This window comes from Danio aesculapii, chromosome 5 (assembly GCF_903798145.1).
Source record: "Danio aesculapii chromosome 5, fDanAes4.1, whole genome shotgun sequence".
NCBI classification, from domain to species: Eukaryota; Metazoa; Chordata; class Actinopteri; order Cypriniformes; family Danionidae; genus Danio; species Danio aesculapii.
Window position 1 is genome coordinate 34,428,726 of NC_079439.1, and position 203,358 is coordinate 34,632,083.

Sequence of the window (203,358 nt, forward strand, 5' to 3'; positions counted from 1 at the left end):
GAATCTGATTATATAAGCGTCTATGTGCATGTAGTGTATAGTTCACTGTTCTTCAAATGTTTGTATTAAGTGCTCATATCAGTGATTTCATTGTGCAAAGCTGTCCTTTAAATATAGAAACGTGTGATATGTTTCTCATCCAATTAAAGTAATTCTCAAAGGAACCATTAACTGATAGGAACAGAATGGAATGGTGGGTTTTAACTTTAGCCATTGAAATTAAAGGGCTGAATAGACTATAAAATATCTTCACAACAATCATTTTTCATAGAGATTTCTTGGCAAAAATTGCTTAGATTCCCTTCACTCCAAGAAACACAACACCCCTGAGAAAGCAATATGCCTCCAACAGCTACCTTTGATTGTGAAACCGATTCAAGGTTGGCATTCAGTTCAAAATCACATGTTTCAATCTGACTCTTAAAATATGTTTCAACTTCACAGTGCATCCTACCTTTGTCCTCTTGTTTTGGGCATGTGCTTAAAATTCCCTATAAATGTTTTTTTTCTACAAATAGAGATAAGCAGTCCACTGTTTATCAAAAGGGTCCTACTTTTCCTGTAGTCACCCTAATCTGTTAGAATGATGACATTTGCTTATTCAGAAAGATTGAGTGGTTTGACTGTCGTGTTTTAGAGCAGAGGTAAATAATCTCTTAAAGGGATAGTCCTCAAACTAAAATTCTTTCATTTACTCACCCTCCACTTGTTCCAAACCCGTTTGAGTTGACTTCTGAACAAAAAAAAGAACATATTTTGAAAATGTTGGTAGCCGCTCACTCAACCACTTTCCTTCCGATTTTTCCATATTATCAGGGGTCGCCACAGTAGACTAAACTGACAATTACTTTAGCAATTGTTTTATACAGCGGATGCCCTTCCAGCCTCAACCCAGAACTGAGGGTACAACTCAAAGTGCTGGGAAACACACACACTCCCAATCACACACTACGGCCAATTTTGTTTATCCAATTAACCTATATCACATCTTCAATAGTATCTGGATGCAGACTTGGATTTGCAAGCTGAGACTGCATATCTCAGACTTGCAATGTCAGACATAATGCACTCAATGGAGCTAGTGACCTCACTGTAAGGGGTGGGGTTAGGTGTGAGCATTAAAAGCATTGCATGCAGCTCACCTTGCAAGTCTGCATCCAGACCCATGTCTTTGGACAGTGGGGAAAACCCGGAGGAAACCCATGGAACACATGGAGAACATGCAAACTCCACACAGAAATGCCTCCTGGATGCCAGGACTTGAACCAGCAAACTTCTTGCTATTAGGCGACAGTGCTAATAGTTAGCAACCATGCTGCCTTTTTTGCTTTCAACACGTGAAAAAAAACTCTGAAACGTTGTAACCACTTGAGGTTGATTAAATGTTGAGTGAATTTTCATTTTTAAGATGAACTGTCCCATTAAGCCTTCCCATGACAATGCTGTGCGTAAAACAAAATAAGGGGTTGGCACTTCACTTATGACAAGAGCTTCCTGGGGGAGGACAAATCTCCCATTATTAGATTATCTCTAAAACTCTTTAGATGCTGGTTCTCCATTAGAGGATTACTGTAAGTGCTATTAATTAGACAGAAAGAAAGCAATGGAGACTTGATCTTCTGCTGATTCTGTAAGAGGAAATTTTGCTGCTCTGTTTTTGTCTCTCATTATTACTAGTCTCTTAGTATTAATGAAATCCTGCCTGATGGATGCTGTATGCTGACGGGATTACTTTAACTTTAAATGCATTTTGACAAATGACTGGTATGTAACTAATGCAAAATTAAGATAAATTGGAAAGCTTATTATAGGAAGTTAAACAGCTTGTAATTAAATTCACATTGCATTTTCACTGTCACACATGACAAAATGAATATAATTAATACTCTCATTTAAATGCAGGAAAGATTTCTCTGTCTTTTAGGAACCTCTTAAAAATACCATGTTATTTTATTTTTTGGATTCAAATCCCAAAACCATCCTGTGGTGTGTCTCAAGCATAGTTCAATAAATTGCAGCTCTTTAAAAAAGAAATTTGTAAAATCATTAATAAATACCTCAGGCAAAATTTTACATGTGGCTATTTTAGTAAATAGCGATCCTTTTTTTATCCACATATTTGTAAAAATATGGGATCTTTTTATGTTTGGTCACTAAAGTTGCCAGAGCCTTCATTTCTCTGAGTAATCTCCAGAACACAGACGTGTGCTTCACCAGGGAGCCGATGTTGATCAAACGAATATACTCAAAAATATTTGTGACGAGGTGATCACCAGCCACTGTTGCTGGTTTTCCAAGCCTTTGAGTAGTTTTACTAGCCACTCTGATTTTGAAAATTTCAGAAAATATATTTTTTTATTCTTAAATTTGACTTTGGCATGCTAAAGTAATTCATTTAAAACCCTCTGACCACCCAAATTATGATATCAAGGTATCTGAAGGGGTCTTAAAAGTCTTAAATTGACTAAAATTGTGTCTTAAATCATTTTAAACAGGTCTTAATTTTCCTCTGTGCAAGTAAAGCTACCCAATCGGGCTGACATCCAACCAATCATCAACAATCCATCTTATTAAAATCAGGGAAAGAAAACTAAAATCAACATTATTACATTATATTCCATCATTCAAAAAACTATTTACAGAAGTAAGGGCGACATATATTAGAAATAGACATGAAACTTAAGGTTTTATGACAGAAATTCATTAGGTTGATATCAATGACGAGAGTTATTTCTTAATCAATTTGGACCAAAAGCCAACAAATATATTTTTGATTATTTATGTAATTGCCCTCCGCAATAAATATACTTTTAACAATGTTAAACTTGTCAGTCATTCCTTCATCAATTTTCTTTTTCGGGTTAGTCCCTTTATTAATCTGCGGTCACCACAGCGGAATGAACCACTAACTTATCCAGCACATGTTTTACACAGCAGATGCCCTTCCAGCTTCAACCCATCACTGGGAAACATTTATACACACTCATTCACACACATACACTACAGACAATTTAGCTTGGAGCACCCAGCACCCAGAAAAAACCCACACGAACACAGGGAGAACATGCAAACTCCACACAGAAATGTCAACTGACCTTGCCGGAGCTCGAACCAGCGACCTTCTTGCGGTGAGGCGATTGTGCTACCCACTGTGCTGCCCTAAACTTGTCATTAAAAAAAAGAAGAAGAAAAAAGAAATATTATGTTGAAAATTGTGTATACAATTACAGTTTTCCTGTTTTGGCACATTATGTCACTAAGAAATATTCACATTTGATTTTATTTGTGGCAAGTAAAAAAAATCCATTGGCCCAACCGGGCCATTAGAAATAATTAGTGTTTAGCCCTGCGTAAGTCTAAAATTTAATTCATAATGGTCTTAAAGGGGTCTTTAAAAGTCTTAAATTTGACTTGATGAAACCTGCAGAAACCCTGGATATACATGCTATAACAGCTACCAGCTGGTCTACAGTAGTCAGTATAATCCAAATTTATAAGTTAAGCCATACAAAGATATTTAAATTAGACATTTAAATTGGATCAAAACCTTTCAAAGTTGACATAAAGCCAAAACTATCCTTCTTGTCTTAGACAAGTTTAATTAGTTTAAAGTAAAAAAAAATGTAAGTTTCAAGTTTGAGTGTTTTTTTTTTTTTGATCTACTTCAAATGTGGAATAACCTGTACATCAACATTTCATAATAAATACAATAAACGCGGTGCAAGGGTGTAAAATACTTTAAATATTTTTTAGATATTAACTATTTCATTTCATTATTTTCAATAAAAATGCTTAATAACAGCAGTAAATACTCTTCAGAATACAAAAGAAATCCTAAAAATACACTAAAATACACGGATTTGGCTAATCAGTTACAATTCACAAAACTCATTAAAGCAAATGTCATTTTATGTGTGTATGAGTGACTTGAGAATGTTGTGAAGGAGAGGTAGATTAAAAGTCATCATGCTTTTCATCCCCAAATTCCTTCGATTCTGATCTTACACTTCACACCTAAAAAAGCGAGTAAATTGCATACAAAGTCAATGCAAACTTGCAAAAAGAGGCAAATTATCATCGCATGGTTCAAATACGTGACACATTTGAGAGGGGTCTGGATGCAGACTTGGTGCAGTGCAATCTGAGCTGCATCCGATGCTTTTTAATGCGCTCACCTAACCCCACCCCTAACCCTACCCGTCACAGTGACGTCACTCACTCCATTAAGTGCATTGTGTCTGACATTGCATCGCTGAGTGAAGCAATCTCAGCTTGCATCATAAAGGCTGCATCCAGATACTATTGACACATTTTCCATGAATGTGAGGAATTCACCTTAATTGAGTCTACCATGCAAGTTCAAAGAGGCTAATTGAATAATTGTTACAGGAATTGCTCATGGGAGCAAAAGGTGGTTTCTCACTGTCACATTGCAATTAGTTTTATTTGACATTAAAGAAAAATAAAATACCTCACATGCCACGGCTGAAATCCACCCACATTTGGTAGGTGATAATGTCAAGCCCTGGCTACTATATATGCCAGTGTCATTTACATGCAAATACTGTACATATGCATGCTCTCTCTCTCTCTCTCTCTCTCTGTCTGTCTGCCTGTGACTGATTCAAAGCTAGGAGATCTAACATGTCGTAACTGATGAAAATTCTGTCAGATATTGCACTACAAAGAACAAAACTAGTTTTAACATCTTTAACTTAAATGACCACAGAATAAGCTGGATTATCAATGGCTTGCTATGTATTAAAGGATTTTAAATGCACTTTGCATTGGGTGGTTCTTTGCCTTTGCGTCATGCATTTACCGTAAAAACTCCTTTAACGCATAGAAATCCATTGATTATCCCTTACATAACGTTGATTATTGTAACACATTGCTCTCTAAACCACCATTAAAACTTTGTGTGACTGAGACCACCAGAAGGAATAACCTCTGTTGCCCTCATTCATCAATGAGCCTTACTCACCCAACAACCCTGTCAACGAGTTGTGGTTTGTTCTTCTTCTCACCACTGCTGACCGTAAGCAACCCACAAGGCTTGCTGTTTCACAGATACTCTGACGCAAATGCCTTACAATAGCAGTTTGGTCCTTGTCAGAATCACTTTAGATCAGATCTTTATTCCTGTCCAGTTTCTCCAGCATTCAAGACATTAATTACAAGAAAGGATTACATGTTTTCCTACTACATTAAGTGACTACAAACAATCTTTGCCTTTTTGTTCACATCACCTAACATGTTCTTGGGTTAAGCATAATTACTATAAGACATGTACACACGTTTACCTTTCGAGTAAGTGAAAAATACATATAAAGAAAAAATACATTGTAAAGAAATAGACAATTCTGTTATCTTGTTATCAATTTGCATTGGGTTGGATAGTCAACACCCGCTTCAAATGTTATCACTTGATTGAATGGGCATTATCAATGATTATCAGCTGAAAGATATGCACCAGTAGGGGCCTTCTACACCTACTGGTAGGCTCAGAAAGCTGTTACCATCTATTCACATAGTTAATCAGCTATACTAACAGAGAAGACTCGAGATCCAGGGCTGTTTTTAAATTACTGTGATGGTTGGGTTTGGGGTTAGGGTTGGGGTAGGGGTAGACGATAATAAAATACAATTAATGGGAAATTTAATAAATAATATAAAGAATTCTTGTAAACTTCTAACCACAGCCGTATGTGATCTATAGCTGATTAACCATGTGGATAGATGATAACAGCCTTCTGAGCCTACCAGTAGGCGTAGAAGGCCCCTACTGGCCCATATCTATCAGCTGATAACCACTGATAGTGCCCATTCAGTGTGATAACATTCGAATTGACTGCTGTTTAAGTAATTTATAGTGACTTTAAACTGGGCGACACAGTGTCAGTAAGGTCACTAGTTTGAGTCTCGGCTGGGTCAGTTGGCATTTCTGTGTAGACTTTGCATGTTCTCCCCATGTTTGTGAGGGTTTCCTGCAGGTGCTCCAGTTTCCCCCACAGTCCAAAGACATGCCCCATAGGAGAACTGAATAAACTAAATTAGCCGTTGTGAAGGGCTGTGAATGAGAGTGTATGGGTGTTTGCCAGTACTGGGTTGCAGCTGGAAGGGCATGCGCTGTGTAAAACATTTACTGGATAAGTTGGCAGTTCATTCCACTGTGGTGACCCCTGATGATTAAAGGAACTAAGCCAAATGAAAAGGAATGAATGAATGGAATTATTCTGTAGACAAAATAATTATTAATGATAAATCAATACATCATTGTAATGATAAAATGTTCATATTTGTTTAAACATCAAGCCCTTCCTGTTTTTTTTTTTCCTGTGAAACTGTGACAACAAATGTCTCTCATTAAAATAAAATTCATTGAACTGCTTAATGATAATCATCCATTATATTTACAAAAACGTAAGACAAATCATGACATGTGAAGTATAACAGTTGCGTTCCGAAGGCGCATTCAGCTGAAAACACACTGCTGCTCTTATTTGAAAAACAGACAAGAGAGAGAGAGATGGAGAATGAGATTCAGAGATGAATGGTTGGACAGAGATTACAGATGGAAGTCCACATCCTTGAACACTAACGTTCAAACATGTATGCATAAGGGGCTGTTTACAAGCCTTTCAGGAGAATTAATGTCATATATTCGGGTACATTGTGTGATGTTTGCGCTTCAGGGAACACCTCTTTGGGCACTGAAGTAAGTTGAAGCTTCACTGTTAAAAAGGGTGAGAGAGAGTGAACGACAGAGTTTTTAGATTGGAAAAAAGTGCTGTGTCGCTATAGTGCTTATTTTCTTCGATTTATTGTCAGAGGGAAAGGCTTGATGGCATACAATCACAAAGTTGGTGGTAATGAAAGTGGCCTTAAAATAGAAGGAAAGTGATATTGAAGGGTACAGACATGCATTTTATTAGTCCTTTTCCTTCATCATTCTTGGATAGATGTCCTCAGACAGGTCCTCATCGGAGTCAATCCAAGTGGCCACATCCCACAGCTGTTCTTGTGATGCTCTGCCAGCTGTGCCCAGATTGGAGTCTCTTGTGTGACTTTAATGTTTTAAAAGGGCTTTGTGGTGCTTTGTAATTTACAAAGACGTCAATTTAAAAAAAAAATTGAACCCTAACAACCCTTGAAGACTTTTCAAATAACTTTGTCACCATTGTGAATGCATACAATTAATACATTGTACAATATGAACTCAAAACCAATAAAATACATTTATGATAATGTAATATATCCACTAAAAAACGGTGATAACAGAACATTTTGTTTTACAACTAATTTATTAGTTTATCAACTCAATTTAAATGCATGTGTGTCACAGATGTGCGTTCAAGAAGAGGAGGATTATTTAGGCAAAGGGATACATTTACACATTTAAACAAAGTGCGAAAACACATGCAAACACTCAGGAAAAGACCTGGAATGACACTGGGAAAGACCAGACCATCAACTCTGGGAAGCACTGGCACATAAATACACACATGCTCAGAAATCACCCCCTATACCCCCATTCACTATTATCCTACCAATTAGTCCGCACTAATTTAGTCCACTTGAAGGAATGGACGTGAGTGGATTTGAGCACTAGAAAGCAGGACTGGTGCTTGTTTGTTGCTTTGCTGGCTGATAAATCCCTCAGACGGATTAGATTTATGGTCAGACCCTCTCTGTGATGATTATTTATAACTAAGTAAGCTATCTATTGGTACGTGAAAGAAACTACTTTTGACTTCTATCATATATACAAACATTAACTTGAATAATATTTTATTTAAAACTCTCTGTGGATGCTTTCTTGTGGTCACGGACGCACACTGTAAAAAATACAGTTGACTCAACTTAAAATTTTAAGGCAACAAACTTGAGGGACATTTTTGAGTTTTACCTCAACTTAAATCTAATCAAATTGCAGTGATCTGGGTTGAAAGCTCAAAAATGTCCTGAGGTTTGCTGCTTATTAATTTTAAGTGAGTCAACTTTGTTTTTGCTTTTTTATAGTGCAGGATCCATTTAGCATTCAAACTCTCACTGTTGCATTATGGGACACTCATTGTTGCTGTGAATTTTGGAGTGATTGAGTGCACTTCATAATGTCCACTGTGGTTCGGACACCCATACACTGTCTGCTCCCCTCAAACAGTGCGCTATTTAAAGTTGTCATGAAATAGACATTAAGACTGTCCTTTTTTTCCCATATTGTGACGTACATCCAATTGAAAAAAGTAGGTGAATGATTTTAGCCTTTTGGCACCAATTGGATTATTGGAAGATGGGTGTTTCTCACAAAATGGAGGATGGTTGAAGAATGGACGAAAGCAGAACAGAAACAGAACATAGCACATGACAGCCCCTCCCGAAAGTCATTCTATGTGACCAGTAGGGAAGAAAACTTAATTCAAGGGGCAGGGAAGGGTTTGGTATTTGATGAAAGATTTTGAGTGCAAATACATTTTTACAAAACAATGAAGTGCAGAGATAAATCATTTATGACAAGCACCACTATACAAATATTAAAATAAGAAGAGCAAACTTTGCTTTCATGCCAGCTTTAAGGTATAGGGGACGATTTCAGATACAGCCAGGGGAAGAAACTGGATCATGGAGCACATAGGGAAAGAAAAACAACACAAAAACACATTAAACACAGAAAGACACAGAGGCTTTTTATCCTCAGTTCCAAGAATGCAGAGAACAGACTCGTGTTAATGTGGACACCAAATCTGCCAAGTTACAACCGGAAGAATGAACTCGGTAGACGAGAAAACAGAGTGTGAGAAATGAGATGCTTACGCTGATGACCTTCTCTCATTTAATGGAAATAATTTAAACATGACAACATTCATACAACGATTTATTGTTTTTTTCTTTTCAATATAAATAACCTACAAAAGCATTAAAGAAGATTTGCACAATAGAAATAAAAACAGATTTTAATATCAAATTCTGCAAATAAACCCCTTAATGTTATGCTTTACAATTTTTCATGTGAATGTTACTTCTCGCGCTGTCATTTGGGGAAAACTCCTGAAATAAATAAGTTATATCTCTGATATTTAAAAACGAATATGAATACAAAATTCTGTGCTTTCTCCTTTATTTAGCCACAATCACCTCTGGGATTCTGCATTCAATGGATCCTTGAAATCAAAAATCCTTGAAAGACAAAAGATATGATCATTGATTTTAGGAAGGCTGCTAACACACAGGTGAGCACTTCCATTAAAAATCAGCCTATGGAAAGTTGCAATCATACAAATATCTTGGCACAATTATTGATTCTAACTTTCCTTTGATGAATTGTGCAGCAGTCTGTAAAAAGGGGCACCAGCGATATTTTGTTTGAGAAAGCTAAATCATTTCCACATTGACAAACACATCATGATTTTATTTATCATGCTTTTCTTGAATCCATTCTATCCTTTGCTTTGGTGTCATGGTTTGGGAATCTCTCTGTCAAGAAAAAAAATTCACTAAATCAAATAGTTAAGTGGTCCAGTAAGCTAACTGGGGTGTCACTAGCTAATCTAGAGGCTGTGTACACCAAGCAGCTAAAGAGAATCACAAATTCAATTTTAAGTGACACTGCTCATCCCCTACACTCAGAATTTCAGCTCCTTCCTTCTGGTCGCAGGTTCTAGTATTAAGCTGTAGAACGAAACGATACAAAATAGTTTCATACCAGCAGCCATTAGATATTTAAATAAGGCATAGACTAAAGCAGAGGTATTTCGGTGACCGTATATTTTAGATCGTTTTAAACATTTATTGGGGGGGGGGGGGGGTGGACACTTGAAGTGATTATTAATTTATACTTTTATAAGTTTTTATGTTTTTATGTTCCTAATGTTTATTGTGTTGTTGTTACTGTGTGAGTTCCTTTGTGTGGCACTGAGATGAGGACTCTTGACTGCAAACCAAATCTACCTTCGGGTATAAATAAAGTAACCTAACCTACCTAAAACACATCCAGGTTCTTTCAAGAGCTCTCTGTTCTTGAGGTCTTGAGTATTGGAACTAAACTTTTTGAACGATTGATGATGGCATTACACCAGGACGCAAGAATGTTTAAGAACTCATATTGAGAAGGAGCCAGAGTCCTTACACTATGCCAGTCAAATATATTTTTTGAGATTGTTCAGTTGCATTATTATATAACATTAACTAATTTATTAACTTAATCATTTTTCCTGCATTACAGTGTAAATGCAATTACATTTTTCAACTTATTTAAATTGACTGTATAAGTAACACTCTTAATACTAACTTATTATTAATAAAACTTGTTTATTGGTTGTGAATTCCTTATATTTTTCCCAAAAACACATAACATAACAGTCATTTCCTTATTTCAAAAACGTAATTTTGAGAAATCATTTGCTAAACGAGCTGAAAGTCTAATATAATTTCATTTACTTAAATTTACAAATATCGATTCACTGTTAACATACAAAATACTTTTAGCAAGGTACTTTCTGCCAAAAACTGGTGTAATTGATTTAAAGTAGTTTAAAGATTAACTCCTTAGTTGACAAAACCAATTTGAACGTCAGTGTCAGTGCCATGTGGCTCATGAAGTTCTCCACTCTTCGCCTGAATACTGATGAATGCCATCTGTCTAGCTATTCTAAAGTACAATACATACATTGACCTACTTAAAAATAATGATACAAATAAAATATTGACTTTTGGTAACAAACACCAAGATAAGTTTTTGTTAGAGTATATGGGATTCCTGCAATACTGTAGGCTACAATTGCACAACCATAGTCCAAGAATGAATTATTAAAAAGATAGTTCGTTCAAAAAAGTATGGACTGTTTATTTACACATTCTCAGGCCATCCAATATGTACAGTAGTTGACGTTTTTCTACAATAAAAGATTTTTTTATCAAAGCTGTAATTCTTTGTGATATATAAAATGCAAGTAAACAGCTACAGGCACTTTGAGTGAAAAAAATACAGGTAAAACAAATTTGACACTCTTGGCAAAAGTCCTAAGCACATTCATGACAGTCTGGAGTGTGAGCGCTCAGACGCATAATGGATGCAAATACAAGACAAACATTCTGTCTTCAGCCAGTTAAAAATATTTCTTCATGACTCAGTAACTATAAGATGTATAAAAATAAAATGACACATTAAAACAGTTGGGAGAACAACTCATTAAAAAGTGGTGAAATTGTTTAAGTTTCAGATGTTAAGATTCTGAAACTAAAAAGAACATCTGCCCTGCTAACTCCAAACTGACAAACATACAGAGACAGCTAACATGCGAGTGCCAGAGCCAGCAGCAGTGCCACATTAATGACCCACAAATAACTGAAATTCAAAACAGCCCCTAAAGGGTTAAACCAGGCCTTGCATGGGACGATGTCTCATTGAATTAAAATGGTCTTCGTTTCTCTAACAGCAAGGTCATGTCTGATCCTTCAGTTCACTCAGGCAGTATCAATAGTGTTTTTGACTCACTGCCATGTTGATCTGGGAGTTGCGCAAATATAATGGCTGCCATTTAACAACAATAAAGACCTTTTATTGTAATTTGTGAGGATATTAATACTTGGTGTCTGCAGCAACAATTTCCTGCTGTCTAAAGCTGCATGAGCGTGTTAAATGTGTTGACCGACAGATTTCTGCTGGATGATTGCTTTGATCACAGTCACAGCCTCAATGTCACAGTTGATAAAGCACACTCAGAGGGAATGCAACTGAGCACATCTCAGAATCATAAAAAAAGAGATGTTTTTGATGTTGCTTTAGAGTTTGAAGTGGCTATAACACTTTCATGTAGACATTGTTTGTTACAAATCTGTTACTCTGCATTTATGTGTCTGTGTAACGTTTCTTTTAACAAGTCAAAGAGGTTGAAAGCATAGCAGTGCTGTGTGAATTATGATTCTGATATAAATAATTGCTGTTTAATGTAGTAATGTGGGTTACCAGTCAAGAATATAAGCAATGATGTTGGAAACTGCTTGAATAATTAATGGATTTCCATTCCATAGATGGCTGAACACAAACAATGTGCCTTACTAACATTATTTATTCTGGGTAATGTTTGTAATGTAATGCCTATGCACGCTTGTGTCATTTATGTATACAAAGGAAGCAGTGAAAACAATTTTGTGTGTGTGTGTGTGTGTGTGTGTGTGTGTGTGTGTGTGTGTGTAATATTTTACTGCATTTTACTTTCAGAAATAAGTTTTTTTTTAATATTCTTTGGCTTATACAGTACCTCATTTGGCCATATTAGGTTTAGTTGTTGTTTAACTTTAGCAAAACTTCGCTAACTATTGCATCCTGCTGCTTTCTGGTTATTGAAAACATCTAACTCAAGTTTTAATTCATGTGGTACTTGGCCCAAAAACAATGAAAAACTCCAAATGTGGCAGCATCAAGCTAAATACAAGAGTAAACGGTGACTAAAACACTGTTGAGCAGCAACTTTTAATTGCTTTTTATATTTACTGTAGATATAATGATCAACACAAGACATGCTTTACAGCATCTAAATGCATATTCCTACTCATGACCAGTTTAATCAAAGATATATGCTAAATAATTAAGACATCACTGACAGCTGAAGTAAATTATAATGGATAATAATAATAAACACTCTTCTCTGCAGTTGTTTTAGCTAGCAGTTTTGAGGACTTAGACAATGAATGATTTGCCTGAGGTAAATGTAATACTTTGTGACATTGTTTACAAGTTATCTTTTCACAGCTCAAACGCTGATGACATGATATGTGAAATGTTTATTCGTCTGTATCTTGTGCTATAAATAGTAGTAAAGTTAACATCTGAACTAAGTCACGAATACACAGAGATCTATCACAACAAATAAAAGGCATCAAAACAGCATTCATTGTTTGAGTTTAATAATCATAACAGCAGAATTTGACAGATAAGTCTATTTTTCATCAAAAGTACTGAAATGAAATTCTTCATCTGGTTATTAGATATGGTAGGCTGTATAAGGTCTAGTGAAGTACCCCTAACAATACCCTTCACTGGAGAACGAATGGGAACACTTTATTTTGATGATCCATTTGAGTATTAATAGACTGTCTGCTTAATATCTGTGATACTGCTCCTTCAACAGACATTTAACTGAATATAAGAAACTTTGTCCACTTACATTAACCTGTAAGTACATGATAACTTTCATTAACCCTAACCACAATCCCAACCTAACAGTCTACTTATAATCTAATGAGAATTAGTTGGCATGTAGCTGCAATGTACCTTAAATTCAGCCAACGGACCATCAAAATAAAGTGTGACTAAACTAACAAATCATTCTAAAATGTATGAGATCTTCCAAATTAATATGAATTAGCCACTACATTCTAGTTTTAAACTGCCAAGAGCCTACAATGTATTTTTCAGTTCATGTGCTTACTGAACTGAAAGTCTTATCCTGAAAAGGAATATTTCTACATGAAATGTGTACCTTTACACCATACCTGGGGTGTTTCTTGGGGGGACGGGGGTGGGGGGTGTTACACAGATTACACAGCTGAGAACCGGGTTAGTAGATGTACTATGATGTTAGTAATTGTACTATGGACCATGTTTTGGGGTGGCCGCTGCGATCAGATACTATACCAAAATTGGCGGCCCATGGGCGTTACAGACAGTACCAAAAACCTAAGGACCAGGGGCGAGGGGAAATTATGGGAGTTTTTTGGGAGAATTAACAAAAGGGAGGGTGGAGGGAGATGGGTCTTAAATATGGGAGACTCCCTTACACCTGTTTCCAGCATACATTGCAAGATGAACACCATGAAAAGGCAAAATGTTGTCAATTGAATTCATTTTTATTTCTATAGCTCTTTCACAATCTAGATTGTGTCAAAGCAGCTTAACACAAAAGTTCTAGTAAATTGAAATTGAAACTTGTGTGATTGTGTCAGACCAGTTTTCAGAGTGTAGTTCAATTCAATTCAATTCAATGTAGTTCAATTCAGTGTGGCTTAATTTGCACTACTGAAAGTCCAAACACTGAACAGCAAATCCATTGATGCGCAGCTCTACAATTCCCAAACCAAGCAAGCCGGTGGCGACAGTGGCGAGGAACAAAATTTCACCAATTGACGAAATTGAAGCAACAAAACTTCGAGAGAAACCAGGCTCACTTGGGCACGGGCACTTCTTCTCTGGTTAAACTTCTTGTTCAGAGCTGCAGTCTAGGCGCCATTGGCTGGAGAACGCTGGATATCCATCATCGAGAAGCTGCAGGTGTGAGTAGGTTACCCACGGGTGTTCAGGCAGGCCCACGGGATCAATGCAAAGACTGAAATCATCCAGGAATCAGTGTCATGCTCTCCACTTCTTCATGACCGTCACAGCATCTGCTCAGGATACTACCTGGTCCAGGATTATAGAGACCTCTAGAAGTCCTCTATGGTTGGCATCATCCCTTCACAGGACTTGGATCACATCAATGGCGCTGCACAATCTCTAGAGGCCTCGATATGAGTATCTCCAGGTGTAAATAGAGAACAAAGAAAACAATTAGTGTAGCTGCTGTTCATAGTGTATTTGAAAAAGAGATATTAAATATCAGTGCAAGAAAGATCATAAATGCAGTTATATAAACAAACAGGTAAAACATATGAGTGTTTCTAATGAAATGAATTAAGACAGAAGGAGTGTGCCCTACAGGTGGTTTGTGAAGCCTACTCACCTGCAAGGAGCATACTCATGCATGCCGTTATGTGGTGCATTGTATGTATGCTTTACTAAAAAGATAGGTCTTTAATGTAGTTTTGAACTGAGATTGCGTGTCTGAGCCTCGGACATTATAGGCTATTCCAGAGTGTGGGAGCCCTAAACGAGAAGGCTTGACCTCCTTTAGTGGATTTTGTTTTTCTCGGTACTACCAGAAGCACTGAGTTTTGAGATTTTGAAGAAATTAGATTGAAGCAAGACAGAAGGTTGGTTAGATAAACAGGAGTAAGATTATTTAAACCTTTATATGTAAGAAGCAATATTTTATAATCAATACAAAACTTAACAGGCAGCCAGTGTATGGAGGATAACATTGATATGGTCATATTTTATGATGATATGGTCATATTTTCTAGACCTGGTAAGAACAGGCAGCTGCATTTTGCACTAACTGAAGTTAATTAACATTGTAGCAAATGTAGCTTTATTAATTTTAATATTTAAAACGAGCTGCATTGTTTCTTTCAATTGCTGCCCACATTTATGTAATGCTGATGTTTAAAAGTTTGGCTCGCTCACACTGGTAAAATGTGGAAGAGAAGGTGTTATGAGTGTTTTTGTGGAAGAAACATTGTGTAAGAACCCTTGTCTAACATTGTAAGTGGGCCTCTTGAAAGGCCACACACAACTCATTGAGTTGTTTTAATGCATGCTCTCCAACAGTTACTTTCTCATAGTTAATAAAATGTGTTTTGAGTTTACAGTGAATGAGTCAAAAAAGAATGTATGTTGTTCCCCGACAAAAAAATTGCTCTAAATAAACTATATGCTCCCCTACATTGCATAGAAAACACATTCTTTCATCTTTCTTTCTTTACCACTGCACCAGCTTTTGCCCATTTGCACCAGACACGTTCTTATAAACAAAACAAAATTGAAGAATACATTTATGAAGTGTGCTTCACACAAGTGAGTGGGCTTGACAAACCACCTGTACAAACACTATTCACTCCCCTCACTTTGGACAAAAGCATCTGCCATATGACTAAATGGAAATGTTTAGAGGTCTAAAGCACTTTGTGTAATTTATCCCTCACATGGCTGATGTTCTTTAGTTCAGAAACAGGTTCTTTTAACAGTAACGGTTGTTTCAATGTGAAGCATTTATTATAATAGAAACAACGAATGCATGAGTGACACCAGAAATCATATCCATGTTCAAAGTAAAACCTTAACGATTATGTTAGAAAATCAAAATGTAGATTTTATACTGTGAACTTCAATTAAGCTAAAAGAGCAGAGTATTGATTCTTCAGCATCTATATGTCATAAATATAAATTGACATAAGAGGACTCAGCTTAGTAGTTATCATTCAGTCAATGGAGAGTGGCCTCTCATCATAAAAGCAATCACTGCCCAAGACTTCAGGACTTCAGCTCATTAATGCTGTCAGCAAGAGGGAAAAGAACCACAGGAATTTCCATTCAGTTGCAGCTTTTACTGATAATTGACGAGAAAGGACACACGCAACTGAGACGAAGAGAGAGTTAAGGAAAAATCGAAGGCTGCATCTGTTTCTGAATTCAGCACAGCAGAAAGATTGATATTTACTCAGCTCTACAGCAGCTTGTTTATAGTGTTCTACTCTACATAATGCCAGTCTTGTTACACTGGCACTTGACGTACAAGCATGTGTTCAAGAACAATATTATATCAAATGGGATTTGGAGTACAGAGGCAAAGACATAATTAAATAATAGATGTGATTTCTCTACTAGCTCATAGTACGTGTATTAAATTGTAAATGTACAGTGTCACCAGTAAGCATTTGGGCATGAAATCTACACTTAAAGGTATAGTTCATAAAAAATGAAAATTCCGCCATGATTTATTATAAATAACTTCATATTATTCTGATCTGCCATTTCTATGACAAGTGGATTTTTCAAACATCATACTTTATTCAGAGGATTAGAAAAGAGTTTAGAAACTGTATGTGCTTAACCGTACACACGAGTAAACCTGTGCTGTGAGCTGTTGGAAATGAATCATAATGACTATTGACTGCCTCAAAATATGTGTTTGCTTCAGGCTAATTCACCAAGAGCCAGAGGAGTTCAATAAAAATGCTGTATTTACAGCAAGACTTTACAAGTGCTGTGAAGGTGTTTGAAAAGCCTGTTGTGCTTACTGCTGGAAAATAAAATAAAAAGTAACGCCTGTAGATTCACATCTAATCAAAATCTCTGTTTATGTTTATCGAACAAAAGCAAGTGGTTTAGCCACACTGATGCCTATGTTGAATTGACCTGAAAGTAAGAAGAGTGAAATGGAATGAAAGCTCATTTGAGAAGCTGGTAAATCTTTGGGCACTCTAAGGAGAAACATTTGGTCTTGAGTCAAAATGCTTTTTTTTCTTGTTCTAAGATATCATGCTTAAGAGCTTTGTCTTCTGTTGGTGTCCTTTGGTCATTTTTTCTGTTTTGTCAGCTCAGAAATCTCCTCAGGTAGTGTAAAATCACCTCTTAAGCTGTTGTGCTGAATTTATCCATGCGCCACAAACAAAAGATACTATGTCATCACAAATGCGCTCACACGCATGCCTGTGAAAGTGTGAGAAACTTTTACTTGCTGTCAAGTGAAGCAACAGCGCACCACAAATCATCCGAATCAAAACAAACCCAAAACTACAATCATATGTTCTCTATTTTAACTCTCTCTGCAAGCAGCCATCATTCATTCATTTATTCATTCATTTTCTTTTTGGTTTATTCCCTTTATCAATCTGGGGTTTCTACAACGTAATGAACCGCCAACCTATCCAGCATTTGTTTTACGCAGCGGATGCCCTACCATCACTGGGAAACATACTCTCATTGACACACACACACTACGAACAATTTAGCTTAATCAATTCACTACTTTTTATGTCTTTGGACTTGTGGGGGAAACCGGAGCACCCGAAGGAAACCCACACCAACAAGGGGAGAACTTTATAATCTTTTTATTAAAATGCAATTTCTGAAAGAAAAAATTGTTCATTATTATTTTTGGCTATTAACTCTAAACTAATCTACACGGGTCATTAAAATATGTCAAGATTTGTGTAATAAATCAATAAATAGAATTTCTTTATGAAAGCCCTCCAAATATCTGTAGAAGTGTTTACAACTCAAACTATCATAACCCCTTTTCCACACCATCATTTACAGCTAATAATACCCTTTCTGGTAACATTTATAATAACTACACACTATGAATCATCTATAAAGGATTGGCAAATAGTGAATTCATTAATTGTTAAGCATTAACTCTACATTAATAGACATTAGTAAGCAGTTTATAACTGCAGATACAAATGCTCTATTCTTGACTTATAACCACATTTATAATGTACTTAAAAATTGTATTTTCATACATTGTTATTGATCAATTTTCCATGACTAAATTAAATATTGCATTATTTACCAATCATTTGTATTTAAGAGTAGTTGGGATTTTATAGATTATTCAGAATGAGTTAATAAATGATTAATGAACTATTCAAATCAACATTTATATATTTTATTATTCAGGCATATAATGATTAAGTTTAAACATTGCCGAATATCAGGAGTGTCAAAATAAAACATAAAATTGGATAAAACAACAACAATATAATAATTTAACAAATTATTATGATACATTTCAAAATTATTCAGTGATGTTTAAAGTGCACAGTAATTTTATTTTAGATAAGATTGCAAAGATTTATTTTTCATTTGATTCTTTTTTTATTTGTGTATCTTAGAAATGAATAAAGTCGTTTATTTTCCATTTTTGCTGTTTAGAATTTAACTGAGCCTTTAATTGTCATTTATAAAGGATTTATAAAGCATAACTTGTCCTCACCAGATTAGGTCACAAAACTGGATGGTTAAGTTAATAAAGCATTTATTAACATACAAATTAACGTTTAGTATATGGCTGAATAATAAGATATATGAATGTTAATTTAAATAGTTTATTAATCATTTATTTAAACATTCCGAATAATCTTTAAAAAAACCACCAACTTCTCTCAAATAATGTATATATAAATAATGTAAATTATGCAATACTTAATTTACTGTAGTGATGAAAAAATTATAATTAACAAAGTATGAAAATACAATCATAAGCACATTATAAATGTGCTTATAAGTCAAGAGCGTTATAGAGCATTTGTATCTGCAGTAATAAACTGCTTACTATCATCTGTTAATGTAGCGTTAATGCTTAACAGCTAATGAATTAACTATTTGTTTAATAAATGGTTGATAGAGTGTAGTTATTATAAAGTGTTACCAAAACGGGTTAGTCTAACTAAAATGCACACAGGATCATTACTATGCATGCCCATGCTTGCTATTGATTGGTTACCATGTTTCCTAGGGAGATTACAACAATGACTACCTTTACATGTGCACAAATAATGCCATAATTCCCAATAATATAACAATATACCATATCATTCCCTAAGAATTGTGGTCTAGTCGCTGTTAGTCACATATCTCACTTTACAGCACAAAAGATGAACATAGAGTAGATATTACTGACCGCTGTTTTAATTTTATTTCCATTTAATGCGAAACACTTTTGTATGGCTGTATTTTATGCTTAATTCAGCACCATAGAAATGTGATTACAGTGCCACTTGAAATTGGTTTGCCTGGGCTGGCTGTTTGTGGATGAGGGAGCAGATGTGGCAGCAAGTTGTGTTTAACAGAGTTCAGCGATTCAGAGTGGAGAGAAAGTTTCATGGATATCATTCATAGAGCTGTGTGTACTTGTTGGTCACCGAATGAGCCCAGAAGATTTTAATTGTAATGTTGCCAATCCCATTATAATCACATTAGAATGGTCCATGTAAACATTCTCATTCATTTATTTTTCCTTTATATTAAGCTTAAATAGCTTGTTTTATGCTTACTATGTATGTGAGACTCTTATTTTGAAAAATGTAATGGGCTTTAGAGTAAAGTAGCCATCCTGTGAAGCAGGCAACCAAGAATGACCACGGAGATTGCAAATTGTGAGATATATGGGTTATATTTATTTAGCACGACCATGAAAAGGCATGTCTGTTTAAATGCATCTTTTGTTATTTATACATGTACTGTATATCGTGGGGAAATATAATGAGAAAGTATTTAACAACAAAAATAATCACCAGTTTTTAGAATCACAGCTTTAGTAGATTTTGTTTTACCAGACAGTTAAAGTTGGACAATATAATTGCATTTTACATGGTTCACTAAACAATAATTGTTTGGACACACTACAGCTCATAATGCAGTTAGAGTCAGTGATTCTACAGGCAATTCAATGACCATTTATTCACTTTTTCCAGTTCTAGCTACTCTGATGATTACAGGATCTCCACTGGAGTTATGGCCACTGGGGATTTACAGTGGGATTTTGAATGATTGTCTTACTTAATCGTTTCTGCTGAACCTTTAGTAGTGAGCAGATTGATTTGAAGCTCTTCTTAATAGTGCAGAGGCATAGTTTGTTTTGTGTGAATGCTTGCAGAGCTTCCCATAGCTTGTAAGTAAATTATAATAATTAGAATAAAATAATGAGATCAAATTTGTGTACTAATGTTGAATACAAAAGAGCTGATAGTTACCAAATGGTATACAGAGTTTAGCCTCTGAAAGAGGAAAATCTGTCCATGTTATAAAATCAAATGTGAAAGTGTTATTATTGGGTATATAGAGTTTAGCCTCTGAAAGGGGAAAATAAAAACATCATAAAAACAATCAGGAAAATATATATAATCTAATAACAATTATTAAAATACTACTAATAATAATAATAATTGTTATTATTATTTAGACATCACACATTAATATTTTCTGCATGGCCATATTTTAAATCCCTTAATCATATGCCAAACCTTAATTTCAATTATTTTGAATACTGTATAAGTTAGCTGAACTTAAATATAGCTTACTTTTTCTATAACAGTATACCTATGTAGTACAGACACGAACTACCAGAGCAAAGTTTGGAGATAATAGAAGTAAATGGTTTTTTTAACTATGTATTCAGAAAATTACAAAAATACAACAACAAAAAGTTTTGTCTATAATCTAGTAAAAAATCTTAAAGTAATGAATATAACAGGAATGTAAAGTAGGAGTAATCCACTCAGCTTCATTGGTGTTAAAGTCTTGAAGTCTGAAGCAACTACAAATAGACTGCGGACATGGGTTACTTGGAGGTTTGTATGATAAACAAAGTGATTTCTAAAGAATCTCAAATCAAAGCATCAACACATTTATTCTCAAGCTCAAATCAAATATGGTTGACATGCTCACAGTTTTTTTGCACAGATACATCATAATGTTAGGTCCCATTTTTGATCAATTGGTCACTTTCTGTACTTTGATGTCATGCGCATTCAAGTCCAACACACCTAATGAGGTTGTTTCATTGATTCATTAAAGAATCAATGAGATTTGATGTTAATCCTTGATGGTGTAATTTCACAAGCCATGTTCCTCAACACTATCACTCACGTGAATAACACTTTAATGAAAGGTTTGGTTAACTATAAACAACTTTGATCTTGTAAGGATTTTCACTCAGTGGTTTGTCTTGGAAATCTTTTGCGTGTTCTCACTTCAAGGCTACTGAATGTCAGCACAGAATCAATTATGTTGATGCCTTACACCTATTATTGCTGGTTTAATAAAAGAGCCGTGCCCAGTTTCTTGATGATGTGTATGTGGCAAACTTGCCGGAAGTTTGGGGGCGAGCAGATGGCCGCATGCTAAGAGATACTCTTAATTATTTTCAAAGTGCCAGTGAGATATCAATTATGACTAGACTGAAACAGGGCTGTAGACTGTGCCTGCTAGAATAGAAATCAAATTAATATAACCGAGTCACTGAAAACTCTACAGTTTTAAATTAGGTGCTTTTTAAAAATCTTAATTGTGTCTTGATTAAGTCTCAAAACAGTGGTATAGGTAATGTTTTTGTAATGATTCATAACTTTCAGTGTATTTGGTGGAATTGGTGAAACTATATTGGTCCAGCACATCCCAATGGTACTATATTGGGTTGAATTTTGGAGATTCTTGAGGAGTATTAATTGTTGGTCACGGTCAGCAGGAATACTCAGCTGTGATTAAAAACAATACTGAATTGTGGTCTAGTCGCTGTTAGTCACATATCTTACTTTACAGCACAAAAGATGAACTTAGAGTAGATATTACTGACAGCGTTTTAATTTTATTTCCAGTTAATGCGAACACTTTTGTAAGGCCTGTATTTCATGTTAATTCAGCACCATATAAATGTGATCTACAGTGCCACTGCAGTTGGTTTGTCGGGCTGGCTGTTTGTGGATGAGGAGCAGATGTGGCAGCAGTTGTGTTTAACAGAGCTCAGCGATTCAGAGTGGAGAGTAAATGTTGAGTATCATTCAGAGCGTGTGTACTTGTTGATCAACGAATGAGTCCAGAAGATTTTAATTGTAATGTTGCCAATCCCATTAAATCACATTAGAATGGTCCATGTAAACATTCTCATTCATTTATTTTTCCTTTATATTAAGCTTAAATAGCTTGTTTTATGCTTACTATGTATGTGAGACTCTTATTTTGAAAAACGTAATGGGCTTTAGAGTAAAGTAGCCATAACTTTAGAGTAAAGTAGTAAAGTAGATTCATAACTTTCAGTGTATTTGGTGAAATTGGTGAAACTATATGGTCCAGCACATCCCAATGGTACTATATTGGGTTGAATTTTGGAGATTCTTGAGGAGTATTAATTGTTGGTCACGGTCAGCAGGAATACTCAGCTGTGATTAAAAAACAATACTCGGTTGTCACTTACAGACCTGTATTGTAACATCTATATTAATGTCTGAAACATGCCAAGATTAATTCATGCTTTCATGTTGTTTACGGTACATCAAATTTTAATCCAATCTAAATGCTGCAGCAGAAATTGAGAGTGATCAGACCAGACTTTTTTTATCCAATCCATTTTGTGGGCCTGTGCCCACTGAATGTAGCTGAAAAATCGACATTTGATATTGAAAATTCGACTATTTAACAAGTGACTTTTATTGACATTTTAGTAGTTTGAAATAATATAATGTATAAGAAATAATATATAAAGAAATAAGTAAAAGCCCATTAGGCATAGGATGTCAACACAATATCAGAGTGCATTGTACCCCAATGTCGTGGGACATTGCATTTTGGGTGGAAATGATAATCGCGTTGACGTCAGAACCCAATGTCAGGCCGACGTCAGACAGACGTTGGTTTTTGGTCACTTTCCACTGCAATATAAAACACCACCAAATATCAACGTCTAGCGATGTTACAGCTTGACGCTGTGTGGACATTACCACTTTGACGTCTATCAGATGTTGGATTTTGGTTGCCATAACTGACGAATAAATGTCAGTATTTGACGTCAATATGATGTTGGTGTAAGATCAACATTGGATTTTGGTCACTTTACAATACAACCTAAAATCAACCAAATATCAACGTCATTTAACATCAATATTAGACATCAAAATACTGTTGTCCTAAGATGCTGGCTAGACATAGAATTTTTGTCACCTCACATTACGATCTAAATCTAACCTAATATTAACATCTTATGACGTTGTGTGTCTGCTGGGAGAAAATGTACTTGCAGTTTATAACTCTTTGTACCGTAATATATAACACCAACCCAGACAATATATCATTTTAAATATGCTAATAAAAGTCCCTTTTTTAAACTTTTCAAGGTTAAAAGTTGTTGGAAGAAAGATTAAGATCCCATAATGCAATTTAAAACATAAATAAACAGGGAAAAGTATAAAAGAAATTATTAAAGCATAAATCACAAAATACAGAAAACTGCTAATTTACAGATAACTTGTATAGTGCGTTCAGTGACTGAACAATAAAAGGAAACTTCTAAATTCTAATTACTGCATTTTTATATTTGTTAATTTTTATTAATATACATGTTTAACTTTGTGATGTATATGAAGAGTTTTGTGAATCTGGAAGAGAGTTTTGGGGTTATGCCTGTGTATTTACAATTTACTCCTATATTTACACACATTTCATGAATGAAGTCAAATGTCAGTATGTGTACTTCTGCTTCATCACATTGCATCTCCTAATATGAAGCCATGGCTCTTGAGAATAAATCAGCTTAAGTAGCAGTAGTAAAACACAGATACTTTCATCTTGATTTAAAGACAAAAGTATGACAAATTAAGTATTATAAAACTGGATGTATAGCAAGTTGTTTGATAGCATTTATAGCATTTAAATGTATAGCATTTCAGCAGAGCACAATGTTGAGTGCTTTGTACGTCATTTTGCCACTCTTATACATCCTGCTGTTGGCACAGGGGTGGCAATTCTGGCAAATGCCAGAAGGGCCAGACTATTTTTTAAATGTGGGCCGGTCAGTTTTTTATTTTTTTGTATGTATTGTTTTTACATGTAGGCAGCTTTTATCTCTTGCAAGATGTGACTATTATGATAATAATGATGATGATAATAGTAATAATTATAATAAATGTTAAGCATTTGGTCCAATCGGCAACGGCTGGCTTGTTTCAAGATGCCTAATCAGAGGTTACGTGGACGAAATCAAAATCTGGCAAGAATGTCAAACAAACAGTAAGTAGCTAATTGCCAGAGATGGTCCGTAAAAAAAGGAATGGCGGTGCCGAAAAGCTCAGAGAAAGCAAAAAAATGGCTCTAAAATCAGACGCTGACGAATGCATGAAATTAACTGAAATAGTCTCGAAGGGGTGCAGTGCAGTGGCACAGTGGGTAGCGATGTCGCCTCACAGCAAGAAGGTCACTGGTTCGAGCCTTGGCAGGGTCAGCTGAAATTTCTGTGTGGAGTTTGCATGTTCTCCCCGTGTTCGCATGGGTTTCGTCCCGGTTTCCCTCACAAGTCCAAAAGCATGTGGTAAAGGTGAATTGAGTAGGCTTAATTGTCTGTAGTGCATGTGTGTGAACGTGTGTATGAGTGTTTCCCAGTGACGGGTTGAAGCTAGGAGAGCATACGCTGCGTAAAACATGTGCTGGATAAGTTGGCGGTTCATTTTGCTGTGGTGACCCCAGATTAATAAAGGGACTAAGCCAAAAAGAAAATGAATAAATGAATGAATGTAAGTATGAATTTGTTATAAATGGGTTGTTTTTTTCCAGTGACATACATTAAATGTTTAAATATTACATATAGTACTGCTTATTTTATTTCAACATCTGTACACCAATATAAGTAGTAAATGTGCGTGTCCGTGGGTGGGGCTGTGTCGGTGTGATAATGTGGGCTGGTGTGGCTACAGTGCCAGGGCTGATTTTTAGTCCCAGTCCGCCCCTGTGTTGGCAGCACTCAGCCGTAGTGCTCATGTCATTAATGTTCCTCGAAGCAATGATTCATCAATTGCAGTGACCACACTTTCAAAGTAATCACTAGTACAATAATGATTAACTTTTCAACAGAGTATATAAATTTCCAGTTGCTGAAAATGATTTTAGAAAGCATTTTTTCCTCTGCTACTCCACATCTCTTTTAGTGTCTTCATTTTCAGTGTTATCAGTCCCAAATATATTTTTGGGAATTTAAGGCATTTGCAGCCAAAGAACAGATTTTATCTTGTTTCAGTAACTATATTGCTAATTGTTACAGTATCATTGTAGTACCGCACATTTTGATTTGCTAACCAGGGCATTTCTGGTGAACTGCCATGTCATTTAAGATCTGTCTTCTTAAAAATCAATCATATGAAATTAAGAAGTGGGAAGTGGGTCACACACCAAAAAGCAATGTGCACAGTGACATTGCTCAGTGCTTAGCTGCTGTCTCCTCATGGCACTTAAACTGATATGCATTTTCATCTCATCTTATGCTCAAAAACCTTAATGAATTCTTATGTCTATTTAAATGATTATATTCCTTTTATGAACCAAGTATTACACCATCAATGCTGATGAAAAGAACCGCATGAATTTAAAGATTCAGTCACTCCAACCTTTCACCTAAAGTTTTCCAGCATGCTGGCTTAAGGATTGTTTCTTTCAATTGGGCAATTAACAGAAAAAAACATGCACTCTTATTGTTTCTTATGAACTTTTTTTACCTTACATATAGCTCAACTTGAGGAAGAGATGAGGAGAATTGAATGAGATTATTTCTGATGTCTTCTGACCATGGATGAATCATTCAAGCCAGCGTGACTCAGGATACTTCATGTCTGAGTAACAAAAATGAAAATAATGTTTTTGTCCATACAATGAAACTCAATTTTTTATTTTTGTGTGACCTTCCCCTATGTCACTCATATGCTACTTGTGTAATTATAAACATTTACCAATTGAACAGATTATTAGCACTTTGTTCAGAGTGTAGAGCAAAGCAGGACCCCAATTGACTCATATGGAATCCTCACACTAGACCTACACCACTCAACATCACGTTCACTTCCGCAGAGACACCTATCAAGCTCTCGGGCTTGGAGGCAACATGCAATCTATCAGAAACACAGCTGGAGAAAACACTTCAAACAACATATCAACGGTCTGATGGGTCTTCAATTCCAGTGCACTTTAATAGGAGAAATTCTGGAACATCATTTATGTGAGGATCCTGTCTATGGACTTCAGCAGGCTTTTAACACTGTCATCCCATTAACACAGCTCTACGTGTTCACCAGCTTCCCGATAGACAGGCAGCAGATGGTAAAGCTGTGAAAATGTTCATCCAGCACCCGTATGATAAGCATTGGCGCCCCCCAGGGATGTGGTCTCTCCCCACTGCGCTTCTCCCTATACACCAATGACTGCACTTCAAAGGACCTTTCTGTCAAGCTCCTGAAGTTTGCAGATTAAACTATACTTATTGCCCTTATTCAGGACAGTGACGAGTCTGCTTACAGACAGGACAGTATCCGGCAGCTAGCTCTCTGCATCTCTCACATGGTCGCCCACTAAACTTAAGCAGGGCTGCGCCAGTACCTGGATGGGACACCACATGGGAAAGCTAGGTTGTTGCTGGAAGTGGTGATAGTGAGACCAACAGGGGGCCGCTTAAACTGTGCTCTGTGTGGGACCTAATACCCCAGTATATTGATGGGGACTCTGTACTGCTCAGTGAGCGATGTCTTTCAGATGAGATGTTAAACTAAGGTTCTGACTCTCTGTGGTTGTTAAAAATCCCAGTATGTCCTTCGAACAAGAGTAGGGGTTTAAGCCTGGCATCCTGGCCAAACTTTCCCACAGCCCTCTTTCCATCATGGCCTCCTAACCATCCCCATATCATAATTGGCTTCATCACTCTATCTCGTCTCCACCAATAAGACATTTAGGATCCTGCTGACCACCATCTGTCAGGACCTGAACTGAGACACTCACATTGACATGGAAGTGCAACGTGCCAAAGGAGCTGCTGAAACAATTCTACTCTGCCATCACTGAATCTGACACTTGCACTTTAATACTGTAACTGTCTGGTTCAGCTCAAAATCTGGCCTCAGAAGACAGATAGTCAGATAGTCTAGACTGCTGAGAGAATCACTTGTACAGCTCTCTATACTCTCTAAGAACTGTACTTATCCAAAGTGGGCAAAAGGACTCCAGCACACTACCTTTATGAGCTGTTAATACACCATAATAGCCTTGCATGGGAACAGTCTCCTCCCTCAGGCAACACACAACACTATTTATACACAGAATGTTTTTCTAACACACATACATTGTTTACATTCCAAATTTGCATAAAATATACCTGCACATAAAAAATCATCAACTGTAATGTACCTTAGTTAGTTAACTTTATTTGCCCCCGTAGTGAAATTTAATTTTCAGCATTCTCTCACAGAGACATCTGATATTTCCAGGTAAATATGCAGTCTACTGGCCATCAACTGCTACTGAGAGAGGAGGAATTAAAAAACTTAATTGCTTGAGGTATAAATTATAATTTTGTCCTATTTCTTACATGTCTGAGAACACAATATCGACAACCTGATGGTAACAATAGGACGGTGTATGATAAAGAATCTGTCTCATCATTGACAATAATGATAGCCTTATTTCTCCTTCTTCGTACAGTATATAATATTTTCTTTTTTTTATTCACAACAACTTACTGGTCAAGGTCAACTTTATTTATGTAGCACCTTAAAACAACCTGAATGTTGACCAAAGTGCTTCACAAACATGGCAACAATAATAAACCGTTAGAAAAACACGACAATATATGCTACAATAAAATGTAAAAAATAAAAATGTATTTAAAATATCTGCATCAATGAGTCCTAAAAAAAAAAAAAAAAAAACATTTATATCAATATGTAGCGGATTTCGTCCCTCACCACAAAGAATTCCCTGACACCACTGGCTTTGTGGATCACGTCTGCGGTTTATTAAAGACAGGACAGTGATAATCACCACACAGACACACTCTCAGTTCTCTGTTCTGTCTCACTCAAGTCCAAATCCATTCTCATTTAACAATAAACTCTTTTTACGTCAAACAATTTGTTTCTCTTGATTTCTTTAAACACACAATAGATATCACATACAAACAAACTTGCATAAAGTATTAATAATAATCTACGTAATTAAATAATATTATATATTAATAAGTAACCTTTATATATTTCTACAAATGATCTCATACATTGAAAATAAAGAAAATTATTTCAGTCTATCACATAGAAATTGGATCGTATAGTGGTTAATTTGTTACAATTACATACCTGCAGTTTATTAAAGACAGGACAGTAATAATCACCACCACACAGACACAGTCTCAGTTCTCTGTTCTCTGAGAGTCGCAAAAATAGAGAAAAGTGAACCACTGTCCCCATTAACACTGAAGCAGATTAACAACTCAAAAATACATGACTACAAAGACACAAACTGGACATAATATAACAATATATCTTGACAATTTTAACTGCATGACGATTCAAACACATAATCCACCATTTTTTACTATGTTTAAGTAGCAAAGTCGATAGAAAAAGGATACATAATCCGCCATTAAAAAATTGGCGCGGGCGGTAACTTGAACCAAGGCAATAACATCAAATCTTAGTATAAATATCTTTATACTGAAAAATAATGCTTAACAAGGACACTATTTGACTCAATCCATCATCAAAACATGTTATCCACTGATATGAACAAACATTTTAACCTAATCGACTATAGTTTAACCTTTTATCACGGAGCACATTCACATCATACCTGTTTCACTCAAGTCCAAATCTGTTCTGACGGGAGCGGGACGGGAGCTAAAGGAAGTGACATCACTCAACGTAAAACTGATTTTAAATAAAAAAAAGTGAACATTTCCCACATACTTTTATAAGGTTATTAATAATCTTATTTGGACAAAAATGAAAATAATAAGAAAAGAAAATAATTTATTTATAAAAACAATTAAAGTTCACTGGAACAGTCCAAACAAAATCACTACAAATAGGCCAGAGAGAAGAGGTAGGTTTTGACAGTTAAAAAAAAAACACTTAATGTAGATGAGACTCTAATGTCTAGAGGTGTTTTGGAGCATAGGCTGAGAAGGCTCTGTCTCCTTTTGTTTTTTTGTTTTGGATTTAGGAACAAACAAGAGCTGAGCAGAGGAGCTGAGAGATCTTTGGGAAGAATACAAACTTAAGAGTTCAGATGACAGTGTACAGTGCATTACATTAATCAAGCCTAGATAAGATAAAAGCATGAATAACAGTCTCCAAGTCTTTAAAAGATAGAAAGGGCTTTGCTGTTGTTACCACCTTCCCCAGTGACCTCTTCTGGGCCTCCATTTCCATATCAACAGATCACACAAAATGTTGCAATACTTTCGGTAAAAACGCTGTAAGCATTGTGTGTCGGGTCGTGGGCCCTTGATAATGTCTCTAGGGGCCCCCAAAATGTGTGGGCCCTTAGAATCAACCTAACTCCCGCTAACTCCCTAACTACTACTGCTGTCATCTTTACCCAAAAGTAAATAAATGCCTTTAGATAACAGAAGGAAAAAGTCTTTACAGTGTGTTTACATCTAAACATGACTAAAACTAAACTATATAAAAATGTTTGTTTTTATATAGAAGGCCTAATTTACTACATACAAAACAAATGCTGAATTTAACAAACAAAAAATACACCGTTCAAAGATTACCTTTTTGGTATAGGATTTTTTTTAATGTTTGTTTTCTTTGGTCCTTTTCATGAGTTTGCCATATGTCTCTTAGTCATTAGATTTCTTCTGGTATCAATATTCCTGGATCAGGCCATATTCTGAGCAGATGCTGTGGTGCTGATGGAGGAGTGGAGAGCATGAGACTGATTCCTGAAAGACCCCAGTGACAGACGAGTCTCTGCATTGATTGCGGTGACCTACTCACACCTGCAGCTTCTCCACGATGGACATCCAGCATTCTCCAGCCTCGAACGCCTAGACTGCAGCTCTGCACAAGAAGTTTGGCTAGAGAAGAAATTATCATGCCCAACTGAGCCTGGTTTCTCTCAAGGTTTTTTCCTTCACTTTCGTCTATCGGTAAAGTTTTATTCCTCGCGACTGTCGTCACTGGCCCACTTGGTTTGGGTTTTGAGGAGCTGCACATCGTTAAATTTGCTCTTCGGTGTTTGGAATTTCAGCAGTGAAAAACCACATTGAACAGAACTAAACTGAGCTTAAATTCTAAAAACTGGACTGACACAGTTTACATTTACTAGAACTTCTATGCTAAACTGCTTTGACACAATCTACATTGTAAAATCCCTATAGAAATTATTATGAATTGAATTGAATAGTTTGATGGCTAGAGAAATCAATATATCTTTTTTCACTATATTAATAGGATTTGTCACAAATCTATAAATCTGTAATTGCCAAATTATTTCTACTTTGCTTTTCTCTACTGATTATCTGCCATTCACCGTTATCTTTTTTATAGTAGAAAGTTATTTATGTGTTTATTTAGATATGTTCCACATAAAACCTGATTAATTCAAATACAGTTCGATGAATGATAGATTACTAACAAGTTAAATTACAAATACAAGTAATGTAACATAATATAGGTTTCAATTAAAACACACCTAAATAACAGGAACTAAAACACAAATACAACAGCAGAAAGGAAATGGAAGAATATGAGTCCAAAACAAGACAGGGGTTATAAAACTAACACTGCAGAAAATGTGCTACCATCTGGAATAACAGTTTTATAAACAATTTGTGATGTACAACCTCAAAGCAGTGTTGTTATAATAATATATGTTTCTTTCTGTTTGTCACAGCCCTTGTGGGTATGTGACTTGTCTTTACATTTTAATCATTGTATGAAATAGTTCATTTTTAATTATGTTCTTGCAATGTTCTTTTTCATCCACCCCCTAGATTTCAGCATTATTTCACTTTCATACCCTCCGGCCTTTCAACTCAGAATTCATATTCAGACAAACTCCATGAATCATTCTCAAATCAGCAGGTGTCTACACAAGCTTTATATTCTCTGTTATGTATTATACACTGCTGTATTAGTAGCTAGGCTGTAAATGTATGAATTATATGGTTTATCATTCACATCATTTTGAACAGGAACAGAGGGAATGAATGGACCGGGGAAAATAACACATGGCATTATGGCCATTAAAGGGGTCATGAACTGACTTTTTTTTTTTTTTGTTCTGTTCTCTGAGGTCCACTTAGACTGTTATCAAGATAATTAAATAATAATAAAAATCAGAAGATAATTTCCACCATCAGAAATGAATGCGCACTTGTGTGACAGTTAGCAAACTGAAAATGTTTTGACACTTTGCTTCAAAGATGTTTGACAGCCTGTATCCTTTAAAAATGAACGCAGCTCTGATTTAGGTTAAAAATATATAAAGATGCATACTAGACACACATCAAATGGTATGTAATATCAAAGTGCTCAGCGAACAGCTCTCAAAAACATTGTATTCTTTCACTATACCCAATTCTTGGGTCCTGTGCATTCAATTTACAGGTGCTAGTTTATTTTTATTGTACTATCCACAGCTTTGCAATATATATATATATATATATATATATATATATATATATATATATATATATATATATATATTATATATATATATATATATATATATATATATATATACACATAACTGTATATTTATAGACTCACCGGACAAAACTGCTCGTTAACACAAATTTCTAATCAACCAATCACAGACATATAGTCATGGTCAAGACAATCTGCTGCAATTCAGACCGAGCATCAGAATAGGGAAGATTTAAGGTGATTTAAGTGACTTTGAACATGGCATGGTTGTTGGTGCTAGACGGGCTGGTTTAGATTTCTGCTGCGACATTCATATGGTACCCTGAAAACCCTAATGTTGTCTGTACTTAAACAATTGAGTAAAGTTGACTGAACATAACTTAAAAATTAGCATTTTGGTCACTTAAAATAAGTTAATTTTACTTATATACCATGAAAATGCATAAACTTGAGATTTCAAGTGTAGTGAGCTGAAAATCATGATTAATCCTTTGAAAAAAATAGGTCATTTTCACTAATGTAGTCTTGACAGTAAAATTCTAATATGTGCAATATTAGAATATATATATATATATATATATATATATATATATATATATATATATATATGTGTGTGTGTGTGTGTGTGTGTGTGTGTGTGTGTGTGTGTGTGTGTGTGTGTGTGCGTGTGTGTGTGTGTGTGTGTGTGTTTTGTCATCCATGGAATAATGGAAATAAAAGGAATGTTTTGTTTTGAGAGAAGTTTCAAAGATATTGGGGGTTTCTTAACTTTATTTTGGGTACATTATTCTTTAATTCAACATATTTTCCATCTAAGAAATAATATATATATATATATATATATATATATATATAATATATATATATATATATATATATATATATATATATATATATACATAAAAAAATGAATGCTTTTCTTTTTTATTAATCAGATTCATCGATTAATCGAGAAAAAAAACCCCAGACAGATTAATCGATAATTAAAATAATCGTTAGTTGCAGCCCTAGATGCTATCATGTCAATATGGACCAAAATCTCTAAGGAATATTTCCAGTACCTTGTTGAATCTATGCTATGAATGATTAAGGCAGCTCTGAAGGCAAAAGAGGGTCCAACCTGGGTTATATTAGGTAAGGTGTACCTAATAAAATGGCTGGTGAGTGTATATATAATACATTATTTCTGAAGATAATATATATTTTATATTTATTGTATATTTAATACAATACATAAATCTTTTAATGTTTAACCCATTCTCATCCTCAATTTTCTTTTCATATAAAAGTTGACTATAATGCAATGAAATATACAATACCAAATAGCAAAATTAATCTTTAAAGAATAGAAAAGATCCTCTGTAAAATGAGCCAAAGGGATGAATGCTTCAACTCCGTTTGTTATAATATCCAAAAAAAAGGAACATTTGTGAGAAAAACTGAAGAGGAAAACATTATTGCTGGCGTGCTTGAGAGCAGGTGATGATGATGACCTTTATTATTTTTTCTATTGCCTTCACAAGTTATATTTGGCTTAGAATTGGATAAAAAATATAACCACCATCTATTCTTGACAGCAATATAATCTCTCGTTTAATGATGTTTACTTGTCCAATTTGAAATTTGGAAGATCATGGATGTTTTTTTGCGCCATTCTTTTTTGTTATTACCACTAGTGCAACCGCTGTGCATTGTGTGTGTGTGTGTGTCTGTGAGAGAGGGAGAGAGAGAGATAGAGAGGTGTGTCTCAATCTCACACAGTCTCCATTCACTGAGATGCTCATGAAAAAAAATCTGAGCCAAAATTCTGATTACACATCTCTCTGTCTCATCCATCACACCCACCTGTTTGATTTTGTCTCTCATTTTTCTCTTTCTTCCTCCAAATGCCACTGTCATACCTCTATTTACTACAATGTTTCTTTTTTTTATCAGACCATTTAATGTTTGTCTCTGGGCCAGCTGTAAAGGATCTTGCCCCGTCACATTATTCCCATCATTCATCTGTCAGTGTTCTAGAGGCCCATCAAAAGTGCTGGTTTTCCAATAACACTCTAATAGCTGCTCCATTACTCTCCTTATAAATGCTCACTAATGACTGGAGATACAGATTCTTTCAAGTGCACTTTTTTCACATCACCTCATAATTAGTTTCTCATCAAATCTTGACCAATCAAATGCTCTCTAGTATTTGACATGCCTTTCAAGACGCTTCTCATTTGCTTTTCATTAGATACGCTTAAGCTCAACCTCTCTCACTGGCAGAGCTGTGATAAAAGCTAAACATTATTGGCTGTTTTTTAAAAAAGGGAGGAGCTACGCTATGTTCCACCCTCTCCATTATTCAGTTGAAATTACATCAAACATTGAATAAAAAATGGCACATTTCAAAAAACTTCACAGGACGTTTAAATATGAACACAACTACTATAATTATGAACACAGCAATCATTCATTCATTCATTTTCTTTTCGGCTTTATTAATCTGGGGTCGTCACAGCGGAATGAACTGCCAACTTATCCAGCATATGTTTTCACTCAGCGGATGCCCTTCCAGCTGCAACCCATCTCTGGGAAACATCCATACACTCTCATTCACACTCATACACTACAGACAATTTAGCCTACCCAATTCACCTGTACCGCATGTCTTTAGACTGTGGGGGAAACCGGAGCCCCTGGAAGAAACCCACGAGAACGCAGGGAGAACATGCAAACTCCACACAGAAATGCCAACTGACCCAGCCGAGGCTCAAACCAGCAACCTTCTTGCTGTGAGGCGACAGCACTACCTACTTCGCCCCTGCATCGCCCACAGCAATCATAACAACATAAAAAATTTAAAGAAAAATGTGATACAATTTTTAAAGTCCACTAAAGGTGGTCAAGCCTTCTCATTTATGGCTCCTGGAATAAATTCTCATTTATGCTCCTTGTCTAAATACACTATGAACAGCAGCTACACTAATTATTCTCTTTGTTCCCTATTTGCACCTGGGGTTACTCATCCCGAGGCCTCTAGAGATTGTGACCTGTGAAGAGATGATGGCAACCCTAGAGGACTTCTAGAGGTATCCATAATCCTGGACCAGGCCGTATCCTGAGCAGATGCTGTGGCATTCATGGAGGAGTGAAGAGCATGAAACCGATTCCTGAAAGACCCCAGTGACAGACGAGTCATCGCACTGATCCCGTGGTCCAGGCTGAACACCCACCTGCCGATGACCTACCCACACTTGCAGCTTCTCCACGATGGACATCCAGCGCTCTCCATTCTGCCCAACAAAGCCTGGTTTCTCTTTAGTTTTTTTGCTAGATTGGAGAAGTGGTTATGTGTGGTGATTTAGGTCATGTAATTCATGATTCAGAATTCCATTAACATTAGCAGGGAGCTGTTTTCATGGTGCAATGTGGGACATTTCAGGGAGCAAACATTTCAGTGCATTGGAAGAATTTTGCGGCCCTTAATATAGCAGACTCCCTGATCAGTGCTATGACTACTGAACAATGGAGCTGATTGAGATGCACCCCATACCCTCACTCACTATTTCCTACATTAGTCCATTTATTTAGTCCACTAAAAAGAGTGAATGAAAGCGAGTGAGTTATTTTGATCACTGCGTGCACCAGAAAGTAGAATGTTTTGTTTGTGCTTTTGCGGATTGATAAATCCCTCAGATTAATCTGATTTTCAACGTCTTGGTCAGACCCTGTGATAACTGTCTAATAGTATTGAAACACAGTATATTGATTTCTGCTATGTACAATATAAAGAATGTTAATAAACAATTAAATAACAATGTATTTAGTAAATTACACTGATGGGATTCCACCATGAATGACAGACGTTATTAGACGTGCAAACTCTCACAGTGCACTATAAGTATTCTCTAACCGTTGAGTGTACATCAGTTGCACACTTATTACAGCAGTGCATTTTGGGATTAATTGAGTCCACTTCAGAATGTCCACTATAGTTTTGGACACCATCACAAATGGCTGCTCCCTCAAACAGTGCACTTTAGCGATTTTAGATACAGCTCTTGTCTCACACCAACCTTGATCAAACTCTGCTGCCTGAAATGTTCTAAAAATCCTGAAAGGCTTGATTGGCTTGTTCAGGTGTGTTTGTTCAGAGTTGAAGCTGAACTCTGCAGGAAAATAAACCTTGAGGGCCAAAGGTTGAGAATCCCTGTAAGCTGTGAAATTTTCTAGTAAAAGAACAGCTAAAGTAGTTTTAGGCAGATCTTTGCTGCATTGCAGTTGTGTGTCACTTCTCTTAGCCTACAATAACCAACAAACAACAACAAATACCATGCAAATTCATTCATTCATTTCGGCTTGGTCCCTTTAGTAATCAGGGGTCGCCACAGCGAAATGAACCGCAAACTTATCCAGCATATTTTTTTACGCAGCGGATGCCCTTCCAACTGCAACCTATCACAACACTACGGACAATTTAGCTTACCCAACTGAACTATAGCACATGTCTTTGGACTTGTGGGGGAAACTGGAGCACCCAGAGAAAACCCACGCGAACACAGGGAGAACAAGCAAACTCCACACAGAAACGCCCACTGACCCAGCCGAGACTCGAACCAGCGACCTACTTACTGAGAGGTGACAACGCTACACACTGCACCACCACACTATTCCATGTAAATAAATACATTAAATACTAACTTTCTTCAGCTTATTGGCTTCTTTCTCAGGCGTCGCCACAGTGGAATGAACCACAAATTACTCTGGCACATTTTACAAGCAGTTGCCTTTACTGCCACAACTCAAACCTGAGAGTGCACTAACTCATGAACTCACGGTGCTGGGAAACAGCCCAAACATTCTCTCAATCATCACACACATACTTTCATTCTCTCAATCATCACATACTCATCACACATACTACAGCCAATCAATTCACCTATTCACCTAATTCTCTCACCTCATGTCTTTGGAGGAGAAAATTAAAGCAAGGAGGACATACAAACTGGGATGTTTGTAGACAGTGTTACACACTGAGCCACAATGTCACCCCATTAAACAATAGAATACAAATGATTAACTGTTTCTTCCATAAAATGTTTTTCCCATAAAATATATACATTTTAAAATCAAAAATATTATCTGTATTATCTTCTGAAAGGAAAAAATACTGTATGATAAGGGTCTGGCTGCAGACTTTCACTGGCATAATTGTGCTCGTGACTTGTGCTCTGTCTGAGTTACTTGTATAGTTCACTGTATCAGGTGTTGGCAGTTTTGTAGTTGTGTCTGAATTCTAGTGAGTATCCATCCAATGTACACTCGATGAAGTGCCATTTTCCAAAATTCAATGCATGTCAGCGACAGAGCAAAGAAAGAAACACGGTGGACAGTAGCACTGGAGGCAGCAACTTTCATTCATTATTTACACCAGGATTACCTCAGGAGTCACAGAAACCCAGCGAATGTCATTTTTAACTGTGTATGTTCATACACTTGTGATGGAAGTTATCGCTGTTAATTTAATGTTTATTTTTATTTACATTCTTGTGAAAATATACACCAGATAGTAGTGATTTATTATTTATTTTTAAATGTAGTAAAAAGGGTGATTTTGTTCTCTTTGTTATCTAATAATATAATAAAAGCAGTGACACTCTCAAAAATAAAAGTAACAAAGCTGGCAAGCTTTTCAAAAGATTCATATTTGTACCTTTTAGGTACTAATATGAACATTTCAGTTATTCATTTGTACCTTTAAAGTCCCCACGAAACGAAAGCCGCAACCGTTTTTTTTTCCCATATTGTGATGCAGTAGCTAGAGAAACAGATTTAAGATTTAAAGAGTCCATATTATGGGTTTTTGAAAATGACCTTCCACGAAAAACAATGCTATACAATAACTTGCCTAATTACCCTAACCGGCCTAGTTAACCTAATTAACCTAGTTAAGCCTTTAAATGTCACTTTAAGCTGTGTAGAAGTGTCTTGAAAAATATCTAGTCAAATATTATTTACTGTCATCATGGCAAAGATAAAATAAATCAGTTATTAGAAATGAGTTATTAAAACTATTATGTTTAGAAATGTGTTGAAAAAATCTCTCCGTTAAACAGAAATTGGGGAAAAAACAATAACGGGGGGCTAATAATTCTGACTTCAGCTATATATATATATATATATATGTATATATATATATATGTATGTATATGAAGTTTTATCTATATGTTTTTTTCTATATGTTTCTGTAAAGTTGTTTATTTTCCAAATGATAGTAACCCAGGTAGAGTTCTGGCCCAGATTTTACATAAATCTGGCACAGCTGGCATTCATCCAGCACTGGTATACAGCATGTGGGCCAAACATTGCCCTGGTTCGGCAGAGGTGGCACCGTCTTTAAGGTGGCACACAATACTCGGGCCAAAAGTAAAATGTAGTATTTGGCCCAGATGTTAATAATTGATATATGGGCCATGTAAGTTTGCCCTGTCTTGACCCACATTTAAAATTCATTTTTATTATTTTCAAATAAGGAAAAAAATTCTACCAATCAGGTCGCTTGGAGAAAAAGGCCACCCATACCAAGCCTAAAGCACAATGATTCATGGGTTTATCAATTTCATTGCAGTCGTGGCACACCAAAATATCTGGCCCATTTTAGGCTCAGTTATGGGTTTTTAACTTGGTCCATTAAGATATGGTCCATGTTTGGCTCTTGTCTGGAAGCCAGACTTGGTCCAGTCATGTACCGTAATTCACTGCGGCATGTGGGCTAAGCAAAAGCTGATTGTGTGGGCCAGAGCTGGGCCAGAGATATTTCGCTATGTGGGAATTTTCTGCAAATCTGTGGAATTACGCAGGGGCACCTACTATAAGATGATTAGTTCTGTTTTTTTCTATTTGGAAAATCCCAATATCCAACAAGCTGAAACATCATGATTAGAAATCCTGTTGAGGGGAGAAAACCCAATTTAGACTGTTATGTGGACCGAAAAAAATAACCAATTAGAAAGGGAGAATACAGAGGCATAACAGCTGCAGTCAAGCAAGATGGACATCAGATAAGAAGGATCAACGCACTGATTTGTGGTGACAATGTGAGTGCTTATACATTGTGTCTTATAAAACAAACCACAATAAAACCGACAAAGTAGAGTAGTTGTTACATAAATGTGACAAAAATGGCAAATAATTCATCCTTTTCTTTCAGTATCATAAACAGTGTGGAATTAGGTTAATCCACCACTGTTGACAGAATCACTGCTTATTTTGGGTTCTGTTGTGTTTAGTTGCTCTACGCAGCTAACATCCAGTGTAGACAAAGAGTGAGTGTGTGTGTGTGTGTGTGCGTGCGTGCGTGCGTGCGTGCGTGTGTGTGTGTGTGTGTGTGTGTGTGTGTGTGTGTGTGTGTGTGTGTGTGTGTGTATTTATGTACTTTTCCTAAAAATTGAAGAGTGTTTGTGTGTATGCTTTGACAGCTGTGGGTGTGTGTGTTCTGTTGAAGGGAACACCTAATTCAACAAAGACAAACAAAGAGGCAGAGAGTGAAAAGAGTGATAGAGATCATTTCATCCTGAGCCACAGGACGCATTGAAAACATCATTACTTTACTGAAAACGATCAGCGGCCCAAGCACAGCACTGAGCAGGAGGATAGTGCGAGCTTCACCGATCACTCTGCCAGATTGATTACCTGCAAGCTCGTGTTGACAGAGCGCTTCTCCTATTTCTCTGAATGATGCCTTCAGTTGTGGATTGTGTCTGGCCAGTGGGACCGAAATACGCTCAGTGCTATTTCTGTGTTATATGGGCAAGCAAGTGCCATGCTTGACCAGGCTAACATCTGATGCTCTCTACTAAAATAAAAAATAAATAAAATAAACTTTTAAAACAATAAACTGTGTATACTATGAATATTAAAACATTTAAAATATGGATCTGACATTGATTTTATGCTGAAAAAAAAAGAATTCATAAATTATAAAATAAAGATATTCACCCAAGAGTAAATAAGTATTGTTTGGCCTATTTTAGATAGAGAAACCGCCAGATAACAAAGAAATGAGGCTATCTTCAGTGTGTGATGGGTACTCTGCTTCAGCCTTGCTGATATTTTGATTTATTATTCATGTTTGGTTATTAATTATTTATTTTAGTAAAACATTTATCATTTCTATTTTGTACCATTTTTGTAGGGTAATAATAAAATACAGTTTGAGCTAATAATTAACAAGTAATTAATACTTTAACATTTTGGAACACTGCAAGACCTGTAAGAAAGGCAGAACGAATCCTGTGAGATTTTACTCCTCTGTGTGATCAATTTAATATCCTCTAGGAGAAAGGCTTTAATGCCGATAGAGCAAAAAATCATTTTTTTACATGTTGATTTTTTTACATTCTGACACTGAATTTATTAATCAAATTTTTTCATTTATGCACTATTTGAATAATAATATTACATTTTTTACTGATGGTGTGGTCAAAGTTAAATTAAAAGTTAACTAAAGTAACAAACAATAATAAAAATTACACAGTTTAGCCATTATTAGTCAGCCTTTGTTCTGACTAATAGCTATTAAATCTTTGGTTAACAGCAGGTCTTGTAGTTATTTATCTGACTTAAGTACTCATTTAAAAAAAATCACTTTCTGATCATTCAGTTTCTTTATCTTTAAAGTGACATACAGTGCATTTATTCAATATGTTAAAATCTTCTCTGATATCTATATAGTGGGTATGTGGCTTAGATAAATACAACAATTCTCTGGAAATGGTTTTAAAGGCTAATTTATAACCAGAAGTATTACCTATAGAATGGAATTCTCGGATTTAATGATATTTGGAAATCTCTCTTACACACCGGGAAAGGTGGCAGCTTATGGAAAAATGACATATATTACTAGATAAATTGGATGTTGATCGGAGAAGATGGGGAAATTATTTGGCATTTTTGGGAGAATGAATAAGGTCATTGTGGTGGGACGCACAGTATAAGTGTAATTATCTTATTTGATGTTATTATTCTATTGATATTGTATTTATGTAATGTTTTATTTTTTATTTATTTATTTTTACTATTATTATGTTCTGTATGTGTGTGTTTTTATTTTTTATTTATTTATTGAGTCTTGCATTATTTATTTGTATTTACTGGATTTATAATAGCAACATCTAATGACAGCCACTGCCGCTGTTGGGGAGGGGAGGGAAAAGGGGATGTTAAAAGGAGGTAAAATTTGTAAACTGATTGTACTGTTCAATTATTGAAGAAAATAAAAATTGAATCATAAAAACAAAATTAACACAAACAATTATCTTTGTTTTAATCTCACAAGGAAACATTGAGGCCAATCAAATGGAACCTGCAGCATGTACATTAATGATCCCGAGTTAATTGTCAGTCTGTGTTTTGTTCTGATTAGCCTGTTCTTCACCTGGATTTATAGGATTACATGAGAATGAGGAAACAATGTTGTCTGAGGCTCATAGTATGTCATTTCCATGTACTAAACTCTTATTATTAAGCTATGCCTCGGTATATCCAGATGTTTTATTCTATGGCACCTTCAGATATCTGATTAAGTTGTTTACTGTGTAATTATTCTATTCATTTGCATCACTGTTTAGCCATAAGACCCCTTTTTCTGAATGTTCTTTCATATTAATCAGTCAATCATAACTCTACTGAGTCACTGAGACTGTTCACTGTCTGCTTATCCTCTACACTGAGATGTTTAAATCATGCCTGCCAATCAACTTCATTCAGCCTGAAGAAACACAATGTGCTAGTTGTAGTTGAATTTTGTTTACACTAAATCAGTAATTTATTAAAAAAAAGTTGACAGTTGAAAAGAAGAGAGTGAACATCAGCAATAACAGACTGAATCAACAGCAGATGCTTGGGTCTCTTAACCCTCTCACACAAGCATTTGTTAATGTGGGCATCTGCTGTTGTTTCAGTAACAAGTGCTTGTGTGAGAGAACCACAAAAGCAATCTTAAGATTAATGGGTATATTTGTAAAAATAGCCGGAAATATTTCCCAAGGATCAAAATCATACATTTTTCTTTTATGTCAAAACCCATCATAATATTAAAGTCAGCATAAAATGGAAGTAAAGATTGTCCTTTTTGTCCTTTTCCCAATTAAAATTCTGAAAAATTCTGAAATTAGAATGAAAATGTAGGGCGGTGCATGGTTTTGTCCTTTGGAAACCGATTAGATCATTGAAAGATGAGCATTGCATACAAAATGTAGGAAGATTTGAATGCCAGTTTGAACTGGAGGATTATTGTCCATCGTTGGATGTTTTCAGATGCCTGGATGACAATAATTAGGAGCAAAATTTAACCAAATAAACCATATCACATTTGTTTAAACCACTGCCTCCCATGAAGGCAGGGCAGAATCAAGACAAGTACTGATAGAGTTGTTCCTAGATCAGATATGGTTGCGGCCGGATGTTTTCGAGAATTATTTATATTATTTATTAAATTTCTCATTAATTGTATTTTATTAACATCTACCCCTACTCCAACTCTAAGCCCAACCGTCACAGTACAACTAGTTGTACCAAGTATTATTTATGTTATCCATTAAATTACCCAATAAACAGTTTTTTTTACCATCTACCCCTACCCTAAACCCAACCGTCACAGTACTGTAAATTGCTGCTATATTGATGTGCATATCGCACTACCTGTGTCCTATCTCGACTCTACTTACTGATAGCCCCACCCTGAAAGACTGATAGCTCCGTTCTAAAGGCATTGCATGTTACCAGAAGTTAAGAAAAGTAATTTCAAGGAGGGGAAGAAAGGTTATGGTGTGTGATTTAAATAATGAATTGCATGGATACATTAAAACAAGCGCTACGATATGCATATAAAAATATGAAGAGTACATTTTGATTGAATTTAAGTAAATATCATGTTCCATGAATACATTTTGTAATTTTCCTACTGTAAATATAACAAAACTTAATTCTTGATTAGTAAAATGTGACCATGGACACCAAAACCAGACTTTGTTGAAAGGGTCAGTTTTTGAAAAATTGAGATCTAAAATGTGAGGGTTCAAAAAATTTAATTATTGAGAAAATCACATTTAAAGTTGTCCACATTAAGTTCTTAGCAAAGTGTATTAGTAATCAAAATGTAAGTTTTGGTGTAACTGGAAATTATTGGTGGTCACCTTTTATTTTTTTCTCATTGATTTATTGCATTACTTACGTACATACTAATTGGGGAGATGTAGTAATTAATGTACAAGTTTTTTTCTCTTCTTATGTGTGATACTAATTTTAGGTATTTATACAATCTGTTGAAGGCAGGTTTTATAATTTTTTTGTCATCTGTGCAACTTCTGTAAATTGTAAATTGCTCACATTTTTGTGGACTTGTAATGCATGTGTATTGTGTATTTTAGTGTATTAATGTTATATACAATGTTACATTCTGCACCTGTTTGACCTTAGCAAGTCTACAGAACAAAAGAAGAGCAAAGCAATTATGTAAAAACATGAATAATTTTAAGCATGAATATATGAAGTACAATTATTCAGACTTAATCACTCTATTGTCCCTCACAATAAAGAGTTTCCCTTGAGCCATCAAGGAAAATGGTGAACATGGAAAGATTTCTTAATACCTACCAGTGTGAAGACAATCGTTGTTATATAATGGAAGTGAGAAACTTGATGGGGTTGTGACAACTGAAATTAGATGACATTATTTGTAGTGACAACTACTGGCACTTGCTAGTTACCACAGACTGAGTAGGCTTCCAAATGTCAATAAAGTTCAAATGCTTTGTGAGAAAATGCAGATCTGTTCTGATATAATGACAAGCTGATTTCCATATACTGTACTGCGATAATTTGCTGAGAAATCATCAAAGATATACTACAGTGAAATCCATACATGAACTCATTTGTTAAAAAACATTAAAATAAATGTAGCATGTGTCATATATTTTGACAGATGCACACAGCTGATCGTCTGAAGTGTTTGGAAAGTCTTGTGGTTGTCAAGTGTTTTGGCATGTGTCAGATAAGTGCCCTTGTTAGTGAACAGAGCATCAGCTCAGGGATTTGTTCAGCCTGACATGTTCTTGGCACACTGTCATACTGGCTGCATCATTTGAATTGTTAAAGAAATAATGATTCTTCTTCTCTCTCCTCTGACGTTTTGATCCTCACATACTGGTTTGCTGTTTGCTGGGGGGGCGTTAGGGGGGTTAAGAACACTCAGCTTCTTCCCACCTGTACATTAATTTAATGACTAATAGCCTGCATACATTACATACAAGAGAGAACATATATGAAAAATAAGTTTAAAAAGCCATGGGCTGGTTTTTATTTCATTAAAACGATTTTTTTAAACCTTTTTTTAGCTTTTAAGCTATTTAAAACAATAAAATATTGATACTTCAGCTATAATAAAATTTGTATCTATCTATCTATCTATCTATCTATCTATCTATCTATCTATCTATCGATCGATCGATCGATCGATCGATCGATCGATCGATCGATCGATCGATCTATCGATCCATCCATCCATCCATCCATCCATCCATCCATCCATCCATCCATCCATCCATCCATCCATCCATCCATCCATCCATCCATCCATCCATCCATCTATCTATCTATCTATCTATCTATCTATCTATCTATCTATCTATCTATCTATCTATCTATCTATCTATCTGTATTCTCTTGTTCATTCATTCATTCATTCATTTTCCATTGGCTTAATCTCTTATTTATCAGAGGTCGCCACAGCAGAATAAACCGTCAACTATTCCGACATGTTTTTATGCAGCAGATGCCCATACCCTTTCACATTCACACACTATGGCAATTTTTTTTACCCAATTCACCTATAGCGCACATTTTTGGACTGTGGGAGAAACCAGAGCACCCGGAGGAAACCCATGTGAACACAGGAAGAACATGCAAACTCCACACAGGAATGCCAACTGGCCAAGCCGGGACTCGAACCAGTGACCTTCTTGTTGTGAGGTGACAGTGGTACCAACTTAGCCACCGCACCACCATCTATCTTGTTTTTTCCTTTTGTTTAGTTTGATTTCTACTTATTTATTTAGCCTATTTTACAATAAGAAGTAATGAAATAGTTAGGGATGTCCAGATCTGATCACGTGATTGGAAATCAGGCCTGATCACGTGGTTTCAGACTTGGAATCGGACGTTACCTCCCAATCAGGACTCGAATATATATCTATCTATGTATATTGTCATTATTTTTTAACACATCTATAGTTATGCGGTGGCACGGAGTTAGACCTCTTTCTTGACCATACAGAGACAGCAACGTGTGCGGCATGACATCACTTTGTTGCAGAGATGCTATTGGTTAAACGCTGACAAAGTTGAACACGGAAGCAGCTTGAAGCAGAAAGTGTGAGTATGTCTGCGGCCTGGAGGTATCATAAAGTTGATGACGACAACATTGCCATAGCTAACTGTTTTTATATTAGACCTTTTTTTGTATTTATGGTTGCACTAAAGTCCAAAAGTGAAGAATTTATGTTATTTATTACTTGATTGATCAAGCTAAAAAGTGTTCTGTTTGTTAACAGAGTTGTTGAATGTTAAAATAAGGTGAATTAGATAAAACACAAGGAACATCCTGGATCTGTTTCTTCGCTCTTCTTTATTCTTTTTTATGTATTATAGAAGTCAAAATCAAATAACTCGGACTCGGACTGCAAGGAAAAAAGTCTGTTTAAGACATCCCTAGTAATAGTATTGCACATTTTAATACACATTTATTGAGAGATATGTTTTTATAATTTGCAAATGGCAAATAAATAGGCAATAATAAAAATAATAGTAATAATTAAAAGATCAGATCCAATAAATTCTTGAAACTTTAATATGGTAATAACTGATAAAATATTAAACATTTGTTTTGGCTAAAAAAACATAGTTAATACATGCATGTGTGGCTATGGATTTATTCATGTTTACTTACAGTAAGAATATTTTGAGGATTGATTTTTACCCTGAAGGGATCTGACAAAACCTACACCGGGTGGGGATGTCAAAAGTAATCAAAAAAATAGTAAGAATATTAACTAAAATGTCTAAAATGTTATGCATGAAATTGATTACACTTTGTGAGCGAAAAACCCAGCACTGAAGCTCATGAGGACAGAGGATGGGGAAAACATATTATTATGCAGCAGATGCCCTGATTTGCTGAATCTATATGCTAAAGAATTACGAATTTGACAAAATGTAAGACTGAGAAGCAAGGCTTCAACTCCATCGCAGCCTTTAGATTTCTTTCATGCAAGTTAATATTAAAAATGAGTGAAATGTTGATTGGTATTTGCAGTGCAGACACGTTAATTATAGGCTACAAGTGTAACCTATTAATAATATTTTTCCAAATGAATTTCTAGTTATTTTGCAGCCTCCTTCCTCTCCTCCTCGAATCTTTCCCCTCCTCTCTTATGTTGCACAGAAGCAAGCATTGCATATTAAATTTGAGCACGGGGAAATAGTTTTGGGGATAAAGCCTTAAGCTTGTATTTTTCTTTGTTCTGCTACACAACACATACTGTAAGTGCTGGGCAAAGTAATTGCATGACTTCCCTTTTTTATGTCCTTTTATTTACCAATTTCTGATGCCACCACGCAGTCACACCATGACATATTTTCTGTTTTATGTGAGTTATCCAAACTGACCATCAAATGGCTGTATTTGACTTTAATGTATTCATGTAATGTATTGGAATTTATGGCAAATACAACATCTAACTGAATGAATAATTGTACAGTAATCATTTTTTTACTCACTCAACTAATTACCTTTTTAAGTTAGGTTTAAACAGAAGTGTGGAAAAGTACTTATTCTGTGGGCATTCCTGAAGTTCAAACAAAAGAAGCACTGTGCTAATGATGCCAAGAGCCTAAACTCATTTCCCAGCAAATATAACTAATTATGTATTAGCACAGCTCTTTGGATGAAAACAGCTACATATCTGTAAACAGTCTTATAGGGTAGTTGAAAAATTGAAATGGAATATTTGTATTTGCATTTTACAACCATCAAAGTGCAAAACTTTGCATGCATATTTATGGTTGTATTTAAAATTAAGTCCCCATATTAAAGGGGCCATATCTGAGTTTTTGCATGTTTAAATGCTATAATTGAACTATTTTACGTTTTGTCAGTTTAGTGGTTAATTTGTACGAATTCAAAGAAGTTCGGTTATACAAAAATGTACGATTTTTAAAAAGTAGGTGTAGCAGTGGCGGTGGCACCTAACCCCACCCCTAAACCCAACCTTCATTAGGGGGATAAGCAAATCATTCTAAATTGTACAAATGAGATCAAACAAATTCATACGAATTAGCCACTTAATCAAAAAGATACGAATTGCCGTGAGGTCATGTTGGAAAAAACACAATGCTCAGATTTCAGTTCCGCTTGTGATGTAAGATCTTATTATATATCACTCCTTACTCTTTATGTTTCCACATCAGCATTATTATTTTTTTCGCAAACAACAGTGTATAATAATGCCATGCCAAATGTTTGAGCCAAGCATGCCAACTGTTCTGTTGTTCTAAAGGTTTGTGTCTAAAAATCATTCTGAAAGGGTTCTGAATGACATGGTTTATAAACATCTTTATCATAGCTATGGTTTAAACTTTGCTGTTTATCTTTACCAAACTCGCTGCAAAGGGCCTTTTACAATGCCTGTGCCAAAAACACACAGCAAGTATTCTGTTGTTGGACACCAATCAACATAAGTCTACATCAGGTATACCTAGCAGGCGGCCCATGGGCAGCAACCAGATAAGATTGTAATTTTTCACAAATTGTGATGTACTGTACATCTGATTGAAACAAAAAAAAAATTAAGGGTAGTGCATGATTGGATGATAAGGCTTATTGGTAATATGTGCCCAGGGCTACATAATTGGGAGCCAAGAAATATGTACATATGGACCACTTGCAATGTTTGTTTTCATAAACCAAAAGGTCGCTGTGTTCTTTTCTGCCCATTTGAACATTTCTGTATATCTCTGTCTGTGAGAGAAGCTGGTTGGCTTGTCATCATGCAAAATACATTAATATATCAGCTCACCCAAACACCACATTCCATAAAACCAACCTGTAGTGTCTTCAAAAGCAAATTAAAAGAGAAGGCCATTGCATGTTTCATTGCACCTGGTTTCTGTTCTTTGCTCCATATAAAAAAAAACATAATGCATAAATTTGTGTATTATAGGACTAATAAATGATTAAATATTGAATATAATATTGGCCTATTTTTAATGGTGCTGCTCAACATCTACTCAATGTTTAATACTCTGAGTATAATTTTTTTTTCAAAGTGTTAATCCACTTTTTCCCCACATTATTTTGTAATAGAACAAGGACACAGCAGACTTACTGATAAACAGCATTTTCAAGACTTAGCTGATGATTGATTATAAAGCTTGTTTGGCATGTTGTCCCGGAAGAGAGCCATGAGCTCAAAACATCCTCAAGCCCAGGGCTCCCTCCCATTGCAAGGCGAGAGGGGAGTTTGAGCTCAGGTAGAACTCGAGAACTCCTCTGCTGTAGAAGCTAATGAACAGATAGTGATTACTCTTAAGAGATAGCTACTTGCTAAGTGCATGTTTATGGTGCTGATTTGGATTAGTCAATTAACTTAAGTTGCATGTTTTTTGGATGGCGGGAGGAAACCGGGGGACACAGGGGGAAACCCACAAAAGCACGGGGAGAACTTGCAAACACTGCACAGAAACATTGGCTGGTTTGGTAATAACCACAACCAAAGACGTTCTTGCTGTGAAACAACAGTGCTAATCACTAGGCCACCGTGCCACCCGTCTAGTAAAGGAGGAGGAGTAGAGGTGGAAGGGGGGATTCTTAAAAATGAAGATGACTGTGTATAAAACCTAGGGCATTTATAGTGGCTTATGAGTCGTCTGATTGGTGAATGGTAAATTAGAAAATGTGGGGCCAGCTGCAAGCAATCATAAGCACGTGAACCTCTCGAAATTAGTTCATAAATACTTTAAAACTGCTCAAATTATCTTAAATAATGTCTAATTATGCAAGTCGTCCTTTGCATTTTAGGTGATGTAATGTGGCCCCCTTGACCTGTGAACTTGGATGTGCCCTAGTCTACATTGTGTTTGAATTCAAGTTTGAAATTCAAAGTCACAAAAAAAAAAAAGTCTAGATTTGATATGCGGCCGGCCGGAAGTGCGATATGCACATTAATAAAGCAGTCTTTTTTTTCTGGAAAATAGTCTTTATTAAAAAAATAATTAATCAGAATAATAATATATTTCTAAGATTTGGGCTACAAATGTAAAAGTAAAATTTACTTTTCCTGCATGTTATGAACATAAATCAACATGTTACAATTAATAACATATATTTTTGTTGTCTTTGTACAGTGCCTTGATATTTTAACAATTAAAAATTATTTAAGATAAGTTCTGTTGAACTTTTATCGACTGCAAAATGGTTTGTTGGTGCCATCTTGTGGTTCTGGAGCATGTTCACAAGCAGATTTAAATGTCTCCTCCAAAGCGTTGTCATTTGTTATATAGTAAAAAAAACTGTTACGAAGGAGGTTTTACAGCATGACATTATAAGAATTTTAAATAACATGATAGTATTCCATAAGAGAACTATTAAACTTGTATTTTCCTAAGAACATGTTCAAGTTTATGATGGAGAAAGGATTCCATACAAGTGTGTGAATGAGTCTAAAGATTATTATTAAGTCTAAGATTATTATTAAATTAAGATTATTATTAAGTATTAAGACACTGTCACTTTATCATATTTATTTAAAAGCTTTTTGCACTATATACGGTTTTGCATTATACTTTTTGCACTAGTGTTTTGCTTTTTGCACATTTTGCACTAGTGTTTTGCTTCTGCACAGCTGGTTTGCACTCCCTGCCATGTGCCCTTAAGTGTAATTGTATTGTTTACAATTTTTTTTTTTACTTATATTTTTAGATCATATTATATGTGTAATTGTATTTATTGTATTTTCTTATTAAAATCCTATTTTTTGTATGAATATTATCTGTTATTCACCAAGGATCTGAGAGTAATGCAATTCCGATTCTCTGTATGTCCTGTGCATGTGGTTGAATTAACAATAAAGCTGACTTTGACTTTTGGTTATGTAAAAATGTAATTCAAACACTGACAACTTCATGAAATCATTTGTCTTCCTTCTGCTATTAACAACAACTGTACTATTTAAATGGTCTGCTATTTGTCAGTTGTTACCAACCTGAATAAACTGAATCCCAAAATGACACAATAATTGAAATTATGTTTATATTTTTTATTTATTTATTTTTTGCTTGAAGGAAGCAATTTATTTTTGCTGGCTTAATGCTTCGCTGCTGACAGCTCAAGTCATTAACTAACAGGATGGAAGCATATACCATAATTACAATTTATTCCTTCAGTAGCACCAATTATTGCTCAGTCCCTGCAAGGTAAAAATTTACTTGGGTTGTTGCACCACATAAAGATTATAAATATAATGACTACTAGATCAAAGTTTGCAGATTTTGTATAACCTGTACAATAATTATATCCGCACACACAAACTGCCTCAGGAAATACTAGAGTAAAATCACGTTTTAATACACTGAAAATAAATGCTTTTTTTAAAATTGTTTCTTGTCCAAATATCTAAAAATTCTTAAATTAAGAAGCATTTTTTAGACAAGCAAAAAAAGATTGTCTTGTTTTAAGAAATAACATGTAAAGTGAGTCTTTCCTTAAAACAAACTAAATAATCTGCCCAATGGGGTAGGCAAGACAATATTATGTCAAAATGAAAAACAAGATTATTTTGCCTACCCCTTTGTCAGATTTTTCTGCTTGTTTTAAAGAAAGACTCACTTAATTTTGGCATTTATCTTCGGCAAAAGCATTTTTCCTAAATAAATCCTAAATATTGTTTTAAAAGGGTGAATTTAACATGTTTAGATTAAGCTACTTTAGGAGTGTAAGTGCATCCCAGTCTTGCATTTTCATCTACTTTGACTTTGACAGGGATTTTTGTTGTAAATACTGATGTTGGTAATGTTTGTATTTTTAACCAAAAAACAAAAGCCCTGTGCTTTATTACATACCCTGCATACAGCACAGTGCACAATAAATTAAACCTAACTGCACATTGCTGCCCTGAAGCATCACAGAGAAAAATGCTTTCACAAAACTGTCAATGTTTCCCATTATGTACCACATTACCTACCCACTGTTTCTGGGCACTGCAGTGACAACCAGAAAATGGTCCTGCATAAATAACCAGTATCTGTCTAAGAAAATCTTCTATATCTGGCTCATCTGAGGCCATTTGAACTCCATTAATAACCAGTAAACGAAAAAAGTATTTGCATAAAACGTGAAGACTGCACATATATTCCTCAATTCCACAATTTTGAGGAAGAGTAAATAATGGGAACAATGGAAAAAGTAATTGGGAACTATAAAAATAATACAATTATATGTATTATATATATATATATATATATATATATATATATATATATATATATATATATATATATATATATATATATATATATATATATATATATAAAATTCAAATATACAAACTTACCCTAATACTTTTTTTAAAATGTCTTACGGATCCAACTGTTATCTGACTACTATATTATTATTATTATTAATATTATTATTATCATTAATATTATTATGAATGCATCAAGGATCCAATTTCAATGATCATCATACAAATAATAATTGTTAATACAGTTCTGTCTGGTTCTCGAATCTGATTGGCTAATAGTCATGTGATATTCTACAAATATCAGAACACCTACAGTCTCTTCACTCTTGTGTATTACTCCGCCCACATAGAGTGACAGATCATTAAACTTACAACAGTTTGACAAATATTGCTGCTGTTGGACAACATAATGAACTTTTGAGGCTTTTTTTAATCGAGAATGTAGTTGTTTAGATTGCAACTATGCAGTTTATTTAAAAGGACAGTGCCTTTTTTAAATATTTATAATATCGGTGGCCATTAGCTTGTCATTAAGCAGAGCAGAAACGATTGAGGTTGTCCATCCACAAGATGGTGACAGAGACCACATAATAAGATCTATGAGGCGGAAAAACTCGTAATTTCTTGCTACAGCTGATCAAATCATTATTAAACTGGTAAGTGACATTCTAAGTCATTCTCTCTCTTTTGTATGTTGTAGTGCTGTATCTATACCATAGAAATTGTAGTGAACTGAGGGAAATGGGACTCACATATCAGTCAAATATCATGTATTTTGTGTTAGCCACTCTTTGTATACCCCTGAGTTACCTTTGACCATCTGTTTGTTTCTAATGAGTTTCCTGTTTTTGTTACAGCAGACTAGATCAGTAAAAAGAAAGATTTAAGAAATGCCTGCATGTGTTTAGCATTTTTCCATATCGCAAACACAACAGTAATCTGGTAGTGTTTGCACTGCTTTGGCCTTTTAGGGGTTACCTACTGTGATATCCCGATTGCAACAGAGAAACACTGGGAAATGTATGTAGACTGATGGCATTTCATGCCGTTCAGCCTTATAATTTTAAAATGTGAGCAAAAAATCACTTGTTTTGTCAGGTTAGACATTAAGCTATAGAATCATTCAAATACTAGCTCTAAAGTGACGTTAGTGAATTAGCAACGGTTTCTGCTGTTCTGCTGGTCAGCTGCAGATGTGAATGAATGGCGGAAGAAAGTTGTTACTTATACAAAAGGGTTTTTAGACTCTCCGTGTTTGAATTTTCTTTTTTATTTACACAATTATGCTGTCGAACTGTTGTATAAACGCAATATCACACTCATACAAGTGCAATAAGGATGTATATCGTCACAGGTGGGACACTAAGGCACTCAACCCATGGCCTCGTACCAACAGACGCCACCCACCAGTGCTGATAAATAGCCATATCGCACTGCTACTTGTGTGATATTGCTCATATATATATATATATATATATATTTATCTTTAAGGCGACTTGAAAAAGTACAATTCATGAATCAGTGTAACGAGAGCCTGTAAAATACACTGTAAACTAAACCTTTGAAAACGCCACATTGCAGGAACTAATTGCGCACTGTACCCATGATTACAATTCAGATTTAAAATTAGCTTTAAAGAGGCAATCGTATCCCAACATGACTCTGAAATCTGCTTTTAATATCACACTCAACACAAAAGAAGTGATCCACCTGAAACTCTGTGATTTCATAAAAATGTTTATTTTTGTAAGATGATGTCTCAAACCTTGTTCCACCTCCACATCACACAAACCCTGTACATTTTCATTTTATCCTGTCAATCTGTCCAGAAAGACGCTACACCTCCACCGTCCATCATGAACTGCACACATAGCATCATCAATAGGTGCCTCTCTTTGAGGGCAGAATCTAATCCGTCACCCAAGAATACATTGCCATCATACCCAAAGCTCCTCTATTACAGACCGTTCCAGTTCTGTGATAACTAAAACATAAAAAAAAATACAGAGCTGCTTGATAGAAAACCACTGCCTTTTTTTTGTTTTAAAGATGTTGTTGGTTAATGAAGAAAAGGGAAACATACAAATAGGGGGATGACAAAGTGCTCATAGTCACAAAAACCACCGATTAAAAATTCTCTGAAACAGAGACATAAGAGCCTGCAAATTTAGCACAGCTTATCCCATCTTAAAAGATTGAATGTATCCATTTAAATGATCATACGATATCATAATATGCCACAATTTTTCCATCCTTAGGGAAAAAAAGTGAAAAAATGTTCAGGAAGTCTGAATTTATAGACCCTTTTCACTATGTTTATAATAATTTTGGGTTTATGACTTATTTACATATTATAAATACATGAAAACACTGAAGTCAGTTTCAGATGCATCACTGCAGAAGAAGCACTGCATTAACAATATTGTTGTTGTTTTTTTAGAATACAAAGGTATTATAAAGGTGTTTTAAGCAACAATTATAATGAGAGATCACATTCGGAGCACATCCTTGAGCCAAACATCAAGGAAATTGGACTGAAATGGCCATACAATGTTCTTAAAATGACAATGCTCAGTATATGAGGCTAGTTGAATAGTCCTCTTGTGGTATTTCCACAATCTTTACCAATGTCTTCATCACTGTGCGCCACCTCTTTTGGGCTAGAATTACTAGGAGTAGTTTGATTTTTCTCCTTTTTTTCATCCAGTCTGGGATTTGTTGTCTCTGAAACAGGAGCTTTGAGATAAAAAATGAAATACTTCATACAATATCTTACATTATCTTCAATACTTTGATTTTGATACACTGTTTTGTTACTGAATTTCCACATTTCCATGAGCCTTTTGACTTACCCTCGATATCTAAATGGTGGCTACCATCCGCTTCACTGCTTCCAACAGCATCATTGTCTTCCTCACTCAGTTCCACTATTCGTTGTCTGGCACTCTCGAAAACTGACTTCAAAACAATGGAGTCCTCAAAGATCTAAGACACAGAAAAACGTTAATTACATCTTTCCACATCCACAGTTACACAGTCCACCAATGCAGATAGCTTTCTGCCTTAAAAACATAATTTTTTAAATGTTAAACAAAATTCTAAAATGAAATCTATTTGCATTTACACTTACTGGCTACTTTACTGCATACATCTATATAGGGTACTACTCATCAACGGCAAGATCTAATCAACTAATCAGATGGCAGAAAGATAACACACAAGCACAAATGAATGGCCAAGAAGATTTCCTAAAGTTCAAATCAAGCATTTGAATGAAAAAAAGAAAAGAAGATTAAAGAAATAATTCACACAAAAATTTAAATCGCCCAATAATTTACCCTAAAAATGTCAGCAGATTCTACATGACTTAAGATGCATTCAAAACCTTAGAGGAAGAGTAAAAGTAATTTACTGTATAACATTATAAAGCAATGTCAAGTCAACGCCATCGCCTTCTGTAGTAAATGCTTCCACAACGAATGCATCTTATGTCAAACGTTAAATTAAAGATCAGCTAAGAAGTTGTCTAGAACAGTGTTTCCCAACCCTTTTCCTGAAGGCACACCAACAGTCCACATTTTCAACCTCTCCCTAATCAAACACACCTGAATCATCTTATCATAACATCAGAAGAGACTCCAACACCTGAAGTTAATGGGTCAGATAACGGAGACATCAAAAATATGTACTGTTGGTGTGCCTCCAGGAACAGGGTTGGGAAACACTGGTCTAGAACATGCATTCATAAGCGCGTATGGATGAGATTTATGACGGATGTATGCACTTTTAGAAGCTTAAAAAAATTTAGACTATACAACACCAGCAAGAAAGAGTCAGGATACAATTTAAAACTACACTGGCTGTGTTTGTCTGAAAGAAGAAAGTCATGCACACAGAGGATAACTTAAGGGTGAGAAAATTAAGATGTAATTAAAATGACCCCTTAATTCAATCACCCTCAAGTCATCCTGTATGTTTATGACTTTTTTCTGGGCTGGTTTGAGTATATCAAAAACTACTGGCATTTTTATCCACAGCCATCTGTAAAGAATGGTCTTGAACAAAAGTAAATATATAGTGAGGGACTGTTCTGAGGGTGAAAATGCCTTGTAGGATAGACAACTGTAACTTTTATATCAACTTGTTAACCTCTTGCCCCAAAGCTCAAACCATGTCAAACTGAAACATGAGCATGAATTCACTAAACTAAAATGACCTCCACAGTCACTAGATCTCAGTTCAACAGAGCACATTTGGGATGTCCTAGAGCAGGACATTGACATCATGGATTTCTGCAGACAAATCTGCAGCACTGTGTGATGCTGTCATGTCAACATTAGTGGTGTAGCAGATCACAAATCTCATGGTTCTGATCACACTATGGTTTTTGAGTCACGGATCGGACCATTTTTCAGATCAGCAAAAAAATAGAGGACACAAATGTAATTTAATTTCCATTTATTACAAAAACATTGCTGCAAGAAACTTTTGGTTTTAACAAACAGAACCTGTAATTTTAATAAAGATGAAAATAATAAGCTCAATAAAAGGTTAAATATTTAATACTGTGAAAAATGATCTTTAATACAGTTGCTGATAATGTTACATGTACAAATCTAGTATTATAATCTTGTACAACACATCATATTTATTTTTAGTCTCATTTTAGACTAATGATTCAATAATTCACTCATAAAACTTCATGCTTGTTTTATTACTATAGATCTAGAGACTAGTATCCTTTTTGAAGAACTATTCAGTGACATAATTTCGATAGTATCTAGTGACGAGTAGGGTTAGGGGTGAGGTTAGGTAAGCCCATTAAAAAGCATTGCATGCAGCTAAGATTGCATCTGCACCAGGTCTGCATCCAAACCCCTATTCATATTTTTGATGGTTGTTTGGCCACCTATTGGTTAAACCAGAGATGCCCAAAGTTGGCCCATTGTACCTTTGATTTGGCACACCATCCCATCTGAGAAGAGAGTGAGAAGGACAGAGAGCTTTGGGGCGAATGCCTTTAAAAGGGATCGTCATTTACATTCGACGTAACATTTTTTTGTTTGTTTGTTTTATTGCTGAGCTACAAAAAAGCAACTGAAATTAAATGTTGTAAATATTTCAGATTTTTAAAAATGTAAATACTGTCTCTCAACAGATAGAAGACTATGCAGAAGACATCGTTGAGCAAATCAAGGCAAAAACTAGTGTACAGTAATTCCATTCTGTTATAAATGAGATTGAGATTGTTTTTTTCTGTAATAAGTTCACCATAACATGTAAAAAATATATGTTGTATTAGTTAATATAAAGCAATGTTTTCTAGTTATTTTTAAATATTAATAAATAAATTAGGAAATTACCCATGGCAACTAAATTTACCTTCGGCCCACTAGCCTCAATCAAGCTTGGATTTTGGCCCTTCATAAGAAAAAGTTTGGGCACCCCTGGGTTAAACAATGGAATTGCTACAATTTTCAACATCATCATGTTGCATTAAACTGTGATTTTAATCTTTACCATAAACATCAGTGTTTATATCTGAATTATAAACACAGCACATCTGTTATATTTGATTGCCTGTAACTTTGTAACTTACTGAAAAGTGTCAAAACTGAATGCAGCGCATCGATGGTTTAATAAACATATTGAAATCATCATCATTTATAATTTATGTCGGGTGTTTGAAATCAGATCCCGATCTTTTAATGATTAAATGTGCAGCTTACAGTGAATGCATTGATGCAGGCTAAACAAGTAGTGACAGAAACCACCTTTAATAACATAGGAAATCCTGTAGATGCCACCACAACTTCTTCTGTCATCATTATATTTTACAGGGAAGCCAAAATGCTTTCATAAAAATGATTTGAATGACACAGCAGACGATCTCTCTTCGATTGTTACAAATGTTGGATTAATCTATAAGTTAAACAAAGTTACAAATCCTCAGGTCACATGGGTTGCAAACCGTGGGTTGTGATCTGTTACACTGCTAGTCAATATAGATCAAAATCTCTGAGATATGTTTCTAGCACCATGTTGAATCTTGTTGAATTTAGCACAGGGCAAAATGGGTAACGTAATAAAGTAAAATATACGTAATAAAGTGGCAGGTGAGTGTAAATTTATTCCTGTGTTGTGCGATTATAATATTTGTCATTTATGAATGTGAAAATTAAATAATTTAAAAGGTCATACCATAGATACAGTTAGAAAAATAATCAGAGTAAACTTCTCTAATTATAGCATCAAAACACACACACACACACAAAGTGGGATTTTCTAATCTGTTGAAAAAATTGGTTCAGTGTAAGTACTATTAAAGTGCACAGGAAACACAAGAATATTTTGAAAATCTTTTTAAAGGATAGAAAAGACACACCTGAGATCCCTCCAGATTAAATGTCTGAGCGTTGTGACACATCTGCATGATATCCTTTTCCAGGTCTGCAATGCACCTGTATTTGTGATTACGCACTCTCTCCTGCATAAACAACACAAGAATAAATTTGGTCTCAGACAGGGGTGTCAAACATACACCAAGAGTCCTTCTCAGCCAAAGGAAAGATTCAGACAATATTAAAAAGTAATGATAAATAAAAACATTATTTAAAATTTTAAATGCATTGTAACCACTACAATATTTTAATTAAATGTGGAACAAATAGTTTGAGACATTATTAACATCTACTATAAATCTGCAGTCACACTTGACTTTTCTTCCCATAGACTTTCATTCATACGCACGTGGATGCGTCAGACCGGAAACACAGGGTCATGCGTCGAGTTTCGCAGGTTGCTGCGGTGCAAAGTTCAAGTTTGGTGAACTCTAACCTGCGAAATCACATCACTTGACTGCGTGAGACCAATCGAGAATAAAAACATGACCTCTCTGGGCAGAAATTAAAAACATGGAGCAATCGCTCACTTTATTAATGTCTAATCATCTTGTTTAATCCCACCCCTTTTCGCAGCGCCGCACGACAGACTTTCGCACACACAGCGCCCAGTGTGACCGTAGCTTAATACCATCATTTTTCTTGTAACAATGTGTAACATCATAAAACGGAAAAAAAAGCAAGCAGAAGTGTTTTTTTTTTCAGAATATAAACACAATTGGAAATTAATTAAATTTATAAATCGCATAAGATGTAATATTTATGTAAGTTACATTTTAGACACAATGTTACCTGTATGTTTCACAAAAAAAAAACATATTGGGACATATTTATTTGCCTCACAGCAAGAAGGTCGCTGGTTCAAGCCTCGGCTGGATCAGTTGGCGTTTCTGTGTGAAGTTTGCATGTTCTCCCTGCGTTTGCGTGGGTTTGCTCCTGTTTGCTCCTGTTTCCCCCACAGTCCAATGACATGCGGTACAGGTGAATTGGGTAGGCTAAATTGTCTGTAGTGTATAAGTGTGAATAGGTATGTATGGATGTTTCCCAGAGATGGGTTTCAGCTGAAAGGGCATCCGCTGCGTAACACATATGCTGGATATGTTGCCAGTTAATTCTGCTGTGGCGACCGCAGATTAATAATGGGACTAAGCCAAAAATGAATGAATGAATGATACATCCTTAAAATGAGCTAGGATCAACATTAAAAAAATTTATAGTTGTTAGTTAGTCTGTATGATCAATTTAACGATTGTAATCTGGAGCAAATTAATGTTAAATTAAGTAATATTAAAGGGCACCTATTTTACCCCTTTTTTAAGATTTAATATTAATATTATGGTTCTTCTGAGTGTGCCAGTTTAAGTTCAGTTCAAATTTAGATTTTTTTTAATTATAATGTGTTAAAGTGTCATTTTGGGGCGTGTACACAGGTCATTGTTTTAGGGGTGTGTTGCTTCACATGAAAATTAGTTTCGACTTCCTGCCCAACTTAACAGACCAAGCAGAGACTACTGTTGAGGAATCAATGTTCCTAATGTGCCAGAATGTGTCAGAGTGGTAGTTACAAAATCATTTGTGTCTTTGTATGGTTTTACAGCCACTATGTAACGATGCATGCGTCATCTGTATCGGGATGTAATGATTAACCGGTTTCACTATTAATTAATCATAAAGGCTTCTCAACACCGCATTTCTGCACAGAACAAACAGCCACACCTAGGTGAGATGACAGGGAGCTTCTGTGTAGCAAATGGCTGACGTTTAAGGAAGACGCATTGAAAAGTACACAGGTTTGCAAACCCACATAAAGTTACAAACAATGCGCCAGTTAGAGCAATTATGTGGTGAGTGTTGATCCACCAGCCGAGATCAATCAAATGTTTTCGGAGAGAGTGCTGAAAGACTCGGTGGATCAGCTGTTTAATGGCCCGAATCTCGATATGTTGCATTCACTGCATGTTCAGCGCAAATGGCCGCTAAATGTAAAGTCTCTTTGACTCACACCCTGAAAATGGCGGACGTGAAACAACAAACTAAGGATATGGTAATGCACGCCTGTCAATCAATATTGGTTGGCTGGGGGACCGCACTACTACGTCAAGTTGCGGTCGATCTCAAAACCGCTCCAATTGGTCCACCGTTTTTATGTTGACAATTGAAAAAAAAGGACTGGGTATGTTTATTTCACCCCAATATGATGGTCTCTACACTATACCTACACACATGTCTGTCCAAACAGCTTGAAAAGTAGATTTTTCACCATCGCTGCCCTTTAAAGTAGTTTGGCCTACAAAAGAAGACATTTTTTCCCTAACCAGACTTTAACCTGCGAAAAATGAGTTTGACATCCCTTGTGTAAAACAGAACAAAGAGAACATGAGAACAAAGAAACCGTTACATTAAAGAGATAGTTGACCTATAAATGAAAATCCTGTCATCATTTACTCCACTTCCACTTGTTCCAAACCTGTACGCTTCTTTCTTCTGTTGAACACAAAGGGAGATATACTGACTGAAGAACCTATTAAATACATACTGAAGAAAAAAAGCAGCCATTGACTTCAATAGTATCTTTGTTCCTACTATGTTTGTCAATGGGGGGGAAACAGCCAAACGTTCTTCAGAATATCTTGTTTTGTGTTTAACAGAAGAAAGATATTCCTAAACATTTAGAACCACCTTCAGTGTGAATAAATGGAGGAAAGTTTCATTTTTGGGTGAACATTCCCTTAAATAGCTATATCTATTTCTACTTTACCATTTTCCTTTACATGCCTGCAGTATATTTTAAGCAAGAACGGTTTTAAATTTTTTATTAAATCCATAACAAATCTTCCACCTGAAAATCACTCTAAAACACACAAACCTGTGTGATCAACAAATCGATGCATTTCTTGGGTTGAAATGGATGTCAAGAGTAAAGATAAGAACAGAAAAAAGGATGGCCTCTTGGAAATGAAGTGATGGAAGCAAAGGCTCAGAACTGGACATTTAAAATAAAAAATAAAAAGACAGAAGGGATTGTGGGATGATGAATAAACATGCTGAGGGGATCTCAGATACTTTACCCTGATCCTCCTGAAGTCGACTGGCTTGCGGATGAGCTCGTAGTACTCCGGCACCTCTTTTCTTGAAGGCAGCTGGACAAAGCCTTTACTGATCTGTCGGCCCAACCTACAGAATAATGTTGTATAAGTAAAGGTAAAAAAAAGAGCTGTTACTTATTTGATCTTACATGCAGGGTACAATAGCACTGATCTGACATGGGTGATAGTTTCCCCAAAAATGAAAATTATTCAAGATGAAGGTGATTTTTCCCTTAAGAAGTCCATTAAAGGAGATATGTATCTAAATCCGTGCTCATTGGTGATTCATTTGAACATTATTTTCAATATTAACGTTAATCCACAGCCTGGGCAAACAGTTCATGGTACATCCATGAGTAAATTGAGTCCATGCTTTTGGTTATTTGATGATATATTTGCGATTTACAGTGCTCAGCATATTTAAGTACACCCCTCACAAATCTATCTTTCATATTCATATTTTAATAGGAAGCTATACAATATTATATCTGTGCATATACATTAGATTAGTGTCTCATTTGGGTCTCGGCATGGCGAAGTCAAGAGAGGTAGAATTCAAGTGCAGCTTAACAATAATTTATTAAACAAATTATTCGCGCAGTTAATCGTAGACTAAAATAGGAAAAAAATCCCAAAAAAAAAAAAGAAAAAGGAAAGAATCATACAGGGCAATCCAAAATCATAATCAAAACGGTCATAAGGTCATAAACAATGCATCGATCAAAAGTACAAACAATACAAACTTAGACTAAGGCAAAAACACAGTGACAGGAAATATACATGACAGGAAACAACAAAGACTCACTACAGACTGAGGGAGTATATATATATATATATATATATATATATATATATATATATATATATATATATATATATAGTCCATATAATCAGTAATACAGCGATTCAGCTGTGCATGTGTGATCAGTGGAGAAAAGTGACTGGTGTGTGTAACAGCATGCAGGGATTTGTAGTTCATGGATGAGTTTGTATTTCACTAGCCGCTGGTGATCATAACAATTAGTTATTAGTTTACTGAAGCCAAATCCGGGGTCCGTTCTTCATACGTAGATTACTCAATTAGCTGGATTTAGTTATTGACGATTTGGCATGATCCAGGATTCTTTCGTTCTTCAAAACTCATCTCATACCAACAGTTCTGGTAGCTCAAACCTGCTCGGGAGCAGGTTCATTTCATATAAACAGGATTAGATTGGGTCTTTTCAAGCAAAAGTAATACTGAAAGTATGTACCGAATTCTGATATTTTCTTACAGTAGTAACATATACTGTAAGTTATATACACTTGGGAAAATATTTTGGGGAAAAAATTATATATACATTTAGAATTTATGATATTACATAATTTTAATATTTATATAATACATAATATTTAATATTAAATAATTAATATTTATGTTTATATACATAGAATTTTTAAAATAGATATAAATAAAACGTAAAAAACTTAAAAGTAAATAACGGGTGGTTCTCCCCAAGGAGATCAAAGAGAATATTTATCAATATGGACTTTTTAGATACACACGTGTACTATTTTAAGATACCTACCCAGCTTTACAATTTGTGTATGATAGTAGACATGCACAATATTCAACTGTTTTTTTGTTTGTTATATAGAGGAATAATAATTTATGCAGTCATGCACATGTTTTGACAGATAATATGACGGTGATTCGATGCTTTGCAGAAGTTGCAGACACCTTTACCAATATCAAAATGCTTTTTTCATGTGAAATTTATTTAAATTTGCCGATTAAGAAACTTAAATAGGACTAGGCTACTAAAATAAAGAATATCTACTCTAAAATGTAAAACTACACATGAAAGTGTAAAGCCTGCAGCTCAAAACAAATGTGTAAAGTTATTGCATATCATATTTAACAAACCGTTACATTTTATGTAATTTTGCTCACATGGATAATTGAATATTAATCAGATGATGTCATTACGCTGCTGTGCGTCAGCCAATCATTGCATTACTGATCTTGATTTCTAGGATCGATTGATCTGTCCTTCACAACACACGCAGCGATCTTAGATCAGTCCATTCTGTCATTTTAATCTGATTCGCGAACTTGTTTGAAGAACCAAATTAGCCAGATCTGCCAAATCATCTTAGATCATTTAAGCGAGGTACGAAGAATGGACCCGTGAAGCTTATCTAACAAAATAACTTATGATAACAGTCCAAAAACTAGTACAAGCAAATTTATACGTTATAGAAAAATATTAAATACAAATTTTAAAAAGAGGAAAAATCAAAAGAAGCAAAAATGGAAACATTTTGTTGAAATTTAGTAGGTTGTATTTTTTTTTAAATATTGTGCTTACATTTAATTCTATTATCTTTCAATTTCTAGATATGTTTGGTGACTAAAATATTATTTGAATAAATATATCTGTTTAATAAATCTGTTTTGTTTAAATGCACTAAAATACATTGCCTATATTCACTGAGAAATAAATAAAAATATTCATTTTCAAAATGGGGTGTACTCAATTATGCTGAGCACAGCATTCGCACCAATATTAAAGCTAATAATACTGTAAATAATGTTCTGTTTCCTACCAATCATTTCGCTTTATACGACTATTGACCTGTTTCTATTTGTTTATTTTTAATCTCAAAAACAGATGACCATTGGCATGAGTAATACGAATCACCACAGGTACAGCTAAAAATCTAATGAAGAAAAAAAGTATTCTCAGGCCTGAAAGTGACTAAATTAATTGTAAATTTTCATATTTGGGTGAACTATCCTTTTCAGGAATAAAGGGAAACAGCATGAACTTTTTTGGTGACGTTCATCATTCAGCTTTAGTGTCATGTAATAAATACAAGCCAGTCTGTGTGCTTGATACTGACGTGTCCTTGTAGTTGATGACCATGTCTACGATGGTGTTCATCTGTTTGGTGAGTTTGGGAGGGTTGGGGGGCAGTTTTTCTGCAGGAGGTCGACCGCGCCGCTTTTTGACCTTCTCCACCCCCTCTTGACCAGTCTCAGAGCCCTGGTTACCTTGTTGTTCGCTTTTTCGTTTCTTCAAGTTGCTTTCCTCCTCCATAACCTCAGACACTCCGTTGTGGATGGCCTGAGACTGAGGACAAGACATAATCCATGAGAATGATAATGAGTGGTACAGAACTGTATTTTTTCAGCTGATCATCAACTGAAACATATTATTGAAGTGCACATTATATGATGATTTTTGCTTTTATTAATATTGACCAATTAACAAGAAAGAGGTGTCAAGTGAAAGTGAGAAGAAAAGTTTTATTAATTATTTTTCACCTACATTATACACTCTCAGAAAAAAGGTACACGGTGGTACAAATAATGTTCCTTGAGGAACAGTTCTGTATCGTTGTAAAAATTATATGGTACAGAAAAGACCTCTTATGATACTGATCTGTGCCTTTTATGGTACTGTCTTTTCACTTCACCAATAGCTGGTGTGTGGTGACAGCACTGGCGCCGTTGTCCTGTGGCTGCCGTCGCATCATCCAAGTGGATGCTGCACACTGGTGGTGGTGTGGAGATCCCCCCCCCCATGATTGTGGAGCACTTTCAGTGGCCATACACAATAAATGTGCTATATAACTACACATTACATTACAGCTGAAATGAAGGTGCACAATTGTTCCCATATAAAAGGTTTGGTAAGCATTTTTGACAATGTTAAGGTACAAAGTGCCTCATCACTGTGGTGGTACCTTCATGGATCAGATTTGTACCTTTGGTAAAGGTAAAATAATGTATCTGAAGGTTTTAAAAACGAAAGGTACATTTTGGTTTCCCATGGACAAGTTTGTAATTTAGAATTAGGAGGATTTCACAGCGAATGCCATGGAGAACCAATGGGTACCCAAAAAAGTTTTTAAAGTGCCCCTATTATGCTATATTTACAAGTAATTTTTTTAAAAGAACAATAGGTTTACATGCATTCAAGGTCATGTTATCATGATGTACATTTAAAATCACCTAATTTCTCGAATTAATCTACAATTATCCTTTGCAGATTTATTCTCTCTACTATCGTCAGACTTGGTCAGATGGCTCAGTCTGTAGGGATCGGTCTGCCACAAACAGCATGTGTTGGAAACCAAACACTCATTACCATATCTGAACTTCAGCTCTGGAGCCTTCCACAATCTTCAAATATTGAACAAAGTGTAGGAAAGTAACAATGACATAGAATTCACCATTATAACTACTGGCCACATCCAATGTTGAAACAATGGAAAAACTGATCATCAGAAACCTACATCGCAAGCACAATTTAGCTGGACGTTTCTCAGTGGTAAGCTTAGAGAACTAAAACCAATAAACATGTTTCTGTTGTTTTAAAAAAAAAAACATAATCAATCAGATGCATTTAAATTAGCCACCATTCAAAACGCCACAGATTTGTTGAGTGACTTCTGCAGATAAGATCATTTTTCTATGATTTGGATGACATTTTGTAACGACAGTGATTATAGTGACTATTTATAATTTATTTAAGTTATGATAAACTTTTAACGGCAGTGGTTAGGACTGCACAATAAACAGTGCTCAGCATATATAAGTACAAAATATGGAAGCTTATCTAACAAAATAACTATAAACAAATTTATATGTTACATAAAAATATTAAATACAGATTTAAAAAAGAGGAAAACTCAAGAGAAGCAAAAAATGGAAAAATTTAGTTGAAATTTTGTAGGCTGTTATTTTTTAGTTTATTTGTATTATCTTTCAATTTATAAATATGTTTGGTGACTAAAATATTATTTTAATAAATAGTTTAATAAATATGTTTTGTTTAAATGCACCAAAATACATTGCCTATATTGACTGAGAAATGGAAAAAAATATTCATTTTCAAAATGATGTGTTTTAAATTACATTTATTTTATGCACTGGTTATTTATCTAAATTTCACCAATTAGATGGAGCCTTACTATCTTCATCCCCATCTATCCAGTAGTTGTTGTTCTGCTATTGGCTAAAGTGAAAGGATGAACACAGAGCTGACAATAAATACTTGGGGAGGGAGTCAAGACATTGACAACAGCCAATCAAAGTCAGGAGGTTTTCACTCAAGACAGTTTTTTTTTTTTTTTTTTGAATTAGGATTAATTGGATCTGAAAAAGGGCTGCACGGTGACGCAGAGGGTAGCACATTCGCCTCACAGCAAGAAGGTCACTGGTTCGACCCTCGGCTGGGTCAGCTATCATTTCTGTGTGGAGTTTGTATGTTCTGCCAGTGTTCGCGTGGGTTTCCTCTGGGAGCTCCCCCACAGTCCAAAAACGTGGTATAGGTGAATTGGGTAAGCTAAAATTATGCCTAGTGTATGTGTGTGAATGGGTGTGTGTAAATGTTTGTCAGTGATATATATATATATATATATATATGTGTGTGTGTGTGTGTATATATACATGTATATATATGCGGAACTCTCATAAGATATATTGTTACTGCATATTTTTTCCAGTACTGTGTAGCCCAAGTCACATAGCCAATAGAAATCAATCATCAAATTTGTAACAAATCTGCATAGGCCAGTAACAGAAGTGAAACTGAAATAGCTAAAGACTTCAGCAGTTCAAGTTAAGTTTCAGATGATAATACATTTTTTCTGCGAACTTTGATCTTTGAAAGTTTGCAGACGTTTTGCATTCACAAACAGTTGCACACTGCATGAAAGGTAATAAAGCACAACAGGGGCACTTACACTATTAACTCTATAAAGAAGCATTGTGCAACGGAAACGTCAGAAGTTAACGGTTTTTTCATGGCACCGTAGATCATTTTTATTATTTAGCATTGCATTAAAGAGTCTGGTGAACTCTCTGGCCTTTCGTCCAACTACGTCTAGCTCCAAAATGACAGACCATCATTATCTCGTCTCACCAGGCAAGCTGCCTTCAATCTTCAGTCCCCTCTAATACGAGCAGCTGCTTTCACTTCCATTTAATATTTGATAAAGCATCACTTAACAATATGCCACGAGCTCAGGATGATCCCGCACAGGGAAAAGCAGGAGCCGCTGCTATACTCTGATCTTCATTCCTATTGTGAATGAAATGATTGACGTTTACGGAGACACCGATCTCCGGCCAGCGCGCCTGACATAACGGTGACGTACGGTTCACCACACACACACAGCGCTCACCGAACGTGCTCCAATAAACACGAGACTAGACGCTTATCAACATGCACACTCCTCACGTGTAAGAACAAGCAAATGCGGAATGCACATGATGCCAAGTCTGTGTTTTACACTAAAGCAATTAAAGTGCAGTGATATGCCTGCCGCAGCCGCTGCTGGCACAGAGAGCATATGAGAGAGATGAAAATATGAATTCAGAGTATGACGCTATGCAGGCAGCGCCAGTCTTTGATGTCTAAATCGCACACACACGGTGCGTCCTCAAACGCTTAAATGCAAAGAAAGCAGACAAAACCGAGACGCAATTGCACAGACGTGAGAGAACAACCCCAATCACGGAGATGCACGTCTCATGCAACATCCAGAGAAATATGAAAAGCGTGAGCGCGCAGAAAAACACACGGAAAGCATTTATTCACACGTACCCCAGGGGACCATGTGGAAGGAAGGAGGCCTAATAATCAACAGCATAATAATGGAATGCACACACACACACACAGACTCGCATGCACAGGCGCACAACTGTGCCGCTGCACACAAATCATGCAGGCTGTTTGCAGAAAGCGCATTCAGAAGTCTATACTAGAAGCAACACGCCAAAAAAAAAACCTTTCACGCTACAAACGTCTGTTCCAGTAACCTCTACAAAGAAAAAAAGAGGTGTCAGGATGCACACAACCCATTTGTCTGGGCAATGTTTCCCTTCACCAGACACAGATCACACCTACACACACACACACACACACACACACACTCTCTCTCTCTCACTTTCTGTCTGTGTGCCCATGTGCTGAAGCCTGGTGTGATTGCGTGCTCAATGCGCAGGAGAGAGAGAGAGAGAGAGAGAGAGAGAGAGAGAGAGAGTGTGTGTGAAAGAGAGAGAGAGAGAGAGGAAGAGGGTGATTTACCTGACTGTGGTCTCCAGGCTGGCTCCAGTCTGGAGGAGAGAGAATTAGCAAACCAGCATTGCAGCGCGCAGCCAGTCTCTTCATCAGCTGATCACTCAAAACCCACAGCCCGAAAGGGGGGCGAAAAGCGCCCAGCTTTTCATACACAAATCAATTGCCGTTAGGATGTTGAGAGAGAGAGAGAGAGTGAGTGAGAGAGAAAGGAATAACTGCGAGATGCCTTTCTGCTAGTTTGTCCCTGTGGAAAGGCCTGCAGCTCGCTTTTCTCTCTCTCTCTCTTTCTCCCTCCTTTTCTCTCTCACTCACTGCATGTTTTAATATCGACTGTCGCAATCTGGTTTCTTTTCCTTTTTTCCTTTTCCCCTCTCCCTCTCTTTTATGCTCTCGTTCTGTCTTTTTTAAAAACGCCCCTCTGTTAAAAGAAGCCGGGCTCCATTTTTGTGCCTATGCAGATGGTTTTCTGCAAGCTTTTCTGACATCTTGAGAGGATTCCAGGGTAGTTAATGCTGTGTCGAACACACTCTCACAAAAAAAAAGGAAAAAAGAAAAACAATTGGCTAATGGCATGTTTATTTCTGTGTCTGGGAGCTTTTACAACATAAAAGAGCATGGAGATTCTGGTCAAATCATTTGGGGCTATAAATATTACCAGATAGTCCAGAACATAATAGATTCTGTCTGCTTCCCATCGAGAATGGAGATGAACAAATCATAAAGCAGCTTCACGTGAAGCATATGTGTAATTATTCCTAGGCTGTGTTGGTTTTAAAAGCTCAGTGGTGTCCTGAAATTAAATATGTTTGGTCGATGTTAGACCTAAAGCACTTTAAATTGCTGTGAATGATCTGGTATTGCTGTGAAAAACGTTTGGTAATGAGATATAATGCTCAAGTCTATCATTAGGTAAAGATATAAATGAAAACGCAGCATTTAACTGAAACAGTAAAAACAAACCGTGTGTCTAAAAACTCTTAAAAACAAAGATTCCTAAAGGATGTTTTTGTAGTGATGCCATTAAAGATTTTCATTCTGGGTTTCATAAAGAACCTATAATAGATGATCAGATGTTAAAATGACTTTTATTAGTCTGAGAAACATTCCTGTAATCTAATCTAACATTTTCCACTGTATAAAAAAAACTGAAAAGGTTTCATGAAGGATAAAGTCTACATTTACTTTATACTGTTTAAATAAGAGTGTTTCTCATACATCTGCTTGAAATCCATCTCAACAACTGTGAGTAAACAACTGTAATAAATCTGTGCACTGCAAAAAATGCTTTTCTAGCTTAGATTTTTTGTCTTCTTTCTAGTCCAAATATCTGAAAATTATTATATTAAGAAGCATTTTCTAGGCAATAAAAACATAATGTCTTGTTTTCAGAAATAATATGCCAATATTAAGTGAGTTTTTCCTTAAAACAAGCTACATAATCTGCCATTAGGATAAGCAAAATAATCTTGTTGTTCCTTTTGACATAAGATTATTTTGCTTACCTTTTTTGCTTTAAACTCACTTAATTTCGGCATATTATTTCTGAAAACAAGGCAATATAGTTTGCTTGTCTAGAAAATTCTTCTTGATTTGAGAATTTTAAGATATTTGGACAAGAAACAAGACAAAAAAATCCAAGAAAAGCTTTTTTTGCAGTGTGTAGCTTGATGAATAACTTCACACAAGCAGAATCTTACAGGAACTGTGAGAATTGTGACAGTGAGTTAAATTCCTCGTTCAGAATAAACGTCATGTGTTATCTATTTTAGCATTTTCTGAAATAATTCTTAATGAAAGCTCAGTTTAATAAACTGCCAAAATTTCCCATGAGGTTAAATTGCCATCTGTCTTTAGAGATTTCTACTATTTGCGAGTCATATTCCTGCTTTCAATATTCTCCTAATATTCCTTCAAGAAGTGACTGTTTAAAATAGGAGGAAACATTGTTCATGTACATTCGCCATGGCAACGGCATCATTGTTTAATTTATCAGATAATCTTATCAAATTTCTGATAGACTTTCTAAATGTCGTTGGACCGCAGAGGAGCGGATCTGACTAGTGTATGGTAAGTGTTGTGGTATGATTACATGCTGTCATAATTTTACATTTCATATGCATGTTTTGCTATCAGGTCGACAAGGGCATTTTGGTAAAACATCTCTGGCGGTTACTATGGCAACACCACGTTTTACTGGCTGCAGACCGCACTGAGCTGTAATGCTATAGCATTCCATCACAAAACACAGACACACACTTTGTCGTACAGACACACTGAACTGCACATTCTCAAACACAATGAGCCACTGAGCTACAATCCAAAGACAAAAAGACGAGCTGAATTCCAGAGACATACTGAACTGAACTAAGCCAAGATCTAATGAAGGCAGTGTAACTGATTGCATGATTGCATTTACTGTAAATAGATCATTCATCATACATCTGTATTCAGACAAACAAAATCACAAAACTTGTGTAATTCGATGTGTCTTTTAGCTGACAGCTATATATTTCGCTTTCAGTACATTTGAACTGTTTATATATCAAGTACTGAATGTCAGCTGTTGTACTTTTTACGTTATTCTCTCTTTCTCCTTGAAGAAATGTGTCCTATATTTTCTCTTTTTCTGCATTCACACATGATTGTGTAATCTCAAACAAATGTCCTCAGACTGATTGCCATGATGCTGAGTAGATTTATACACTTACAGGCCACTTTATTAGGTACACCTTATTAGTACCGGGTTGGACCCTCTTTTGCCTTCAGAACTGCTTTAATCATTTGTAGCATAGACTCAACAAGGTACTGGAAATATTCCTCAGAGATTTTGGTCCATATTGACATGATAGCATCACGTAGTTTCTGCAGATTTGTCAGCTGCACTTCCATGATGCGAATCTCCCGTTCCACCACAGCCCAAAGGTGCTCTATTAGATTGAGCACTGGGGACTGTGGAGGCCATTTGAGTGCAGTGAACTCAATGTCTTTTCAAGAAATCAGTCTGAGATGATTCACGCTTTATGACATGGTGCATTATCCTGCTGGATGTAGCCATCAGAAGATGGGTACACTGTGGTCATAAAGGGATGGACATGGTCAGCCACAATACTCAGGTAGGCTGTGGTGTTGACACGATGCTCAATTGGTTTGCGCCCACAGAACTGTCGCTCACTCTATATTTTCTCTTTTTCGGGCCATTCTCTTTAAACCCTAGAGATGGTTGTGAGTGAAAATCCCAGTAGATAAGCAGTTTCTGAAATACTCAGACCAGGCCGTCTGGCACAAACAAGCATGCCACGTTAAAAGTAACTTAAATCACCTTTCTTCCCCATTCTGATGCTTGGTTTGAACTGCAGCAGATTGTCTTGACCATGTCTGCATGCCTAAATGCATTAAGTTGCTGCCATGTGATTGGCTGATTAGAAATTTGCGTTACGGGCAGTTGGACAGGTGTACCTAATAATGTGGCCGGTGAGTGTATTAATCCATACAAATATGAATAAAAATGAGTAATTTTTCTTTTTTCTGTGGAGCACAATAATTACTTTAGAAAACTATTGTTTACATTTACAAAAAATAAAAAAATAACTTTTTGACAAAGATACTGGGTGACAAGTGATTCTTTGCATAATGTCAAAAATATGATGTCTAATCATTTCAATTTGTATTTTTTAAATAAAAATGTAATGCAAATTACATCTGCTGTGCGTACATTTATAGGTTGCTTAGCAAATCTTTTTAATAATCAAGTGTATTTTCTAGTCATGGTTCTAGTACTTTAAAAACTGTCCATGATATTTTGCTCTACACAAGTGTTCTGATGCCTACTTGACATGATGTCTGAAGAATCAAACGTCCTTCACACTGCATGTGCATGCTGTGGAGTGGCGTCTCTTATCAGCGTTGTAATAATTACCCATCTGTTTGTGTCAGGACACCATAACTCTCAGTGGGGTTAAAAAGTGCAGATCACAGTCAAATGGCATATGTTCACATATCCAGACTGGATTCTATAAATGCCCCACTGAAAGCATTGTGCACAGCTGTATCAGTGTCTGGGTTTGGAGCTGCTGCCCTGTGAACAAATATTAACAGAGGCTGGTAAAATTAGCTCATCGCTGACTGCTAGACCTTTCTATCTAATGTGCCTCAGCAAAGCCAGGTGTTCTCAAAAGCCTCATATTCTGTTCTTCTACTCCAAAAAATATATTTTACTGGCAAATATCAACATATTAATATATATTGCATTCCAGTGAAACAGCTAAAGTTCCCCATGTGGAAAACAACTCACATGAAAAAATAGTATAGTATAGTATAGTATGGTATGGTATGGTATGGTATAGTATAGTATAGTATAGTATAGTATAGTATAGTATAGTATAGTATAGTATAGTATAGTGTTTTTGAGCCATATAGGCTATATATTTTTTATATTTTTAGGCTATATTTTACTTTATCGTCATTCACATGTATGTATACACAGAACGGAATTTCATAGCATTGACTCTGCAGTTTCAATAAATTCATCTTTTGTAATGATTCTAGTTACTGTGGTACTACTATTAAAACAACTATATTAATAAACAAATTACCCAATTCTGTACGTTTTCTGTACAACAATTTCTATAAATTATACTACAATACACCACTGTTTACTGTAGTAAAAACAGTATACATCAGTTGCCTGTTTATTTCAGTTTATCTGTTCACGGCACAAATATAGTATTTACTATACATTAGTTGTTTTTTCCCCATGTAGGAACATATTTAACATAGCCTATAGAGCAGGGGTGCCCAAACCTTTGTAATATTTAAACTTATTTAAAATTAATATTTAAAATTAACTAGAAAACGTTGCTTTAAACTATTGACGAATGCAGTATCATTTTAACATTTTATAATTAACTTATGACAGTAAAACAATCTCATTTATAACACAAGTTCAATGCTGAAGCTTACTTTGATTTGACGCAGATGTCTTGCTGAAAGTGTTTACATCACTAAGGGCATTCTCCCTATCTTTTCAGTTGGGATGGCGTGCCAGATCAAACGTTACCAAGGGCCAGTTTTGGCCCGCGGGCCTACTTCGGGTATCTCTGCTACATAGCCTAATACCAGTGTATAATTCCGCAGATGAAGGCTAGAGATAGTCTGCAAGCACAAAAGGCCTAACATTACAAATTAAGCAGAAAAGTAAGTAGCATAGTTACATTTTAAAAACAAGGCACTGTTGTACTTTAACGTTAGTAATTATGCAACATTTTACTTCACAGTCCTGTTCCGCATTTAGCTAGACATTAAAATGCCCTATATAGTATAGTAAGGCCTCTTTACCTAAACTTAAGAACCTGACCTTAACCCATGAACAATATAACTTATAAACAGGGAATAAGTTTCTTGGGCAGATTTCTTAGGCAAGTACAAATGTAAAGACGTGTTTATGACAAGTAGCCTACTTTACGATGAAGTGCAGCCATATTCACGCAGCAAGGTGTTTTTTTTCTGCTAATGTCAACGAGTTAAGAGTTAATTGTTTACGTCTGTTTTGATGCCACCTTTGGCCGATGTCATTACCTGTAGATTTTCACCGCTCACTCGGATCCTGAACTTGACAAAGAGCTTTTTCCTCACGGACATATTTCAAGTTTGTATTCAGCTTCATCCCGCGCGCTCTTACTGTTTAAACAGTTTTGAACTGGTGAGCGATGAGCCGAATGAATCAGACTGAACCAACAATGTCATTCACTTCTTCAGATTCTAAATGAATGCGATTTAATAGGTGAATCACGGCATTTCCCTAATGATTTTCAATAATCGGATTGTTACTATAGGCTATTATCTAGTACTAATATCAAATCACAAATACTGCCTTTTTTCTACCAATTCTCTGCTCAGATGCAGTCCACCTTTTCACCATTAGGTGGCATTACAACTGTATTTTTTAGTTCAGCCTAAAAAACTCAGGACAGTAAGTGATGCAATATTTACAGTAAACACAAGGTGGTGATGTAAGCACATTTTTATTTAAAGAGTATATACACTTGACATTTACAGATCATTCATTTTAAAATTTCTTAAAATTTTACGTGGGGAAAAGTAATTAAACCAAGCTAAATATGTTTGTACACAACACCTATACAGTATCCTAAAATGCATATAATATTATATAATTTACATTTAAAACTGTTATGGCATGCAGCTTTCTATCATAATAAATCAGTCAATGTTAAAATATAGTTCTTTAATACTGCAAACTGCAGTGTTAATATTTGAGAATTATAGCAATCAGTATTGAAGGAAGCAGATCATATGGCTTATTTATACAGCAGAGAATGAAGTGCGGTAATATTCGTCGTGTGATTCAACAGGTAGTTCAGAAGGGATGTTTGACTGGATGAAGAGAGCATGTCATATCAATCAGAAGAGCTGGTACGAGAAGCAGGTGGAGTCTTGCTTCGAGGAGAACTCTGTGACTGAATACAAACATAGACACAAAAACAATTGTGCTGCCAATTAGGAAATATATGTGATTGGCAATGTTCAAATTATACATTGGTTTTGATGTGTATAGTAGGATATAAAAACAGTGGGTGTGAATAGAATCTCATTGTCAATAAAAAATATGCATTTTGTATGTGCACAGCCTCCCCACACAAGCTTTTACAATTATTTTTGCATTAATAAATCTGTCCACAAGGTGTCAACACTAAACTAAAGCTTAGAGGTACAAAAAAGGAATGCAAAACAATATTTAAAGTATAACAAACTGCAAAAACACGGTGAAAGATTGTGTTTTATCATATCTCTAATATGTCTATTTTGTACACTTTCAACAAACAACCTGATGACGGAAATTAAAAATACTGTGTAAATATTAAAGCAGTAAAATTTATTATATATACATTATGAGCTGGGAAATATAAGTAAAACATATCATGTATTTTATTTATATGTGCTGTTAATCATTTATGCAAACCAACATACATTTGATATATTTTATACATTAAATAAAACACTCACAAAGCTGAATTTAATCAAGGAAATGCACCAGTTCACAGCACTGTGCCACAGATGCTCTCTGAAGAGAATGCAAGAACATGGCTATATTTCAAAAGTTTAATTTGTAGTCAAATACTAGTAACTTTTTGTGAAAGAAAAAATTAAATATGGTTGTTAATTTTAGATAAAAGTTAACTTTTGGATTATTCTGGTATTTTTAAGTTCACTTTATTATTTAAGTTTATGAACATGAAAAAAGACGGCGGAAAAGAACATGCCAAGCAGCAGCTTTCATTCCTGCTCTGATAGCAGCAAAACTAAACTAAACATTGTGGGTATATGATCCTTTTTTGTCCTCAAACCAAATTACAATTATAGACTGCACAGTTTTTAAAAGGATAGTTCACCCCCAAAAAAGTGTACTCATCATTTTCTCACACATAAGTGGTTCTAAACTTTTATTTATTTTTTCTGTTGAACACAAAACAAATATACTGAAGAATCCTGGATATCAACAGCAATTAACATCCATTAAAGGAGCAAAAAAAGTCAACGACTGCAACATTACAACATTCTTCAATATATATAAACCTCTGCTTTTAACATAAAACAAAACTCAAACGGCTTTGAAACCAGTGGAGGGTGAGCAAATGATCACAGAATTAATAATTTTGGGTGAACTATCCCTTTAAATCTCATCTAGCAAACAGACTTTTATAATGTATAACTTCTTTAACTTCTATAATGTATAAGCACACATCGCATAATGTTTAAATGAGGTCAGTAGGTACAGAACAGCTGGTCTTTAGTGGCTGCTTAAACTCACCCAACCACATGAGCATCTACAACTCAAAAGCAATACAATCAAATGTGTTTTTGACTACACTACCTGACAAAAGTCTTGTCGCCTATCCAAGTTTTAGGAACAACAAATAAAAACTTGACTTCTAGTTGATCAATTGGTATCAAAAGTGGCTAATATGAAAGGCAAATGCCTCTAGATTACACTTATTTTACCAAAATAAAATATGATCATGCCTTTAATTAGTTTTTAATTATTTAATTAGGACAGTAAAGTCTGACTTTGCTTAGACAAAAGTCTTGTCACTTCACAGAAATAATGTACAGTATAGAATATAAAGTCATGGTGCAGTGCAAAAAGAATGAATATTGTGTATGACTCTCATGAGCTTGGAGGACTGCATCCATACATCTCTGCAATGACTCAAATCACTTACTAATAAAGTCATCTGGAATGGCCAAGAAAGCGCTCCTGCAGGACTCTCAGAGTTCATCAAGATTCTTTGTATTCATCTTTAATGTCTCCTCCTTCATCTTACCCCAGACATGCTCAATAATGTTCATTTCTGGTGACTTGGCTGGCCAATTCTGGAGCACTTTTACGTTCTTTGCTTTCAGAAAATTTGATGTGGAGGCTGAAGTATAAGAAGGAGCGCTATCCTGCTGAAGAATTTGCCCTCTCCTGTGGTTTGTAATGTAATGGGTAGAACAAATGTCTTGATACCTCAGGCTGATGATTTTGCTATCCACTCTGCAGATCTGTCACACACCACCATACCGAATGTAACACCAAACCATGATTTTTCCTTCACCAAACTTGACTGATTTCTGTCTCTTATAATAGGTTGTCTGCAATAGGTCTTCTGCATAATTTCTGATGATAAGAATGCAGTTCAACATATGGTTCATGAGAAAAATCGGCCTTCTGCCACTTTTCCAAATGATCAACTAAAATTCAAGTTATTATTTGTTTCTTTTACAACTATGATCGACGACAAGACTTTTGTCAGGAAGTGTATCTCTGAAAGTGGTTGAAAGCAAAAAAGCTCAAATAGTTTTATACCCTTTTTACAAATAAAAAACTCAGTACACTTGTGTGCTTAAAAAAATGATATGCAATGAGAAAGCATAAACATAAATAAGAAACAGTCATACCCTAGGCTGGCTCTTTGAGTAGTTGACATGTGCATAGATGAGCATTGCTATATCTTTGTGTCCGGCCTCCAGAGCTATAGACAGAGCAGTGCTTTCATCCTTCCAGTACACAGACACAAAACACACCAAGCAAAGCACAGACACAAAGGTCACAAACACATTTAAGCAAGAACACAAATCTAAATCCCAAATGACTAATTATTTCTGTCAGACAGTCATGTGGTTACTCACATTGTCAGTCAGTGTGGCATCACAGCCTGGCTGGGCCAGTAAGACTTTGACAATGTCAGCATGGCCGTGTTCACCAGCACACATGAGTGCAGATGAGCCCTCATCATCCTGGATGTTGACCTCTGCCCCAGAAGACAGCAGAGCCTGCACCATATCCAAACGCCCATGACTGACTGCTAGCATGAGAGCTGTCTGACCAGCCTGAGAAGAAAACAGTCCAGTAAACACGAAAAGTAAAAAAAAAGAAAAATCACAGATCCTCTTTAAATACTGGATGATCACGTGTCAATGTTCATACAAACAGGGACATAGCAACCCGAAGGATAAGGGGGAATACGTCTCCCTCACTTTTAGAGACAGACCATTTAGAAACAGGTGATTAATAACTATATGAACGTAAACTTTTGGATCTCATACAGCTGTCCCCCACACTTTTAAAATATCCGCTACACCCCTGCATACACACATGCAAAAAGGGTCAGGTACCTGGCTGGCCTTGGCATTAACGTCACCTCTGCTGAAAAGGTCTTGTACCACCATCATGTCTTCTTTAGTTTCCACTGCAGCCAGGGAGGCTAGCATTATGGGAGTATAGCCGGCCTTATTCTGATGATCAATATTACACACACCTGTATGAGAATAAATTATTAATCAATTCATAAAATACTTGATAGTTTTTCCATTGATCCAAATCTGATCCAAATTTGCAAGATATCGACACTAGATTACCAACATTCTAAGACATTCCATGACCACAAAAGCAATGATATAAGATAGGACAGACATAAACAGGAGTAGCACACAGATCTGATTCAACCCAAGTGTCTGTTGCTGTCAGTAATACTGTGAAATATTAGTGCAACGCATTCAATCTAAATATATTTTAAAAACTTATTATTGCAATAGAAAGATGAATTTATCACCCATGAACTCAGTCTTCAGCCACGAAAATCATAAGTCAATTTAATATATTGATTTAGAGCTCAGAAAAAAATTCTTTTTCAAAGTTAAAATGACTAATAGTTTAATGGAAATGATGATAATATTTATAATAAATTGCAAGAAATCGTGATAAATTTAACAGCATTCATAACATATATATATATATATATATATATATATATATATATATATATATATATATATATATATATATATATATATATATATATATATATATATATATATATATATATATATATATATATATTTAAGTTTAATCTTGTGTGCAATTTTATGGATTGACCTCAAACTATATATTAATACAATTCAGTGTACCTGCAGCAAGCAGAACCTTTACTACACTGAAATTAGAGTGAGACACGCTGTAGTGCAGGGCGGTGTTGCCATTTTGGTCAGCCATGTTGGCCACATAGCAGAGGACGTCTGGCGAGACTTGGCAGCAGGCGAAGAGGAAGTCTTCCACGATCTGTGGGCAAACCCTCTTTTGACTGGACACACAGAACCACTCCTGTTGCACTGTGCCCAGACAGGAGCGCTTTCACAAAACAAACAGACAAAATGCAGAAAAATTAGACAAAAGAAAGTTGAGTAGAGAAACCACAGACACTTTTTAGACTTACAATTCCAAGAATAAAACCAAATAAACAAACGCAGGAGTCACAAGCGGACTTGAATGACTTTTAACACAAAAACAAAATACAGCAACACTATAATTTCAAACTTCCCCAAATCCCACAGAGGACCGAACAAACTGATCTATATTGCAGTGGGTAATTATGGGATGAGGATAAGAGAGGGTAAACATAGTGCACATCAACAACTTCCCTGCAGTTTTTCAGACTGTAAAATACAGCTCCACAATGCATCAATTTATGTTTGGTTTGCACATTTTTTGTTGGTAAGTTAAATATTTCTGAACTTTAAGAATTCATTCCCATAAGATTCTTTATTTTTTTCATACTATAGACCTGACATGGTTCAACACATTCTGAACATGTTATGTGTTTGACGAAGCGACTAAACAACTAGAAGCCACAAACAATGTGGGTGAAATGACTAATTATTCAGAAAAGTCAATACAATAAAAATGAGCTGTAATCGAAAGAATAAGAGTATAGATTTTACATCTCAGATCTTCGTTATGGTTCTGTAACTCACATGTTCTCTATTGGATATGGTTTTGCTGCCATTGAGGTGAACCTCGAGAGTTTGGCACACAGAAAGCATCTTCTCACTGAATCTATACCTATGCAGTAGAAAACAAGACACAATTTAATATTGGCTGAGCTGTTTCATCTTGCAGTCATGAAACAAATCTTGTTATATACATGAACCTTTCTTTTCTCTTAAGAATCTTCACTTTAATTTTGGCGCTCTCTTCTTTCTCCCTCTTTTTCTTCTCTTCATCCTCAGGATCACCACTCTCAGAAATGGGGACCACAATACCTCTGTGTATGTATGGACAATGCAAAAATGTGTATTAATAAAATAAAAAGCACATGCATTGCACAAGCCAGTGCTATGATAAACCGCTCTAATTCAGCAAGGTACTGTTCTTCTACTAGTAGCCACTGACATTCAAATAGGACAACAACAAAAAAACTACAGAGAACAATGACCTCCAGTTTCTTTATATATATATATATATATATATATATATATATATATATATATATATATATATATATATATATATATATATATATATATATATACACATACATACATACATACATACATACATACATACATACATACATACCATACATACACACATACATATATATATATATATATATATATATATATATATATATATATATATATATATATATATATATAATATAATTATTGAATGTTTTATTATTGAATATTGAATTGTTAAATATTTCCATCATTCTGAGCTTTGAGTTTATTGTACTAGATATGATTAAATAATGAAATACTTTATTTACCCAACTGCTGCACTTTTAGTCTTCATACTATCCGAGGACATCAGATTGGTGCTTTTCCTTTTCATGATAGATCTGGCACAGCGGTCATCAATGGACGAGCCTGAAAAGGCCGCATATTTCAATATTGCATTTCTTAAAATAAGTTCAAGCTTAAAATTCATACTTAAGTTAGAAATAAATCTGCATATAGTTGATGTTCATCTCCCTTTACTTGCAATAATATACACTGAAAATACAACATTTACTGGTTCTTTTTATGAAAAAAGGTTTAAAGCCAACTGAATGATTCGCCCCTTTTGACATCACCTAAGCATGCACACACAAGCACCTGCTGAAGGCTCTTTTTATTCTGTATTAAGGACTCATGAAACAGGCATTACAGCATTTCAGAAACCATGAGGTTTGCAGTGTGAGTGGTATTCATTCCTCTGCCTGCCACATACCAGAGGACATGAGAGCATTCCACATAAGCCAACAACAACCCAAATATTCTAAGTGTAGGGCTCATTCAGCCAAAAGACAAACCAGAGGGAGCTATTTTCACCGCCTGTACAAATTCCACAGCAAAGGGACTGCTCTGAAAAAAAGCCTTCTCTATTCGGCTTCTTTTTGTATCCTTTGTCGGGTGGGGTCATTTCTACATGGATGCTTTACTAACTTTGCTAACTTTCCTTTTCTTTGTTAACTGACTTGAGATGCCTTTGACGTGTAAAAATATACCATGAAGAGCAGTGGACATCTGCAACTGCATTTGATTCTTCGGTTTAATGCCTGAAGCCTCATGTGATGCCTGGCTGTGCTCAGTAACTGGCGATAAGAAAGAGAATCAAAGCAAGTAATTAGCTGAAAGCATCTAAAAAGACAGACATGCAAATATACACAACATTACCTCCAATTTGTTCATCTAAGTAGAACTGGGATTGGAGAATGAGGTCAGGTTTTGACCCAGTGTGACTGTCTGTTAACAGGTCCTGCTGTTCTTTAAGTAATTTCTGCATGCGATCTATGTAATGATCAAGACCAGGCTCGTTCTGCACAAACATCTGACCCTCTGGGTCACGTATCCTACCGTCTCCCACTTCTACACCGATGCTACGCGTTTTGACTGGATCCGGGAGACGCGATGGGCCACAAGCAATGTTCCGTGTATGAAGTCCGATGAGGATATTCTCATTTATATTTGCCATCCCAACACCAATGTCACGTGTCTTTACATTTGGGACATTAGGAGAACTTGTGCACCCTTCTAGGTATGCAGTGGTTCCAACAGTTCGCATTTGAACAGCAGCCACTCTGTCACAAATCTTTCCATCCCCAATTGCCAGAGATCTGGTGACTGTGTTAGCGGTGTTGGTGTGTCTTTCTCTGGTGAGTGTGTGCTTTGTGTTGGTGCTGGCTTCGGAGACCCAGTCCTGCAAAGTACTGGTGCTGCGTGAGATAGTGCAAAAGGCTGTGCTGGTACGCTGCGACACAGTCTGAGGAATTGCCATTACACCCAAGTCAGCACTTCTGATGGGGTCAGTGATAGTTCCTTGGGAAACAAAGGATTTGATTGGTCTGAGGTCCGCATTGACTATATAGTCACCACAGCCCACCGTTCGATAGGAAATGTTCCTCCTGTTCTTCATTGTCTCTAAAGTAATTGTGGTGGCATCAAACATGCATACTTTTGTCCCAACACCTTGACTCTGTGTTTTTGCACACTTGCCTCCAACACATTGATCTTTTCGCTCTACTCTTCTTCGTACTTCCCAATCTACCATAGGAGTATCTGCGCCAGACGAGACAACCTTCACCTCGGGTTTGCAGGAGACTCCAACAGAAATCCTTCCTAATTCTTCCCTAACAGCCAAATTCAAAAGATTAGTGTGATTTTGAGACCCTGTCTGAGTTGCAGTGCATTTGACCAAAGGTTGTGCAGTGGAACTCTTGTCGGTACGGTTTCTCGCTTCTGCTTCACGAAGCTCACTCCTCATCCGACCCATTTCTGACTTAAGCATTGCTTCTTTTAGCTCAGCCTCCAGTATCTGAACATGGTTGGTTAAATTCTGTATGGTCTGCTGTTGCAACTCTTCTTTGTCAGATACCACCCCTAGCATAGTCTCAGTAACGCTGACAGCAACTGACCGAGTCTCAAGTTTTGCACCAATGGTAACATCCTTACAAAAGGCTTCATCAATGCCCCTGTCAACTGCAACAGACTCTAGATCCCTTATCTTGAAGGCTGAAGATTCAAGACGTGCATCCTGGATCTTCCTTTCAAGCAGTTGCATTTCAACACTGAGCTGTTGGAAATCTGTCAATGTAGACATGGTGTTCTGCTCCCAACCCTCCACAGGTGGTTTGTTGATATATTCTTTGTCTATGTTAGAGTCTGATTTTTGATCTTGATCTTGGCTCTTGACCAAGGCAGCCAGTTGTCTCTTTTCTTCTTGCAAAACAGAGATCTTGACCTGTAGTAGAGGTATGGCCTTTACTTGCTCCTCCAAATCCTTTAACCTTTGTAAAGCAGTTGCCATCTGATCCCTGACCATCTGCAGATGGAGCGGGCTCACACCACTAGCTGGAGATGCCCGGCCAGAGCTCGAGGGGCTGATTTTAAGGGCGCTGCCCAATAGCAAGGTGCGTTCTCTGGGCTGGTCTAGAACTGTCATCTTAGCACCTTGATTTAGGGCACTCCAGCTTGTGTATGGAGACAAGGTACCACTAGATCCCAGACCACCAAAACTGGCCAGTCTACGCCGTGGCTGTGGCTCGGGAGGTGCTTGCTGCAACGAGCCTTTCTCATGTTCCAAACGTCTGCATGTTTCCATCAAAGTCTTTTCCACTACAGGGTTGGATTTGGCTGGGGTAGGTGGTTGTGTGGTTGGTGTGGGCTTTCCTTCCACATTCCTCTGACAGGTGATTAGGTCTTGCGGGACCTCAGCTCTTTGACTGGAAGTTTTAAGTTTGGAATGGGGAAGTGGTGGTCTTCTGCTGTTGACAGAAGAAGATGAAGAGGTTTTCTTGGCTTCATCACTGCTCACTGAGGACAGTGACTCTGAGGAAATCCAGTGCGTGGGGTTTATGGGCTGTTGTGGCTCGGAGGCAGCATTTGCCACCCCAGGCCGTTTGTTGAAATGCAATCGCCGAATGGTGTCACTTCGTTCAATATCATCCACATACTTAACAAAGTCTAAGTCGAGCTGGTACCCATATGGTGTATTAACGCTGAATGGGCTTCTCTGGAAAGTGTCAGAAGTGATCTCACTCCAATCTGTTTAAACAATGAAGACAAAATGACTTTGACAGATGAAAAAAAAATCCTATTTGTATTGTGAAACTGTTCAATAATGAGAAAGGAAATACAGTTCAAAGCTAAAAACATGAAATGAGTGAGGAAATGACTAACATGCCTAAAAAATGGTATAAAATAGAAATGGAAAAAAACTGAATAAATCTGAGACTTACAAAAAGAAAAATACAAAACACATTTCAGAATTAAGAATGAAAGTAGAACATCCAGTACATGCATATAAAAACTTTATATTCAGAGTATCTTTTCAAATGTCTCTGATTTCTGTACAAAATATGCATTCCTTCAGGAGAAACTACAACTAAAGAGGAGATATTTATACATTGTCTTACCTGCAGTTTTGAATTTTCACAGAATATAATGTTGCAGCTTTCATAAATATCTAGTTAAGTTCAAATGTTCTCTTTCTTCTCTCTGTCCCTGCATTACTCCGTCTGTTCTTCTCCAACAGGAGGCCTTCAGCTTCTTATTTTGTGTTTCTCTCCTCCCACTGCTTTTTTTAAATTCCCTTCCTCTTTCATCACTCTGGCAAAACTTTTCTGTCAAAAAGTAATAAAAAAGCTAAACTAACACTGCCTTTAAGCTGAAAAAAATAAAAACTACCTAACATAAACCTGCTCTTACAATATTAAGAAATAGATTGCAATTTAAAAAACAAACACTTGCTTACCTTGTTGATTAAGGTGGAAGTGCGTTTCTTGAGTCATGACAGCTGCTGACTGACAACACCACAGATAAAATTTCTCCCTTCTCAGCTGTAAATACACTGGGGAAACAATTACAGACAAGAATATAAAATCAGAGCCCATTAGACACTTTGACAATTATATTGAACTAAATCGTTTTAAAATTGAACAGACTGAATCTGAAAAATTACTGTGGTTTTCCATGGAACTGTGCATATTGCTAAACAAACTGATGAATTTAACCCAGTTAATGATAATCAGTTCTACTCCTTTGCCAGTTTATTTATATAAGTCACTCTGATCCACTATTTTATGTATAACCTGCTTTAGTGCATAAAGCTATGTATTTGGTTATTTGTGGTTAACACAGATAAAGGTAAAGTTTGCAACTCTTCAGTCATCAATTTCATTAAATGAATATATTCATATACTGCCCCCTACTGGAGAAATATAAGAAGCCTTGTGTAGATCTGCGACACATCACCTCAAATATAAGATAGAGGATGGAAGACAAACAAATTATAAGGAAATCATTCAACATCCTTTAGCATTTGAATGAACATGTCTGAAAGCCTCTGATGAATATAGAATATACACTCACTGGCTACTTTATTAGATAGACCTTACTAGCATCAAGTTGAACCCCCTTTTGCCTTCAGAACTGCTTTAAGCCTTTGTGGCATAGATTCAAAAAGGTACTGGAAATATTACTCAGAGATTTTGGTCTATATTGACATAATAGCAGATTAGTTTCTGCAGATTTGTCAGCTGCACATCCATAATATGAATTTCCCATTCCACCACATCCCAAAGGTGCTCTATTGAATTGAGATCTGGCAACTGTTGAGGCCGTTTGAGTACAGTAAACTCATAGTCATGTTCAAGAAATCAGTATGAGATGATCCATGCTTTATGAAATAGTGCGTTATCCTGCTGGAAGTAGTCATCAGAAGATGGGTACACTGTGGTGATAAAGGGATGGACATGGTCAGCAACAATACTCAGTGGTGTAGGCTGTGGTGTTGACACAATGCTCAGTTGGTACTAATGGGCCCAAAGTGTGCAAAGAAAATATCCTTCACACCATTACACCACCACCACCAGCCTAAACCATTGATACGAGGCAGGATGGATCCATGCTTTCATGTTGCTGGTGCCAAATTCTGACCCTACCATCCAAATATCACTACAGAAATCAAGACTCATCAGACTAGGCAATGTTGTTCCAATCTTCTATTGTCAAATTTTGGTAAGCCTGTGTGAATTGTACCCTTAGTTTCCTGTTCTTAGCTGACAGGAGTGGCAGTCTGTGTGGTCTTCTGCTGCTGTAGCCCATCCGCTTCAAGGTTTGACGTGTTGTGCGTTCAGAGATGCTCTTCTGCATACCTCTGTTGTAACAAGTGGTTATTTGAGTTACTGTTGCCTTTCTATCAGCTTAAACCAGTCTGACCATTCTCCTCTGACCTCTGGCATCAATAAGGCATTTGTGCCCACAGAACTGCCGCTCACTGTATATTTTCTCTTTTTTGGACCATTCTCTGTACAGCCTAGAGACGGTTGTGCATAAAAATGCAGATTAGAAAAGCGACTAAGCCGAAAAAAAAAAGTATGAATGAATGAATAAATGCATTATCTGAAATCCTAATAAATAAGCTTTCATTTACATAGTTCAATAGGATAGGGCTAAATACTGAGTAAATCACCTTTTAATGTTTTCCGAATTAAGTTCTTAGCACAATGCTAATCAAAAATTTAGTTATATTTATAGTAGGACCTTTACTTAATATTCGAATGATTTAGGGTATAAAAACTCTATACTTTACACACAGAATATACATAGAATGCATTTTTGACTGTTGCCAAAAATATACCTGCTCAATATAAGATTGGCTATGTTGCCCAGGGTCACGATTGTGTCCACGATGTAATGTCACTCCCTTCTGATTATGACAGAAATAAAGAGGGAGGGAAAAAATGCAACCCCAGAAAAGCTTTCACTGTCAATGCGGACAGATATCTGAAACATGAGACCTGCTTTGGGTAAGCAGTGTGTCAGCTGAAATGCTTGGCAGTAAGAGGACACATTGACAAAAACATGCACCAATGAAGGCACACTGATGCATGTGCAAGGAAAATATATGGTATGAGCATCAAGACATAAGGACATAAATTAAAAACTGATAATAATAAGTAAGAAAACTATTTATAGACATAAATAAAAGCTCATGGATAACACTAACACAAATTAATACTTTACAGACTATGAAAACACAAAAAGTACAACTTGATAACCAAATGCATGTAACAAATGTTCATATTGTTTGACTTTGTCCACATAATATCAAAACTCTGCTCTTTATTCTATATATTATGCTATTTTGTTGAATTGCTATGGAAGAGGGAAACAAATCCAGTTAATTCTCAAGACTTGCTTTAGGGGAGAAATATGTCAATATGCAATAATAGCCATAATCTGTTCCTGGTACAGGCTAGTATATCTTCAGCTCACTGGATTACACAATGACTGGAGACTAGCTGTACCACAGAGCCCAAGTCCAAAACTAATACCAGTCATTTAACATTGATGTAAACAAAAACAATCAGGGGGGAAATTAGTGTAATGACTAGTTCAGTAATTTGCCAGTAATAAATACTTCGAATTTACATTTCTCTTAAAAATGCACATTTACATTCATAAAAACACTCAAAATCTATCAAATCTGTATCAAAAATTATTGATGGACAGTTCAAGAGGGAAGGCAAGATAACGCAGTGAAAAACCTTCAGCATACATCACATCTACATTAGTGCAGGTGTGTGTGTTTGTTGTTTACATACCAGAGCGAAGCACAACTGCAGAGATGGACACCAACACTCGCTCAGCGTTTACATCTGATCAGTTTTGTTTATCTTGAACCTGGGTTCCCCTTATGAACGCTCAGCCTAAACAGACGGTGATGGCAGTAACTTTACCATGCTCTTCTGTGTGTGCGTTTGGAGGAGTTGCTGCTGACGCCATGACGCGCTACGGCAGGTGAGCGACGGAGCTCCATCAGTTGAAGAGTTGAAAAGAGCTATAGTTTAGTTTCTGACAGGAGTATTATACTAGCAAACTGTTAAACTTATTTCTTACTTTTCCCTATTACATAATTTAAGGCGGTATAATTAAATAACAATTATGTTATTTTGGCGGAAATAACCAGACATATAATTATGCTATTTATTTCTGATAAAAAATTGTATTTAACATAATTATACCCTAAATGTACTCTAATACTGTAAACAGCAGATACTATACATAATTTAATAAGTTACAATATAGAAAGGGATGTTAAAACTGAAGTTAAATTTGATGATTATGTCGACATCTGCTGGTTATTTTTTGAATTTCTCTGAAACATGCAGACCGATTTATTACACAGGCCTAAACATCTAACCAAAATCGGTTTATCGTTTCTGCCGTTTTTAGATGATATAAAGAGTATTTTCCAATGAACTATCATTGCACTTTAGGACTGCAGTACGTAAGCTGCCACAAAAGAACCATTTGTTGATTATCAGCAAAATGTAAACAATTACAACGTACTGTGAAAAAGGCTGTATTTAGCATGCATTTGGTACACTTAAGAATTCTGTATATTTGTTAAATTGTTCATGAATAAAGCAGTTGTATACAATATTTAAAAAGTCATTATTTAAAAAGTTTGCTAAATGCTAAATACACTGAAAAATATGCCTGCAAAAAAGTTGTTGATTTAAACAAATTAAATGTTCAACTTTTCAACTAAATGTTCAACTTAATTTGTTGTTTAAATTCAGCCCAAATTGTTTACAACTACTTAAAAAAATGTAAATCAAAGCAATGATTTTTTTTCAGTGTGTGGGTTCATACTGTTAAATTAAAAAATAATTTGTTCAAAACTTTGTATTAAAAACATTTTTTTAAATAAATTAATGAAAACTTTTCTCACTAAAAACTAAATCACTTATAATGATGTGAATATAATACAAAAATATCATTTTAATCATTAGTGTGATTAAAAATGGCATATAAATGAAATGAAATACCAAACTATTTTTAAATATTTTTAAGGGATAGTTCACCCAAAAATTTAAATTCTGTTATTTACTCACATTTGACTCCAAACCCATTTGAGTTTTTTTGTTTTGTTTTGTTTTGGAACACTAAAGAAGACATTTTTAAGAATTTTGTAAACTTGTAACCAAGTACTTTTTTTTCGATCATGGATCTCAATGGTTAAGTTTTCAACATTCTCTCTTCATTGTGTTCAACAAAAAAATAAAAACTGGTTGAGAATTTTAAAACCAAAACCTGGCTTAGAACCACTCAAGGGCGAGTAAACAATGACAGAATTGTATTATTTGGGTGAACTATGGCTTTAAAAGATGATGGGTGACTTGAAAGCTTGTTTGTGTACACATTTATTGTAAATACATCTGAATACATGTTTAACCAGCACATCTCTCCAGTAAAAAAAAAAAAAATGTTGTTTACCAGATTTTGTCATTAATATGCATAAATTAAAGTGAATTTAAAAAAAAAAAATCAATTTTTTGTCTATGTATTTTACAGACCAAAACCTATAATATAGCTGCCAGTATATATTTATGAAGTATATTGTTTCACTAAAAAACTTCAAATTAAAAGTAACAACATGCACCATATTTTCAAGACACAAGCAAAACAAGGCTTCTTGTATCCTTTTATTAAGCAGTTGTATTTACAAATCATCTTTTTAATGGTAAATTATCAGTAATTATATCTGTAACTTTACATTGGCAAGCCTCAGTGAGGTGCATCTTTGCACAGATCATCAACATAAATGCAGTTAAGAGAAGAACATCACCAGATTTCCTAAACTTGTTTTTAACGGCTGACTGAACAGCCCGTGGAGACACTGAAAAACATCATTTGAATGAGACTGCTAAAAATACAGGGGAGAGAACAAAACCAAATACATCTAGATTTGTCTTAAGCTGGCTTGCGAAGCATAGATTGTCAAGTTTTAGCTCTAATGTTTGGTTAATTATAAATAATCAAAAATGACAGTGTAATTTAGAACATTTTAGGTAACTAAACTTCAACATAAATACTCAAGAATCTCATACCCCAAATTAGAATACTGGCATTACATTTTTAATGATTATTTTAATGCTATGATATTGCTGCATTAGGACCAAACATATTATTTAAACTTTATGTGAAAAGAATGTGCATTAAGCCATTCTGCTAGCTTAAATTAAGGGACTTTAAAAAGCAAAAGCTGTGCCATACAAATTAAAAGGATCAATCTATGATTGAAAAAAAATATGTTTTGGATTTATTTTGAACGTAACTGGTTATGGGTGGGCAAAACAAATAACTTAAAATCAACGTTTTTACTGCATTCTGTGGAGCATAAACTGAAAGAACAGACCTGAAGAAGAGGATTACTCCTGTCATGTCCCACATGAAATCTCTTTTCATTCATGGTTAACATGCAGAGACTCTTTTCTTTGGGAACTTAAATAAGAGTACATGAAGATCCCAACATTTTACTTCACTAATAAATCCACATAGACTTTCAAAGAGAGGAATAAGATATGACTGCGCGGTTCACTCTTCAATGAAATATGTCAGTATATCTTTGAACTCTAATGGACACTTCAGCTTAGCTCTTCTTAAAGCATTCATAAATGCACACATCGTTTAATTTTGGGCCTGTTTGACTACAGAAACTTAATTTGAAAATTAAAGGGGGTCAAAAAAAGAAACATTTGCTTTCTCTCTTTAAGAAGCAAACATTGTTTTGTAAAACAACTAAAATAATCAGAGAAAAAAAAAGGTTTTGATAAAGCAGTGTGTGGAATAAAACATCTTACAGCGATATAATCAAACATTTCTTTTTAAAAAATCCAGTCCGATATCACAATTTCAATACAATCTACAACCCCATTTAAAGCACTGATAAATATAAATCCAAATGCATGTTTAAATTCTGTATATACTTAAATTTATGTAAAATGTGAGCAAATAGAAAAAAGACTAAGGTGTGACAAACAAACAAACAAACAAACATCTCTGAAACAGAGGCAAGGACATTGCGCTCCCTCAGGATAAATGGGTCTTACATTGGTCTCTTCCTTAAGAAAAAGGCTGACTTATTATCAAGTTGTCCCTTTGTGTTAAAGTGCCCACCATGCTAAATTGGCCCCTCCCACCACCGGCCCGCTTTTTAAGTCGGCTCCTCCTAAATCGAGTGCCCTTCCCAGTAGGCCACTTCAGTGGGATGACACTGGCCCACAAAACCTTACAGGTAAAACTGTGCAAAAGTGCTTTCTGTCTTACTTGTCATCCCACACGCCTCTTTCATACATCTCTTGGAATCGCAACAGCATTGTGTACAGTACAGCTAGCTCAGTGTATAACTCTAACGCACCTCTACACCCCACTCTCTGCAAGGAAACCCCTGCTATAAAACCCAGAAAAGAATTGTAAAACCAGCTCTAAAAAGAGTATAGATACTATAAAGTGGCTTAAGCAATCTTTCTGACATCTTGACTGTGGCACAACCAAAACAAAAAAACAACAATCTCCATCATTTCCCTCTCAAATCTTTCCTCAATCCTCTTGAACAGGCTGATTCTGGTGACTGACCATTCAGCTTGTTGATGCGATTGGGGTGCATGGAGTCTTGAGTCTGTCCGCATGCTTATTGCTCTAAAGACACTGAGAGAGAGAGAGAGAGAGAGAGAGAGAGAGAGACAGAAGGACTGCTGTGAACGAAGACACAAATATCAGAGGACGAAGAGGTAGACAGTATTCTAGAAGAAAGAGAAACCGAGCTAGAGAGTGAATGGAAGAGAGAGAGAGAGAGAGAGAGAGTTAGAGAGAGAAGGCATCAGAGGAACCATAAGTTATCGTGCTAGCAGCTTGATGAGGTTGGCGCACATCTCGAAGAACTCTATGGTGTGGCTTCCAGGACGGGGGAGGATTTCTCCACCGGTGGAATCCACGGACGAGGTAAGAGAAGAGGCCAGTGAGCCTTCCGCCACTTTACTTGTGGATATCGGAGGCGTGGAGGGTGCAGACGCTTCGCCTTTTGCTGCGTCCTCACATTCGTTTTTTTCACTTTTGTCGTTCTTTAGGGTAGTCCGGTAGTTCCCGACTGAGCCCGAGCGGTGAGGTGTAGCGGTTCCTGATTTTACTTCCATCATGTCATCTGAACGAAACAATCCAGAACAAAATCGATAACGTCATAGGGTGAAGGATACAGAAAGCACACTGTAGAACAGGGCTATTCAATTGGCAGCCCGCAGGCCATTCACATATCGCATCTTTTCCGCACACAAGTTCGTTATTTTCAATATTAGAATATATGCCAATATGTGTGCGCAAGCGGAGCCATGCACTCGTGCCTTCCAGACGCACCGAGTAGATAACATCTCACGCCGTAGTGGTGAGAGTTGAGCGTGGCTTTCAGTGTAATGTAACTAAAAGATATGTTAGACGAATTATTACAAATTATTAAAATTATTATGCATGTATGAACGCAGATGATAACAACAGTTCAACTAAATACTTAGCTAATATGAAGCTTACATTTACATTAGACGTGATAACTGTGAAACCATTATTATTCTTCAGACTATATAATTGTACAACCAGAATCTATAATTGTTGCATCCATAATTGTTATGCAATTCAAAACATAACATACGAATGTGTCTGAATGTAGAAGAAGCCTACTTAAGCAACGCACTGCTTTTGTTGTGCTTTGAAATACAACATTTGAATATGTTTGTAAAAAAAGCCTATTGTAAAATGGACTGATATTATGTAGTTTCAAAATACAATATATTAACATTTTAATGTAGAAAAATACAACGTGGGTGTCTTAAGGAGCAAAAATACAACATATGGGCTCTTATATGCTGTTGTGAAATCACTCATAATGCAAGTCATATAGCTCTCCGGCGCCTCATTTGGGATGCTTTTCATGAACTGGCCCCCATGACAAGCTAATTGAATAGCCCTGCTGTAGAACATGAATGGGAATCATTGGAAATGAAACAATTTTTGATTATGATTTGATGTCTTTAATGATTTTAATGATAACATTATTTTTGGAGGTGGGTGTGTGAGGTAGTTCTTGTTGCATTTACTGCTGTCTTTTGGCAATCTGTTGCCAAAAGATGAGAAAGCAGCAGAGCAGATATAACAATTCAGGAATGCTACATCTGATTTTTTGGAATATATTGTTAATACAATACCACTTTTTAATTTAAAATTACTGGCAGATTCTGAGACCATTGCTAATATTTACATGTTCACTTATTTAAAAAATTGTCATTGCGAAACATCACTTTTGGTCATTTCAAATTAGCAGTAGGGCTGGGCGATTTATCCTAAACTCTAAATCTCGATTAATTGAATAATTTAACTCGATCACAATTAATGAACAATTCTTTTATTTTTTGCCCTTATAGTTCACTGACAGTTTTTGTACAGTAAATATGCTCACATATTACAAGTGAGAGATTTCTGAATGAAAGGTGCATTACTGGATTTTAAAATAATTGAAAGAAACACACACTATCTACTATCTATGATTAGTTATTGAACATCAACCTTGAACAACTAAAATTAAAACACACGTTGCCTAAAACCAACAGTCACTTTTGGAAACAAAATCAATTATTTTTAAGTTTTTCATATAAAAAGTAGAAAATAAGCAGAATTTCTTCTAAATAAAATAACTTGCATATCCTGTAAATAACATTTTAAACAGTGCTTTTCTTGAACCTTCTGTAAACAAATATTTTAATCTACATAAGAATTTCATTGTAATAGAAAATATTCCGTCTCAAGGCACAGTATTTAATCATTGTCAATGTAGTGCAAACGTGTGACGTGTAGTTACATTTTTTGAGAGCTCTGTAGGGATGTGACCAAAGGAAAGGCTGCACTGGATCGTACCCATGTGTTCGACGCAGAAGTATAAATCAGCCTTAACAGAGCAGGGTCAGGTGACTCCACACAAAGCAGGGAAAATAATTTTTTTTTATTTATTTCTCCTGGAAAAAACTGATAGATTATAGGTTCTGAATGTCCATTTCGATTACTTTTTGATTAATGGCCCAGCCCTAATTAGCAGAGTTAAAAATCACTTTTATCAGATTTACAAACATTCAGTAGTTTCTCTGTGTTTATTATTCTAATTTGCATGACTGTTGCATGACTGACTTGGATGTTATTGGTAAATTAATGCTGTAAAATAAGTGAATAAATATTCATGGAAACACAGTGAGATTTACCGTCTATGCTCCTGAAGTCTAGTAAATAGGTCCTGCTGTCCACTTGGTAGAGCTGGAGGCTCATCTTTGTATGTATGCCAGTGACTGGGTTCTTCCTTCGCACTCTCAAGTAATAAGGATTCACTACCTATCAAACACAGAGAAAAAAAAAAGTCAACAGGTTAAAAATCTGCCTGTAACAGGCCTGAAGTTCATTAATATTTAACAACATTTAACTTTAAAAAGACTTGTTCAATACACTGTAATGCGGTTTGCTTTTGAGTTTGAATGGCATCTATTCTGAACAGCAGTAAATACTGCCTCACATGATAAGAGAGACCGCCGTGAGATAAGACAAAGAATTAGATCCATTATAAACAGACATGCAGGTCAGTTTGGCCTAAAACTGATAAGTCATTATAGTCAAGCATACTTGAACTACAGCCATATAAACACCTTCAGTCACTGGCTGACAAACAATGTCATTTCAAAGGCATAAAAAACAAAGCAGACGTCTCTAAAGCTCTGCATTAAAAACACTCCTCAATTCACTTAACAATAAAGAGCAGAATATTTTGGTTAAGATCCTTTTTAAACGTAAACATACAAAAGGTCTATTCACTATGGCAGCAAATATGACACCTTGTCAGATAACAATAATAATGCTAGAATAATGCTTAAGCATAACCGATTAAAAATAAAACCTACTGATTCTCCACAATTTTCTGTCAACTACAGTTTACGTGAATTCATTTTCAATATGGTTGCTTTATATTGATCAAAAGTTACAGTGAACACACTAACAATGTTACAAAAGCTTTCCACTGCAAATGAATGCAGTTCCTGAACTTCACATAAAAAAATTCTGAAAATAAATGTATCAATTTCCACAAAAATTGTTTCAATTTAGTGCCAATTTGCCAAACAATGTTGATATTTGAAAGCAGTAAACAGTTAAGATAAGCCCTTTACTGCTGATTGGCTGAAAGTAGCCGACACAATGATCAATTGCATTTAAATGTTCCTTTTTTTCAAGATGTAAAATAAGTCTGATGCCCCAGAGTGTGTGTGAAGTTTCTCAAAATACAGCATAAATAATTATTTATAACTCTTTGACCTTGCCACTTTAAGGCATTGAGACAAATTGTGCTGTTTTGGTAGCTTTAGCTTTAAATTCAAATGAGATTGTGCTCTTTTCAAATAAGGGTGGAGCTATAAACACCTATATATCAGCATAGAGGTAGATTCAAACCAGGGCTAAGGTTATCGCTGTGAAAACTGAAAATGTCAAATAAAGGGGCTCAGAAGAAGGCAGTCCATGGAGACTAGTGTACATCCTAAATCGCCACAATTATAATGACTCTTAGTCGCTGACATCATCTTCGGCAAAACACCAATAGCTGACAGCTGCTTCTCACTCAGGGCTGTCTATGCTAATAAGGGAGAGATCGTCACTAATGGGAGGGGCTTTCCCCTTCTGATGACATGTACAAAGGGAGAATATCAGTCAAAGTGTTTCTGCAGACAGATTTTATCAAGTGTGATTATAGAAAAAATTTATAATACATTTATATCACTAAAGATTTAGACAATGTTGCCACACAACTGTGTTTAAACCCCCTATAAAAGTGATTTTTGCAAAGCAGGTCCACATTGTCTGAAGTATTTTTGAAGGCTGTTTGAATAAATTTCAATGACATTTCAAAATATTTCTGCATTTTTCATAAAAACAAATGAAACCTTGAGGCAAACATAAGACTTGCATCATTGAAAAAAATGTTCCTGACCCCAAATTGAACAATAGCATATCATTAAATAGCAATACTCAATACTTGAGGTTCCATTTACAACAACGTCAACAACGTAAGTGATAAATAGCAAACTTTTCTTTTAACATTCTGTTTGCCTCTGTATGTGTAAGCATGTGTGTGCGAGAGAGTGAGAGATTGAGTCCCCCCTCCCCACCAAAAAAATTCAATAAAAATAAAAAATAAAAACTTTCCCACAAGGGTCCATTGGAATTTACCCTAAAATCACAAACCTCAAGGGGACAAGCAGATTAAATGCACCGCAGCACAAGCTATTTAACATCCATCTATTTTTACCACTCTTTCCCCATTACTGGAAGTTATGCTTTCCAGGCCCTACATGGGCAAACTTTTCTTTGTCTGGATGTAATTTAATCCCACAGTCTGTTGCAACACCACACTGTATGATTCATCTTAAAGGGCCAGCTAACACAAAAACTGCCACCATTTAGTCACCCTCACGTCTTTCAAAACAATGAAACAAAAGTGGACAAAACAGCTAAAATTCATCAAAATACTGTATTTTTTGATACACGAGTCATGAAAAAGTGGATTGTTTTTCACATAGTCACATTTAAGACCATTATGAATTAAATTTAAGATCTGTTAATATATTGGTCTCATTTATATATGTAATACAGCAAATTATCTGTGGACTAGTTAAAGAAAACTATAAACTTAAATGTCATATAAAGCACAAAAAAACAACAATAAAATAAACATGAGTAAACAAATCCAAAAATCATGTTTATGTTGTTTGTCACAAAATTGCATACAGCTGCTAATTTTATTTGTTTTGTTAATTTTAGATGCAAAACTTGGTGTAATGCCTTGAAGGTCCAGGGAAATTAAAATATTTTTTTAGATGTTAATATCAGTATGTTAGTTTTAAGGATATCTTTAAGACAAAAGTGACAAAGATATAAAAGAAGATATAAAACTGTTATAAAGCTTGTAGTTTGTCACTACTGCCTAAATAGATTAACGTTTTTCCCCCAAGCCACCTCATACTTTTTCATCAAATCTTGGCCGATCAAATGCTCTCTAGTATCTGACATGTCCCGCCGCCTTCTAGATGCTTTGCTTTTCATTTGATGCGCTTGAGCTCGATCACTCTCACTGGCAGAGCTGTGATTAAAACCAAACGCTATCGGCCATTATTTTAAAAAGGGGCGGGGCCACTTTATGTCCTGCCTTCCCTTTGTATTTCAGTCAAGATTATGTCAAATATCAAATAAAAATGCACATTTCAAAGCACTTCAAAGGACCTTTAATTGTGTGTTATTTTTGAATATTTTTAGGTTGTTTTTAACAAAACCTTGAAAATAATGAAAACCTTAATAGTTTTGGTCACCATAATCATGACATGAAATTTTCATACTATTTTGTTTAATGAAATAAAGAGCATTTTGATGCATGTCCTCGGCTTATACATGACTAAATCCATTTATTCCCACACTGCTACTCCTTCAACACGGTTTCATAATGACAAATGACTTATGACCTATAACACAACACTAATCGCAAAAAATAAATAAATCACTAAGTAATTTGAGAAAAACTAGAGGCTCTGATTTAAAAATCACATGCACAGACGCTTACCTTCCACTCATAGTCCAGCTGCTTCATGGCACGACAGACCTCGCTCATGATGTCATTCGGCCTGCTCTGGCTGCGGATTCCCAGGTGCCACTTGGCTCGCCGTACACCAAGATGCTTGGACTTCTGGGGATTAAGCTCATCCAGTGTGTGTCGAGGACGTGGCTGAGACTCAGCCACTAGGAAGGGCACTCGCTCAGGATGAACCTTAGCAGAGTGATGAGCAGGCAGATCGTCCAGGAAGCTGTCTGGCGGGCTGGTGGCCAAATAGAAGTCTTTGGCTTCGCTCATAATGCGGCGGTTGTCTATGATCAAGTGATAGGCCACAGCAAGAGGATCCTGGTGATTGCGACTGTAGGCGAGGTAAGGGAAGAAGAGAGAAAAATTATCCGACTCAAATATCTGACTCTCAGGAGCCTGTTCTTTAAGCAGTTAGTTAAAAAAGATGAGTTAAACTGGGTTCACGCTACATGGGATTTAAAAAACAATCGTAACCAATAGACTATATGAACCGCAAGTGATTTTCAGCCACTGATAAACTTCCAGTAACAGGTTGAAGTGATTATTTTCAATTATCTAACATTCTTTTTACAGCATAGAAAATGTGATTTAATTAAAGGGGACCCATTATGCCCCTTTTGGTGCCATTGTGCTATTCTGGTGACTGTCGCTTTAAATTCAAATGAGATTGTGCTCTTTTCAAAAGTGGGCAGAGCTACAAATGTCTATGTGTCAGCACAGTGGCAGATTCACAAACAAGACTGGGTGGGGCTTTCCCCGTCTGATGACATGTACAAAGGGAAAATGCCAATCAAAGCGTTTCTGCAGACAGATTTCATCAAGTGTCATAAAAAATGAATACATTTTTACCATTGGAAGCTGCTTATATTCACAGACTGTTCCCACACAATTGTGTTTAAGGCTCTGATAAAATAGATTTTTGCATAACAGGTCCTCTTTAAATAGAAACAGTTAAATAGACTTAAGCATTATTTAGTTGTTCAAGTGTAAAACAAGATGAATGGCCATTTAAACAAGCACTATCAGGAGCCGTAGGTGAGCGCTGAAAATACTGTGATAAAATAAATTGACATATTTTAAAGACAGAACAATGGAATTTAATGCAGTGCTTCCACTTTTCTGCAGACAGCAGAGAAGTGAAAAAAGCTGAAAAAAAAACTACTTTTTTTTTAAAAGAAAGGCTTACTAAAAATTAAAAGTCCCTGTGTGTATAGCCCATTGTTACATCTATAAGCACACACAAGGAAATTCTTCAGATTTTCTTCACTCAAATGTAAAAAACATACTCGAAGACCTGAAAATAATTTGACTAAACATAATACAGGATAAATTATTTTTGTTTTAATTCCATATCAGCAGCATTGGCTATATTTGTATTAAAATTAAAATTACATGCCATCATATCGATTTCTTAATAAACATTCATTAAAAAAAACATACAATCAACAACAACATTGAAAAAGTCATTTACAATCTCCTTGTTTAGATAAATAATGAAAAGATAGCTAATGTTAAGGTGATCATGCTATAGGGATTACTTGGCAGTCCAACACAGCAGATACTGAGGTGTAGATCTGCTAGCTAGTGTGCTAATAGCTTTCTACATTCACCTGGTCTGTTCAAAACAAGCGAATGTGATTTCTCCACAGTATTTCAGTTTGTCTGAATGGTTGTTTAGTGCTTTTGACACTTTAACAGGAACATGCATTTGTTGCATATTTTCCATTAGCAGTTGATGCTGTCCAATGGACCCATAAAGCAGCTTGTTTCAATTTTGCACATTGGTTATTGTAAAAACACTCATTTAAGCATCATAGTCATGACGATGCTTAAATTAAATGATATTAACGATTGACATTTGTTGTTTTTATAATTCTAATTATAATTTAGATAAAAACTTATGTGACAAAATCTGCAATGTTGCAATTTAATTAGAAGAATTTATTTTACAGCTAAACAAATTGAACATTAAAACTGAAATATTACCCAAATTTATCAAAAGAAGGGGTGTTCTTTATAAATGGTTATTGGTTAATGGCTTACTGAATTATACATTCTAATAACAAGCTCAAAAAGCAGATGAAACTGCATTCTAACTGGACACATCTCAACTGTAATTTGTACCTCTCCTGTAATTTATGCTTTAAAACTCCCTCCTTTCTTGTGGTGACAACATAACAAAACTATTCATCTCAAATGGCAAACACAGTGATGCAGAACCAAATTAGTACACAAACCTGTACAAGCAGTTGAGCACCTCCTCCTCAGTGCACTCACACTTCTCACACACCTCCTTCAGCGCCTCCTCATCAATCATATTACTGCTATATGCAGCGTCTTCAGGGAACAGATACTTGGGAAGATCCTGCTTAAACCACTCATCCTCCCTGAGAATGGAGAGCAATGAAAAGAAAATGAGAAGTTTACTTGCTTTTCCCCAAATATTAAGGTGCAGTCACATTACACACGTCCACTGTATTTTGTCAAGAGTGGAATAGAGGAATAAAGCTCACCTCACACCAAAGTTATTTTCAAACTAAGGATTGCACTATATTTTGGCAGAAAATGGTTTTTCCATTTTTTTGACAAAGACAAAAATGGCTGAAAATATATGCCAAAAAAGGCTATCAGGCATGTGATCAGCCGAGAAATATGCGTTTTAAATAATATAAATGATAATTCTAAAATAAAAAAGTATAAGTAATATTCTTTAAATAATTATTGTCCACATAATTTATGTTTAATTTTTTGTTCCATCAGTTTAAAGGTTTAGCAGTTTAATAGTGAGCTAAGTAATATTTAATAGGCTTATACTTTGTACCGCAATGTCGGAACAGAGCCACATAACACCACTAGATGGCGCCACTATCTTGGTTAATTCTCTTGTGTCCACAGAATATAACTTTCCCTGTAATTTAGTCGACGATTTATTCCAGCGTGACAAATAAACTACCAGTCAGTCAACAATTTGAACTGTAAAAAATAAAGTCCAGTTGAATTGAATGGCCTAATATAGCCTACTTTAACCTTCCAGCCTGAAAAAAGTCATATATCAATTTTATCACTTTCCCTTTCCTTAAGCTTGGTCTGTTTTAATTAATTATAAAATATAGTTTTATAAATTTGTAATATCATCTAAACTTATGACTTATTAAATTTGAGGTGCTAGGCTGTAGCACTGAATTAATGAAGACAAAGACAGATGACTTGCAGAGAATAATAACAAATGTGTGTCCTGCAGCTGTATATATGTGAGATAGGGAAAAAGTGTGCACAGCCGAACACGCATTTAAAGCGATTTCATATTATTGCTTATAGTCAGCGGCTTCGTCACATTGACTACACAATATCATTATGTTCTACACACAGTAGCCTAGGTAGGTCTCTAAAACATCCCTAAAATATGTTTGGAATGAAGCAGGTCGTCTGTTTTGATGACGAAAAACCTCACGATGAAAAACCTCCAAAAAAATAAATAAAAATTCAGATTTCCGAAAATTACAGAGGTTTGAGCTCGGAAAGTAGTGAAATCCGAATCAAATCCCTAGGCTATGCTGTGCCGTACTGCCCAGAGGTGTTCAATGTGCTGGTTTCGCTCTTCTTCCAGCTCTGTACCTTTCATACTTATACAACTTTTTACACTACAAAACCCATTCATTTCAATGGCTTGCACCACGCAAAGGGTGATTTGTTTCTGCGCTGACAAAAGCGCAAGAGAAACAGGGATCACCCTTTACAAACTTTGCAAATTACCTCAAAAATAGCTTCATTGTACACTATATTTTGCTCATGTTCCAGTTTACTTATCTTTGAATGAACTGCACATGCTGCTCACCAGAAAAGCAAAATCTGTTCAAATAACTTAGCAACAGGATATTTCTATGTAGTATATTTGATCATGCTGCTTGCAAAAGTGCTACTATGCTGTCATGGCAACACCTCTTAACTCATTCACTATCAATAAAACTATGTAAATAAAATGAGTGAGTTTTATTTTGGCTTGTGTTTTTGCAAATCTGTTATTGAGTTAAATATAACAAGTCTTACAAAATTACTTTATATTATTTAATAAAATATATATATATGATCATTGCAACGTATTTCAGTTTTTTGGCCCAAATGCATCCAGAAATTATGTTGGTGCATCCTTACTTCAAACCAAGCAGCTATCTACTGTATAGTAAAGTCACGTGACCAACTAAATGGTTTTGTTACTAAATGAAGCAGAAAATGGGTGGTGTGGTTTCTGACCGAATCTCTTTGATGGTGGCTCTCTTCATGGGGTCCACTTGGAGCATGTGTTTTAGAAGGCTAATAACGGAGGGGTTCAGGTACTGAGGCGTGAAGAAGATCCCATCGCAGATCTTCTTGAACAGTGTTGGCACGTGGTCATCATCAAACGGCAGCGTCCCGCACAGCAGAGCATACAAAATCACTCCACTGCTCCAGATGTCCACCTCAGGCCCTGCGTATAACCTGCGTCAGCAAAATTAGTGGAAAGATGATCTTGAGAGCAGCATTTAGCAATAGACTGGAGACTTTTTGAGAAGATCATTCAAAAATAAAAACACAAATGGAAAGAGTACCTTCCAGAGATGACTTCTGGAGCAGCATAGTTAGGAGAGCCGCAACTCGTCCTTAGAAACTCGCCATCTGACATCATGTTTGATAAGCCTACATGAGAAATACCCAAAGGTCAAGTCTTTATAGCTTGAAATACAAAGATTACTACAAGAGCAAATTCAGCAACAACTGAACTGATTTCTCAAAAATGAAGAGCTGACATACCAAAATCTGCAATCTTGGCATTCATGTGCGCATCCAGCAGGACGTTCTCAGGCTTGAGGTCTCTGTGCACCACCATATGTCTGTGGCAGTAATCCACCCCTGAGATGATCTGCTGGAACAGACGCCTGCTCTCCTTCTCATCCAACTGACCAGAGACAAAGGATGTGTATTATTTTTTCACATCTGCCTTTTTTTTATTAAACTGAACATTCTCCATTTTACTTTTCCCAGTTGTAATGTCTAATATGCCATTTTTTGTGGCATCACATATACTACACTGTTTAAAGGGTGGAGAAAAAACATTTTATTATTAATGGGGTTTTTTCACACTGGCTTTATTAATTTAATTAAATAAACAGTGAGAAATTATTATTGCTAAATATTTCCACAATTCAAAATGTATTATTTATTATAATTAATGCTATATCTGTAACAATAGACATATCCAAAAAAATTGTTTCATTCCACAATTCAAATGGTATAATTCACAGAATATATTCATAAATTTTGTCTTTAAAATTGTCAACATATATCAGACCCCCTAGTTTTTCATGATTCTGCAATCACTGAATCCAACGCAAAAATCAACAAAAAGTCGCAAATTTTTGCGATCCTGCAAAATTCTTAATCAAAACGCAATTTTATTTTATTTTTTTAAATAATCTCATAAAATGTCAAATTCCAAACCATATAGTCAAATAAAAATTTATTTCGGTTTGCAATTAATTGCTTTACATGACTTATAGACGTTGTATACGCAGCACACCTGATGTATTTGGCTGTCTCTCGAAATACAACGTCGCACCTACACCCTCACAATTATTACATTAAATGGAATGAGGGGCAGGGGGGGGGAGTTTTCAGCTTGTGCAGTAAGCAGACGCAGATGAAGCGCGAGTGATTTACATGTGAAGTCATAGCAAAGATGGGATATAAACATCCTGTGGTGTGAATTGGGTGTTTTGTGCTTTGCAGTGCTTCAGACTGCAAAAGAAAGTTGGAGCAAACAGAGCAGTAGAACAGACAGGTGAAGATGAGATTGGTTCAAGGGTGACGGCAGCTGGACGTGACCGCATTGAAGAACATTATATGTGCTTTACATGTAGGCTATGGCGTATTATGGAGTGCATGATATCGATAAATGATTTTGCTTAACTCTTTCCCTGCAGTTAATGAGAGAAAACACTTCTTTGCCCTTGACGAGTTTCACGGCGGCCTATGTTTTAGGTGTATTACGGTAGGGGAAGCCCTAATGTATGTCCTATGTGTCGCATGATGTTAGGGGAGTGAAATCTAAGAAAAATTAAGATAAAATAAGAGTAATACAAACTTCCTTTGGCTAAATCCCTACCGTTATAGATCTTGTCTTGACAAGAGACAAAAAAAGGAGCTTTATTTTTTTGATTTGTGTCATTTTCAGATTGCACACCTAACATAGTAGACTACATAATATGATAAATACATATATACAGATATAATACATAAACATACATACATATATATATATATATATATATATATATATATATATATATATATATATATATATATATATATATATATATATATATTTTTTTTTTTTTTTTTTTAAATCGCAAAATTGTCCGCAAATTTCTGGGAATTACCACCACCAAATCAGTCATTTCGTTGCAAAAATCTCAAGAAAAATCATGAAGTACTAGGGGGTCTGATATATAGATGAATTATGTATGGCACGGTGGTGCATTGGGTAACACTGTAACCTCACAGCAGAAAGGTCACTGTAAATTTAGGATTTCAAAATTACAGATGATTTAATCACTGATGCTACAGTTATTGGTTAACAATTGTTTTCAAAATGATTGCACTTCCTCTTTCTGTTGAGCTGTTTTATTGACAGACATGCAGACGTTCTATGATGGATTTGTGGAACAATCTATGCGGTAATTAAATCACCTTAAATGTGGCTAATTGAATCGATGTTAATCTTGGTTTCATTTCATTCATTTAAAATTGAAGATATACCTTTCCATTTTTACAGATGTAGTCAAATAGTTCTCCTCCAGACACATATTCCATCACCATGAAGATGTCTGTCGGTGTGCTGATAACTTGGTAACTGCCAAACAAACAAAATGCACAAATCTGTAAAAAGCACATCTGATTGTGTCTATGAGTGTTTTCATATAATTCAATATAATTACTAAATAAATCCCTTCAAGAACTAGTTTAGTGATGAATTCAGGAATAAATTAGGTTTTTTGTTGTGGTCATACTGTGAAGGTTGCAATAACATGGTAAAGGTTAATCAACCCCTAATGGGTTTGGAATGGGAATGGACAGCTACAGCATGATCCCATGTCTTCTTTTTTTAATGACATACGTTTTTGATGAATGACTTCAAAAGTCTTTTGCTTACAAAAAAAAAAGTTTTACAGCATCATAAAGATTTATATCTTTTTTTACAAGTAGTAAGAAATGGAAATCCCCTTCTTTCCTATCCCCTGTAGTACTGTGCATGTCTCTTTACCAAGCCACAAATAAAAAATAAAAAATGCAAGGATGGTCATTTTATCACATGTGAGTGAACCATATGAACATGATTAGTCCAGGTGAAATATACATTATAATCACACAAAACACTGACTTATTATTTATGACTATGTGTAGATCAAATGTGTGCATTCTCTCTTATAAATAATAATTATTGTTATTAGTAGAACACAAGGGAATGGATCTGCCAAGAAAAAAAATGTCGATTTTATATAATATATGTATATAATATTTCGATTTACATTAAAGAATATCATTATAGTATTTCTCAAAATTATTTGCAAACTAATTAAATTGAGGAAGAAAAAAAAAAATCAAGGATTAGCTTTCTTAAACAGATCAAGTCAGATACTCACAGTTTGATTATGTGCGGGTGACGAAAAAGTTTGAGATTCTGGATTTCACGTCGAATCTTCCCCACCACATCCAGACTGCGGATCTTCTGTCGGTTTAGAATCTTCACGGCCACTTGATGCTTCGTCAGCTCATGCTGGCCAACTGAACAGACAGGTTGAAGAGACAAATGTTTGCCAAGACTTATCAAGATCTAGAGAATGTTTTTATGAGAAACATGAAACACAGAACTGACTGTCATACCAATTCTGAAGGAAAATCGTCCTGAATATTTAACTTCAAACTTAAAGTCACTGCTGATGGGTAAAAAAAAAAACATATTCTAAATGCATATAATAAAAATGCAGCAAATATGAAATATGCAAATATGAAAAAAGCAGCATATATGACCCTGCATCATTACAGCGATGTGGAGTATGATGACTTGATTGTAGCCGATTAAAGTGTCTTCACAATCTGCATTTGAAAAAATACACTACAAAGTGCACACTACAAACCCAACTAATTACAGAACTAGGTTATTTTTCAGATATAATCACACTAAACCGGTCAAAACCACACAAGATTTATATATAAACACAGTTGGTATTGTTTTACGTCAAATTAACAAGTTGAAAAACGGATGATAACAATGTGTGCAGGTCCTAAAGTGACAGCAGAATACTATACTATACATGCTCGTATATTCTGTCAATTGCTCGTTCTGATGCTGTCCAAAATCTGTATTAATATCTTGTGCTGAAGAGACAAGACAATTTTGAAGAAAGTGGCTTATCAAATGGTTTCTTGGTGTTGATAATAGAAACAAAATACTCTGGAAGTCAGTGGGAGCAGCAACTGTTGGGTTACCCACACTCAAAATCACTTCTGTTTAACAGAAGAAAATCATTGAGGTTTAAAACAACTTGCGAGTGAGTAAATGTCAGAACTGTCTTTTTTTAGGCAACTATACCTTTACATATACAAGAAATCATTTATATTTGTTCATTCAATTGGTTAAATGCTACTGCTAATTACATTTGCTGTATCTATTCAGAAAAATAGCCACTTTTGATTTATTTGTATATCATGTGTATTTGACCTTTGCTCTCTCTATCTGTTATTCTATCTGTTACTATCTGTTAAAATTACGAAGATTTTTTATCTATTTTGGCCTAATTGTCTGCTTTAAAATTTGTATTTTGGCTGTACTGCTCAGACAACTTGCAATATAGTAAAACATAAAATAGGCTTTGAATAGGAAGTTTATTTATAAATGTATAGGTCACTCTTGCAATATTGTTATTTATTTCCCCTAGTGTAAGTTCCTGCCAGCAAATCACACATTTGCTTTTATATGCATTTTAAAAAAATTGTTATTTATATTCAGCCCAATGGGGTATATGCACACAGACTTTTAATTTCAGTCAGCCAGCCCCTGGGCTTCTGGTGAATTGTCATCCTGTACAAAAATCGCTGCATTTAAGATCTGAGTCACGATCTTCGCTGCCTGTCTGAGATACGATATAACGTGGGTTTTAGACCAAACAAGAAGCACTGCATTAAATAATATTTTTTTCCCATCATGTCCTTAAAATATGGAAATTAATTTTACCCCAGTATTTTTTAATGGAGTTTCTGCGCTAGCCTATGGCTAAAGATGGCACCAGCATTTAAACAGTTTTTTTTTCGTCCATTTTCGTCTATGTTTTTTAAAGTCTATTTAACTGATTATATTTGAATTATATTATAACATCGATGCTGTAAAAGCAACCCTATGAAATTGAAAGTAGTCACATAAACCTTTCAACGGAAGTTCATCATTGGCTAGGCTAGCTGTGTTTTTCCATTGTTATGCCTAAAGCAGTTTAAATTAATAATATAAAGTAGAATAGTGACTGGTAGTTTGGTTTTCAATTTTTATATAATTCTGTACAATAGACAGGTCTATAACTGTGCTGGATCATTACTTGATATCCACTAAAAATCTGTGTCCTAAACACTGAGAAAGCTGAAAGGCAGAATGCGAGGTAAAAGAGTAAACCTCGTGCTTCAGCTTCTTCTAAGACTGAATCTTGCTGCATCAGTTAGTGCTGAAGGTCATACGTTGAACTGCTCCCACAATGGGGTCCATGCTCTCAGTTAAAAGTTGCAACATTTAAAAACAGCTTGTGTGTTCTAGCTAGACTGCTTTAGTTATGCATTAACACAGACTCAGCCGTGCAGAGGTAACTGTGCGTGTCCATACGTGTTCAAAGATCTCACATTTCAGTACACAAGCAGCATCAATGTTTTGTCAGAAGTATACATCAAATTACTATATTCTTCAGATAAAAAAGTGCTGTCCTCAAACACTTCTGGTCTTGAAATTAAACTTGCACTACGAATTGACCAATGATACAGGCTTATTCAAGGCTTATTACTTTCTCATGTATTGAAGACATTCAATTACTGCATCAAGCTTTATGAAAAAAGAAAAAAGGAAAGCATGATAGAAAAAAAAAAACGGACATATGCGATTTACTACTGGGTGTTCCTGGGTAAAAAATTGAGCTTTAACAAGTGATAAAAAAGGTGTTGTGTCATACTGAAAAAAAAACACTTCTGTAATTTAACATTTTACACATGAGAGTAAGGCTGGACGATACGACAAAAATGCAATCTTGATTATTTTTTTCCAAATTCAACGATAACGATTTATATTTAAATACAAGTTAATGCTTCCAGATTTAAAAGAGTATCGCAACAATGACTGAAGATACAAAAATTAGAGGGTCTAAAAAATGGCATAACATTTTCGGCCAATAAATTTTCGGTCGCTAAAAATACGGTATATCAAATATTAACATACTTTACGATTTCCATTGTTGCACATTTCTTTTGTATGATTGGCTCTTAGATCATTATAGAGTAAAAAAGTGCAGTGCTTATCATTGTTTTTGACATATATGTTATCGCAATTCGATGTAATATTGTTTATCTGTCCAGCCTTACATGGGAGTTTTTTACCGCTTCCAAACTGCCTTTTGACGACCTTGATCAACGTAGCAAACTTTTATTCTACAAGTTTAATATGTTGACTTTAAGTCTTGTAAAATATAGAAAGAAATCTTTAGAATTACAGAAAACGTAGCTCATTACAGAATTCTGTACTATGAATTACATGATCAACCCCACCAATATACTGTTTCAATAACTACTGATAAACTTTTCAACATCAAAAGTTGTTGGAACAGAAATTAAAGTTCCATAATGAAATATGAAAGTGTACACGAACACAAAATGTACAAGTACTAAAACACTTGTAAAAGACCTTCTATACGCATTCAATTATTTGACAATAACATCATATCAAAAGCAATAATATGTAATGATTACAATATTGCAGACTTACCACCATGTATTAAACGGTTTACAAAATGCAATTTGCATACATTAAAACAGTTTGGCCTTTTTTCTTAAGTTATAATATTCTGACTGTGGTTAAATTCAAGTATTTGCCATAAAAGACAGCACAAGTATACAATATAAACCTTACATTATAAAACTTGACCACTCATAATAACAGATCAACCGCGTAGATTCAACACATTTATTCACTTTTCTGTCATTTAGTAGTATATTTATGTCAGTTTATGTTTATGTCAACAGTGTATGGGATGTGTTACGTTACTATTCCACATGCGTTTTGCCAACAGAAATGCGGTATTTACTATTGTTTTTCATTCATAAGCGCCCATCAAAGATAATTAAAATATGTCGACCATTTTCATTATCGAGTTCTATCGATGTTAAAGTTACACTAGCTTTACCAATACGCATTTGGTTAGCAATACTGGATTAATTTAAAAGTTATGACTGCAACATTTTGGAGCACATAAATGAGCTAGCACTTTTAATCAATCGGACTCGTCACACAGCAAAGCTCTTATAACCAAACTTTACAGAAATTAATAATCCATCTTGTCATGTACACTTTATGTGTCTTTGCTTGTCATTTGACCTGTGCATGAGGGCATCTATCAATCTGCAACTTCAGAATTACTAATCACTCCATAAACCATGAAGCTAACCAGGTTAGCAGCGACCAGTCCCTCTACAAACCACACATACACACCACATCCGTGAAACCGTGAGCAAAACCCCGTCAAGATCGATCGGCTGACAGTCATATCAAGAGTGATAATAGCGGATCGTTTCATGGTTTAATGTTTGTTTCAGCCCTACACTGTCATTAGCCAACAAGTGCTGCAGCTTTAGCCGCATTTAAACACTCGACCATCTGCAGTTTAGCTTTGCTGTCTCCAACAGAGCAATAACAACCAGCTCGAAACATCTTGGAAAGTTTTACCTTTGACTTTTCCGAACGTCCCCACTCCTAGCGTGTCTCCCAGTATATAATGTCCAATTTTCACCCTGCCTTCATGTTTCTGTTTGTCCGTCGCCATCTTCGCTCTGAGGCCCTACCTGAGAGAGGGAGGGAGAGAGAGAGGCAGCGGCGGGACGAGCGGTGACTCTACTGACTACTACCGGTGAAGAAGAGCGCGCCAAAACACCCGCTACTGACGCTTCCGTTAAGACATTAAAACAGAATGTTGTGAAATTAATTCACATCAAGACCAAGAGAAACAATTACTTAAATATTAATATTTGATTATTAAATATAATAATAGATTTCCTTCTTCTTCTTTGTTATTATTATTTTTTGCAAAACGCCCCTTTTCTCCCTTGAGCCTTTTTCTGGTGAGTTTTGTTTTGTTTTGTCTTCTTCAATTGAATAATTGCTTTATTGGCATGACAAACGTTACAAATGTATTGCAAAAGCATTTTATAAAATTTAAATAAAAAAAGAACATACATATATAATTAAAAAAGTAGGCAGTAAATAGTAGTAAAAGATAGATAGATAGATAGATAGATAGATAGATAGATAGATAGATAGATAGATAGATAGATAGATAGATAGATAGATAGATAGATAGATAGATAGATAGATAGATAGATAGATAGATAGATAGATAGATAGTAGGGCTGCGTGATTATGGATAAAATCATAATCATGATTATTTAGGTTCTAATTGTAATCACTGTTATTCAAAACGATTATCAGTTGAAGTCAAGATTATTCGCCATCTTGTGATTTTTAAAAATATATTCCCAAATGATGTTTAACAGAACAAGGAATTTTTCGCAGTATTTCCTATAATATTTTTCTACTGGAGATCATCTTATTTGGGCGACGCAGTGGTGCAGTAGGTAGTCGCCTCACAGCAAGAGGGTCACTGGTTCGAGTCTCGGCTGGGTCGGTTGCCGTTTCTGTGCAGAGTTTGCATGTTCTCCCTGCGTTCGCGTGGGTTTCCTCCAGGTGCTCCGGTTTCCCCCACAGTCCAAAGACATGCGGTATAGGTGAGTTATAGGCTAAATTGTCTGTAGTGTATGAGTGTGAATGAGTGTGTGTGGATGTTTCCCAGAGATGGGTTGCAGCTGGAAGGGCATCCGCTGCATAAAAAATGTGCTGGATAAGTTGGCGGTTCATTCCGCTGTGGCGACCCTTGATTAATAAAGGGACTAAGCCGAAAAGAAAATGAATGAATGAATAATCTTATTTGTTTTATTTTGGCTAGAATAAAGTTAGCATGTTCTCCCCATGTTCCTGTAAGGACTGCAGTATGTGAGTTGGGTAAAATTAAATTGGCTGTAGAGTATACTCTATATATACTCCTATAGGCTATGTGTTTCTCAGTGCTGGGTTGTGGCTGGATGGGCATTTGCTGCATATGTCAGGGTAATTGGCTATTCTTACCATTGTGGCGACCCGTGATAAACCAGGAACTATACGCCAAAGGATATTGTGTGAGTGCTTTAATCTTCTTTGTTGTTGTCTGATCTTGTGATTAGGGAATAAAATAAATGGTTAAGTAAATCAGACATGTTATGTAATCTTTTATTTGTAAGTATGTAAGAACATGTAAGTATGGGAGGTGTTCTTTGACACTTGAGCCCCTGCCCCTCAACTTTGCACCCCATTTTTTCTTTTTAATATTCTTTTTAAAATTTGAAATAATAGGGTTATTGTGAGGTGCGGTTGTATAAAAACTTCCTCCAATGAAAGTATTTTTTATCCCAAAAAAGAGCTTTAAAGATTTTTAAAATTCCCCCCCAAAATTAGCCTTTATTGTGATTCCTCTATTTGTTGAAACATGAAGTAAAGTTGTAAAAAAAACACGTTAATTCATAGTTATAGACCTGCTTCCAACCATGGCATAAAGAGGATCACACACAAGCAAATATAGAGATAGAAACATTTAATAAAAGGTATAACAAAAATATAACTCAATGTCTGAGGATTTTAAATGAATAACAAAACAGAAAAATATCAAAATAACAAATGAAATATTCTATAAGCATATCAAAACGTGTTGTAACAAAAGAGGTGTCTGGGGAATAATGGTCCACCAGAGTAAGTTGTTCAGTACAGAAATTTAAATATTTATACCCTCCACACATAAATTAACTAATTAACCGTGATGTCAGACTCAGTTGAGGCCACCAACAGTCAGAAAAAGACAAGACAGGGTCGTTACATAATAATACTTACAAATGATTAATGACACTTTTTCTAAATTTAAAATAAAAATCTTGTTCTTTACTGCATAAAATGGCAACTGGTTCATAACAGAAAAATGTATCAAGAAACATTTATTTTCATTTTAAAACAACACAATATGTGTCATTTTCTTAAAACTTTGATGAAATTTAATATGCTTTTTATGTATACAAAATCAATTTTGAGAGCGACGTTTGTATTTATTATCTTTTCATTTAATAATCATATTATTTTATTAGTTTATTATTTAGCATATTAGTTTCTTATTATGTATTTACATATCAAATTTCTAAATGTGTATTTTTATGTGATGTACCATTTTATTGTTTTAATCATTGTTTATGTAATCTGCAATACTTTGGCAATACAAGTCATGCCAATAAAGCTATTTTTGTATTAAGTTTAATTGAAATAAGGCTACAACAATCTAAGAATGCAAGAGAATAAATATGATTAAATTAAATAGTTTCCAATGAGCAGATGAGAGTGGAGCGCTGAGCTCAGGAGACAAAGAATGAGACAGACACAATGTACAGTTTACTGTGTTTATTCATCCTCTTATATATTTATTTATATAGGGTGTGGCTGAAAAAATATAGACAAAAATACATTTCATTCTATGAACAATTGCCGAGATCACACCATGCGTGTGATATAAGCAAGAAAACAATAAAACAAATAAAGGAAATGCAAGCACATCTCTAAATAAGGTAAATAATGTGCCTGAATGAATGAAAAAAACACGTAAACAATCCTTAACAAACAGTTTAATCAGATATAAAATGCTTTATGTAAACAGAGTAAATGCATAATTATACAAACAGGCATTCTTTGATGAGTCATTAGTCACCAAAATGACTAAGCTGGTATTGAATTACATAGACAAGGATGACAATCAGTAAAATGGCATTGATGACGCCAAGAATAACAGAAGCGATGTTCAGACGTCGAGCTCTAGTGCTGTAAGTGCTTGCTGATGCATAGTCTCCAAGCAATCTGCGGTCTCTGGCCTGACAAATTCAAATACGTTTTTAACTTTAATATATTTGTAAAACAGCAGGACGGTTACACTACAGGATTAAAAAAATGTTGATATCCCTTACCTTCACTGAGTTGTAAAAGGCCCCAAACCCAAGACAACAAGGGTTGCAGTAGTGAAAATTGAATGTGGAAAAAATGATATCATCATCTAATTTTTGTTCAGGCATGGACACAACCACTGGCTGACCGTTGCAGGATTTGTCGTCCTGCATGGGGTTTCCTCTAAGCTGGTAGCTCTGCATTGTCATCTTATTTCAGGACCAGGTTGTGACGCAGTGATGCCTGTTAGTGGTCAGCTTTTATTTATATAGGGGTCCAAGTTTGGTGTGTGTGTGTTTTGCAATGTTAAAAAAATCTGGGTGGAGTTTAAGGAAGAGTTCACCCAAAAACAATCTGTAAAAGTATGCTTGAAAATGCTCTGGCTTGTTTCAATTAAATGTTTTGTCAGATACAGTTGAAGTCAGAATTATTAGCCCCCCTTTAATTTTTTTCTTTTTAAAATATTCCTTAAATGATGTTTAACATAGCAAGAAAAATTTTACAGTATGTCTGATAATATTGTTTCCAGGGGCGTATCAGACATTTTAAAAGTGGGGAGGACAGCTGTATGAGATCATACATTCATAAAACTATTAATCACCTGTTTCTAAATGATCTGTCTCTAAAAGTCCCCCCTCCCAACCCCGGTTGCTACGCCCCTGATTGTTTCTTATGGTGAAAGTCTTATTTGTTTTATTTCAGCTAGAATAAAACCAGTTTTTAATTTTTTAAAAACCATTTTAAGGTCAACATTTTTAGCCCCTTTAAGCTATATGTTTTTTCGATAGTCTCGATAGTCTACAGAACAAACCATCAATATACAATAACTTGTCTAATTACCCTAACCTGCATAGTTAACTTAATTAACCTAGTTAAGCCTTTAAATGTCACTTTAAGCTGTATAGAAGTGTCTTGAAAATATCTAGTCAAATATTATTTACTGTCATCATGGCAGAGATAAAATAAATCAGTTATTATAAATGAGTTATTAAAACTTATGTTTAGAAATGTGTTGAAAAAACTTCTCCCCATTAAACAGAAATTGGGGAAAAAATAATTCTAATAATTCAGGGGGGCTAATAATTCTGACTTCAACTTTATTTTTACGTCCAAACTTTGGTTTACATTTTTACATCTTTTTAAATTCATATTTTAACACAAAAGTTGGATTTGGCTGTATTTACCAAATTTGAGTATAAAAATCCAGCTTTTCTAAGAGTGTAAAGCTAAAACATCTTTTATAACATGAAAAACAGCGTATGTGTGTGTGTGTGTGTGTGTATTGCTTTCATTTATGGGTAAACGCACTGCACTTTCAGATGCAACTCATCACTGGGAAACATTCATACACACTTATTCACACACATACACTATATGGACAATTTTAGCCTACCCAATTCACCTGTACCACATGTTTTTGGACTTATGGGGGAAACCCACTCGAACACGGGGAGCACATGCAAACTCCACACAGAAACGCCAACTGACCCAGCCAGGGCTCGAACCAGCAAACTTCTTGCTTTGAGGTGATTGTGCCACCCACTGCGCCACCGTGCTGCCACTTTTAAATTCAGCAGTTATTATTATTATTATCATCATCATTATTGGCAAAAATGGATTTAAATATATGCTAAATATATTCTGCAGCTGTGCGGCTTAATAAAATGTTTTTCCAAAGTAATTTTAAACATATACCAAATAGCTTTTAGAATATATTGTAGAGCCAAGAAAATATATCTTCAACCAAATGTGAATGGAGATCTGACAAAGATTATTTTGACAGCTAAAGTGGCAGTGTTTTCTTTGATCTTTTGCTATAATGGAGATCTCAATAAAATAGAAAATCTCAATAAAATAAAAATAAGATTTTGGTGATTTAGACTAACAGAAGGTTGTATGTAGAACTGTGCAATAATATAAAGCTATACAAATAGAGATGTGATGTTTTGTCTGCTGCTGTGGCAGTCGAGATGTTTTCTGATGCAGTTTTGTTTGTTTTTAAAGTTCCTTTCTTTTGATGTTTTGTACAATAAATATATCTTTTTTCTTTTATAGTTTTGTATAAATGTATGTTCTTAGAAAATAATTAGGCAAACATTTTTATTCAAAAATGTTTTAAGAAATTTGATAATCTGAATTCATGTAAACATATTTTTGCATTTGGATTTTCATATATATTTACATATACATACATACAAACAGTTGAAGACAGAATTATTAGCCGCCCTTTGATTTTTTTTTTCTTTTTAAAATATTTCCCAGATGATGTTTAACAGAGCAAAGAAATTTTCAGAGTATGATAATAGTTTTTCTTCTGGGGAAAGTTTTATTTGTTTTATTTTGTCTAGAACAAAAGCAGTTTTTCATTTTTAAAAAACCCCTTTAAACTCTATTTAAACTCTATTTTTTTTTTCGAAAGTCTACAGAACAAATATTATTTACTGTCATCATGGCAAAGATAAAATAAATCAGTTATTAGAAATGAGTTAATAAAACTATTATGTTTAGAAATGTGTTAATAATTCAGGGGGGCTAATAATTCTGACTTCTCAATTGTATATTATACACAAACACACACTATTATATCTCTTTATTCAATTTACGAAAAATGTGTGGCTTACATAATTAAATTACATATTTTTTGTTTCAAAACCTTCAGGTCTGATAATTTTCATATCAATCGTCTTCTCCTTCCTCTGAGGTTAGAGTGGATTGTGTAACTTGGGTGTTATTGCACTTTCAATAACTACTGCGTCACTGTTGGGAAAACGGGCCGAGTTCGTGGTTTTCTCATGTGCAACATTCATTCATTTGTCATCCTTCTCCAAACAACTTGTCCCAGAGAGGATTAGAGGAATGCTGGAGTTTATGCCAGTGCTGAATAAACACACACTGAGGCACACACAGACACACAGTTCATATTTAGAAACCAAAACGTATTGTATATTGTCACCTGTACCTCCCCATATATCATATTTACACTAATGTACACAAAAATCTTCTTTACACTTTAAACTGTTTATACGAGTTTACATTTGGACTGGAAACCAGAACAGGTCATTATTTAAGTTGGAATTTAAACTTGACTTCAATTGACAAAAGGTTTTTCATTAGTGAAAATGGAAGTAGTGGTAACTTGGAAATTTAGACTGGATGGAAACCTGAACACAGAACATATTTTATTACCTCTATTTCATATCTGTACATTAAAACATACAGAAATCTGATGTATATATGAACATATACAGTGTAAATTATAAAGATTGTTAAATTATACCTAATATATATGAGCATATTTTAAAATTTGTAATTCGAATGGTTAAAAAAATATATACAACAAACAGTCTTGCAATAATTTGACATACGTTGCCTATATAACGAAATGAACTTTTCTGTCATATTTGTCATTTGCATACATTGCCATAGTACTATATTGGGGTTTATAATGTGTCTCTGTGTAATATTATCCTTTCAACCACTTTAAAATATACAGTTATGAAATAAGTAAAAAAAAATATCAATACAATTCTCTAGAAGTGATGGAAATAAGATCTGAGTGAGCCCAGCCTTGGAAAATATGCGTCAACTGTACAAGTAACCCTTTTTTCACTTGAAATAATAGGAAGCAGATAAAGTGGACACAGTGCTGCGTTGTGCTACTAATCACATACAGATGTTAACCACATTGCACTAATTAAATGATTCTTGTTCTGCCTTTTTTTGTTTCACTGCAGCTGTACCTCTCTTTCGTTAGATAAACAAGATCGTGAACATGGCGTGCAAAGTTGTACTTCTAAAGCAGTCAAGCACAAGGGCATATCAGATTTACAAAACAAAATCTTCCTTAGGGTTTTTTCCCTGCTAATCAAGAACGTCGCCAAACATATGCATTTTTTAAACAAAACCATTATATAACAAACCTTGTCTGATTGAGAACTTTTCTTTAGAAGATCAAGAATCATGATTTGTCAGGTTGCATCAGATGCTTGAAATGACATGAACAGTCTACAACCGAAGAGCTGGTAAGCAAATGCACTGCAAAAAAGCTTTACTTACAGTGAGTAATACCATTTAAACCAGGGGTTCCCAAACTTTTCAGCTCGCAACCCCCAAAAATCACAAGTCCAGTGACTTGTGATCCCCACTATCGTTGGAGGTGGTTATATACATTCAAACATTGCACGCAAAGGTGCACACACATATGAACTATATAAACAAGCTTATTGACAACACAAAAAAGTGCAACAGTCTAACAACCATATAATTTTTTATAGTCATTATTCGTTTAATTTATTATTAACCTCACTTAGTGTGAATGGTGAGCACAATGTTTATAGCACAAGACTATTCTTGGTTTAATTTTGGAGACTTTGAGCCACTTGGAGATCGTCCTCTATGTTCAGTCATGGCCTTTATTTTTAATGTACGCGAGTGCCATAAAGGTCTCAACGTTTAACATTGTGCCGTAAAATCAATCTGCTGCAACTAATACTATTGCTGTGATGTTAAGCATAATCACCCCAGGGGTCGCAATCCGATGGAAAAAAAAATGACAGGTTGATGGCTTTTTATTGGCATTTTTTTAATGTAACTATTAAATGTATATTAAATATATTATAAATTAAAAAAACTATTTTTATCTTCTGCATTTTATGGATAAAATATGGTCATTTTAATAGCCAAGCGACCCCCACTTTGAGAACCACTGCTTTAAACAACAAGTTGATGTTACTTGGTCCGTTGTAACTCGGAACTGTTAAGTTGATTTAATTTTTACAACTTTGCACATACTGTAGTTACTTATAATTCTGTCAATGGGTTTACTCATTACTCATGCTTTAAAAGCAATGATTTTACTCACTATTTAAATTAAACAAAGATGTTTTACAAATTTTACAGTGTGCATGCATTGCATTAATCAATAACATCAATAATGTGTGTGATTTTAACACAAATTCCATTGATAAAAAAAGGTTGCACGAAGTAAAACTTTCTTCATAACTTAAGAATTCTAGATTAGCTGAAGGTCAGAATTAAAAAAACTTAAAACACTCTTGATGCTATAGTTGAACGAAATTAAAAGTGCAGTAGGTGATCTGCCTAAATGCTATCCATTAGCATATCTTTGACATTCTAAGCCATGCCTCCTGAAATCACGAACGTGCACATTAATGACAGTGACACTAGTTCATGTCATTCGCCAGTTATAGTTTATACAAACTTTATAGTACTTTATAATACTACAATCCTAAACAAAAAAACCTATTATATTTAGCAAGTTTTCAGTTTAGCAAGCAAAACTTGTCATAATGTGCAAAATATTTCATGCATGCAAGGATCGCTGGCCTCACTCTCTCAAGCACTTGATCCTAAAGTGACTACTGTATGCTTAGTGGTTGGCCAGTGGGGTGCAAGAATTACACTTATTACCAACTTATTATCATACTTACCTGCTATTTCAGACCAAATACTCAAAGAAGCATGGCAAACAATATAGGGAGGCGTCACAGCTTGTCATTGTTAAAAAATGAACCAATGTTGACCAACTGGACCTCAGTAAAGCAGGCTAGGCGGAATAGCGCCATTTACTTCTGTTTTGTTGTTAAACTAAATAAAAATCGATATATTGATGCTGTAAAAGATCCTATATGAAACTGAAAATAATCACATTAATCCTTCACCAGAAGATTTCAGTGGCTGAACAACACTTCTGTGCGGATAACCCATCCGTAAAACAACACAATCTACATGAGCTTTGCGTGACTAAAAGACTTTTAAAACATAACATTACCTGTCTAAAAGAAATGCTTCAGCCATGGTGTCATCCTTCCTCCAGTGTGCAAAAGTAACTCCAATATTGATTCAGGATTTTCAAAAGTTTTGATTCAGCATTTCTTTTTACTGCAGTCTCTCGTGTGCACGTGAACGCAACGCATATGCAAACGGCGGATCTGTGTGAACGGCTGCGCAGATGTGCAAATCCACATTTGTTGACAGACAGTTTGGGCTACTTATAAGAATTATGGGAATTGTCGCCCGACAAATTTTAATTGGATGAACATTTTTTTTGTCTTATGCCTTACCCAGAATATAAAAATACATGTAAACACATTAGATCATTTACTTTGATCAATATAGGTATGTGAAGAGACTTTCAACCAGCACAACAAAAAATGTTTCTGAAGACAATCACCTACTGCATCTTTAACTTTTCTAATCATTTCAAACTGCATTAATCAAACTGACTAAAAATATTACATTAAAGTTTGTATAAAAATAGTTGAACCCCGATTAACTTATTAAAATAAGTCAAAGTAACTAAAACATTTGTTGCCATGCCATTTTTAAAATTTTTACAAATTGAGTTATGAGTTTTACAGACAATACAATGTCTTGCTTGCTCATTAAATGTATCTTAAACATCAAATCATTACAGGAGTAATCACAGGAATAATGTTTTGCAAACAAATGCAACCTTAGCGAGCAGAAGACATTTCTTTTCAAAACCTTTCAAAAAAATCCTACCAATTTGAACAGCTGTGTGTACAAATCAAGGAGAGGATTTTAAATACAAAAAAGTAACCCGCACTATTCCTTGTGACATTTTTATTGCCAATATTCCTGAAAACACACACAGTTTCCAGACACATGTCATAATAAAGGATGTTACTTTTTATTTTCTAACAGCATCCAACAAATATGACAATTTACCATAGAGAGTTCATTCACATTCGTTTTATTCCCATGCTTAAATTGGCGATGCATGTTCTGTATTTAAAACAAACCAGTGTGTGACTCAATGACTCATAACTGCTTTCTTCTGCAGAAATGAGAAAGTACAGATTCATGTTTTTCGATTTACTTGGAAAAGTATGAGGTAGTTTGCAGGACCTTATGATGAAAGTGGCTGAACATAATACACTGTGTTTAACATTAAGTGAAATATATTAATGTGTAATTTCTAACTTGGAGTGGAGCCAGAGGGTCATAACAGACATTATGAAGTATAGTAAGATTAAAGTATAATCCAAGCAGGGAACAAATGTAAGAAAATATGTGGCTACATGATGACAAAAAAAAAAAAAAAAATCAAGAACGTTACAACCAAAGGACAATAATGATTAAAAGACTGAAAGAAATTCCACCCATACGATTTGTTTTTGAGAAGAAAATTATGTAATGATTGTTTTCATGGCAGCAATGATTCATAGAATTAGAAAATAGATTCAAATGTTTTGCTCAAAAATGCCTTCAAAGTTTTTACACCATCTGCTAATCCTGCAAGCATATTCAACCTGAAGTCTAATAATACCAACAAACCCGTTTCTTTTTAATAACTATTCATATCCCAAACTGTCTGTGCAGTTTTAAGCTGACAGGATTTTTTCATTTGTTTTCACTCCACTGTCTCAGGATGTTCTCTGCTGCTTGCAGGGTTGAGTCCTCCTATTAATGTTGACAGAAAATGTAAAGATATTAAGTATTAACTTTTAACATAATAAATTGATGATGATTGTTATTAAAATAACAACACTATATACACATATATACACACTGTAAAACCCAAAAAGTTAAGGTAACAAACTGTTTGAGAAAACCGATTGCAACAAACAATTTAAATTTAAAAACTAATCCTAATGAGTACTGTGAACCTAATCCATTTGAGTAAACAGAGCAATTTGAGCACAGTAAAACCTAATAAATGAAGAGAACTCAAACCAACTGAAAAACTGTAAAACGCATAAAGTTAAGGCAACTCAAACCGTTTGAGTAAACCAATTGCAACAAACCATTTGAGTTAAAAAAACCTAATCTATATAAGTACTGTGAACTTACTCCATTTAATTTGAAGTAATGAGGTATTTAATTAACTCATTACCTTCAACACTGAGTTATATACTGTATATACACAGGGTGGGCCATTTATATGGATACACCTTCATAAAATGGGAATGGTTGGTGATATTAACGTCCTGTTTGTGGCACATTAGTATATTTGAGGGGGCTCATGAAAGAATAAAGTTACGTTAAAACCAAGCACACCATTGTTTTTCTTGTGAAATTCCCAATAAGTTTGATGTGTCACATGACCCTCTTCCTATTAAAAAAACAAAAGTTGGATCCAAGATGGCGACTTCAAAATGGCCACCATGGTCACCACCCATCTTGAAAAGTTTGCCCCCTCACATATAATAATGTGCCACAAACAGGACATTAATATCACCAACCATTCCCATTTTATTAGGATGTATCCATATAAATGGCCCACGCTGTACATATATTTAACTATATTACACATCTCAAATATAAGACCAACATTTTAACAAGCTGTTTATAAAAGCATTGAACAAAACTAAAGGTTTAATAGACTAATTATAATAATTATTGTTACTAACCATCTCAAAACATAAAAATATAATATAAATTGTTACTCCCATCTCAAAACTTAAAATATAATATAAATATAAAAATAATTTAAGTATAAAAATATAACCAGGTATACCCATTAAATAGCTATACTGTATATTTGAGGTTGATATTATAATAAAGACTGACACTTCACAAAATTAAGCCATTATGTGAAACCTGTTTGAAACGGCTATTTTTGATCATGTCATGTTCAGCATCATATTATGTGAGGATAATACCTTAACGAAGCAGAATCTGATGTATTTCTGGAATTGGTCTCTGTGTTCTGGACTGTAGAAAGCAGAGACCGGGATGGTGGCCAGTCCCTATTCAGAAGTGAACGACAATAATATTTATTTATCATTATTCATTAGACGTGTTTTGCTTATAGATGTCCCACGTGGATTTTAGAACCCAACCACTTACCTTCTCTTTAACGAGCCATTTCACAAATCTGTAGTCGTATGGTTCGTCCTTAGTACTAGGGTCATTAAGGTCAACATCTTAAAAGAAAATCATTTATATATTAATATTTAAAAGTCAAATAAAAAAATAAAAACACTGTATGTTTCATATTTCTCATATTATCACACTAACCAAAATAACGGAAATTTAACATAATGCATAACATAGACATTGTAGCAATGTTCTATAATGGATGCTTATTATATGTAATCTCTTCAACATTAATTAATAGGGAAACATGGTAAACAACAACAATCAAATTCAAACAAACCCAATCAGGTCATGTTTCGAACAGAAAGACAGTTCAGGAAAACTCAGATATAAAATGAATATTCATATAATCCTTAAAGAAACAGACATCCCTGCTTTAAAGTCATAGTTCACCTAAAAATGATCATTTACTCACCCTACACTTGTTACAAATCCATTTGATTTACTGATGAATATAAGAAAAACAGTCATTGACTTCCATAGTATTTTTGTTCCTACTATGGATGTCTATGGCTGATGGTTTTTCCAACATTCTTCAGAATATCTTGAGTTTCTTTCTTCTGAAGATGAAACTCATAAACGTTAAGAACCCCTAGAGTGTGAGTTTTCATTGTAGGGTAAACTATCCCTTTAATTCTTTACTTGACAATGTTTTTGTTATCACTTACTAATATTGGAGATATCTGCAATCATGAAGTATCCTCCCTGGGGCAGAATGGGTTTCAGACCAACGCTCTTCAGACAATCTGCCAGTCTTTTTCTCTTTTCATGAAGAGTGATAGGTAACTGGTGAAAATAGCTGTCCTCTGTCCCAAATGCATCATATTCTCGCTGAAAACCTACTGCTACGGCTTCCTGAAGATTAATAACAGACAATGACTGAAAATAAAAGAAAAAAACTACACAAATATTACCCTTAAAACAAATGAGCACTTACCTGGGCAGCTGTGGCACAGTGATACACCGAGTTCTGATGGACGGTTTTTAAGTGCTTCATGATATGCCCTGATCCTATTGCCCAACCCACCTACATTCAAATGAGTCAAAGACGATCTGATCAACACAGGCAAAAAAATTAGTGAAGAAACAAACCCTGTTGATTGTGACCAGCTCACCTTCCATCCTGTGGCACTGAAGGTCTTTCCTGCACTGCCAATGGTGACAGTGCGTTCCCACATACCTGGGAGACTGGCTGGAAAAAGAAAAGTTGTGCTCATTTAAAAGTCCATAAAATTGTCATCTGAGTTACTTGCAGAGTTCTTCTTTTACCGATCTTTACATGCTTTGCTCCATCATATGTGAGCCACTCGTACACCTCATCACTGATGCAGATGACATCATGTTTAATGCACAAGTCCGCAATAACCTGAAGTTCCTCCCACTGATAGACCTGCACAAAAAAACATACTTGACATGTCAGCTTAATTGCAGTTGCAACTCGGTGATCAAAATGAGAGATATCAATTATATTAGCGTTTAAATATTGGGTCTGTTAGATTAAAAAAATTTAACTGAATATTTAACCCAAAAATTGAAATTCTGTCACTATTTACTCTCCTTCCATTTATTTCAAACCTGAAAAAAAGATGTAATGAAGAATATTAAAAATCCACAGCCATTGACTTCCAAAGTATTTTTGTTCCTACTATGGATATCAATGGCTGCTGCTTTACAACATTCTTCAGAATATCTTCTTTGTGTTCAGTTGAATAAAAAAAGAACTTCATAAAAGTTTAAAACCACTTGAGTGTGAGTAAACAGTGGATTACTGCTTTAAAATTAAATAATGCAATTGCATTCAGCAAGTTAAAGAGCAGCAAAACCAAAGGTATTCTGAACTTGTATGATAAATGACTCATAGAAAATGTATCATGGCTATGAAAGGTTTATTAACAATGTTTCTTCTACAAATCGCACATTATAATGCTTTCTGAAGGATTATCTGCCACTGAAGACTGGAGTAATGAAGCTGGAAAAGACACAGCCATTTCAAACAGTAATTATTGTTTAACCTCGTGAACGCTGTGATGTTGTTTACTTCCGCATTCTTTAAATTTTAAAGGTCCATGCTGGCCCAATACCCCCAGAAGTTGTTCAGTTCTCTCATCAGTTGGAATAGAATAACTTTTGAATAGATTATGATTGAGACATTTAGCTTTTTTCCTATGATTACTGACATGTGCAGGAACCACCAAAATTAATTACAGCAACCTACACCACACAGAACCTACAAGTTACACTTTCAAATTTGATTTTACAAGAAAAAAAAAAAAAAGACAAATAAAGAGACCCTACACAAAGGGGTCATTAAAAGTTAATTTTATTTGTCGGGTGTTTTTTTATGTTGCGGACTTGACCCTAGACCAGGGTCGTAACATAAAGTGGGGGCTCGTCATTTGTTTTTGTACAGCAAAACGTTTATTTTGAATCCTTCTTGTGGACGTGCAGTGGGTAAGTCATTTCAATTTATTCTTTGTTTGGCTGCTTTCTTTTTGGTGTGGGAAGGAGTAGCGAATAGTGTTAATATGGATTTTGATTTGACTGCCTTCGCACTTTCTCCGGGCACGGAACAGTTTGATCGCTGCCGTAAGGATGACTTATTTAAAATTGCAGAGTTCTTTAAAATTGTGGTGCCGCATAAGGGTTCAAATAAAGAATTAAAAAGATGTGCTTTATAAAGAATTGGTTTTGCTGCGAATACTGCCTGATCCGTTGGAGGCAGGTGGCGTAGAGATGGGAAAGTCTACGCCGTCGAAGGCCGACGTGGGGCTCTCGACTCCACCACCTTTGTCTCCGCTTTTTAAGTCACCAATATTTGCACCACCAGGTAGTTTTATTATTATAACACAGACAACATATACAATTATTGTAATCACTTTCAACAGTGTTTTATGAACATTCAAAGGGGTTTCTTTAAAATGATACCAAACTTTTGCATTTACACCTCTGCATGTGGATTTCTGAAGCTTTTAAATTTGGGTAGGCAAAATCCAGGCGGAAAACCCAAAATAGCAAGAGGTTTAAATAATAATTTTCTATTGTATTTTAGAACTAAATAAATGCAGTATTAGTTTGAAAAGGCACTCTAAAATAATAGTTTGGATATACATTAAATATATAATGATCACATGTAATAAAAAACCCTGTTCTGTAACACCTTTATGTCCAGAAACAAATTTGCTTTTATTTTATATTTTCCACAATATGCTATTGAACATTTAGATATTACAACATGCATGCACATCTAAATTTGACTTTTTTTAAAAGGTTTAATTTCTTTGCTAAATGTTATTTTTTATTTCTTACTTTTGATATTAGGGTGAGATATCACTATTTATGAAATTAATCATTTCTTGACTGATTATTATTCGCAATGTGCACTCAAAAAAGGAGTTGATATAAGAATGAAAATGTGAATGTAAAATTGTCCTCAAGTTGTCGGTGACTGACTCACCTTGCCAAGAGGATTATTAGGAGTATTAATAACAATGGCTTTGGTTCGAGAAGTAAATTTACTGGCTAACTCTTCAGGAGACAAAACCCAGTCAGCACTGGACAGAGCAGGACCGCAGCCTTCCCTCTGTCAACACACAGCAAAGCATTATTCTTATTAAACACTTTATTCTCATCTCAAGCAAACAAATCATTTGATATTTGAACGTACTGGTTTAAGAGGCACATACACAGGCGTTCCTCCTGCCATCATAACCATTGGCTGATAGCAGTCAAAGAATGGCTCCACAATAATCACCTGCACAGAAAAACGTAAATGGGGTATTCTGATACCACTGTACAACTAATAATGTATTCAGACTGTTTTTATGAATATGAATGCCGCCTTAATAATACTAAAGTTACCTCATCGCCCTCATCAATGAGAGCCTGGAAGGTGCAGAAAAGTGCTTGATATGCTCCAACAGAAACTAAGATATCCTCCATTGGATCTATTTCCCGACCAACAATCCTACTGAAGAACTTAGCCAGGATCTTCACTAGGTTTGGGTGGCCCTGTATGACCCCATGTTGCAATGTTACTTAATAAAACTTTACTAATATCGTAGTGGTTGATGAATCTTTGTGAATTGAAAAAAACACTTCTAATCTCTTACAAATGCACGTGTGTACTGGTGCATGCGGAAACCTCCAGTCAGTGCATTGCAGAAGGCCTCCTGAATGAAACTGGGAGGAGAGAAATCAGGAAAGCCTTGGCCCAAGTTCACAGCCTTATAGTCAGCAGCCAGCTGAGTGAACTCCACCCTGCCGAAGACATGCATAAATATCACAAAATATTCACAATAAGGAACAATGTGCAGGTTAACTTTACACATCAATCTTTACTGCAATTAATCACAGTGTTACACAAATCTTTGTGCAAAATAAGAATAGCTAACTGGCGCCATCTTGAGCACCACTCAACAGACTTTATACACAACTGATTTTCAAATAGGGAGTAGGGCTGCACAATATATTGTTTCAGCATCAATGTATTGCAATGTGCGCATCTGCAATAGTCACATCACAAGATGTTGATCAAAAGATCAAAATGTTGAGTCTGAATTAAAACTGAGCTACAGAACACATGTGGTTTATAGAGTCACTGCTAAGTTTAGTCATAATAGAGTGAAGGTTTATAATTTGCATGTGTTTTTAAGAACTGTGACTGAGCATTTCAAGAGAGTTTAGAACATTTGGGCACAAAAAAAATGTTGTTTAGGTCCAACAAAGATTTATTGTATTTAATTATTCATACAGAATTTATACTATTTATTATAGTTTTCTTATAATTTTTCTCGTTTCTATCTAAATATCTACATTAAAAGGCAAAAGCAAGATTATTTCACTTATCCCATTGGTGATAACTTTGTTTGTTTTAAGAAAAAAAACTAGGTGAAAACAAATTTTTACTTGACTTAAGAATTCTTAGATATTTGGAGTCGAAACAAGACAAAGCAAAGTACGAAGAGCATGTTTGGCATTGTCATTATTCAACTTTTGTACCTGAATACTGTTCTGAAATAGAGCTATTCAAACCACCTGGTGAAACTGTATTCATATTGCCATATTTAAATCGCAGAAAAATAAAATATCACAATATCAGATTTTTACAATATCGAGCAGCCCTAATATGGAGGACTATATTTATTTCTGTGGTAGGCATCTAATAGATGATCCAAATGACAATAATATATTGTGGAATATAATTATTTTTTTTTTTGGTCGTTGTGTTAAAATGTTTTAAAATGTGATTTAATCCTGTGATGGAAAGCTAAATTTTCAAATTCATTACTTTAGACTTGACTGTTAAACAAACCTTCTGAGCTCTTGTTCTGTTGTCATAAATTATTATTGTTGTTTAAAAATTAAATAAGGGGTTATTGGTTTTTGTGTGTGTGTGTGTGTGTGTGTGTGTGTGTGTGTGTGTGCGTGTGTGTGTGTGTGTGTGTGTGTGTGTGTGTGTGTGTGGTAAAAATACATTTAACATTTCATGGCAGTTTGATTCCAGATATCAGCATTTATTTTAAATGTTTCTCAACCACGTTCCTGGAGGACCACCAGCACTGCATGCTTTGGATATTTTCTTTGTCTATTACACCCATTACAGGTCTTTCAGTCTCTGCTAATGAGCTGATGATCTGAATCAGGTGTGTTTGGTTAGGTGGTCCTCCAGGAACGTGTTTTTATAGAACATAATAATCTTATGTTAATTTGCGTTAACGTTATTTGTTTTCTGCGTTGTAATGAACTATTCTTAATAGAGATGCTCCGATCAGCATTTTTGGGCCTGATCACCGATTACCGATCACCAAAATCATGATCTGCCGATTGCCGATCACATAATGGCAGGTGAATGGGAATCTTTTATCTAGATTTTAGCAGAGTTTGCACCATTTGTAGAAATGAAACTAACTCTAAATTAACTATATTGAAAGAAAAAAAAAACAGTAGAAATAGGCTACAGTCAAGAACTTGTCCACCAAGTGTTTATTTTAGAAAATGAGAACTTAAGGCTACTGTAGGCCATTTTTTCCAAATAAGGCAGAGTAACTTAAAATTATTCCAAACAAAGAGGGGTCAGGCAGACCAACACACATCAGATCAGCTTAATAGGATGTAGCCTCTTAATACACTGATTACATTTTATAATTGGCAGCAAAATGTAAAGCTACACCAAAACTGGCTACTGCCACCAAGGATAAAACTATGGCAAGTGTGTTTTTCTAATATTATTATGAACCAGGAGCCAACTACATCAGATAAAAAAAAAATAATAATAATGTAGTAAGCTACTGTAAGCCAATGCCTTCCTTTCTAAATAACAAGGCAGAGAAACAAGGAGGAACAACTAGATGAACTAGTGTCTAATAAAATGAGCTAGTGTCTAATGAGTAAGCACTAGTATATTTTTAAAAGCACTAGTATCTAAAGAATAGGCACTAATGAATAAGCACTAGTATCTAATGAATAAGTACTAGTACTTTATGGAAAAGATACTAGTATCTAAAAATAAGCACACGTAAAATGAAAATAGATCCTAGTTATAGATTAAATGTCAAAACGGCTTGCCATACATGCACAGCAAGCTGGAGGGTGTGTGCCACACACACACACGACAGGCCAGGCAGGGAAATCTGCGTCTCGCATTGTTTCTGCGTGATATTGGCGTTGTCTGTTACAATTGCGTGGATTTTTTTTTCTCTTTGGATCCCCGTGACTGAAACATGCAGCTAAATGCGTTCATCAAAGCCTCCGCAGAATGTGACCCTGTGAAATCCTGACAGTGTAGCACAATGTGTCTTTCGAAGTTTGAGTCAATAAAGTGTGCTGTTAAGCTTAGCAGGGACATTGGACAGGCGTCTGCCCTCCATCACAGGTTGTTCGTCGCGGCAAATGAATGCCATGATTCTGAACGCGATGTCTTTCCACCCCGTATTATCCCTGATGTATGGTTTACGTTGTTTAATCATACTTCTCATACTCAGCATATTCAGTTGTATGGCGGGATCTAAGATGCCCAATCATGTTAGTGGTGTTAAAATGCCGTTGCTTGCTTCCACCTCGAGGGATTTTATCACGACATACATTGCAAACGTCTAACTTTACATCTTTATTTGACACTTTGAAAAAGACAGGGTAACTCATTTTGCCACTGGTAAGCTCCGCTCTGTTCTGCTGTTGTTTATCCGTGCGCCGTGCATGCACGTGTGACAAAGTCATGCGAGCAATTTACGTCAAGTGATCGGCTTTTTTGATCGGCGCTTTTGGGGTTAGCCGATCAAGCTATTTTTAGCCAATATCGGCCGATCGTGATCGGCGGCCGATCAATCGGAGCATCACTAATTCTTAAGGAAATTTGAATACTATTAATTGAAAATTGAATCCTATACTATGAATACTTTTTAAATGTATTTCATTGTATTTATTTTTTAGTTTTTATTTCCGTATAATAACCCGGATATAACGTTACAGCACTAAATGCCTGTAGTCTACACACCATTATTAACAGGCTAAGAAACTTCATTACCATATATTTTTGTCAATCCCTTCAAGTCTTCTCGCGTGCAACCTACGAGACATAATGCCCTGCGTAATCAAACAAAAAAAAAGCATTTGATAACAAAAAATGTCAAATTACGCGACAGAACCACGATAATGTATATAAAAGTAGAGCTGGAGTGAACTGCCTACCTTATCATGAAAGCCTGCGATTACTGATCTGACTGAGAGCGAAGGTCCATACACCGCCACTCTTCTCCACATTACAGGATTTCAAGATACTTTACAGCAGTTTTTCTGCTAAAGTCGTAAATCAGTAACACACAAGTTAGTAGGAAACTTCAGTCACATCTCCAGCGCTTGAACTGTAAACCTTTAAATGCCGTGCAGTCAGTAAATCAGTGACATGACAGAAGTGCTGTCCTTGGAATTCAAAAGACAAAACAAGCTAACGATATTGTGATTAGCGTCAATTTCTTCCTATAATCTATAACCTACCGCAGGAAACTTTGTTTTGCTGCAAGCCTCGTTTATTTATTTTCTTCCGCTGTTAAAGCCTTCATATTTACTTCTCCAGTGTTTTCCCCAGTCTGAGCCAATGAATGTGCGAGCAGAGCTCCTCCTCCAGTCGGACTCCAGTCTGTACAACTACTTCCGCTATGGGCGGGGCTAATGACATACATGTATCATTTTCGTAAATCTAGATAAATATCTACGACCTTTGGTTTTGATAAATAATGAAAACACAGAATATAGACATAAAAACGCTCTTTATAAAGTTATCTTAAAAGAGGCAACACAAAAAGTCATGTATTTATTTATAATACAAATTCCATGTTTTTTTTTTTTTGCTTAAACGCATGACAAAATACTTGTTCTCATACATTTTATTCTGTCTATAAGCCAGACTTCTTGACATCTCCAGGCAGCACGCGACCCTTTTTCCTTGCCTTCTGTTTGCGCTTCTCAATCTTGGCATCAGCGCGCCTTTTAATATTACGTTTGCGCTTGTCCTGTCTCTTCTGCATTTTCTCCACGACTTGCTCACTCCTCTTTGCCCACTTCTTCTTCCTCTGAGCTTTCATTTTTTCTTTCTTCTTCAGTGACGCGTGCAGAAGTACCTCATTGTCTTTGATCTTCATGCCTTCAGCTTTGTAGAGAACATTGGTCCACCTCATCTTCTCCTCCTCTTTTTTTGCTTTGCCTTCATCCTTCTCTCTAAGCTGCTCCAGATGAGTTTTCCTTGCCTCGATGCGTGTTAAAAGCTGCTTGTAGTTCTTGCCGGTGAGGGGAGTCAGCGTTCCTTTCACCTTCCTTTTCTTCTTCTCCATCAGCTTGGTTCCTTTGTCCACATAATCTTCTCCAACCTCCATCTTGTTGAAGACTATGAAGCTCTGCTCCTTTTTGGCTGGCACGCTCGATGTAGCAGTAGAGTTGTCTTCTGGTTCAGTCTTTATTTCTTTGGCATCTATTATCTGCAGACCTGCAGCATCTGCTAACTTTTTCAATCGAAACTCCTTTCTTTTCCTCTTCCGCCTTTCCCTTTCTTGTTTTCTTTTCTCCCGTTTCATCCGGACCTCATCAGAGGAGGGATCTTTCGGAGTGCCCTGGAAAAACATTCATATAATTGACTTCAAAATGTTTTGCTTCAAATCTAAAGAAGGCATTTAATACATTTCTTAGAGTACGAGTACTTTTCATTTGTTTTTAAAAAGAACACAGTGGTGTAAAAATTACCCTGGTTTACTAGTGTCACTTATTTGGAGTACAGTGCTGCTTAATACTGGATATTTTTTAGTACCTCCTGGGTTGGTTTTACAGGCAAGACATACAGATACTAAAATGTGACTGCAAATCACTAGCTATGTTTCCATACAAAAATGCGAATTAACTTAATGAGCAAAACTGGAATATCGCATAAAAGATGTGCGAATATAAAGCAGCGTTTCCATCCAACGAGTCAAAGAGAACAAATCCACCACTTCCTGATTAACTGGCGCCAAATACCAACATTAAAAACAAAATTTACTGATGTAGGAGAAGCTGCGTGAATCTTTTCTTCATTTAATAAATTACTTGCACCTCAGAAGATAATCCTGACACGCACTGGACACGTAGTGGCGTTTGAAGGTGTGAGACGCGGAGCACAGATGCTCTTGACAGTTCTGGAGGTAATTAATAATATAATAACACTAATATTGAAACAGTTAAGCCGTTTTAGAATGACCAAAGCAACATTTCATCTCAGCCTGCTGGTTTGTCCCTTTACACATATTTTTATCATCACATGATCTCTTATAGCAAAAACACGTGACTTTTTTAATGCGCATTCTGGAATTTGTTCAGTAAAAGTGTTTCCACCGTAGCTTATGCGCATCTTTTCATATCGAATAAAAAGATTATCCTACTCAGTTATGCGCATATGTGTTTTTATGCACATTTTCAAATTTTATGTGCATCTTGCCGTTTCCATCAATCCTTTTTATGCGCATATCCAAAATGTGCATAAGAATAGGTTGATGGAAACAGCTATTGGTTAGCCAGAGAGAACATCACTATCAGCATCAGTGAACGATCATCATGACAATCCAAACCAGCTAGATTTAAATAATAGTAAGCAGCAGCCACCATAGGAGAATTTTAAATGACCATCACACACAACCTAAAATGGAGTGATGCCAGCATGAGAATGCGGCAAACATTAAGGATTTTGTGGTAGTAGAGGCAGCGCAACTATAACAAAACATCTATAATTCCACACAATTTAAAACATTACTAATCTGCAAAGGAAAAGGAAACCAAGAAAATAAAAGTCATGCCGATCCGAATTGTGCCAAGACGTGTTGCAGTATTACACAGTCCAGGCCAGTAATTTGCAATGTCACTTTGAAAATAACACTATGCACCTTCAAACCAACAGCGGTTTAGTCCACCACTAACTGAACATGGATGACACATGTGCATGACACAATATTTCTTTAGCAGATTACACTGACAATATTAGCATAATCTTCAAACACGTGCATTTCGTCAAGAGTTTGGAGCATCTTTGCTTTTAGTTAAAGTGAGTTTGTGTGAATGAATGTCCCTTTAATTCTATTAATCATTTAATCTTTTTTATAAATCTAATGTTGTTTTTGCTGCAGAACTCAAAAATGCACTTTTATAAACAATTTTCCTCACCCACAGAATTGTTTTGATGATCCACTGAATATAAAACAGTACTGCATGTGAAACATAAAGCATAATATCTTCTCCCGGGTGACAAACATTTCCAGTCACTTTCAATCTTTAGCTCAAAAGACGCATTTACCTGTCCACGAGACTCCTCGATCTTCTGGTGAAGCCTCTGGCGAAGAATGTCGACAGCATTAAAGTCCTTTGATGCTCCACCTAACAGGGATGAATCAATTATAACACATATACTCATAAACAGAATGAAGCATTATGAATGAATTAATACTCTCTCTCTATACAAAACTACTTTTTACCCCCAGGCTTGCTTTGTGTTAATGAAGTCCCATTCCGAACAGGTTTCCTTTGAGCTGGAGGTGTTGCAGACGGAGTGCTCTTAGGCACCGGTTTATTTTTGTTTGCATTCGTGTTATCTCCTTTTACTTGCTTTTGCTTGTTCTTCTTTTTCTTCTTTGAAGGAGCGGCTTCGTTTGCATCATTTCCACGTCCTCGAAATGGAACTAAAGGGGATTACATAAAATTCTATTAACCATTAGTGCTGTGCTATATGACTACATAAATAGGCATTGTATCTTATTTTGTGGTGTCACAGAATACATTGTTTATGGTAATACTTCTTTATTATTTAGATGAACACAATCTTAACTCCCAGGCAGAACCATGAATTACAGCATGGCAAGAAAGTAGTAAAATTGAAAGCACAGTGTTTACATTTGCTATTTAATTGAGCAATAATTCATGTTAGGCATTCAATCATTAGCTTTTGAGTATATATTTTAAAATGTAAAAACTGTCTTTTCCATGTGCTCAAAATATTTAACTGACTGAATTTACAGATAAGGTACTAGATATGAGATGACCTATCAGGCCCATAGCCAGGGGGGGGGGGGTCACCCAGCTCATTTGCCCTATTTTGACTGCTATACCATCCTAAATTGTGAAAATATCTCATCCAAGAAGGCTTTAAGACAGAGAAGAACTTGACATGAGTAATGTCATCTTTCACTATTGACCTACTGTATTGTTTTTAAATACAGAAAACATTTTACAAGTAACTTTTATTCTAAATCTTGCACCTTATTCTTGAAAGATAAAAATATCAAAAAAAAGGTGTGAAGCACCAAAAGTACATTTTGAAGTATATGAAAGTTTATTTTAATACTAATAAGGCTATTGTTGTCATCCATGAACTTTCAAATGTACTTTTTTCAAGATAAGCTAGAAAAATCAGGAAGCTCTACATTATTATGACGATGATTTATATGTTTTTTGTTATTCAAGTGGCCAAATTCTGACTGAAGAAAGTTGAATGTGCTGGCCAGTTTGTTATTTGCTTAATAAACGATAATAGGCTACTTAGCCTAATAGGCAGTTTTTAATTTAAAACTTAAACAGATTCCTTTTTTTCTTAATGACATATAATAAAAATAATATGTATAATAGGGTTGCACGGTTTACCGGTACTTCGGCAGAACCACGATACTATGGCTCCAAAATACTGGCGGTGCCTCTGTAGTTTGTAAACCGTAGTATCGTCATCCAGCAAATAATCAATAAGCCACTTTATTTTACTTTCATTTTAACTGTCTGCACACGAGTCTTAGTTTGCTGCAGTCATGACAGATTATATGGCGTGATCAATGATTTACTTGTTTTATTATTATTATTATTTTTGCAATAACAACAAAAGAGTCATAGTATACACAAAAAGTAGAGAATGTCTGCACAAATTATACGTTTTTAATAATAAGGGAATTGAAATTAAGTATTATGACATAAAATATAGTATTTCTGACAATTTGCTTTATTTTGTAGATTTGAGTTATGAATTAACACATTATTGCAAGGCAAGGCAAGTTTACTTATATAGCACATTTCATACACAGTGGCAATTCAAAGTGCTTTACCTAAACAAGAATAAAAAAGACAAGTAGAATAATATAATATGACTAATATAACATAAGTATTATTAGACAAGTATATATATATTGCGATACTACTTGTTATCATGATACTTCAGCTGGTATAGTATCGTGACAACCCTAACATGTAAATACTTTTTTTCCATATTCCTTTATTCTAAATCTTTAGGAAATGTTTTTGGTACATCAAAAAGTGTGATTTTGACCACCCGACAATCTAAATCACAAAAAAATAGTGCTTAACATGTCACTAAAATGCAGTATTAATACCGTAAAAACTTAACTTTGTGGTTAAATAGAAAATGAGGCGAATATTGCAAAAATGTACACTTTTTGAGAAAAAAAAGATTCACTCCTTTTAACAGGCTGGCTACGGGCATGCTTATATTGTGATATGAGATTTTGGTCATATCGGCCAGCCATATTAACCCTCTATAGAGCACTTAATGAAACACTGATTGAAAAAACCCTGGGTTGTTACTTTTGAACATTTATAACATTATGAAAGTGTCAATTTAATATTAACAATGCAAAACTTTACCATAGGCTCTCTTCTTTGGCTCCTGTTTGTGAGACACACATACTTTACGTGTTAACTTCTCCAGGTAATCATACTTGGCAGCAAGGCTGGCCATGTTTCCTGTAACAAAAAGTTAACAATATAATAGATGTGTAAACATACAACCTTGAATTACCGAAGAGCTGACAGCAACACATTACACACGATATAGCTTTCAGAATGCTATAAAATGCATGCAGTATTTTAAGATAACAATAACAAATACGTCAATTACTGGAGTAAATACATGGTGAATCGTTTACCTCGCTCAATCCTTGAAAATGTCTGTGGAAAGTTCACCGCACAACTTAAATGATGTGATTTCAGTGATTCATCAGTCGGATGGTGAAAAAAGATATAAAAACATTTTACCTCCTTGGAAATCACAAAGCGAATCAGACAACAACACGCACTAACTATAAAACCCTAATAATTATGACATGTATGAATTCAGGACCATGCCCCACGTGTGTACGATCTTGCGCATGTGCAGGATGTCTCCGAATCCCCGGAAATGGTTACATTGAAAACATTCCCCTGATAGCAGAAGGCATGTTATGTAGTCGACCTGTCTTGAAGATTTCAGTGTTTAGGTTACAGCTTTTTAGGCTAACATGAGCAATTTTAGGTTAATGTTGATGTTCTCTGTCAAAACATTTAAGATTCTTCGTTGCAATGTAAGTTATTACACCATAAAGCAGTTTGCTATAATAAAGATTATTAGCAAAGTATTTGTAACTCATACTTGACAGTTAAATTGTTGTTTATTCGTTTTTTTTTCCCCTCAGGTTCTCATTTCACCCAGGAGGACCCTGTTTGTGACACGACAGAGTTTATTCAGACGTCAGGATGCTCCAGTGCTCCGGTGTAATTAAGATTTCGTTTTTGTCTGTTGATTAAATTGTCAATATTACCGTTCAAAACGTAAAGGTGGATGTGTTTATGTTTTAAATACCAACCAAGACTGTATTTATATGTTTAAATGACAGTAAATGTGTATTGGTTTTCACCTTTTAAAAACATAGTTGATAAACTTATTTCTGATTAGTCATTATTCAAATGTTTTGTAAAACACATCCCTTCAGAACGAACATTTCTAACTAATTTAAGTAGATTATGATTAAAAAACATGAAACACTTCAAATATCGAAATATATCACAGTTTAATATGTTTGTGGATACTTTTGAAGAACACATCTTAAATATCACTTTTGTTCAGTTTTAATTAGCCTTGCAGAGGATTAGAAGAATTAAACATTTGAATGGAAAGTGCTAGATGCAGAAATAAAATGTCTTTCTTTCAGACACTGAGAGATTTTTCCACAGCCTGGTGGGATTTGTTGACAATATTATGTTTCATTTTAGATAACCTGGCCAGGTTTAGTCAACAATCAAGTTCCACTGTTGAAGGAACAAAGAAAGGAGAAGACACCTTTCTGAAGTGGTTTCTCTTGTTGATACCCGTCACCACCTTTTGTCTTGGATCATGGCAGGTACAGACACGAGTGTATTGTTTATCTGATAAAAACCACAACTAAAGCAGCAATGGAGGATATGCACACAGACTTTTATTTTCAGTCAGCCAGTGTCAGAGCTTCCGGTGAACTGTTTTGCCATTATAAAATCACCCCGTTTAAGATCTGATTTTTTTTCTAAATCAGTGATCATCACTGCCTGATTGATGCACAGTATAACGTGGGTCTCAGACCGGACAAGAAGCACTGCATTGAATTCCATTTCCCCACCATGTTTTCATGATATGACAGTTTATTTTACCTCAGTATTTTCAATGGAAACGGAGTCAGCAGTTACACGGTGCTTCATCTCCATTGACAATTGAGCAACTAAATGAGTGCTTAAGTCTATTTAACTGAATATATTGTAATTACATTACAACATCGATGCTGTAAAAGAAACCTTATGAAATTGAAAATATTCACATTAAGCTTTCACCAGAAGTTTATCCTTGGCTGAAAAACACTAGCTGTGCACATAGTCCTTTAGCAATTTCTGAAAAGCCCTATTCGACATTATAGATAAAACGCAGAAAGTGGAAGTTGGAGCTGATCAGTGAACTTCAGAGTCTGACGACCTCCGAGCCAATCCCACTACCTGTAGAGTGAGTCTCTGTGCCTTCTGCTCTTCCATGTGGTGGTAATATACAAACGTATGATTTTGACGTTATAATGAAGTAAAAATGTAATGTATGTGTGAGGCAGTCCTATGGAAATCAAGCAGCTGGAGTACAGGCGTGTGAAGGTCCGTGGGCATTTTGATCACCCTAGGGAGCTGTACATCTTGCCTCGTTCCCCTGTGGACCCCGAGCGAGAGGCTCGAGAGGCAGGCAGGATTTCCTCCAGTGGCGAAAGTGGAGCGAATGTTATTACACCATTTTTCTGCACTGATCTGGGGTACAATCACATTCTTTAGAATTTCACTTGGATTATGGTACACTTGATTTGCACTCTGATAAAAAAAACTAACTGCACCACATTTATAGGATCACTATCTTGGTGAACAGAGGTTATGTACCCAAAAACAAGATCAAACCAGAAACCAGGACTAAGGGACAGGTAATATAGTGCTTTTCTTAATGTCTTTTAAATCAATTTCAGGCGTGAACATTAGCAATTAACTTAAGTCTTTATTTCGCTACTTTTTTGTTAGTCCAAATGGGTTTATACACAAATCTTGTCTATATATAATTTAACTGACTTATACAACACATTAAAAACAAGAATTTTGAACCTGACAAATCAGATTTTGAGCTACAAGTTCATGCAAATCAGCAGTCAGATGTAACATTTAAAAAAAAAAAAAACTTGCTATAGAAAAAAAAAAAGATTAAGTTTGTATTTCCTAATAAAATCTATCAACTGGTGATGTATGGACTATTCACCTGTCTACCCTTAGTTCTTGACTTTGTAATACTCCTATTGGTTATGTTTTTATTTTCTGAAAGGTGACCGAGGATGTGGATCTTGTTGGTGTCTTGCGTTTAACTGAACAACGGAAACCATTTGTCCCTCAAAACAATGTGGAAGCAAACAGATGGCACTATCGTGACCTGGAGGCCATGGCGAAGGCTACTGGTGCTGAGGAGATCTTCATTGATGCTGTGCTTGGTTAAGTGCTTTTCCAAATGTTTCAAGAACATTTAGAACAAACCCTAAACTTGTTTTACCAGTGATCACATGAAATGTTTTAAAAGATTTAAAATCTTTAATTCAGATAGCACAATACCTGGTGGACCAATAGGAGGGCAGACAAGAGTGACCTTGAGGAATGAACATATGCAATATGTCATCACATGGTTTGTTAAACTCAATCTATTTTCATTCCATAAAACAAAGTTACTTAATGTAAAAAAGTTTACGTAGTTTATATACACCTTTGAACTGAAAAAGCAACCGTTTCCTTAACCCTAAAGATAAGCCTAACTTAAACATTAAAACTGCTTTTATTTTTCTCCCAGGTATGGACTGTGTGCTGCTACTTCCTACATGTGGTATGCAAAATTCATCAAGCGTATTGCTTTATGAAAAATATTCAGGATTTTGCCCTTTTTGAATGCTGTAGAATAAAAACTATTTTATGTTGAAACGCTTTGTAAATGTATTTTGTTTGTCAATTACAGTAATGCTCAACAAAACTAAAGAAATCTAGCTACTTTTAAATTCAAAGACGTTCAAGTCATTAAAAGACAAGTCCTGTTTTTTTTTTTTTGTTTTTTTTTTAATAAAAAGTTAATTATTAGAATATCAAGTCACAGAAGTGCAATCATTAAAGATACCCCATGTTTGTATGGCCTAGTACAAAATCAATTTTGAAACACTTTTAGAGTGGAGCTGAATGCAATATTAGCTGATAGTTTCATGTTTTGGAATGTTTACCTGTAGGTCTTCAAATCATTATTACAGAAACAGATGGTGTTTAAACAAAACAAAAAGAACCAATCAAATGCCTGACGCTTGTGAACTTTTTTTTTAGATTTATTAAACAAGACAGCTCAACCCAGTTTAGTGGCCAGCTCCTTGGCCTTTGCCTTCTCGAGTTTAGCAATGCGAGCAGTTGACTTGGGACCCAGGACATTTCCTCCCCAGTGACGACGGATCTGCAGAGAGCATTGAAATACGAAAATTAGCAGATAGTCATGTAATGCAATGAAAAGCACAGTGGTGATTCTGATCACAATGCTGGTTCTGTGTTGCACCAGATCTAGTGATCAATTCAAGCAATAAACTGACCTCCTCGTATCTGTCATTGTAGTTGGTCTTGATGGCCTCCACCAGTTTAGCAAGAGCGGCTTTGTCTTCGCTGAAGATGGGGAAAAATTACAAAAAAAAAATAAAAAATTACCTACAAAGGCTTTTGTGCAAAAACATCCAAATGCATGATTAGCTACAAACCATTTCGCTCAGGGTTAAAAAGCTCATTTAAACCACATGGTTGTTCAGGTGAAGAAATTCAGACATCATAGCCATATGATATGCAGCACAGTAAAGTGAATTGAGTGTTTGTATGTTACTCACGGATTGGTCTGTGTGAAGGCGATGGAGGTGCAGGTCTTTCTGTGCACCAGTCTGCCCAGTCTGGCCTTGCCCTTGACGATGCAGTATGGGACGCCCATTTTACGGCACAGAGCAGGCAAGAACACCACCAGCTTTAAACAGGAGGAAATAAACAAATTAACATTCCCCGATTTCAGCCCTCTAATAAAAGTTTCAAACAAGAAGCCAAAACAACTGAAAACTACTAAGATGCAGTGATGCAGGAGTGGTTGTTGCTCAGGGTTAAAAAGCTCGTATTTTGATCTTCAGTTTGAATTCAGGTGAAGAAATTCAAGACATCATTGCAGACAACCACAACTTTAAAACAGGACTTGATTTTGTAGAAATTGAGATCCTCACCTCAATGGGATCCACATCGTGAGCAATAATGACAAGCTGTGCTTTCTTGCTCTCCACAAGTGTGGTCACTGTGTTCACACCTAAGAGAAAAAAAAAAAAACATGTATATCAAATACACTTAACTTTCAACTTTATTTTGTGTAAAGACATTTAAAAAGAGGCACCTGCGCGCAGTACTGGTGGTCTCTTAGTGGGTGTATCTCCCTTTCCAGCAGCCTTCTGCTCAGCACGAGCCAGCAGTCTCTGTTTCTTCTCATGCTTGGTCTCGGGCCTGTACTTGTGGGCCAGCTTGAACAGCTGGGTAGCTGAAGTAAAAAAAAATAAAAGCTATCAGCATTTTCGCAGATATAAATCAGCATATATGCAGAAAGGACCTCCAAGAAAACAAGCAACCACAGAGCTCACAATAAATTAAGAGTTGCATTTTAAATGGAAATCTCATACAAGTGCATCAGTGATCTTGGTGGAAACTGTCTGCATTCACTACTCAGATAGCAAATATTCTTCACATCATCTGCACATTAATAAGAGCGTTAAAAATAAATAGAACAAAAGCCATTTAGGAGGTCACTCAATACTGACAATTTAAACTGTTTTAACCAGTTAACCAGCAAATAGTTCCTACACAGAAGTGGTTCTGTTATGAAAAAAAATAAATAAATCTAACTAGTTAAAAAAAAAAAAAAAAAAAAAAAAGCTATAATCTGAAGATGGTAAGAAATCCAACAATGGATTTCTCTACTATTCCCATCTATGCATAAAGTGCTATTATATTTAGGCATTACTGTCAGTTAAAGCATTTCCTTCCGTTGGTCATCATGACCATTTGTGCAAATACAAAAAAATGTTTCATGCATCAGTCTAATATGGCTTAACATTATTTTCCCTCCCAACAAGTCAGAATTTGTTAATTTACTAGGCAAATCAACTGTTCATTTGAACTATATGCTACAGAAGACTGAATGTCTTATTGAAGGTTTATACCAAAAAAAACCTCATCAAGAATATTTCTTATGTAATTATATAAGCACCAAAATGCCAATTCATTAATTTTAACACAATTTTTATTTACTATTTGTTAAGAATTCTCATTTAAAACAACAGTAGTCAATTTTCCACATTAATGAAACTACAGAGTTTTAGAAGTAATTGTAATTACATAGAAGTCAATGGGTGCCAGCTACTAGTATCACAACATATCTTGGTTTACAAGAAAAACACAGGTTTTAAACAAATGAACATTGGATAAAATTTTACATTTATTTTGGGTAAAATCACCTCTAAGTTGTTTGAAAATCACTTCATCACCAGTAGATTTTAGTCACATTTTGTCATATTAATTATATCAGTAAAAATAGCCAACTCAAGTACACAATCAGAGACTCACCAGTCTGGCGGTCCAGGGCCTGGGTGAACTGGTTGATCGCAGGTGGGACCTTCAGTCGCTTGTACAGGATTGCTCGCTGGCGCTGCAGCCGGACATAACGTGGCCATTTCACGAATCGGGTCAGATCCCGCTTCGGCTGGATGTCCTGACCTGGACATTAAAATGAAAGACTTATTATCAAACTGCATTAGGATCGACAAACAGGTTTCCAAACTCAACATGTGCATCAGCGATCTTGGTGGGAAATTGTCTGCATTGCTGTTAAGATAGCAAATATTCGTAACATCATCTGCACTCAGTTACACACTTCAGATGACTGCAAGGACTCACCAATGCCAAAGTTCTTGGGTCTCTTCTCAAACAGGGGGTTCACAACTTTCTTGACCTCATGTTTCTTGGCCACTGAAGGGGCTGGTGCCACCTTCTTCCCCTTCCCCTTTTTTCCCTTGGGCTGTGGAGAGATGCAAGGTATTACTTACAATCAGTTCATTGTCTACAGTGAGCAGAAAGTTCAACAAATTACAAAATTGACAACAGTCTACACGCCAGACAAAGAGGGGCAAGACATCACCGCGAAGCTAAACTTCATTCCTTGAGTTCCGTAGTTAAAGTTGTGGCACAGGAGAGACGATTATACCGAAACAAGTGGATCGGTTTGTCGAGTCAAACGTGAGCGTTGAAAAAACGAGGCTTACCTCAAACTTCACTTAACTCAATTAGCAGGTTATTCTACATCAATATACAAACGCCGAATCGCTCACGTGTTTATAAAGCAGATGAAGGCCGATCTGATTAATTTTGGCCTAAAAAACCCATCCAGCTAACAAGTTAGCGTTCCAGCTAATGCATGTTTTACTTACTCGTAGTAACAAGGGATTTATTAAAACATAGACATCAAATTGATGTTTAAATGAAGTATACAAACATGTTCCTTTTCAGTCTAGCCGCGCCACATTTCAAGGCGTTAGTGCTGTGAATAAGCGGACACTACTGCCTGGACAAGAGTTGTCAAAATTCTTCACCTAATTACTTGAAAACATCACAATTCTCCCTCAGGGTGCAGGTGTTGGGTCTTTATTTCTCATAGTTGATATCCTATTAACGCCACAACACGCTATAAGACTGGATGCTTAAGGATTTTTAACAGACAAGGCTTCCCAGTCAAAACCATCAAACACTCACCATGTTGGTTCAGACGGAAAGGAAGAAGAAAGGGATTGTGGGAAATATAACTACCGCGACATTTGGGTAGTGACATCATCTGTACGCGACAGAACAAAAACGAGAGGCTCGCGTTTACTTGAAGAAAGATTATAAACTAATGTCTGCAGCTGTGAGTAACCTTTTTAGCATTTAACCTTTTTAACCTTGTTTGAGCACCAGTAACTAATCAGTTCTAAACTGATTAATTACGCTGGCTTGATTCGCTGTATACAAATTTCACTCGCTGTTTAGTTTCAGCGTCCGAGATAAACTAAGTTATGTCAAATGTTAATGGCAAACTAAATTCACACAGAAGAAAATATATTCTGTTTCGTTTTTAATTTGATCAGAAAGATGTTTCTCAAAATATACATTTTCGTTTCAAAATTACAGCAGATTTACTCATTATAATGCATGCAAATAAGGATGGGATGTAAAAGCTGAAGATCGTGAATGAACTGAAAACAGACAACTTTGAAGAACACAAACGGTATGTTTGTGAAGATACTTTGCCATTGAACAAATTGTGATCAATGATTTATAATTGGTATCTTGCATTTAATTTTTTTACGTGTAGTCCTTTTACAATATAATCAAATTAGCTCATGTAAAATATGTTGTCTAAAAATTTATTATACAATATGAATTCCCTTATTTGCATGGTAAAATGTGATGAAATGTAAACCGTTTTAAAATAAAAATATTGATTTACTGTTTATATGATTTGCTGTATTGGTACATTGCTGTATGCCAGTGAATATGAACAAATGTCCCTTTTTTGGTTGGCAAAATAATATAATCGAAATCCAAATAGCCCAAGGTTATTTTTTTTTAATGATTCAATAAATTATATGATAATCATAATATAATTTCATTCATTAATTCTCCTTTGGCTTAGTGCCTTTTTTATCAGGGGTCACCACAGTGGAATGAACCGCCAACTTATTCAGCATATGTTTTACAGAGTGGATGCCCTTCCAGCTGCAACCCAGTCCTGGGAAACACCTACACACACTATTTTACACACATACACAACGGCTAATTTAGTTTATTCAATTCACCTATAGTGCATGTCTTTGGACTGTGGGGGAAACCGGAGAACCTGGAGGAAACCCACATGAACAAGGGGAGAACAGGCAAACTCCACACAGAAATGCCAACTGACCCAGCCATGACTCAGACCAGCGAACTTCTTGCTGTGAAGCAACAGTGCTAACCACTGAGCCACCTGGTCCGCAGGGTCTTAAAAAAAAAAGTCTTAAAATGTTATAAATCTCAAAAACTAAATGTTAGGCCTTAAAAAGTCTTACATCTACTGAAATGTTGAGTTGTAGGTCTTAAATCTTTTTTAATTGGTCTAAATTGTCCTTTGTTCATGTATAGCTACCTAATCTGGCCGTTAACACCCATACAGTCACCAACTATCCATCTCAATAAAAACTTCTAAAACAACATCTAAAACTTTTAGCTTTTCATTTACTTTATTCATTTAATTTACTTTAGCATTTAATTACTTTCTTTACAGTAACATTTGCTTAATTTCTCAATTTGTTTACTGCGGCGGATACTGACCTGACCTATATTTTTTTTATTATTAAATTATTATTGTAGACTGAAGTAATTGACAGATTTTTTGTTTGGTTAGGGTTATAGGATTTGTAAATAGATATATTTGAAAATCAATGCAAAAATATTCAAACTAAATAATTTTTGTTGTATTAATAAATGTATTAAATCTTAATCATTTTTGATGGGGCAACTGAAAATCTTTATTATTATATTCGGGGAAAAAAATCCTTAGCATTTAATCCTGTAAAAGTCTAAAATTTTATTCATAATGGTCTTAAAAGTCCTAAATTTAACTTGGTGAAACCTGCAGATACCCTATCTTCAGTTCAGTTAGGTAAATGAAACAATTCCTGTTAATTGTATGTATAAATAAACACCTAGTGTGACATGTAGCTGCAGTTCTAACAGTAAAGTCTTGTTTGTGATTCTTTAGCATTGAGTAAAGTGTGACAGAAAAGAGCTGAGATGTCCACACAGAGAGTCCTCCCTCAAAGCAAGGAGACTCTTTTGCAGAACTACAACAAGAGACTCAAAGATGACATCAGGTCAATTCTAGACAATTTTACGGAAATAATTAAAACTGCTAAGGTATGTTGGTTCACATATGAAATATGAACACATTCACACTGATATCATCTATCTGTTACATTAATTCAATATTGTCATGTCATTGATCAGGTGGAAGATGAGACTCAGGTTTCCAGGGCGACGCAAGCTGAACAGGACCACTTTGAAATGCATGTCCGAGCTGCCAACATTGTAAGATCCACTGTAATGTGATGAAAGACAATGCACACTAGGGGTCAGCCTACATGTGTTTTTCAAGGCCAGTGCTGATACAGTTCTAATGCACCAATAACAGATATTTTGAACTATGCCTGGTGTTAAAATTAAATTGAATTAAGGACAACTATGACTCTGGCATCTGCTCTTAAACATTACTCACTTTCCTTCTGCTTAATCCCTGGTTATCAGGGGTTGCCACAGTAGAATGAACTACCAATTACTCTGGCACATCTTTTACACAGCGGATACCCTTTCTTCAGTTCATCCAATTCACTTATATTGCATGTGTTTGTACTGCGGGGAAACTGGAGTGCCGGGAGACCTTATCAGGGATTTTCATTATAATAAAGTATATTTATAATACAATGGGAATTTAATTTTTAAATTTAACCTTTATCACATGAAATCACTATGAAATTTATTGCAATATTTTTTTGTTACTTTTTTGAACAATTTTTATTTAAATACTCTTATGACATTATGAAGTTATACCGAAGTAAAAATGTATTATTAATTGTTATTTTATATTGGATAAGAGGTTCATAAATGTTTCTCATTTTTGATAAGATCTTTGATCTTTGATTCAAATACACATTATAAGTGACTTAAACTCACATGCTTTCAGTTGAAGCAGCATTTACTAGTGATTTACAAACAAAATTGTAATAAAATTAGCAAATAGATTTGAAAATGACCAATAACCATAAAAAAGCTTAATATTGGTGCCGATAATTGATTAACTCTTAATAGACACCTTAAAGTTGGCTGACAGATGATAAAAATGCTTAATATCAGTGCCGATAATCGATTAACTCTTAATGGACGCCTCACAGTTGGCTGACATGCCATAACAATGCTTAATATCGGTTCCGTTAATTGATCAACTCTTAATGGACACCTTACAGCTGGCTGACATATCATAAAAATGCTTAATATTGGTGCCGATAATTGATCAACTCTTAATGGACACCTCTCAGTTGGCTGACATACCATAAAAATGCTTAATATTGGTGCCGATAATTGATCAACTCTTAATGGACACCTCACAGTTTGCTGACATGATATAAAAATGCTTAATATCAGTGCCGATAATTGATAAACTCTTAATGGACACCTCACAGTTGGCTGACATTCCATTAACAAGCTTAATATTGGTGCCGATAATTGATCAACCCTTTATAGACACCTTACAATTGGCTGACATACCATAAAAATGCTTAATATTGCTGCCGATAATTGATTAACACCTTATAGACACTTTACTATTGGCTGACATACCATAAAAATGCACAATATTGGTGCTGATAATTGATCATCTCTTAATGGACACCTTACAATTGGCTGACATACCATAAAAATGCTTAATATTGGTGCCGATAATTGATTAACCCCTTATAGACACCTCACAGTTGGCTGACACACCATAAAAATGCTTAATATCGGTGCGGATAATCAGTCTACCCCTGATGGACAACTCAGAGTTTGATGAAAAACCATGCAAATGATTAATATCGGTGCCGATAATAATCAGCCAATTGCTAATGGACACATCACAGTTAAATGACGAACCATGATTAAAGCATTTAATTTCTGTTTCCATATTTGGTCGGCCCCTAATGGACATCTCACAGTTGTATGACAAACCATAAAAACAATTAACATCGGTGCCGATAATCGGTTGACCCCAATGCACACCTTACACTTGGATGACATTAACAGATTAAATGTGTTTGTGTGTTAGGTACGTGCAGGAGAGTCTCTGATGAAGCTTGTCTCAGACCTGAAGCAGTTCCTTATTCTGAATGATTTCCCGTCTGTCAACGAGGCCATAAGTCTGCGTAACCAGCAGCTGCGCACGCTGCAGGAGGAGTGCGACAAGAAGCTCATCTCTTTGAGGGATGAGATTGCCATCGACCTGTATGAGCTCGAGGAAGAGTATTACTCCTCCAGGTACAAATAGAGCAGTGATCCCAAACGTGTGTTCAGTCACCCCTGCCTTTACTTGCTTACCAGAGCCATAAACCTGATGCATATGTACATCATAAGAACATAACACAGGTTGATTCATGGAGCCATTGTTCTGTTTAAAGGTATTTTTAATTTGCACAACCTGTTACTGGCTTCAATCATTGGCCATTTTACTAAAATATCATGTGCTAACATTGGGCTATTTGTTTGATCACACCATGCGAGTTTGGTTTTCCATACACATTCATTTAATACAATTGTGTGCCTTAATAAGAGTGCAGATTCTTGCAGGTAAGCCTGTAATTAATGACATAGGAAATTTAACGAAACGTGTAGTTAGACTGACAGTTTTGCTTTAGTTTATATTTATAACAAGCAGGATATCATTATATCTTTATCTGCTATGCTCATAAAATAACACCCACACATAACACCGCATGCATACATACATACATACATACATACATAAATATATATTTACATTGTATTAATTTCACACCAAAGACTATCTAGCACTTTCAGTATAACTGGGCTAGTATAACGGCACAAGGAACCCATCTGTTATACAACTATAAGTGCATGTAAAGATTCCATCCCAGGTGCCTTATATGTTTTTGTTATTATATAAATATGTATTTTATATATTAATGTTGCAATCAGAAATCAGGATGTTTATTTTCTGTTTATTAGTGGTGCTGAATAAGTAAATGTTGATCTTAAATACTATACAAACATCTTATATGAAATCAAGCTGTCTTTGAAACAAGGTGACCAGTAATAGTTTTATGTGAAGATATATTTTGATTCGGGTATTATGGGAATTATTTAATAATACACATTTTTATGGAAAATCATAAATGTTAATATTTTTAAAACTAGTTTGGCACAATAAAGTTTTAATACAATGAGAACTTGCAAAATTCAGAGCACTTTAAAATATGTAATAAAGAGTAAAGGCTTCATTTAGACCATGTCGTAATTACCATTAATTTAAGATAACACGTCTCATTGGGAGCTGAGTACAGAAGCTGTAGAGACCCATGTATTCATTGCTTATCTTACTAAAATTGTCTGACTCTTGAAGTCTATGGCAACCTATAGCCATGTGGAAAATTTGGGACACAGATAGAGGGAAGTCTAACCATTAACCACAGCAAAATGTGGAATCTCTGATTCAAACTCGCTCCTTGAGGGCCGGTGTCCTGCAGAGTTAAACTCCAACTTACTTCAACACACCTGTCATTAAGTTTCTAGTATACCTAGTAAGAGCTTGATTAGCTGGTTCAGGTCTGTCTAGTTGGAGCTAAACTGTGTAGGACACCGACCCTCCAGGACAGAGTTTGGGCACCTCTGCTCTAGCATTTCCAACAGCTCAGATTTGCAAAAGAATAAATTCTTGGCTCCTTAATTGTAGATCCTCACTCATCCTAGGATTTGGAATTGTGTGTTTTTATGGCATCATCAATCACTATTAAATTAAATTAATCATAACCAGTTTATAAACTGCAATAATATTTCTTCTCTTCAGAATTTTAGAATTACGACATGGCATGAATGCACCTGTAGGATTCTGTATGTATTGTATAGTCAAATGTTAAACAGCTTATAAATTAGCTTACTGGATGAAAATCGTTTGATTAGATAAAGAAACTGATTTTTTTACATGTACCATATCATTCACAAATGGCATGTTTTTTCTCTCACTCTAAATTTTAATGGAAGTTTTTGTAAATTGGGAAAATATACTATGTTGGCAAATGTTTTGGGACACCACTCAAAATCACTAATTCAAGGATTCTTTATAAAAGAAAGCTCCTAGGCATGCAGACCTCAGCCACGAAATGATAGGCAACATGAATCACAGAGCGGCCAACTTTCTGTGAGTCTGAGACCTCCAAACTTCATGTGGCCTTCAGATTAGCTCAAGAGCAGTGAATAGATAGCTGGATTGGATTTCCATGGCCGAGCTGTTGAATTCAAGCTTTACATTACCAAGTGCAATAAAAAGTGCCGGATGCAGTGGTGTAAAGCACACCGCCACTGAACTCTAAAGTTGTGAAAATGTGCTCTAGAGTGACTTATCATGCTTTCCTGTCTGGCAATCTGATGGACGTGTCTGGGTTTGGCAGTTGCCAGGAGAATGACACTTGCCTAAATGCTTTGTGCCAAGTGTTATGCTTGGTGGAGAGGGAATTATGGTGGCAGGTTGTTTTTCAGGGCTTGGGGTTTGCCCCTTAGTTCAAGTGAAATAAACTCTTAATGCTTCAGCATATCAACACATGGACAATTTCATGCTCTCTACACTAGGTGAAGTTTGTGATTGACCCCCCCTTCTGTTCCAACATGACTGCACACCAGTGCACAAAGCAAGGTCCATTAAGACATGAATGCGCAAGTTTGGTGTGCGAGAAATTGACTGGCCTGCACAGAGTCCTGATGTCAACCTGATTGAACACCTTTGGGATGAATAAGAGTGTAGAGTGTGAGCCAGGACTTTTTGGACAATATCAGTGCCTGGCCTCGCAAATGTTCTTCTAGAAGAATGGTCAGATATTTCTATAAACACACTCTTTAACCTTGTGGAAATCACAATCACCTTATGGCCGTTATAGGTAAAAAGGGTGGGTCAACCCTATGTTAAATCCTGCGGATTAAGATTGGGATGTCATTGAACTTCATATACATATAAAGGCAGATGTTCCAAAATGTTTGACAATATAGTGTATTTTACCTTTCTTACACATATGTCCAGATGTAATATTTATCATTTATAGAGCATTTGTTTTCCTCAGTGGTTTGATATTGCACTGCACTGTTTTGATGTGGTGAAGTATTGAGTTGAAACAGTGTTGGTCACATTAGTACCTGTTCTGAATGTATCACAATATTTGTCAAGTTTTTCCCCCAAACCAACGGGTCATTTCAAATTTCATAAATAAACCAGAGAGAAAAGAGAGCATATTTAGTGTCCGATCTATTATTTGCTCACCTCTGATTTGTAATCTATGTTCTGCCTCTGTCTGCTGAGTGCATAGTCAAAATTCTTTGCTGCTAACAGCCTTTCACTTCTCATCTATTGAGCAATTCTGACATTAGAGCACACACGTCTGTTCAGTGCACAACGCAACAGCAAACAGAAGACAAATGACACCTGAAAGACCAAAACTCTTGAGAACATCATGTGACCACACGTTTCCAATCACTAGTAGCAGTCCTATATAATGCTTTCCACAACTTCTTTTCCCTGCTTGTGCTTCTTTTCTTAGTCCTTCATATATTCTTTACTGTATAGTATATACCATACTATACAGTTTGTGTATGTTTTCTGTCTAATGACTGAATGAATGTTTAGCAGTATCATGTTTAATCCTAATAATATACTGACAGTTTTAGGCAGATGTGGACTGAAGAAATGTTAGTTTGTGTGCATGTGTGTAATGTGTGTGTGTGTATAACGTTTCTAGCTGTGGACAATGGGATGGTGTTGAGTTGCCACTTTGTGAGGCCTTTCATCGGCAGGACAGTTGGGGGTCCCCTGAGATGACCTCTGACCCCTCACATGCCAACCCTGAGGATTCAGACCACTTGGGATCCCAGGAGTCTATGCAACGTCACCGCAACGGCAGTGGCACTAGTGAGCAGTCATGAAATACTGGGGACTTTCTTCACGGACTTGTTAGATTACACAACTTAGCAACTTGCCATTACATTAAGCTTCATCAGAAACCTTCAACTGCAGACTGCAAATCTGAGAACTACTTGATTTGGTGCAATTTTGTCTGGAAATAATTACACTGAATTAATACTGGTAATATTTCTGGGGCCTGTATCATGAAGCTGGAGTAGCTGGCGAGCCAGTTAAGTTTCAATTTAGTTTGCGCCAATCTTGAGATTTAGTTTAGATGAAGGCAGCTCGACTTAAATCACTCTTTGCTGTCATGGTATTCTCTTTAATTATCATTCATTTCACCTGAAACCCAGAAATGGTGCAAGCTAAACTGAAACACAACAGGCTCGCCAGCTGATCTGGCTTCATGGTACAGGACCATGGAAAAAATATTGTAGCTGGGTAACTTGACAATGGGATAAAGAAGTATTTGTCTTTTTGTCCGTTTGTGTAATATTACAATAATTCTGCAAAATTAATGAATATTTTTTTTGGATGCTAAGAGATATTCACTTTAACAAGAAAAAAATCTTTAATTTTAAGGTACATGTGCACTGTTTTCCCAAATGTGACTGCCAAGGAAGAGTTCTCATTTTGTCATTTTTTTTATTCATTTATATATGATTTTTATTGCTGTGTTACTTTGTGATGATCTTTCCATTTTAGTTTGAGACCTCAAAACAAAACCTTTAGAGAAAAGGTAATATGCTGTTAGTGTAACAGAAGTTACAATACTTCGTTTGTCATTTCATTATCAAATTCTGTAGAATAAATAACCGTTTAATAAAAATAAAGTTTCATAAATGCGCAGTGATTGAGCAATTATGTGGAACTGTTCTACAATCATTTCATTACTGTGTAATGGAATAATGTGCTAAACAAATTATGTAACTAAAACTTAAAGTTCTTCTATTATAAAATATTTTTAAAAAACTACCAACAATTTGGGTGAAGTTTTATTGTAAAAAGCTTATTGTAAGTAAGTTACCGAGACATTTTTTAAAATATAATACAAAGTATTTACATCTTTCAATTTACAGAAAGGAAAAACAAACAAACAATCAATCTTGCTGACTAAAATAATAGTGAAGGATTAATATCGTCGGTTCATTTTCTTAAATTTCTCATAGTGGTAGTCATCTGTGGCCTTCTCGTTATTGGGTCTCTTGCGGAAATTGGGTGGTGAAGCTGCAGACCGAAAAATACAACAAATCATGAACATAAATTCATTAAAAACAGTAAGGCATAAAAGCTGAAGAGGTTTCCAATCTGATCTTACCCTCAGGTGCTGGTTTCTCTGTATCTCCTACACGCAATGGCCTGGCTTTAGGCTCCTCTCTGTTGCGTCTTTGGGGTGCGTTTACATCCTCATGGTAGACTTGACAAAAGAGAACAGATAATGACTTAATCTTTCTTCTGTGGGATGGATGGCAAATGTTTTAAATATGGTTCACGTTTTACTGTTGCTTAAATGTTAGGCAAAGACAGAGCTCTGTTGATAAAAGCTTACACTTGAAAACAGATATAATGGGACTCTTAATAAAAAAACACAAGTATATATATAAAAAAAGGTTACGGATAGTGAATACATTTATTAAATCAATAGTTGTTGTTTTTTAACTTGTGCAGTTATTACAAAATACATTTTTAAGTAAATGCTCTGCTTTTAAAATTTACATTAATTTCATTTTTTTGAATCTTGAAAATTAAAATATATAAATTAGGCACCAAATTAACGTATGAGAAAGAATTGTGTAGATTTGGACAAATGTATACAGAACAATTCAGCTTTGCAATGAACAATTTACAACAAATTTTTATAATCTGAAAACCTGATTATGAATAAAAAGAAACTAAGTGCAATTACAAACTGTGATATTTCACAATATTACCTTTTTAAAGGGATAGTTCACTCAAAGTTTTTTTTTTTATTCTGCCATCATTTAATCACTCTTAACTTGTTTAAAACCTCTTTAAGTTTTTTTCTGTTGAACACAAAGAAGCCATTGCTTTCCATGGAAGATGAGGTTCCGGCAATCAGTTTTCTTCAAAATATCTTCTTTTGGGTTAAACAAAAGAAACTCATAACTGTTAAAAACCACATAAAGGAGAATAAATCAATTTAAAAAACTATCCCTTTAATGTGATCATAAGAGACTTAAAAAACATCTTACTGACAAACATTTGAACAAACAGTTGTTTGTGTATACACTTACAGCGATTGTGCTGGACGTAATTCACCGCAATGTTAGTGGGAACGAAGGAGGTCCCGCTGTCTTTCTTCTTATTCCTCTGCTCAGCAAGCAGCTTCGCTTTGGCTTCTTCTGTGTTGATGATATTCTTTATTTTTGCACTGAGAAGAGAGAAAAGAGGCTTTTAAGTTGACATCTATCATTTGTATGTTCAGAGCCGCCAGTCTAAAAAAAAACAACAACTGATGTCCATGAATTAGCTTTGGTCTTTACTCACTCAATCCCCAGATCCACCTCTGGAATTCCGCTCAGCATCTGATTGGACAACATCTCTTCTGTCTTTTTGGCAGAGCTGACATTGATGTTCTCTGGAAGCTCATACAGGAGGTCTTCTGGATTCTTCACCTTCACCTTCTGCTCCTCTGCCTCCACCATGCCTTTCTTTTTCTTTAACTCTGTTTCAATGTACTTCATCCTGTGTGAAATCAGATGCATGATGGGAGAGGCTTTAAACAAATGGTGGCAAAACCAGCAATGCAGAAAATATTTCGTGTAGAAGCATACACTTACATGTCAGCATCCTCATCTCTTCTGTTAGTCTCGGCAGAAAAGGATGTACCAAGATTCAGGTCATTTTCATCCACTGTCCTGTAAGAAAAGAAAAAGTATCAAACATTTCACTTCAAATACAGAGACATCTTGAAATGAAAAGCTAACATGTTTACATAATGCTTACATGTCTCGGCTTCTGTCTTTCACTTTCTTCATGTCAACAACACCTCCAGTCTTCAGTTTAAATGGGTCATCCTATGACATACATATGGAGGGACAAAATGTTATACCTCTATTAGTTCATAGAAACGCAGAAAGTTAGACTGCAAGACTTTCGTTGTAGTGCAAAATGTAGTTTGTAAAAATAATAATAAAACACCTCAAGCTCAGCCTCTAAAGGAAGCTTCTCTCCAACAAGTAACGTTGCAATGCTGGACAAACAGAATGGAAAAAAGCATTTATTATTCTCATTTTAATTATACATTGTAAAGAAAGAAAAAAAGAAAGAATGTAACGTTAAACACCACACACACACACACACAAAACAAAACTTGTGACCCACCTCACTCCATGCTGCCTTTTGCGCAGACTTTGTAGCTCCTTGGCTTCATCCAGTTTTGACCTGGGTAAACATATAATAAAATTAACATCTTTAAATATTTTTTCACATTAAATATGTTTCTGTCCCCTCTGAATGCATGTACAAACTAAACAAGTCAGCTGTATTAATCTTTTTGCTCGTTTTACCTAACGTTAGTGGCCAACAATAGCTGTATTTACTCTATTTGGCCTGAATGTGTTGAAGATATCTACCTGACTACGAATTTTGTTTCATCATCTTCCTCGTCGGATGAATCCTCTTTCCTCCTTCTAAAATTCTTACCTGGTGGCATGACTTGTTTTTAAAACTCGTCGAATTATTTACTGTTTAGCGTTACTTTACTTCTTCGTACGTTTGTACGCAACGTCGGCGGTCTGTGTTTAGTGACGGACCTCATTCTCTAGAAACTTCCGCTTGCCTACATCACATTGTCGTATTAACAGCTGACCTCAGATCAGCTCGCTTCTTTTTCGTACAGCCGTTGAACGGCGAAAAGCGGGATGATGAGACTGGTTCTAGATCAGCTGTTTCTATGACAAGAAACAGAAAAACAAAACAAAACGGCGTAAAATGAATAATAAACACGCTATATGATAAATGAACGTGTAAAACAAGCAGTATGTATATTTTTATGGTCCAAGTAAATAAAAAATAATTTTAATCATACCAAAGAATGAAATGCGCTCATTGGCTGTGGTCAAAGCCGTGACGCACACTTCTGCTGTATTCAGTATGGATGCTGCTTAGTAGTAACGTTACACTGCTTCCCCCACTGTTACAAACACCTCCGATTGGCCTAAAATGATCATCTATGAGCGATATTTTTGTTTCTGTATGACAGGTAAATATCTGTTTCTGTCTTTCCTTTGGCTAAATCGGACTGTCACTGTTGTTGGATATGATAACATCATGTCGACTCAGCGTATGAATAGTGTCTTGCAGACCGAGTGGAAATATGGCCTGTTTATTCTGCAAGATCGTGATGTTAAACAGCTTTTAGGTGGTTCACGATGGCGTATTTGAGGACTGCTGTGTGTTTATGAACAAAATAATCACCGAAGACGCAGAGGGAAAAAATATTTGTTTTGGTTTTGCATATTATGTTTTAATTCAGATGAATTGTTTACATTAGATTCATCTTGACGCGATTGTTTTCTGCGTCGTCTCTGACTTCAGTTGAAGTCTGTTTTCTAGTGAAAAGTTGATTCATAGATGAATGTTTTTATATCAATTATTGTATATTCCCTTGCTGTATCAATGGAGGGGTTGGTACGGGACGAATGATTCTTTCACATCAGTCGACAAGGCGAATGAAACAGCAGTTTTGGGCTCTTAACAGTTCTAGGCACAAACACAACACACATTGAGCAGATATTCTAGATAGATACCATCCTCAATACTCTATAACATTTTAAATAACTATACTTATTTAAAAAAATATTTGTAATATTTATATTTATTTACGTTAACATTTATTCAATGATGGCAAGTTTTTATTCTTAATTCTCACTGGTAACGTTAATGAAAGTGTAAGGCTCTTAATTGGACACTTTATCAAATAATTTAGTCATCGTTTCATTTTAATGAAACTTTATGATTTCAGACTTTTTCTTGCTTTTTTTTTTGTTGTTTATTTTGGTGAAAGAAAGCTATTTTTAAAAATCAATGTTGTTTACTGTATTGATGCTGATAGTCAGCTGTACCAGACACTCTTAAAGGGTTTGTTTACCCCACAAATAAAATGAAAAGAAAGAAAAATGTTGTTTTTAATTATTCAACCTCACGTTGTTCCCAACCCCACAAGACCTTTATTCATTTTCAGAATACAAAGTAAGATATTTCAGATTAGGGCTGAACAATATATTGCTTCAGCATCTATATCACGATCAATATTATGCAATAGTCATATTGCAGGATATATGCAATGTTGAGTTTGTATGATAATTTATCATTTTCACGTGTTTTTGATGCCTGTGATTGTATAATGATTTTAAAAGCATTAAGGTATAAGAAATTGTACTATTTATAACCCTAACCACTTGAACTATTTTTATTTTTATCATTTAGTTATTGTACTTGAATACTGTTAGACTCTGGAAACGATAAAACACTTTATTTCAATTGTATCTTTTTCTTGATTGTATTTATAGATTGTTGTGCATGAAAATACTCATAACACAATCAAATACAGAAATGCACTACAAATAGCACAGGCAACAACGAAAATTTGTCGGGGACCCCAGAAAGTTTATAGATAGTTTACTAGATTTTATGGAGATGCACTCCCACTGCAGAATCATCCAAATTGATCTAACATTATAAATTCTTTTTAAATAGAGATATTAAGTCATCTGCTGAAATTGTATTTATATCGCAATATATATTGCAAAATAAAAAATATATATCACAGTGTTAGATTTTTCCGATATCGTGCATCCTTATTTTAGATGAAATCTGAGAGCTCTCTGATCATCCATAAACAGCAACCATATGACATATTGTTCAAAGTCCAGAAAAATACCAAAACATCCCATAACCTTTCAGTGGTTCAATCAGAGCATTATAAAGATACAAGATTACGTTTGTGTGCACTTAAAACAAAAATAACAGCTTTAATAAGTATATCTTCTCAGTCCTTGAGAGTGTTGTGCCCTTTATGCATGTCACGGTGCTGATGTATTCTTTAGGTGTGCCTGTGCTTTGTTTCAAACAGAGGAAGATTGTGTTGACATCTGAGGTGTACAACATTGCTCATTAAAGTGCAGCCTATAATGACGCTGAGGAGAAGAATATAGAGAATAGAAGTTGAATAAAGTGTTTTAATTATGTTATATGAATTTTATGTTTTTTTAAATTAGTTTTTTATTAGTTTTTATAGTTTCATATTATTGCAAATGAACCATTGAAAACACATGGACTGTTTTGATGTTGTTTTGTGGTACCTTTGTGGACTTTGAACGAGATGGGACCATTGTTGTCCATGGAGGATGAGGGAACTCTAAAATATTTTAATTTGTTTGGGTTTGGAACGACATGAGGGAGAATACTGATCGACAGATTTTTCATTTTTTTAGGGTGAGCTATCACTTTGAAGTGATCTTTGTGCTTTTTAATAGAGTGAGAAGAAAACCAGGATGACTGACAGCGGGGATCTTTGTCCTCACTTGGACTCGATTGGTGAAGTTACTAAAGAGGAACTGATTCAGAAATCAAAGGTTGGTATTAATTTAGCTGATGTGCAGGACTTAAATGTACAATAAGTACAGTGGGTTGAATATTATTATGTTTTTTTTTGTTGTTTTCAAGGGCACATGTCAGTCATGCGGAGTAGGTGGACCAAACCTCTGGGCATGTCTGCAGGTATGATAAACTATTCGAGAAGTACAGTGAATCTTTACTTTATACATAGATTTACAAAGTCATATGGTCAGCATGGTGTAATCCAAGATTAGTCCAGAACATTACTTTGAAGCTGTCATGAAATTAAATATAATTAGTTTTTTAATTGGTGTTCTTGATCTTATCATGAACTCATTGTAATCATTTTGTTTTAATTTACATTAAAACCAAGTCCCTCTGCAGTTTTTCTTTTTTGATAATCCGTTCAGATCACAATATGGAGAAAAAGACCTGTCACTACAGTTCAGTAAAATGTTTCTCACTTTATTTTGTTATTTTCTTTTTTCACAGTGTGACTGTCCCTATGTAGGCTGTGGAGAGTCATATTCAGACCACAGTACTATTCATGCACAGGTGATATTTATTGTTTGATTAGTTATTATGTCCATTCTCAGGCATTCATACTATAGTTCTGCTCATAAGTTTACAAGCTCTATACAGAATAGACAAAAAAATCATGTTTAATTGCAGGTTAATTTTGAACCTTTTACAATTTTTTGTATTGTGTTGAATGTCTAAGCACTGAATCGTTTAATCAGAGCAGTATTAAAGGGATAGTTCACACAATAATGAAAATATACTCACTGTTTGCTCGCCTTAAATTGGTTTAAAACTTTTATGAGCTCTTTTTTTTCCGCTAAACATTAAAGAATATATTTTGAAGAAAACTGGAAACCGTAAACATTGACTTGCATAGTAGGAAAAGCAAATGCTATGCAAGTCAATGGTTACGGGTTTTCAGCTTTATTCAAAATATCTTCTTTTGTGTTCAAAAGAAGAAAGAAACTCAAACTGGTTTGGGATAAGTGAAGGAAAAGGACACGGTAATAAGATTTTCAGTTTTGGGTAAACTACCGCTTTAAATTAAAAGTAACATGCTCTTTTGTTTAGATAATTATGAGCAGAACATTATATACAGTTGAAGTCAGAATTATTAGCCCCCTTTTAATTTTTTTTCTTATTTAAATATTTCCCAAAATATGTTTAACAGAGCAAGGAAATTTTCACAGTGTGTCTGATAATATTGTTTCTTCCAGAGAAAGTCTTATTTGTTTTATTTCAGCTAGAATAAAAGCAGTTTTAAATTTTTAAGGACCATTTTAAGGTCAAACTTATTAGACCCTTTAAGCATATGTTTTTTTCAATAGTCTACAGAACAAACCATCATTATACAATAACTTGCCTAATTACCCTAAACTGCCTAGTTAACCTAATTAACCTAGTTAAGCCTTTAAATGTCACTTTAAGCTGTATAGAAGTGTCTTGAAAAATATCTAGTCAAATATTATTTATTGTCATCATGTCAAAGATAAAATAAATCAGTTATTAGAAATGAGTTATTAAAACTATTATGTTTAGAAATGTGTTGAAAAAAATCTTCACTCCGTTAAACAGAAATTGGGGAAAAAATAAACAGGGGGGGTCTAATAATTCTGACTTCAACTGTAGGTATTCAGTTCAATTCATGTTTATTTATATAGCGCTTTTACAATGTAGATTGTATCAAAGCCGCTTAACATAAAAGTTCTAGTAAAGTTCAGAATTCAGAGTTGAACTTCAGTTTAGTTCAGTTCAGCATGGTTTAAATTTCACTGCTGAAAATTCGAACAGGTATAATATGTATCTCTCAAGTGTACACTTTTGTACATGTGTTTATCTTCTTTGAACTATTTTCCAGGCCAAAAAGCACAATCTGACAGTAAACCTAACCACATTCAGGGTGTGGTGTTATGTCTGCGAGAGAGAGGTGTTTCTGGAGCCGAAGCCTGTTACTCCTGTATCATCAGCTCACCGCTGCAAACCACATGACCAGGTAGAGTCATCAGTGTATTTGAAACGGCTCACAGAGATGCACTTTTAGTATTGTGCAAAGGTTGTTGTTTGAGGTTGGCTGGCTCCTGCATAATTAACATCGGTCTGAAGATCTTCTTTAGACGAAGTGCTTCATAAAGGTCATGTACAATACAAAATACATAACTCTCTCTCTCCCTCTTTTTTGATTCACAAAGGATCCTGTTTCGCAGACAACATGTTACCCATTGAAGGCAGTGCCTATCGCAGTGGCGGATGAGGAGGGCTCAGAGTCTGAGGAGGATGAGTTCAAACCTAGAGGTATCATCATGTATACTGGAAGCTGGTACATACTGCATAGCATTTCAAATCTTTTAATAAATGCTAAAAGCAAGAGCACCAACCTAGACTCTGGTGAAAATATGTTTTTATGTTTTTAAAAGTGAATTGTTTTCTGTGGCAAAGAAATTTTTAGCTTCATTACTCCAGTCATCATTGTCACAGTAACCTTTTAAAATAATATTGTAAAAATGCTGATTTGTTGATCGAGTTGAAAGTACAAACAAGCAATGTTAATTTGAAATTAATGTAATTTTTAATAATTAAAAGTATCCTTTCTACATAAAAAAATTATTCCCCCAAACTAAACCAAAAAATTACTGATGTCACACAATTAAATAGTAATGTATTTCCAAATATTAACAGTTGTTTTGAGCCAGAATAACTTTTGATTATTTTTTACAAACAGGTTTGACTTTCTTGTCCTTTATACAACAGCTTAAAGGAGAGGATTAAATGATAATTCTTATTATTAATCAGAAAAAAAAACTTAATGGAAGCAGTTAAGCTTGAATTATAATTTTTAAATACATTAACATAAAACTGACTTTAATTAAAGGGCACCTATGATGAAAATCAACTTTTGTAAGCTGTTTGGACAGATCTGTGTGTATGTATAGTGTGTCCACAGTCATATTGAAGTGATAGAAACCAAAAAAATCTCAGTTTTTTTTTTTTATTTCCTGATGTTAAAATAGGACCCAAATCCCAGTGGTTTTGAGGCCCACCACGATGTGATGTAGGAGTTTTTCCCAGTGTTGGGCAAGCTACTTGAAAAATGTAGTGAGCTAAGCTACTAGCTACACTACTTAAAATGTAGCTTAACTACACTAAAAGCTACACCCTGGGAAATGTAGCAAGCTAAGATAAAAGCTACTTTGCAAAAGTAACTACATTTAAGCAATTTTTGCAATTGAATTTTTAAATCGAAGCAACTTAAATTATCATTCAAATCTAAGTGATCACTAAAACTGTCAATGAATCATATGAGGCAAAATTGTTCAGTTCAGTTATTTACTGTAAACAATATTTTACCAAACAGAAACAAAATTATAGTATAACAGCAAAACCAAAATCCAATAAAACCAGGTGTTACGCATTTAAAATACTATAGTAATGACCAGAGCGAGAGGTGGCAGTAATGCACCAAAAAGTTCTTCTCACCATCATATGGATTTACCTTCATTGGCTAGACACCGGCCTCACAGCTCCGTAGTGAAAGCTTGTAGCGACGCTACTGCCCAACACTGGGTTTTCCCTACCCGCCGAATTGATTGACAGGCACCGTGTTCCTATAATAACACGTATACACATGTCCACAGAACATGTTTTGCAAATTAACTGGGATTAAAATATCTGTTCCAAATCTCTGAGTTTTATCATTTTAAAACGTTTTTAAAACAGAGCATGTTTGTAGTAAAGGCAGTAATATCATTATGTCATTCTTAACCGCTATAATCACTATGGCTGCATGGTGTCAGTAAATGTCTCTATTGCTGACTGCTGTTTATATGATGTAACACATGAGAAGCAGACACACCCATGGGAACGGAGGGCGGGGAGAAACAGCTCATTTGCATTTAAAGCCACAGGCTACAAAAACAGCTATACTGTAGTCAGACACCAAAATGGGCAGATTCTGAAGGCTAGAATTAATTATCTGATAGGTATTTTGAGGTGAAACTTTACAGACACATTCTGGAGACACGCAAGGTGTATCTTACATCTTGTAAAAGGGCTAAAATAGGTGCCCTTTAAAGTGTATCTCTTTGTCACTTGTTGTGTTTAAAATTCAACACTTTAACATTAGTCATTGTAGGCATCATTGAGTTATTTTCGAATACTCTTTACTCTTTCCCAGGTCTGACAGGGATGAAGAACATTGGAAACTCCTGTTACATGAATGCTGCACTACAGGCCTTGTCCAACTGGTAAGCTTAAAATCCTGACAGATTTGTAGAGAGACTTGATTCCACTGATTGATTTGTCAGGTCTGGGCATACAGCTTCTTTAACTGACTTTGGGTTTCCTGCTTCTTTCTATTTACCTCCCAGTCCTCCTTTGACTCAGTTTTTCCTGGATTGCAGTGGATTGGTGCGTACGGATAAGAAGCCGGCATTGTGTAAAAGCTATCAGAAGCTTATCTCTGAACTCTGGCACAAGAAACGGTAACAAGCACTGACTTGCCAAACTGCTAATGTAGATCTGGCCTGTTCTGTTGAACTTAATCTATTGATTTTGGTCATAATTAAGTAATCCATATTGTTGCCTATGGCCTTTGTTTTTTTCTCTTTTATGCTTTCTTTGGCCCTCTGTCCAGGCCGAGTTATGTTGTGCCAACTACTCTGTTTCATGGAATCAAACTGGTGAACCCCATGTTTCGTGGCTATGCTCAACAGGTATAAAGCAGTGTTATTTTGGTCTGTATACTACTGTATGGTGTAGTGCTTCCCACACATAGACTTTACTTGAGCTTTACTTTACTTATTAACGGACACCCAAGTATTTAGTGACACATTTTGTTTTACTAATACATCCTTTTGCACTTTTTTTTGTATCCACAAAATATAACCAAACATCCACGATCATAGTGGAAAATAGTGGAAAATCTTCTCCCGTTTACCCGTTTTATGCTTGTTCTTTGTGCGTGAGACCTGTCGACAGTCCCACAGACAGTCTCACATTCTATGAACACCCCCCGAGATGCGCCTTTTTGTCCGGCTGGGGTTTCTAAATCTACTGATATTTCCGGGATTTGACTTTTGCTTTCGCTTTGTGAAGCTGTGGTTAATTATGCGCACAGCAGCATGAGCGAGAAAAACATTAAATAATTAATTCTTTAATCTAAATACTCTGAGATGAAGAAATTATACAATCAAAATATTTGTACACCATTAGTGATGGTTAATCAACTCATTTGCCTTTTTAAAATAATCTACACCTTTTATTCATGTAATTATTATAATTTTTAAAAATATTGTCTATTTTTATTCCTTTTTTCTGTCATTCATTTGTAATTTGCTGTAGATTCTATTACTTGATGTCAATATATTACATATTTTGCACATATCTAAAATGCTTTGGCAGTACTGTACAAAATGTCATGCCAATAAAGCAACCTGAACTTGAATGCGAGATAGAGAGGAGCAGATTTGACCTGTCAGTGGGTGCACATGGCTCTTAAATAGCATAAAAATAAGAGAAATAGAGCATTTCTTTTTTATTTTAACAGTCTTTTTTGTACTTTAACCCCTTGAAAAGAAACAGTTTCTTAATAAACAAAACTATTGTTAAAAATTTAATTATGTTTTGTTTGTCGCACATAGTTAACTATTTATGCGATGTGGGTAAAAGGTGTGTTTCAATCCAGCTAGCACTGCAAGTATATTTCAAACCTGTGAAAAGCACTGTGGTGTATTCTAGGGCTGCACAATATTGGAAAAAAATACATAGCATTATTTAGCATTTTTAATATATATATATCAGACCATTTATATATATCAGACCACTTCATGTTTTCATGTCATTTATAATCCCTACATGACACTGCACATTCTGCCAATTGTGGATGTAATACAGAGCAATACATTGTAGTAGCCCTAGTGTGTTTTATTTAAATACCACTATAGTGTGTAGATATATTAAATGAAATGAAAATAATTTTAAATTCTCTTTTATTTTTGTATATGAATTTTTTTATGTTAATGTATTTTATTTTCTGTTATATTATGCTAAGTTATATTATGGTATGTTGTATTGTTGGTAATTCTGTTATGTCTTTTATTTAGGCTTATAAATAATTTGATTTAGATTTCTTTTATTTCAGTATTTTAGTGATTTTTTTTTTTTTTTTATAGTGTGTTTATTTTGTATCAATTAGTAATACACTCAGCGGCCACTTTATTACGTACACCTTACTAGTACCGGGTTGGACCCCTTTTTGCCTTCAGAACTTTTTCCCTTCCATATTGACATGATAGCATCACGCAGTTGCTGCAGATTTGACTGCTGCACATCCATGATGCGAATCTCCGGTTCCACCACATGCTAAAGGTGCTCTATTGGATTGAGATCTGGTGACTGTGGAGGCCATTTGAGTACAGTGAACTCATTGTAATGTTCCAGAAACCAGTCTGAGATGATTAGCACTTCATGACATGGCGTGTTATCCTGCTGGAAGTAGCCATCAGAAGACGGGTACACCATGGTCCGGACATGGTCAGCAACAATACACAAGTAGGCTGTCTGTGGCATTAACACAATTCTCAATTGGTACTAGTGGGCCAAGAAAATATCCCTCACACCATTACACTATTACTACCAGCCTGAACCGTTGATTCAAGGCAGGATGGATCCATGCTTTCATGTTGTTGACACCAAAATCATGCACCAACAACCATGCCACGTTCAAAGTCACTTAAATCAGCTTTCTTCCCCATTCTGATGCTCTGTTTGAACTGCAGCAGATCATCTGACCATGTCTACATGCCTAAATGCATTGAGTTGCTGCCATGTGATTGGCTGATTAGAAATTTGCAATAACGTGCAGTTGGACAGGTGTACCTAATAAAGTGGCCGGTGAGTGTATTTTGCTCAAAGAATTTTTTTTAGGAGAATAGGACATTGGTTAGACAAGCTAGGGGTATTTGGGAGTGGGGGGTATCAGGAAAAGTCTGCCAGCTTTAATTCAAACTTGGAATGGCCAAAGTGCAGTGATGCTACATGGTAGCAGCAGCACACCACTCACAAGGCTATCTTTGCCAAACAACATTGATTTTGAATAGTTCTGTTTAACAGTAACAACTCTCAAATGATGCTTATTGTGCATTTTTTTCAATATTATTTATATTTTCAGAGAAATGATATAAACCCCATTGACATTTTGTTGCTTGTCTATTTTTAGGACACTCAGGAGTTTTTGCGATGTCTGATGGACCAGCTTCACGAGGAGCTGAAGGAGCCCTTGTTTGACTGCAGCGGTGCCATCTCTGAAGTCGAGCCTGACCTCAATCTGGACAGCTGTAATCTTGTGGACGGAGACCGAAGCCCCTCTGAAGACGAGTTCCTGTCGTGTGACTCTGGATCAGGAAGCGAGAGGGGGGATGGAGAGCGTGCAGGAGGAGAAGCAGAGCTGCTCATTCAAGATGAATGTGTGGCAGTGAGAGGAACCGGCGGCATCTCGGAGAAAGAGAGGCTGAAGGAGAGAAGAGGAGAAGAGAGGACACGTGAACTGGATGAGGATGCAGATGTGGACACAGCTGCACAAGACGGACAGGCTGAGAGAGAAACTGAAACAACGACAACAGCCACAGCTGTGCCGGGCACCAGGAAACACAGGTGTGATGGCCTGAAAATTTGGGGGGCATGTGAGATTTATTTATGTATATAGTTTTGAAAGAGTTACACTCACCATTTATTAAAAATATAATGTGAAATATTAATTCTATATTTAAAAAGACTTTCCTGGGGAGGTCTTTATGCCAGTTTTCAGTGTCATTGTTACCGCCATGACACAAATGAGGGAAAACACAAATGGATCAGTCTTTTATAAAGTTAAACAAACAAATAATCAAAATATGGAGAGGAAACACAACAGAACAAAGGCTGACCACAAAAAGAGCACAACTCCACGTCTGGGTGCTTGCTTAAATCCCCACCTTTAAAGCACTGCAGCATAAGCTCTTATAACGTCGCCGGTAAATGATCCGCAGGTGCGAAGGAATCTACTCAATCAAAAATAAAAACAGCAACGAAACTCTAGAGGGCGACAAAATAACAAAAATAAGTAAATACATGGACATGTAATAGTCATGCAATCATTAATTATTCTAACATGCATTATATATTTCTTCTAACCCTAGGGCTGGAAGATTAATAAAATATGATTTTCGTGCTCATTTTGTCAGTAAAGGTGATTTTAGTAAACCTCCATCATTCAGACACACAGCTCTTGTACACTGATAAACTACATAAAACTTGGTTTCAAAATAAATTTAATTTAATTGGTGAACAATGATATTGAAATAATTGTTCTGTAATATTGACAGCTGTTTGTGTTGCTTCCCAGTGAACTATGGCTCTGTGTAGTAAATAGTAAAAGTTGCAGCATATAATAACATGGTTTTACTCAAAACTCCCTTCAGTTGACTGTTTGAAATGAATCTTTCTGTGAGATGATTCTGTAGTCGTGCGTTTATTAGTCACACTGAATCAATGACAATGATCAGTAAAATCTTCTGGGCCCAGTTTTTAAAAAGTAATCCAGTGGGATTTTGGATCACAGATAGGATCAAATCTTGGAAATGGGTTTTGCAAAGTAACAGTGGGATTTTGGATCACAGATGGGATCAAATCTAGGAATTGTTTTTTTTTTTTTTTTAAGATCAGACCACATAATCAAATCTTACTTTTGATTTGGATCAAACCTGCCCTTTGGGTTATTCAGAACTTTGAACTCAGATTGGAATCTATTTGATCAAAAAAACAGAATTATCCTGATCCCATCAGAAGGGTAGATTCAGTTGTGATTTTTTTTTTTAACCAAACAAACCAAATAAAAAAAAGTTTTATTTTTAAGTGAATGATCATAAACTTAATTATACATGAATTCCTTCTTATTTGAAGCCTATATGAGGCATGTCACATCTGATGAGATATGGTATACAACAACAACAAAACAATATCAAAGCAGTATTGTATTAGAACAAACTAAAAAACATACCATTAAAACAAACAATGTTTTTTTGTGGCCACTGGTATTTTGCCTATCTGTTGTTCTTTGTTAAGCCAATAGGCTACACTGTTGGTTTCATCTAAGGCTCTGGTAAACAGGATTTGGTTATCCTGAAATTTGATATTTGGATCACAGTGATCCAACACAATGTTCCTTTAAAAAATGTCATAAAAGTAGGAGAGATCAGTTAATCCTGGATAGCAAAACACGGGATTTCCAAATCTAGACCAATTTAATCCTGATAATTTTTATTTTAAACTGGGCCTAGTTTATTCAGCAACCGCTAAGGTTATTTCCTGGCTTTCCTCATAGGTATTTGAAGTTTCTGCACAAGAGCGCCCTCTGCTTTTCAGAGTAGATTTACTCCTGATCACACTGCACTACCCTGACAAGATGTGCATGACAGTCATAGCTTTGCTCAATTGCATTAGCAATTTAATTTAAATTAATTGCCTAGTTCTACCTATAATTAATTTGTACATGTATAAAAAATGGAAAATGGCAAAGGAATCAAGCTGAGCAAAAATGAAAGATACTTTTCAAATATTATTTTGGAAACCAGGCAAGCCCAAACTGAATATACTAAATGCTTAATTGGCCACGCTAGTTTGACTCAATTGTATCTGTTGAAGCATGATGCACCACTAACATGTAACCACTGTCAAACCCCTCACCATAACATATTTTGGTATTATGTGTAATTTGAAAGATTACTAGATAAGGGTTTTAAGTCTTTGAATATGTCTCTTTAGGAAGAGTTTTAAGTTATTTATCATATATCAAAGTAAAAAAAAATTATACCTGTTTTTGGAATATTTGGAAGTGTTTTGTTTTGTATCATCTCTCTTTTTTATCATTATAATATTTTTTATTGATGTTGCCATCAAATTGCTATAAGCGTCTGATGTGGTATTAAAAAACAAACAAAAACAATTTCTTTACCTTAATGCTTTTGATACTGCTGTGAAGCTTATTATTATTGATGAGAAACCGGTATGCAGTTTTCAAATTTCAAAAGAACAGCGTTTATTTATATTACAAGAGGTTTATAACAATGTAAAAGTCGTAATTGTCACTGCTGCAAAAAAGTTTTAATTTCTTTTCAGTAGTGCAAGTTTACATTGATACATTTTTGGATGTGAAAACATACATCTTTGCACTTTCTGATCCCTCTGTTTTTCTTACAGAACCTGATAATGAAGCTTCCATGCACTGTCCATCCTCTCGCCCCTGTAGCCCCGCTCACACTGTGCAGGAGCTTCACTCCAGACTCTCTAGTAACCTACCAAGATCCAGCCCTCTACGAACTGGACCCACATATACTTTCAAGAAAGGTTTGCTTGCTCCTCTCATATATACACCTTCTCATATAAAAATCACAATCATCACAAAAATCATCACAAAAACAGCATTGATCTAAAAAAAAAAGTAATATTTTCCTATTTTCCATTAAATACCATTATAATTGTTTCTCCAATAGCTCAGATGCTACTGAGCACCAAGAAGAAGAAGCAGTCCCGTTTCCGCAGTGTTATTTCTGATATCTTTGATGGATCCATTCTGAGTCTCGTTCAGTGTTTGACATGTGACCGGGTGAGCAAGGATGCAAGGAACTTTTATTTTGTCTCTAGAGGGCGCCAAGCATCAAATCACATTTATTACACTTCAAAAGCACTACTACAGTTTATTCACAACTGTGCTCATTCATAAACCATGTACAGTAGTAGAAGAATATTGTAATGCATAGCAGTATTGAGGATATTTTTCAAAAATACAGTATATTTAAGACTGCAGACACACAAAAGGTTGAACGAAACTATCTGGCTTTGCAGGTTTCGACAACAGTAGAGACGTTTCAGGACCTTTCTTTGCCTATCCCTGGCAAAGAAGATTTGGCCAAGCTTCATTCCTCCATTCACCAAAGTGCCCCTGTTAAAGCTGGTGTCTGCACTGATGGCTATGCTGCGCAGGGCTGGATCACCTACATCATGGACTCTATACGAAGGTATAGTAAAACAGTGATTGGACAGAAAATGAACGAAGTCAAAAAAGGATTTGACAGAAAGAAAAATTCTTTTAAAAAGGTTACTTCACCCAAAAATGAAAATTCAGTTTTAAATTTTTCACCTTCATGTTAATTTTCTTAGACCTTTGTTCATCTTCAGAACATAAATTGATGTATCTTTAGCTCTCTGACCCATTTTGGACACCAACAGTCCTAAGATGAACCTAAAACGTCAACATTTGGTAACTCTTTAGATTAGGTCATAATCACAGCATTAACAAACCATAAACTAACACTACTGATTTAATTAACTACTAATTAGCTGTTTATTGATAGTTATTAATAGTTATATGCTGGCAGCTAGCTCTCTGTAACTCTCATATGGTCGCCCACTGAAGTTAAGCAGGGCTGTACCTGGTGGGAGACCAATTCAATTAAATTCACCTTTATTTGAATAGCACTTTTACAATGTTGATTGTGTTAAAGCAGCTTCACTTAAAAGATCGTAGTTTAATAATCACTACTGAGTCCAAACACTGAAGAGCAAATCCATCGATGCTCAGCTTTACAGATCCCATACCATGCAAGCCAGTGGCGACAGCGGCGAGGAAAAAACTTCACCAATTGGCGAAAGTGAAGAATTAAAAAACCTTGTGAGAAACCAGGCTCAGTTGGGCACGACCATTTCTCCACTGGCCAAACGTCTTGTGCTAACGCCCCAGTATAGTGAAGGGGACTCTATACTTCTCAGTGAGTGATGTCTTTCGGATGGGACCTCGGTATCCTGGCCAAAATTTGCCCTCTGGCCTCTGTCCATTATGGCCTCCTAACTATCCTCATATCATAATTGTCTCCTCTCCACCAATCAGCTGGTGTGCGGTGTGCAGTCAGGCGCAATATGGCTGCCGTCACGTGGATGCTGCACACTGGTGGTGGATGAGGAGATTCCCCCAATGTGTAAAGCGCTTTGAGTGTCATGAAAAGCGCTATATAAATGTAAGGAATTATTATTATTTATTAGTAATGTAGAAGTTTTAGGTTTTGTGTAGTATTAGGGATGCAAAATACGATCATACTTTGTAACTACTAATCAGCAGTTAATATCTTTATGATAATACTGGTAATAAGCCAGTACTTAAGAGCTTGAATTCTGACCTAAACTAAAGTGTTACCAAACATTTTACGTGACTTCAGTGGTTCAACTGTAATCATACAAAGTAATAAATCTGTAAAAATGGCTTTGTTTGCCTATGTCTGTGTGTGTGCGTTTACTATAGACAATTTGACTCTAATGGCAAATACATTGTATTGCCTGTAGTAAATGTGCCACCTGACAACCTGACAAGGAAGAAAAAACATAGGTGAACTAAGACAATTACAGGTCTTGGAGCTGCGTATGATTACAGCTGAACCACTGTTGTCACAAGGAGTGTGAATATGTTTTTGGTTCCATTTCTGGACTTTGATTACCTCGGGACTGTTTCTGTTTGTGGAGGATGAGTAAGCTCTCATATTTTATCCGAAAATATCTGAATTTGTGTTCTGAAGATGAAGGAGGGTTGAGCAATGTGAAGGAGATCTTTTTTGGTGTAATGCTAACCTTTTAATCAGTTATGACCCTGATGCACATAGCTGATTTTTTTTTTTAAGCCAGTGCCAGGCTGTTTTTGAACATTGGTCATCTTAATTTCTGTTATGTGTTCCAGATTAATGTCTTTATTCAAAGCCCTCTAAAGGTTTTTAGATAATTGAAAACATAAAATCGATGTCTATTACCATTGGTGCAGTAAATATTAGAACTCTGACTGGCTGTTTAGTTTAATGACCAAATCAGTGCGTTAGAATAATATCATAAGTGCTGAAAGCAACAACAAAAACAACAACAACATCGCAATGACAGACATGAGGCTGTTCTAATTTTGTCATCTCATCTGACTATTTCAATATGGGCATATATAATGATATGAGCCACCTGCAATGAAGACAGTGAATAATCAGAATCATCACAATGTTTTATTAATCCCAGTGGGAAATTGCTTTTGTTTCAGGTGCTACTTGGAAATGGAGAAGAAAGATACAAATAAACATTAAGATTAAAAAAGAAGAAAAAAAATACATTCAATGTGGAAAGCTTTACAACATACATTGTAGGGCTGCTCTATTAAGGGAAAAATCATCACGGTTATTTTGGTCATAAATGTAATCACGATTATTCAAAATGATAATCAGTTGAAGTCAAAATGATTCGCCCTCCAATGAATTGTTTTTTAAATAAATATTTTCCAAATTATGTTTAACAGATTCAGGAATTTTTCCTATTATTTCCTATAATATTTTTTCTGTTATTTGTTTTATTTTGGCTAGAATAAAAGCAGGTTTAAATATTTTGAAACCTATTATAAGATCAATATTATCAGCCCTCTTAAGCAATATATTTTTTGATTGCAGAAGAAACTACTGTTATACAACGACTTGTCTAATTACCTTAATTAAGCCTAAGCTTAAGCTTAATTATTCTGACTTCAACTGTATATATACAGTTATTTTCCTCTCTGCAAAAAAGAAAAGGGAAATAAATACAATAGAATAAAAATATGAAACACACCGTGCTTTAAGCATCTTCACTGTTAGGAAAATATTTTATTTATATCTGCATAAGTCCATCAGTCAAGAGCAGTGAGTGATTTTGTCCTTTTGTTATTTGAATAATGGTAAAAACAGTCGGCAGCAGGAATATTGCGCACTGTCACTTTAAAAGCAGTGCGGTTCTGATTTATGGCTTCATTTTCACATATTGTTTGATTCTCAACTCGTATGTTTGTTACACAACTGAGGGTTAATATGAATAATCACTAAACACTGTGTTTTCACACAAACTTGCATGTATTTGACCATTAAAGCGCTCACATTAAGATGAATTTAGATGTGTATGCTCTGCTCGTCTCTGAGGCTGAGCGCACACACACAACAGCATGCAATCTCTTTCGCGCTTTTAAAAACATGAATGATTCCAATGTACATCAATGAATGATGCGCATCTTGTGCTGCAAAAGTTGCATTACAGAACATGCTTTTACTCATTTTCACCTGAAACTGAGCTTTGCAGAGCAACAAAGGTGTACAACTGGAAAAAGGGCAGTATATTATGCAATAATCTTTTATCTCGATTAATGTTTTTTCATAATCGTTAGAAGCCGAAATTGACTTTTCGATTAATTGCACAGCCCTAATATTCAATTCAATTCACCTTTATTTGTATAGCGCTTATACAATGTAGATTGTGTCAAAGCAGCTTCACATAAAAGGTCACAGTAAATAGGAACAGTGTAGTTCAGTTCGTAGTGTTTAAGTTCAGTTCAGTTTATACTTATGTAATACGCTTCAAATACATATTGCAATATTCAAACCCTAGTTTAACCTTAGAGGGAGGAGATGTAAAGTTTAATTGCCACAGGGATGAATGACTAGTTATATTACCATGGTTGTATTCAAAATGGTAAGTAACCACAGCTTTATTCGTGGTTTGTTTATGTGCAGTGCTACAAAAGACAATAAATAATGAAAGTAGTAGTCATCATTTAAACCAAAGTGTATTTTCACCAAAAGCTGAATTTAAGACATTGTAACTGCACTGAAAACAAACACAATAATCTGTAAATGTGATTGTAATTGTGTGTTTATGCAGGTTTGTAGTGTCCTGTATTCCAAGTTGGTTTTGGGGCCCCATGGTAACGCTGGAGGACTGTCTGGCAGCCTTCTTTGCTGCTGATGAGCTGAAAGGCAAGTACACCGTGTTTAACACACAAAAAAATGTTGTTCTGCTTGACATCATTGACGTTCATTTTCTTTCCAAACAGGAGACAACATGTATAGCTGTGAACGGTGTAAAAAGTAAGAGTTTTTTTTTTTTTCTAAGATCAGTTTGTGAAAATATAGTGGATGATGGATATTTACTATAGTTTCTATGAATTTATAAACCAAACTGCACTGTAGCTGTTGGGTTAACATGTTTATATGATGATGAAGGACTTTCTCTGTTTTCCAGATTAAGAAATGGTGTGAAATATTGTAAAGTTCTGCGTCTACCAGAAGTAAGTACCCTGCTTTGTTACATTCTGCTCGCTTCATTGCAATTTATTTTGCTAGTGAGTGTGTGATCTCTTTTGCAGATATTATGCATTCACCTGAAACGCTTCAGACATGAAGTCATGTACTCGTTCAAAATAAATAGCCACGTGTCATTCCCATTGGAGGGTTTGGATCTCAAACCGTTCTTGGCTAAGGAAAGCCCTTCACAGATTACTACCTATGACCTGCTGTCTGTCATCTGTCATCACGGCACTGCTGGGAGTAAGTTGTATCTGTGGAAAATTATGAAGTATAATAGAAACTTTGGCGAACATGGATTGGCATTGATTCATCGCTTTCTGTTGCACAGGTGGGCATTACATAGCATACTGCCAGAATGTGATCAATGGACAGTGGTACGAGTTTGACGATCAGTATGTAACAGAAGTACACGAGACAGTAGTCCAGAATGCTGAAGCATATGTCCTATTCTACAGGTACACTTGCTTTATTTTGTTTTACTGATTTTAATGTTGTGAAAACTGAAACTACAGTATTTTTAGGCCTGAAATTGAATGTAACCTTTTTTAAATGCATCTAATTGATCTTCTTGTAAACCAGTGTTTCTCAACCATGTTCCTGGAGGCCCACCAGCACTGCATGTTTTGGATGTCTCCTTTGTCTGTCACACCCATTACAGGTCTCTCAGTCTCTGTTAATGAGCAGATGATGTGAAACAGGTGTATTTGATTAAGGAGACCTGGAAAATGTGCAGAGCTGGTGGTCCTCCAGCAACGTGGTTGAGAAACACTGTTGTAAACAACTTTTTTTATACACATCCTTTTGGTGAATGATGTGATGTATGTCTGACTTCACAATTCATTTATTATGCTTATAGTTCTTGTTTAGTCGCAAGCTTGTATTCAGATCTTTTTCTATTCATTCAACAACTGATAGATAAAACCAAGTAAGCATATTTGTTTTTCAAGTAATCTTTCAATATGAAAGATAAGACCTGACTTTTGCTAGAATCTGACTTTTAGCTACACCTGCCAATTGCTGGTGTCTTGAGAAAAAAAAGACACACGCACAAAACTGTATGTGCATTATTAAATTAAAAACGTACAGAACAAATTAGCGAAGCACATGAGATTGCTATTTTTATTATTGTAATTATTTTCTATACAAGCAACAAAACAATAATTTAGTTTCATTTGTTTTTAAAGGTTAAACATTCATTCATTCATTCATTTTCTTTTCGGCTTAGTCCCTTTATTAATCCGGGGTCGCCACAGCGGAATGAACCGCCGACTTATCCAGCATGTTTTTACGCAGCGGATGCCTTTCTAGCCACAACCCATCTCTGGGAAATAAAAGTTAAACAATACAGGTTTTATTTAATTGAAAAAGTGCAGGGAAATATCTCTATTCTCTATTAAATTATATAATATCTATCACACTATGCTCACTTGGCTAGATGTTTGGCATATGTTGCATTTTTTCTGTTATTAGCGATTCAAACTCACTGGCTCATATAAGCACCATATAAACATAGACGGACACATACTGATTGCAGCTATAAATGCTCGAAATATTAATTTGTCATTCAGGAAGAGCAGTGAAGAATCTGTGAGAGAAAGACAGAGGGTTGTCGCTCTGGCTAATCTGAAGGAACCCAGTTTACTGCAGTTTTACATCTCCAGAGAGTGGCTCAACAAATTCAACACATTCACTGAGCCCGGACCCATCACCAATCACACTTTCCTCTGTCAGCACGGAGGTACTCCACTAATACACTCATGCACATCTAAAACAATATTGCTTTAAAAAAATGGAGCTAGTGACTCTTGATTAATAGATCCATGAATTATTCCATCAGATGCAGATATGTTAAGTCTTTTGCTTGAAGATAAGCAACATTTTTGTTCTTTTTTTTGACTATTTTGTTGGCATTTTAACTGCTTTCTAATAAGCTTTAAAATATATAGGGATTTCACCCTTTTTTTTTCAAAGCTAGTGACATACTCAACAATGTCAGCTTGTACTTTATCAAAACAGCAATTACCGTAGACAATACATACTGCACAGCCCTGTCTGAGCATTTTTTTAATTGCGTGATGTAGAGTGTAATTTTAAGAAAAACAAAATGTTGATTTTATTTACATGTGAAGACTTGACCGTCATTATTCGCACATCTTCTTAAAAGTTGTTCTTCAGTGTGAAAACGGGCCAAAAGTTATCCAGGATTTCTGAAGGCTTTTTGTTTCTCTAGAACTCCATGTGATGACTCATATACGAACTATTAATTGCAATAAGCCACTAAATCTAATTTTTAACATTTTGTTTTCTTATGAGAGACAACTTCACAAATTACAACTATAACTAAATATTATTTGAAACTATAACAAATCAGAAGTTTTTATCTCACTTTACCCACTTTAACAGTGTATTTGCCATTAGAGTTGGATTGTCCATATTAAACGCGCACACATAGATTGGCAAACTAAGCCATTTTTACAGATATTTTGGCATTCAAAAGGGTTCCCTGAGCTTCTTATGATTACAGTTGAACCACTGAAGTCACTTGAAATGTTCTGATGTGGCAGTTATGACAATGGCCCTATCATACACCTGGCGCAATAAGGTGCAAGACCTGTTTGGTGTGATTTTGTTGCTATATTCAGACCAGCTCAACCCCAATTTTCCCGTTTTGCACCACGTTGTTTAAATAGCAAATCCATTTGCACTGCTTTGTGGGCTCATGGGTGTGCTGGTCTATGAAGGAGGTGTGTTAAGGCGCATTGTTGGCACAATGCTATTTTGAGGATCTAAAATAGACTGCATAATTGACCAGCTGAAAGCTGGTCTAAAGTCCAGCGCTGAGCATGTTAGTTGTGCGCCTTAAGCATGTAGCCTACACATTGCTTAATGGATGTACAGCAATACGCAAATATCTTTACAAATGAAAAAGAATTAAAGGATTAAAATTGTTACAAAAATTATTTTTTTTCTACATAAATATAAAAACGACTGCCCCCACGCCTTTTTCATCTCAGGGGTCTTTTTTCAGTTTATTTAAGACAACTTGCTTTTGTATGATGTTGTTGTTATTATTATTATCAGTATTTATTCTATGCATATTTATATTTGTTTTAATAAAAACAAGCTTAGATTTGTTTTTTGAACTCTCTTCATTATTATTGTTCATTTATTCGTTTGCTGGAAATTAGAACTGAATTTAACCAACAAAATTAAATATGTAGGCCAAAAGATGTCTACAGTGGAGTGCATACAACACTGTTTCCTTATCCACAAAAGTAAAGGAGTAAAGTAAAGAGTAAAAGTAAAGTAAAGAGGCCGAATGAAGGAGGCTTGTTCTTTGTCCTCGCTGCAGATAGTCTGTTTAACTGTTTTCCCACTAGTGAAGCGTTCAGTTTTTCCACTTACAAAATCTGCCATGTAAATAGCAAATGCGCCATGGTGCGAAACAACTGACGCTAAAAGGGAATAGGAGATGAGACTCTGATTGATTTATTGCATGCTTTGCTCAAAAACACAAAGTAGCAAAAGTGGATTTGGACACGCCCTTAATGCTTTTGCACCATGCGCTTTAGACTTTGCGCCTAAATCGTTAAAATAGAGCCGAAATAGTTTGTTCATGATTATATATTATATATTTATATGTTTTTTTTTCACTTGCTGTAGCAGTAAAAATTAAAATACTATATTAATTTCTACAGGAATTCCTCCTACAAAGTACCATTATGTGGATGATCTGGTTGTGATCCTTCCTCAAAATGTGTGGGAATATCTCTACAACAGGTGAGTCATGCATAGCAATGCACACAATTGACCTTTAGTAAGTCCTCAAAACATTTATCACCTTCCAGAACATGGGATGATATTTAAGCATTTGGTCTTGTCAAGTCAACAAAATCAACCCTGAACTAACAAAAATGTGTATGGTTTTCTGCCTGATGTCATGTGTGAGGAACTCCTCTAGCCATGCAATATAAACAATGTTGAGTTATGTGTTTGCTCTTTTTACTGGCCATACTTGAGTAATCCCTCATGTTTTGAAACATTTTTCACAGGTTTGGAGGTGGCCCGGCTGTGAATCACTTATATGTGTGTGCAATTTGCCAAGTGGAGATCGAGACCTTAGCCAAACGGCGGAAACTGGAGATAGACACCTTCATTAAGGTGAACAAATTACATTACAGAACCCTTGTCTGTGAGTGATGTTTAAAAAAGGAAGTGGCGTTCATGTACAGACAAATGCTTCAGACTTTAACATGTTGCCTTGTTTTTGAGCATCAAAAATATCTTGTGAGAACAAACTGCATGTGTTTAACTGCTGTCCTGGCCTTAAGGATGATTTATCCATTTGCCTGGGTCTGCAGCAAGAGCTTCCGTTGACTGCTGCAAGTTTTGCCGTGAAGCTTTCAAACTTTATGCTCTTGCCATTGTACTATTATTTGTAACAACAGGGGTGACTTGAAATAACTGCTTGACAACATAGTGGCGAAAAAGTAGTCAGGGAGCGGAGTTGATAAATTAATTAATTGTATATAAAACTTAAACTTAACTTAAATCAAGTTATTAGTAACTTGGGCTACATTTTATACATCTAACTGCGTACTCAATACAAAACTTTCACACAATAAAAATATAAAAATAATTGACTTAAAAAGCCTTGGGCAAGCTGTGCACAAAATAAATGCATTGTTTCTCCTCAAAGCTTCAAAAGAAACCTAAAGGACTTCACTTCAGGCAACAATTGTTTTGGATTTCTAATCATTTACACATTTCCCCAACTCTGCCAGACTTGGCTACAAGTCGTTCATCTCACGTTGAGTATAAACCAGCCTTTAGTCCTGCGTGAATTTTACTTTTAGTTTTCATCATATTTATTGACTCTTTTACCTGTTTTTGTTTGAACAAGCTTCATTCAACGATATATCAAAGCATTTTTAGTCAACAAAAATCTAGTCACACTTTTAGTTCTACATAAAAGAACTTTTAATCAAATTTATTTTACTCAAAATAATAATAGCGACGATTGGTATTTCAACTTGTTTTATTTTTTAGTTTCCGCTATATTATTACACTTTCACCTCTGAGCAAAAATTAAGAGAATGGAAATTATTTTGACCTCATATCATTTCCTGACTTATTATTACCTGTTTATTATATAAATTTACAGCACACTCTCTGTTTTTGTGTTGTGACACAGAGGTTGTGTAATTGCATGTATCCAGCAACCACAATCACAAACAATACAGTCAATATCCATTTTCTACCAGTTACTACTGACTAGGTTTACCTGCAGATTTAGTCACACCAGTACAAACATCTCTTGAACGACTATAGACCAGCTTAACTGGAACCGAACATCTCTGAAAAAAATCTGAACAAATCTCCATTCAATATGTGCAAAGAGAGCATGTGCAAAGTTGCCAGATTGCAAGGATTAAAGGATAAGTTCATCCAAAAAAGAAAATTCACACCCTCACATTGTTCTAATCCTCTGAGACATTTGTTCAATTTCAGAACATAAATTAAGACATTTTAGATGAAATCCGAAAGCTTTCTCATTCTCCATAGATAGCAATGGTTTTGAGATTTTCAGAAAAGGAACCAAAAACATAGGGAAAGCAGTCTATGCGATGTCAGTGGTTGAACTGTAATCATACGAAGCTCCAAAAACAGTTCTGTGCACCAAAAAATAAAATTGTAAGTACAACTTTGTTCACCTATATTTTCTCTTACATGTCAGGTTAGGGTGCACATTTAATGCAATACGATGCTTGTGTGTTACACTGCTGACTCTAATAGCCTTAGTAATGCCTGTAGTAAATGCCCTGACCTGATGAAGGAGAGAAGATACAGGAAAACAAGTCTTTTTTGGTATTCAAAAGTGTTGTTGGAGCTTCATGTGATTACAGTAGAACTATTAAAGTCACAAAGAATGTTTTGACAATGTTTTTGGTTCCTATTCTGAACATCTCAGGACCTTTGCTGTCTATGGAAGGTCAGGGAGTCAAAATATCTTCCTTTGTCTCTGGGAATTAGCATAAAAGGAGGGTGTAATTAATGATAGAATTTTCATTTTTGGGTGAACTAATCCTTTAAGTTAAGCATAATATAGAAAATGTATCCTTTAAAGAGAAAAGCTTTGTTTGGGGGGATTTAAACTCATTACATCTGCCATCAGCATTTAGTCTTCTCTCTTTGACAATGGAACGCTTTAATAAATTTCATTTACTACGTTTTATCCTTGTCTTTTTTGTCAACAACATTGAATGTTAAACACAATTCCTATTTAATAATAATGATTTAATCATGAAAAAATATATTGATGAATAGTTTTCACAATATATTCAGTTGAACTAAATAAACAGCGCTTCTAAGTTATTTACTCAGATCCACAGCATTTTTAAATAACCAACTGGAAACCTCTCTTGGCAGGAGCATAATTTTCTTGGAAGTGTCTGCTGCTTGTAAAGCCAGAGAACTGATGAAACACAGACTGCATACTTTACTGATCAGGAGTGTGATCTGCACTGGAATCTTATCAGGGTGCAGTATCTGATAGGTGCATCACTAACATTAAAAACACACGGTGTAAAGCTCTGAAGATATGTGAAGCTCTTGTTTATAATTCAACAGGTTTGCAAGGGACACATCAATATAAAATACAGCATGAATACTCAATGCTCAGAGTGTTTAAAGAAGTTTAAAGCTGATAATGGTTATCTCTCTCTCTCTCTCTTTCTCTCTCTCTCTGTTTATCTATCTCTCTCCATCTATAGTTAAATAAGGAGTTTCAGGCTGAAGAAGCTCCTACAGTCATCCTGTGTATAAGCATGCAGTGGTTCAGAGAATGGGAGAACTTTGTCAAGGGCAAAGACAATGGTACACACTCATGCAAACTCATATACTGTAGTAACATGCATATCAACAAACATGGATTGCTACTCATTTATGTTATCAGAAATAATGTGCAGCAAAATTAAGAAAGCCAGGTTTTTGGTGTTTAGTTCACTGTTCAGAGGAAGGATTTTAAATGTTTGTTGATATTGTAGAGCTATTTGGACTTTATAGTATGATAGTTTATTATACTATAAACTTTTATAGTATGATAGTTTATAGTATTATAGTTTAATATATCAACAAATGCCACCATGTAATCATTATCTTTTATCAAACACATTAACATGTCTTACTCCTTACAATGCCACAACTTTTCTGACAGCATGTAAACCAGTGTGAGCAATAAGGTTCTCCAGTGACTGATTGAATTTCAGTGCTCTCTTCTAACTTTTTTCTTGCATAAATCCATCACAGCAAGTAGCAAATGACAACAACCCAGTCTTTTCCTGAATGATTAAATTAAACCTTACTCTAATTCTTTTGCACGATTGATACATTTTATTTGTTTCTTTTAGAATACACAAGAAAAAGAGTTTTATGCTGCATTTAAAGGGAAAATTTATTTATATATTATAACACTGTAATCCTTTACTAACCCTCATTTCTTTGGTTTTGGTCTCCATTGACATTTATTATATGCCCAAAATAGTCAGATTTTTAAAAATTTATTCTTTGATGTCTTGAGGTTTAATAGCGTGACTGTGAGTAAAGTATATAATTTTGATTTACTGTGCCATGCTATAAATATGCTGTTTTAAAGGTTCCTATTTGTATTTTGGACTTTAAAAAAAAGATATAAAAATAATATTTTTTAAATTATATACAGTTAAAGTCAGAATTATTAGTCCCCTTTTGATTTTTTTTTATTTATTTTTTTCTTCTTTTTTAAATATTTCCCAAATGATGTTTAACAGAGCAAGGAAATTTTCACAGTATATCTGATAATATTTTTTCTTCTATAGAAAGTCTTCATATCGGCTAGAATAAAAGCATTTTTTTTAAAAACCATTTTAAGGTCAACATTATTAGCCCCTTTAAGCTATATTTCGATAGTCTACAGAACAAACCATCATTATACAATAACTTGCCTAATTACCCTAACCTGCCTAGTTAACCTAATAAACCTAGTTAAGCCTTTAAATGTCACTTTAAGCTGTATAGAAGTGTCTTGAAAAATATCTAGTCAAATATTATTTACTGTCATCATGGCAAAGATAAAATAAATCAATTATTAGAAATGAGTTATTAAAACTATTATGTTTAGAAATGTGTTGAAAAAAAATCTTCTCTCTGTTAAACAGAAATTAAATTAAATAAATGAGCAGGGGGCTAATAATTCTGACTTCAACTGTGTATATATATATATATATATATATATATATATATATATATATATATATATATATATATATATATATATATATATATATATATATATATATATATATAATTTATAGACTAAATATAATAATTTTTTTAATGTCGCTTTTTTTAACTGGAGTCATTATTTCAGTGTATTAGCTTAAGAGAAATTCTACATCCTTCAGATGTGAATTGAATTTGCCTTTGAACACAGCCCTTTCTCAAAACGTCAACAAAACAAACTCCTCCAGGCCTCAGATACAACTACAGTGTTTGAGGGTCAAAGTAGAAATTGTCCGTGGAGAGCGAATGAGAGCCATAAGCTGACTTCATAATGACTGGTTACAACCGTATGTAGGTTTGTGCTGAAAGAAAGACTGGAATTACTGATGACTCATTTCTGTTCAGAATCAGTTCTTTCCTTTAGGAGAATAGAATTCTGTTTCTGACATACTTTGATCTTTATGGAAGATTACAGACCTTTTATGATCACAAACATCTACATTACAAAGCATAAAAACAACATAATCGGGGAACTTAAGTGGTATATACATACAAAATGTCCATGTTTCTTTAGATGATGCATATCAATTATGCCTAATGTTGCAGTACTTTCCAAAGAGTAAGAACTCTGAGGCTCTGAAACGCATTCAAACACCACTCTCTCTGTTTATTTGAGAGTCGTGACCAATCTGACACGGCAGCATTGACTCAACCAATTGCGGGATTTCTGTCAGCTTTGCCAAGACCACCCTCAGTATTTTCAAGGGAACGTTTGCTTATTCACTTTAAAGGTCATTATTTTTTTCGTCCCTGCATCTCTCCCCTATTGCTCTCTTCCTCTCTCTCTCTCTTTCATATACTTCTGGTTTAGAGCCACCAGGCCCGATTGACAACAGCAAGATTGCAGTAATGAAAGGCGGTCATATCCAGCTTAAACAAGGTAAGGACTGTGTGTGTACGTGTGCCTCTTTGCTAATTGACATGTCTGTGACTAATCATTTGTCAAAACTTTCTCTGACTCACTTGTGTGTTGTTCATTATATATGGATGGGTTTTCAGGAGCAGACTATGGGCAGATATCTGAAGAAACGTGGCAGTACTTGTTAAGTATTTATGGCGGTGGGCCAGAGATTGCAGTGCGGCAAACCATCAGCCCCCCAGACACTGACACACACGGTGAGAGGAAAATAGAGGCAGAGACCAGAGCCCTCTGAAAGGTAGGAAACGTAAACACATACAGCGACCTTAAATTAGGGCTGTGTGATATGAGCAAAAGAAACCTATCACGATTTTCTTGAATAATGTTGCGATTTCCATTTTAATCATGATTTTGACACACACAGACATTTTACAGTGTGAATCTGATACATATTTCCAAAGGAATACAACTAGATCTTTATGAAAGACCTGTAACATGTCTCTAAAACAGACATACGGCCAAAAAAAATTCTAAGTACCTAATAAAGGTGTAACAAATTGTCTCTAGAACAGACCTATGGCAAGCAAATAAATAGACTACCGGGTGTGTGTGTGCGCCGTCAAACACAAGTAGGCTCCAATGTTCTGTTTGACTACAAGTCAGAAGTAGTTGTGTGTATTTTTGTACGTGTCCACAGATGTTTTTCGCCATGTATAGATTATAGACATCTTTGTGACACTGCTATGAAATAGTTTGTTCACATATCGCTTCTTTTGCGCGCACAAGTTTGTTATTTCCAATGAAAGCACGCAGCTTGCGCATGACGCACGCACACATGCGCACCCAGTTGAAAACATCTCTACTTTCAGAATGCTGCAAGCGCGTCGCGAGTCACGTAACAAGAACTGAGCGATCAGCTTCATACTTTATATAGAATATACACCTCAGACGAACACGGCACACCCAAACACTGCACTGTTTTTAAAATTTTCTCCATAAATAAAACTTGTAACAGAACCGCAGCAATGTTTTGCTAGTTTGTCATCCTCTGAGACAACAGTTGTTGGCCGCCGAGTAACGACAAAGGCGCACGAGCACAAAGCAGGTAGAATGCTGAAGGAAGCGACGCACCTCGTGCTTTCCACACACATTTAGATGTGATGTGTGACTGACAGGTCTCACAAATTACCTGATTCGTCAATACATCAGCCTTCCTCTATCCCACACCATAGATGTTGACTTTTTTTTGGCAACAAGTGCTCCCGTGCTGAACTCTTCATCCCTGTTTATGCAGGCTATTTGTCATTAAGCTCAGTCTCCTGTTCTTGCACTCTGTTTAGGCGTGCTGCGTTATGATTGGTTTAAATAGCATACTGTGGGAAAATCATGCTTTAAGACGATTTGGAAATCGCTCTTGTTCAAACTGCAATTTCGATACGATTTAACAAGTCTTGCTTAATATTGTGTGCGCTACCAATCAAAATCAAAGTTAAAATTCTACCATTCTAAATGTAAAGTGACAGTGAAGGCATTAATAATGTTACAAACTATTTCAATTTAAAATAACATTCTATTCCTAAGAAAACGTTTTTAAGCTTTCAGAAAATATCCTGCTGGATTGCTTTTTTCAACAATAATAATAGTTTCTTGAGCATTAAATGTACATTTTAGAATTATTTGAATTTTTGGTAGAGAATAAAAAATGTCAAAAAACTATTTAGCATTTTAAAGCAAAAGAAAATAAATCGCACAAAATAGATTTTCAAAAACTTTTGACTTTTTCAGTACTTAATCCTCCATCCTCCTCCAAAGGTTATTTAACACAGCAAAAATTATGACACATATAACACCTGTGTGAACTTGAGGGAACCCTTTATACAGCCTCTGATCTGAAGGAAAAAAAGAAGTTTATTTAGTTCTGAGAAAAGCTCTAGCATCATTAATACCAGACATGTTTCATCAGCGTATGGTACAGACCAGTATGGTCCAGACAGGCTGATTAATTACATATTTCATGTAATACTTTTGTGTCTGTGTTAAGAGTTATTGTGGATCTTTAATGAAGGAAACTTTGCTACTGATTTCTTTGGAAAAGTAACATTATAGTTTTTGCTGTCTAAAACATGCTGTGACTTGCATTCCAAAGACACTTGGGAAATCCAGCAGTTAACATCAAGCAAGCTAAACCTTTCAATGTGCTGTTAAGTCTTTGTCATTTCTGTTTCACTTTAAATAAATTTGTTTCAGGTTAATGTTTATGGTAAAGTCTATTTACAGGGAATACTATTTCTGTTTCTTAGATTTAAAGGATTTATTTGGCCATTTCCACACATTTTATTTAGGTCTACTATTAGTCTATTTTACGATTGTTCTTTGGTACAAAATATGTATACATATGTATATTATGTACACACACACACACATATATATATATATATATATATATATGTATATATGTATGTATATGTGTATATATATATATGTATGTATATGTGTATATATATATGTGTATATATATGTGTATATGTATATATATATATATATATATATATATATATATATATATATATATATATATATATATATATATATATATATATATATATATATATATATATATATATATATATGTATATATATATATATGTATATATATATATGTATATATATATATGTATATATATATATGTATATATATATATGTATATATATATATATGTATATATATGTATGTATATGTATATATATATATATATGTATATGTATATATATATATATATGTATATGTATATATATATATATATATGTATATATATATATATATATATATATATATATATATATATATATATATATATATATATATATGTGTGTATATATATATATATATATATATATATGTATATATATATATATATATATATATATATATATATATATATATATATATATATATATATATATATATATATATATATATATGTATAGATATATATGTATAGATATGTATAGATATGTGTGTGCGTGTGCGTGTGTGTATACAGATATATATGTATATGTATGTTACAGGAAAAAAATATAACTATCATCCTTTTTTCACTTTCAAAACACTTTAATTAAGTTCCCCTCAATTAAAGAAAAAAATTCATTTGAACTTTTGTGTTTCTTTACTGCAGGGAATGAAGTCTCACATGTGGATGGATGACTGTCATGCACTGCGCTTACATTTCTGTCACAAGCACTTCGTGAGCATTTCTGTGGATGTGCTGTCTGTGACTGACAGAGCTCTCCTAGTGTAGGAAAGGGTCTTATTTATTAAGTGAATAAATCTATTATCAGGCACGTGTAACAGGGTATGTTGTTACACCAGATTATAAATCATTATTTCTTTATATTATGTTATATTTAAATGATTATTTGTCTGGGTCTTTTATTTTGAAAGATTTTCATGCGCTTTCGCGGGGTTAGGCGTCACAGTGTGCACGTCGGCTGACGTAGCAAGAGGGATATAAGTATTGGCGCGCTCAGAGCTCGTTCTCTTTCCCGATGTCTGTTGAGAGGAGAGGTACAGTTTCTACGAGCTCTGCTCATTTGACTTCAAAATGCTGTTTAGCTGTATATATTATGTTTAGATGACCTGCTTTTTAGAAAACAGGCCATGTAATGTTATATTTGACCACTTGTTCAAGTTGTTAATAAGTTAGGTTTATTTCAGTGCTGTTAATGGGTGAAAGTTAGAAAGTGTGAAATGGCGGCTCGCGCACGTGCGTCGCGAGTGAGAGATGTATTAGCGCCGTCGCGGCTAAAGTTATGATTAAATATCTTATAATTACATAGATCTACTTTGATAAATAGATAGATATGCAGTAATAAATAATATATAGATGTGTATATAAAAGGGTTGAATATGTATAAGTATGTATATAAGTTTGAATATATATATTTTGTAAGCACATTAAAGATGTATTGAGCCTTATTAATAGAATAGACATTACAGCAGTGTGTTTAGTAGTTGAATATCTGTATTTCAAAGATACCTTGTGGTTAACAGGCAAAAGAGCGACTCAACTGATATTGAGAGAGTGACTGCCTGGTTGTGTGTGTTGTACAGGTATGTAAATTGATATTTAGGAAACACTATTGCTGTAATTGTGAATATTAATATATTTTTATATAAGAATTATTTATATTCATATTGTTATTATTATTCCTATTATTTTATAGTGTAATATTATACATCTTGTGTATGTATATGTGAATGTATATGGAGAGCTTGTCTTTCGCTCTTTCCCGATGTCTGTTGAGAGGAGAGGCAAAAGAGCGACTCAACTGATATTGAGAGAGTGACTGCCTGGTTGTGTGTGTTGTACAGGCACAATAAAATCACCTCAGCACGACCAGATTTGTGTGGAGACATTCTTTCATTAAAAATAACACAACGCAGAGAAACGACCGCTACAAAACTGGTGCCGTGACCCATCGAATGGTTGATTGCTGTTGACCACCGGGATTGCTGAACTGGAGTTTGCTGGTGCTGTGGTGTACTGGAGGCGAGAGGGGTCTTCTGTCTTCTGGTGCTAGCTCTGCAGTGGTGTGTGGACGTCCAGCAGGTCAAGTCCTGTGCAGGAAGAGGTGCTACGGGATAGTATATCCTTTATTGAAGGTGCAGTGTGTGGTACTGGTGAGTTCTGGTTAGCTGGATCACACAAGCTGGATCGTCGAGGAGTATCATCAATAAAGTTTATTGACTGTATTTTTCATCATCAGCTGATTTCTTGACTTAAGAACTGAGATACAACCGTGAATTACATTTTTTTTCAAGGACATTTAAAAGTTTTTGAAGTATTTTTCTCAGATATATATTTTTGTTTAATTTTCATTTGTGTGTGTACATTTTTGTTTTTGACATTGTAGTCATCTGAGAGAAATGGCTACTAGACAAAGTGGTTTGGGGTGGGACAACACATTTACAGTAGGTAGAGGGCGGGGCAGTTTGGTAAATGCGCCAAGTAGGACAGAGCTGTTTGGGGACCCTCAGTACTGTAGTACAGGACGGGGCAGAGCAGTTGGCAATTCTGCCTATGAGTACAGTGAAATGTGTGGAAGTCCATCACCAAGACCCGGTAATCTTGAGCATAATTCTCAGGACACTGAAATGTCCGGTCAAATGAGTAAACTCATAAAGCAAATTGGTAGTGAGATTGGGCAGTCTATCAGAGACAGTATAATGAGTAGTGAGTTTCCAAATTCTTCTACTAAAAAGTCCCAAGAGAAATGCAGTGGCCATGTGTCATATGATAAAACAAATACCACCGTCCTTGACGCGTCGAAAATGAATTTGATCCTGAAAGCTGAGGTGACAGCACCTCCACACTTTAGGGGAGACGGTTCGGATAAATTTTCGATTGTGGAATGGGAAGACATGATGAGAGTGTATTTGAGCAAACTGGATGTGACTGATTCTGAAAAGATTGATGAGATAATTAACAGAGTAATGGGGCGGGCCAAAGATGTGATGAAAGTATGGCTGCGCAATGGTACAACATCCCCTTCTGTTGACTCTGTCTTTTCTGTTTTGAAGCAGCATTTTGGGGACCAGTACAGTTCAGGTATTCCTTTGGCTGACTTCTACTCTGTGAAACCGAATCCTAGAGAGGGTGCGTGGGACTACTGGATAAGGCTGAATAAGGCAGCAGATGTAGCTGAGCAAAGTTTAAGGTGGGAAGGCAGAACTCTGGACAACAGAAGCAAAGAGTTAGCAGTTATGTTTATTCGCAACTGTCCTGACAGAGAATTAGCTTTTGTTTTCAAGAGTAAACCTGTACAGTCATGGACTGCATCAGAGGTGCAAGAACAGCTTGATGAGTTGTTGAGAGAGCGGAAATCAACTAATCAGGCTGTCAAACAGTTTGCCACAATTGTCTCTGAGCAGGAAGTCGATGTGACTGCCTTACATTCCAAGTCTGAGCAGGGTGCTGGAGTTAGTGATGAAAATGCACTAGACAAAGTATTAACTTTGTTAGAAAAAGCGTTAGTGTGCAACACTCAGTCTATGCGGGGCCCCTGGCCTAAACAAACAGGACATAAGATTCGGGAATGCAAAGTGTGTCAAAGCAGTGAACACAGCACGACTGCTCATTGTCGGATGTATAACTTGTGTTTCAAGTGTTTTGCAGAGGGACACGTAAGTTACAATTGCAGCAGCGCTCCACCAAGAGTGGGCTCCGGTCGACGTGATAGTGTCTTGCAGCAGGGAAACTAGACAGCTCCCTTCGGGCAGAGGACGAAGTGGGGCTGTGTAGTAACTCCTCTGGTGAGATTAATATTGAATCTGTTTATTACTCCGTCTGTGACAGCGTTGAAAATACCAAAACTGTCGTTTTCCAAAACAGTATGCAAGTTGAACCAAGTAGTAGTTTGTTCTATGCAAGCGTGCTTTTGCAGGACAAAGTTGAGGTCCAGGGTATGTTGGACAGTGGCTCGATGGCGACTACATTGAGTGCTGATGTGGTTCCTCAACTCGGAGATGCCGGGGTGCTGAACCAAGACATCCGCAGTTCCTCAGATATTGTTTTGGTAGGTTGCGGTGGGAAACGAACTAGTCCTGATGGTGTAATTAACTTGAAGCTACAAGTCTATGGTGTTAGTTTCTGTGTTCCTGTCTTGATTGTGAGTGGCCAGAAGGACCCGATTATACTTGGAACTAATGTCTTGAAACCTCTTATAAGCCAGATGAAGCAGACAGATCTGTTTTGGAAGGTGGTAAAGAGACCTGATTCAGTTATGCAGAATGATGACAACCAATTTTTGTGCATGCTGTCCTGTATAGAGAGATGGAGGGGTGATTCAATTCCTGACAAGGTGGGTACGTTGAAATTGAGGTCATGTGTGACGTTGAAGCCGATGAGTGAACATCTTGTTTGGGGTCGATTGCCTCCAGGGTCTGTACAGTCCGTAGGGAGCACAGTGGTCATTGAACCAAGCACTTCTCGCTGTGTGCATCGAAATATCTTAGTTGGGAGGGTTGTATCACCTTTGTGGGGTGATGGCTGGCTTCCAGTAAAGATGATCAATCCAACCAATTCTGAGATTGTGCTGAGGAAGAATGCTAAGGTGGCAGATGTGTTTCCTTGCATTGCTTTGGAGGACCTTGTGCAAAACACGGATCTGATTAAGCAAAATGCTTGTACAGTATGTTCTGACAGGTCGAGGGACAGTTTAACGACTAGAGAGTCCACTTCCACAGCAAGTTTGGTAAGTGACAGCAGATTAAATGACTTGGGGCTAAACGATCTGGGTATCAAGGATTGTGAAGTGTCTCCTTTTTGGAAGAACAAGCTTGTTGATCTAGTTGAAAAATATGAGTGTGTGTTTTCTAGACACAGTTTGGATTGTGGTGAAGCAAAGGACTTTTGTCATCGTATCAGAATTACAGATGACAGGCCTTTTCGTCTTCCGTATCGTCGACTATCTCCTGCGCATTATTTAAAGTTGAAAGAGACTCTAGATGATATGGAGGAGAAGGAAATTATTAGAAAGTCGAACAGTGAGTTTGCATCACCATTGGTCTTAGTGTGGAAGAAAAACGGAGATTTAAGGATTTGCACTGATTTTAGATGGCTGAATGCACGCACAGTGAAAGATGCTCATCCCCTCCCTCACCAAGCTGATGTGTTGGCTGCTTTGGGGGGGAATGCGTACTTTAGCACCATGGATCTGACTTCTGGTTACTACAACATCCCATTACATGAAGATGATAAGAAATTCACAGCGTTCTGTTCACCCTTGGGTCTTCATGAATATAATCGGTTGCCTCAAGGATTGTGCAACAGTCCAGCGACATTTATGAGAATGATGTTAACGGTGTTTGGTGACCAGAATTTCTTGAGTCTTTTGTGTTATTTGGATGATTTGTTAGTTTTGGTAAGTCAGAAGAAGAGAGTTTGGAGAGGCTTGAAATGGTGTTTCGACGTCTAAAAGACCACAATTTGAAACTGTCTCCGTCAAAATGTAGATTTTTGAGGAAGTCTGTAAAATTTTTGGGTCATATCGTTTCTGAAGAGGGGGTCGCCAGTGATCCAGCAAAAATTGAAGCGATCTTAAGTGTCTCTGAGAAAGATTTGATGGAAGATGATGGTGTTACACCATCAGCTCGTAAAATCAGGTCCTTTTTGGGAATGGTGGTGTACTACCAACATTTTATAGAGAATTGCTCTACAATGGCTAGACCCTTATTTCAGCTTTTGACGGGTAAGAAGAGACCTAGGGTGGGAAGAGGGATGAAGCGGCTGAAGGGAAGTCGAAAGCTTTCTCAGTCAGATTGGACTGATGACTGTCGTACAGCCCTGAAAAATTTGAAGGCTGCCTTGGTCAGTCAGGTCTTGCTCGCTCACCCAGATTTTTCAAAACCGTTTCTGTTGTCTGTAGATGCCTCTACCAGTGGGCTCGGGGCAGTTTTGTCTCAGGTTCAGGAGGGGAGTACGGTAGCAAGGCCCATTGCGTTTGCATCGAAATCTTTAAATCATGCACAGTCTAAGTACCCAGCACACAGACTTGAGTTCTTAGCGATGAAATGGGCAATTTGTGATAAGTTTGCTCATTGGCTCCGTGGACACAGGTTTACTGTATGGACTGATAATAACCCGCTCAAGTACATTCTCACAAAACCCAAGCTGGATGCATGTGAACAACGGTGGGTAGCGAAGCTGTCGCCATATGATTTTGACATCCAGTATATTCCTGGACCGAAAAATATAGTGGCAGACGCATTAAGCAGACAGCCGTTTGTGACTTCAGGAATTCTTCATCGATTGACTAGAACTCCTTATGATGTCTTGTTGCATGAGGCCAAATCTGTTGCTGTTGAGCGAGTGCGAGATACATTTCATCTTTCGTGTGAACGTCCAGATGCAGATGTAGATGATGGTTCCTCAGAGCATGCAGAGGGCGAGTGTGAGAATGTGTTTGTTGGGTCCACTTACTGTTCCGGGGCAGTCTCGAGATCAGAATTGTCAGCTGTTCTTAAATCTCACCAGGACTGGGAGAATGGTGCAGCCATTAGGAGTGTGGCTTATGTGCAGCATTTAGAGAGTTTGTCGGACGTAGAGCAGAGTCGACTTGGTAGTATCAACCATGATGAATTGTTGGAGAAACAGAACCAGGATCCTGTGATTGACAGAGTGAAGTTCTTTGTTGAGAGAGGTAGACGGCCCTCTCGCAGAGAAAAAGTGTACGAGTCCAAAAGAACGTTGAAAATTTTGAGACAGTGGGATAAGCTTGTGTTAAGGTTGGGTGTTCTTTATAGAGTCTCGAAGAATCCGGTGTCTAAGAAAAATACTTACCAGTTTGTTGTGCCAACAGCTCTTCGAAGTACTGTTCTGAAGGGTGTGCATGATAGCGCTGGTCATCAGGGTCAGCATCGCACCCTTTGGTTGGCCAGACAACGGTTCTTCTGGGAGTCTATGGAGGGAGACATAAAGAAGTATGTCAATGAGTGTGAGAGGTGCATTTTGAGTAAACGGCCTGAACCTGAGGCAAGAGCTCCACTTGTGTCAATCCAGACGACTGCACCGTTAGAATTGGTGTGCCTTGATTTTTGGTCTGCGGAGGATTCCAATAACAGGTCGGTCGATGTATTAGTGATCACTGATCATTTTACCAAACTTGCCTGTGCCTATGTGTGTCCAAATCAAACTGCAGAAGCGGTTGCACGTGTTTTGTGGAACAAGTTTTTCAGTATTTACGGGTTTCCGAGGCGTGTACATTCTGACAGAGGAGCTAACTTTGAGAGCGCGTTGATGGTTGAGCTACTGCGGTTGTCGGGTGTCAGAAAATCGCACACCACTCCATATCATCCCATGGGGAATGGACAGACAGAAAGATTTAACCGTACCCTGGGTGATATGATCCGTTCGCTCCCTCCGAGGTCCAAAGTTAAGTGGCCACAAATGTTGAATACACTTACCTTTGCGTACAATTGTACGAGACACGAGACCACTGGGTATCCACCGTTCTTCTTGATGTTTGGACGAACACCAAGATTACCGGTAGATGTCTTGTTTGAAAGCGTCATCTCGAGCAACGAGTCAGTTGATGTTCACAAGTATGTTCAGTCGCTTAAGAAAGACTTGAGAGAAGCAATGTCAGTTGCTCAGGAACATTCTAAACGCCAACAGACTAAACAAGCTGAGTATTATGACCGAAAGGAAAAGGGGCACTCTCTTGAGTTGGGTGACAGAGTTCTTCTAGCCAACAAAGGGGAGCGTGGAAAAAGGAAGTTAGCGGACCGATGGGAGAGGGTGGTTTATGTTGTTGTGGGCAAAAGTGAAGCCTTAAACACGTACAAAATAAGAAACCCTGGGACTAACCAAATCAAGACGGTACATCGTAATCTGCTAATGCCTGTGAACTTTCTGCCAGTACCCGCTTGGAGTGAAGGCAGTCACATCGATGTCAGTGTTGAAATTTCCTCTGTCGGTACCTCCTGTGATAGAGATACTCAAACTGAGAGTGAAGATCGAACTTCTCGTTGGGTGGCTGATCTTAATGCTGTTGCAGATGTCCAGAGAGATGAGTCTGTTGTCCAGAGTGATGCACGGGGTGATACTATTGTGGAGTGTGATACTGACATAGGGGGAACACAAATTCATGAGGTCAGTTCTGAAAATTTACCCAGTCCAGTTCTGTCGATATGCTCAAATGTGTCTGACCATTCCACTGTTTCAGTTTTAAGTGATGAGTTTACTTCAAATGCTGATGAGCAAAATCAGTACGTTACAGGAGAATCAAATGCTCAAGATGGATTCAGGTCAAGATTTGGGAGACTCATTAAGCCAGTTAACAGGTTTATTCAGTCAATGTCTACACATACAGTACATGCAATTCATGAAATTTAGGTCAATGAATAGAATTTGAAGTAGCTGGGTTTGAATTTTTTTTTATTTTAAGAACACATTTTTTTGGAGTATGTACATTTAAGGGTACAGTTGTCAATGTCATGTATGGAACTATGTATAGGGCATGGTTTTCTATGGGTAATTTGGGGATTAGCTACCCCTGGGTAATCTTAATCTCGAAAGAGATAGTTGTGAACTGAACCGATCCGATGCGATCACAGAATAATTGACATTGTAGAGATTCTTTGGTTTTGATTCATAATCTGGCGTAAAACAGTGGGGGTGGATGTAACAGGGTATGTTGTTACACCAGATTATAAATCATTATTTCTTTATATTATGTTATATTTAAATGATTATTTGTCTGGGTCTTTTATTTTGAAAGATTTTCATGCGCTTTCGCGGGGTTAGGCGTCACAGTGTGCACGTCGGCTGACGTAGCAAGAGATATAAGTATTGGCGCGCTCAGAGCTCGTTCTCTTTCCCGATGTCTGTTGGAGAGGAGAGGTACAGTTTCTACGAGCTCTGCTCATTTGACTTCAAAATGCTGTTTAGCTTGTATATATTATGTTTTTAGATGACCTGCTTTTTAGAAAACAGGCCAGTATGTTATATTTGCCACTTGTTCAAGTTGTTAATAAGTTAGGTTTATTTCAGTGCTGTTAATGGGTGAAAGTTAGAAGTGTGAAATGGCGGCTCGCGCACGTGCGTCGCGAGTGAGAGATGTATTAGCGCGTCGCGGCTAAAGTTATGATGAAATGCTTATAATTACATAGATCTACTTTGATAAATAGATAGATATGCAGTAATAAATAATATTAGATGTGTATATAAAAGGGTTGAATATGTATAAGTATGTATATAAGTTTGAATATATATATTTTGTAAGCACATTAAAGATGTATTGAGCCTTATTAATAGAATAGACATTACAGCAGTGTGTTTAGTAGTTGAATATCTGTATTTCAAAGATACCTTGTGGTTAACAGGCAAAAGAGCGACTCCAACTGATATTGAGAGAGTGACTGCCTGGTTGTGTGTGTTGTACAGGTATGTAAATTGATATTTAGGAAACACTATTGCTGTAATTGTGAATATTAATATATTTTTTATATAAGAATTATTTATATTCATATTGTTATTATTATTCCTATTATTTTATAGTGTAATATTATACATCTTGTGTATGTATATGTGAATGTATATGAGAGCTTGTCTTTCGCTCTTTCCCGATGTCTGTTGAGAGGAGAGGCAAAAGAGCGACTCAACTGATATTGAGAGGAGTGACTGCCTGTTGTGTGTGTTTGTACAGGCACAATAAAATCACCTCAGCACGACCAGATTTGTGTGGAGACATTCTTTCAATTAAAAATACACAACGCAGAGAAACGACCGCTACAACACGCACATAAAGCATATTTACCGCTCATGAACAAGCTTCATTCCTGTGCTCTGGTGAACTGCTTGTTTCTGTTGTCAGTGGGACGAAAGGCGGTAACGTTACGTCAGCCTTTCTCAGTAGTGCAGAGGTAAACATTGAGATGTATGTAGAGCTCCTCGCTGATTCTTCCTGGGCAAAATAAGGCTTGAACTTAGTATCTGCATGTTCAGAGAAGCTTCCCTTACCAATCGGCTCCACTACATCATCATAATTCACACTGCGAATGTGAAGAAATTAAGCATGTTGACACTATGAGGTTTAAGCAAATGAATCAAAGAAACCATAATGGCGAAGGCTTAAAGACATTCATCTAAAAAATGAGCCTCCACTTATTTCAAATCAGTTGGATTTTTTCTCTTTGAACACAGAGGAAGATATTTTAAAGAGCTTAAAAGGTTTTTGAAGAAATTGGTAGCCATTGACATCCATAGTTTTTTTTCTACTGTGGAAGTCATTAGGTACCGGTTTCAAACACTCTTAAAAATATCCTCTTTTGTCTTCAACAGAAAAAAAAGAAACTCTTTAGGGATTTAAATCCCTTGATCATTTTGGGTGAACTACCCCTTTAAACCGTTCAGCAGTGAGTTCTGTTTATGTTCCAACTCACTTCCTACCTCCGTGATCCATGAAAACAATTTCCGTCACTACTAAACAATCAAGCGTTCATGTTCTTGCTAGCCTCCGCATCATTTTATAAGAAGCAGCAGCTTTGATGATGGCTGTTTCAACACTTTGGCTTTTGAAATGAAGAGTTCAGGCATTAAAGTGATTCATTTTAGGTAGCAACGGGATGTTATGTCATAGGTGACATTACCTTTTCATGTTGAAGGTAAAAGTTTCCTCAATTCGAAATCTACTGTGAAACTACTGAAATTTGACCGTAACAATAGTTCCTTTCACACATGCAGACCTTTCCGGAAAATGACCGGCAATTTTCCTGGAAGGTCCGTATATGTGAACAGGCCCAAATGATTACGCAATTATACGATTGTAACATTAAAAGCTCAGGATGTGCTTTATTCAGCCATTATTATTGTGTTTTGTGTTAATGCACTTTAAAATCCTCTGTTTTCAATCAAAGGAAGTCAATTCCCCATCAGATTGATGCAGGGTTGCGTAAGTGAATATATTTAACTTGTTCAGTATTAAATGGTCAAAATTTCCCGGTTTCTTCAGACTGGCTGATCAAATGCTTAATGTTTGTTGATTATATGTTACGATGTTTTAATAACGCGGCACTGCAGCCCCGTATGAAACTGACTATAAAGTACTTTTGTAAGGGAACGTGCAATGAGGCGTCTCGGATGTGAACACTAATGGAAAGCTGTTGTGCTATAGTTTAAGTTTGATAAGTTCTTTGTACATAATTAAAGGTAACCGATTTTATTTATGAATGTCTTCTTTTCTCGTAAGCAAAATGTCAGAATTGTGAATAGGACAACATGGTCTGTTACATATTTTATTGCAGGAACTTAATCTTCCAAGGTAAATGTCTTTTTAACTGAAGTGATTTCAATGTTAAGATCTGTCTGATTTGATGAATAGAAATAAAGCCTGTTTTTTTCTCCACAGTGTCTGGTTCTTTTTTTCTTTTTGTGGTCGTGTGGTTCCGAATTGTCTTCCTTTTCTGTGAGTGATGTCTGTGCTGGGGATTACTCTCTCGTGACTGGCTTGTTCCAGTCATAAACCTCAGATCCGTTTTGCGTAACCCATGCCCACACTTGTTAACAATGAAAAGGAAGTTAGTTCAGAATTCCAAGGGTTGTTTCTTAACCAGTTTTCTTCTAAGTGACCAAGGATCTTTTATTGAGATGTATACAACATCTGAAAGCTGAATAAATATGCTTCACATCGATGTATTAGAATAGGCCAGTATCCAGCAAGATACAACAATAATAATAGAAAATCTAAATATTAAAAAAATGTGTTAAATTTGGGCAAATTTAGTTATTAACGAAGCAATTTATATTTATAGTAGGACATTTATAAAACGTCTTCATGTAAGACTTTACTTACTAATTTTGCTTTACTTATCTACTTAGCTTTACTAACGTGTAATTATACTGTATTAATTTATTGATTAGCTTTAACATGTATAATTATACTGTATTAATTTATTGAACAATATTGGCAATGTCTTCATAGTTAATCATGTGCTATTCATACAGTGCTTAGCATATATAAGTACACCCCTCAAATCTCTAATTTAAATTCAAATTCATATTTTGAGACTGAGGAAGCTATACAATATTAAATTTCTTTATATACATTAGATTAGTCAGTACTGAAGCCAAATCTGGAGCTTATCTAACAAAATAACTCACAATAATGGTATAAAAAATTAGTAGTCCAAATTAATATATTAGGAAGAAAATATTAATACAAATTTTCAAAAATAGGAAAAATCAAGAGAAACAAAAAATATATAAAATATTGTTGAAATGTTTTTGCAATATTTTGTATGAATTTAAATGTATTATCTTTTACCATTTCTAAAGATGTTTCTGTGTCTAAAATATTATTTTAATAAATTTATATATTGTTTAATAAATCAGTTTTGTTCAAATGCACCAATATATATTACCCAAATCCACTGAGAAATGGAGAAAAATATTCATTTCAAAATGGGCTGTACTCAATTATGTGGGCACTGTAGGTCTACTATAATATGCTCATATTTGTAATTGGCTTTTAGTTTAGTATTTTACTTCAGTATTTATTTTAGATTTTACCTTCTTTTTTTGTTGATTTTTGTGTTTTTAGCTGTCATTTGCGAAGTGTACATTTCTATGTTCATATCAATACCCTATGTTTTTTTTTTTTTTGCTTGTTATTTTTTGTATTTTGTTCTTCCTTTTTAACATTTCTTGTACCAATTCTGTTTTCATTTTAATGTGAATTAATTAATGTGATTTTAATTTTTCTTTGTTTTATTAGACTTTATTTTTATATACCAGTTTTCTTTTCAATTTTAGGATTAGTAAATGTGTAACATGCTATGTTTGTTGCGTTTTTAGCTATTATAATGAAATGATTTATTTTCCATTTTTAATTTTGATATGCTTGTCATTTCTATTTTTTATATTTCAGTTTTAATTAATACTTTAGTAGCTGATTTTATTACTTGTGATTTATGATTATCATCTAACACTTTTATTTGTTTGTTTTATCTTCCGTGTTTTATAAAGAAGGTGAAAAAACAAGTTGTGGTTGAGCTGCTTTAATGCATCCATCACTTGTGAATACAAACTGCGTCTTTAAAATTTTAAGCATCCATTTTTATATCTCGCCGCGGGCCAGCTTTCAGCATGAGCATCTTGTCCTCACAGTTACCTTAATGCATCTTGTTGATCTTCATCAGCGCTTTATCCCCACGTGTCCTCAAAACCCCCACCCTTCATCACATCTCCAGCCTCGCTTTGTCCTCACAACCCCGGCGGACATTCCTCCAAGCAGCTTCCCGTAAAAAACACATCATCTGACAGGGAAGCTGAATATTTATATGGCAGAAGCAGAGCCCAGAGTCTGAAGAAAAGAGGAGAGGATGAGGAAAGACCACCCATCCGAGCGACTGCTGGAGAATCGACTGTCATCATTTTCTGGCCGAAGTGAGTCGTCATTCCTCTGTTTTTGTGCAAATGCTCAATCTGGCTTTCATTATGTTAAGGGTCATTTCTGGAAATGGATGGAAATTTTGGCTTTGTGTATTCTGTAGACAATAACATCTTGCTGGCGTGGTCTGCTGTGTCTCAACATTAGCATGTGTGGTATTAGCTGGGCTAGAGAGGCATCTGCCTGCTCTTTTAATGCTGAAGAGTCTAAATAGATTATTGTTCGTCAAAATTCAATTTTTATGTGTAAATGAGTGTATGTGAATGGGTTTATTACTTGGTTGAAGTACATTCGTTGCTTTGTTTAAACTGAACACCTCTGCATTGTTTATTTAACTAGTATTTATTGTTGTGTAAACAAAAAATAACGTTACTTTTAACGTTTTGTTTCCGATAGCATTTCATTCAAAAGTCGAATAAATACATAATAATTTAGAGGTAATTTTCTTGCCAGGAAATTACAGATGTTAAGCGTAAAAGACGAATGTGTTGGTCCACCAAATATTCTTTTTTATGCAAAAATAAATAAATAAATAAAAATTAAGAAAGAAAATAAACACACGCTTTAACCTTCCTGTTGTGCTCTTAACTTAAATCACTCATAAATAGTGTGTTTTACATCTTCCCTCAAGGCCTTATGATATCCTCCACACTATGCACTTGTACAAATAAAAGTAATGATCATCTCTTTCATTGAATTTTGAGTGTTTTAATCAACCGTGTTACACCTGTGGTGTGCCCTGTCAAAAGTGACCGTCATAGGAAATAAATGGGTATACAGACTATATTCAAGACAACATCCCCATTCACACAGCCCACTCACACACACATTTCAGACTGAACAATGTCTTTCGTGGGTACACATCTCTTTCCCATGCTTATGTGCCAATCCTGCCACGTGATTACCTAAATGACATGTTCATTTTGTAATAGATTTTTAGTGCCTATTTGTATTTTCCCTGCAGTTAGTTTATGTCCAATTCTATAATTTCACGTTAAACACTAGTTTGAGACATTGTTCACAGCTAAAGAATGTTGAATAAATATTTGGTGGAGAAAAATACTTTTTGAGCAGTTTAAGAGCAGATAAAGAGAGTGGTCAATTTTGACCGGGATCACTAAAGTAGGGGGTGAGAGGTGAACACGACAGGAGGGTTAAATGAAAACATTTTTTTAATTTTAAATTGCCAATATTTAATACAAAAATACATTTTACTCAAACACATTTTTTAAACATAAATAATTAGTTCAAAGAAAAATACTTGAAATCCTAATTTTGCATTTTAATTGTTATATTAATTTGTTTAGTAGATGTATAAACTGATTTGTAAAAAGCTCTTTATGCATTATTATTATGACTTGCAGATTTATTTAAAAGTCCTAACGTAAGATGAACAAAAATCTTCATAAATTCTGAGGTATTTTATGCAGATGATTTTACTGCTCAGATGGTGCTTATGAAATGTTTGCAATGAATATTTATTTATGAAGGTTTCATATTGAAATGTATTATAATGTGCTTTTTAAATAATAAAACATCCCTGTGTTTAATTACATTTAATTACCAATTTACAAAAAATTGCTGTGAAAATTACATACCGACATTATTTAGAGGTAATTTTGTGGTTGCCAAGTAGTAAGTGAGTAAACCTAATATGATATATCTATAAAAGGGACTCCCTTCGGTAATTTCAGAGACAAAGGCGGTAGCGGGAGGCGTTGACCATGCGCTCACAGCAATGTTGTCAACCAGCGCAGCATCACATCAGGCGTGAGGTAATAACCTCATGGCTGTGAGCTGAATTTTTAATGGAGCTTGTTGTTAACAGTTCAGCGAGTGCAGAGCTTGTGCTTCTCTTTTGGTCGTTACAGCTTGAGTGCACGAAATGATCAAAGCAAAATTATTCAGATGTACTCCTATTAACAGATTTATATAACATCCAAAGCTGTAATGTAATGAACTGATGAAACAGTATACCCCTGCATTGTTAGATTACGTTTTGCATGAGGAAGGAACTAGTTACAGGATGATGATAGTGACTGTATTACTGGGTTAATTTTTTTCTTTAAAATATTCCAAAAAACACTAGAATAATGTTAATAATATATCCTGCCTTATGTACACTATCTGACAAAAGTATTGTCGCCTATCCAAGTTAGGAACAACAAATAAAAACTTGACTTCTAGTTGCTCATTTGGTATCAGAAGTGGCTTATACTGTATGAAAGGCAAAGACCTCTAGATTACACTTATTTTACCAAAATAAAATGATCATATCTTGATTTTTAAATATTAAAGTAGGACAGTAAGGTCTGACTTCGCTTAGACAAAAATAATGTACAGTATAGAATATAAAGTCATGGTGCAGTGGAAAAATAATTAATATTGTGTATGACATCTCTGCAATGACTCAAATAACTTATTAATAAAGTCATCTGGAATGCCAAAGAAAGCCTTCTTGCAGGACTCCCAGAGTTCATCAAGATTCTTTGGATTCATCTTCAATGCCTCCTCTTTCATGTTAGCACAGACATGCTCAATAATGTTCATGGCTGATGACTGGGCTGTCCAATTCTGGAGCACCTTGACCTTCTTTGCTTTCAGGAACTTTGATGTGGAGGCTGAAGTATGAGAAGGAGCGCTATCCTGCTGAAGTGTGTATATATATATATATATATATTAGCTAAATTAACATATAATGATTGACCAGTATATCATATAGACTGCACATCAGAGCTGGTATTTTGATATGCTGGTTTCAGTTTAAACAATACCCAGTGTCTAATTGATCACGGTAACTGCTAATTATCACAGTTGTTAAGAAGATGCCTTTCTTCCTCCGTGTGAGGGTGGTTTATGTCATGACTGCTTTGTGTCCTTAGTTTTCACAGGCATCCAATTATGGTGTCAAAATTTCACTGTGTTGAATATAATTTTCAGTTTATGTCCAATTTACAACGAGGAAACTCAAATTCTGATTGCAAATCAAAAGCAGCATGAGTTTATTTACCCAGAGATCTTATAAACAGCAGTCTACCTTACTTCTGAAAGTAATTGAAGTGAGATTTTCTCAGACGCTGCAGCTGATTGTGTTGTGTTTCTTTCCCCAGAGTGCCAGTAACACCACCGAGACTTCGGCTACAAAAGCAACAATGATCACAGTCACACCCGGGAGTATCAGCTTCACTTACCTTTAATGAAGCCTAAAAAGGAACTTCATTAGCTTCTGATATTCAATCTGTAGATAATGTGAGCTCAAAGTAAAGTGAAAACTGAGGTGTGGTGCTCTATTCTCTGTAGATAAACACAGCTATCTGATAACATATTTCAGTTTTCATCATATTTCTAAGTAACACTTACAGTATGATTTCTCTTCTGGTATTTGCGCTAGATTTACTGTTGACCTGGTAAATGTGTCACCTTTTCAGGTAGTCCTCAGTCTCTTTGCGGTCAGCAGTGCACACGCTACAACGGTTTGACTCATAATTCCTCTGTCTTTTCTTGTCTCAATGCATCCTTTTCTTTTTTCGTCTTGTACTCCACCTTGTAATTGTGACTACCTCCAGGCAAGGCTTTGAACAAAAGCATTCCTAGGAAAGATACGCTTAGAAAGAGTTGCTTTCTCACGCTCTCTTTTCCTTTTCGTGTGGCTTTTCTCATTATTTGCCATCATGTGTCACGCCAGAGTAGCTGATGTTTCTCTAGTGACAGCCGGTTTTGAATGAGTAAAAGATGATGGTGTGCTCCTGTTTAGACCTGTTAAAAGGTGACATCATTTAGGCAGTTTTTTTTTGTTTGTTTGACGACATTCTGGATATAACGTAAAGCCATGGGTTGTGCCATATGCACACAGTTGATGGATTTGTGGTGTTGGTCTAGCTCACAGAGAGGCCAGACATCAATGGACATGTCCTATATGCCGGAGGTCACTCAACAAGACTACCACAGACTGTCAGGTCTCCATTATACTTCCTCTTTCTCTGATGCGGAGGATTGCTGTGATGACATCACAACCACAAGCTCCTCATCCTCCTCTTCGGACTATCTCGGAATTGACTGTTGACCCTTGTTGTGGTTTTCGGTTTTTGTAGGCTCCCGACATCTTGTGCCAATTTTTTCCATTGTCTTTGGCTTCAAAGTCATCACTCACTCAATGATACACAAAAATTATAAAACTCCAGGTTTGTACAGCCCACTTGGAGCTCGAAAGCCCGCCCACTTGGAGCTCGAAAGCCCACCCACTTGGAGCTCAAGTCCCACCCACTTGGAGCTGGCTCCGACCTCCGTTTATACCGTTCTCTGCTTCTCTGGTCTTGGATATATTGATTTGGGGGCCCTAAGCAATTCCATCCAAGGGGCTCAATCATCCTAAAATGATCCCTCTGTACGTTTATTTATCTTCAATTTATTTATACTGGTGTTTTTTTTCCTCTAATTTTCTTCATTTTATCTTCATGCAATCTCTACTTTTTAAATGATTTTGTTTCCTTAAATCGAATCCACAACTATCTTTACCTTTCTATTTGTTTTACTATTATTGGAGTGGGGGACAAATTGCTTACACGTAAGCGGCCTGATGTAGAGACTAAGTGGCTGCTTACCTCTCTTATTGGTTAATCCACCCCTGGTTATAATTATATCCACAATGTTCCACAATTTACTCAAGCTCGAGGTTTGGAGATATGAATGTAACTTCTACAAGTTAAACATTCTGTTGTGTTCGGTTGCTGCTGGTTTCTTCTGGGATGAGCAAAAACCTTAACTGTGAATATCATGATGAAATTATGTTGAATTTGATGTTTGTCTCATTTTCATTTGTGTTTTTTTTCATTGGAATTTTGTTTGAGATTGAAAGATTGTGGGTTCTTTTTTCAGCTACACCTAGATGAATATATTTTGGAGAAAGTTAAAATGCTGTAACCGTTGACTTCTATAATAATAAAAATGGTTACTGGTTTTCAGCATTCTTCAGAATATGATGACAGAATTTTCAGTTTTGGGTAAACTGTCCCTTTAAGCAATAGGTGCATGTTGTTTATGCAAATTCACTTTGATATTATTTGACATTGACTGTTGTATGAGATTGCTACCTGACAATATACAGTGCAATGGACTGTTTTTTCAGTCAAATATATTTCTTTATCATACACATTTTTTAAAGCTCTGCAAATATTTTAAAATGTATTGCTTCAAAGCCATTCGAGTTCAATTTGATAATCTGAAATCATGTGTTCAATATTTATTGATTAATCAGTTACAATAAAAGAGCTTCTGTACTGAACAAATTGTGCAGGTGTTAAATGCGTCGTGATGTTTTTGTTTAACGTAAAATATATTCGAATGACAAAGCAAAAGTTCTTTCACTCTTCAATTTGTCCCATTTGTTTTTAGACTCAATTGGGTAGAGAATGCTACAAGTTTATTGTATTTCTTTATATGGTTTCTACTATAGACAGCAGCAGTGATTATAATTAGTTCCATATTTTGATGTTACGGGATGCAATGCTCACATCTGATGTATAGGCAAACCTTTAGGCGACTGAATAAAACTGGGTAAAACCAATAGTATGGTGGTGCAATGATGGATAACTATTCATGAAAATCTTGCTCTCAAAGATCTGTTTGATACAGTGGCCAAGAGAGCTCAAATGTTGGAAGTTAAGAAAACAGATGCAAATAGAAAAACACTAATAAATTGAGACACATCTTCATCAGTTTGACAACCCTGAAGTGAAAAGGTTATTTCTGTCGTTCTTGTTTTCTGAAGGTTATTTGATAATGCGGACATTTACATTGAATGGAATGTGTAAAAACCCAAGACGTTTTATATATTTGATAGATTATAGATAAAGATTATAGTTTTAAATAAAAAAAAAAATATATTTTTTTTTTGCACATCATTCCCTCATAGCAAACTAACAGTATGAGGGGCATAGTTAAGAATATTGTGGCTGAAGTGGTCAAACTGACGTCAAAAGAGAAGAACCTACAAGCAAAGAAGGAAATGGTCAGACTTTGTCAGACTCAAGAAAAACAATGTGCTCTAGCAAAATAAACATAGTACATTTCACATGGACTTTAAGGCGTATATAATGACTCATTCATTCATTCATTTTCTTTTCGGCTTAGTCCCTTAATTAATTTGGGGTCACTAAAGCGGAATGAACCGCCAACCCTTCCAGCTGCAACCCGTCCCTGGAAAACATCCATACACACTCTATTACACACATACACTACGGACAATTTAGCCTACCCAATTCACCTGTACCGCATAATTTTGGTCTTGTGGGGGAAACCAGAGCACCTGGAGGAAAACCACGCAAACACGGGAGAACATGCAAACTCCACACAGAAACGCCAACTGTCCCAGCCGAGGCTCGAACCACCGACCTTCTTGCTGTGAGGCGAACGTGCTACGGTGCAGCCTATAATGACTTTTGGAGGGAATTTGGCTAGGACACTGGGGTTACACCCCTACTTTTTACAAGAAGTGCTATAGGATATTTAATTACCAGAGTCAGGACTGTCTCATCCGAAAGACAGTGCTTACAGGCAGTTTAGTCTAAAGTATCACTATACTGGGGCATTAGGACCCACAAAGGCCACAGGGTGAGCACCCCCTGCTGGCCTCACTAACACAAATAGATATCATACAAAAGTAAAATGAACTTTTGCATTTATATTCTTCTCTGCTTTTCCATATTTTCTTAGTAATAACATGCAAGCAATTTATAGTTCACCGTCCATGACTGACTGTTATCCAAGTTGAACACTGAAAGTGTTTGGATTTTCAGTATCAGCAGAAACAATTAAAACTAACTAACATAAAGAATAATCATCCAAAGGCAGGACAATTGGTAAACCTGGGGGCTAGGGTGGTCAACTGTATTACAGCAGGGGGCATTGACACCCCCTGTCCATCAGCTCCACCCGTGTCAAT

General features: G+C 35.6%; 11 protein-coding genes and 4 non-coding genes across 22 annotated transcripts; 3 read left to right on the top strand and 12 right to left on the bottom strand.

Annotated features, from left to right (window-relative positions):
• Positions 1 to 53,053: 53,053 nt before the first annotated feature.
• On the bottom strand, positions 53,054 to 68,257 carry LOC130229306 (probable global transcription activator SNF2L2). 4 transcript variants are annotated; one of them, XM_056458028.1, is made up of 6 exons: positions 67,902 to 68,257; positions 63,706 to 63,935; positions 60,802 to 60,907; positions 57,718 to 57,819; positions 54,185 to 54,317; positions 53,054 to 54,056 (listed from the first exon to the last, which is right to left on the bottom strand). In XM_056458028.1, the coding sequence occupies exons 1-6, from the start codon at positions 67,983 to 67,985 to the stop codon at positions 53,917 to 53,919; spliced, it is 795 nt and encodes a 264-aa protein (XP_056314003.1). In that variant the 5' UTR covers positions 67,986 to 68,257; the 3' UTR covers positions 53,054 to 53,916. The 4 variants fall into 4 exon arrangements, with proteins under 4 accessions (XP_056314003.1, XP_056314002.1, XP_056314005.1 ...); XM_056458027.1 differs by having other exon boundaries at positions 53,054 to 54,068; positions 67,902 to 68,253; XM_056458030.1 differs by lacking the exon at positions 67,902 to 68,257 and adding an exon at positions 66,735 to 67,569 and having other exon boundaries at positions 53,054 to 54,068.
• A 5,705-nt stretch (positions 68,258 to 73,962) lies between these two features.
• On the bottom strand, positions 73,963 to 83,252 carry kank1b (KN motif and ankyrin repeat domains 1b). Its single transcript, XM_056458031.1, has 10 exons — positions 80,889 to 83,252; positions 80,720 to 80,806; positions 80,000 to 80,099; positions 79,379 to 79,492; positions 79,203 to 79,290; positions 78,360 to 78,579; positions 77,568 to 77,710; positions 77,082 to 77,282; positions 76,851 to 76,949; positions 73,963 to 74,368 (listed from the first exon to the last, which is right to left on the bottom strand). Exons 1-10 carry the CDS (start codon positions 82,810 to 82,812, stop codon positions 74,309 to 74,311), a joined length of 3,036 nt encoding a protein of 1,011 aa, XP_056314006.1. The 5' UTR covers positions 82,813 to 83,252; the 3' UTR covers positions 73,963 to 74,308.
• A 5,440-nt stretch (positions 83,253 to 88,692) lies between these two features.
• On the bottom strand, positions 88,693 to 108,861 carry prkaa1 (protein kinase, AMP-activated, alpha 1 catalytic subunit). The gene is made up of 10 exons (XM_056458032.1): positions 108,710 to 108,861; positions 104,382 to 104,523; positions 103,498 to 103,591; positions 101,494 to 101,638; positions 101,292 to 101,379; positions 100,957 to 101,181; positions 98,943 to 99,092; positions 96,688 to 97,036; positions 93,299 to 93,425; positions 88,693 to 91,203 (listed from the first exon to the last, which is right to left on the bottom strand). Exons 1-10 carry the CDS (start codon positions 108,804 to 108,806, stop codon positions 90,899 to 90,901), a joined length of 1,722 nt encoding a protein of 573 aa, XP_056314007.1. The 5' UTR covers positions 108,807 to 108,861; the 3' UTR covers positions 88,693 to 90,898.
• A 2,635-nt stretch (positions 108,862 to 111,496) lies between these two features.
• Positions 111,497 to 112,292, bottom strand: ifitm1 (interferon induced transmembrane protein 1). Its single transcript, XM_056456948.1, has 2 exons — positions 112,069 to 112,292; positions 111,497 to 111,975 (listed from the first exon to the last, which is right to left on the bottom strand). Exons 1-2 carry the CDS (start codon positions 112,252 to 112,254, stop codon positions 111,808 to 111,810), a joined length of 354 nt encoding a protein of 117 aa, XP_056312923.1. The 5' UTR covers positions 112,255 to 112,292; the 3' UTR covers positions 111,497 to 111,807.
• A 6,344-nt stretch (positions 112,293 to 118,636) lies between these two features.
• kyat1 (kynurenine aminotransferase 1) lies at positions 118,637 to 129,043 on the bottom strand. Of its 3 annotated transcripts, none has more exons than XM_056458034.1 (14): positions 128,903 to 129,043; positions 128,597 to 128,701; positions 128,433 to 128,491; positions 125,020 to 125,167; positions 124,769 to 124,918; positions 124,575 to 124,661; positions 124,365 to 124,490; positions 122,180 to 122,300; positions 122,026 to 122,102; positions 121,848 to 121,937; positions 121,579 to 121,765; positions 120,881 to 120,957; positions 120,694 to 120,780; positions 118,637 to 119,491 (listed from the first exon to the last, which is right to left on the bottom strand). In XM_056458034.1, the coding sequence occupies exons 2-14, from the start codon at positions 128,666 to 128,668 to the stop codon at positions 119,432 to 119,434; spliced, it is 1,341 nt and encodes a 446-aa protein (XP_056314009.1). In that variant the 5' UTR covers positions 128,669 to 128,701; positions 128,903 to 129,043; the 3' UTR covers positions 118,637 to 119,431. The 3 variants fall into 3 exon arrangements, with proteins under 3 accessions (XP_056314009.1, XP_056314008.1, XP_056314010.1); XM_056458033.1 differs by having other exon boundaries at positions 128,597 to 128,704; XM_056458035.1 differs by lacking the exons at positions 128,433 to 128,491; positions 128,597 to 128,701 and having other exon boundaries at positions 128,903 to 129,042.
• A 114-nt stretch (positions 129,044 to 129,157) lies between these two features.
• Positions 129,158 to 134,562, bottom strand: surf6 (surfeit 6). Its single transcript, XM_056456949.1, has 5 exons — positions 134,344 to 134,562; positions 134,063 to 134,161; positions 131,896 to 132,099; positions 131,718 to 131,797; positions 129,158 to 130,011 (listed from the first exon to the last, which is right to left on the bottom strand). Exons 2-5 carry the CDS (start codon positions 134,154 to 134,156, stop codon positions 129,301 to 129,303), a joined length of 1,089 nt encoding a protein of 362 aa, XP_056312924.1. The 5' UTR covers positions 134,157 to 134,161; positions 134,344 to 134,562; the 3' UTR covers positions 129,158 to 129,300.
• A 54-nt stretch (positions 134,563 to 134,616) lies between these two features.
• Positions 134,617 to 137,683, top strand: LOC130229311 (surfeit locus protein 1). Its single transcript, XM_056458037.1, has 9 exons — positions 134,617 to 134,757; positions 134,869 to 134,947; positions 135,446 to 135,573; positions 136,117 to 136,199; positions 136,300 to 136,491; positions 136,581 to 136,653; positions 137,043 to 137,205; positions 137,312 to 137,393; positions 137,556 to 137,683. The coding sequence occupies exons 1-9, from the start codon at positions 134,695 to 134,697 to the stop codon at positions 137,620 to 137,622; spliced, it is 930 nt and encodes a 309-aa protein (XP_056314012.1). The 5' UTR covers positions 134,617 to 134,694; the 3' UTR covers positions 137,623 to 137,683.
• Positions 137,684 to 138,051: 368 nt separating this feature from the next.
• On the bottom strand, positions 138,052 to 141,626 carry rpl7a (ribosomal protein L7a). The gene is made up of 8 exons (XM_056458038.1): positions 141,560 to 141,626; positions 140,708 to 140,828; positions 140,378 to 140,527; positions 139,155 to 139,295; positions 138,991 to 139,070; positions 138,613 to 138,743; positions 138,328 to 138,397; positions 138,052 to 138,194 (listed from the first exon to the last, which is right to left on the bottom strand). The coding sequence occupies exons 1-8, from the start codon at positions 141,560 to 141,562 to the stop codon at positions 138,090 to 138,092; spliced, it is 801 nt and encodes a 266-aa protein (XP_056314013.1). The 5' UTR covers positions 141,563 to 141,626; the 3' UTR covers positions 138,052 to 138,089.
• LOC130229926 (small nucleolar RNA SNORD36) lies at positions 138,493 to 138,563 on the bottom strand. Its single transcript, XR_008837880.1, has one exon. It is a non-coding gene; the product is annotated as a small nucleolar RNA SNORD36 (small nucleolar RNA).
• LOC130229925 (small nucleolar RNA SNORD36) lies at positions 138,863 to 138,938 on the bottom strand. The gene has a single exon (XR_008837879.1). It is a non-coding gene; the product is annotated as a small nucleolar RNA SNORD36 (small nucleolar RNA).
• LOC130229928 (small nucleolar RNA SNORD24) lies at positions 139,438 to 139,509 on the bottom strand. Its single transcript, XR_008837882.1, has one exon. It is a non-coding gene; the product is annotated as a small nucleolar RNA SNORD24 (small nucleolar RNA).
• LOC130229927 (small nucleolar RNA SNORD24) lies at positions 140,600 to 140,671 on the bottom strand. The gene has a single exon (XR_008837881.1). It is a non-coding gene; the product is annotated as a small nucleolar RNA SNORD24 (small nucleolar RNA).
• On the top strand, positions 141,618 to 150,370 carry med22 (mediator complex subunit 22). 3 transcript variants are annotated; one of them, XM_056458040.1, is made up of 6 exons: positions 141,630 to 141,710; positions 141,974 to 142,070; positions 143,583 to 143,737; positions 143,828 to 143,908; positions 145,677 to 145,885; positions 149,368 to 150,370. In XM_056458040.1, the coding sequence occupies exons 3-6, from the start codon at positions 143,615 to 143,617 to the stop codon at positions 149,549 to 149,551; spliced, it is 597 nt and encodes a 198-aa protein (XP_056314015.1). In that variant the 5' UTR covers positions 141,630 to 141,710; positions 141,974 to 142,070; positions 143,583 to 143,614; the 3' UTR covers positions 149,552 to 150,370. The 3 variants fall into 3 exon arrangements, with proteins under 3 accessions (XP_056314014.1, XP_056314016.1, XP_056314015.1); XM_056458039.1 differs by lacking the exon at positions 141,974 to 142,070 and having other exon boundaries at positions 141,618 to 141,710; XM_056458041.1 differs by lacking the exons at positions 141,974 to 142,070; positions 149,368 to 150,370 and having other exon boundaries at positions 141,621 to 141,710; positions 145,677 to 148,862.
• A 141-nt stretch (positions 150,371 to 150,511) lies between these two features.
• On the bottom strand, positions 150,512 to 153,311 carry c5h9orf78 (chromosome 5 C9orf78 homolog). Its single transcript, XM_056456951.1, has 9 exons — positions 153,128 to 153,311; positions 152,877 to 152,936; positions 152,694 to 152,745; positions 152,499 to 152,569; positions 152,333 to 152,410; positions 152,040 to 152,237; positions 151,787 to 151,923; positions 150,850 to 150,948; positions 150,512 to 150,758 (listed from the first exon to the last, which is right to left on the bottom strand). The coding sequence occupies exons 1-9, from the start codon at positions 153,205 to 153,207 to the stop codon at positions 150,664 to 150,666; spliced, it is 870 nt and encodes a 289-aa protein (XP_056312926.1). The 5' UTR covers positions 153,208 to 153,311; the 3' UTR covers positions 150,512 to 150,663.
• A 346-nt stretch (positions 153,312 to 153,657) lies between these two features.
• On the top strand, positions 153,658 to 183,808 carry usp20 (ubiquitin specific peptidase 20). Its single transcript, XM_056458042.1, is given in 26 exon segments — positions 153,658 to 153,756; positions 156,032 to 156,130; positions 156,222 to 156,275; positions 156,606 to 156,668; positions 157,993 to 158,127; positions 158,324 to 158,426; positions 160,306 to 160,375; positions 160,499 to 160,612; positions 160,765 to 160,843; positions 163,348 to 163,764; positions 163,766 to 163,781; positions 166,365 to 166,511; positions 166,658 to 166,770; positions 167,010 to 167,182; positions 170,868 to 170,962; positions 171,040 to 171,073; positions 171,228 to 171,273; positions 171,352 to 171,532; positions 171,621 to 171,747; positions 172,861 to 173,030; positions 174,991 to 175,072; positions 175,345 to 175,453; positions 178,066 to 178,168; positions 180,423 to 180,491; positions 180,611 to 180,768; positions 183,647 to 183,808. Coding segments are annotated over 24 exon segments (2,736 nt in total). The 5' UTR covers positions 153,658 to 153,756; positions 156,032 to 156,049; the 3' UTR covers positions 180,766 to 180,768; positions 183,647 to 183,808.
• The last annotated feature ends 19,550 nt before the right edge of the window (positions 183,809 to 203,358 follow it).

Excerpts from the sequence above, each read along its gene's own strand:
- LOC130229306 (XM_056458027.1), bottom strand. The coding sequence starts at position 67,985 with ATGAAGAGACTGGCTGCGCGCTGCAATGCTGGTTTGCTAATTCTCTCT. Across the intron at positions 60,908-63,705 it reads GTCATCAACTACAAGGACAC|GTTGGGCCGACAGATCAGTA; the intron begins GTCAGTATCAAG and ends ATTATTCTGTAG. Across the intron at positions 57,820-60,801 it reads TCGACTTCAGGAGGATCAGG|GAGAGAGTGCGTAATCACAA; the intron begins GTAAAGTATCTG and ends TTGTTTATGCAG.
- kank1b (XM_056458031.1), bottom strand. The coding sequence starts at position 82,812 with ATGGAAACATGCAGACGTTTGGAACATGAGAAAGGCTCGTTGCAGCAA. Across the intron at positions 80,100-80,719 it reads GATGTCCACTGCTCTTCATG|GCTCGTCCATTGATGACCGC; the intron begins GTATATTTTTAC and ends CGGCCTTTTCAG. Across the intron at positions 74,369-76,850 it reads ACTCAAAGAGCCAGCCTAGG|TCACAGAGTTCTCCTCGAAG; the intron begins GTATGACTGTTT and ends GTTTGTATTCAG.
- surf6 (XM_056456949.1), bottom strand. The coding sequence starts at position 134,156 with ATGGCCAGCCTTGCTGCCAAGTATGATTACCTGGAGAAGTTAACACGT. Across the intron at positions 132,100-134,062 it reads GCCAAAGAAGAGAGCCTATG|TTCCATTTCGAGGACGTGGA; the intron begins GTAAAGTTTTGC and ends AATCCCCTTTAG. Across the intron at positions 131,798-131,895 it reads AACACAAAGCAAGCCTGGGG|GTGGAGCATCAAAGGACTTT; the intron begins GTAAAAAGTAGT and ends CATCCCTGTTAG.
- c5h9orf78 (XM_056456951.1), bottom strand. The coding sequence starts at position 153,207 with ATGCCACCAGGTAAGAATTTTAGAAGGAGGAAAGAGGATTCATCCGAC. Across the intron at positions 152,937-153,127 it reads GAAACAAAATTCGTAGTCAG|GTCAAAACTGGATGAAGCCA; the intron begins GTAGATATCTTC and ends ATGTTTACCCAG. Across the intron at positions 152,746-152,876 it reads AAAAGGCAGCATGGAGTGAG|CATTGCAACGTTACTTGTTG; the intron begins GTGGGTCACAAG and ends CTGTTTGTCCAG.
- kyat1 (XM_056458034.1), bottom strand. The coding sequence starts at position 128,668 with ATGTGGAGAAGAGTGGCGGTGTATGGACCTTCGCTCTCAGTCAGATCA. Across the intron at positions 121,766-121,847 it reads ACTGTGCCACAGCTGCCCAG|GAAGCCGTAGCAGTAGGTTT; the intron begins GTAAGTGCTCAT and ends ATTAATCTTCAG. Across the intron at positions 120,781-120,880 it reads AATGGCTCGTTAAAGAGAAG|GGACTGGCCACCATCCCGGT; the intron begins GTAAGTGGTTGG and ends ACTTCTGAATAG.
- LOC130229311 (XM_056458037.1), top strand. The coding sequence starts at position 134,695 with ATGAGCAATTTTAGGTTAATGTTGATGTTCTCTGTCAAAACATTTAAG. Across the intron at positions 134,948-135,445 it reads GGATGCTCCAGTGCTCCGGT|ATAACCTGGCCAGGTTTAGT; the intron begins GTAATTAAGATT and ends GTTTCATTTTAG. Across the intron at positions 137,394-137,555 it reads ATGCAATATGTCATCACATG|GTATGGACTGTGTGCTGCTA; the intron begins GTTTGTTAAACT and ends TTTTTCTCCCAG.
- rpl7a (XM_056458038.1), bottom strand. Across the intron at positions 139,296-140,377 it reads GGCCCTGGACCGCCAGACTG|CTACCCAGCTGTTCAAGCTG; the intron begins GTGAGTCTCTGA and ends TTTTTACTTCAG. Across the intron at positions 138,195-138,327 it reads ACAATGACAGATACGAGGAG|ATCCGTCGTCACTGGGGAGG; the intron begins GTCAGTTTATTG and ends TGCTCTCTGCAG.
- prkaa1 (XM_056458032.1), bottom strand. The coding sequence starts at position 108,806 with ATGGCGACGGACAAACAGAAACATGAAGGCAGGGTGAAAATTGGACAT. Across the intron at positions 101,182-101,291 it reads CCAGAAGTCATCTCTGGAAG|GTTATACGCAGGGCCTGAGG; the intron begins GTACTCTTTCCA and ends TTGCTGACGCAG. Across the intron at positions 91,204-93,298 it reads AGACTTCAGGAGCATAGACG|ATGACATGATGGAAGTAAAA; the intron begins GTAAATCTCACT and ends TGTTTCGTTCAG.
- ifitm1 (XM_056456948.1), bottom strand. The coding sequence starts at position 112,254 with ATGACAATGCAGAGCTACCAGCTTAGAGGAAACCCCATGCAGGACGAC. Across the intron at positions 111,976-112,068 it reads CCTTTTACAACTCAGTGAAG|GCCAGAGACCGCAGATTGCT; the intron begins GTAAGGGATATC and ends TGAATTTGTCAG.
- med22 (XM_056458039.1), top strand. The coding sequence starts at position 143,615 with ATGTCCACACAGAGAGTCCTCCCTCAAAGCAAGGAGACTCTTTTGCAG. Across the intron at positions 143,738-143,827 it reads AAATAATTAAAACTGCTAAG|GTGGAAGATGAGACTCAGGT; the intron begins GTATGTTGGTTC and ends GTCATTGATCAG. Across the intron at positions 145,886-149,367 it reads GAAGAGTATTACTCCTCCAG|CTGTGGACAATGGGATGGTG; the intron begins GTACAAATAGAG and ends TAACGTTTCTAG.